General features: G+C 50.9%; 9 protein-coding genes and 3 long non-coding RNA genes across 21 annotated transcripts; 5 read left to right on the top strand and 7 right to left on the bottom strand.

The window, feature by feature from the left end:
- Window positions 1-45,711: 45,711 nt before the first annotated feature.
- FBN3 (fibrillin 3) lies at window positions 45,712-129,222 on the top strand. The gene is made up of 63 exons (XM_064280505.1): window positions 45,712-45,857; window positions 45,984-46,066; window positions 46,889-46,987; window positions 47,099-47,194; window positions 47,401-47,496; window positions 49,509-49,706; window positions 49,836-49,961; window positions 52,809-52,961; window positions 53,036-53,221; window positions 53,800-53,943; window positions 54,201-54,320; window positions 54,804-54,929; window positions 56,129-56,251; window positions 58,966-59,241; window positions 59,491-59,544; window positions 61,009-61,134; window positions 61,220-61,345; window positions 63,153-63,272; window positions 63,411-63,548; window positions 63,721-63,771; window positions 64,077-64,202; window positions 67,090-67,314; window positions 67,736-67,861; window positions 68,886-69,014; window positions 70,612-70,737; window positions 71,852-71,977; window positions 72,147-72,269; window positions 72,455-72,580; window positions 74,229-74,354; window positions 75,692-75,814; window positions 75,979-76,101; window positions 76,939-77,064; window positions 77,147-77,269; window positions 78,189-78,311; window positions 79,056-79,217; window positions 80,136-80,204; window positions 81,126-81,251; window positions 83,353-83,478; window positions 83,799-83,948; window positions 86,101-86,172; window positions 89,011-89,136; window positions 89,450-89,575; window positions 90,762-90,887; window positions 91,390-91,506; window positions 93,860-93,988; window positions 94,518-94,637; window positions 95,694-95,819; window positions 97,364-97,516; window positions 97,779-97,844; window positions 98,076-98,201; window positions 99,077-99,196; window positions 99,299-99,421; window positions 103,990-104,124; window positions 104,282-104,407; window positions 105,352-105,558; window positions 115,824-115,949; window positions 116,951-117,073; window positions 117,210-117,326; window positions 119,355-119,483; window positions 119,751-119,870; window positions 121,259-121,493; window positions 122,420-122,570; window positions 127,594-129,222. The coding sequence occupies exons 1-63, from the start codon at window positions 45,712-45,714 to the stop codon at window positions 127,930-127,932; spliced, it is 8,409 nt and encodes a 2,802-aa protein (XP_064136575.1). The 3' UTR covers window positions 127,933-129,222.
- On the bottom strand, window positions 92,494-116,532 carry LOC135230605 (uncharacterized). The gene is made up of 3 exons (XR_010321212.1): window positions 116,123-116,532; window positions 94,803-95,011; window positions 92,494-93,559 (listed from the first exon to the last, which is right to left on the bottom strand). It is a non-coding gene; the product is annotated as an uncharacterized LOC135230605 (long non-coding RNA).
- Window positions 129,223-131,547: 2,325 nt separating the features above from the next.
- Window positions 131,548-135,228, bottom strand: CCL25 (C-C motif chemokine ligand 25). The gene is made up of 4 exons (XM_003421313.3): window positions 134,744-135,228; window positions 132,418-132,535; window positions 132,186-132,322; window positions 131,548-131,864 (listed from the first exon to the last, which is right to left on the bottom strand). Exons 1-4 carry the CDS (start codon window positions 135,000-135,002, stop codon window positions 131,614-131,616), a joined length of 765 nt encoding a protein of 254 aa, XP_003421361.2. The 5' UTR covers window positions 135,003-135,228; the 3' UTR covers window positions 131,548-131,613.
- A 1,682-nt stretch (window positions 135,229-136,910) lies between these two features.
- LOC135230604 (uncharacterized) lies at window positions 136,911-145,757 on the top strand. 3 transcript variants are annotated; one of them, XR_010321211.1, is made up of 5 exons: window positions 136,911-139,322; window positions 140,119-140,178; window positions 140,375-140,451; window positions 140,746-140,866; window positions 144,833-145,757. It is a non-coding gene; the product is annotated as an uncharacterized LOC135230604 (long non-coding RNA). The 3 variants fall into 3 exon arrangements; XR_010321209.1 differs by having other exon boundaries at window positions 140,119-140,451; XR_010321210.1 differs by having other exon boundaries at window positions 136,914-140,178.
- Window positions 145,758-148,842: 3,085 nt separating this feature from the next.
- On the bottom strand, window positions 148,843-161,394 carry LOC135230603 (uncharacterized). Of its 5 annotated transcripts, none has more exons than XR_010321207.1 (4): window positions 161,232-161,394; window positions 159,353-160,495; window positions 158,650-158,764; window positions 148,843-150,184 (listed from the first exon to the last, which is right to left on the bottom strand). It is a non-coding gene; the product is annotated as an uncharacterized LOC135230603 (long non-coding RNA). The 5 variants fall into 5 exon arrangements; XR_010321206.1 differs by having other exon boundaries at window positions 158,650-159,564; window positions 160,354-160,495; XR_010321205.1 differs by having other exon boundaries at window positions 160,354-160,495.
- A 217-nt stretch (window positions 161,395-161,611) lies between these two features.
- ELAVL1 (ELAV like RNA binding protein 1) lies at window positions 161,612-212,525 on the top strand. 2 transcript variants are annotated; one of them, XM_003421283.4, is made up of 6 exons: window positions 161,612-161,701; window positions 175,413-175,601; window positions 190,191-190,294; window positions 203,077-203,230; window positions 207,920-208,145; window positions 211,019-212,525. In XM_003421283.4, the coding sequence occupies exons 2-6, from the start codon at window positions 175,430-175,432 to the stop codon at window positions 211,341-211,343; spliced, it is 981 nt and encodes a 326-aa protein (XP_003421331.1). In that variant the 5' UTR covers window positions 161,612-161,701; window positions 175,413-175,429; the 3' UTR covers window positions 211,344-212,525. The 2 variants fall into 2 exon arrangements, with proteins under 2 accessions (XP_003421331.1, XP_023396267.1); XM_023540499.2 differs by lacking the exon at window positions 161,612-161,701 and adding an exon at window positions 162,040-163,183.
- An 18,290-nt stretch (window positions 212,526-230,815) lies between these two features.
- TIMM44 (translocase of inner mitochondrial membrane 44) lies at window positions 230,816-251,934 on the top strand. Of its 2 annotated transcripts, XM_064280503.1 has the most exons (13): window positions 230,816-230,941; window positions 233,680-233,784; window positions 237,862-238,032; window positions 240,487-240,567; window positions 241,734-241,883; window positions 243,698-243,837; window positions 244,181-244,266; window positions 245,083-245,175; window positions 245,264-245,388; window positions 247,126-247,176; window positions 250,106-250,195; window positions 250,996-251,106; window positions 251,345-251,934. In XM_064280503.1, the coding sequence occupies exons 1-13, from the start codon at window positions 230,897-230,899 to the stop codon at window positions 251,462-251,464; spliced, it is 1,368 nt and encodes a 455-aa protein (XP_064136573.1). In that variant the 5' UTR covers window positions 230,816-230,896; the 3' UTR covers window positions 251,465-251,934. The 2 variants fall into 2 exon arrangements, with proteins under 2 accessions (XP_064136573.1, XP_064136574.1); XM_064280504.1 differs by lacking the exon at window positions 250,996-251,106.
- Window positions 251,935-253,149: 1,215 nt separating this feature from the next.
- CTXN1 (cortexin 1) lies at window positions 253,150-255,284 on the top strand. Its single transcript, XM_023540498.2, has one exon. It carries the CDS (start codon window positions 253,150-253,152, stop codon window positions 253,396-253,398), a length of 249 nt encoding a protein of 82 aa, XP_023396266.1. The 3' UTR covers window positions 253,399-255,284.
- Window positions 255,277-258,198, bottom strand: SNAPC2 (small nuclear RNA activating complex polypeptide 2). Its single transcript, XM_003421281.4, has 5 exons — window positions 258,001-258,198; window positions 256,974-257,084; window positions 256,752-256,820; window positions 256,254-256,560; window positions 255,277-256,169 (listed from the first exon to the last, which is right to left on the bottom strand). Exons 1-5 carry the CDS (start codon window positions 258,181-258,183, stop codon window positions 255,838-255,840), a joined length of 1,002 nt encoding a protein of 333 aa, XP_003421329.1. The 5' UTR covers window positions 258,184-258,198; the 3' UTR covers window positions 255,277-255,837.
- A 1,536-nt stretch (window positions 258,199-259,734) lies between these two features.
- TGFBR3L (transforming growth factor beta receptor 3 like) lies at window positions 259,735-263,063 on the bottom strand. Its single transcript, XM_064280502.1, has 7 exons — window positions 262,992-263,063; window positions 261,885-262,021; window positions 261,509-261,811; window positions 260,822-260,948; window positions 260,554-260,718; window positions 260,309-260,381; window positions 259,735-259,838 (listed from the first exon to the last, which is right to left on the bottom strand). Exons 1-6 carry the CDS (start codon window positions 263,059-263,061, stop codon window positions 260,314-260,316), a joined length of 870 nt encoding a protein of 289 aa, XP_064136572.1. The 5' UTR covers window positions 263,062-263,063; the 3' UTR covers window positions 259,735-259,838; window positions 260,309-260,313.
- Window positions 263,064-265,805: 2,742 nt separating this feature from the next.
- MAP2K7 (mitogen-activated protein kinase kinase 7) lies at window positions 265,806-273,383 on the bottom strand. Of its 2 annotated transcripts, XM_064280499.1 has the most exons (12): window positions 273,192-273,383; window positions 271,247-271,294; window positions 268,347-268,488; window positions 268,158-268,224; window positions 267,922-268,035; window positions 267,725-267,844; window positions 267,402-267,509; window positions 267,146-267,325; window positions 266,982-267,062; window positions 266,723-266,865; window positions 266,069-266,114; window positions 265,806-265,953 (listed from the first exon to the last, which is right to left on the bottom strand). In XM_064280499.1, the coding sequence occupies exons 1-12, from the start codon at window positions 273,313-273,315 to the stop codon at window positions 265,819-265,821; spliced, it is 1,308 nt and encodes a 435-aa protein (XP_064136569.1). In that variant the 5' UTR covers window positions 273,316-273,383; the 3' UTR covers window positions 265,806-265,818. The 2 variants fall into 2 exon arrangements, with proteins under 2 accessions (XP_064136569.1, XP_064136570.1); XM_064280500.1 differs by lacking the exon at window positions 271,247-271,294.
- A 1,310-nt stretch (window positions 273,384-274,693) lies between these two features.
- Window positions 274,694-279,673, bottom strand: LRRC8E (leucine rich repeat containing 8 VRAC subunit E). The gene is made up of 2 exons (XM_003421280.4): window positions 279,401-279,673; window positions 274,694-278,882 (listed from the first exon to the last, which is right to left on the bottom strand). The coding sequence occupies exons 1-2, from the start codon at window positions 279,536-279,538 to the stop codon at window positions 276,636-276,638; spliced, it is 2,385 nt and encodes a 794-aa protein (XP_003421328.2). The 5' UTR covers window positions 279,539-279,673; the 3' UTR covers window positions 274,694-276,635.
- Between the last annotated feature and the right edge of the window lie 1,152 nt (window positions 279,674-280,825).

The raw sequence follows: 280,825 nt of genomic DNA, 5'->3' as shown, positions 1-280,825 counted from the left end.
TGGGATGGGGCTGCAGACCAGCATTTCAGCCTCTAAGATACAGCCTGGATTCCGCTGTGAAGCCAGGGCGTGGTGGGGGCCCTGCCATTTTCTAGCCAGGCATGCCCAGGCATACCACTGACAGTTTTCCTCATTTGTAGGAACTTGGTGCCAAGGCTGGCTTTGTGAGCCTGTGACTCTGCAGTTGCCTGGGGCCACGTACTTTGTTTAACGTTCTGCTGTTGCAGTCTTGAAATTCTCAGCTAATCTAGATTTGAGTTTGGGTTTTGCAAGTGAAATCTGGTGGGAAGGTGGAGCAAGAATTCTAGCAGAGGAGATACGTGTGTCCCTTGTTCTTGCCACCTGCCCTAGTTCCCAAGGGCTGCTGTGACAGAAATACAGGTGGGTGGCTTCAAAGAACAGAAATTTACTTTCTCACAGTTCCAAGGCTGGGAGTCGGATTTCTGGGTGTGACTCGAGCGAAAGGTCCTTCTTTGTCCGTTTCAGTTTCTAGTTGTTCTTGTAGTTGTTAGTGGCCATGGACTAATGGTGACCCATGGGCAACAGACCGAAACATTGCCCGGTCCTGCCCATTATCACGATCATTGGTCTCCTTGAGTCCATGGTTGCAGCCACTCTGTATTTTAAGTACCTTCCGACCTGGGAGGCTCATCTTCCAGCACTATATCAGGCAATATTCTGTTGTGATCGGTAGGATTTTCATCGGCTAAATATCAGAATAGATTGCCAGGCCTTTCTTCCTAGTCTGTCTTAGTCTGGAAGCTCTGCTGAAACCTGTTCACCACGGGTGACCCAGCTGATATTTGAAATACCGGTGATGTATGTAGCTTATAGCATCATAGCAACATGTAAGCCATGCATATAAACATGTATATAAACAACAAAAAACCCAAAGCTTCGAGTTGATTCTGACTCATGGTGACCCTGTAGGACAGAGTAGAACTGTCCCATAGGGTTCTAAGGCTGTAATCTTTAGGGAAGCAGACTGCCACATCTTCCTCCCGAGGAGCTACTGGTGGGTTTGAACTGCCAGCCTTTTGGTTGGCAGCTGAATGCTTTAATCATTGTGCCACCGGGCTCCTACATATGCATATAAATAAATATACAAGCTACAAAATATGACTTGTGTAATTTTGATGATTTCACAAACAAGTTATAAGGTTCCTCTTATATTTGCGTTTAAAACTGACATTGCACAATATAAAGCTGAAGGGTCAAATCTATGCTAGTCATTTAAACTTTTTATTTTTTTGTGGCTTAGAATGGCATTAAATAGCAAATTGAGAACACCATGAGAGGTCAAGAGAGACTGTAGAAGAAAGGAAAAATCTTTGTATTTCAGTACCTTGAGCAGTAATTTTTACTTTTTTTTTGTTTTAATTGTGCATTAGGGGAAAGTTTATGGAACAAATTTGTTTCCCATTTGATAGTTTGTACATAAAGTATTCCATGACATTGGGTTTCATTCTGCACAGTGTGTCGGCACTCTTCCCATTTCTGCCCTGGGTCCCATGTTTCCATTCACCCTGATTTTCTACCCCTTCCTGCCTACTCATCTTTGCTTTTGGGCAAATGTTGCCCTTTTGATCTCGTATAATTGATTGTTCTAAGGAGCACATTCCTCTTGGGTGTCACCATTTATTTTAGGGGCCTGTCTATGGTTTGTCTGAAAGGTATTCTCCAGGAATGGCTTCGGTTCCAGGTCAGAAGGTTGTCTTAGGGCCATAAGCCCCTGAGGTTCCTCCAGTCTCTATGTCAGACCCATAAGCCTGGTCTTTTTGTGAATTTGATTTTTTGTTCTACAGATTTTTTCCCCCCACTCTGTCTGGGACCCTCTGTTGTGATCCCAGTCAGAGCGGTTGGTAGTGAAACAGGGAAGAGATTGGGCTGGCTGAATTAAATAAGGGCTGCATTTCAAGGCCCTGTGTGCTCGACCAGCTATAATTAAATCTAAACTTAAGGGCAGACCACCATATAACTTTTACTGCTGATACCTGAGAACTACTTATAATTAACAAACTAGGTGCTTAGACAAAGGAAGAGTCTACATTTCAAGGCCCTGTGTGCTTGACCAGCTATAAATTACTGATAATTCTCCTGAGTTGTTTTTCAAGGCCTCACCAGGTACAGAGCATGAGCAGTAAAGATCAACGTGGCCTGTGAACGACCTTCCACATGAGACGAACATGAACAGGGACCCCTCACCAGGGCTCGAACCAAGATCTAGAGGCATCACACATACACAACATCCCAGAATAAGTCCTGTTTGACATCCCAACAGCCTTTGTGACAGACTCCATCTTGGTTCCAGCAACATCTGCGAAGAAGTCCCTCTTAAATTCTAACTGCGCACGCATTTGATTTTCCTAATCCCACCCCTTCTCCTGGAAATCTCCACCCATCTAATGAATAAAGATAATACCTTCCCCCCCCTAAGAACTTTTATAAGCTCTAAGAAATCCTTTGTTCAGTGAGAGACTGGAGGCTAGCGTAGGTGGAAACCCCTCTCCCTCTCTCCCTTGCGAGCCTTATATTTTCTTTCTGTCCATAATAAACCTTTGTTCATGTGGAACCTATGAGCCTCTCCTGGTCACTCTTGATCAGAAGAGGGCAGGGCTTAGTCCTGAGCTGGAAAGCCTTGCCCTGGAACAGTAGTGGTAGCTGGGCACCATCTAGTTCTTCTGGTGCTGGGGTCTTGTAGGCTGTGGTTCATGTGGTTCTTTAGTCCTATGGATGAATTGCTCCCTTGAGTCTTTGGTTTTCTTCATTCTCCTTTGCTGTGGACAGTAAGAGACCAATAGTTTATCTTAGAAGGCTGCTCTCAAGCTTTTAAGATCCCAGACGTTACTCACCAAAGTAGAATGCAGAAATTTGTCTTTACGGACTATGTTGTGCCAACTGACATAGATGTCCCCAAGTCTATGGTCCTTTGTCTTCGAGCCTAGGAACTTTGTCCCGTGAAGTGTTTGCTTATGTCTAAGAAGTTGCCTTGTGTTCTCTATTGCCTATACTAACATATAAGCAGCACCTGTATCTCCAGGTGGGTGTGTTTCCTAACACCCTCCCACAGCTCTTGGCATACCTGTCTACTTATGTATCCACTCGTAAATTAGAGTTTGTTAATAATCTTGTTGCAAGATTGTCTCTGCTAGAGTAGTTACTGTAGTTGCTCTTTGTTCTTGCATTCCTGTCTGTGTCTTCCCACGCCTTGGTCATGTTTTGCTGATTTTCCCCATATTGTGTGTTGCCTTTCCCTTTACCAATATTAATAAACGTCTTTTATCTATCTGGTAATTTTCCCTCCCTCGCCCTCCTATCCTTAGCAACCATTGAATAATTTTTTTTCCCTGTAAACCTTTTCTTGTTTCTTTACAATAATAATGGCCTCATACGATATTTGCCCATTTGTGATTGACTTATTTCACTCAGTATAATGTCCCCGAAATTCATCCATGTTGTGGGATGTTTTGTGAATTCATCATTATTCTTTATCATTGCGTAGTGTTCGTTTATCCATTCATCTGTTGACGAGCACTTAGGTTGTCTCCATCTTTTTGCTACTGTAAATAATGCTGCAATGAGCATGGGCATGAATATGTCTATTCATGTCCTGGCTCTTATCTCTTTAGGGTGTATACCTAGGAGTGGGATTGCTGGATTGTACGGTATTTCTATATCTAGCTTTTTAAGGCAGCGCCATACCATTTTCCACAGTGGTTGTAGTATTTTACATTCCCACCAGCAGCATATAAGAGATCCAATTGCCCACAACCTCACCAAGATTTGTTATTTTCTGTTCTTTTTTTAATTTAAATCAGTGCCAGTACTGTCAGGGTGAGATTGTACCTCATTTTAGTTTTGATTTACATCTCTCCAGCTGCTAATGATCACCAACATTTCTTCATGTGTTTGTCAGCCATCTGTATGTCTTCTTTGGTGATGTATCTGTTCATATCATTTCCCCATTTTTTAATTGGATTGTCTGTCTTTTTGTCGTTGAGGTGTTGAAGTTTTTAAAATAAATTTTAGAGATTAGACCCTTGTTGAATATATCATTGTCAAATTTTTTTTTCCCAGTCTGTAGGTTCTCTTTTTACTCTTTTGGAGAAGTCTTTTGATAAGCCTAAGTGTTTAATTTTTAGGAGATCCCATTGATTCAGTTCATCTTCTGCTGTTTACGCATTTTTAGTTATGTTTGGTATTCTGTTATGCCATATATTAGGGCCCCTAGCATTGTCAAAGAGCCCAAAGAGCTCAGCTGCCAACCAACACATCAGCAGTTCAAATACACCAACCGCTCCTTGGAAACTCTATGGGGCAGTTCTACTCTGTCCTATTGTGTTGATACGGATTGGAATCAACTTGATGGCAATGGGTTTAGCATTGTCCCTATTTTTTTCTTCCATGATCTTTATTGTTTTAGGTTTTATATTTAGGTCTTTGATCTATTTTGAATTAGTTTTTGTGTATGGTGTGAGACATGGGTCCCGTTTCATTTTTTTTTACAGATGGACGTGCAGGTTTGCCAGTACCATTTATAAAGAGGCTGTCTCTTCCCCATTCAATGGAATTTGGCCTTTTGTTAAAGATCAGCTGTCCATAGGTGGATGGATTTACATCTGAATTCTCAATTCTGTTCCATTGGTCTATGTGTCTGTTGCTGTGCCAGTGCCAGGCTGATTTTGACTACCATGGCTGTATGGTTCTGAGATCGGGTAGAGTGAGGCCTCCTGCTTTGTTCTTCTTCAAAAATGCTTTTCTTAACTGGGGCCTCTTTCCTTTCCATATAAATTTGGTGATTAGTTTTTCCATCTCATCAAAGAATGTTCGTGGAATTTGGATTGGGAATGCATTATATCTGTAGATTGTTCCAGGTAGTATTTATGTTTTCACAGTGTTGAGTCTTCCTATCCATAAGCATGGTATGTTTTTCCACTTACATAGGTCTCTCTTGGTTTCTTGCAGTAGCGTTTTGTAGTGTTCTTTATATAGGTCTGTTAAGTCCCTAGTTAGATTTAGTCCTAAGTATTTTATTTTTTGCGGGGCTATTGTAAATGGTATTGTTTTCCTGATTTCCTTCTTGAAGTTCTCTTTGTTGGTGTAGAGGAACCCAACTGATTTTTGTGTGTCGATCTTGTATCCTGCTACTTTGCTGAATCCTTCTATTAGTTCCAGTAATTTTCTTGTGGAATCTTTGGGGTTTTCTATGTATAGGATCATATCATCTGCAAATAGGGATAGTTTTACTTCTTTCCTACCAATTTGGATGGATTTTATTTCTTTTTCTTGCCTTATTCCTCTGTCTAGGACTTCCAGCACAATATTGAATAAGAATGGTGATAAAGGGCATCCTCGTCTGGCTTGTGTTCTCAGGAGGAATGCTTTCATCCTCTCTCCATTGAGAATAATGTTGGCTGTTGGTTTTGTATAAATGCCCTCTTTTATATTGAGGAATTTCCCTTCTATTATTTTCCTGAGAGTTTTTATCAGGATGGCTGTTGAACTTCATCAAATGCCTTTTCAGCATTGACTGAGATGATCATGTGATTCTTTTGTTTTATTTATGTGGTAGATTACACTGATTGATTTTCTAATGTTGGACCATCCTTGCATACCTGGTATGAGTCCCACTTGGTTGTGATGTATTTTTTTTTTTTTGACATGTTATTGAATTCTATTGGTTAGAAATTTGTTGAGAGTATTTGTATCTATATTCATGAGAGATATTGGTCTGTAATTTTCTTTTTTGGGGGTGTCTTTGCCTGGGTTTGGTATCAGAGTAATGGTCGATTGTGGCATTTAGGTCTTCCATGTCTTTACTGAGTTTCTTTCTAGCTATTCTGTCATTCCCTGAAAGTGGTGTGTTGAAGCCTCTTATTATTATTGTGGAGCTTTATTTCTTTTTTCAAAGCTATTAGAGTTCATTTTATGTATTTTGGAGCTCTGCATTGGATGCATAAATATTTATTATGGTTATGTCCTCCTGGTGTATTGACCCTTTAATCACTATGTAACACCCTTCCTTATCCTTTGTTGTGGATTTTGCTTTGAAGTCTATTTTGTCAGAGATTAATATTGCCATTCTTGCTCTTTTTTGATTGCTGTTTACTTGATATATTTTTTTCCATCCTTTGAGTTTTAGTTTCTTTGTGTCATTGAGTCTAAGGTGTGTCTCTTGTAGACAGCATATAGACAGATTTTTTTTTTTATCCATTCTGCCACTCTCTGTCTCTTTATTGGTGCATTTTGTCTATTTACATTCCGCGTAATTATTGATAGATATCAGTTTACTGCTGTCATTTTGATGTACTTTTTTGCGGTGTTGACAGTTTCTTTGCTCCACTTAATTTTCTGTGCTGAGTTGTTTTTCTTCATGTATTTTATTTTCATCTTTTCATTATTGTTAATTTTGTGTTTACCACATCTTTATGTTTTTCTTCTTTTTTTATTTTGATGGGTAAATTTGTTAGTTTTCTTTGTAGTTACCTTAAAATTTACCTCTATTTTTATATGTTTAAACTGATCTTTTATTTTTTAAATTGCTTTAACTTTCTCTTCATATGAAACTTCTATAACTACATTATTTAATCTTTTTTTTTTTTTTAATGTTGTCATCATTTACATACTGATGTCTCTGTTTCCTTATTCTCAGTGTTTTAGCTTTGACTTATTTTTGTGATTTCCCTATCTGGGTTGATATTTGGTTGTTCTGTCCTATGTTGTGGGTTTGGCTTGTTGTCTGATGTTGGTTCTCTAGCTGAAGGACTCCCTTTAATATTTCTTGCAATTTTGGTTTGTTTTTTGCAAATTCCCTTAACTTCTGTTTATCAGGAAATGCTCTAATTTTGCCATCATATCTGAGAGACTGTTTTGCTGGATATATAATTCTTGGCAGGTATTTTTTTCCTTCGATTCTTTGTATATGTCATCTCATTGCCTTCTTGCCTGCATGGTTTCTGCTGAGTAGTCAGAGTTTAGTCTTATTGACTCTTCTTTTAGGTGACTCTTCATTTATCCCTAGCTGCTCTTAAAATTCTTTCTTTTTCTGTGGTTTTGGCAATTTGGATTATAGTAAGTCTTGGTGACTTTCTTTTGGGATTTACCTAGTGTGGGGCTTGATGAGCTTCTTGAATAGGCATCTTCTCATCTTTTATGCTATCAGGGAAGTTTTCTGCCAACAAATCTTCAACAATTCTCTCTGTATTTTCTACTATCCCCCCTGTTCTGGTACTCAAATCACTCGTAGGTTATTCTTCTTGATAGTGTCCCACATACTTCTTAGAGCTTCTTCATTTTTTAAAATTATTTTATCTGATTTTTCCTCAAATAAGTTGGTGTCAAGTGCTTTATCTTCAATCTCACTAATTCTGATTTCCATTGCCTCAATTCTGCTACCACAACCTCCTACTAAGTTGTCTAATTCTCTAGTTTTATTGTTAATCTTTTGGATTTCTATTTCCTGTCTCCCTGTTGTTTCTAGCAGCCTGTTAAATTTGTTTTCCTGAATTCCTCTATTGCTTTGTCTGTGTGTTCCTTGGCTTGGTCTGAGTTTTTCCTGATCTCTTGAAGAGCTCTGTATATTAATCTTTTGAATTCTAACTCCAATAATTCCAAGATTTTCTCTTCCTCTGGAAGGTTTCTTGGTTTTGTTTTGGTTGCTTGCTGGAGCCATCTTGACCTGCTTCTTTATGTTATTTGATACTGACTGTTGTCTCCGAGTCATCAATAAATTATTACATTTATTTATAGTATGTTTGCTTACTATGTTCTAGCTTTTTGTTTTGTTTTGATATGCCCAAGTAAGCTGGGCATGTGAGCTACTTTGGTTGTTGGCATCTTTGAAGCTCCACGTCCTGTGACCAGGTAGTTAGAGCTGGTACTAGGTGGAACTAGGTCTGTTTACTTTTCTTGTGTGGATTCAGCTCTGGCGTCTAGGTCATCAGTCACTGAGTGCATGGTGCAGGCTGTCACCTACTGTCCTAGATGGGCAGGGCTATGTAGGGGTGATTGGGGCAGGCACAGGTATCTGGCTGCAGCAGGTGGCTATGTGCTGAGCAAGGTAGGGAGCTGATGGCTGCCCCTGAGTGCCTGGGTGGAAGGCATGTTCCTGTCTCCTAGACCATGTAGGTGGGTGGGTTTTGCAGCTGGACTTTAGGCACCCAGTGGTGTTGGCTGTAAGACTTGGAGGCACCACTTATTCTTGTACTCCTGTCGAGCATGGCTAGGTGAAATGAGTGCAATTGCCAGTCCTCAGGCCACTGATGTGTGTGGGCGAGGACCCTACTTAATGAGCAGGGCAGTGTCAAATGTCACGAGTCTGCCACTTCCCCTTGGATGCTGCAATTGAAAATAGACTTTGGGTATATACCCTGTTGTACAATGCTAATGAGGGTCTATGCTGTTGAATCGGCCCACACAGGTCTAGGCAGGGGCACAGGGCGCTCAAAATACATGGACCCCTTATGCCAGTGCCTAGGCAAAGGGCAGTGCCTGCCCTGAGTTCCTGACTTAGGGAGTGTCTTAGGTTGGGTTCTCTAGAGAAGCAAAACCAGGAAAGTGTATAAACATATATATATAGAGAGAGAGATTTATATCAAGGAAACAGCTCATGCATTTGTAAAGGCTAAAATGTCCCAAGTCCATGGATCAGGATAGAGGCTTCTCTCAATTCACGTAGCCTCAGAGGCTGTTGAACCCAAGATCGGCAGGTTGGAGAGCAGGGCTCCTGCTGTCAGGCTGTGAAGAGCCACGAATTCCAAGATCTGTAGATAATTGATAGCCCAAGCCTGAAGAGCCAGAGGCCAGACAAACAGGAGGTAGCTGGAGGCAGCTGTGGGATCCAAAGTGAGCAAAAAAGCCAGAATATCTGCTTGTATTCGGATGCATGCCACACCCCCCCAAAGAAACTCCCTTTCAACTGATTGTCTACTTACAGCAGATTCATTCATGGAAGTGATCCCGTATAAACACTGAGAATCATGGCCCAGCCAAGGTGACACACAATCTTAACCATCACAGGGGGCATGGTGTTTCTTTGAAACCACAAGACTGAGTTCTTTAGTTCCTGGCTTAGGCTACTTGGAGGTTTTATTATTTTTTTCTAAAGCTGCGAGACGGCTGGGGCACGATAGCCCTTATTTCTGGCTTAGGGGGCATGGCAATTGTTGAATACTACCAGGCTGGTGTCAGAGCAGAATGAGGAGAGGGGTGGATGAGGGGAAAGTGGCACTTCTCTGCTGCGAAGTCCCTGAGGGGGAGGGGTTATTTTGATCCCACGTGTAGGTTAGACACTTGAACTTAACTTTCACAGATCTAGCACTGCTTCCCCCTGGCTCTGGAGGCTTGTGCAGACTCTCCACTGTCTGGTCTTTCCTAATGTGTTGGAATGCATCCCGAGCGCTACTGCTTGCCTCAGCCAATATGCGCCAGCTAACCCAGCCTGCAGGCGGCTGGCTGCCTCAAGACTGGCACTTCTTCACTGCTTTTGAATGGTCTCTCCCTCCCCCGCTCAGTCTGACTCCTCAACTTTGTCTTTGACGATCAGAGCCCCTAAGCTGTCATATATAATCTATTCGCTTGTTTTTTCTGGCCTTTGTTGTGAGAGGAATCACAGGAAGTGCCTGCCTATTCTGCCCTCTTGGCCCTGCTTCCTTGGCAATTTTTTTTCTCAACTCTTTAGTATGTCATCCCATTGCCTTCTTGCCTGCATGGTTTCTGCTGAGTAATCAGAGTTTGGTCTTACCGGTTCCCTTTGTAGATAACTTTTTGTTTTTTCCAAGCTGCTGTTGGGATTCTTCCTTTGTCTTTGGTTTTGGCAAGTTTGATTGTCATATGTCTTGGTGACTTTTTTTTTTTTTAGGTCTATCCTGTACAGAGTTCACTGATCTTCTTGGATGGATATCATCTCATCTTCCATGATATTAGGGAATTTTTCTGCCAGGAAAACTTCAACAATTCTTTGTGTTTTCTATTGCCTTTCCTTGTTCTAGAATTCTGATCACACACAAATTTTTCCTCTTGACAGTGTCACACATAATTTTTAGGCTTTCTTCATTCTTTTTCTGATTTTTCCTTGAACGAATTGGTGTCAAGGAGTTTGTCTTCAAAGTTGTTGATTCCACCTTCCTTTCGTTTCAATTCTTCTCCTATATTCTTCTATTGAGTTTTCTATTTCTGAAATTTTATTTTTAATCTTCTGAATTTCTAGTTGCCGTTTTTGTGTTGTTTGTAATTGTCTCGTTTTTTTGTTCCTGTAGTGTTTTCCTGAATTATTCTTTTGCTTTCTCTGTGTTTTCCTTGATTTGGCCTATGTTTTCCTTGGTTTCATCTGTGTTTTCCTTGATCTCTTCCTTGATCCCTTTGAAAGGCCTCTATATTAGTCTTTTGAATTCCTTATCAGAGAGTTCCATTGCCATTTCTTCCTCCAGAATGTTTTCTGGTTCTTTGTTTTAGTTACTTGCTGGAGGCATCTTGTCCTGCTTCTTTATGTGATTTGATATTGTCTGTTGTCTCTGAGGCATCAAGAAGTTATTATATTTGTTTATTTATTTTTACATTTTGGTGCACATTCTCCTTAACCATTTGAGTGGCAGCTCCACCCTTAGAAACACCATAAGCCATAGCTCCACCCTTTGAAACCCCTGAGGCCATGGCTATACCTTTCGAGACTGAGGCAGCTCAGCTTCTTGTGTTCCTTGTCTCTTCAGCTTCTGTTTCCTGGTTTCTTGGCCTCTTGGTTCATCGGGTCTTGTGCCCACATCTGCCCTGCTGGGGCAAGTGTTCCAAAGCTCTGTAGCTCCACTGATAAGTGTCTAGAGGCACCCCACTCTGCCAGGAAGCCTCCTGCTCACAGGTAGTCAGCTCCCTGGCTCCATGGATCAGAAATCCTAGTTCTACCAATAAGTGCCTGGAGGCACCCCACTCCATCAGGAAGCCTCTTGTACACAGGCACTCAGTTCTTTCGGTTCATGGGTCAGCTCCAGCACCATCTCACACAGGCCTCCTGGTTCTGCTGCTGTTGGTTCTCTGCTGTTGCCTCTTTTCTGCCACAGCAGGTTCTCTGCTGCACTGGTCCTCTGCCACTGTCACAATTCTATCCATTCATAGTTTCAAAACCACTTCCACATTTTAGGTATCTGTTAGAGTGGCATCCCCACTCCTGGTACCAAAATCTGTCTTAGTCATCTAGTGCTGCTATAATGGAAATACCACAAGTGGATAGCTTTAACAAAGGGAAGTTTATTTTTCCACAGTAAAGTAGGCTAAAAGTCCAAATTCATGGAGTCAGCTCCAGAGAAAGGGTTTCTCTCTCAGTCGGCTCTGGAGGAGGGTCTTTCTCATCAATCATCCCCTGGACTAGAAGCTTCTCTGCACAGGAACTCTGGGTCTAAAAGATGCACTCTGCTCCCAGTGCTTCTTTCTTGGTGGTATGAGGCCCCAACACTCTACTTGCTCCTCATTCCTTTTATCTCTTGGGAGATAAAAGCTGGTGCAGGCCACACCACAGGGAAACTCCCTTTACCTTGGAACAGGGAGGTGACCTGAGTAAAGGTGGTGTTACAATCCCACCCTAATCCTCTCAACATAAAATTACAATCACAAAATGTAGAACAACAGTACAATACTGGTAATCATGGGCTAACCAAGTTGACCATATTTTGGGGGGGACATAATTCAACCCATGACACATTTGTTTGGTGCTTCCTGAATTTTTGTTTTGCTTTGATATATCCAAGTAAGCCAGGTGTGTGTGCTACTGGTCACTACTCTGGCTGCATTGAAGCTCTTACCTCCTGTCTCTGGGCTGGTGGGGCAGCAACTGGGTATATGAGTACAGGTCTCTGTTCGCTAGTCTTGCAGGGCTGCTGAGGACATAGCTGGCATTTCTGGTGAGGTGATGCATCTATTCGGCCCATCACCTGGCTGTGGGTGCACAGGGCTTTTTCCCTGGTTGTTGGGTTGGATGTTGTTTGTGCTGTGCCGATTGCTGGGTGTTCTTGGAGAGGGTACCCATTGTCAGTCACTTGGTGGGTAATGTGAAAACTTTAATCGATGGTCCGGGGGTGGGGACAGGGTGGCGTGGGGGTGTTTGGAGCAGGTATAAGTGTCCAGCTGCAGGGATAGGGGGAGCAATGCAGGGGCAAGGTAGGGGGGATGTCAGCTTTTCACCAGTGCCCAGTTGAGGGCATGCCCCTGTCCACCAGATTCTGTCACAGGGGAGGCTGTGCAGCCACTCTTTGAGCCGCTGGCGCAGGTGTCTGTAGGGGGTAGGAGGCACCACCAGTCCTCAGGCTAACAGTGCAGGTGGCTGGAGGAAGTAGGAGGCACTGCCAGCCCTCAGGCCCCTGGTATAGGTGGCTGGAGGGAGTGGGAAGCATTGTCGGCCCTCAGGTCCCCAGCTGGGATGGCAGGATGGGGTGGGAGGCTTTGCTAGTCCTCAGGCCACTGGATGGGATGGCTGAAGAGAATGGAAGGCACCCCCAGTCCTCAGGCCCCCAGCTGGGTTCGCTGGAGGGAGTAGGAGGCACCGGAGGGCCAGTGGAAGTGGCTGGAAGGAGTGGGAGGAACCACTGGTCTTCAGGCCTTCATCCTGGGTGGCTGGAGGGAGCAGGAGGTATCACTGGCCGTTAGGTCATCAGTGTGGGTGGCGGGATGGAGTGGGAAGCACTGCTGGCCTTCAGGCCCCCGGGCACAGGTGGCGGGAGGGGGTGGAAGACACAGGTCTTTGGGCTCCCATTGAGTGGCTGAGTGAAGTGGCTGTCAATTCCAGTCTGCGGGCTCCCAACATAGGGGGCCAGACAGTGATGGGTGCCACTGGAGGTTTCCATGTAAGGGGAGAAGAAATGGCCAAGGACAGTGGGGAAACCCCACAGGCCCAAAGGCCTCCAGCACAGGGGGGCTAAGGTGGGTATGGTAGGTGGGGTGTGTGCACTAAACTTTTGCAGGGTGGGAAGCACTGCTGCCTGGTTCTGGACATGAGTACAGAGCTGGCCCTGTTTGGCTGCACCAGGTGACAGGGATTTTGCTGGGAATGATACTTGCTTTGTCTCAGTGTGGCCGCGCTGAACGTAGTAAAGGGCATTTATATAAAGCCAACAGCCAACATCATCCTAAATGGAGAGAGTCTGAAAGCGTTCCACTTGAGAACAGGAACCAGACAAAGATGCCCTTTATCACTACTCTTATTCAACATTGTGCTGGAGGTTCTAGTCAGAGTAATTAGGCTAGAAAAAGAAATAAAGGGCATCCAAATCGGTAAGGAAGGAGTATTTGTAGATAATATGATCTTATTCACAGAAACCCCCCAAAAATCCACAAAAAAACCACTGAAACTAATAGAAGATTTCAGCAAAGTATAAAGATACAAGATAAACATACAAAAATCAGTTGGGTTCCTCTGCGCCAGCAAAGAGAACTTCAAAGAGGAAATCACCAAATCAATACCATTTACAATAACCCCCAAGAAGACAAAATACTTAGGAACAAATCTAACCAGAGACGTAAAAGGCCTATACAAGGAAAACTACAAGACACTACTGCAAAAAACCAAAGGAGGCCTACATAAGTGGAAAAACATACCTTGCTCATGGATAGGAAGACTTAACATTGTAAAAATGTCTATTCTACCAAAAGCGATCTATAGATACAATGCAATTCCGATCCAAATTCCAACAACATTTTTTAATGAAATGGAGAAACAAATCACCAACTTCATATGGAAGGGAAAGAGGCCTGGATAAGTGAAGCATTACTGAAAAAGAAGAACAAAGTGGGAGGCCTCACACTACCTGATTTTAGAAGCTATTATACCGCCACAGTAGTCAAAACAGACTGGTACTGGTACAACAGATACATAGACCAATGGAACAGAATTGAGAATCCAGACATAAATCCATCCACATATGAGCAAGTGATACTTGACAAAGGCCCCAAAGCAGTTAAATGGAGAAAAGGCAGTTTCTTTAACAAATGGTGTTGGCATAACTAGATATCGATCTGCAAAAAAAGTGAAAGAAGACCCATACTTCACACCATGCACAAAAACTAACTCAAAATGGATCAAAGACCTACATATAAAATCTAAAACAATGAAGATCATGGAATAAAAAATAGGGACAATGTTAGGAGCCCTAATACATCGCATAAACAGTATAGAAAACATTACTAGCAATGCACAAACACCAGAAGAGAAACTAGATAACTGGGAGCTCCTAAAAATCAAACACCTATGCTCATCCAAAGACTTCACCAAAAGAGTAAAAAGACTACCTACAGATTGGGAAAAAGTTTTTAACAATGACATTTCTGATCAGCATCTGATCTCTAAAATCTACATGATACTGCAAAAACTCAACTGCAAAAAGACAAATAACCCAATTAAAAAATGGACAAAAGATATGAACGGGCTTCACTAAAGAAGACATTCAGGCAGCTAACAGATACATGAGGAAATGCTCACGATCATTAGCCATTAGAGAAATGCAAATCAAAACAATGAGATACCATCTCACTCCAGCAAGGCTAGCATTAATCCAAAAAACACAAAATAATGAATGTTGGAGAGGCTGTGGAGAGACTGGAACACTTATACACTGCTGGTGGGAGTGTAAAATGGTACAACTACTTTGAAAATCAATTTGGTCCTTCCTTAAAAAGCTAGGAATAGAACTACCATATGATCCAGCAATCCCACTCCTAGGAATATATCCCAGAGAAATAAGAGCCCTCACATGAATAGATATATGCACACCCATGTTCATTGCAGCACTGTTCACAACAGCAAAAAGATGGAAACATCCTAGGAGCCCACCAATGCATGAGTGGATAAACAAATTATGGTATATTCACACAGTGGGATACTAAGCAAAGATAAAGAACAACAATGAATCCGAGAAACATCTCATAACGTGGATGAACCTGGGAGGCATTACGCTGAAATTAGTCAGTCACAAAAGGACAAATATTGTATGAGAGAAGTATTATAAGAACTTAAGAAAAGGTTTAAACACAGAAGAAAACATTCTTTGATGGTTTTGAGGGTGGGGAGAGAAGGGTATTCACTAACTAGATAAAACCAAAAAAACCAAACCCGCTGTCACTGAGTCAATTCCGAGTCATAGCGACACTATAGGACAGAGTAGAACTGCCCCATAGTGTTTCCAAGGAGCACCTGGTGAATTTGAACTGCTGACCTCTGGTTAGCAGCTGTAACTCTTAACCACTATGCCACCAGGGTTTCCAACTAACTAGATATAAAAAAAAAACAAACCCAGTGCCGTTGAGTCGATTCTGACTCATAGCGACCATATAGGACAGAGTAGAGCTGCCCCATAGAGTTTCCAAGGAGCCCCTGGTGGATTCGAACTGGCAACCTTTTGGTTAGCAGCCATAGCACTTAACCACTATGCAACCAGGGTTTCCACTAAATAGATAGTAGACAAGAATTATCTTAGGTAAAGGGAAGGATAACACACAGTATAGGGGAAATCAGCACAACCGGACTAAACCAAAAGCTAAGAAGTTTCCTGAATGCAACTAAACTCTTCACGGGACAGAGTAGTAGGGGTGGAGGCCTGGGGACCATGGTTTCAGGGGACATCTACGTCAGTTAGCATACCCAAAACCAAAGTTTATTAAGAAAATGTTCTGCATCCCACTTTGGTCAGTGGTGTCTGGGCTCTTAAAAGCTATCCAGCAGCCATCTAAGATGCATCAATTGATCCCAACCCACCTGGAGCAAAGGAGAATGAAGAACACCAAAGACACAAGGAAAATATTTACCCAAGAGACAGAAAAGGCTGCATAAACCAGAGATTCCATCAGTCTGAGACCAGAAGAACTAGATGGTGCTTGGTCCAATTCTTCAGCCTTGTCTTTGATGCTTAGGGTTCCAAAGTTGTCATCTATGTCAGATTCACTTGTTTTCTCTCGTCTTTGTAGTAAGAGGGACGTTATGAAGTGCCTGACTACTCCGCCATCTTGGACTGCCCTCCATCAGTGCTTTTTTCTTGCTTTTTGAACAAGAGCTCCCATGTTTTCCTTTTACACTGGGTTACCTAAATTATATATCTGGCCCTACATAGTACCTATTGTTGTTCAAACCACCCAGAGGCTCCTTGGAAGACAGGCCTGGAGATCTGTTTCTGAAGGGCCACAGCCTTGAAAACCCTGTGGCGCAGTCCTACTCTGCACACATGGGGTTACAGTGAGTCAAAATCAACTTGACGGCACCTAACAACAACAACAATGTGGATACCACATGGAAGAGGAGGGTCAAGTCGTGCTAATAAAAGCAACTTAAATATTGCCTGAGTTTCCTAGGGCTGCCATCACAAATTTCCACAAGCGTGTGGCTTAAAACAACAGAAATTTATCATCTCAGTTCCAGAGGCTGGGAGTCTGGATTCAGGGTGTAAGCTTCCAATGGTCCCAGGCGTTTCTCGGTTTATGGGAGTGTCACTCCAATCTCTGCCTGTGTTGTTATGTGGTCTTCTTCCCTCTGTGTCTCTTCTCCTCTTTTATAGGACATCACTCATGATGGGGTTGGTGCCTGACTCATGGTGATCCCATGTACAACGGAACAAATGCTGCCCCGTCCTTCGCTGTCCCCATGATCGGCTGCCAAGAAGGAATGTTGCAGATGTGATTAACATTTACAAAGCTCTTTAAGTAAAAGAGATAAGGTGATTGGGCCTCATCCAATCAGTTGAAGGCCTAAACGTGGAAAAAAATTGAGGCTCCCTGGAGAAGAAGAAACTCTGCCTCAAGACTGTAACATAGAACTCCTGCCAAATTCTTAGACTGCCACCAGCCCTACAGATTTTGGGACCCAAGACTGCAACAACGACTTTTGCCTGAGTTTCTGCCTGCCCTACAAGCTCAGACTTGCCAGCCCCCCGCAACTGTGGGAGCCATTTCCCTAAAATACGTACCTTTGCATCTGTCTGCCTGTCTGTGTGTCTATGTGTCTGTCTGTCTAGGACAGACAGGTGGTACAGTGGTTAAGTATTCTGCTGCTGATCAAAAGGTTGGCAATTTGAACCCACAAGCCACCCCTCAGGAGAAAGATGTGGCAGTCTGCTTCCCTAAGATTTACAGCCTCAGAAGCTCTATGGGGCAGTTCTACTCTGTCCTATAGGGTTGCTAAGAGTTGGAATCGACTCAATGGCAATGGATTTTATCTGTCTGGAAATCCTGGTGATGTAGTGGTTAAGTGCTATGGCTGCTAACCAAGAGGTCAGCAGTTTGAATCCACCAGGTGCTCCTTGGAAACTCTGTGGGGCAGTTCTACTCTGTCCTATAGGTCGCTATGAGTCAGAATCGACTCAACAGCAACCAGTTTGTTTTGGTTTGGTTTATGCAGCTATCTATCTAAAACCTATTGCAATTGAGTCGATTCCAACTCATAGCGACCCTGTAGGAAAGAGGAGAACTGCCCCATAGGGTTTCCAGTGCCCTCGCTGCACAGCGGTCAAAGTGCTAGGTTGATAACCGAAAGGTCAGTGGTTCAAATCCAACAGCCCCTCCGCAGGAGAAAGACGAGGTAGCCTGCTTCTGTAAAGGTTACAGCTTTGGAAACCCTATGGGGCAGTTCTCCTCCTACAGGGTGTCTATGAGTTGGAATTAACTTGATGGCAATGTGTTTGGTTTCAGAATCTTTATGGAAGCAGACTGCCAAATCTTTCTTCCACAGAGCAGCTGGTAGGTTTGGACCACCGACTTTTTGGTTAGCAACTGAGAGCTTAACCACTGTGCCACAAGGGCTCCCTATCTATCTGTGTATCTCCTATTGGTTCCGTTTCTCTACGGAAACCCAACTGATACAAGGAGTCACAAGAAAATGTACTCTACACATTTAACTCTCCACAGTATTAATAAGTACTCGATTTCTAGCCAAAAGGTTGGCAGTTCTAACCCACCCAGAGGTGTCCCCTAAGACAGGCCTGGTGATCTTTTTCTGAAAGGTCACAGCCTCGAAAACCCTATGGGGCAGTTCTACTCTGCACACATGGTGTCACCATGAGCCGGAGCCAACTCAAAAGCAACCAACAACAGTATTAATAAAAAATGTTTATCTACATGTGCTACATTAAAGTAAACTCACCTCCTCCCAGAAGTCCTACCTGATTTACCCTCTGGGCCAGGTGCTGCCTCTGGGCTTCCACAACCCTGTGCTTCCTTCCCACTCCCAGCCCTGGACACCCCAGTCACCTGTGCCCCCATTTCCTTTCTGTATTCCCAGCTAGGCTGCCTGTCCTGCATGGGGACTGGCCAAGAGCCAGGCTTCCGCTCCCGTGGCTTACTAGGGCTAAGAGGCAGAAGAATCCAAACTAGCCACCCACCTGGTACACCTGGCCTCCCAGCAGCCCCACTGGCACCTGGACCCCTAGCAGTACCTACTCACATCCCAGTTCAGTCCCCAGGGCCTGTGCCCCCCCTTTTATGACCTCCTTAAAAGATGGTGAAACTAGCTCAAGGATGGTCCACCCGGTTTTCTTGGCTGTAATCTTTAGGGACCCAAATCACCAAGCCTTTCTTCTGAGGCACATCTGGGTGGACCCGATCCTCCAACCTTTCGATTAGCAGCCTAGCGTATTAACCGTTTGTACCAACCAGGGACTCCATTCAATCCATTGTTGTTGTTGTGTGCCATCGAGTCAATTCTGGCACATGGCAACCCCATGTGACAGAGTAGAACTGCCCCATTGGGTTTTGGAGGCTGTAATCTTTTTTTTTTTTTTTTAATATAATTTTTATTGTGCTTTAAGTGAAAGTTTACAAATCAAGTCAGGCTCTCACACAAAAACCCATATACACCTTGCTATACACTCCCAGTTACTCTCCCCCTAATGAGACAGCCCACTCTCTCCCTCTACTCTCTCTTTTCGTGTCCATTTCACCAGCTTCTAACCCCCTCCACCCTTTCATCTCCCCTCCAGTCAGGAGATGCCAACATAGTCTCAAGTGTCCACCTGATCCAAGAAGCTCACTCCTCACCAGCATCCCTCTCCAACCCATTGTCCAGTCCAATCCATGTCTGAAGAGTTGGCTTCGGGAATGGTTTCTGTCCTGGGCCAACAGAAGGTCTGGGGGCCATGACCGCTGGGGTCCTTCTAGTCTCAATCAGACTATGAGAATTTGGGGTCTGCATCCCACTGCTCTCCTGCTCCCTCAGGGGTTCCCTGTTGTGTTCCCTGTCAGGGCAGTCATCGCTTGTAGCTGGGCACCATCTAGTTCTTCTGGTCTCAGGATGATGTAGTCTCTGGTTCATGTGGCCCTTTCTGTCTCTTGGGCTTGTAATCGCCTTGTGTCCTTGGTGTTCTTCATTCTCCTTTGATCCAGGTGGGTTGAGACCAGTTGCTGCATCTTAGATGTCTGCTTGCTAGCGTTTAAGACCCCAGACTGTAGGCTGTAATCTTCATGGGAGCAGATCGGCAGGTCTTTCCTCTAGGGACCAGCTGAGTGAGTTTGAACCTTCAACCTTTCAGTTAGCAGCCAAGCACTTATCCATTGTGCCATCAGGGGTCCTTCCAACCCAAGCTAAAGCCCTACTTTTAGATAGCCCACCTCCTGCTGATTAAGTGAATGGTAGCCAATGATTTTAAATTTCCCGTTTGGAAAACCCCTGTCTTAGACATCAAGTGTTGCTAAAACAGAAATACCACAAGTGGATGGCTTTAACAAAGGGAAATTTATTCTGTCACAGTCTAGGAGGCTAGAAGTCTGAGTTCAGGGTGCCAGCTCCAGGGGAAGGCTTTCTCTGTCTGTCGGCTCTGGGGGAAGGTCCTTGCCATCAATCTTCCCCCGCTGAGGAGCTTCTCGGCGCAGGGACCCGGGGTCCAAAGGACGCGCTATTCTCCTGCTTTCAGTGCAGATTAGACTTCTTCCTTTAGTACCATTGGTTCCCGATCATATGTTACCTCCTGAAATGGTTGAACATCCATCAATTCTTTTTGGTATAGTAACTCTTTGTATTCCTTCCATCTTCTTTTGATGCTTCCTGTGGCATTTAATATTTTCCCCATAGAATCCTTCACTATCGCAACTCGAGGCTTGAATTTTTTCTTCAGTTCTTTCAGCTTGAGAAATGCTGAGCGTGTTCTTCTCTTTTGGTTTTCTAATCTCCAGCTGTTTGTACATGTCATAATACTTTGTCTTCTTGAGCCACCCTTTGAAATCTTCTGTTCAGCTCTTTTACTTCATTTCTTCCTTTCGTTCTATGTTCAAGAGCAAGTTTCAGAGTCTCTCCGGACATCCATTTTGATCTTTTCTTTCTTTCTTGTCTTTTTAATGACTTCTTGCTTTCTTCATGTAAGATATCCTTGATGTCATTCCACAACTCATCTGGTATTTGGTTATTAGTGTTCAATGCATCAAATCTGGTGTGAAGATCTTCTCTAAATTCAGGTGGGATATACTCAAGGTCATACTTTGGCTCTCCTCTACTTGTCCTAATGTTCTTCAGTTTCAACTTGAACTTAGATATGAGCAATTGATAGTCAGTTCCACAGTTGGCCCTGGCCTTGTTCTGACTGATCTATCAAGCTTTTCCATCATCTCTTTCCACAGATGTGGCCGATTTGATTCCTGTATATTCCATCTGGCAAGGTCCACATGTATAGTCACCGTTCATGTTGTTGAAAAAAGATGTTTGCAATGAAGTCGTTGGTCTTGCAAAATTCAATCATGTGATCTCCAGCATCCTTTCTGTCACCAAGGCCGTATTTTCCAACTACCGACCCTTCTTTGTTTCCATCTTTTGCATTCCAATTGCCAGCAATTATCAATGCATCTTTATTGCATGTTTGATGAATTTCAGACTGCAGAAGTTGGTAAAAATCTTCAATTTCTTCTTCTTTGGCCTTAGTGGTTGGTGTATAAATTTGAATAATAATTGTATTAACTGGTCTTCCTTGTAGGCATATGGATATTATCCTATCAGTAACGGTTTTGTACTTCAGGATAGATCTTGAAATGTTCTTTTTTCCAATGAATTCAGTGCCATTCCTCTTCAAGTTTTCATTCCTGGCATAGTAGGCCATATGATTGTCTGATTCAAAATGGCCAATATAATTTCAGCTCACTAATGCTCAGGATATCGATGTTTATGTGTTTCCTTTCATTTTTGACAATTTCCAATTTTCCTAGATTCACACTTCGTACATTCCTCATTCCTATTTTAATGGATGTTTGCAACTGTGTCTTCTCATTTTGAGTCATGCCACAACAGCAAATGAAGGTCCAGAAAGCTTGACTCCATCCGTGTCATTAAGGTTGACTCTACTTTGCAGAGGCAGCTCTTCCCCAGTCATCTTTTGAGTGCCTTCCAACCTGGGGGCTCATCTTCCAACACTATATCAGACAATGTTCTGCTGCTATTCATAAGGTTTTCACTGGCTAATGCTTTTCAGAAGTAGACTGCTGGGCTCTTCTTTCTTGTCTTAGTCTGGAAGCTCAGCTGAATCCTGTCCTCCATGGGTGACCCTGCTGTCATCTGAATACCAGTGGCATAGCTTCCAGCATCACAGCAACACGCAAGCCCCCACAGTACAACAAACTGATAGACAAGTAGGGGAAAGAATATATATGTTGTAGGAAAAGAAAGAAAAAAAAAAGACTGGCAAAGTTTCCAACTTCATGGAGAAGCATAGAGATGCCACCACTGAGATATTAAAGGTGGAATATTTCATGAACGACTTCTATGTAAGTCAAATCTTGGATTCTTTCTGCCTGAACAGATGTAATTAAAGTCATAGTTTTGATTTACTGAGGGTGGGGTGGGGTGGAGAAAGGGACTCTCTCCTCTAGTTGACCCTTGTATGAAAGGAAGCCAAGAGGGAACTTGTAAGCTTGCTGGAAAACAATAAAAATGTTTCAGATCAAAATCCCTGAGGCACAGAGAAAACTGTACTTGGAGAAATATTCAGGGCCTTAATTATCCTAATAGTAATGAAAACAAAAACAACAAAAAAAATGGAATGAAATACTTGTCTTAACAAATTAGACAACCAAAAAATGTGGTTTTTTTTTTTTTTTTGAGTTTTATGGGGCAGTTCTACTCTGGGGTTGGTTTTTTGGTTCGGTTGAAAATGAGGTAATCACCTCCCCTCTGTCCCTGTCCTTTCAGAATTCATTTTAGCCAACTTGTCATTGTAAATTCCTTCTCTTTGAAAAGAGCATAAATCAAGAAGGTTTCCTTAGGGACCAGGGAACCACCTCTTCCGAAAAATAATCATCAAGGAAGATCACACCCCTACCTCCCAGTTTCCTGGAAGGAGATTAGCATGACCTCAGGCATCCTGCCATGAAAAAAAAAAAATTTTTTTTTTTTATCTAGAAAATCAGCCATTTCATCTTGAATACCTGAATGCGATGGTTGTATCCTCTCAGCTCCTTAAAAAAAAAAAAGACTTTGCCACCTAGTCAATTCTGACCCTATAGGACAGGGTAGAACTGTCCCTACTGCCCCCTACGGAAGCAGACTGCTGACCTTTCAGTTAGCAGAGGAGCACTTAACCTCTGTGCCACCAAGGCTACTCTCAGCTGTATAAAGGGCCCAATTCCCTTCCGTCTTTGCAATCTCTTAGCAGATTGCCTGTGATGCGTCACATTCTGGTTTAATCTCAGTGAGATGGATTGACACAGTGGCTGCAACAATGGGCTCAAACATAACGATTAGGAGGATGGCGCAGGGCTGGGCAGTGTTTCGTTCTGTGTACGCAGGGTTGCTATGAGTTGGAAATGACTCCACGGCTCCTAACAACAGTAATAAAACTTTTCTTTCTCTTCTGTTTTTGTGGAGAGGTCTACTGGGTTGGGAGTAGATATTGTTTTTTGTAACTTTCCCCCAACAGACTACATGTACAAGCTGAGGACAAAAGAGGCCCTTATAACCAATATGGGAAACTCAAAGCTCTAAGACAGAGAAAGATGTTTTCCTGTTAAAAACTCTGCATGAAGCAAGATGTCACAAGGTTTTGAAGTCAATAATTCAAATGACACCTGAGATAATCTTCAAACCTATCTTCTAAAGGCCTCTTTAAACCAAACAATGTTGTTGTTAGGTGCCCTGGAATCAGATGCGACTCATAGTGACCCTATACACAATGCAACGAAACATTGCCCAGTCCTGCACCATCCTCACAATTGTTAACGCTTGAGCCCATTGTTGTAGCCCCTGTGCCAATCCCTCTGCTTGAGGTCTTCTTTTTCACTAACCCTCTACTTTACCAAGCATGAAGTCCTTTTCCAGGGACTGATCCCTCCTGATACAAAAACCAAAAACCAGACCTGCTGCCTTCAAGTCGATTCCGACTCATAGTGACCCTATGGGACAGAGTAGAACTGCCCCATAGAGTTTCCAAGGAACGCCTGGCAGATTCGAACTGCTGACCTTTTGTTTAGCAGCTGTAGAGCTTAACCACTATGCCACCAGGGTTTCCCCCTCCTGATAACATGTCCAAAATATGTGAGATGAAGTCTGGCCATTCTCACTTTTAAGGAGCGTTCAGCTGAACTTCTTCCAAGACAGACCTTTCTTCTAGCAGTCGTGGTATAGTCAGTATTCTTCACCAACACCATAATTCAAAAGTGTTAACTCTTCTTTGGTCTTCCTTATTCATTGTCCAGCTTTTGCATGCATATGAGGTGATTGAAAATACCATGGCTTGGGTCAGGCCCGCCTTAGTCCTCAAAGTTACATCTTTGCTTAATTAGTAAACAGTGCCTACCCTGAGCGTTGTGCTCTTTTCAAGAATTATCTCTGTGGGATCAAATTGACAGCAGCAACTGGAAAGGTTAGATGAGACACAGGGCAGTGAGTTATGTTAATGGTGGTAGAATAATTTGGAAAAGGATAGGGAGAATGGTGGCACAACTTGAAAAATACAATCGATGTCACTGAATTGTATGTGTAGAAATTGTTGAATTGGTGTATGTTTTGCTGTGCCTATTTTCCCCCAAAAAATATAAATTATTTTTTAAAAATCCTGTTGCGATAGAGTCAATTCTGACTCATAGTGACCCTACGGAGATTTCTTAAAAGTACATCAATTCACATAACAAAGAAAGATTACAAATTGATAAGAAAAAGATCTCATCTCATAGAAAAAAAGAGAGAAAGAAGAAAAATAAGCAGTACATGGAGGAACAAATCCAAGTCACCCTAGACCAAATGAAAAGTCCATAGTATGTTCTGGGCATCAGCGAAACGCAAATTAATGCAAAGTGAGATATCATTTTTTTTGTTGTTGTTAAAAAGAATAATAATATTCATTGCTGGTGGGGATGTGGGGAAAAGGGCATTTGCTTGAGACTGGTGGGAATATGTTCTCCAAAAAGACAGCTACTTCACCTGGGCAACATCTATTTTGAATGCAAGTCCTTTATTAGGTTTGTGTTTTGCAAATATTTTCTCCCAGTCTGTGGCTATCTTTTTATTTTCTTAAACACTGTTTTTCCACAGAGCAGAAGGTTTTAATTTTAATAAAGTTCAACATTAATTTTTTTCTTTCTTGGATCATACTTTTGGAATTTTAACCAAAAACTCATTTCCAAACCCAAGGTCACCTAGATAGATTTTTGCCTGTTTCCTTCTAGAAGTTTCATAGCTTTGCATTTTACATTTAGGACTATAATCCATTTTGAGTTAGTTTTTGTGAAAGGTAAAAGATGTCTATCTAGGTTTTTTTTTTTTTTTTGCGTATTGTCCAATTGTCCCAGCACTATTTATGGAAAACACTATCCTTTCTCCAGTAAATTGCCTTCGTTTCTTTGTCAAACATCAGTTGACTATATATATTTGTGTGGGTCTATTTCTGGACTTTCTGCTCAGTTCTATTGATCTGTGTGTGTGTTCTTTTGCCAACACCAGGCTATCCTGGTTACTGTAGCTTTATAATAAGTCTTGAAATGGGTAGTGTCAATTCTCCAGCTTCTTTCTTCTTCAGTATGATGTTGGCTATTCTAGGTCTTCTGTCCATGAAACTATAGAACTAGTTTGTTGATATTGACAACCTGGCAACAGCTATTAAAATTAAAAACACATACTCCTTCATTCAGCAGTCTCATTCCTAGCAATATATCCTTTAGAAATATAATATTCAGTACATATGGACATAGGTATGAAAATATTTATTACAGAGTTGTTTTTTTATAGTGGGAGAATGAAATCTGCAAACCAAGCCAAAAGGCATCATTGAAGGCATGGTTGAATAAATTATGGTTTTCCCCCACCATGGAAGATGATCTAGACTTTAAAAAGAACGAATTAGGACCTTAATGGGGGGATCAGTGATAGAATTCTCACCTCCTGTGCAGGAGACTCAGGTTCCATTCCCAGCCAACACGCCTCATGCACAGCTGCCACCCGTCTGCCCGTGGGGGCTTCTGCGTTCCTATGATGCCGAACAGGTTTCTTCAAGACTAAGACAGACTAGGAAGAAGGACCTGGTGATCTACTTTCAAAAATCAGCCAACAAAAACCGTATGTATCACAATGCTCCAATCTGCAACCGACTATGCGGATAGTGCAGGCCCAGGCAGTGTTTCCTTTCTTTGTACATAAGGTTGCCATGAGTCAGGGGCCAACTCGATGTCAGCTAACAACATGACCTAAACAGGTGGTCTGAGCAGTTTTCATTAGGCAAATTAAGTCAAAATGCAGTGATGCAAAGAGTATCCAATATGATTCCATATTTTTACTACAATGACCCAAACCCTCTACTTTTGTCTATACATTTTTGTACATCTATCTTTATCTAGGAAACAGTGGCGGCGCAGTGGTTAAGAGCTACGGCTGGTAACCAAAAGGTCGGCAGTTGGAATCTACCAGGCTCTCCTTGGAAACCCTATGGGGCAGTTCTACTCTGTCCTGTAGGGTTGCTATGAGTTGGAACAGACTTGACGGCCACAGGTTTTATTTTTATCTAATAAGTGAGGAGTAAAACCTGGTAGGAAACAATGTAGATTGTTAACTTGAAGGATGACCGATACAAGAGGAAACAAGAGAAAAAGAGGGGACTCTTTGCCCGTATATGACTGATGAAAATTAACCTCTCTCCAAACCAACTCTATCCAAGAGAAATGTAATGTGAGTCACATTACATATGTAATTACACATATGTAATCTTACCTTTTTTGAAGCCATATTAAAAAAAAAAGTAAAAACAAGCAGATGAAAAATTTTTATTGTAGTAAAAATATGCATAACAGAACATTTGCCAATTCAACAATTTATACACGTATAATTCAATGACATCGGTTACATTCTTCACGTTGTGCAATCATCATTATCCTTGTCTGAATTATTCCACCATCTTTAATGTAAACTCAGTCCTAAGCAAGGACTCCTTCTTTCTCCCACACAATAGAGGGTCCTGGACAGAGCTGGAGAAAAATGTAGAATGAAATTCTAACTCAAAAAGAAAGACCAGACTTGCTGGCCTGAAAGCAACTGGAAAACTCTGAGAGCATGGCCCCTGGAGACCCTTTCAGCTCAGTAATGAAGTCACTCCTAAGGTTCACCCTTCAGCCAATGATTGGACAGGCCCATAAAACAAAAGGAGACTAAAGGGGTGCACCAGCCCAGGGGCAAGGACTAGAAGGCTGGAACAGGAAAGCTGGTAATAGGAAACCCAAGGTTGAAAAGGGAAGGTGTTGACATGTCATGGGGTTGTTAACCAGTGTCATAAAACATTATGTGTACTAACTGTTTAATGAGGAACTAGTTTGTTCTGTAAACCTTTACCTAAAGTACAATTTAAAAAAAAATGTCACAGCCTTGCAAAACCTATGGAACACCAACTCAATGGCAACTAGCAACAACAACAGCATGGTAGTAAAACAGATGTAATTTTAATAATACATTTTATTTAGCCCAATGTATCCAAAATGTTATCATTTCCACATGTAATCAATATTTGTAAAAGCGTTAATGAGATGTTACTTTTTTTTCTTTCACTAAGTGTTTGGAAGAGTTACAACCAGAAGGTTCCTTAGAAGCAAGGATGGCGAGACTATGTCTCACATACTTTGGACACCATGCTTGGTGAAGTAGAGGGTCAGCAAAAAAGAGGAAGACCCTCAACGAGATGGATTCACACAGTGGCTGCAACAACGGGTTCAACGTAAGAACAATCACGAGGATGGCGCAGGACCAGGCAGCGTTTTGTTCCATTGTACACAGGGTCGCTATGAGACGGAAGCAACTTGGCGGTACCCAACAACAGCAAGATTCTTTGGAATCTGGTGGGTATTTTATACTTACATCTCAATTCAGACTGGCCCTGTTTCAAGCACTCAATAGCCAAAGGCGGCCAGTGACCTCCTTACTGGACGGTGCGGCCCAGAAGACAGTATCTGTGGGAAGACTTGAGCGCCCCCTAGTGATAGGCTCAATTAACTCGACCTTTCTTTGGTCCCTGGGTGCTGCAAACGTTTCAAGTGCTGGGCTGCTAACCACAAAGGCTGAAGGTTCAAGTCCACCCAGAAACATCTCAGAAGTAAGCCTCGGGAATCTACTCCCAACAAATCAGCCATTGAAAACCCTATGGAGCGCAGTTCTACTCTGACACGCATGGGGTCGCCAAGAATCAACTCAACCAATGGAAGTTGGTTTTTCTCTTGGTAACTCCATTCTCAAACATAGATCAGATTTCATACCTCTTTGTCTAAAACCCCGCATGGCTTCCTGCTGCCACCAGGACATGGCTACCCTCTCCAGCTTGGCTTTCAAAGCTCCTCTCAGTCTGACTCTTACCCACCTATCCACAGGCAAATTCCATTCCTTCCCCAGCCATGCTGGACTTACCAACCATTCATTCATTCAGCAAGTGTTTACTGAGTACCCTGGGGGTGACCTGGCACACATGCATCTGAAAGCCAGTAATGTCGTTGAGTGGAAAGATCTTGGGCTTGTGGGTTCAGCGGTCTGCACTTATTGACTCTATCCTTTGATCTCCATCTTCTCATCTGACCCTGGGCTTCATGCCTTCCTCGTAGGGTTATTGGGGGAACTCAATATGATAACAAATGTAAAGCACGCAAAACAAAAAACCGAACCTGTTGGAGTCAATTCTGACTCGTGGCGACCCACGCGTTACAGAATAGAACTGCTTCATGGGGTTTTATAAGGGTGGCAAGAGGGTGTCAGACCTCCTTGTCTAACTTCACCAAGGGGAGAGCAAATCAGCATCATCCCAAAGCTGGTTCCTAGGAAACAGATACCGCCCCTCTCCAACCTTTTTACCAATTCTGACACCAGCCAGCCCTCCCATGGCAGTCTCCACTTCTCTGCTGGGTTCGAGAATTTGTTGCAATGGTCACACAGAACTCACAGACAGTACCCATGATTATGAGGTTTATTAGGGAACTAACAGGGTACTATCTTGAAAGAAGTACAGCCAGAGTGCTCCTTGGAAGTAAGGATGGCAAGACTTCTTATCGTGTACTTTGGACATGTTATCGGGAGGGACCAGTCCCTGGAGAAGGACATCATGCTTGGTAAGGTAGAGGGTCAGCGAAAAAGAGGAAGATCCTTGACGAGATGAATTGACACAGTGGCTCCAACAATAGGCTCAAAAATAACAACAACTGTGAGGATGGCACAGGACTGGGCAGTGTTTTGTTCAGTTGTACGTAGGATTGCTATGAGTCGGAACCGACTCGATGGCACCTAACAACAACAACAGGGTGCAACTTAGGAACAGGAATGACTCAGAAGTAACAGGAACAACTCAGGATTCAGCTTTTGATCAGGATAGCTTCTTCTTGTCCTCTGCTACTGGTCCCTGCTCAGGGCCTTGTCGGGCAAGTGTTACAGCTCTTAGCTCTGTGAGTCGGCAAGCTCCACTGTAGCCATCTTGCGATGGTCTCCTGGTTCCTACCGTCTTGCACCGCTATTGCTCTTGTTACTGCTTTGCTGCTGTCTCTCACTGTCTTCCAATTTACAGCTCCTCTGCTTTCCCCTGGGTCTAGGAAGTTCTCAGTGCAGGGACTCCAGGTCCAAAGGATGTGCTCCTTTCTCAGCTCTTCTTTCTTGGTGGTAGTAGGGTCCCCTTTCTGCTTCTGGGGTGGCTTATTTTAAGTCTCGTGGGGTGGCAAAACTGACCAATCCCCTTGTTAGGGTTCCATACACCTTATTTGCATGGTCCCACCCCGACAAGCATTCCATATACTTTATTTGCATTCGCAGCAAACTTCCAATCTCCTTTGTGGGCCACAAGCACCTTATTTGCATAGTCTTACCCAATCCTTGTGTGGGAGTCACAAAGATTATGACTAGAAGGGCCATATTAAGTAATTCACTACACCACAGCTTTTCTTCCTTTCTTCTTCTTTTTTAAATATTTTATTGTATTTTCGGTGAAAGTTCTTTACATTGTGATGAATATAACCACATTCATATCCTCATTATTTCCGTTCTAGCTGTAACCTTTATGGAAGCAGATTGCCAGTCCTTTCTTCCACAGTACCTACCGCTGGGTGGGTTCAAACTGCCAACCTTTAGGTTCGTTGTTGAGCGCAAACTGTTTGTGTCACCTAGGGACCTCACTTGGCACAAGTAGGTGCTTAATAATGTCAAAGGAACTAATGGCAGACTCAAGGTTTGGGGACAGGGCAGGGAGTTGGAAATGAGCCTCAACCAGCAGCTGGGAGGATGAAAAGGATCATGAGGAGAGAGAGACTGGGCAGATACTGAGTAACAGGAGCAGACAGCAGGACTGGGATGAGGGCCAGCTCCTCCTTCCCCCAGCAAGAGTAATCCACACGTGACTCAGTGGTCCCAATCTTTGCAGAACACGCTTGCAATCACTCCTTGCAAAAACAGCTTCCAGTGGCTCCCCGGTGCTCTTAAAACAGTGAAGGGATCCCCCAGCCTCGCCCCTCAGTCATCTCTCGCTTTGTTCCTTGTGCTCCAGCCTCAAGGGTCTCAAACCCATACACTCCCTCCCACACGGGCCCTTTGCACATGCTGTTCCCTCTCCTGGACTGCTCTCCTCTCTATTGCCTCAGTTTAGGGCTTCTGTATCTGGCCAAGCTCAGAGCACGTGTCCCCACCTGGGAGAGGCCTTTCCTGACCCCCCAGACTAAGTCAGGTCTATGGCACCAGGAGCCACCCTTCCATGGTGCTTACCCACCCGCCCAGGACGTGAGCTCCAGGGACCTCTGCTTTGTTTGCTGCTGCATCCCTCCAACATCTACAACAGTGCCTAGTATACGTAAAAAAATCAAACCAAACCTGTTGCCACTGGAGTCGATTCCAACTCATAGCAACCCTACAGGACAGAGTAGAACTGCCCTGTAGAGTTTCCAAGGTGCGCCGGGTGGATTCGAACTGCCGACCTTTTTGTTAGTGGCCATAGCACTTAACCACTTCACCACTGGGGTTTCATAGTATACACTAGGTTCTCAATAAATGTTGGTTACATAAATGTCCCCTAGACCATAATATACTGCAGCGGGCAGGACCCAAGTCTGTTTCTGCTCACCTTTCTGTACCCTGGTGCCTGGTATACATTAGGTGCTCAATAAGTGTTGGTTGCATGAATGTCCCCCTGGATTCTGACATGTTTGTTGCAGGAGGGCAGGGCCCCAGTCTGTTCCTGCTTACCTTCCTGTCTCCAGTGCCTGGGACACAGCAGGCACTCAATATATGTTGGTTGCATAAATGTCTCCCTGGATTGTGATATGCTGCAGGAAGACAGGGTCTGAGTCTGTTTCCGCTCACCTTCCTGTCTCTGGTGCCTCATATACAGTAGGTGCTCAATAAATGGTTAAATGACAGTTTACCTAGATTGTGAAACATTACAGGAGAGTAAGGTCCAAGTTTGTTTCTGCTCACCTTCCTGTCCCCGGTGCCTGGTATACAGCAGGTGTTCAATAAATGGTTGCTGTAGAAGTGGATGCCGACCCCAGGCCTGGGTCACTGGGTGCCTATCTCTTCAGTTTTCAGGTAAAACTGACCACTGAACATTTCTGTCAGCCTGACATCCTACCCGTTTCTCCCCAGAACCATGCCTGAGGAGAGATTGCCTTTCTCACTTTGAAGATGAGGGAACTGAGGTGTGGAGGTTGAGAGGCAGAGTCTCACTCAGGCTCCATGTCTTGCTCATTCCTTTGCAGCTGATGGTGGGGCTTCTTCTCCATCAGAGAAACCCTCTGTGGTAGGCTGACTAATAGCCCCTCCTCCTCAAAGATGTCTGCATCCTCATCCTCGGGACCTGCCAATGTGGTACCTTACACAGCAAAAGGGACTTTGCAAATGTGATTAAGTTAAGAACCTGGAGATGGAGAGGAAATCTTGCATTATCCAGGCAGGCCAATGCCATCACAAGAATCGTTTTAAGACAGAGGCGGGAGAGTCAGAATAAGAGAAGGAGATTAGACGATGGAAGCAGAGGTTGGAGTGAGGTCATTGTTGGCTTTGATGGAGGAAGGGACCACAAGCCAAGGGATGTGGACAGCCTCTAGAATTTGGAAAAGGCAAAGAAACAGATGGATTCTTTCCTGGAGCCTCCAGAAGGAATGCAGCCCTGCCTCCATCTTGATTTTAGCCCAGTTAAAACCATTACCCACCACCTGTCTACCAGTCTGTTGTACTGTGGAAGCTGCGCATGAGGTTCGTTGGCCAAGAAGCGACCCAGGTCTCCCGCACAGAAGGCAAGAATTCCACCACTGAACCACTGTACTGTGTGCGTATTTTCTCCTCTTATGTATGTAATTTTTCATAGCAAAAGAATTTTACAAGGCTGGCACTAATCCAAAAAACACAAAATAATAAATGTTGGAGAGGTTTTGGAGAGACTGGAACGCTTATGCACCGGTGGTGGGAACGTAAAATGGTACAACCACTTTGGAAATCGATTTGGAGATTCCTTAAAAAGCTAGAAATAGAAGTTCCATGTGATCCAGCAATCCCACTCGTTGAACTATATCCTAGAGAAATAAGAGTCATCATGCCAATAGATATATGCACACCCATGTTCATTGCAGCACTGTTCACAATAAGTGGAAATAGATGGAAACAACCTAGGTGCCCATCAACAGACAAACAGATAAACAAATTATGGTATATTCGCACAATAGAATACTACACAATGATAAAGAACAATGATGAATTCTCAAAACATCTCACGACATGGATGAATCTGGAGGGCATTATGCTGAGTGAAATTGTTGTTGTTAGGTGCCATTGAGTCAGTTTTGACTCATAGTGACCCTGTGTACAACAAAACAAAACCCTGCCAGATCCTGTGCCATCCTCACAATCGTTGTTATGCTTGAGCCCATTGTTGCAGCCACTGTGTCAATCCATCTCATTGAGGGTCTTCCTCTTTTTTGCTGACCCTCTACTTTACCAAGCATGATGTCCTTCTCCAGGGACTGATCCCTCCCGATAACATGTCCAAAGCATGTGAGGCAAAGTCTTGCCATCCTTGCATCTAAGGAGCATTCTGGCTGTACTTCTTCCAGAACAGCTTTGTTCGTTCTTCTGGCAGTCCACGATATATTCAATATCCTTCGCCAACACCAAAATTCAAAGGCGTCAATTCTTCTTTGGTCTTCCTCATTCACTGTTCAGCTTTCACACATATACGAGGCCACTGAAAATACCATGGCTTGGGTCAGGAGCACCTTAGTTCTTAAAGTGATATCTTTGCTTTTTAACACTTGGAAGAGTCTTTTGCAGCAAATTTGCCTAATGTCAGATGTATTATGAGGTAAAAAGAGCCAAGTACATTCGTAACAGTACTATTCACAACAACCAAAGGTGGAAACAACCCAAGTGTCCATCAGTGAATGAATGGGTAAACACAACGTGGTCCATCTGTACAGGGAACATTATTCAGCCGTAAAAAGGAATGAAGTATTGAGACATGCTACCATGTAGGAAAGTCTCACGTAACGCATTGAATTGTGTTTCCTGAAAAAAATATGTCGAATTTCTAACTCCTTGGTACCTGTGAATGTGACCCTGTCTGGGGAAATAGGATCTCTCCCTGAAGATGTTATCAGTCAGGTTCGCATGAGGTCACGCTGAAGTAGGGTGAGTCCTGACCCCATATGAGTTAACAAAAAGCCATTGAGCTGATTCCAACTTCTGATGACTCCATGTACGTCAGAGTAGAACTGTGCTCCATAGAGTTTTCAGTGGCTGACGTTTCAGAAGTAGATTGCCAGGCCTTTCTTCTGAGGCATCTCTGGGTAGACTCAAACCACCAACCTTCCACTTAGCTGCCAAGCTCATTAACCATTTGCACAACCCAGGGACTTTTCCCATAGGAGTGCCCCCTCCCCCCAACACACACATTGCAGTCAAGTCGATTCCAACTCGTATTGACCCTATAAGACAAGTAGAACTGCCCCATAGGGTTTCCAAGGAGCGGCTGGTGGATTCGAACTGCTGACCTTTTGGTTAGCAGCTGAATGCTTAACCACTGCGCCACCAGGGTTCCCTCATACGAGTGGTGTCTTATAAAAGAGGAAAACAGACACAGAGAGAGACACACAGGGAAATATACCATGTGAAGGTACATGTACACGCCAAGGAATGCCAAGGATTGCCAGAAGCTACCAGAAGCTGAGAGAGAGGCACAGAACAGTTTCTCTCTCCGAGCCCTCAGAAGGAATCAACATGGCTGATGCTCTGATTGGAACTTCTGGCTTCCAGAACTGTGAGACAATACATTTCTGCTCTTTAAAGCCACTCACTTGGTGGTGTTTGGTTACCTTAGCACTAGGAAATGTAGATAGCTCAAGACCGTTATGCTAAGTGGACAAACCAAGCACAAAAGGTCACGTATTGTACGATTCTGCTTACAGACAATGTTCAGAATAAGCAAATCCATAGAGACAGAAAGCAGATTAGCTGTTGCCAGGGGCTGGTGGGAGGAGGAACGGGAAGTGATTACTTACTAGACAAGGGGTTTCTTTTTGGGGTGATGAAGATGTCTTGGAACTAGATAAAGGTGATAGTTGGCCAACATTGTGGATGCACTAAATATCACCAAATTGTATGCTTTAATATGGGTCATTTTATGCTATGTGAACTTGACCTCAAAAATACCCATTGCCATTGAGCTGATTTTGACTCACACAAAAGACAGCAAAAAAAAAAAAAAAAAAAATAGCCATTTAGAGATAGATAGGCAGATAGCTGCCATTCTATCGACTCTGACTCATGGGGGCCTTGTGGACAACAGAACAAAACATTGCCTCATCCTGCGTCATCCTCCCAATCACCAGCACGTAGGAGTCCATCGTTTCGGCTACTGTGTCCGTCCACCTCACTGAGGGTTCTCCCTCACCCTTGCTTGCCCTCTACTTCACCAAACATAATGCCCTCCTCCAGCGATGGCTCCCTCTTGATGACGCGTCCAAAGCAAGTACGTCGGACTGCATTCTGTTGTGATCCATAACGTTTTCATTAGCTAATTTCTAGAAGTAGATCTCCAGGCCTTTCTTCCTAGTCTGTCTTAGTCTGGAAGCTCTGCCAAAACCTGTCCACCATGAGTGACTCTGCTGGTATTTGAAATACTGCTGGCATGGTGTCCAGCATCACAGCAACACGTAAGCCATCACAACATGACAGACAGTAAACTGACAAAGCAAGAAAACGTATTACAAAGTGGGGGGTAGGGGGGTGGGAGAAGACAAGCACAGCACAATGCATATAAACCCACCCGTGTAAGTGCTAATATTTGTGTTTAGTTTTAAATGAAAAAGGATATACGTGTGTGTCTGTCAGAGCTGGGCGGGATTCCTCCACCTTCCCCTGCCAGGGGAGACGATGGTGTGGGTGGGGGTCCCAGGAACACGGGGGAGGCCTCAGGCTTCACGGCCTGGTTCAGATCTGCCTGTGCTCTTTACTGACTGTGGAGCAGTAAGTGACTTGGCAGCTCGGTGCCTCAGTTTCCCCATCTGTATAATGGGGACTATGGCACAGCCTGCCTCTGGAGTCTGTTAAGAGTATCCAGCTCCATAAATAGGCTGCCATTTCCAGAGAATGGGGACGGGGAAGCTCCCAAGACCCAGGCTCATGTTGGGGCAACCTTCTCTCCCAGCCCCTCCCGGGCTCCAGCCTGACCTTCCCAGGCCCCAGCCTGACCTTCCCAGGCCCTCCACCTCTCCAGACCAGCCACTCCCCCGTCTCATTCCCAGGCATCCGGCCAGACTCCTCACCATGTGCTCCATCGTCCCAGCACCAGCTGCCTCCTGTGCTCAGACAAAGAGGGCTCTGTCCCTGGGGCCATCCCGGCCTAGGAGGGCCGGTGCCCCCACACCCCATAGACTGCAGGCACCTCCCCCGGCCCTTGTCGCTTTGTCCGCAGCCCTGCCCTGTGCTCCCGGCCAAGACCTGCCTGCCTGATGCCGTCCCTTCCTCATTGTTGTTGTTGGTGATGTTGTTGTTGTGTTGGCGTTAGGTGCCATGGAGTCAGCTCTGACACATGGCAACCCCATGCACAATGGAACGAAACACTGCCCAGTCCTGCACCACCTCCTCAGTCATCCGTATGCCCAAGTCCAGTGCTGTGGCCGCTGTGTATCCTGAGTGCCTTCCACCCTAGAGGCCGCATCTTCCAGCACTATACCGGACAACGTTCTGTTGTGATCCATAGGATGGCTGATTTTTGGAAGTAGGTCATCAAGCCTTTCTTCCTAGTCTCTTAGTCTGGAAGCTCTGCCGAAACCTGTCCACCATAGGTCACCCTGCTGGTATTTGAAATACTGCTGGCATAGCTTCCAGCATCATAGCAGCACGGAGGCCACCACAGTAGGACACCATGTGGGACACACGGGGGGCGAGTCCCTTCCTCAAGCACATAGAATGGGCATTTGGGTGTCTCTTGCCCTTGGACACACACAGTCAAGTCCTATTCACAAGAGGGGGCTCTGAGACAGCACAGAGAGTTAGATGGGGGCTACATGGGGGTGCGGGGAAAGGGTGGAATGACTCAGTGTGACCTCAACAAGATGACAGCAGTGGGGGACTCAGGATGACATTAATGGTGTGACAATGTGACAGTGATGGGTGACAATTAATAGGAACTAGTTTTAGTCCCCAGGTGGTGCAAACAGTTAAGTGCTCAACTACTAATCAAAAATTTGGTGGTTTGAACCAGCCTGTATGCACCTTGGAAGAAAGGCCTGGTGATTTGCTTCTGAAAGGTCATGGCCTTGAAATTCCTGTGGAGCACAGCTCTACACCGACACGCACGGGGTTGCCATGAGCCAGAATTGACTGGACGACAACGGGTTTTGTTTTGTTTTTAGGGATGACGGGGGATGGGTGTTAGTGATTCAGTGGTAGAATTCTCGGGTTTCGTGTGGGAGACGGGGGTTTGATTCCCAGCCAACGCACCTCACGCACAGTCACCAGCCATCTGTCAGTAAAGGCTTGTGTGTTGTTATGATTGCTGAACAGGTTCGAGTGGTGTTTCCAGACTAAGACAGGCTAGGAAGAAAGGCCTGGCGATCTCCTTCGAAAATCAGCCAGTGAAAACCGCATGGATCACGATGGTCGGATCTGCAACCGATCATGGGGAGGGTGCCGCACCAGCCAGCATTCTGTTCTGTGGTGGTGCACAGGGTAGCCATGAGTTGGGGACCAGTGCAAAGGCAGCTAACTATAAGGGTGATGGGGAGACACTGTGGACGGTGTGACAGCGACAGGTGACAAAGAGCAGACATGACAGTGACAGGTGACAATAGAAGCTAGGGTGCTGAAGAGACTGCTTGATAGCAACAGGTGCCAATGAGGAAAGTGTGGAAGTGACAGATGATAATGTAATAGGAACTGGAGGGATAGAGAGACAGTGTGACAGCAGCAGGTGACGGCTAACAAAAACTAAGGGCTGGTGTAAGAATGGTGAGGAGACTCATCATGGTGACAAAGAAAAATAAGTGGGCAGTGTTGGAAAGTGACAGGTGAGAGCAAGGAGACAGTTGCATGACAAGGAGACAGTCTGTGATGGGGGTGGGTGACAGGTGAGGGATAATGTGACAGGGATGGTACCTGGTGACAAGATGACAAAGCATAAAGGACCTATACCATCTTTTCTGGCCATTGGGTGACTTAATCCTCCCCTAGGTCTGGAATCCCCCTTCCACGAGGCAGAACCTCAAGTCACCAGGCCCCTGTTTTCCCAGTCCCACTTGCAGCAAGGTGAGGCATGCTCCACCAACCAGACACCCCTGCCCGGACCTTGAGAGATGCTGGGTTGGAAGAAGGGGGCCCATGGGACCCCATTTTGCTGAAGACGGCCCCAGTGTTCAGGATCAGCAGGCGGCACCTAGGCCTGAGATGTGGGGGGCGTCTGCGTCTGCTGGAGCTGCCACAACGAAACTTCACAAACCAGGCAGCTTATAGGAACAGAAATGTCTTGTCTCACAGTTTTGGGGGCTGGGAGTTCAAATCCAGGTTGTTGGCAGGGCCGCGCTCTCTCTGGAGGCCTGCCTGAGGGGAGGATCCTTTCCTGTCTCTCCCAGCTTCTGGCAGCTCCAGGTGGTCCGGCTCATGGCTAGCTAGCATCGTCACTCTATTTCTGCTTCCTTTGTCACACGGCCATCTTCCCTCAGTGTGTCTGTGTGTCTGCCCACTTTTGTAAGGATACAATAAGGACCCACCCTAGCCGGGTATAATCTTCTTAGCTAATTACAAGAGACTCTGTTTCCAAGCAGGGTCATGTTCACAAGTGCCAAGGGTTAAGGCTTCAACATCTTTTTGGAAACACCAATCCACTACAAGTGGTATCTTTGTGGGACCAGATCTGGGGTGACTTGGGGCAACTTGATCAGCTGCAGAACCTCCAGGCTTGGTTCTCCAGACTTGTGAGGAGTCTGCAAGCGACCAAGTGTCCTTTCTGCTGAGATTGGCCAGTGCTGATTCCTGTCACTCACAGTTTAACGATCTGAGAGACACTCTCAGTAATGATACCATAGCCAACAGTGACAATGTCACAACAACAAGCCATAAAGGTGATAGGAGACAACATGAATGTCACAGGCAATGGGGTAACTGGATAACAGCAAAGCGTCACTCTGACAGGTGACGATGAGTAGGGGGTGACAGCAACAGGTGATGGTGACAAGTGACCATGTAAGAGGAGCTTGGTGATGGTGCAGTGTTGACAGGGAGACTGTGACGTGGCCTGTCCTTGCAACAGTCGTGGAGTTACACTGATGCTGGAGGGGGGCTGAGAACCTAAATGTCCCTTCATGGCAATGTAACAGAATGGGGTGACACACAGTCACATGATGTCTTAGTCATCTAGTGCTGCTGTAACAGGAATACCACAAGTGGATGGCTTTAACGAAGAGAAATTTATTCTCTCTCACAGTCTAGTAGGTTATGGGTCCGCATTCAGGGTGTCAGCTCCAGGGGAAGGCTTTCTCTCTCTGTCGGCTCTGGAGGAAGGTCCTTGTGATGCATCAGTCTTCCCCTGGTTGAGGAGCTTCTCAGGCGCAGGACCCCAGGTCCAAAGGATGCGCTCTGCTCCTGATACTGCTTTCTTGGTGGTATGAGGTCCCCCACTCTCTGCTTGCTTCCCTTTCCTTTTATCTCTTGAGAGATAAAACGTGGTGCAGGCCACATCCCATGGAAACTCCATTTACATTGGCTCAGGGATGTGACCTGGTAAGGATGTTAGATCCTGCCCTAATCCTCTTTAACATAAAATTACAATCACAAAATGGAGGACAAACACAGAATACTGGCAATCCTGACCCAGCCAAATTGAAACACACATTTTTGGGGGGACGTAATTCAATCCATGACACATGACCACATCTGTAATGAGCAGCGATGTAAGAGGCCAGGGTGGTGGTACTATCGGAATGCAGACACCATGTGATGTGATCAGACTAGATGATGTGACAGTATTGAGGGTGAAGTGAAAATAAGAAGTCCCCACTCTCTGCTGTCATCGACAACTTCTGGGGTCAGGGACTTTCGACAGCTCCTCACCTCCTTTATCCTTTTTTTTTTTTTTTTTTCCTATACCAATGCAACACTTTGTTTTTGGTGAAACTATACGCAACTTGTCATGGATTGAATTATGTCTTCCCAAAAACATGTGTATCAATTTGGCTGGGCCATGATTTCCAGTATTGTGTGGTTGTCCTCCATTTTGTGATTGTAATTTTACTTTAAAGAGGACTAGGGTGGGATTGTAATGTACTTACCCAGGTCACATTCCTGATCCAATGTAAAGGGATTTCCCTGGGGTGTGGCCTGTACCACCTTTTATCTCTCAAGAGATGAAAGGGAAGCAAGCAGAGAGGGGGACCTCGCACCACCAGGAAAGAAGCACCTGGAGCTAAGTGCATCCTTTAGGCCCGGGGTTCTTGGGCAGACAAGCTCCTAGGCCAGGGGAAGATTGACGAAAGAGACCTTCCTCCAGAGCTGACAGAGAGAGAAAGCCTTCTCCTGAAGGTGACTCTCGGAATTTGGACTTCTAGCCTACTAGACTGTGAGAAAATAAATATCTCTTTGTTAAAGCCATCCGCTTGTGGTATTTCTCTTACAGCAGCACTAGATAACTAAGACACTACTGTTACAGACTGAATTGTATCCCCCCAAAATGTGTGTCAACCCTCATTACCAGCAAGCAAGAAGAGCCAGGAGTGCGTGAGGCCTTTCGACCCAGAATCCCTGCACTGAGAAGCTCCTAGACCAGGGGAAGACTGATGACAAGGACATTTTCCCAGAACTGTCAGAAAGAGAAAGCCTTTCCCTGGTGGTGGCACCCTGAATTTGGACTTCTAGCATCCTAGACAGTGAGAGATTAAATTTCTGTTTGTTAAAGCTATCTGCTGTGGTATTTCTGTTATAGCAGCACGAGGTAGCTAAGACAGCGACAAAACATTCACTGCTTCAACAATTTCTTCATGTGCAATTCAGGAACATTGGTTACCGTCTTCAATTGGGCCACCTTTCTTGACAACCATTTTAAAATTATTTCACCATCTTTGTCACAAACTCACTGCCCCCTAAGCTTCTCATCTATCCTTTCAAGTTGTTGTTATCAATTTAGTGCAGACATTCTTTTCTAATTAGGCAAAACTATTTTTTATTGTTTGGTTCAAGGAGCCCTGGTGGCTCAGTGGTTAAAGTACTTGGCTATTAACCAAAAGTTTGGTGGTTCAAACCCACCAGCTGCTCCGTGGGAGAAAGATGTGGCAGTCTGCTCTGGTAAAGATTATAGCCTTGGAAACCTTATGGGGCAGTTCTACTCTTTATGAGTCAGAATCAACTTGAAGGCAAGAGATATTATTTAGGCCAAAGACAACTTCAGGGGATAATTTCGGTTCAGGGTTTAAAGATTATCTCAGGGCCATAGTTTTGGCTGGGATCATCTAGCCTCAAATGGCTGCAGAAAGTCTGGATTCCATGAGAATTTGAAATTGTGTTCTCCATTTTACCCCTTTTGATCAGGATTCTTATTTAGACTCTTTGGTCAAAGTGTTCAGTAATGGTAGCAGGCACCATCCACTTCTGGTCTCATGGCAAAGGAGGCAGATGTTTATGGAGGCAACTGGACACGTATCCTCCTTTATCTTGCCCCATCCTACTGAGCATCCCCCGGCACTTAGGGAGAACAGGCATGGAAACTTCTAGAACTGTATCACCACCTGATCCACCTCTCCTCCTGGAAAGCCTTCTTCCTGCCTTGCCATCACACCCTCAGCTATGCTGTGCCCCTGGTGTGGGACCATCCCTCCCCACCTTCCACATGCTGGGCCACCTCTGGGCCCCGTGGTATCTGCACTGGTGCCCGTATGAGATGCACTTGTTGGCTGATGACCTGGCCAGGGTGGACCCAGGCAAAGTCTAGGGGATGGAGGAGGCAGTACGAGAGTTGGCCCAGGAGCCTAGGAAGGAGTGGCAGAGATATCCCAAGAAGCTGGCCCATCCACAACAGCCCCTAAACCTCCCCTCAACTTGAACCGCACCCCTGACACTGCTGAGCCAACTTGGCCCTGGGGTTCCTTCCCCACCCACACCGCCTCCTGACCCTTCTTACAGGCCTCAAGGACCCCCTTCCCTCAGCCAGGCTGACCCGTTCTCTCCCCCTGGTCTTTCCCCAAAGTCTCCCTTTACCTCACAGGCCCCCAGCCTAGCCCTGGAGCCTTGATGCGCCCCCAACCCCAGCCCCCGCACTGCAGCCTCCGGGGTGACTCCCCTTCCTAGGAGCCCACTCATAGCTCCCCTCAGTGGTTAGGGGAGCCTACTGTGGTCTCCTGGTTGCTTCTGGCGTCTGCTAACCCCTCCATCCTCCTTCTTGGCCCTCTCCTCTTTTCCCCCTCTCAAACATAAAAAAACAAAAACAAAAAACCTGGTTGTTGTACAGTTGATTCCGCCTCATGGGGACCCCATGTGTTACAGAGTAGAACTGCTCCACAGAGTTCTTGGCTGTGATCTTTACAGAAGCAGGCTGCCAGGCCTTTCTTCCTTGGCACCACCGTGTGGGTGAACCACCAGCCTTTAGGTTAGCAGTCAAGCACGAACCATTTGTGCCACCCAGGGACTTTTCCAAAGCTCCAGCCCCACTCATTTCCAGCATCTTTCTTTGCTTGAGCTATTTCCTCTGTCTGCCCTTCCCTCTTCTTTTCTGGTTTGTTCCCTTCTACTGAGACTTCCTGAGTCTCTAGGTGGTGCAAACAGTGAATGCACTTGGCTGAAAACTGAAAAGTTTAAGATTTGAGTCCACTCAGAGGCACCTTGGAAGAAAGGCCGCCTGGCAATCTACTTCTAAAAGGTCATGGGCACTAAAGACCCTATGGAGCAGTTTTACTCTGACACACATGGGGTTGCCATGAGTTGAAATTGACTTGATGGCAACTAGTTAACTGGTACTGAGCCTTCTAGATCAATCCCCAGACACAATGCTCCTTGTCTTCCCCCCTCCTGGGGTCCCGGCCTGTGGGCTGGCCTGGGAGGGTCCAGCTTTGCCCCCTAGGCTGGATCTGACTTCTACAAGGTTGGGGGTATGCTGGGCAGAAGGTTAGAGACATCTGTCTGGGGAGGGCACCTCCCTCCCTCACCCCTCCCCAGCAAAATCCACAGTGCTGCTCCCCAGGGACCACCTGTCTCCTCTAAAAGTTGGAGATGAGCCTGCAGACCTATGGGGACCATCCAGGGGGGATTACAGCCCTAGACACATCTGGGCTGGAATCCTAGCTCCACCACTTACAAGCTTTGTGATGTTGGACAAGCTACATGACTTCTGTGTGCCTCAGTTCACTCACCAGTAAAATAGGGATTATGAGAGTATCTTCCTCACAGGGTTGTCTGGGGAGTGAATGAGATAATGCGTGTGAAACCCTTAGCACGAAGCCTGGCACATTTTGGGTGCCCAATAAATATTAGATCTAATAGTTATTTGCTATTTATTTATTAACTACACTATAGAAGGTCTACAATGGAGGCATGATCAGCACAATCAGCTTTCGATAGGGAAGACTAACAATTTGGGTGTGGTGAGGGGATTTTTGAACTGGGCTTCACTGTATGCATAGGAGTTTGCTGGGTGGAGTAACAGCTTCAGGCCCAGCAAACATTTTCTGACAGATTCCCACATTAAGGGTCACCTGGGGTGTCAGTTTTCAAAGGTGGGCAAGTGGTGGGGGAGCCTAGAAATTTTGCTTGAGGTGTAAGCCCCAGACCAAAAAAAAAAACCAAACCCACTGCAGTGGAGTCGATTCTGACTCATAGAGACTCTATAGACCCCAGACAGGGAGCTGAAATTCTGAAGCCCAACTCCTTTAATAGGTGAAAAAACTGAGACCCAGAGAGATTTAAAAGTCTAGACTTTTTGGATTCTTATATTTGTCATTCTCAGAATCAGATGAAAAATTGTGGGCCTTCTCCCCAGGAAACTCATCTCTGCTCAAAGTTTTCTTTTCTTTTTTTTTTTTTTTACTGTTGTTGAGAATATACACAATAAAACCTACATCTTTGCAACAGTTTCTACGTGTATAATTCAGTGACATTGAGTACATTCTTCAAGTTGTGCAGCCATTCTCATCCTCCTTTTCCGAATCGTTCCTCCTCCATTAACATAAGCTCACCGGCCGCCAAGCTTCCTATCTAATCTTTTGGGTTGCTGTCGTCAATTTGATCCCATATAGATATTCTTCAAAACGGCACGCTGCTCAAGTTTACGCAAAGTTTTGCCTGCATTTTTAGGGAAATCTGGATTAAGAATCTTAGTCTGGTTAAGAATCCAGGGTCCAGACTCCAGTCACCAGGTGAGTTTCCAACTTCACTCTCTGAACTCTCCTCAGCCAAGGCAGAGGGTGCCGTGTGGCCGTGGGAGGGCCTCCCAGGTGAGTCCAGGCCACCCCAAATCCGGGAGCCCCACTTCGGAGCCACCTCCATCTCAACTCCAGGCCCCTGCAGCCCCCCGCTCCACGCGCCCCCCAAGCCCAGTCTCAGTCCCTGCGCTGGCTGTGCACCCCGCTCCATCTCTCCAGCCGCTCGGAGTCGCACCCGGAGCCCCAGGCTCTTCCCCAGCTCCAGCCCCTCCCTCGGCCCCGAGCCCCCCGCCTCCGCCCCGAAGCTTGGAGGTGCAAACGCGCCCTCCCCCAACTCCTCCCGTCCCCACCTCCCCGCAAGTGGCAGCTCCGGGCTCGGAACGCGGCGAGGTGGGCCTCTAGCCTTCGCGCTCCTGTCCCGGGCCCCGGCGCGGCGCCGAGCCTGCCCTCCCGCGCGGCTTCTCACCGTGCCGCCTCCACGCGCGCCGGCTCGCAGGTAGGTGAAGGCGCGAGCGCGGTGGGGCAGGAGGGCGCGCGGGGCGGGGGACCCAGGAGGAGGAGGAGAGAGGGGGAAGGGACTCCTTTGTTTGCAGCCGCAGCCCCGGGCCCGGCCCCCTCCCCTCTTGGCGCCAGAGTGGGGCGCCGGATTCCGGCGACCGGCGTCGGGCTCGGCCCGGGTGCGGGGCGGCGGGGCGCACACGCGGCCCAGACCCGCAGGTGAGGGCGGAGCCGAGCGCGGTCGGGGCCCCGGGGCCTGCGCCTTCGTTCTGTCCGGCGGAGAGCGCGGCCCGCGGGTCCCCGGGGCGCCCGTCCCGGCTTGCCGAGCCCCGAAGCCCTCTCCCGGCCCCGCCGCGCGCGCCACCCGCGCTCATTCATTCGACCCACTCCCAGGCGCAGCCACCGAGGCAGGGAGGGGGGCCGGGAGGGCCGGCCGGGGACCCCGAAGCAGGAATGGAAAAAAAGGGAGTTCCGAGGGCCCGGAGGCTGCCTGGAGAAGGCGCCCTCTCAGCCCAGATCGGCCTGTACATCTCGGGGACAAGAAGAGGGCACCCCTTCGCAGCCGGGCCCACCGTCTCCCCACTCCCTGGCAGGGTCTCTGCCTTCTCCGGCGGATCTTGGGACCACCCGGTCAGTCCCTCCTGCTCCCGCCGGTTCCCCACCAAAGCCAGACCTCGCAGACCACTTGGTGTGGCTTCTTCCCGCTCCTCACCCCCCTCCCCCAAGTATTCTGCTTCCACCTTGCAAACCTTTGCCTGGGTCATGGCCTCCACCTGAGGTGGCCCTGTCCTCATCTCCTTCCTTCCTGGCCCAGGAGAAAGGCCGGTCACCTCCTGAGAGATGGAGGAGCTGCCCAATCCTCTTCCCTCCCTCCCTGCTGCCTGGGGTTCCAAAAAGACAAAATCCGCGGCCATCTAGTTATAGTCATTCTGACTCAGGGCAACCCCATCTGTTACAGAGCAAAAGTGTGCTCCATAGGGTTTTCTTGGCAGATTGCCAGGCCTTTCTTCCTAGGTGCTACTGGCTGGGTTCCAATCCTCAACCTTTAGGCTAGCATTCAGGGGAAAGCCTTTTGTGCCACCCAGGGACCTCAGCTCCTGCTCAGCCCCTTGACCTTGATTTGCTCATCTGTGAAGTGGGTGGGTGGGTGCACTCTGGGTTGGGAAGCTCCTGCCTCTCCCCAACAACCCTGCTCCTGCCCAGCATGTCTTCAGCCTCCCATAGACTGACCACCGACCCCCAACCCTTCCCTCACCAGGTACCAGGGAAATCCCTCCCCTTCCCCCTTGCCAGAGCTCTGGGAGTCTCCCCTCCACCTCCCTCTCACTTCCCGTCCAATCAGTCAACACCTGCTGATTCCAGCTCCTCATTATCCCTGGAATCCTCTCTTCCTTTCCTCCCTCTCATCTGGACGCCTGCCCCAGCCTCCTTACCTGCTTGCCTCCCCTTGGGCCCCAAAAGCCCTTCTCCACTCCACCTAACACTTGTTTCTGACCTTGTCCCTCTAACTTAAAGCCCTTCAAGCCCCCTCCATCTCTCTCGAGATAAGCTCCATTACACAATCACAATTTCCAGCAAAACCTGGCCCACCAGTCCCTCTCACCCCTCCATTCAACACCCAGCCCCTTCTTGCTTCTGCTTTTTCTCTTCACCCTCTGTCCTGGCATCTTCTCCTGGCTAACTCCATCTTTGAGACATCACACGTCCTCCAAGGAGCCTCCTTGGATTGTTCACCTGCTCCCAGGTCAGGGGTGGTGCCTCCCTGGGCCATCCCAGACACTGTTTTCCTCATCCCGGCAACCATTCCTTTGCTCCTGGTTCTGCCCTGTGGCCAGGGTGCTTCTGAGAGCTGGGTTTGCCTGGGCCTGACTCCCACTTCCTCTCCACAGCCTCTAGGGACACTTCATGGCTCCAGGGGGGCTGTGCTTGGCAAGGAGAGGGGTCAGTGCCCTCACCATGGCTCCTGGCCCCCTGGCTCAGCTCCTGCTGGCCTGGATGGTGCTGTCGTGCGTGGCGGGTGGCCATGGCCGCTGGGATGGAGCTGCGGAGACTCCAGGTCCTGGACGGGTGCGGAGGCGAGGCAGCCCAGGCATCTTGCAGGGGTGCGTGGTTCCCTGGGATGCTGAGAAACCCCTGGGGGGTGAACTGGGCTGGGCTGTCCTGAAGGACGGGATGCCCATCTGACGCCCACTAGTCAGGGTCTCACCCACCCACATGCTCTCCTGAAGGCCCAATGTGTGTGGCTCTCGCTTCTACACCTACTGCTGTCCGGGATGGAGGACGTTGCCCGGCGGGAACCAGTGCGTCGTGCGTGAGTGCTCTGGAGGTGGGGGGTGGGGCCCAGGGAGGGGACACTGGGCAGCTGGCTCTCTTACCTGCTGGAAAATCTAGCCCCCCTTTTTTTCTAATAGACTTTTTTTTGATAGAGCAGTGTTAGGTTTACGGAAAATTGTGCGGAAAGTCTGGAAAGTTTCCATGTACCCTTCACCACTGCACATCGTTTTTTTATTGTCATTGGCTGCTTGCTATGGAGTCAGCCCCCAACTCATGGCAACCCCGTGCACAACAGAAGGGAACCCTGTTTGGTCCTGCACCATCCCCATGATCAGTTGTGGGTCAGACCATTGTGATACATAGGATCTTCACTGGCTGATTTTCACAAGTAGATTGCCAGGCCTTTCTTCCTGGTCTGTCTTAATCTGAAAGCTCTGCTGAAACCTGTTCAGCATCTTTGCAACAAGCTTCCATGCATTGGCTGGGAATCGAACCCAGGTCTCCCACATGGAAAGAGAGAATTCTACCACTGAACCACTACTGTCTTCTTGCTTCTATCACCAGCCCGGTTATGAAGTGGAATGTAGTCAGGGGTGAGGGGGTGCTGAACCTGTAGAATGGCCCCTGCCTCCGTCCCAGGCTCCCAGGCCACCTTGCCACATTTGCTTCTTTTGCCATCTCTCTGGAACCTGACTGCACTCAGGCCCTCTGTTCTCTGCCAGCAACCCAGCGCCTCTAGCTGCTGTCCTGAGGCTCTGTAGTAGGGCGTGGTCCTGGAGCTTCCCGAGTACCAATGGAGCGGGGATGGTGCAGTATCCCAGGGCCTGGCCCTGACTGCTGCCCACTCTGCCCATTCCAGCTGTCTGCCGCCACTCCTGCGGCAAGGGCTTCTGCTCCCGGCCCAACCTGTGCACCTGTTCAGATGGAACGCTGGCCCCCAGCTGCGGGGCAAGCCGAGGTGAGTGGACCATGGCCCCCAAGGCAGGAGGAGAAGGTTCCAGGCTTCTGGATGCACTAGGGGCCCAGGCTGGTTCCCCATCACCACCTGACAGTGTGTCCCTGTCCCCAGGGGCAGGGTGCAGTGTGAGCTGCCTGAACGGGGGCAGCTGCAGAGGGGAGTCCTGCCTGTGCCAGAGGGGCTACATGGGTACTGTGTGCGGGCAGCGTGAGTACTCCCAGGAGGCCTTCACCCCGTCCATGCATGCATGCATCTACCTGCTGTCCATGGGGGCTCTTCCATGACTGGGGTGGAGGGGACACCTTCTTCATCACAGTCTTGTTGGGGCTGGGCCAGGTCTCTGGGATTCTTGCTCTGGCCCCAGCTGCTCTGCCGCTTGGAGACCTCATGCCCCGTCCCTACTCCCTCCACAGCCATCTGTGACCACGGCTGTCACAACAGGGGCCGCTGTGTGGGGCCCAACCTCTGCGCCTGTGTGTATGGCTTCATGGGGCCACAGTGTGAGAGAGGTACCAAGGAGGGGGAGGGAGAACAGGGAGGGGGTGAGGAGGTTGGGGAGGGAGCCCTTGAGATACGACCAGGTCCTAGAACATCTGGCTGGCCTCCTTCCTGCCACCGCAGCTGCTGGGGCGGTCTCCAGATGTTGCTCTCATTTGCTCATCCTTTCTCTCAATTGTATCCCCCATAAATACGCATTGGAATCCTAACCCCTAAATCTGAAGGAAGGAGCCCTGGTGAAGCAGTGGTTAAACACTCAGCTGCTAACCATAAGGTCAGCCATTGGAACCCACCAGCCTGTTTCACAGCTGTTCAACTCCACCAGCTGCTCCTTGGAAACCCTCAGGGGCAGTTCCACTCTGTCCTGTAGGGTTGCTATGAGTGGGACTCGACTTGACGGCAATGAGTTTAGTTTGGTTTAACCTTTAGGGAAGCCGACTGCCACATCTTCTCCTTCAGAGTGGCTGGTGGATTTGGACCGCCAACCTTTTGATCAGCAGCCGAGTGCTTAAGCACTGTGCCACCAGGGCTCTTTCCCCCAGAGTTAAAAAACAAACAAAATCCATTGCCTCAAGTGGATTCTGACTCATATTGACCCTATAGGACAGAGTAGAACTGCCCCATAGGGTTTCCAAGGCTGTAATCGTCACAGAAACAAACAGAATGCCACATCTTTCTCCTGAGGAGCAGCTGGTGGGTTTGAACTGCTGACCTTTTGGTTAGTAGCTGAGTGCTTAACCACTGCACCACCAGGGCCCCTGTCCCATTCATAGGGACTGATAAAGGGGGGAGGGGAGGGGCTGAGGGGCGAAAAGAGAAGGGGTCTGGGCATTAAGCATGGGCAGAAAAAAATGGAGCCCACAGGAGGCTGAGACGGAGAACGAATGGGCCAGTAATGTTGGGAATGCCCAGGTTGCAAGGGCCTGGGATGCCCTGGGAGTGCCCTTCAAGATCCAGGAGCCCAAGAAGGCTAAGCGGGCGGAGCCCTGGGACTGATGGGGGTGGTCAGTGCTGGGGGCTGGGGTGTAGTGATGAACCAGAAGCTGGGATGACCTGGGAGGTTACCTGGGATCGAAGGTGGGCTTTTGGAAATGGAGTTTGACAAGAAAAAGGAATTGGAATTTGTGTCGTCAGAGGTGGAACAAGCTGGGGAGGCTGAGGGGGAAGTGAGGGTCAGTGAGGAGGGGCAGGAGAGGAGGCCTGGGGAGGGGGGTGGATAGTGAAGGCTCCAGGAAAGAGGCCAGGCTGGGTGTCCTGGATTCTAGGTGCTGAGTGAATTAGGTGATGTTCTGGGCAAGTTGGAACCAGCAGGGGTCTTTCTGAGGCCCCTCCTCCATACAAACCCTGGAGGGGCTGGGGGCTGCCTTTGCTTCTTCTGGGAGGGGCTTCCCTTGGTCGAGTTCCAGCCCCATTATTGGAAACATCTGGAGAGAGGAGACAGGAAGTCACATCTGGGCCCTGGCCCCCTTGCGCAGCATTGATGGGCGGGGCAGCAACATAGCCACCTTTGGCCCATGTGGAGGTTGGGGATGTGATGTTCTGAGCCCCGGGCATTAGGGCACATGCTGGGTCCCTCCCGAAGTCTGGGAGATCTGGTAGGGTCAGGTGTGTGGTTCGGGGTGGGGCAAGCTCCCCGGCCAGACATCCATGATTTCCTGCTCAGGCCCAAAAGGAGAAGTGTGCCTGGGGGAGAGAAGGGGAGCTCCATACATACCCTGGACTTTGTGGAGTGGGTGGTCCTGGTCTCCCTTGGAGGTTGTTTGGGGAATGCTGTGGAGAGAAAGGGTTTTGCAGGGTGAATAGGAGTTTGTCAGAGAAGAGGAGGAAAGGCATTTTAAGAAGGGGCACACAGCATGAGGAAAGGCTTATTGTCAGGAAGAACCCTGGTATGTTTGGCGCAAGGAGGCTGGGAGGGAGGCGGGGGAGGTAGAGGCCTGAGCTGGGGCTGCAGGGATGGAAATGCAGAGGGTTCTGGGGCTGAGGAGGCCTCAGACCAGCTGCCCACACCCACTCTACCCCTCAGACTACCGAATGGGGCCCTGCTTTGGCCACATGGGCCCTGAGGGGTGCCAGCACCAGCTGACGGGCCTCGTCTGCACCAAGGCGCTCTGCTGTGCTACTGTGGGCCATGCCTGGGGCCTCCCTTGTGCACTCTGCCCTCCCCAGCCGCACCCCTGCCGTCGTGGTTTCATCCCCAATGTCCGAACAGGGGCCTGCCAAGGTGGGTGGTGGGGTTAGGGAGTGGGGTCGATGGCCCTGGGGTGTCAGGGCTGAGTGGGAGCTCTGGGCAGCCTTGGTTCCTCCCTCTGATGGACCTCTCTCATCCCCTTGGTGACCTTCACCCCTGCAGATGTGGATGAGTGCCAGGCTGTCCCAGGCCTGTGCCACGGGGGCAGCTGCGTCAACACAGTGGGCTCTTTCGAGTGCCGTTGCCCAGTGGGACACCGGCTCAGCAAGGGTAGTGCCAAGTGTGAAGGTGGGTGATGGTGAGGGGGACCTCCTCTGTGTCCTGGGTGGCTCAGGGCCCTGCAGGGAGGAGGAGCGGCAGGGCTGGAGGAGGCCCCTGGCCTGACCGGCTGTTGTGCCTCCGATGTGGACGAGTGTCTCAGTGTGCCAGGCCTCTGCTCCGGGGGCAACTGCGCCAACACAGTTGGGAGCTACATGTGCACCTGTCCCCCTGGCTTTGCCAGCAGCCTGGACAGCACCCACTGCCTGGGTGAGCTGGAGCCAAGGGGCTGGCAGGGTAGAAGACCAATAGGAGACAAGCTCCTCCATCATCTATCTCCACAATGGATACCCCTCCTTTGGGCCCCTCTAGCCTTCCAATCTCTATGATCATCTGTCTTTCTAGGCCCCAGTCTCTGTCCCCTCTGCTTCTGTGCTCTCATAGACTCCTGCTCCTGCCTGTGAACGTCCCTGGCCTTTTAGCTCCTTACCCTTTAGCTCTCGGGTCCCCTGTCAACCTCTGGCTTCACTGCCACGTACCCCTTAGCCTCTATGCCCCTCTGGCCCTCCAACTTCCATCTCCATGCCCCTTTGACCCTCTAGCCTCCATCTCTGTGCCCCCCCTGGGCCCCTCTGGCCCCCTGTCTCTATGCCCCTCTCCCTATCCACAAAGACTATCCAAAAGTAAATACTTCCTCCCTCCCCTGGTTTTTGAGATGGGGAAACTGAGGCCCAGAGAGGGAACGGGATTTGCTTGAGCCAACTCAACCAGTCCGGGGCAAGTGGATGGATACTCACACACAGGTTCCTGGACCCCTGGTCAGGGTGGACATCTCTGGTTGTGCCCCTTACTCCTGTGTGCCCACCCTCCTCTCTGAGGCTCGGCTCCCAGGCAGGGGGGCTCCTGGGCTGATGCTCCTGTCCACTGTCTTGATGAGCTGGTCCATGGGCATTAGATATTGCTTGTCAGCAGGGTTGGCAGGGAATACAGGATCCTAGGGGTGGGCAGAGTTCTAGTTTGGGGACAGGGGAGGGGGCTGGGCAGTTTGCCAGCACCACCCTGGCCCCTCAGGCAGGGCCTCTCTAAGGCAGAGCTGGGAATATTGTGTTTGGAGTTCTGCCAGCGTGCTGTGACCAACTACGGAGATTCTAGGCCTCCACCTCTGAGGCCCATCGTGGCCAGCATGGAGGTTTCTCTGGACGAGCACCTCCCAGCTACTAACCAGTGGAGCCTGGATTTGAACCAAGGTCAGGTTGCCGCTGAGCTTCGGTTTTGGAGTCAGGCCTGCGTTCGAATTGCCAGCTGAGCTGGTTGAAAACTATGTGACCTTGGTCAAGTGGCTTCACCTGTCTGGGCCTCAGCTTCCTCATCTGTAAACTGGGGGTAATAACAGTACCTGGTGGAAGAAAGGCCTGGCGATCTGTTTCCGTAAAGTTAACACGTGGGGTTACCATGAGTTGGAATTGACGGCAATGGGTTTGGTTTTGGTTTAACAGCACCCACCTCGTGGAGTTGTGGTGAGGGTTCAACAAGGTAAAAGTGGTGAGGTGACTTGCACAAGGCTGGTTCATAGTAGGTACTCAGCACAGATCACGGAGATAAGGATAGCAGTGAGGTTGGAGCTGTGACATCTTCTCAAGGCCTGCTGTGGTGGCATTGTTGCCATGGTTCTGACATTCCCTCTCTGTCTTGTCTTTGAGAGGCAGCTGCTTGGGTCAGATCACCCGGGGTTGGTGATGGGGAAGGGGGGCTGGTTTCCTGTCATTCTCCCCCTTCTGCAGCTGTGTGACCTTGAGCAAGTCTGTTGACCTCTCCAGCCCTGGCTCCTATCCAGGCCTGCAATGATGCTGAAATCTAAAGTCCCAACTCCCACACAGGCTCCTGGGGGGTCCCCAGGTGCACAGGGCGGGGGAGGTGGCATGTTGGCATCTTTTCCCAGCCTAGGGCAGAGAAAGGATGGCTGTCAGCGGCCCTCCTGACTGGTGGACGGGGTTTCTCAACTCTGGGCCCCCAGCCAAGGTTTGTGGGTTTTTAAATCTAAAAATATGCTGTTTGAGTCAGAGCCCGAGAAATTTGATCCCTGTGTAAAGCCTTTGGACTTGAGGGCACAGTGGGAAACCATAGAGTATCTGTGTTTCTCACACCCAGAAAGCCTCAGCCTCAGTTTCCCCAGGGACCCCCTCACATTCGCAGCCTGGTGCTGCAGTGGTTAAAGCAAGTGACTAATAACCGAAAGGTCGGCAGTTCGAAACCACCAGTGGCTGTTTGGGAGAAAGATGTGGCAGTCTGCTTCCATAGAGATTTACAGCCTTGGAAACCCTATGAGGTTGCCGTGAGTCGGAATCGACTCCATGTCAGTGGGTTTGTTTTTTTCGGGGAGGCGGGGGAGTTCCCTGAAATGCGCAGGTTTGGCAGGTGAGGACATGTAGCCCCAGATCCTGGCATCCCAGTTCAGCATCCAGTCTAATCTCCCACCAGGGCACCACCCTCATTAAGGTGTGTGCTAACTGTGGTTGGAGACCTGTGATGATGAGCTCACTTCCAGTGCCAGCTTGGGTGTTGGGACCATCTTGCTTGGAATGAGCCCATATTTATCTCCTGTGATAATTAGGAGATCTTAGTTATAAGAGCTGGCAGTCCACAGACATTAGCCGTTTGCCAGGCCCTGGGTGTTGCCCTTTACATCCTTGCAACAAGCTTCTAAGGTGAGGTGGGGGCTTCGCGCATCCCCGTTTGGTGGATGGGGAAACTGAGGCATGGAGAGGCAGAGACCTGTCTTCCAGGCAGTGCTGGGGGGCTGGGATTTCAATCCAGGTCTGGTAGCCGTTGCTGCCTCCACCCCTCTGCTCACTGGCCCTGGCCACCACCCTCTTGCAGACCACCGGGCTGGCACCTGCTTCTCAGCGCTGATTGGGGGTCGCTGTGTCAGGGACCTTGCTGGCCACCACACTCGCAGGCAGTGCTGCTGTGACATGGGCAGGTGCTGGGCAGCTGGCCCGGCACCGGAGCTGTGTCCTCCGCGGGGCTCTGGTGAGTGTCTGGGGGTCGCCTCCCTGCCCTCCTGCTCCTGAGTTCCAACTTGAACCCTGCTTCTGCCCTCACAGATGAGTTCCAGCGACTGTGCGCCCAGGGGCTCCCACTACTGCCCTCCTACCCTGGCCCCTTCCCCAGCCTCCCTGGCTTTGGGTCCACCGGCAGGGGTCCTGGCCCTGGGGGGCCGGCGCGACACAGCCAGCCCGGCTCCAATGGGCGTGGGGTCCCCAGCCTGGGACCCCGTGACTCCAACATTGGTGAGGCCTGGGATTTGGGAGGAGGGGTCCAAGACAGGGATTGGTCTGGGCTGGAGGTGGAGGGCAGGCCACAGAGGGAGGGTCAGGGCTTTTGAGTGAGGGTCCTGGCCTGTATAGTGGGCATGAAAATACTGACAATGGTCTAGGGGTGGTAATAGATTGGGGATCTGGGCCTCAAAGTCAGGGTTTGGGCCTTGGATGGGGAGCTGTGCTTCTCTGAGTTTAAGATGGGGGATCTAAGCCTGGGGAGAGTGTCTGGGCTCCTCTGAGCCTGGGGTGGGGGTCTGGGCCCAGGGTGGGGTGTCTGGGTTTCTCTGAGCTTAGAGTGGGCCCCGGGTTGAGATCTAGACCTGGAGAGAGTTCTGGGCTTTTGTGAGCTTGGAGTGAGGGTCTGGGCCTGGGGTAGAAGTCTGAACCTAGGGCAGGATTTGGGCCTCGGGGGAGAGCCTGCACATAGGGCGGAGTCTGAGCAGGAGCAGGCTCTCAGCCTCAAAGTGGGGGTCTGGGCCCAGAGGCAGGGCTCCTACTGGGGACTGGATCATCACGTGCTTGGGCCCCTGCGCCGACCCCGCCCGCAGGCACCGCCACGCTGAACCAGACCATTGACATCTGCCGCCACTTCACCAACCTGTGCCTCAATGGCCGCTGCCGGCCCACCCCCTCTAGCTACCAGTGCGAGTGCAACATGGGCTTCACGCAGGATGTGCGGGGGGAATGCATTGGTGAGGGGGGTGCATGGGTAAGGGGGCAGGGGTGCATTGGTGGGGGTGTGCATGGATGAGGGGGTGGTATGCATTGGTGGAGGCGCACAGGTGAGGGGGCGGGGTGCATTGGTGGAGGTGTGCATGGATGAGAGAGGGTGGGGTGCATGGATGAGGGGGCAGGGGCTCATGGGCAAGGAGGTGGGGGTGCATCAGTGAAGGGTGGTCGGCGGGGGCTGCACCCCACCGGGCCGGGGCTCAGTGTCTTGTGCACGCAGATGTGGACGAGTGTTCCAGCAGCCCCTGCCACCATGGCGATTGTGTCAACACCCCTGGCTCCTACCACTGTCGCTGCTATGGGGGCTTCCAGACCACCATCATCAAGCAGGAGTGTGTGGGTACGGTTCGTGCAAAGAGAGGGGCATGCGAGGGGTCCTGGCTAGGGATGCCTGCACCTGATACAGCCAGGCATGCAGCGGAGTTGTTGGGAGGTCCTGGCAGGGGGTGCTTCCATCTGTTACAGCCATGCACGGGGCGAGGGGGTGTGATGGGGGCCCTGGCCAGAGGCTCCTCCATCTGGTACGGCCAAGCATGGGGGGTGACAGGGATCCTGGCAGGGGGGGCCCTCCATCTGGTACAGCCATGCATGGAGGGTGATGGGGGTCCTGGCCAGGGGCTCCTCCATCTGGTACAGCCATGCATGTGGGTGATAGGGATCCTGGCAGGGGGTGCCTCCATTTGGTACAGCTGTGCATGGGGATGACTGGGATGCTAGCTGCAGGTGCCTCCATCTGGTATGGTTGTGCATGGGGTGAGGGTGATGGCAGGTCCTGGCTGGGGGTGCCTGCATCCACAGTCTGGCTGCCCAACTCCCTCCCCAGATGTGGATGAGTGTATCATCAGCGGGGGCCTCTGCCACCATGGCCGCTGCGTCAACACCGAGGGCAGCTTCCAGTGTGTCTGCAATGTGGGCTTCGAGCTCACACCCGATGGCAAGAACTGTGTGGGTGAGTTGCGGGGGGGGGGGTGGGCAAGGGCCCCCTGGCTGACCACCTTGGATCTTCACTCCTGCTGCATTGTCCACCACCCTCCCTACCACACATCCTCTGCTCACCTCCCAGAGCCCAGCAGCCTCCGCCCCCATCCACTCCCCCACTCCTTCCTCCCTTCCTTCATGAGTTCATCCCACGAGCCTGGAGAGGGAGCCTTGAGGGCCAGACCATGCTGCTAGCTGGCTCCAGGAGCTGCGTCACCCTGGGCCTGCAGCACCGCCCCGCACTTGTCCTAGGAGATCTGCCCAGGAGGGGCTGGCTGTGGAATAGGGCAGGATCAGGACCTTGGAGAGCGCACCCCCGCCTGCAGGCTTCCCCTGGAGTATGGATGTATTATCAAAGCTCTGCCCAGGGCAGCTCAGTGGGGACCAGTGAGGGGGAAAAATAAAACCAGGGTCGATGCTGACTCCTGGTGACCCCATGTGTGTCAGAGCAGAACTGTGCTCCAGAGGGTTTTCAATCACTGATTTTTCAGAAGTAGACCACCAGGTCTTTGTTCAGATGCACCTCTGGGTGGACTTGAACCGCCAACCTTTCAGTTAGCAGCTGAGCACGTTACCTGTTTGCACCACTCTGGGAATCCCTTGTTCTCTTCTGTCACCTGTCTGAGGAGAACTGCCGAAAGACCTTCCTCCTCAGAGAAGTTTTCCTCCTTTTTACATTTGTTCGTTATTCATTCATTCATTCATTCTTTCAACTTCTAGCAAAATATTTATTGAGTACGTATCCTGTACCCATAACCAAAGTTGCAGACGTGAGCAAAACAGGAGACATACCTAAAAGGCCTCCTTCCTCAGGAAAAATTTCCTCCCTTTTGTATTTGCTGATCATTCTTCTATTCGTTCGTTGTTTCAACTTTTAACACATGTTTATTGAGCACCTACTGTGTGCTGAAACCAAAGATGTAGACGTGAGCATGATCCTGCCCCAATGGACCTCTTGTGCCTGCAGACAGGTTAACGCACCAACAAACATCACAGATAACCACATCTTGTCTGATCCCTACACACCAGGGAGGGGACCCTCAGAGGCTCAGCCCTCAGCCCAGAGAGGTGTGTTTGTGAGAGAGTGGCTGGTCAGCAGGGCAGGGCTGCCCAGGGTGGGCCTGGTGCCTGGCCTCACCTGCTGGCCCCAGCCCCTCCTGGTGCCCCCAGATCACGATGAGTGTGCCACCACCAGCATGTGCCTCAATGGGGTGTGTCTCAACGAGGACGGCAGCTTCAAGTGTCTCTGCAAAGCCGGCTTCCTGCTGGCACCCAGTGGCCGCTACTGCCTGGGTGAGGCCGAGGACGTGGAGCCAGGGAAGGAGAGATGCAAGAGGTTCAGAGGAGGAAAGGGGGGAGGAGATGAGAGATGGGGAGGAATGTGGGGAAGACAGGAGGAATAAGAGGAGCAGGGAAGAGATGGGGAGAGAAGAAGAAAGGATGCGATGGAAAGGGGAAGAAAGAAGGAGAAGAGAAAGAGATGGGGTGTATTTGTTTCCTGAGGCTGCTGTAACAAAGGACCACAAACTGGGGAGCTTAAAACACCAGAAATGTATTCTCTCACAGTTCCTGGAGGTTAGAAGTTCAAAATCAAGGTGTCAGCAGGGCTCTGCTCCCCGTCTGCTCTCAGGGAGGGTCCTTCCCTGCCTCTTCCAGCTTCTGGTGGCTACCCCGGTATTTGTGGGCTTGTGGCTGCATCCTTCCAGTCTCTGCCTCCGCCTCCACGTGGCTGTCTTCCCTCTTTGTGTATCTGTATCCAGACAAATTTCCCGCTTCTCACAGGACACTGGTCATTGGATTAGGGCCCACCCTGCTCCAGCATGACCCCATCTTTACGAGATTACATCTGTGTCTTAGCTACCTACTGCTGCTGTAACACAGATACCACAAGGGGGGCTTCAAAGACAGAAATCTGTTTTCTCATAGCTTTGGAGGCTAAAGGTCCAAATCAGGGTCTTGGCCGTGTCAATTTCTTCCTTGTCGGTTCCACAGTTCCTTGGCTTGTAGATGATTGTCTTAGTTATGTAGTGCTGCTATAACAAGTAAACACAAGTGGGTGGCCTTAACAAACAGAAATTTATTTTCTCACAGTTTAGGAGGCTAGAAGTCCAAATTCAGAGCGCCAGCTTTAGGGGAAGGCTTTCTGTTTGTTGGCTCTGGAGGAAGGTCCTTGTCTCTTTGGAGCTTCTGCTTCTGGGTGATTTTCATGTGGCTTGGCATTTCTCTTTCCCCTCCTCAGCTTTTATCTCTTGCTTATTTAATCTCTTTTATATCTTAAAAAAGATTGGCTCAAGATACACCCTACAATAATCCTGCCTTGTTAACATAACAAGGGCAACTCATTCCCAAATGGGATCATAACCACGGGCATGTTGTTGTTGTTGTTAGGAACTGTCAGGTCGGTTCTGACTCACAGCAACCCTATGCACAATAGAACAAAATACTGCCCATCCTGCGCCATCCTCAAAATTGTTGCTACACTTGAGCCAATTGTTGAAGCAACTGTGTCAATCCATCTTGTTGAGGGTCTTCCTCTTTTTCACTGACCCTCTATTTTACCAAGCATCATGTTTTTTTCCAGGGACTGATCCCTCCTGATAATATGTCCTAAGTATGTGAGACGAAGTCTTGCTATCCTTGCTTTTAAGGAGCATTCTGGCTGCACTTCTTCCAAGACAGACTTGTTCGTTCTTTTGGTAGCCCATGGTATATTCAATATTCTTGGCCAAAACCACAATTCAAAAGCTGTCAGTTCGTCAGTCTTCCTTATCCATTGTCCAGCTTTTGCATGCGTATGAGGCGATTGAAAACACTGTGGCTTGAGTCAGGTGCACCTGAGTCTTCAAGGTGACGTCTTTGGCTTTTCAAAACTTTAAAGAGGTCTTTCGCAGCAGATTTGCCCAATGCAATGTGTCTTTTGATTTCTCGACTGCTGCTTCCATGGGTGCTCATTGTGGATCCAGGTAAGATGAAATCCTTGACAACTTCGATCTTTTCTCCGATTGTCATGATGTTGCTCACTGGTCCAGTTGTAAGGATTTTTGTTTTCTTTATGTTGAGATGTAATCCATACTGAAGGCTGTGGTCTTTGATCTTCATCAGTAACAAGCAAGGTTGTGCCATCTGCATAACACAGGTTATTAATGAGTCTTCCTCCAATCCTGATGCCCCATTCTTCTTCATATGGTCCTGTGGGATTATAACCACAAGCATAGAGGTTAGGAATAACAACACATATTTTGGGGGGACATAATTCAATCCACAACAAAGATCCTCACATGACACCTGTCTTCGCTTGTGTGTGTCTCTGTATCTAACCTGCTGTTTTCATAACTCAGAAGTAATTAGGTTTAGGACCCACCCTACACTGATGTGGCCTCGTTAACATAACAGAGAAAATCCTATTTCCGAACAGGATTTCGTCCACAGGTATAGGGATTAGGATTCCAACATATTTTGAAGGGACACAATTCAATCCAGGTTTTTTTCTTTCCAGTTGCCGTTAAATCAGCTCCAACTGACAATGACCCCATGTGTGTCAGAGCAGAGCTGTGCTCCACAGGGCTTTCAATGACTGATTATTTGGAAGTAGATTGCCAGGCTTTTCTTCTGAGGCACTTCTGGGTAGATGCGAACCTCCAACCTTTCTGGCTCTCAGTCTAGCGTGTTCACTGCTTGTACCACCTAGGGACTCCGGTTTAATCAATAACAATCTGCAAAGACTGTATTTCCAATAAGGTTGCCTTCACAGGTTCCAGGTGGACATGAGTTTTGGGGGAACACTATTTGACCTAGTACATGGGGTAAAGAGAAGGATGAAGGGGATGGGCTGAGGAAAGAGGGCAGAGAGGAGGAGGAGGGAAAGAGGAAGGAGGAGGAAGACCAGGGAAAGGAGAAGGTGCAGAAGAAGAGAGGAGAAGGAAAGGGCTGGGGTGAAAAATAAGAGATGAAGAGGGTGGGGGGCTGAGTGAGAAAGGGACCCATTGCAGTGCCTCCCTGCCCTGCAGACATCGACGAGTGCCAGAAGCCCGGGATCTGCATGAACGGCCACTGCACCAACACTGAGGGCTCCTTCCACTGCCAGTGCCTGGGTGGGCTGGCAGTGGGTGCAGATGGGCGTGTCTGCGTGGACACCCACATGCGCAGCACATGCTACGGGGCTGTTGAGAAGGGCTCCTGTGCCCGCCCCTTCCCTGGTGCCGTCACCAAGTCTGAGTGCTGCTGCGCCAGCCCAGACCATGGGTTTGGGGAGCCCTGTCAGCTGTGTCCTGTCAAAAACTCTGGTGAGTTCTGAGCTCCTGGCTCCTCCTTGGTTTGGCTTCCAGGTCATCCCCCTTTGGGGCAGAAGGTAGCAGGATCTCAACCTCCGTGGAGTGGGGACTTCTCTCTCCAAGAAGAGACTGCATGAGGGGAACATTGTGGTCCCAGGGTCTTGTCCAAGGTCCAGAGCCGTGTCCTAGGGCAGGGTGCAGGATCACCGTGGCATGGTGCCCTGACCCCTCTCACCCTGCTTCCTCCTCCCTCCACTGCAGCCGAGTTCCAGGCCCTCTGCAGCAGCGGTCTGGGCATCACCACAGATGGCAGAGGTGAGTGTTCCCAGCCCCTCGAGCAGCCCACAGGGCCATTCCCCAGGGTGAGGAGGGGCGAGACGAGCAGTGCTCAGTCCCACATGTCATCTCCCTCCTCAGTCCCCTTCCTACTGAGCCCTGTGTCTGGCGGTACACACTCTGCAGCCTCCTGTGTGGTTTTCCTAGCTCCCCAGGTTCTCTGGCCAATCTTTGGCCACCCGGTCTCAGCCCAAAGTTGAAGCTTGAAAAGGAAAGGAAATTGCACACGTCTGCGCTTCTTGTCATTTGTTTGCTGATCAGACACAGACAGACGTGCACACACATGCATGCACACCCATGCATGCATACATACAAATATACATGCAAACACGCATGTGTACACAGGGCACACATGCGTGTGCAGCACACGTGTACATGCAACATACACGTACAGATGCACACAGAGACATGCATGCACACATGCACAAGTACAATGTACACACTGAGCATATGCAGATAAGCACACGTGCAACACATGCACATACAGACAGACACAGTGAAACATGTCTGCACACTCACATGCACACACGCGCACACACATGTACACCCCCTCCCTTCTTGTTCAGTCTTTCTGCCCAAGTTTTTCACCGATTTCAGATCTCTCACCCCATTGTTTAAGGCACAGACCCTGGAGCCAGGCTACACAGGTTTGAATCCCAGCCCCGCCGTTTACTAATTGAATACCTTGGGCAAGTTAGTTACTCTCTCTGTGCCTCCGTTTTCTTGTTTATAAAACAGAACTGTTAATAGGACCCGTTTCGGGGATGTTGGGAAGATCAAATGAGTTAACATACTTAACGTACTCAGGAGAGTGCTTGGCCCAAAATAGTAAGTGCCCTGTAAGTGCTAACAATTATGAGTTGTTTTTTTTTTAAACTATGTTTCTGCTGAATAAATGTCCATCCCACTGGTTCTCAGTTTTCTCCCCAGGGGACACTTGGCCATGTCTGGAGATATTTTTCATTGTCACAACTGGGGGCGGGTGCTACCAGGAGTGAGTGGGTTTTGGCCTGGGATGTTGGTCAACATCCTGCAATGCACAGAACCCAAACTGGTAGGTGTGGAGTCGACTCCAGTTTATGGCCCCCTGTGTTCAGAGTACAACTGTGCCCCATAGAGTTTTCTATGGCTGGTTTTTTGGAAGTAGGTCATCAGGCCTTTCTTTCAAGGCATCTCTGGGTGGACTTGAACCTCCAACCTCCAACTGTTTGGTTAGCAGCTGAGTGTGCTAACCATTTGCATCACCCAGGAATTCCATGGCCAGGATGGCTCCCTGGAAAAAGGAATGGCTGGGCCTCAAATGCCAGCAGTGCCGAGGTTGGAAAACCTTGGCTTAGAGGGAAAGGGGGCAGAGCCTGAGCTGGAACTCTGACCTGGGGAACCCCTGGCCTCTAGCGGGCCCTGGTGGACTAGGGCAGCTCCTGACCCCTCCTTCTGCTACAGACATCAACGAGTGTGCCCTGAACCCCGACATCTGTGCCAACGGCATGTGCGAGAATCTGCGGGGCAGCTACCGCTGCGTCTGCAACGTGGGTTATGAAGCAGGCGTGGCAGGCAAGGACTGCGTGGGTGAGTGTCCTGCAGATGGGCAGACGGATGGACAGACGGGGCATCCCTGCTGCAGATCTCACCTCTTCTCCACCCCTACCTGCAGACGTGGATGAGTGTGCTCTCAACAGCCTCCTATGTGACAACGGATGGTGCCGGAACAGCCCTGGCAGCTACAGCTGCTCCTGTCCCCAGGGCTTCAGATTCCGGCAGGACACAGAGACCTGTGAAGGTACAGGACCCTGGGCATGCCACAGGTGTTGTGAACACACAGACATGCACACCTATGCCTGCATCACACACACTCATGCTTTCACACTTGGTTACACAGACTCAAAGACACACATACACTCACACTTAGGTGCTCCCACACAGATATACACACTCAGCACATGTATATGGACATTCACATACTCATTCTTGCACATTTACACATGTGTGCTCACAGCCACACAGTTATAACACTCAGGCTCTTACACACTTATATGCACCTTCACACACACTCATACATTTGCGCACATGTAGTCACTCACACACATACATTCCATACTCACACCCAGTTACACACTCATATACAAATACACTTAGACATATATTCATATTCACAGATGTGACCGCACAGTTATACACATTCACAGGTACACGCTCAAACACACATATACCCATATGTGCACACTCCCCCATTCTCATACTTTCACACACTTCTGCTAATAAACATCCACTCAGAGGCACTCACACTTACACACATTCACACACATTCATACCTTCACGTGCTTGTACTTATTTGTACTCACATAGTTATACAAACTCTCACAATTTCAAATATACTTACACAAATGTACTCAGACACTTCCACAGTTACATACATGTACACACACTTGCACACATATACCTACATTCACACACTCACTCATTCTCACTTACATATGCTCGCAGCCACACACTCAAATACATTTATACACACTTACATGTACATTCACACATTCACATGCCTGTGCAGTCACACTCACATAGTTACAAGCTCACCGTATTCAAATCCACTCACACGTGCTCCCACTCATAGATGCTTCCACACAGTTATACGTACATGTACACACACAGTCACACACACACTTGCACACATGTACTTGCACTGACACTCCCATGCAGTTACACACTCACATGTACACATACTCAGACACACCCACATTCCCACTCACTCACACGCTCACACTTATGCTCAATCACATACTTATATGTACACTCACACACTCCTACCCCCATGTGTGTACTCACACTCACACATACAGAAACACTTGCCCATCCCGTCACTCACACTTGCACACAGTGACACACTTGGACCCACCACCCTCTGGCTCACACACTGATGTACACTCACACTCAGGCACACATTTGTGGTGAGGTCCTTGCCCATAGTGCAGCCCCGTCACAGACGTGTGCTCACGGATCAGAAACCACGCACCCTCTCTCTCTGCCTCCCACCCCAGCCCTGGGTCCTCGCTCCCTGCTCCCTTCACCCCACACTTCTATCCAGTTCGCCATCCTCACCCCCCTCACCTCACTCTAGTGCCACTCTGTCCCCAGGTCACCAGTGCCCTCCATGTGTCCCCTCTCGGACCCCTTCCCCTTCACCCTCTGTCAATCACCTCCAGGCTCCACCCTCTCTGGTCCCCCTGCCGCCTCCATTCTACCCTCATCCTCTCTTGTGACAAGCCCCCCAGAGTGTCACTGCTCCCCACCATGACCAACCCTCTGTACTTTTTTTTCACCAGGCATGCACATGAGACTCTCTGTGTCGGCAGACAGGCATGGGCACACATGGCCCAGTGTGAACACACATGCATGCACACGTGTGCCCGGGAGAGCCACCCCCACTCGCTGGCACACGCATTAGGTTCCCTTGAGCTCTGTGCACACACATGTGCCTTGTCCACTCACACATACATGTGAACATGAGTCTCTAGGAAGAGGGCGGCCCTGGCCTGGTCGGGGTCCCCTTCCCACAGCTGAGAACCAGTTTTGGTGGGCTGTCCCCACAGACATCGATGAGTGCCTCTCCGTCCCCTGTGTGAATGGTGTGTGCCGGAACCTTGCTGGCTCTTACGCCTGTGAGTGCGCCCCCGGCAGCCGGCTGGGGCCCTCCGGTACCACGTGTCTAGGTGAGAGGCCCCCATCCCCGCGGGGCTCTGGTGACACTCCCGCCCCACCCCCGCATCCTGTCCCAGGTTGGGTTGGCACACAGGTGTGGGACCAGGTGGCACCTGACAGGCGAGACAGGTGATCCCCTGCCTCCCCAGACAGCACCAAGGGCACCTGCTGGCTGCGGGTACAGGACAACCGCTGTGAGGCAAATCTCCACGGAGCCACCCTGCGGGCTGAGTGCTGTGCCACCCTGGGGGCTGCTTGGGGCAGCCCCTGCGAGCCCTGTGAGATCGGTAATGCCCTGGGAGCCCCCGGAGCCCGGCCACACCCATCAGGGCCTCTCAGGCATGGCCACGGCCTGCTTGGGTGCCGATTGTCAGAATGGGGCTGAGGTGGGGGCAGAGGAAGTCCCTGGGGCTGGATGGAGAGTCACAGCTGTCCCCACTCGCGTTTTCCCCAACACAGACCCCACCTGTGCCCGGGGTTTTGCACACACAGAGGGCCTCACCTGCACAGGTAACACCCTGCCCCCTCTAGCTCACTCCCTGTGCCCCCACATGGGCAAGCGCCTATCACGAGTGCTGCCTGGGCTCTTCCTTGAAGCTCCTGAGATTGAGACTGAGATTCCTCTCCCCACCTTGGTACTGGGGCCTCCCCAGTCCCCCTTTCCAGCCTCTGAGAGTGACCATGTCCCCTCCTCGCCCCCATGAACCCCTGAGGACAACTAGGGTTTCCCGAGCCCCGGGAGGTGGGGCAGCCAGTACCCCCCACTCCTGGCCATCCCCAGCCCTCCCGTCTCCCCCTTGCCTGCTGCTCCCCAGATGTGAACGAGTGTGAAGCCTTCCCTGGGGTCTGTCCCAACGGACGCTGTCTCAACTCCCCCGGCTCCTTCCGCTGTGACTGCCCCCAGGGCCTGACGCTGGATGCCACGGGCCGGCTGTGTGTGGGTGAGTCCATGCGGTCTCCAGGTGGGGCCAGGTGTCCGTCCTTTGTTACCTCGTCCCCTTCTACTCCCAGCCACTGGAGACCCCATTTAGGAAGAGGAGAGATTTAGGGGTCATCTGGGACCCTCCACCTCCTGCCTCCTGCTAACATGTCTGAGAAGATGTTTGTGTTGGCTGTTCATTCCCTTCTGGGGTGCCCTTCCTCTCCTCCCACCCCCCGAGAATTTCATTGCAAACAAGAAAAATCTTGTATAATAATACAGTAAAGCCTGCAAAAGCTGGAGCCTGTGTAAGGCAGGAACTTCTCGGAAAAGGAAAACTCAAATATTTTCCACTAACAGAGAGCGATAGAAAAATGCTGAGACTGCACCCTTCAAGGACGGAAAGCTTGTGAGACCCAGAAAACCAAGGCAGTGCCGTTGTGCTCTGGCTCTCACAGGTTTCTCACAGGTTTCACTGTATCTGCAACTTTGGCTTATTCTCTCTTCGCCAAATAAGCTGTGTTTCTCCATTTGACGTTGAGTAAACTCCAACTCATGGCAACCCCGTGTCAGCAGAACTCTGCTCCATAGGGTTTCCAATGTCTGATTTTTCAGAAGTAGATTGCCAGGCCTTTCTTCCAAGGTGTCTCTGGGTGGATTCAAACTTCTAACCTTTTGGTGAGCAGCTGAGCACATTAACCATTTGTATCATCCCAAGCAATTGCCATTGAGTTGATTCCAACTCACGGCGAGCCCTGTGTGTCAGAGTAGGGTTTTCCATGGTTAATTTTTTTTGGACGATCACCAGGCCTTTCTTCTAAGGCACCTCTGGGAAGACTTGGGTCTCCAACTTTTCGGTTAGCAGCTGAGTGCATTTACTGTTCGTACCACCCAGGGATTTCAAATAAGATTTACACTTCAGGGTGGATTTGAGGACAAAACCCCTTTAGTAGCAGTGCTAAGATGCATGCGGGGACATTTGGCCTTGCCTGTGAATCTCGCTTGGTCTCAAGGGGCCCAAAGTTCACCCTTAATGGCTTTCCCTCAAGGACAGAGACTTTGATATACTTTTTCCCTAGATCATGATTTCTTGACTTTGGCACTATTTTGACACCTTGAACTGGATCTTTCTTTGCTTTGGGGCTGTCCTCTGCACAGCATCCCTGGCCTCCACCCACTTGGTGGCAAGAGCAGCCTTGCCCCCCACCCCAGGTAGGACCATGACTGGTTCCGGTGGTCACTGGGGGTCAAAACTGCAGCTGGTTGGGAACCAGTCCTTTACATGTCAGCTGTTTCTTTCTTCTCTGGTTGGGGTCTTTTATCTTTCTGGCCGCTGTAGTTGTTCAGGCAGGGTCGCTGGCTTTCTCCAGCCTTTTCTTGGCCTCAGTGTTTCCTCCTACAGTTCCATCAACATATTTGTAGCCTCTCTGAGGGAGCGATGGGGATAATCCACCCTTGGCAGACGGGTTCCAATGACCCTCTCAACTTCAGTTTCCTTCCAAACTGGGTTTCAGTGGGTCTTCTGACTGATCCCAAAATGTGGCCAAGGAAAGAGAAAAGAACCATTTCCTCACAGGAGACCCTGTGCTTAATTCAGGAGGTGGTCACTCCAGCATGTCTGGTCAGCTGTAAAGCTTAGCCCTGGACCAAGTCACTGGGTACAACAGGACCTAAAAAGGGTCCCTGTGTATGCCTTGGCACTTCCATTTATCCTAGAAATTCTATAACAAGATCTCATCCTCAAATTTATCCAGTTAAATATATGCTGTTTTTGTACTACTAGTAGTCCTAGACCAGGGGTTGGCAGACATTTTCTGTAAGGTGCCAGAGTAAATATTTTTGGCTCTGTGGGCTAGACAGTCTCCGTGGCAGTGATTCAGCTCTGCTGTGTAGTGCAAAAGCAGCCACAGACAACATATAGATGAATGAGCGTGAATGTGCCAATAAAGTTTTATTTACAAAAACAAGCGACTGGCCCACGGGTCATAAACTGCCAATTCCTATCCTATATCCTCATCTCTGGTGCCGAGGAAGACTTGGCTGTTGTCAGATTGTTCTGGGGGAGGTTAATGGATTAAGCACATGGAATCTGGAAACACATGGCCTGGGTTTGAACCCCATCTCTACCTCTTACTAACTGGGTGAACTAGGACAAGATACTTAACTTCTCTGTGCCTCAGCCTTGCCTGTAAAATGGGTATGATAATAGCATTGTTCTCTTGGTGTGTTTTTGAGGATTAAGTGTTATTAATGAGCTGAAGAGCTTATAACAATGCCTGGTACACCGTAAACACCATAGCGGCGTGAGTTGCTGTTATTTAAGTGGCATTGTGTGATGACATTACACCACAGCAGGAAGTCCCTCCCATTTCAGTCTTCCCTTCTGCCTTAGCTGAAGGTTGCCATTACAAAATGCCACCAACTGGGTAGCTTTCAAGAACAGAAAATTATTTTGTGACACATCTGGAGGCTGAGAGTTCACATGAGGATCTCGGCCACATTGATTCCTTCTGTGAACCCCTTTCCTACTTTCTAGTGTCTGCCAGCAATCTGTGGTGTTCCTTTGCTGCTTATAGGCACCTTGGAAGAAAGGCCTGGCAATCTACTTCTGAAAAATCAGCCATTGAAAACCCTATGGAGCACAGTTCTACTCTGACACAGATGGGGGCGCCATGAGTCAGGATGGACTCAAGGGCAACTGGTTTTGACTCCAGTGTGGCTTCATTAACATAACAAAAGAAAACCCCTACTTCCAAACAGGGTCCCATTCACAGGTACAGGGGTTAGGACTTTGAGGGGACACAATTCAATCCAGCGCACACCCATCGACTGTGGAGAAGGAAGTTTCAGGTGGGTGCCCTTGCATAGTCGTGTGGCGGCGGCACCAGTGACTGTGTCCCTCCGTGCAGACGTGCGCCTGGAGCCGTGTTTCCTGCACTGGGACGAGGATGAGTGTGGGGCTCCCCTGCCTGGCAAGTACCGCATGGACGTCTGCTGCTGCTCCGTTGGGGCCGCATGGGGCGCTGAGTGCGAGGCGTGCCCGGGGCCCGGCTCCCCGGAATTCACCCGTCTGTGCCCGCGGGGGCTGGGCTTTGCCAGCCGGGATTTCCTATCAGGCCGGCCCTTCTACAAAGGTGTGCGGGGGCGGGGCGGGGCGGTGGGGCGCTGGGAGGTGCAGGGAGCGGGGCCTCCGGGAGATGGGCGGGCCGGTCAAGGGGTCTGCAGGGGGTGGGCGGGGCCGCCGGGAGGTGGGCGGGGCCGCCGGGAGAGAGGTCTGCAGAGGAGGCCTACTGGAAGTGGGAGGGTCAAGAGGTCTGTGGGAAGGTTCGCTGGGAGGTGGAGGACAGGTCCGGGGGTCTGCACCGGGTGCGGCTGAGATGGGGAGAGCCAGTCTGACAAAGGCAGGAGGTGTGCGCGGGAGTCGACTGGCTGTCCTAGTCCTCAGAGGACATGAATGTTCTAGAAGAGGGGATGAGAGAGCTGGCAGCTAAGGACCGGGAAGGGCTTGGGGTCCGCTGGTGGCACAGCTGTCTGAGGTTCGTGCTCCGCCCCCAGACGTGAACGAGTGCAAAGCGTTCCCGGGCCTGTGCGCGCATGGCTCCTGCAGCAACACCGTGGGCAGCTTCCGCTGCTCCTGCGCTCGAGGCTTCGCCCTGGACTCCCATGAGCGGAACTGCACAGGTACACCCCACCTCGCCCGAAGAGTGGGGCCCTCGGGGCTCTCCTCATGTCCACATGCAGGCTGTGTGGCCCAGAGCAGGCCACTGCCCTCTCTGGGTCTCAGTGACCCTGGCTGTAAAAGGAGGGTTGCCAGAGGCGACCCCAGGGGCCTCTGGGCTCCAGGGGTCAGGGGCTGTGAGGACATTCAGGGCCCTTGGCCTCGTTTTCAGTTGAGGCACCTCTGTTTCTTGGCTCCAAAGCTTGGGGCTCCCATGCTGCCCCCTTGTATCTACAGGCATGGAGACCCCTGGCCCATGCCCCCTCATGTGCACAGACCCTTCCTCCCCTGGCCTGCACCCCCTGGTATACAGATGAAGACTCCCTCCCTGGCCCATCCCCTCTTGTGTCCTCAGGCACAGACCCCTTGGCCCACACCCTCTGTGTCCACAGATACAGACCACCCAGCTGGTGCTCCCTTGTCTGCAGGCAGACCTTGACTGCTCCTGTTCACTCATGTGCATAGATCACCCCCCCGCCCCCCGGCTCGTGTCTCCTCACGTACACAGACCCGCCTCCTGTTCGTATCCCCTCGTGTACAGACAGAGCCCTCTCAGCTCATGTTCCCTCAAGTGCAGACAGACACCCTGGCTCATGTCCCTTCATGTACGCAGACCCCCCCGTTCGTATCCCCTCGTGTGCACAGAGCCCCCTCAGTTCATGTTTTCTCCTGTGTGAACAGACCCCCTGGCTCATGTCCCCTCGTGTACACAGATCCCCCTCCAGTTTGTGCCCCCATGTGCACAGAACCCCCTCAGCTCATGTTCCCTTATGTGTAGACAGACATTCCCTGGGTCATGTCACCTCGTGTACACAGGCCCCCCCGTTCGTGTCCCCTCGTGTGCACAGAGCCCCCCCGCTCATGTCCCCTCATGTGCAGACGGACCCACCTCCAGCTCATGCTCCCACACATACACAGACCTCCCTCCTGTTTGTGTCCCCTCGTATGCAGACTGACCCCCCCCCCCGCAATGTTTCTCTCCCACAGACATCGACGAGTGCCACATCTCCCCGGACCTCTGCGGCCAGGGCGCCTGCGTCAACACCCCGGGCAGCTTCAAGTGCGAGTGTTTCCACGGCTATGAGAGTGGCTTCATGCTGATGAAGAACTGCATGGGTAGGGGGCCACAGGGGAGGTGGGCGACCAGGGGAGGGATGTGCAAGAGGGACTGGAGGGCTGAGGGGGCGGACGCTGCTGTGATGGACTTGGGAGAAGCTGCGGTCTGGTTGGGTCTCAGCAAGTCAAGGAGGGAGGCCTGGGGACTAAGACCTGGGAGGGGCCAGGGCACTGCGAGTGGGGGGGGTCTCCCAGGGAGAGTGTGGTGGAAGGAGAGGAGAAAGCTTAGGAAAGTCCTAGAAGCCTGGGAAATGCTAGCCTCTGGTCACCCATCATTCACTGTTCCTTCTTTTCATCTTTTTAAATTAATTTTTGGGAATGTGAAAACATACATCACTTCAACACTTTCTCCATGTACAATTCAGTGACATTGGTTACATTCTTCAAGTTGCGCCACCATTCTCGACAATCTTTTCCAAACTGTTTCACCATCATTAACACAAACTCACTGCCCCCTAAGCTTCCCATCTATCTTTTTGAGTTGCTGTTGTCAGTTTGATCATATACAGATAAAAAAAAAACCAGCATATACAGATAGCTCTTTAAAAAGCATCATGCTTAATACAGACATTCTTTTTCTAATTAGGCTAAACTACTTTTTTCTTTTTTAATTCATTCAACAAACATTTTATGCGCATTGACTAAGCTTGGGCTCTGCAGAGAGCTCAAGAGGCAGGGCTCTGTCTTCTTGGTGCTCATGGCCTACTAGGGGAGACCAAAAAAAAAAAAAAAAACCAAACCCAGTGCCGTCGAGTTGATTCCGACTCATGGCGACCCTACAGGACAGAGTAGAACTGCCCCGTAGAGTTTCCAAGGAGCGCCTGGTGGATTCGAACTGCTGACCCTTTGGTTAGCAGCCATAGCACTTAATCACTATGCCACCAGGGTTTCCAGGGGAGACCAGTGGTAGTAAAATGCAGCCCCAAAGAAATGAGGAGTTGCCTCTGCCAGAAGCACTCAAGAGGGCCACATGATTGGTGGAAATGTGAACCTGGGGCATGTATCCCATTCTGTGGGTCTTGAGAAGGTGACTGAGAAGAATGGGGTAAACAAGGTGAAGAGGAGCAGAAAGACTAGCCCTGAGAGGGAACAGCATGTGCAAAGGCCCTGGGGTTAGAGCTGGAGGGATGGAAGGAGCCACTCTGAGGAAAGCCAGACAGAGGGAAAAGCATGTGCAAAGACCCTGGGATGGGCCAGTGGGGTGGGGAGGAGCCACTCTGAGGAGAGCCAGGCATGTGCAAAGGCCTTAGGTGAGCCTGAGGGACGGAAGGCATAAGTGGCAGTCTGCTCCTTGCCCCGATGCCTGGCAGGACTGGGCCTTGGCTTCCCATGTGTTCTATGGGGGCTCCTGAGGACCTCCTCAGTGACAGTAAGAGTGTTGGCCTTGCAGCCCTGATTCTCCTAAGAATTCCTGCTTCCCTCCCCATCTGAACTGTCCCTGCTACTCCCAGCTCAGACTTGGCTCTCCTAGGTCATCCAGGCCCTGAGCTTCCAGATTCTCCTGGCTTCTTTGTGGGGGGGGGCTTCCAGAAGTCACATCATTCCACCTCAGGAAGGTTGGCATCTTCACCTCTGCTCTCTCTGTCCACATGCCCAGACGTGGACGAATGTGCACGGGACCCACTGCTCTGCCGGGGCGGCAGCTGCACCAATACGGATGGGAGCTATAAGTGCCACTGTCCACCTGGACACGAGCTGATGGCCAAGGGCACTGCCTGTGAGGGTGAGCGTGCAGCCAGTGTGTGTGCCCAGGAGGGTGCAGTTGGTGGGCATGAGAGTGGGGGTGTATGGTTGTGTGTCTGGGTGTGAGTACTTACCCGGGTGTGAGAGTACAGGTGGCTCTTAGTCTGTATCTGTGAGTATGTTGAATGGTTGCATGAGTGAAATGGGAGTGTGTAGGTGTGCAAATGAGAGAGCAAGTGTGCATCAGTGTGCGTGTGAACTATAACTATGCCTAGGAACAAAGTAGTGGGAGTATGTGTTTGTGTGAATGGGCATCCACACAAGGGCAAGTGTGTTTGCATGTGAGTGTGTATGCCAGCTCATGTGTATGTGAGTGGGTGTGAAGTGTTCGTGAGTCTGCGGGAGTGTGCAAGAGGGTATGACTATGCACCTGGATGTGAGTGTGGGTCTACACAGGATGAGTGTGTTCGTGTGAGGATGGGTTCAAGGTGTTGGTATGAGTCTCTGTGTGTGTAAAATATGTGTCTACACAAGGACAGGTGTGTTTGTGTGTGAGTGGGTGTTTGTGGGTCTCTGTGAACATGCATGTGGGTGTGGGTGTGAGTGTGTGCTTGGGGGTAAATTTGTGTCTACACAAGATGAATGTGTGTTGTGTGTGTGTGTGTGTTTATGTGAGTCTGTGAGTTGTGTACCTGGTGCGAATGTGCATCTACACAGGGCATATGTGTTCATATGGGACTGGGTGGAGGGTGTGTTTGTGAATGTATGCGTGTGCATGTGGGTGTGAGTGTGTATATCTACATGAGGTAAGTGTGTGGAGGGTGTGTTTGTCAGTCCGTGTGAGTATGTATCTGGGTGTGAATGTGTACATTTACACAAGGCAAGTGTTTTTGTGTGGGAGTGGGTGGAGGGTGTGATTGTGAGTGTGTATCTGAGTATGAAGGTGTGTGTAAACAGGGCAAGTGTCTGCATGGGGGTGGTTGGAAGGTGTGATTGTGAGTGCGTGGACAGGCACCCATGGGGTGGGCATTCTTGTGGTTGATCTGAGTGGCTCTTGTGGTCACATGGAGGGCAGATGGGGGGAGGTGGACCCCCCTTCCTTTGGGCCCCCTCGCCCGTCTGGCATACTGGTCCCCAGCTGTGTGTCCCCACAGATGTCGATGAGTGTGCCCTGCAGGCTGGCCTGTGCCTTCATGGCCGGTGCGTCAACCTCATTGGAGCCTTCCAGTGCGCCTGCCACACTGGCTTCCAGAGCACACCCGACCGCCAGGGCTGTGTGGGTAAGACTGCATCGCTGGACCCTACCCTGACCACTGCCTCACCTCAGTTGCAGTGGGCATTTGGCTCCAGACCTCACCCATGCCTCCAAATCAGCCCCTACCCAGTCACAACCCCAGCCCTGACCCCAGCTTCAGCCCCAGCCCTCCATCTCCACCCTGTCCCCTGCAGACATCGATGAATGCCGCATGGGGAATGGCGGGTGTGACGGGCAGTGCGTCAATACCGAGGGCAGCTACCAGTGCAGCTGTAGTCAGGGCTATTCACTGATGCCCAATGGGAGGACTTGTGCAGGTGGGTCAGCATGGCCCCCTCCCACCACCTGGGATGGGGAACAGGAGGAGGTGTCCCCTGGGCCCTAGCCTGACCTAGCTCTGCCCAGACCAGAGCCCAGGCACCCCAACTCAGCCTGCAGGAGGGACTTGGGGCTCTCCCTCCATCTGTGCCCACCTGTCCCTGCTCCTGTCCCTGTTCCCCAGATGTGGACGAATGTGAAGAGGACCCAGACATCTGTGACAGGGGCCAGTGCTCCAATGTGCCAGGCGGTCACCGCTGCCTGTGCTATGATGGCTTTGTGGCCACGCTGGACCAGAGGATGTGTGTTGGTGAGGACCAGGCAGGGGGCTGGGTAGGTGACAACATAACTCACACCCAGTCCTTCCTCCTGGGAGGACAGACAGACATCAGCAACACATGGAAACGTCTTTGGGTTTCTGGCTGGCGATCAGCTCCGGGAACTATTGGGGCCTGAGCCTGCACCCTAAAACCCGTAGGATCTCGTTCACAGAAGTAGAGCTGCCCACACCTCTTCCCTTTTGAATTTGGTATTGAGCACTTTGGTTTCCTGGGGCTTCTGTAACACACTGTGCAAAGTGGGGGGCTTTAAGAAACAGATGCTTACTGTCTCACGGTTCTGGAGGCTGGGAGTCCAAGTCTGGGTGTCAGCCATGTCGATTGCTTTGGAGGGCTCTGAGAAAAGAACCAATCCCTGCCTCTCCCAGCTTCTGATGGCTTCTTTGGCATTCCTTGACTTGTAGACACATCTTCACATGGTATCTTCAGTCTTTCTCCCCACATCCATTCTCCCTTTTTATAAGACACTGCTCGGAAGGGGTTAGGACCCACCCTGCTCTGTACGACCTCACATAAACCTAACCAAAAATATCTTCAGAGAAAACCCCTGTTTTCCCAAACAAGGTCTCATTCAGAGGTACAGCAGTTAAGACTTCAACATCTTTTTCTGGGGGACACCATTCAATCTGTCACAAGCACACACCATTACCCAACATGTGTCAGAGGGTCGTCCTTGTTCGGGGGCTGCACTGTGAGATCAGTGCAGAGGAGGGGGCTCTATGTCCCTTCCCACTGCCTGGACTTAGGAAGGAGGAGGTATCTGCCAGGCCAGAACGTGGCTGAGCCCAGGCACCCCCTGTCTTTAGATCAGCGTAGGTGAAGGGGTTTTATGTAGAGGAGGGTTGGCAAGGTGGGGAACAGACTTGGAACTGTGTTCTCTGAGCTCTGGTTGAAGACCCTGGACTGTTTGGGCAGGTAGTCACTGCCTGCACCTGGCGACAGGTGTTCACGGGGCAGGTGGTTGCCAGGCCTTCTGGTGGCAGGTCATCACAGGGTGGGTGGTCATCTGCGGGTAGGCCGTCACGGGACAGGTGGGGTGGGTGGTCACCATCCTCACCTAGGGGCAGGTTGTCACAGAGGCGTGGGAAACGGATGTGTCCTGAGTGCCCCCATCAGGGTAGAGTTGAGACCAGAAAGTCAAATTTTAACTTCCTGGAAAGAATTGTCCAGCCCAATGTATCACAGAGGGTTCCATCCAGCTCACAGGGGTCTCTGGAAGCAGTTAGGGGAAGGGCCCTGTGACTGCATACAGTTAGGAAATGTCATCTACCCCACATGCCTTTTGCAGCTTCACTGGGCACATTGGCATCAAGGCTCTGACAAGTCCTGCAGTAGAAAAACCCGATTAGCTTTGTTTAACCTAGTATTCCCAAAACTAATTTGACCGTAAAGTCCTTTCTGGAACACACACATAGTGCATACTATGTGGCATGCTGACAATCTTCACAGCTGCCTACAGGTGGGACAGAGGTAGCTGCCACCCCTGGGGACACGCGTGTAAAACCCCAGCAGAAGGCTCCGTGGGGCCAGGACACTCAACAGGGCTGATGCCCCCTCCTGCCATCTACCCCTTCAGCCCAGCACCAAGCCCTCTCCCACTTGCCCTCTCTCCCCCAACAGATGTGAATGAATGTGACCTAAACCCCCACGTCTGCCTCCATGGGAACTGCAAGAACACAAAGGGTTCTTTCATCTGCCACTGCCGGCTGGGTTATGTCGTCAGGAAGGGGGCCGCAGGCTGTTCCGGTGAGCTGGCGGGCATCAGAAGTGCAGGTGCAAGGTTTGGAAACGCTGGTTTAGAGGAGGCACGTTAGGCTAGAGTTCCTTTTATAGTCTACCCTAAGTCTCTCTACCCCTGGGGTCAGAGCATGGCCAGACACTACCCTTGTTGATCTCCACCGATGGTGCCTCAAGTTAAGGGAACAGGGACCAGATAAATACCCCTGAGCGTCCTTGTCCCTGGCTAGTGCAAACAGTGAAGTGTCCAACTACTAACTGAAGGTTGAGGGTTTAAACCTACCCAGAGGCATCTCGGAAGAAAGGCCCGGCTATCTGCCTCTGAAAGGTCACAGCCTTAAAAACCCCATGGTGCACAGTTCTACTCTGACACGTATGAGGCCACCAGAAATCAGAATGGACTCCATGACAACTGGTTCGGTTTTTCTGGAAGAAGGGAGTCTCCTCACTGCTAGGAGGAGCTCCGGAGCCTGAAGGACCCACATCAGCATTAGCAGAGCACGCAAACACAAAAACAAAAAGTTGTTGAGTCTGTTCCATCTCATGGCACCCCACGTGTGTCAGAGTAGAACCATGCTCCATAGGTTTCTCAGTGGCTCATTTTTCAGAAGTAGATCACCAGCCCTTTCTTCCAAGGTACCTCTGAGCGGACTTGAAGCGCCAACCTTGCTGTTAGCAGCCGAGCACCTTAACCATTTGCAACACCCAGGGACTTGCAAACCTGGTGATTTTAACCGATTCAGGAAGAACATTTTAAAATGTTACGTGGTTCTTTTAACGTGGACTAGAAACAAATGTTGCAAAACAGATGATCAGATTTTTGATTTCTGAGGTATTGTAGCTATTGATATAAAATATTCTTTAAAAATACTCTAAGTGAAAACAGGAGGCGATTCAGTGAATGAATGCTCAGTAAGTAGTAGCCCACGGAGGCGCTGTATGAAAATTACAGAAGCGATAAGGGTAGAGGAGTGTTGACACAGGATTTGGAAACGCTGATTTAGAGGGGGCACGTTAGGATAGAGTTCCTCTTATTGTCTACCCTAAGTCTCTCATGCTGCCGTTTCAGACCATTTCCTGAGGGCTGCCAGGAGTTATGGCTGTTGGGTTTTGGGATTTTGCTTCTGGGCTCCCAGGGTGGGGTGGGGGGCTCTCTGGTCAGCCCCTTGCTAGGAAGGGTCCTTAATCTTCCCACTGCCGCTGCACCAAGCCTCCCCACCCCTACTCGAAACCTTATTTCTTCTAGACCCAGGGCTCATGGGAGTGCGGTGTGTTCTCCCACCCCCTGCCCTGGTCCTGCCCCTCCTGTGACAGGTCCCTCCACCCAGCTGTCCCTCTCCCCTCAGATGTGGACGAGTGTGAGCTGGGGGATCACAGCTGTGACAGTCATGCCTCCTGCCTCAATGTCCCCGGGAGTTTCAGCTGCAGGTGCCAGCCAGGCTGGGTGGGGGATGGCTTCGAATGCCACGGTGAGTGCCTAAGGCATGGGGTGCGGGCAAAGCTGAGGAGGCAGGTAGGGGGCAGGATTGGGAGGATGGCTGGGCCCAGGGCTGTTGGCAGCTACGGTCGGGGTTGGGGAGGGCGGGTCTGCATCCCTGCAGCCTCCTGATGTTCCTGCCTGCATCTCCCGCAGACCTGGATGAATGTACTCTCCAGGAGCACCAGTGTAGCCCACACGCCACATGCCTCAACACCCCCGGCTCCTACCGCTGTACCTGCCGCGAGGGCTTCGCTGGGGATGGCTTCTTCTGCAGTGGTGAGACCTAGGCAGGGGACAGGGGCCCCAGAGGGACGGCCTAGGGGGCCTGGTTATGCTGTGGGCACGGTGGCCAACGTGCTTCCCAAATCACCCTCACCCACCTGCCGCCCCATGGTGCTGGAGGGAGAGGATGCAGCTTCAGCCCACGGGGCCAGTGCTGAGCCACTGGGGTTGTCTCCTCCCTGGACTCTAAATCCCTGGAGCCTTCTGGGGTGGGGAGCAGGACCACTGTGACTCCCCAGTAATCGGAGTGGCCAGGGCTGCCCTGAGTCACCAGCTCTCCTGTCTCCCCACTGGCTGGAGTCAGAGCAAGCAGGACCATTCACTTGCTCCTTGGGACCTGGAGTGGCCAGGCCACCTGTCTGCTCACTCGAGGGAATCTGAGTGTCTAGGGCCACCTGCCCACCCACTAGTGCCCTGACTCTGTCACATGCCCACCAGACGGGAGTCCGAGTTCACAGGCTACCTGCCTGCCCCCTGGGGCCCTGATTCTGTCACCTGCCCAGCAGGGGAGCCTGAGTGTCCAGGGCTACCTGCCTGTTCCCTGAGGACCTGACTTTGTCACCTGCCTACTGGAGTGGGTCTGAGTGTCCAGAGCCACCTCCCTGCCCCCTGGTGCCCTGACTCTATCACCTGCCCACCAGAGCGGATCTGAGTCTTCAGGGCCTCCTGCCTGCCCCCTGGGGCCCTGATTCCATCACCTGCCCACTGGAGAGGTCTGAGTGTCCAGAGCCACCTGCCCACCCCCTGGCACCAGGGTGATGGTGTAGAGCCCTTAGGGCCCACTGTCCACCCAGCGTGGGTCCTGGCCCGGCTGATCCTTGGGCCCCTCAGACAGGGACGAGTGTGCGGATGATGTGGACCTCTGTGAGAATGGGCAGTGCCTCAATGCCCCCGGCGGGTACCGCTGCGAGTGTGAGATGGGCTTTCAGCCCACTAAGGACCACCGGGCCTGCCAGGGTGAGGGCTGGGGCCAGCAGGGTGGGACTAGGTGGGCAGGGGCAGGCTGTGGGTACCGCAGGCTGACCTGTGCTCCCCATAGACGTGGACGAGTGTGCTCTCGGGAACTTCTGTGTGTTGGGAAGCTGTGAGAACCTGCCCGGTATGTTCCACTGCATCTGTGATGACGGCTATGAGCTGGATCGAAGCGGCGGCAACTGCACAGGTGTGAGGCCGGCTGGGCTGGGGGGCAAAGGAGCGGGGGTGGGGCACAGCCCCTCTCTCTCAGACCTCTTCTCGTGTGTGTCGCCTCCTCGGGAGGCCTTCCCTGACCACCCGACCCCTGTTCCCCTTCCTGTTTTACCTGCTTTGCTTGCCTCTTATCATCATCTGAAAAGACGTCCTAGAATGAATGGAAGTGTGCTCCCTCAGCCACCAGTAAACCACTTGCCATCAAGTTGATTCTGACGCATGGCGATCCCATGTGCGTCAGAGCAGAACTGCACTCCCTAGGGTTTTCCAGAAAAAGATTAACAGGCTTTTTTTCCGAGGTGACCCTGAGTGGACCTGAACCTCCAACCTTTTGGTCCGCAGCCGAGTGCGTTAACCATTTGCTCCACTCAGAGACTTTGCTCTGACCCACAATGGCACCCTATCTGTTTGTTTCAAACGGAAGTGGGCCAACTTTTCTGTAAAAGGCCAGACAGTAAATATTTTTGGCTTTGAGGGCCAGACAGTCTCTGTCGCAACTGCTTAACTTGGGTGTTGTACCTTGGAGCCAGCCGTAGACAGTACGTAAACAAATGGGTGTGATTGTGTGCCAATAAAACTTTTATCAACAGAATCAAGCGATGGGCCAGATTTGGTCCCTGGGTTGTGATTTGCTGACCCCTGGTTTAGAAGCATTTTCTAAACATTGGTTTCATAGGCTGGGTCTATGGAACCTGGGGCAGGGTGAGCTTTATAAGGCGCAAATCTTCATGTCAAGTGGAACAGAGTTGGGGAGGAATAGGGTTGGATGAGTGCAGGGAAGGTTCCAGAGAGTCCTGTCGTCTCAGGCTTTCTTCCCAAAGAAGAACTTAGTCTCGCCAAATGTTGAGGGAGGTAGGCCGAGGGAGGGTTCCAGCTAACACTGCTACTTGCAGATGTCAACGAGTGTGCAGACCCCGTGAACTGCATCAACGGCCTATGTGTCAACACCCCCGGCAGCTACCTCTGCAACTGCCCCCCGGACTTCGAGCTGAACCCCAGTGGGGTGGGCTGTGTGGGTGAGTCCATGCTTGGCTCTGGGCCGGGGCTCTGAAGTCAAGTGGACTTGGGCAGGGCTGCAGCCTGTCCAAATACACCTGCTCCTAACAGACAGGAGTCTGCTGGCACCAGCTGGAGTAGTTGCCCCTGCCACCTGCTCAGATGCACCTTCTACCCCTGAAACACACATACATCTGCCTTGACTGGTGCCTGGGTGAGCGTTCTAGTCCACGTGTTCAGAAACACCCGTGTACCACACACACACACAGTCACATGCATGCAGAGTCACACACATGTGGTTGTACGCACAGTTGCACCCATGCACAATCAACATACAGTCACATGTAGGCACATAGTCACATATGACCACACACAATTACATGCACACAGTCACATGCGTGCACACAGTCACACACACGGTCACATGCATGCAGTCACACACAGTCACAGAGTCCCACAGGCAGTCACACACACAGTCACACTCATGTAGGGTCACGCATATGCACAGTCATACACACAATTGCACACATGTAGTGACATGCACACACAGCCACACTCATGCATGGTACACGTACACACACACAGGCATATACCATCACACAGTCGCACATGCAGAGTCACACACTAAGAGTCATGTGCACTCAGTCACATGCACTCACCGTCATATACACATGTAGTCACGCATACAGAAGCTTGCTCACACATGCAGAGTCACACACACTGTTTCCCCCTGCCCCTGGCTAAGCACCTTTCTGCCTGCTTAGACACCCGGGTCGGTAACTGCTTCCTGGACACGCATGACCGAGGGGACGGGGGCATCTCCTGCGCTGCTGAGATAGGGGTTGGCGTCACTCGAGCCTCCTGCTGTTGCTCCCTGGGCCGGGCCTGGGGCAACCCCTGCGAGCCGTGTCCGATGGCCAACACCAGTAAGTCCCTGCGGGGAGCGTGGGGCAGGGGTCATCTCTGCTAGAGGGACTTTGGTGGCAGAGACACCGAGAAGGGAGGGAGAGGGGCTCTTCCTGGGTCACACAGTGCATTCTCTCAGGTAATCGTCTGGCCTCTCTCCAGGGTCTTCCTGCAAATTCTTCTCTGTGTGTTTGTGTGTTCACTTGCTCACTCAGTCAGTCAACAAACACTCTGCGGCTTCCTCTGAGCCATATGCTAGGAGCTGGGCACCCAGGGAAGGATGTGCCACAGCCACTGCACACTGCAGCTCACCCACAAGCCAGTGGCTCCAGGACTGTGAGGGTGGAGTCTCCTGTGTGTCTGTTTGAGACACAGCAATGATGCAGGACAAAGCTGCAGAGAGGAGGGGGCTGAGGAAGGGGGTTTTGAAGGATGAGTAGGAGTTTTCCAGGGAGTAGGAAGAAGGATGCCTGGTACAGTGGAAACAGCATATGCAAAAGCCTGAAGTATGAAACAAGGAGGCACTGTATCCACCCCTTCAGGAGTGTGTATGTGTGAACGGTGGGCGTCTGCCTTTCATGGGGAAACTTACAGTCACACTAGAGTCTGGTTTTGGATCAGAGAGAATGGCCCTCCCCGTTCCACTCTTGGCCACTACCACACGATTCATCTGCTCACAGGTTGTATGTAAGCACACGCTCGCGCACACACACACACAGATGCCGGATCCCCAGGCAGCCCCAGGACTGGGCAAGGCCTCTTGGTCCCGAGAGGCCAGGGAGAAAAGTGGGGAAGGATGAGAATGTTGCAGGTGCAGGAGAGGGATATGGGGCCCACCCTTGGACCCTTCTTGGGAGTCCTCCCCTCCCTTGCTTCCCCTGGGCTCTGTCCAAAGGCCCCACCCCACAGCCCCTCACAAAAGCCTGTTTCCCTTGCAGCCGAGTACAGAACCTTGTGCCCTGGTGGTGAGGGCTTCCGGCCCAACCCCGTCACTGTCATTCTGGAAGGTGAGTTCTGGCAGGTCATCCATCTCTCCACCCACTTGTTGGGCTTTCTCTCATCCCCAACCTTTCTCTTATCAGCACACCGACATGCAGAATTGGACCCCTTTGTGGAGGCCAAGATCCTCCTGCCTGGGGCTGGGTAGAAAGACTGGACTGTATTTTGAGTTTGTGGTGAATTTTTTGTCTGTTCTTTCAGCTATCTCTTTTTCCACTTGTTGGATTATTGATCCATCCTTCCATCCATCAATCTACTCATTTATCTTCTCCTCCGTTCACCCACTTGTTCATTTATCCATCTGTGACTTTTAATATCCACTCATCCATCCACTCACCACCCATCCATCCATCCTTCCATTCAACTCCTCTAATCATCCACTTGCTTATTCACCTATCTACTACTTATCATATCCATCCATCCACCCATTCACCTATCCATCCATCCACTCATCTGTCCATCCACCCATTTATCCATCCACCGATCCATCCATCTACCCACTTGTCCATCCGTCCATCCGTCCATCCACCCATCCATCCATCCGTCCATCCACCCATCCACCCATCTATCCACCCACCCAGACACCCAGACACCCAGACATCCATCCTTCTATTCACAGGAGATTATGAGATTGGAGAAGACATTTCATCAGAGGGAACTATATGATAGATGGATAACAATCAGATAAGGGCAAAGGGGATGAAATCAGGGTAACATTGCCCCAACAGAGTCTGGGTCCAGCTTTCAAGGGAGACCCTGGTCTGAGCCCTCCAGATGCCCAGCAGCTATGGGGTAGCCCTCTCAGGGATCTTTGAAGGAGCAAGGCTGGCTCCTGCAGGGCCCTCAAGAGTCCAGGGCAGGGTGCAGGTGTCCCCTGAGTCCTCTGCTTGGGTTTAGCCTCCGATCACAGCTTTCTCACTTCCTGATAGACATCGTTGAGTGCCAGGAGCTGCCAGGCCTATGCCAGGGAGGCGACTGTGTCAACACCTTCGGCAGCTTCCAATGCGAATGCCCGCCTGGATTCCACCTGAATGAGGACACCCGCATCTGTGAGGGTGAGTATGGATCCTCCCCAGGCTAAGCCAGCCTCTTCCCTCACTCCCTGCCTCCCTTCCCTTCTCACCCTCACCTCCTTCTCAGTTACTGGGGTTTGAAATACCCCTGGAGCCTGCTCACCTACCTTGCTCTCTGGAGCCTATTAGAAGGATTGGGAGGGGGAAGCTGTCTTAGTTACCTAGTGCTTCTGTAACACAAATACCGCAATGGGTGGCTTTAAGAACAGAAATTTATTTTCTCACAGTTTTGGAGGCTAAAACTTCAAGTCAGTATCTTGGCCGTGTTGATTCTGCCCGTGAGCCTCTCTTCTAGTTTCCAGTGACTGCCAACAGTCCTTGGTGTTCCTTTCCTTGTAGACAATTCTCACGTGTTGTCTGTCTTTGTCTATGTGTGCATCTCTGTGTGTATTCTGGTCTTTTTACAACTCAGAAGTGATTAGGTTTAGGATCTACCCTACACTGGTATGACCTCAGCTGACCGATTAATTAGATTACATTATGGAAAGTGATTACATTATATTACATTAGATTGAAATGGGGAAGGTCATTACATTACATTACATTACATTACATTACATTACATTACATTACATTACATTACATTACATTACAGAAGGTCACTATATCACATCACAACATATCGTATCACATCACAAAGGTAATCGGCTCTACCTAAGGCCAACTGATTTAATCAGATGTCACTACTCCATGACAACATCTACACTAGCATTTGGCCAAACCACTGGGAACCATAGCCCCACCAAGTTGACACATAAAATTAACCATCACAGAAGGCTTCATCAGAATGCCCCTGTATTCTGTCTGCTCTGCTGCCTCCTCCTCCCCCTTGCCTTACCTCTGCCCTCCTACCTGCTCAGAAGTGACCTGGCTTTACAACAGAAGCCACACTTTCCTCCCTTGGCCAAAGGCTGACCCTGACCCAGAGCTCAGGATGGGAAGGTAAAGACAAGAGAAGAAACCGGCCCAGCTTTCTTTTACCTGTTTACTTGTGTTCTCATTTAAGTATAACAGTAACGGGCAACAATTCTAGTACTAACGGGTATTTATCGAGAGCCCCCTGTGTGTCAGCGCTGTGCTGAACACACCCCACCGGTCATTCATTTGATCAGCATAGCAGCCCCATGAGGGAGGTGTTCCTACTATCCCCATTTTTCAGATGCGGAAACTGAGGCTCAGTGGGGTTAAAGGGCTTTTCCAGAGGCCTCAGCTAGGGAATGATGGAAACTGGTTTTGGCCCAGCTATTCTAATTCTGAGCTCTTTTGGCACATTATAACAAACGCATTAATTCATTCAACCATCCATTCATCTATCCACTCACCCCTCTCTCCACTCACCTATCCATCCATCCACCCATCATCCACTCATCCATCCATCTTAAACAAACACCCATCCATTCCTTTTTAAAATTTATTGTGGTAAAAATATATGTAACAAGACATTTTCCATCTCAAGCTTTTTTACACGTACATTCAGTGACTTTAAATATATTTCTCACGTTGTGCAGCCATCACCACTATGTTTCCAGCTTTTCCATCGCCCTTAACGGAAGCTCAGTGACCCCTAAGCAGTGACTCCCACTTTCCTCCTCCCTCTATCCCTAGTAGCCACTAATAACCCTTGGTCTCTATGTACTTGCCTACCCTCGATATTTCACATAAGAGAGATCATATACTGTTTGTCCCTTAGTGACTGACTTATTTCACTCAGCATAATGTTTTCAAGGCTCATCCATGTCGTAGCATGTTTCAGGACTTCATTTCTCTTCATGAATGAATAATTTTCCATTGTGTGTATATACCACATTTTGTTTATCCATTCATTTGTTGATGGACACTTGCGTTGTTTCCACACCTTTTGGCTACCGTGAGTAATGTTGCAATGAACTATTGGTGTACAAGTATCTGTTTGCGTTCCTGCTTTCAGTTCTTTGGGTTGTATACCTAGGAGTTGAAAGTCTGTGCATTTTAAGCTGATCTTGAAACCAAACTCCAGCTCGTGGTGAAGTGGTTCCCCTGGATTTGGAGTGGGAGGAGGGATTTATCCAGACAATTCCCAGACGCCCCCTTCCCTCCCCCGCAGACATCGATGAATGCTCCACACACTCGGGCATCTGTGGCCCTGGCACCTGCTACAACACCCTGGGGAACTACACTTGCGTCTGCCCCGCGGAGTACCTGCAAGTTAATGGTGGCAACAGCTGCATGGGTAGGGAGTGTGCTGACTGGGAGCGGGATGTGGGTGCGGGAGGGAGTGCTGAGAGTCTCTGAGCCTTGGAAGCATGTGCAGAGGTGTGTTTGGGGAGCAGGGGGAGGGAGGGCTTGGGTGTATTTGAGGCACTGAGACGTAGCAGAGAATGAAACAGATGAGACTGCAGGACTCAGGGCTGCCATGAATGGTTGCCCGGGTTGTGCACTACCCAATGAAAACTACAATATGAATGGTGGCCTCAAGTCTGCGGGCAGAGAATCATCAAGCCGGTAATTTCTAAACAGATTCATGACCCCTCTCCCCGACCCCAACCACAGACATGAGGAAGAGCGTCTGCTTCCGGCACTACAACGGCACGTGTCGGAATGAGCTGGCCTTCAACGTGACCCACAAGATGTGCTGCTGCTCCTACAACATCGGCCAGGCCTGGAACAGACCCTGTGAGGCCTGCCCCACCCCCACCAGCCGTGAGTGCCTTCTTCCCACCTGGCCCTTCTTAGTGCCCTGCTTAAGGAGGCGCAGGAGTCCCAGGGTGGCACAAACGGTTAAACACTAGACTACTAACCAAGAGGTGCCTCAGAAGAAAGACCTGGTGATCTGCTTCCACAAGGCCAGAGCCTCGAACACCCTGTGCAGCACAGTTCTATTCTGTAACAGGTGCGGTTGCCATGAGTTGGAATCAACTTGACGGGCAGCTGGTTTGGTGTTTGGTTTTCACAGAGGCACAGACCATTTTGGGCCCCTGGATTAGCCCACCTTGTTCTCGTGACAGCTGAAGAGCCAAAGTTACATCACAGTGTACAGAAATGAATAATTTTAGGGGGGAGGGCAAGGCATCTTCCACAGAGCATTTGGGGGCTCACTGAGTGACTGGGCTAGGAAGAAGGCACAGCTGGTTACAGGAACCAGGGCCCCCGGGGCTGGGGGAAGGGCAGATTCAGGGAAGCTCTGAGCAGGACTGCGGCCCTGATGAGGAGGTAGGTCAGGGTGAGGAAGGGTGTTCCAGGAAGGGGAACAGCATGAGCAAAGGCCCAGAGGCAGGACAAAGCAGAATAGGCTAGCAACTGGGTCGATACCTGACAGAATGATCTAGCAGCCAGGCCAGGCCATCTGAGAGCTGCAGGAGTGGGCACGATGAGAAGGGGCAGCTAGCAGTTTACATCCAGTGGGCAGGGTCATTGTTCAGCATCTCTGGATGCCAGGCCCTATGCTAGTCCTAGGAATCAAGAATAAGAAAGACTATTGCCCCTCCCAGGTTGTGCAGGCTGGGAGGAAGATGCACACAACCAAAGCTGACTGTGGGATTGTCAAGACAGTGCACATGTGGTACCGCAGTTGCCTGCTGGCACCTAGGTGTTTGCTCTTGAACTTACGCACCTGGGGCTAGGTGGCAGGTAGAATAGGACAAGGTGGAAGTCCATGCCAACAGAGGGGCTGGCTGCGATTGGCCCGTTCTTCTCATGATGTGGGCAGGGCACCGGACAGGACCTGGGGACAGGTGGCCAGGAGGCTCGGTCCCAACACCTGCATCCAGGTATACCTGCTTCTCCTGGGGAGTGAGGGCTGGTAGGCTACATCTCAGCATCAGCAGGATATAATGGGAGAGTGGGTTGCTCAGGGACCCCAAGGGTGGTGCCGTCAACTGCCCGGAGTCAGGGTGGAGGGTCAGGGGCCCTTCCTGGTTGGCTGCCCGTAGTCCTCAGGGTTGGAGCGTGGTCACGGGGGCACTCTTGCAAAAGTGTGGTGGCCTGACGGAGCATGACATGTCCAGATGTGTAAATAAATCAATGTAGATGGAGTGGAGAGTAATGGTTGGAGGAAAGACGGGGGCAGGGGCTGAGGGCCTTGAGGTCCGTACTGAAGATTTCATCGTGAGGGTGGTGGGGAGTGGTTGATGGCACTCACTTAGGGAAGGGGTGGGGAAGGGCGGTCTGCACTTTGGAAGAGCACACTGCACAGGGCCCATTCTTTAACCCTCCTAGTGCCGGTCAAAGTGGAGGCAGGGAAGGGGCAGGGCGGAGACTGGTTAGAGGAGGCTGGGTGAGAGCTGGACTATAGAGATAGAGGGATGGCATGATTGCAGAAACATGGTGGAGGAGGCGATGGGCAGGGCAGGGGTTTCCTTGGCAGGGCCTGGCCTGCCGTCCCCATTCATCCATTCATCCATCCACCCATCTATCCACCTATCCATCAGTTTACCCATCCATACATACATCCACTCCTCCATGCATGCATACATGCATGCGTCCGTCCACTCATCCATCCATCCACCCATCCATCCATTCACTCATACAGCCATCCACCCATCCATTCATCCACTCCTCAATCCATCCACCCACTCATGCATCCATCCATCCACCTTCCCTCCATTTAGCCACCCATCTACCCACGCACTACTCCATCTGTCCACCCCCCTATGCATCCATCCATCCATTCTCCATCCATCTACCCATTCACCCACTCCTCCATCTGTCCACCCAGCCACCCATCCAACCATCCACTTATCCATCCATTCTCCATCTATTCATCCATCCACCTAACCATCCATGCATCCATCCACCCATCCATTCATCATCCATCCTTCCCATAACCCATTCCACCCTGTTTTCCTTTGTCCAGTGGATTATCAGATCCTGTGTGGGAACCAGGTCCCTGGCTTTGTCATGGATGTCCACACAGGGAAGCCTGTTGGTGAGTGACCACCGCTCCCCACTGATAGTCCTGGGTCCCTCTGCCGCTTTCCTACTCCCAGCTCTGAGCTCCTCTCCACCTGGCCTCCACCTGCTCTGTCCTCTCCTGGGTCTCTGGCCATGCCCACTCTCCTTTTCTCCCACAATCCCCCACCCCCAGCACCCCTGACTCTCTAGTAATCCTGCCATAGAAACGCTTCCTCTGTGTTAAACAAGGTTTTGGATAGTTTAATACCTGAGTGTCCCATTTCAGTTGTGCAGTGTTTAATCAATGAACCCATTTTTACTTGTTCTACTCACATAGGTGTGTCCTCGCTATTTAAAAAGTTGGTAAACCACGCAGTATCCCCTTGTTCTGTTTGAACGACTGCCTCTTGGTCTATGTACAGGTTCTGCATGAGCACAATTAAGTGTTTTAGAATTCTCATTCTTTGCAATGTTATCCATAATTTGTTATGATCCACAGTCTAATGCCTTTATGTAGTCAATAAATAGGTAAACAACAACAAAATTGGAACATGGCAGATAAGACTCACTTCCCCTCTACCCACCACCCCGCACCTGCTCCCTTCTCACTTCCCCAGGGTTCCTATTGTTTCATGCTCAGAGCACTTTTTCCTAGTTCTTTCCTCATGCATTTGGAAACCCTGGTGGTGTAGTGGTTAAGTGCTACACGGCTGTTAACCAAGAGGTCGGCAGTTCGAATCTGCCAGGTGCTCCTCGGAAACTCTAGGGGGCAGTTCTGCTCTGTCTCATGGAGAGGCTATGAGTCAGAATTGACTCGATGGCAGTGGGTTTGCGTTCCTCAAGCATTTAAAGGCACATATAAGTCCCCCATTGAAAATGTATGGTATTGTTTTCTGGGGGATTTTTACATAAATTATATCTTATGTATGGATCCGCGACTGTTTTTTTTTTACCCAGCGATGTGTCTTGAAAAGGAGCCCCGCTAGCACAGTGGTTAAGTGCTCTGTTGCTAACTGGAAAGGCTGGCAGTTCAAACCCACCCAGCAGCTTTGTGGGAAGAAAGACCTGGTGATTGGCTCCTATAAAGATTAAAAAAAAAATTGCCTAGAAAATCCTGTGTGGCAGTTCTACTCTGTCACATGGGGTTGCCATGATTGGAAATTGACTTGACAGCAGCACCTAACAACAGCAGTGTGTCTTGAAGGACCAGCCCTGTTAGTATATGTAGTGCTGTCTCCTGTCTGTTGCCCTGCATCAGAGTATTCCATGAGCTGGTTCATCCCAGGCCATAAGCCGGTTCCCCTGCTAGGAATACTGAGCTTGATTCCAGGGTTTTTTTTTTTTTTAATGGAGCTTTATTAAGATTATTTCTGTCTTCTTCCCCAGGGCTGCTGTAACTCAAATACCACAAGTGGGTGGCTTTAAAGAACAGAAGTTTATTTTCTCACAATTCAGAAGTCCAAATTCAGGGTGCTGGCTCCAGGGAGAGGTTCTTCCTTGTCTATTTCAGCTTCTAGTCGCTGCTGCGATCCTTGGCATTCATGGGCTTGTAAATACATCTGTCTCTGTCATCCCTCTTCCTCTTCCCTGTGTGTGTGTGTGTGTGCATGCGCGCGTGCGTGCACGTGTGTGTGTACACGTGTGTGTGTGTGTGTTTCTGTTTCTATTCTGCTGTTTTTATAACTCAGAAGGGTTTAGGTTTAGTACCACCCTACTCAAGTATGGCCTAATTAACATACTTAAGAAAACCCAGACAGGGTCACATTTACAGGAATGTCGTCAGGAGCCTTGGAGTCGGTTCCCACTCATAGCGACCCTCTGTAAACAGAATGAAACACTGCCTGGTCCTGGGCCATCCTCATGATATGCTGGAGCCCACTGTTGCAGCTACCGTGTCAATCCATCTCATTGAAGGTCTTCCTCTTTTTCACTGACCCGCTACTTTACCAAGCATGATGTCCCTCTCCAGGGACTGGTCCCTCCTGAGAACACGTCCAAAGTATGTGAGATGAAGTTTCGCCATCCTTGTTTCTAAGGAGCATTCTGGCTGTACTTCTTCCAAGACAAATTGGTTTGTTTTTCTGGTATATTCAGTATTCTTCGCCAGCACCATAAATTCAAAGCCATCAATTCTTCTTCGGCCTTCCTTATTCATTGTCTAGCTTTCACGTGCATATGAGGCGATTGAAAACACCAGGGCTTGGGTCAGGCACCTCTTAGTTTCAATGTGACATCTTTGCTTTTTAACACTTTTAAAGAGGCCTGTTGCAGCAGATTTGCACAGTACAACTCTATGGGGCAGTTCTACTCTGTCCTATAGGGTCGCTATGAGTCCGAATCGACTCGACGGCAGTGGGTTGTTTTTTTTTTTGGTACATCCTTTGATTTCTTGACTGCTGCTTGCAAGGCGTTGATTGTGGATCCAAGTAAAATGAAATCCTTGTCAACTTCAATCTTTCCTCCGTTTATCATATGTTGCTTATTGATCCAGTTGTGAGGATTTTTCTTTATGTTGAGGTGTAATCCATTCTCAATTCTTCTTTAGTCTTCTTTATTTATGGTCCAATTTTTGCATGCATGTGAGGCGATTGAAAATACCGTGGCTTGGGTCCAACAAACAGACAGGTTCTAGGTAGGGTTCCTAAGTCACAGGAAATGTGTTTTCTAGTGAAAACACTCATTCTCCCTCTTCCTGTATTTCTTCCCACATCCTAATTTCTCTCTGGTGTGAGCGGGTTTATTTTGACCACAGCAGGCTTTTTGAGTATGTGCTGGTTGGAGACCCCATGTTTTCTACCCAGAGGAACCTTAGCTCAGGGTCCCCAGAATGTCCTGGGGGCCAGGCTCACCTCATGGCTGATGCCCTCCCCAGACATCGACGAGTGTGGAGAGATCCCCGCCATCTGTGCCTACGGCGTTTGCATCAATCAGATCGGGAGTTTCCGCTGCGAGTGCCCCATGGGTTTTGATTACAACAGCGTCCTACTGGTCTGCGAAGGTGCTGACCTATCCCTCTGTCTTAGCCCTGCTCCCACCCACCCACCCCCGCCGAGGGATCTGTCCCAGCCCCTGTGGGGGTCTGGGTTGGTTGCTGGTCCCCCACTGTGCTCTCTGGGCAAGTCACTTAAATTCTATGAGCCTCAGTTTCCCCATCTGTATAATGGGGAAATGATCCTCAGTCTAGTTCTGGCTGTTTCTGTTTTTTTCACCCTCATAAATTTTTAATTTTTACTTTGAAATCAGGGGGCTGGGGGTGGGGTGGAGCAAGGCTTCTCCTTCACCCCCTCTCCCCCATTTGCCGTATTCTCCAGACATGGATGAGTGTGCCGGCAGGGAGAGTCCCTGCCAGCAGAATGCCGACTGTATTAACACCCCGGGCAGCTACCGATGCGAATGTACCCGCGGATACAGGCTGTCACCTGGCGGGGCTTGTGTGGGTGAGTGGGGTCCCAGGGAGGGCGCGGGGTGGGGAAGCGAGGGGACAGGATACAGGTAAGAGCCCAACTCTGCCACCTGTTGTGACTTGGGGAGGCACTGCTCTACCCAGGCTCACTGCTTGCTGCCTTGCTGCACTGTGGAGTGTTGCCAAGAGCTCCTGCTCGTACGGCAGAGGGGAGGATGGCCTGAGATGGACGTGGGTCAGCACATGTGCAAACTAGTCCAGCGAGGCTGAGCTCACCCACCTCTGATGCCAGATGTGGTAGATGATAAATCCCTTCCACACACCACATCGTCCTATGGAAATCTCAGCTTCCCTTCCCTGGTCTGCCAGACCCCGGCTGCCGGCACAGCCCTTTTTCTCATTCTATTCACCTGGGGCCAGGTCAGCGGGCACCAGCCCCTTCTCTCTCTCATCCCCATTTACCCGGGGCTAGATCAGCCAGCACCTAGCCCCTTCTCTCTCTCACCCCTGTTCACTGGGACTGGGTCAGCAAGCGCTCCCCCCACCATCCCCATTCACCTGGGGTCAGGTCAGTGGGCACTGCATCTGCCATCCACATTCACCAGGGGCCAGGTCAGCGGGCACCGGCCCCTTCTCTCTCTCATCTCCATTCACGTGGGGCCAGGTCAGTGGCACCAGCCCCTTCTCTGTTTCTTAGGTCCGATATTCCATTGCAATGATTCACAAATTCCAGGGAAAGGGCTATATTTAATAGAGCAGGAAAAAGGATACACACAGGGGAAGGCCCAGGAGGGATCTCAGTGCAGAGCTTCCATACCTCCAGGGGACACGCTTTTCCTCCCGAGAACATATGTTTGCTCTCTCCACCCAGGAAGCTCTACTGAGCCTCCTCTTCCAAGGCCTTTATTGGCCCCCCCACATGGCCATGATAGATGACATCATGCCTCCTGAAGCTTAGATCCTGCAGGTGATCTCTCCTGGCCTGGTCAGCCCCCATTCGCTGGTCTCAGGTGTGGTCGGCTGTCAGGAACCAGGACCAAAGGCCAAACCGTTGACGGCAGGGGGTTCCACACCTCGTGGCATGGTGCAGCCTGGAGCCCCAGCAGCAGCTTTAGTGGAGGTCTCCAGGCAGGCTCTCGCTTCCCCTGCCGCAGTGTGGGAGGGTACAGAGCAACACCAGGGGGCGGGGGTCTGGTGACACCACACTGCCTGCCCCCCAGGGCAGAACGAGTGTCGGGAGATCTCCAGTGTCTGTAGCCATGGTGACTGTGTGGACACAGAGGGCAGCTACGTGTGCCTGTGTCACCGCGGCTTCCGGGCCTCAGCGGACCAGACCATGTGCATGGGTGAGCACCCTTCCAGCTCCATCCTTTCAGGCCAGGCACCCCTGGGTGAGGGGTCTGGGGCCTGCACTTCCCTGGCGGGGGGTAGGAAGACTGCTTCCGTCATCCCAGTGGATAAACAGACCTCGGTTTGAGTTCTGGCCCTGAGACCTTGGGTATTATCAACTAATTCTCCTCTTTCTGCCTCAGTTTTCCCATCTGTAAAATAAGGGTGATAAATTATACTAGAGATAAAACAGACCCTGTCTTGTATCCGGTCACTAAGACCTTGCATATAAATGACTAATTAGCTTCCTTGTGCATCAGTTTCCTCATCTATAAAATGGGGGTGATAAATAGTACCAGGGGCACTTCCCAGGCATTACACCCAGGGGTCACTACCCATCCATGTGGACGGGGCTAGATGCAGGGAGGTGGGCTGGGTCCAGCCAGCCCCTGGCTCCCTGAGCCCTACCCCTGATGCTTTTGGTGGGCTGAGCGGGGCCCGGGGGCTTTGCTCGGGTAGACATCGACGAGTGTGACCAGCAGCCGTGTGGAAATGGGACCTGCAAGAACAGCGTCGGCTCCTACAACTGCCTCTGCTTCCCCGGCTTCGTGGCAACACACCGTGGTGATTGCCTGGGTGAGCTGGCTGGGCTGGCGGCCGGGCCTCAGTGGTCCCCACTGGGAAGTGAGTCCATGGCCTGAGGGCACCCCTCTGCAATAAAGGCATTCATCCCAGGTTTTCCTTCAGAGAAATAGCCACAGAGGCCGGGCTTCCCTCTGAAAAATGAGTCAGCCACAAAGTCCTTCAGTTGCCAGGGGCCAGCAAGGGAATGTGGGCGGGTCATTGCCAGAGCTTACACTGAGGTTGATGGGAGGTGATGACAGTGGAGAGAGGGAGGTGACAAAATGAAGCGAGAGCTGAGTGATACGATGCTGCAGTTTGCTATGATGGTTAAAAGCATGGCCTCTTAGGCAGCAGAGGTTCAAATCCCAGTTCTGCCACCTACCAGCTATGTGACCCTAGACAAGTCATTTAACCTCTCGGTGCCTCAGTGTCCTCATCTGTAAAAAGGGGGTTAATGGTAATACCTATCCTATATAATGTAGAGGGTCAGTGAAAAAGAGGAAGACCCTGAATGAGATGGACTGACACAGTCAGTGGCTGCAACAATGGGCTCAAGCACAAGAACGATTGTGAGGATGGCACAGGACTGGGCAGTGTTTTGTTCTGTTGTACACAGGGTTGCTATGAGTCGGAACCGACTCGACGGCACCTAACAACAACGTTGTATGTTGAAGGAGACCTGGTGGCGCAGTGGTTAAAACATTCAGCTATTAACGGAAAGGTTGGTGGTTTGAACCCATCAGCTGCTCCATGGGAGAAAGATGTGGCAGTCTGCTTCCATAAAGATTACACCTTGGAAACCTATGGGATAGTTCTACTCTGTTGTATAGAGTTGCTGTGGGTCGGAATCAACTTGTCGGCAATGGATTTTGGTTATCTTATATTGTGGGTGGAGCGCTGGTGGTGCAGTGGTTAAGAACTCTGAGGCTAACCAAAAGGTCGGTTGACAGTTCAAAACCACCAGCCGCTCCTTGGAAACCCTCTGAGGCAGTTCTACTCTGTCCTATAGGGTCCCTATGATTCGGAATCGACTCAACGGCAATCATTTACATAGAGAGAGAGGACAGTGGTGGTTCAGTTGTAGAATTCTTGCCTTTCATGCAGGAGACAGACGTTTGATTCCCGGCAGTGCACTTCACGTGCAGCCATCCCCCTTCTGTCAGTGGAGGCCTGCATGTTGCTCTAATGCGAAACAGGTTTCAGCAGAGCTTCCAGACTAAGACAGACTAGGGAGAAAGGCCTGGTGGTTGACTTCCGAAAACCAGCTAAAAAAAACCCACAACACTTTGATGGGCATGGCACGGGACAAGGCAGCATTTTATTCCATTTTGCATGGGGTCTCTGTGAGTCCGGGGCTGGCTTGATAACAGCTAATAGCAGCAACCTTATATTAACAGCAGACCAAGTAGACTTCTGAACAAGGAATATTACCAGGGATAAAGAGAGACATTATATAATGATTAAGGGGTCAGTTCTCCAGGAAGACATAACAATCATCAATGCATATGCACCTAACAACAGTTTCAAAATATATAATGCAAAAACTAACAGAAATGGTAAGAGAAATAGACACACAATTATAGCTGAAGTCCTCAACACTCTTATCTCAATAATAGAGTAAACAAGTAGAAAGAACATCAGTAAGGATATTGAAGACCCGAACAACACTGTTGACCATCTAGACTCCATTGAATATTTATAGAACATTCCACCCAACAACAGCAGAATATATATTCTTGTCATGTGCACGTGGACATTCCCCAATAAAGAGCATATTCTGGGCCAGAAAATAGACCTTAACAAATTTAAAAGAACTAAAGTCAATCACGGGAAGATATCCAGAAAAATCTACAACTATTTAGAAATTAAATCATCGCTCTCAAGTCACCTCCAACTCATAGTGACCCCATGTGTGTCAGAGTAGAACTGTGCTCCATAAGGTTTTCCATGGCTGACCCTTGGGATGTAGATGGCCAAGCCTTTCTTCTGAGGTGCTTCTAGGTAGACTTGAACTTCCAACCTCTCAGCAGGTGAGAGCATTAACTGTTTGCACCACCCAGGGGCCCTGGAAATTAAACAACATATTTCTAAATAACCCATAGGGCAAAGAGGAAATCACAAGGGAAATTAGAAAATATTATTAATTAAATGAAACTGAAAACAACCTTTGAAAATTTATAGGATGCAAGCTAAGGGAGTACTTATAGGCAAATTCATAGCATTAAATGCTTGTATTAGAAAATATCAATGCTTAGATAGTTGGAAAACTAAATAACATACTATACAGAGCCTGGCACATGAGTGCCCAGTCTTCTCAGGCTCTGTGGGTGGTAGGTGACCCCAGGCTGCCCATCCCCTTTTGCAGATGTGGATGAGTGCACCACCCTGGTAGGGCAGGTATGCCGATTTGGGCAGTGCTTCAACACGGCTGGCTCCTTCCACTGCCTCTGCCAGGATGGCTTTGAACTTATGGCTGATGGGAAGAACTGCATTGGTGAGTCTCTGCATGGTGCTGGGAGGCCATCCCACCTAGCCCCTGCTCCAGGCTGACCTGTGGTTGGTGCTTCTGAGTAAGTATGGTTCAGTTTAAGAACCATGTGTTCATTTGAAAGTGTAAGAAGAAAACAGAAAGTCAGCACATCACACCCATGGTTTGTGGTTTCATGGCTTAGGGTGAGGCTGTCTTGAAAATCTTATTTTCTGGAGTAAGGAATAGTCAGTGCTAAGTGGATACCAGGGAAACTGCAAAAGGGTCTATAAATGGCTTGAGATTAACACCCTTGTTTCCTCTTCTCCCTGTACACCACCTGCCTCCACCTATAACTCCTACCAGGGTCCAGATAATTCTTCCCCAGCTGTCCCTGCTTTCCTGCATCTCAGCCCTTCCCCTGGAGCCAGACCTGCTACTGGGAGGGCTTGTCCTGGGGCCCTCGGCTGACCCGCAGTGCCCACAGGTGCTGGTCCCAGTCCGAGAACCCCCTGCCCCCTGGCTGGTTCTGGGACTCTCTCCTTCTCCTCCACAGACATCAATGAATGTCACAGCCTGGCCGGGACCTGCCTGCCGGGAACTTGCCAGAACCTTGAGGGCTCCTTCCGCTGCATCTGCCCCCCTGGCTTCCAGGGGCAAAGTGACCATTGTGTTGGTGAGTGTCTCTGGGGTCATGGAGAGGGTGGAGATGCACTCAGACACAGCTCCACATGCTGTTATTGCTATCGTGATTACTTTTGGACTCCCAGGTCAGTGCTCTCTCTCCGAGGCCACAAATGTCCTCATGAACCCTGTAAAATGGGTGTGAGTGGGGTCTCACCTCACCTCCGCGCATCCAAACATAGAACTCCTCACTCAGTCAGTGGTGGTCGAGGTTTTGAGAGATGCAGTCAAAAGAAGCATCTCTCCTACTCCCAGCTGTGTGACCTTGGGCCAGTCTGAGCCTCGGATTCTGCCTCTGTACAGTGGGGAGGCTGATAACAGGTTGGTGATGACATGAATCAGCATGAGGTAGCACAGTCCAGGGTCCTGCACACAAGAAGTGCTTAGTCATTGTTTGTGTGGCTACTTGTCACAGTACTGAGAGTCAGAGGAGCCACTGGGGGAATCCGAGTCTTTGAAAAACATCTGCATAGAGTGAACTGCCCCCTTTCTTCCTGGTCTTTGAGTTCCTGTCATGATGTGGTTAAGGTCTGTGGACAGAAGATCCTGGAGAGACACTAGTGTCACAGGGACTCCTGCTGGGGTCCTGGCCAAAGGCTGGCCCGTCAGCTTTGCAGAGCCAGGCACACTAACTGGAAAGTGGTCACACTGAATTGACAGACCCCACACAGCAGACCCTCAAGCAGCACTTCTCCCAGGCTAGCCTTGAATAATTGTACCAATCTGGGCCAGTCACCAGTTTAGGCTAACTACCCATCTGGGCTAATCTAGTACAATCTGGGCTAACCTCATCCAGTATATAAAAAAAATAGGTTACATTTATCCAGTCTCAGTTAGCTTGGTACAATTTTAATCTCTGGGGATGGACTTTTCCTGACCATGGCCCCAGACCTTCTAGGAAAGACCCCCCCCACACCCAACTGCCCATCCAGTGCTCTGTCTCTGGGGACCCCTGCCCTCCCTGGTTGGGCCCCCTACCGGCAGAGACCCTGCTTTACCTGCTGAGGAAGCTGTGTGCCCCACCCAGCTCCCGTCCCTGCCCCTACAGACATCGACGAGTGCTCAGAGGAGCCCAACCTTTGCCTCTTTGGTACCTGCACCAACAGCCCCGGAAGCTACCAGTGCCACTGCCCGGCCGGCTTTGTCCTCTCTGACAACAGGCACCGTTGCTTTGGTGAGTCTGGGGCCCAGGGAGCACACAGTACCTGGGGAAGAGGGTGGGAGGTGGGGCAGGAAGTCAGGGTTGTAATCACCCAGGAAAGGAGGCTGAGGTTTCTTGCTTGGAACTCCAGGAGTCTGACCCAAGAGCAGTGTTTCTCTGCATTGGTGGTGGTTATGCTAGTCCGGGAGTCCCTGGGTGATGCAAAGTGTTAACATGCTCAGCTGCTAACCAAAGAGTTGGCTGTTTGAGACCACCCAGAGGTACCTCGGAAGAAAGGCCTAGCAGTCTGCTTCCAAATAATCAGCGATTGAAGGCCCTATGGAGCACGGTTCTACTCTGACATACGTGGGGGCGCCAAGAGTGGGGGTTGACTCGACAGCAACTGGTTTTTTTAATGCTGGTCCAGGCACTCTTTTGCCCAGACAGGTCACTTCTACAGAGGGCTAACCTGGTCCATCCTGGTTGGCCTTGTCCACTGACTTAGGTTGTCCTGTAGGGACCATCGTTGCCCTGTCCAGGCTGGTCTTGTCCAGTCCGAGCTAGCCTAGGCTACTCTGGGCTGGCTTCTTCTAAACCGGGCTAGCCTTGTCCAGAGTGGGCTAGCCTCGGGTAATCTGAGCCAGCCTCTTCTGTCATAGGTTAGAGACATCGAGGGTGAGGGCAAGGGCCTATAGGTCAGTTCAGCCTATATTTGTTGCTAGGAGAAACCCTGGTGGCGTAATGGTTAAGTGCTATGGCTGCTCACCAACGGGTTGGCAGTTCAAATCCGCCAGGCGCTCCTTGGAAACTCTGTGGGGCAGTTCTACCCTGTCCTATGAGTCAGAATCGACTCCACGGCACTGGGTTTGGTTTTTGTTTTTTTTTTTGGTTGTTGCTTGGGGGGCCAGTGTGGGAGCCAGGGTGAGGCAAATGTCAGCCTGCCTACAAGGATATCTCAGGCTGAAGGGAGTCTGGGGCTGGGGGTCAGCAAGGAGGATTTGGGGTCTGAAGTCCAGGATCCTCTGGATCTCCGGAATCTGTCGCTTTGCCTCCCCAGGAAGGGGCTTCTGATCTAAGAATGAAGTGGCCAAGTTTGACCCATTCTCCCTGGCCCCCTGGGGGCACTCCCATAGCTGTGAAGGTGGGCAGGACATGGCTGGGAGGGATTCCCAGGGGTCCAGCCAAAGCCCCAGTGCTGGCCCCCATTGGCCCAGTGTGGGTCACGCTTCCATCCCTGAACCAATCCCTGTAGCCAGGGGCATGGAGTGTTCTGATTGGCTGCTGGTGGGTCAGCACCACCCACTTTCTAGGACTGGGTTGGGGGAAGTGTGCCAGACAGGTGCCCCTGCTGATCACAGGTACAGAGTTTCTCTAGGGAGGTACTCATTCATTTGTTCACTCATTTATTCCTTCTTGTTCATTAATTTGCTCACTTATTCCTTCTCTCATTCATTCACTCCCTTATTTTCTCACTTAATTCATTCATTCACTAATGCATTTGCACCCTCATTTATTCATCCACTCATTCATTTGATCATTCATTTATTCATTCCCTCATTCATTCTCTCATCCCACAGACACACGGCAGAGCTTCTGCTTCACCCATTTCCAGGGTGGAAAGTGCTCAACGCCCAAAGCTTTCAACACCACCAAGGCCCGGTGCTGCTGCAGCATGCGGCCTGGAGAGGGCTGGGGGGACCCCTGTGAACTGTGTCCTCAGGAGGGCAGTGGTGAGCACCCCCATCAGGGCAGAGCTGACTGCGGCTCTCCCTGCTGGCCTCCATCATGCTCCCCTCTCCTAGCGGGCTGCACCTGAACCCTGACCACCACCCTGTTCCCTCCCCATGCCCATTGGTGCTTACCTCCCCATGGGGGCTGCACCTGGCCCGTGAACACCACTCTGTCCCCTCCCCGTGCCCATCAGTGCTCGCCGCCCCACAAGGCCTGCACCTGGCCCCTGACCACCACTACCCACCCCTCCCTTATGTCCAGCTACCTTCCAGGAGCTGTGCCCCTTTGGCCATGGGGCAGTGCCTGGCCCAGATGACTCTCGAGAAGGTGAGCCCCTCACCCATGTGTAAGAGCCAGCCCAGGCCGCCCACACCCTGTCCTTTCCCACTCTGCCTGGGTCCCCAAGTCCCAGGCACCCTCCAAGACTTATGGGTAGCTCTCCGGGTTGCCGGGGACCCCACTGGCTTGGGGCCTGGGCCCTCACTTCCTGGGAAGGAAAAGGCTTGACCCTTGTGTGCGACAGACACCCACCCTGCCCGCAACCCATGCTGCCCGCAGACGTGAACGAGTGTGCGGAGAGCCCCAGTATCTGTTCTAACGGCCTCTGTGTCAACACCGATGGCTCTTTCCGCTGTGAGTGCTCCTTCGGCTACAGCCTGGACTTCACGGGCATCAGCTGTGTGGGTGAGTAGCCTGCCCAGCCCCTCCAGGAGAGAGAGCAACAGGGGATCAGGGCAGACAGCACTCAGGTCAGGAGCCTTTCCTTATCCTTGCTCACTCTTCCATTCACTCATTCCTTCCCTCCTTCATTCACTCACTCACTCTTTCACTCACTCATTCATACACTCATTTCTTTCATTCATTCACTCACATTCATTTACTGGTTCATTCATCCGTTTATTCACTCCTTCCTTCACTCATACTAATTCATTCACTCATTTATTTTCTCACTTGTTCATTCATTTACACATTGATTCACTCATTCATTCATCCCCTACTCATAACTCATTCATACACTAACTTATTCTTTTCTCATTCATTCATTCAGTCATTTATTCTTCCTTTAATTCATCCTGTCACACATTTATTCATTCACTCACTCATTTATTCCTTCTCTAATTCATCCATTTGGTGGATTGACACAGTGGCTGCAACAGTGAGCTCAAGCATAACAATGATTGTTTAAGGATGGCACAGGACCGGGCAGTGTTTCATTCTGTTGTGCACAGGGTCACTATGAGTTGGAACTGACTCGATGGCATCTAACAGCAACAACAATTCATCCATTTACTCCTTAAGTCACCTCATTTGCTTGCTTGCTCATTCATTCACTCACCTACTCACTCATTCATTCATTGACTCATGTACACACTCACTCATTCAGTCGCACATTCATCATTCATTCATTGAACATGTACCAGCATGCCTGCCCTTCGCCCCACCTAGAGATGACCCAGCTCTGGCCCAGTCCAGTCTGTGGAATCACTGGGGAAGTAGACAGGATAGTAGTGGGATAGGGGGAACTCTGTAGGCACTGACCACTCCTGCCCCCACCCCAGACACAGATGAGTGCTCTGTCGGGCACCCCTGTGGGGAAGGCACATGCACCAATGTCATCGGAGGCTTCGAGTGCGCCTGCGCTGACGGCTTTGAGCCCGGACCCACGATGACCTGCGAGGGTATGGCCTGTCTGCTAGCTCTGGGGTGCCAGGGATGCCTGGGGACAGAAGGAGTCTGGCAAGTAGATCTTGCTTAGCCAGCACTTCCACTGGCCTCCTCAGACATCGACGAGTGTGCCTTGAACCCTCTGCTCTGCGCCTTCCGCTGCCACAACACCAAGGGCTCCTACATGTGCACCTGCCCAGCTGGCTACTCCCTGCGGGAGGACGGAGCCATGTGCCGAGGTGGGCCCTAGATGGGCAGATGGGTGGGCAGGTGGGCAGGTGGGCAAGGGGCAGGGCCGGCCTGAGTTCCCCACCTTGGGTCCTGAGACCCCTGTGCAAACACCACATGTCAGCATAGTGGGCCCCAGAGTCACACAGACCTAGGGGTGATCCCAGCATCTCCGCCTCCTGTCTGTGACTCAGGGGATAAGAATCTGTGCCTCCAGGGGTGGCAACAAGCAGTCAATGAGGAGGGCACTGAGCTGAGTGAACCTGGGATAGTTGTTAGTTACCATTGAGTCAGCCCTCAACTCATGGCACCCCTGTGCACAATGCAACCAAACGAAGTGTTGCTCAGTCCTGCACCATCCCCATGATCAGTTGCCAATTGGACAGTTGTGCTCCACAGAGTTTTGTTCTTGTTGAGAATATACACAGCAGAACATACACAGATTCAACAATTTCTGTGTGTACAGTTGAGTGACGTTAATTAGCTCCATAGGGTTTTCACTGGCAGATTGTCAGGAGTCAAGTGCCAGGCCTTTCTTAGTCCATGTTAGTCTAGAAGCTCTGCTGAAACCTGTTTAGCATGACAGCAATGCACAGGCCCCCACTGACAGACAGGTGGTGGCTATACATGAGGTGCCTTGGGCAGGAATTAAACCCAGGCCTTCTGCACGGAAAGCCAGAACTTCTACCACTCAACCACCGCTGCCCCGGTTGAGCCTACGGCAGATGCTCTGTTGTGAGTTGTGGTTCTGCTCTGTAGTGAGTTTGAGGGAATTGGAGGCTGATCAAGTGTCTTAGTCATCTAGTGCTGCTGTAACAGAAATACCACAAGTGGCTGCCTTCAACAAAGAGAAATGTATTTCCTCACAGTAAGTAGGCTAAAAGTCCAAATTCAGGGCATCACCTCCAGGGGAAGGCTTTCTCTCTCTGTCAGCCTTCTCATCAATCTTCCCCCAGACTAGGAGCGTCTGCGTGCAGGGACCCTGGGTCCAAAGGACACGCTCTGCTCCCAGCACTGCTTTCTTGGTGGTATAAGGTCCCCCCACTCTCTGCTTGCTTCTCTTTCCTTTTATGTCTTGTAAGATAGAAGAGAAACTCTCTCTTTACATGGGATCAGGGATGTGACCTTAGTAAGGGTGTGTTACAATCCCACCTCTTCAAGTCCTCTTCACTTTCAGCAAGCAAGGTTGTGTCATCAGCATAATGCAGGTTGTTAATGAGTCTTCCTCCAATCCTGATGCCCTGTTCTTCTTCATATAGTCCAGCTTTCCAGCATATACATTGAAGATATATGGTGAAAGGATACAACCCTGACGCAAACCTTTCCTGACTTTAAACCATGAGGTATCCCCTTGTTCTGTTCAAACAACTGCCTTTTGATCCATGTACAGATTCCTCATGAGCACAATTAAGTGTTCTGGAACTCCCATTCTCTGCAGCGTTGTACATAATTTGCTATGGTCCAGACAGTCAAATGCCTTTTTCATAGTCGATAAAGCACAGGCACAAATCTTTCTGGTATTCTCTGCTTTCACCTGGGGTCCGTCTGACATGAGCAATGATATCCCTGGTTCCACGTCCTCTTCTGAATCCAGCTTGAATTTCTGGCAGCTCCCTGTTGATATACTGCCGCAGCCACTTTTGAATGATCTTCAGCGAAATTTTGCTTGCATGTGCTATTAATGATATTGTTCAATAATTTCTGTATTCGTTGGATCACCTTTCTTGGGAATAGGCATAAATATGGATCTCTTCCAGTCAGTTGGCCAGGTAGCTGTCTTCCAAATTTCATGGCATAGACGAGTGAGTACTTCCAGCATCCGTTTGTTGAAACATCTCAATTGGTATCCCATCTATTCCTGGAGCTTTGTTTTTTGCCAATGCCTTCAGTGCAGCTTGGACTTCTTCCTTCAGTACCATCAGTTCCCGATCATATGTTACCTCTTGAAGTGGTTGAACATCTACAATTTTTTTTTTTCGTACAGTGACTGTATATTCCTTCCATCTTCTTTTGATGCTTACTGCGTCGTTTAATATTTTTTCCATAGAATCCTTCACTATTGCAACTTGAGGCTTGAATTTTTCCTTCAGTTCTTTAAACTTGAGAAATGCTGAGTGTGTTCTTCCCTTTTGGTTTTGGTCTTTGCACATTTCATTGTAATACTTTACTTTGTCTTCGCAAGCTGCCCTTTGAAATCTTCTGTTCAGCTCTTTTACTTCACTTCTTCCATTTGCTTTAGCTATACTATGTTCAAGAGCAAATTTCAGAGTTTCTTCCGACATCCATTTTGGTCTTTTCTTTCTTTCCTGTTTTTTAATGACCTTGCTTTCTTCATGTATGATGTCCTTGATGTCATCCCATAGTTTGTCTGGTCTTCAGTCACTGGTATTCAATGCGCCAAATTTATTCTTGAGATGGACTCCAAATTCAGGTGGAGTATACTCAGGGTCATATTTTGGCTCTCGTGGACTTGTTTTAATTTAAGTTCAGCCTCAACTTAAACTTGCATATGAGCAATTGATGGTCTGTTCCACAGTCAGCTACTGGCCTTGTTCTGACTGGTGATGTTGGGCTTTTCCACTGTCTCTTTCCACAGAAGTAGTAGATTTGATTCCTCTGTATTCTATCCGGTGAGGTTCTTGTGTATAGTCGCCATTCGTGTTGGTGAAAAAAAGTATTTGCAGTGAAGTCATTGGTCTTGCAAAATTCAATCATGCAATATCGGGCATCGTTTTTATCACCAAGGCCGTATTTTCCAACTACCAATCCTTCTTTGTTTGCAACTTTCGCATTCCAATCTCCTGTGATTATCAGTGCATCTTGATTGCATGTTTGATCAATTTCAGACTGCAGAAGTTGGTAAACATCTTCAGTTTCTTCGTCTTTGACCTTAGTGGTTGGTGCGTAAATTAGAATAATAGTCATATTAATTGGTCTTCCTTGTAGGCATATGGATGTCATCCTATCAGTGACAGCGTTGTCCTTCGGGATGGATCATGAAACGTTCTTTTTGACAATGAACACGACGCCATTCCTCTTCAAGTTGTCATTCCGAGCATAGTAGACCATATGACCGTGTGATTCAAAATGGCCAATACCAGTCCATTTCAGTCCACTAATGACTAGGATATTGATTTTTATGCATTCCATTTCATTTTTGACAACTCCCAATTTTCCTCATAGGGAGGAAAATATAAGGTCGTTAAGAATCAGAATCAACTTGATGGCAACAGATTTGGTTTTAAGGAACCCTGGTGGTGCAGTGGTTAAAGCAATCAACTAGTAACTGAAAGGTTGGCGGTTCGAAACCACCAGAGGCGCCGTGGGAGAACGATGTGATCGTCTGCTTCTGTAGAGATTTACAGCCTTGGAAACCCTATGGGGCTGCTATGAGTCAGAACCCAGTCAACAGCAGTTCACTTTTTTTGGGGGGGGGTCCAATTTTCCTAGATTCATACTTTGTACATTCCACATTCCGATTATTAGTGGATATTTGCAGCTGTTTCTTCCCACTTTGAGTCATGTCACATTAGCAAATGAAGGTCCGGAAAGCTTGGCTCCATCCACATCATTAAGGTCAACTCTGAGGAGGCAGCTGTTCCCCAGGCATGTTTTGAGTGCCTTCCAACCTGAGCGGCTCATCTTCTGACACTATGTCAGGCAATGTTCTGCTGCCATTCATAAGGTTTTCACTGCTCAATTTTTTCAGAAGTAGGCTGCCAAGTCCTTCTTCCTAATCTTAGTCTGGAAGCTCCATTGAAACCCGTCCACCAAGGGTGACCCCGCTGGTAGTTGCAATATCAGTGGCATAGCTTCCAGCATTACAGCAACATGCAAGCCACCACAGTGCAACACACTGACAGACACGTGGGGGTCTTGACAGCAACAGGTTTGGTTTGGGTTTTATCATATCTGGGGCTAGCAGGGAGTCCCTGGTAGTTGGTGGTTCAAGTTCACCAAGAGGCACCTTGAAAGAAAGGCCTGGCAATCTGCTTCAGAAAATCAGCCACTGAAAACCCTGTGGAGCACAATTCCGTCCAGTGACCATTGAGCCAATTCTGACGCATAGCGACCCTGTAGGACAGAGTAGAACTGCCCCACAGAGTTTCCAAGGCTGTAAATCTTTATGGAAGCAGACTGCTGGTGAGTTTGAACTGCCAACCTTTCAGTTAGCAGCTGAGCACTTAGCCACTGCGCCACCAGGACTCCTTCCAAAATGTCACAGCCATGAAAACCCTGCAGAGCATAGTTCTACTCTGACACACATGGGGTCTCCATGAGTTGGAGCCAACTCAGCAGGTTTGGATGGCTGAGGCAGAGAAGTCCTGGTCTGGGACTTGGTTCCTCAAGGGCTGTTTCCGGTTCAATGTTCCAGCGACCCTGGGGAAGGCCAGACAGATTCAAGGATGACCCCAGACCCCAGCATGGGCAGGGGATGTGGTGTTTGGGTCAGTCCTGACCCCCTTGGCTTCTCAAAGCCTGAACCTGGCCCGGGCTGGGCAGAGGCTGGCGGCTTCCTTCCCCGGGGTAGGATCCAGTCCCCACATCCCAGGCCTCCATAGCTCATGGTTGTCTGCAGATGTGGACGAGTGTGCCAATGGCCAGCAGAACTGCCATGCCCACAGCATGATATGTAAGAACCTCATCGGCACCTTCACGTGTGTCTGCCCACCAGGCTCGAGGCCCCAGCCCGGCTCCGAGGAGGGCTGCACAGGTACAGAGCAGGCAGGTGTGGGGGCTCCAAGGGTGCAGGGATCCCCACAGAAAGGGGAGATCAGAGTGAGAGGGCCAGCGGTAGCCCCGAGGAAGACCTTTGTGAGCTCTGGCCTCCTGCCAGCTTGCCTCCCCCCTTCCCCACCCGCCTCCCCCAGATGAGGACGAATGCCACACCCAGCCTGGCCTCTGCGACCATGGCCGCTGCATCAACACTGCGGGAAGCTTCCGCTGCGACTGTGACGATGGCTTCCAGCCCAGCCCCTCCCTCACGGAATGCCAGGGTGAGCATGGCCAGGCTCAGGGTGCAGACAGGGATGGGGTCTGGGGCACTGCGGGGACGGAGAGGGGGTGCTGAGCCCATCCGGACAGAAGTCTCCACCCCCTACTCTCCACTTCCATCCCTTCAGTCAAACACCTTGTAAAAGCTGACCGTGGCCCCTGCCCTGGCTTCCACAACTCCTCCAACCCTAGGAATGGCCCCTCCCCAGGCCCACGGCTTCCTGGAGGCTGAACCCGTGGGTGTCTCTTGGTGCTTGCCCGCTGGTATCATCTGCCCTGGAGACTTAACTACTTCCCGCACACACAAGCTTCAGTCCTTAGATGACGTCCACCCTCCTCACAGCCCCAGTGCAGCCTCCACCCCCACAGTTGCAGCCACCATGTCTGCCCCCAGACCTGTGTGTCCAGCTGCCTCCTGGATACCCCCAGCCCCCAGACTCAGCTCACCCCAAAGTAAGCTCAGCGTAGACCCCAGCACCCCCCGGACATCTAAGCAGCCTCCTGGGAGTCACCAGTTGCCTCTTCTGCCTCGCCCCGAAGTCCAGTTTCCAAGTCTGTCCTCCCTACTCCCACGAATCCTTCCACATCACCCCTCTGCCTGGTCTCCACTGGCCCATCCAGGGCACCACCCCCTCTGGCCCCTCCCTGATGTGCCCTGGACCACCTGTTCTCTCTGGGGTCAAAGAGCAGACATACTTAGTCCTCGGGAAGACGTCAGCCTCCGGGCCAGGGGCTTGCTTATCCCTTACCTCTGGGTCTGCACGTCACCCCATGTCCCAGCCCACAGAGGGTATTGAGCAGTATCAGACATGATGACTTGGACAATTCTGTCCCATGCACATCCACAGGCGTGCCCAAGACATCTGAGAGCCCACGGGGTGTGGGTGCCCAATAACACGGACACACATACACACACCACCCCCCACCCCGGCCCATTTCTCTGCAGACACCCGGCGCGGCCCCTGCTTCTCCGAGGTGCTGCAGGCGGTGTGCCATGTGCCATCGAGCAATGGCGAGACAGTTAGTAGGACAGAATGCTGCTGCTTGGGGGCCCGCGGCTGGGGGCCACACTGTGAACTCTGTCCCCTGCCTGGCACCTCCGTCTACAGGAAGCTGTGTCCCCACGGCTTGGGCTACACTGCTGAGGGCCAAGGTAGGCACCACCCCTGCCCTGGAGCTGAGGACGGGGCAGTTTGGTCACAATTGCATGTCTGTGGCCGCCAGGTGTTAGAGCCGATGTGTGTGTGTGAGCTCACGATGAGTGTGTGTCTGTGCGCTAGCAGGGTTGTGAAGCAATAATGTGTTCTTTGTGTCTGTGTGGGCTTGGTAGTCAGTGTGGCCAGCTGTAGCAGGTATGCAAGCCAGTGGGTGTGTATTCTCCATGTGCAAGCTTGTTAATGAGAGTGCCTGTGTGGCAGTGAGCGTGACAGCATGTAAGGCAGTGTGTGTTCTCTATGTGTGAGCTTGTGAATCAGTGTGTCCGTGTGTCAGCATATGAAGGTATGTAAGCTGGTATCTCCTCTGTAAGGTTTTAATGAGCATGTGTGTGTATGCTAGTGAGTGTGTGAAAGTGAAGGAGCTGGTGTGTTCCCTATGTGCATACTTCCTGAGTATATGCTAGTGTGTACACACAAGCAAGTGTGTGCTCTTTTTGTGTGCAAAGTTGTTAATGAGTGTGATAGTGAGTACATAAAAACATGAGTTAAGATGTGTGAGCTTGTCAATGTGTGTGTGCTAGTGAGTGTGTGAGAATGTGCAAGCTGGTGTGTGTGCTGTGTGAGTGTGTTAATAATAAGCATATGTCTCTGTGCCAGCAAGTGTGTGTAAGCATGTGAGCCAGTGTGTGTTCTGTGTGTGCAAGGTTGTCAATGAGTGTGTCAGTGAGCATGTGAGTGTGTGAGCTGGTGTGTTCTCTGTATGTGCATACCTATTGAGCCTATGCTAGCAAGTGTGTAAATGTGTGAGCCACAGTGTGCCCTGTATGTTTGTAAGCTTGTTAATGACTGTGTGCTAGTGAGCCTGTAAAAAGTGTGTCAATCAGTGCGTATTCTTGTGTGAGAGCTTGTTAATGAGTGTGTGCTGGCAAGCGTGTGAAGGCATGTGAACCAGTGTGTGTGCTCTGTGTGAACTTGTTAACGAGAATGTACCTGTGCCAGTAAGCACCTCTAGGCGTGTGAACTAGTATGTTCCCTGTGTGAATGTGTTTGTTAAGGACTATCGTGCTAGCAAGTGTGTGAAAGTGTGTGAGCCAGTGTGTTTTCTGTGTGCAAACTTGTTAATGAGTATTTGCTAGTGAGTGTATAAAACTGTATGAGCTGGTGTGTGTTCTCTGCACAAGCTTGTTGAGTTGTGCTAGGGAATATGTAAAAGTGTGTGTTCTTTTTTTTCTTATGTGCTTTAAGTGAAAGTTTATAGTTCAAGATCGTTTCTCATACAAAAATTGATACACACATTGTTACATGACCCTAGTTGCTCTCTCTGTAATGTCACAGCACAGTCCACCTTCCCACCCCAGATTTACCCGTGTCCATTCAACCAGCTCCCGTCTCTTTGTACCGTCTCATCTCACCTTCGGACAGGAGCTGCCTATTTAGTGTCATGTATCTACTTGAACTAAGAAGCACACTCTTCACAAGTATCATTTTATGTCTTATAGTCCAGCCTAATCTTGGTCGGAAGAGTTGGCTTAGGAATGGTTTTAGTTCTGAGTTAACAGAGGGTTCAGGGGCCATGTCTTCCGGGGTTCCTCCAGTCTCAGTCAGACCATTCAGTCTGGTCTTTTTACTAGAATTTGAGTTCTGCACCCCACTTTTCTCCTGCTCCATCAGGGACTGTCTGTTGTGTTCCCTGTCAGAGTGGTCATTGGTGGTAGCCAGGCACCATCTAGTTCTTCTGGTCTCAGGCTGATGGAGTCTGTGGTTTATGTGGCTCTTTCTGTCTCTTGGGCTCATATTTTCCTTGTGTCTTTGGTGTTCTTCATTCTTCTTTGAGGGGGGTTGGGACCAACTGATGCATCTTAGATGGCCGCTTGCTAGCTTTTACCGCCTCAGACGCCACTTACCAAAGTGAGATGCAGAACATTTTCTTAACAAACTTCCTTATGCCAGTTGACCTAGATGTCCCCTGAAACCGTGGTCCTCAGACCCTGGGTTCTGCTACTCCGTCCCTGAAAGTGTTTGATTGTATTCAGGCAACTTCTTAGCTTTTGGTTTAGGCCAGTTGTGCCGACTTCCCCTGTATTGTGTGTTGTCCTTCCCTTCACCTAAGATAATTCTTGTCTACTATCTGGTTAGTGGCTACCCCTCTCCCTCCCTCCCCATCCTCATAACCATCAAGGAATGTTTTCTTCTGTGTTTAAACCTTTTCTTGAGTTCTTATAATAGTGGTCTCATACAATAGCTGCCCTTTTGCAACTGACTAATTACACTCAGCATAATGCCTTCCAGATTCATCCACGTTATGAGATGTTTTGCAGATTCATCACTGTTCTTTATCATTGCGTACTGTTCCAGTGTGTGAATATACCATAATTCGTTTATCCATTCGTCCGTTGATGGGCACCTAGGTTGTTTCCATGTTTTTGCTATTGTGAACAGTGCTTCAATGAACATGGGTATGCAAATATCTATTCTTGTGACAGTTCTTATTTCTCTAGGATATATTTCAAGGAGTGGAATTGCTGGATTGTATTTTTATGGTACTTCCATTCCTACCTTTTTAAGGAAGCGCCAAATCAATTTCCAAAGTGGTTGTACCATTTTACATTCCCACCAGCAGTGTATAAGTGTTCCAGTCTCTCCACAACCTCTCCAACATTTATTATTTTCTGTTTTTTTGGATTAATGCCAGCCTTGTTGGGGTGACATGGTATCTCATTGTAGTTTTGATTTGCATTTCTCTAGTGGCTAATGATCCTGAGCATTTCCTCACGTGTCTGTTAGCTGCCTGAATGTCTTCTTTGGTGAAATGCCCGTTCATACCCTTTACCCATTTTTTAATTGAGTTATTTGTCTCTTTGTGGTTGAAGTTTCACAGTATCTTATAGATTTTAGAGATTAGACCCTAGTCAGATGTGTCATAGCCAAAACATTTTTTCCGGTCTGTAGGTTGTCTTTTTACTCTTTTGGTGAAGTCTTTTGATGAGCATAAGAGTTTGATTTTTAGGAGCTCCCAGTTACCTGTGGTTTCTCTTCTAGTGTTTGTGCATTGTTAGTTATGTTTTGTATTCTGTTTATGCCACGTATTAGGGCTCCTAGCATTGTCCCTATTTTTCCTTCCGGGATCTTTATTGTTTTAGATTTTATATTTGGGTCTTTGATCCATTTTGAGTTAGTTTTTGTGCATGGTATGAGGTGTGGGTCTCGTTTCATTTTTTGCAGATGGATATCCAGTTATGCCTGCACCATTTGTTAAAGAGGCTGTCTTTTCCCCATTTAATGGACTTTGGGCCTTTGTCAAATATCAGCTGCGCATAGTTAGATGAATTTACATCTGAATTCTCAATTCTGTTCCATTGGTCTATGTATCTGGTGTTGTACCAGTACCAGGCTGTTTTGGCTACTGTGGCAGTGTAATAGTTTCTAAAACCAGGTAGTACGAGGCCTCCCACTTTAGTCTTCTTCTTCAGTAATGCTTTACTCATCCGGGGCCTCTTCCCTTTCCATATGAAGTTGGTGATTTGTTTCTCCATCTCATTAAAAAATGCCATTGGAATTTGGATCGGGGTTGCATTGTATTTGTAGATCACTTTGGGTAGAAAAAACATTTTCATGATGTTGAGTCTTCCGATCCATGAGCAACTTACGTTTTCCCACTTATGCAGGTCTATTTTGTTTTCTTGCAGTGGTGTCTTATAGCTTTCTTTGTATGGGTCTTTTATGTCTCAGGTTAAATTTATTCCTAAGTATTTTATCATCTTGGGGGCTATTGTAAATGGTATTGATTTGGTGATTTCCTCTTCAACGTTTTCTTTGTTAATGTAGAGGAATCCAGCTGATTTTTTGTATGTTTATCTTGTATCTTGTTAGTTTGCTGGAATCTTGTATTAGTTCCAGTAATTTTGTTGTGGATTCTTTGGGGTTTTCTGTGTATAAGATTATATCATCTGCAAATAGAGGTACTTCTTCCTTACCAATTTGGATGCTCTTTATTTCTTTTTCTAGCCTGATTGCTCTGACTAGGACCCCCGGCACAATGTTGAATAAGAGTGGTGATAAAGGGCACCCTTGCTGGGTTCCTGTTCTCAAGGGGAATACTTTCAGACTGTCTTCGTTTAGGATGATGTTGGCTGTTGGCTTTGTATAAATGCCCTTTGTTATGTTGAGGAATTTCCCTTCTGTTTCTGTTTTGCTGAGAGTTTTTATCATGAATGTGTGTTGGGCTTTGTCAAATGCCTTTTCTGCATCAATTGATAAAATCATGTGATTCTTGTCTTTTGTTTTATTTATGTGGTAGATTACATTAATTGTTTTTCTAATGTTGAACCATCCCTGCATACCTGGTATGAATCCCACTTGGTCATGGTGAATTAATTTTTTATATGTTGTTGAATTCTACTGGCTAGAATTTCGTTGAGGATCTTTGCATCGATGTTCATGAGGGATATTGGTCTGTATTTTCCCTTTTTTTTTTGCAGTGTCTTTTGCAGTGTCTTTACCTGGTTTTGGTATCAGGGTTATGCTAGTTTCATAGAATGAGTTTAGGAGTATTCCATCTTTTTCTATGCTCTGAAATACCTTTCGTAGTACTAGTGTTAACTCTTCTCTGAAAGTTTGGTAGAATTCTCCAGTGAAACCATCAGGGCCATGGTTTTTTTTTTTGTTGTTGTTGGAAGTTATTTAATTACCTTTTCAGTCTCTTCCTTATAGGTTTATTCAGTTGTTCTGCCTCTGTTTGTGTTAGTTTAGGTGGGTAGTGTGTTTCTGGAAATTTGTCCATTTCCTCTAGGTTTTCAAATTTGTTAGAGTACAATTTTTCATAATATTCTATTATGATTCTTTTAATTTCAGCTGGGTTTGTTGTGATATCACCCATCTCATTTCTTATTCGGGTTATTTGCTTCTTCTGTTCTTCTTTTCTCAGTTTGGCTAATGGTTTATCAATTTTTTTGATCTTTTCAAATAACCAGCTTTTGGCCTTGTTAACTCTTTCAATTCTTTTTCTATTCTCTATTTTATTCAATTCTGCTCTCATTTTTATTATTTGCTTTCTTCTAGTGCCCAAGGGCTTCTTTTGCTGCTTCCTGTTTATTTGAGTTATAGGGTTAATGTTTTGATTTTGGCCCTTTCTTTTTTTGGGATGTGTGCATTTATTGCTATAAATTGACCTCTGAGCACTGCTTTTGCTGTGTCCCAAAAGTTCTGATAGGTGTTTTTTCATTTTCATCTGTGAATTTCTTTATTCTGTCCTTAATTTCTTCTATAACACAGTAGTTTTTGAGCAAGGTGTTGTTCAGTTTTCAGGTGTTTAATATTTTTTCCTTGCTTTTTCTGGTATTGATTTCTACATTAATTGCTTTATGGTCAGAAAAGATGCTTTGTAATATTTCAATGCTTTGTATTCTGTTAAGGCTTGCTTTATGGTTTAATACATGGTCTCTTCTGGAGAACGTTCCATGTGTGTTGGAAAAGGAAGTACACTTGGCTGTTATTGGGTGGAGTGTTCTGTATATGTCTGTGAGATCAAGTTGGTTGATCGTGGCATTTAGCTCTTTCGTGTCTTTATTGAGCTTCTTCCTGGGTGTTCTGACCTTCACCAAAAGTGGTGTGTTGAAGTCTCCTACTATTATCCTGGAGCTGTCTATTTCTCTTTTCAATGCCGTTAGAGTTTGTTTTATGTATTTTGGAAACTTGTAGTTGGGTGCCTAAATATTTATCATGGTTATGTCTCCTGGTGTATTGACCCTTTAATCATTATATAGTATCATTCGTGGTGGATTTTACTTTAAAGTCTATTTTGCCAGAGATTAATATTGCCACTCCTGCTCTTTTTTAATTGTTGTTTGCTTGAAATATTTTTTTTCCATCCTTTGACTTTTAGTTTGTTTGTGTCTTTAAGTCTAAGGTGTATCTCTTGTAGGCAGCATATAGATGGATTGTGGTTTTTAATCCATTCTGCCACTCTCTGTCTCTTTATTGGTGCATTTAGTCCATTTACATTCAGCGTAATTATTGATAAGCATGAATTTAGTGCTGTCATTTTTATTTTTTGTGTGTGTGTGTGTGTGTGTGTGTTATTGACAGCTTTTTTGTTACACTTAATTTTCTATGCTGAGTCAATTTTCTTTATATATTTTCTTTTCAACCTTTTCATTGTTGTTTTTGTATTTGCTGAGTCTTTATGTTTTTCTTGTATTTTATTTTGATGTGTAGGATTGTTAGTTTCCTTTGTGGTCACCTTAATATTTACCTCTATTTTCTAAGTTTAAACCAGTCTTTTATTTCTTGATATTACCTTGACTTCTTCTCCACATAAAAGATGTATAACTACATTATTTAGTCCCTCTTTTTTGTTTTAATGTTGTCATCTTTTACATATAGTGACATCTCTGTTTCCCTATTTTCAGTGTTTTGGCTTTGACTGATTTGTGACTTCCCTATCTGGGCTGATACCTGGTTGTTCTGTCCTGTGTTCTAGTCTTGGGTTGTTATCTGATGTTACTGATTTTATAATGGGAGGACTTCCTTTAGTATTTCTTGTAATTTTGGGTTTGGTTTTTACAAATTCCCTAAACTCCTGTTTATCTGGAAATGCCCTAATTTTACCATCATATTTAGGAGACACTTTTGCAGGATATATAATTCTTGGCTGACAATTTTTTTTTCCTTCAAGGCTTTGTATATATCATCCCATTGCTTTCTTGCCCGCATGGCTTCTGCTGAGTAGGCAGAGTTTAGTCTTATTGACTCTCCTTTTAGGTGACTTTTCATTTAGCCGTAGCCACTCTTAAAATTCTCTCTTTATCTTTGATTTTGGCAAGTTTGATTATAATATCTCTTGGTGACTTTCTTTCAGGATCTACCTCGTGTGGGGTTTGATGAGCTTCTTGAATAAGTATCTTCTAACCTTTCACGATATCAGGGAAGTTTTCTGCCAACAAATCTTCAACAATTCTCTCTGCATTTTCTGTTATTGCCCTCTGTTCTGATACTCCAATCATTCATAGGTTGTTCCTCTTGATAGACTGTCACATAGTTCTTACAGTTTCTACATTTTTTTTAAATACTTTTATCTGATTTTTCCTCAGATAAGTTGGTGTCAAGTGCTTTATCTTCAGTCTTGCTAATTCTGACTTCTGTTGCCTCAATTTTGCTCCTATGACTTTCTATTGAGTTGTCTAATTCTGATTTTATTATTAATCTTTTGGATTTCTGTTTGCTGTCTCTCTTTGGTTTCTTGCAACCTGCTAAATTTGTCTTTATGCTCTTGTATAACCTTCTTAAGTTCCTCTCTTGCTTCATCTGTGTGTTCCTTGGCTTGTTCTGTGTTTTGCCTGATCTCCTTCCTGATCTCTTGAAGAGCTCTTTATATTAATCTTTTGAATTCTACCTCTGGTAATTACAAAAAATTCTCTTCCTCTGAACGTTTCTTGGTTATTTGTTTTTGGCACTTACTGAAGTTATCATGGTCTGCCTCTTTATGTGGTTTGCTATTGACTAGTGTGTCCGAGCCATCGGTAAGTTATTATATTTATGTATTTTATGTTTGCTTACTGTGTTCTGGCTTGTTTTGTTTTGATATGCCCAAATAGGCTGGTCATGTGAGCTACTTTGATTACTGACGCCTTTGAAGCTCTCATGTCCTGTCACTAGTGATTAGAGCTGTAACTAGGAATGTGAGCCCAGGAGTCCGTTTACTTTTCTTGTATGGGTTCAGCTCAGGTGTCCAGGAAGTTGGTCCCCAAGTGTGTGGTGTAGGTTTCTCACCTGTAGTTCTAGATGGACAAGGGTGGTTGCAATAGGCACAGGTATCTGGCTGCAGTAGGGGGTCATGCGCTGAGCAAGGCAGGGGGCTGACAACTGCCTGAGTGTCTGGGAGGAAAGTGTGTCCCTGTTACCTAGAGCACATGGTTGGGTGGATTTTACAGCTGGACTATGGGCACCCAATGCTGTTGTCTGTAAGGACTGAGAGGCACCACTTATTCTTGGACTCCAGTCCTTACAGCCAACAGCTAGGTGGTGTAGGTCCTCAGGCCCCTGATGTGGGTAGATGAGGACTCTGCTTAATGGGCAGAGAGGTGTCAAATGTCACGAATCGGTCACTGCACCTTATAACTGGTACAGTTGAAAATAGGCTTCATGTTTATACCCTGTTGTACTATACTGTTAAAATGGGCCCACACAGCTCTATGCAGGGGTGAAAAGCATTCAAAGTCCATGGACCCCTTATGTCTATTCCTAGGCAAAGGGGCTGAGCCTGCTCTCTGAGTTCCCAGCTTAGGGGAGCTGGCAGATTATTTTTTCCTATTTGTTAATTTATTCTCTCTCCAAAACTGGGAGAAATGGCTCAGGATGCTCAACAGGTCCTATTTGTGGCCCGGGGGCAGGGCAATCACCGAAGCTGGCCCGGGACCTGGTGCAGAGTAGGGAGGGGGGCAGGTAAAGGGGAGAGAGGTTCTTCCCAAAGAGGGTGTTTTTTGATCCAAACGGTAGGATAGACACATTACTTATCTTTTGCTGAATGAGCGCTGCTTTTCACTGGTTCTGGAGGCTTGAGTAGACTCTCCACCTCTCAATCTCTCCTGATATAGAAAGCGCATCCCGAGCACCACTGCTTGCCTCACCGTGCATGCCAGCTGACCTAGCCTGCAGGGTGCCGGTTCCCCCCAGATCAGGTCTGGCACCTCCTTGCTGCTTCGGAACCATCTCTCCCTCCCCCTGCTGCTCATTCTGATTCCTCAACTTTGCCTTTGATGTTCAGGGCTCCTAGATTGTCATATACACTTTTTTGGGGGGTCTTTGTTGTAAGAGGGACCACGGAAAGCATCTGACTACACTGCCACCTTGGCCCCATGCCCAGTGTGTTCTTTTCGAGCTTGATGAGTGCATGCAGGTGGGCATGTAAAAGCATGTGAACCAGTGTGTTCTTTGTGAGCTTGTTGATGAGTGTGTGCGGTTGAGCACGTAAAAGCGTGTGAGCCACTTCCTGTTCTCTGCATGACTTTCCTAATGATCACGTGTCTGTGTTCTAGCAAGTGTTTGATAGCGTGTGAGCCGGTGTGTGTTCTCCATGTGTTAGCTTGTCAATGGGTGTGTGTGTGCTGGTGAGTGTGCTCTGCGTGAACTTGTCAATGATCATGTGTGTGCCAGCAAGCATGTATAAGCATATGAACTGGTATGTTCTGTATGTACGAGCTTGTTAAGGAGTGTGTGTCTGTGTGCCAGCGTATACGTGTGACTTCATTTGAGCCTTGTGTGTTCTCTGTGTGAGCTGGGTCAGGAGTCCGTGTCTGTCTGTCTGTCTGTGGACTAAAGGTGAGTGAGGGGTGTGAGCTGACGTATGTGTTCTGTATGGCTGAGCGTGTCTAAGATGTGCTTGTAAGCAAGTGTGAGCGTATCTGTGCATGTGAGTGCATGTGTTCTCCATGTCTGTGCAAGCTGCTAGTGAACATGTATCTGTGTGCTGAGCGTGTAAGCTGGTATGTACTGTCTGTGTGGATGTGAACTTGTATCAGTGTGCTGAGCGTGTGAGCGGGTGTGTGCTCTGTGTGTGTGTGAGCTTGTTTAGTGAATGTGTGTGTGTGTGTGCTGAGTATGTGAGCCTGTGTGTACTCTGTGTGTGTGCAACCTTATTAATGAGCATGTGTCTGTGTGCTCAGTGTGTGAGCTGGTGTATGCTGTGTGTGTGTACAAGCTTGTTAGTGAGCGTGTATCTGTGTACTGAGCGTGTGAGCTGGTGTGTGCTCTGTGTGTGTGGAAACTTGTTAGTGAGTGTGTGTGTGCTGAGCATGTGAGCCGGTGTATGTTCTCCATGTCTGCAAACTCACGAGTGTGTCTCATCGAATGTGTCAATGAGTAGGAGACAGGTCATCCCAGTGAGCAGCAGTGACATCAGTGGGGTTGGGGAGGATGTCCCTTTGCAACTGTGTGCCTGGGGAGCAGAGGACCTGTGAGTATGTGTATCCCTGTGATTCTGTAGGGGCACCTGAGAATGTGGCTGGTGTGTAACACTGGGTGTCCCTGTCTGTGCTTCCACAGGTGTGTTGGTGCCCTGGGGTGGTGTGGCTGGAGAGGCAGTAGGGCAGGTGTTTGTCCCTCTGCTGCCCCCAGTCACGCTTAGTGCTCAGGAGGGGTGCTTCATTGGTCCACATGCAGCTGGGCTGCCTCTGGGCAGGAGGCTGGTGGGCAGAAGGGAGGAGACAGGCCTGGGTGGCCTGAGGCAGCCAGCAGGCCAGCCTCAGCAGACCCTGCTTGTCCCCAGATGTGGATGAGTGCCACGTGCTGGCCCGCCTCTGCCCCCACGGTGAGTGCATCAATAGCCTTGGCTCCTTCCATTGCCACTGCCAGGCCGGATACACGCCAGACACTGCCACCACAGCCTGCCTGGGTAAGCCCCAGCCCCTGTACCCTGGCTCTGCCCGACCCCTCCACACCCCAGCTGGCCTGCCCTTCTGTGGAGCCTCCCAGTTAGCAAAGCTTGGTTTTCCTTGGAAGTCCCTGAATGGCACAAACAGTTAATGCACTCGGCTGCTAACTGAAAGGTTAGTGGTTGGAACTTACCCAGAGGCACCCCAGAAGGAAGTCCTGGTGACTTGCTTCTGAAAGATCAGCCGTTGCAAACACTAGGGAGCAATTCTACTCTGATACACGTGGGGTTGCTGAGTTGGAGTCGACTCAATGTCAGCTGGTTTGGTTTTTGGTTTTTGTTTACCAAGTGGTGCCCACACCATAAAGAAAATTGAAAAACCAGAGACAAGAAGCAAAGCATCCCTTGGTCCTTACACACACGCACACACACACACACACACCCCTACCTGATTTTGGTTTCTTCCTTCCTGTTATTTTGTACATCCTGAAACTGACAGTTCCATAATGTAAAACCAATTATCGTTGCGTCGACTCTGACTCACAGCCACCCCGTGAGTGTCAGAGTAGAGCTGCGCACCACGGGGTTGTCAATGGCTGATTTGTCTACAGTAAATCACCAGACCTTTCTTCCAAGGTACCTCTGGGTGGATTTGAACCTCCAATCTTTCAGTTAGTAGCCAGGCAGGTTAACCATTTGTGCCACCCAGGGGTTCCTACATTGTGTAGCAGGTGGGTATTCGCAGCATTCGTCTAAGTCAGAGGTCAGCAAATAGAGCCCAAGGGCCGTTTTTGTAAATAAAGTTTTATTGGCACACATACCACCTACGGCAGCTGAGTTGGGTAGTAGCAATAGATCATATGGCCCACAAAGCCAAAAATATTTTACCGTATGGCTCTTTACAAAAAGAGTTTGCCAGTCCCTGGTGTGAGTTCACAGATGCAGGATGGCCAGGGTCTGGGGTGACCCCAGTCCCTGGGGAGAATCCATCTGAGTCCCCTGCACACCGCCATCCCCTCTAGATGTGGATGAATGCAGCCAGACCCCCACGCCATGTAGCTTCCTCTGCAAAAACACAGAGGGCAGCTTCCTGTGTGCCTGCCCCCGCGGCTACCTGCTGGAGGAGGACGGCAGGACCTGCAGAGGTGACGTGTTCCCCCCCAACACACCCCAAGAGGGCTCTCCCCTCCCCTGCATGAAGGTGCTCTGGGAGTCGGGCGCCACCTCTCTGCCCAGCCCTAGCCTGGCCTGCCCTGAGCGGGCGGGCCGTCTGTGCCACAGACCTAGACGAGTGCTCCTCCAAGCAGCACAACTGCCAGTTCCTCTGCATCAACACCGTCGGTGCCTTCACCTGCCGCTGCCCCCCTGGCTTCACCCAGCACCACCAGGCCTGCTTTGGTGAGTGCCCCAAACCCAGCGGCCAGCCCACAACCTGGTGTTCCCTCAGTTACTGAACAATCAAGCATCAAGTGCCCCGTGTGCGTTACGCACTGGGGACACGGGTGATTGGAACTGAATCCTTGCTTTCTCAGCACTGTCAGCCTGGTGGAACCTAGAACCTCAGAGATCAGTCTGAGGGGCTGGGAGGCACACCCTCAGGAGTCCCCTGGCTCGGCCCAGGACACCTGCCCTCACCTATACCAAGTCTCTGTGGAGTCTCTGTCCTCGGGCCTCCCCACAGTGCTCAGAAAGCTCAGGGGCTTACACCATCCAAAGAGGAAGTTGGTTCCAAAGCCAACGCTGCAAGCCACCTGTCACTGCTTTTAAGTGTCTTGTGGCCCTGAGGGGACCAGACCTCCTCTGAGAGCTGAGTTCAGCTCCTATTCAGGCTCCTGCTCTTCTACTGAGCACCTACTGTGTACCAGGCGGTGCTCTACTTCAGGGGCAGGCAAACTCCAGCCCTTGGGCCACGTTCGGCCCCCTGTTTGCTTTTGTTAATAAAGCTTTATTGGCAAATGGCCACGTCCATTTGTTTACATACTGTCTGTGACTGCTTTCTCACTACAACAGCACAGATGTGTAGTTGCAACAGAGACCCACAAAGTCAAGAATGTTTACCATCTGGCCCTTTACAGAGATTGTTTGCTGATCCATGCTCTGGACTCAGGGGGTACCACAATGAGCAAGAGAGACTTTTACCTAATTACATTAATTTAATTCTCACAAAAACACATTGAGGAATGTAAGATGGTGCAGCCACTGTGGCAAAGTTTGGTGGCTTCCAAAAAATTGAACGTGGAATTATCCTATGACCCAGCAATTCCACTCTTAGATATATACCCAAAAGACTTGAAAGCAAGGACTCAAACACACACGTGTTCATCCGTGTTCATTGCAAAACTATTCCCGATAGCCAAAAGGTGGAAACAACCCAAGTGTCCACCGACAGATGAATGGATAAATCCAACGTGGTCCATTTGTGCAATGGAATATTACTCAGCCGTAGAGAGAAAGGAAGTTCTGACATATGCTACGACATAGATGAACCTCGAAAAATCATACTGAGTGAAATAAGTCAGACCCAAAAGGACAAATATTGTATGATTCCATTTGTATGAAGTATCTAAAATGGACAAATGTATAGAGACAGAAAGTAGATTATTGGTTACAAAGAGCTGGCGGGGGAGGGAAAATGGGAAGTTATTACTTAATGGGTGTAGAGTTTTTATTTCGGGTGATTGAAAACTTTTATAAACAAATAGTGGTGATGGTTGCACAACACTGGGAGTGTGATTAATGCCAGTGGATTGTACACTTGAAAATGGTTAAAATTGCAAATTTTATCTTGTGCTTATTTTTAGCACAATTAAAAACACTCACACACAGTGAGGTAGGCATTATCATCTCCATGTTATGTTACAGCTGAAGAAATGGAGGCACAGAGAGGATAAGTAAGTCACCCAGGATCACCCAGCTTTTAAGTGATGGAGCTGAGATTCAGATCAAGGCAATCTGGCTACAGAGTCTGTATTTATAACTACTCTGTTATCCTGCTGTCTGCCATTAAAAAAACAAAAAAAAACCGTTGCCATCAAGTTGATTCTGACTCATGGTGAGCCTGTGTGTTGCAGAGTAGAACTGCCCCATAGGGTTTTCTTGGCTGTAACCTTTATAAAAGCAGGTTGCCAGGCCTTTCTTCCTTGGTGCCGCTGGGTGGGGTTGAACTGCCAACCTTTAGATGAACAGGCGAGCACAAACCGTTTGCACCATACCAACTCCTTTACGTACGTTATCTCAATAAATGTTGACATAAATGTGAAATGTCTATCATGAATCCCATTTCACAGAAGGGTGACACTGCGGCACAGAGAGGTTAAGGGACTTTCCTGAAGCCACACAGTGGATCCAGTGGTAGGAACAAAACTGGGATGCCCCACGTTAACCCCTAGCGACCAGGCTGCCCTGTCCATTCTCTGTCCTCTGCAGACAATGACGAGTGCTTGGCCCAGCCTGGTCCCTGTGGCACTCTTGGGCGCTGCCACAATGCCCCAGGCAGCTTCCGCTGTGAGTGCTATCAAGGCTTCACCCTGGACAGCTCTGGCCAAGGCTGTGAAGGTAGCTCCAGGCTGAGGGAGGGATCCAGAAGGGCTGGGAGGAGAGCCACTGGCGAGCAGTGAGGGCTGCAGAGCAATGCTGGCCAAGTCCATTTCTCAGGGAGTGGTGGCCTGGAGTGCTCAGTTGAAAAAGATCCTGAGACCATGGCTCTGAGCTTTGGGAAAGAGTGCTGCACTCAATTAGTGATGTCTGCCAAGAGTGCAGCAATGGAGTGTGTAGATGTGTTGGCTACATCTTTGCCACCTTTGCCCTCTCTCCATTTTTCAGATATAGATGAGTGTGATGGGCCCCACCGGTGCCAACACGGCTGCCAGAACGAGCCAGGAGGCTACCGCTGTGGCTGCCCCCAGGGCTTCACCCAGCACTCCCGGTGGGACCAATGTGTGGGTGAGTGGTGGTGAGTGGGAGGAAGCTGGGTCCCCCATCAGAATCTGCCCGGAGCTGGAAACTAGGAACCACCCCTCTGCAGGACATTGTCACAAGCATAGCTATTAAAGATCAAACAGGCTGCCCTAGAAGGTAGTGAGTTCCCAGTCAATGGCAAGGCTGGGGTGTCAGGGGGCTGCAGAGTAAGGCTGGCCAAGTTCATTTCTCAGGGAGTGGTGGCCTGGAGTGCTCAGTTGAGAAAGATCCTGAGACCATGGCTCTAGACTTTGGGAAAGAGTGCTGTAATCTATTAGTTATATCTGCCATGGGTGCAGCACTGGAGTGTGTGGGTGTGTTTGCTACTTTTCCATGGCTGGTGTAGAGGGCCTCAGGTTGGGGGGCTAGCCTTCTGCCCTGCATCTCATGCTTCTCTTTGCTGCCCAGGCCCTCCTAACCTTCTACCCTTGTCAGGACCTATTCTCTCGCAATCTCTCCTCAGCCCTCACCCTCGACCTCCCCAGCTCTGGGCACCACTGCCAGCCCCTCCTGGACACTCTCTTCTCCCATGACCTCTGTAACATGCTGTTCCGTCTTTCCTGATGCCTTGCGGACACTGTCTTCTGTGCCTGCTCTCCAGCTCCTCCTCCTGCCCCCATGGTGGGTCTTCAGCTAAGTTCTTCTCTGTATTTTCCCACATGGCGTCTGTCCCTTTTGGATCTTGCAGACCTTTGACCTCTGCTGTCGATTTCTCAGGCTGACTCTTCTGCATACTTACTGATTCATTCCTTTAGCTATTGCTTCTCAAGGGCCTGCCTTGCACTAGACCCAGGGGATACAGAAGTGAGAAGAGAAGCAGACATCATCTCTGCCCTTGAGTTGTCCAGTTGTTCAGGGGGACACAGGCATTCACTAGAGCAGCGGTTCTCATCAGAGTGATTCTGCCCCCCAGGGGACATTTGGAACACCTGAAGACATTTTTGGTTGTCACCTTGGGGCGGGGGGTACTACTGGTATCAAATGGGTGGAGGCCAGGAATGCTGCTTGACATTCTGTGATGCACAGCACAGCCCCCCCGCCCCGCCCCACACACACAACCAAGAACTATCCACCCCGAAAGTCAATAGTGCTGAGAGTAAGAGCTTATGTTCTGCGTCATTCTGTAGTTCAGGATTTACGTGAAGTTTTGAAAAGCGCTTTGACAGAGAACTGCAGGGTGAAGGGTGATGGGCAGGAGGTTGTCTAAAGGGGGGACCAGGTGAAGTCTGAGGTGAGGGGTCACAGTGAACTTGTGAAGGCTTTGACATTGGACCTAGCTCTGAAGGCGGAATGGGGAGGGGGCGTGTTCCAGGTGGAGGGCACTGAGTGTGTGAAGACCGCCGTGCGCCCCCGCCCTCTCCCCCTACCTGCAGATGAGAACGAGTGTTTGCAATCGCCTGTGGCCTGCGGGAGTGCTGTCTGCCACAACACGCTGGGCAGCTTCCGCTGCGTCTGCCCCTCGGGCTTCGACTTCGACCAGGCCCTCGGCGGCTGCCAGGACGTGGATGAGTGCGCCACGCGGGGTGGCCCCTGCAGCTACGGCTGTGCCAACACCCCCGGCGGCTTCCTCTGCGGCTGCCCCCGAGGCTACTTCCGGGCTGGGCAGGGGTGAGAGACGCCGACAGGGCAGGCAGACCCCTGGACCTCATGAGTGTACACACCTGGGCTGTGCACACGCTGAGCCCTCCCCCAGGAGAGCTGCCTCTGCCTGAGCACACAGGCATGGACACACGTTTGCTAGAGAAAACTGGACACACAGAGGCTCCAAGGCACCAGTATCTGTGCACATGGCTCCCAGTACTTGTGTGCATGCAGCTCACACCCCGCTGTTGTGCAGTTATCCTTACGGTGCTCCTGTAGGCTCACACATCCACTTAGGTGGGTACACACCTCCCTGTAGTACATGGGCATGTGCACACGAGCTCGCACATGCCCACATCCTCAAGTACACTCATGCGTATTGCTGTATCCCAGCATGCACAGGTGAGCATGAACACGTTTTCATCTCTGTGTGCATACTGATGCACACGTCCCTGGGTACACTCGCTTGCCTTCGTACATCCCGTTGTGTACATGTACACACACATTATCCTTATGCGCATGCGGCCTTGCACCTATCACACATCCCTGGGCACACTCAGGTGTCACTCGTACCTCCCAGTGTGCAAACGTGCACATACACATCATCTCTGCACATGGGTTTACACACATCCTCAGGTAGACTGATGTACATCTCACCTCCCAGTGTGCAAACATGCATGCACACAACATCCTTGTGTGCACGCAGGCTCACACTTCTTCCCAGGCGTACCCAGCAACACACAGGCACACCTCCATGCAGACCCCTGTGCACCTGCATACACATCGCTTATCCATACAGAGCCAGTCAGGCAGATGTGCAGAGCCGCGAGTGCTGTGCACTCTCCGTGGACAGCCTGGCTCAGAGTGGTGTAGAGGGGATGGCAGGTGGGGGGCTGGCTGGGGAGGCCCACCCAGGGTGCCCCTGAAAGCCCACCCATCCACGTCTGCCCCAGGCACTGTGTCTCCGGCCTGAGCTTCAGCTCTGGACCCCAGGATGCCCCAGACAAGAAGTTGCTGCTCTCACCCGAAGCCTGCTACGAGTGCAAGATCAATGGCCTCTCCCCACGGGACCGGCCACGGCGCAGCACCCACAGGGACCACCAGGTGCCACAGGGCTGCACTGGGTATGGAGGTAGGGGTAGGGCAGCGAGGGGACAGGCCAAGGGGTGGGAAAGAGGCTATGGGCCCGGCTGACCTGAACCACCCCAGAGGAGGTGCTATGAGTTGGCCAGGTAGCTGCCCTCCAAATTTCTTAGCATATACAAGTGAATACTTCCACCACTGCATCCATTTGTTGAAACATAGCAATTGATAATCCGTCAATTCCTGGAGCCTTGTTTTTCGCCAGTGACTTTAGTGCAGTTTGGACTTCTTCCTTCAGTAGCATCAGTTCCTGATCATATACTGCCTCCTGAGAAGGTTGAATCTTGACCAGTACTTTTTGGTACAGTGACTTTGTATTCCTTCCATCTTCTTTTGATGCTTTCTGCGTCATATAATATTTTCCCCATTGAATCATTTAATATTGCAACTCAAGGCTTGAATGTTTTCTTCAGTTCTTTCAGCTTGAGAAATGCCAAGCATGTTCTTCCCTTTTGATTTTCTATCTCCAGGTCTTTGCACATGTATGATACTTTGTCTTCTCCAGCCACCCTTTGAAATCTTCTGTTCAGCTCTTTTACTTCATCATTTCTTCCCTTTGCATTGGGTCACACGTGATGGTTGAGAATTCTACCACTAAACCACCACTGCCCTCCCTGGGAGGTGTAGATGCCACTATTATCCCCCATTTTATAGATGGGAATATTGAGGTTCAGAGAGATCAGATCCTGTGTCCATGTTGCAGGCATTGAAGGTGCTGGAATAGGGATCCCATGGCTACACCACATGGCCTTTTCTACACCAGCCTGGGCCTTCACAGCCTGGCATCTCAGACCCCTCTGCAGCCACGAACTTACAGGGTCAACACTTTACCAGTTGCCATCGAGTTGATTCCAGGCATGGTGACCCCGTGTGCTCCATAGCGTTCTCTGTTGTTGTTGTTAGGTGCCATCGAGTCAGCTCTGACTCATAGCGACCCTGTGCACAACAGAACGAAACACTGCCCGGTCCTGAGCCATCCTTACAATCGTTGTTATGCTTGAGCTCATTGTTGCAGCCACTGTGTCAATCCACCTCATTGAGGGTCTTCCTCTTTTCCACTGACCCTGTACTCTGCCAAGCATGATGTCCTTCTCCAGGGACTGATCCCTCCTGACAACATGTCCAAAGTATGTAAGATGCTGTCTCGCCATCCTTGCCTCTAAGGAGCATTCTGGTTGTACTTCTTCTGAGACAGATTTGTTCGTTCTTCTGGCAGTCCATGGTATATTCAGTATTCTTTGCCAACACCACAATTCAAAGGCATCAATTCTTCGGTCTTTCTTATTCACTGTCCAGCTTTCACATGCATATGATGCGATTGAAAATACCATGGCTTGGGTCAAGTGCATCTTAGTCTTCAAGGTGACATCTTTGCTTTTCAACACTTTAAAGAGGTCCTTTGCAGCAGATTTACCCAATGCAATGCATCTTTTGATTTCTTGACTGCTGCATCCATGGGTGCTGATTGTGGATCCAAGTAAAATGAAATCCTTGACAACTTGAGTCTTTTCTCTGTTTATCATGATGTTGCTCATTGGTCCAGTTGTGAGGATTTTTGTTTTCTTTATATTGAGGTGCAATCCAAACTGAAGGCCGTGGTCTTTGATCTTCATTAGTAAGTGCTTCAAGTCCTCTTCACTTTCAGCAAGCAAGGTTGTGTCATCTGCGTAACGCAGATTGTTAATGAGTCTTCCTCCAATCCTGATGCCCCGTTCTTCTTCATATAGTCCAGCTTCTCGGATTATTTATTCAGCATACAGATTGAATAGGTATGGTGAAAGGCTACAACCCTGACGCACACCTTTCCTGACTTTAAACCAATCAGTATCCCCTTGCTGTGTCCGAACAACTCCCTCTTGATCTATGTAAAGGTTCCTCATGAGCACTATTAAGTGTTCTGGAATTCCCGTTCTTCGCAATGTTATCCATAATTTGTTATGATCCACACAGTCGAATGCCTTTGCATAGTCAATACAACACAGGTAAACATCCTTCTGGTATTCTCTGCTTTCAGCCAGGATCCATCTGACATCAGCAATGATATTCCTGGTTCCATGTCCTCTTCTGAAACCAGCCTGAATTTCTGGCAGTTCCCTGTCGATATACTGCTGCAGCCACTTTTGAATGATCTTGAGCAAAATTTTGCTTGCGTGTGATATTGTTCTATAATTTCCACATTCGGTTAGATCGCCTTTCTTGGGAATAGACACAAATACGGATCTCTTCCAGTCAGCTGGCCAGGAAGCTGTCTTCCCTATTTCTTGGCATAGACGAGTGAGCACCTCCAGTTCTCAGTAGCTGATTTTTTGGAAGTAGATCACCAGGCCTTTCTTCTGAGGCACCACTGGGTAGACTCGAACCACCAACCACCAACTTTTCAGCTAGCGACAGAGTACATTAACTGTTTGCACCACCCAGGGTCTAAAAATATTGTCGCTGAGTACAGATGCCATCACCCCTAGCTCAGCCCTCTACAGACATCTCCTGAGACCAAATACCTTTGCTCTGTAGATTTTATTGAACACCTACTATGTGCTGGGCACTGTAATGGCCATGGGGGTTACAGCAGTGAGCAAGAAAGATGGAAGCCCCTGCCCTGATATTCTAGCAGACGGACAGACTTTTAAAAAACCCAACTTATTTTATAACATGATAAATACTGTGGGAGAAAATAAAGCCAGAAGTGGGAAAGGAGTTTTGAGCCTAGGAGGCTTGCTACATTAAATTAATTAAATGTGAGCATATCATTTTGCCCTCTCTCACCCTCTAGGCTTTTTTTTTTTAACCCTTGCTGGGAAAAACAATGGCTGTGTATATTACATGTTACTGTGTGCCGTCGAGTTGATTCCTACTCGTAGTGACTCTATAGGACAGAAGTAGACCTGCCCCATAGAATTTCCAAGGCTGTAATCTTTATGGAAGCAGACTGCCACATCTTTCTCTGGCTGAGCTGCTGACGGGTTTGAACTGCCAACCTTTCAGTCAGCAGCCGAGCACTTAACCATTGTGTCACCAGGGCCCCTGAATATTACTCCATAGCTGTCCCTATCTTCTGTAAGCTCTACAAAGGCAGAGTCCTGTCTGTCGGGCTTGTTGCTGTATCAACAGCCCTTGGTACTCAGCAAGAGTGAATGGAGTAGTCGTCAGGAGACGGCTCCTGGGATTGGCACAAGCAGATCTGAGTGGAGGATGAGTATGCCATATGACTTTGCCTGCAATAACCACTGACTGCCAGCAGGTGTCAGTAAGAGCACATGTCTAAGCAACACTCCCTGAAAGAGTTGAAATCTCAGAACTGAGAACAGGAATAGCTTTCACTTTAATGCAACAGTAAAACTCTCCATTGGCATGTAAATTAGGCAAAATAAAGCACAGCACTGCCCAAAGCAAAGGAGAAGAAAACAAATTGCTGTGTGATTGTCTAGTCGCCCAGTGCTGGGACCCTGCCACTGGTGCTCACTGGCTTATTCAGGGCCCTGTCTAGGTGCCAGAATCAGGAAGGCACTCAGAGGAGCTCAGATAAAGAGGGGTTTGTCATCTGCACACAGGGGCCTCTCAGGGAACCCAGATCAGGAACTACAGCGGCCTCCTGGGAACCGGAAAGCTGTTAGGCAGCTCTTCTGTCTGGGGCTGGCTCTCCTCTCTGGGCAGCTCTGGAGTTTTTTTTTTAATGCCAGCCTCCTTGGGTACCTCTGAATGACCTCAGGGCTCCAGGACCAGAGGCCATCTGACTGACCGCCCCCTATCTGGGTCTCTGAGGCCAAATCCTCCATTCCCTCAGTCCACGCTGGCAGGGGCCAGACTGCCGTCCATTCAGCCGAGACGGGGTCCAGCACATCATCTTTGCCACAGGTGGGAAAGGTGTGCTTTCCCACCAGGGAATGAGCATTGGCCTTTATGCCAATCTGTCAAGACTGACCATTAGCCGTGCGGATAGAGGGCTAAAGGGAAGCCAAGGGCAGAGCTATGCTAGACATTTTTCTCCTCTTAAAAAAAAAACAAAAAACAGTTGCCATCAAGTCAAATCTGACTCATGGTGACCCCATGTGTGTCAGAGCAGAGCTGCACTCCATGGGGTTTTCAATGGCTGATTTATTTTTGGCAGCAGATCACCAGGCCTTTCTTCCAAGGTGCCTCTGGGTGGACTTGAACCCCCAACCTTTTAGTTAGCAGCCAAGTGCTTTAACCGTTTGTATCACCCAGGGTCATGTGTTAAGGATACAAAGTATAAGTTTAACGTTATAAGAAACTGTCAAACTGTTTCCCTGAGTAGCTATCCCACGTTACATTCCCTGGTGGCACAAACAGTTAGGCACTTGTCTGCTTACCAAAAAGTTGGTGGTTCAAACCCACCCAGCAGCTCTGTGGGAGAAAGACCTGGTGATCTGCTTCATAAAGATTCAAAGCCTAGAAAACCCAACGGGACAATTCTACTCTGTTACATGGGGTTGCTATGAATTGGAATTCGACAGCATACACCAACATGTATGTCTGTTGTTTTTTCCACAAACAAATTGCATCCTTTAGACACTGCTCCACAAACTTGCTTTTTCACTTAACGAGACCTTGCAAGTGATTCCACCACCAGAATGTATAAATCTACTTTCTTCTTAACAGCTGCATACTATTCCACCCTGTTGATCAATGGTAATTCATTTCCTTTTTCCTATCATGGGCTTTTCAGTCATTTCCAATCTTTTGCTGTTATAAACACAGCTGGCTAATTTCCTACCAAAACCATCTGCCGTCATTGATCGACTCCGACTCATGGCCAACCCACGTGCGTCAGAGTAGAACTGTACTCCATAACACTTTCAAGGGATGTGACCTTTCGGAAGTAGATCGCCAGGCCTTTCTTCCAAGGCACCTCTGAGTGGACTCAAACTTCCAACTTTTTGGTTACCAGTTAAGCGTGTTCACCGTTTGTATCCACTGCATCCCACTTTTCCAGGTCTCTGACCAGCCACTTGATCTGTCTCCCCAGATGAGCCTAGCCAGCCTGGACTCGGAGGCCCCACTGGCCTTGGTCCTGAACCTCTCGCGCCTGGGCCTGGTTGAGCACATTGTGGAGCTGCGGCCAGCGCTGGAACTTCCCAGGGGCCAGGTCCGCTATGTCATTGCCAGGGGCAACGAGCAGGGCTTCTTCCATATGCATCATCTCCAGGGCCTTAGTGCTCTGCGGCTGGGCCATCGGAGACCAGCACCTGGAACCTACTGGCTGGAGGTGGTGAGCGTGGCGGGGCCCAGGGGCACCAGGCCCAAGGGGTGGCCAGGGCCAGGGGGCCGTGCTTTGCGGCTGAAGGTACAGCTGCAGCTGCTCTAGGTGGGAGGAACCCACACCTCCTGCCTGGTCCCAGGCCCCTCTCCAGCCACCACGTGGGCACTGCCCAAGCTGCCTCTTTCCATGCGGGTCTCGGGGAGACACTTCTCATCACAGACCCTGGGTATGAGCCTTGCCTAGATGGGCCCCATGCTGTGGCCCTCTCCAGGGCTGAGACCTTCTGGCACTGGGAGGGATTGATCGCCAGCCACTGGGGCTGACCTGATCGGACCCCAGAACTCAGGAGGAGCTAGACTGTACGACCTCAGGCGAGCCCAGCCTCTGCCCAGCCCTCTGCATCAGCCCAGGGGACCCCAGCCCCCCATCTTTCCTGGAAATTGCTGGAAGACGGCCTGCACCCTGCAGCCCAACAAACACGCTCGACAACCAGGGCCCAGAGGGCCCTCTGTTCCCTATATCCCGGACAGGCTCAGTTTCAACTTCTGCACTGAACTATGGCTCACCCCAGTGGGCCAGCCAACAAGGGAGGGTGACTGGGAAGAGCAGGACACTTCCTTAGAAGCAGAAAGGCCTACAGGACCCTGACCAGTATAGGGGACACACATTGCACCCTGATTTGACCCCGGGGGAGGCTGGGCTGGGGTTCTAAGGATAATTTTATATCAGAAGAAAAGACAACAATAAAGTTATTTTGGGTTAAATCTGTGTCCTGGCAAGTGCTCGAAGTGTGTTGGTGATGTCCTTGGGCTGGCCAGGCATGGGAGAGCTGAGGCCCCAGTTGAGTCACTCGCAGCCCCTGAAGGGCCAAAGGTTCGGGAAGGGAGGAACTTCAACCCAGGGCTCCAAGGAGGAAGCTTGCAGGTGAGAGGAGGAGGAAGACATCTGCCACCTGGGGGTGGGGGAGAGTGAGTTCTGGCGACTTGTGAGTTGGGCACATGGCCAGAGCAGGCTGTGAGCAGTGACCACAGGGCCCCTCCTGGCTTCACTAATAATGATGATGGCTGCTGCTCCCTGACCACGGGGCATGTACCAGGCATCGTTCTGAGTGTTTCACAATTACTGAGTTTTTTGACCCTCATTACATCCCCACAGGAAACCCTGGTGACATAGTGGTTAAGTGCTATGGCTGCTAACCAAAGGGTCAGCAGTTTGAATCTGCCGGGCACTCCTTGGAAACTATGGGGCAGTTCTCTGCCCTGTAGGGTCACTATGAGTCGGAATCAACTCGACGGCACTGGGTTTGGTTTTGTTGCTTATATTCCCAACAGGAATGCTTCTGGGTGTTGCAAATAGCACTCAACTGCTAACCAAAAGGTTGGCGGCTCAAACCCACCCAGAGGCACCTCGAAAGAAAGGCCTGGCGATCTACTTCCGAAAAATCAGCCATCGAAAACCCTATGGAACGCAGTTCTACTATGACACACATGGGGATGCCATAAGTCAGAGCGAACGGCAACTGGCACATGCCATGAGTCAGTGGTGGTTCAGTGGTAGAATTCTCACCTTCCATGTAGGACACCCGGGTTCCATTTTTGGCCAATGCGCTTCCTGCGCAGCCGTCACCTGTCTGTCAGTGGAGGCTTGCATGTTGCTAGGATGCTGAACGGGTTTCAGTAGAGCTTCCGGACTAGGAAGAAAGACCTGGTAATTGACTTCCGAAAATCAGCCAATGAAAACCTTATGGAGCACAGTAGTCAGATCCCCAACTGATCGTGAGGATGGTGTAGGACCAGGCAGCATTTTGTTCCATTGTCCCCATGGGGTCGCCACGAGTCAGGTCTGACTTGACAGCAGCTAACAACACACCTCCATAAAGTAGATGCTGTTATCCCCATTTTACAGATGGGAAAACTGAGTCTTTAGAGAGGTTAAGACAATTGCTCAAGGTCAGTCTAGCTGGTAGAGCAGGGTCTGTGGCTCAACCACCATACCATCCCCCCCGACTCCAGTTTGGACCAGATCTCACAAGCATCCTCCTGCATGGTCCCCAGCTCCGTGGCCAAGATGCTCATCCTCCTAACAGCTAACACTCGAGAAGTGTGTACTGTGTGCTGTGCACGGCACAGATGGTAACACACTCCGTCTCCACAGAGCCCCTGTGAGGCAGGTGTTAACCGTCATTGCTCCCATTTTACAGGAGGGAAAACTGAGGCTTAGAGAGTTGATGGAATCTGCCCGTGTAGTGTGTGGTGGTGCTTGAATGTGACCCAGGCTTTTCTGAGTCTGCACTCTGGCCCCGAACTGTCCCTCGTCCTATAGAGGTGGTGCATTTGGTTTTTTGTTGTCTTTCCCCCCCTCTTTTTCAGAGTAAAAATGTATATAACAAAACATTTGCCAATTCAACCATTTTTAAAAATGTCCAGTTCAGTCACGTTGGTTTCCTTCATCATGTTGTACAGGCATCACCACCATCCTTTTCCAAATTATTCCACCACCATTAACAGAAACTCAGTGTCCCCAAAGCAATGACTCCCCCCTCCCCTCCCACCCACCATTGGTTATGCGAATAAGCCTTGGTCTCCATAAAACCAAAAACTCAACCTGTTGCCGTTAAGCCGACTCCAACTTATGGTGACCCCATGTGTGAGAGAGTAGAACTACTTCATAGGGTTTTCTTGGCTGTGATATTTATGGAAGCAGATTGCCAGGTCTTTCCTCAGAAGTACCCCTGAGCAGGTTCGAATCACAGACCTTTAGGTTAGCCGAGCCCAAACCATTTGCACTATACATTTTCCTATTTCATATAAGTGGGATCATACAGTATTCGTTCATTGCATTTGGCTTTCATCCAGAACACTCTCTGTTGGGGAAGCTGAGGTGTGTGAGGATGGGGGGGTTGCAAGTTTGGGTGAATGACTCTCCCAGAGGACCTACCTCAACCCACAGAGTGGTCTCTTGGGTCTGGCCACAGGGCTCTGTTCTTGGCCCAATCCTGGCCAACCTTCCTATCAGTAGGTCTGGGCAGCCTCTCAGAGCTGGGAAGGCCATTCCCTGGCCTCAGCACGGCCCTGGGATGGAGGCAGAGCAGCTCACTCCCATTTTACAGACAAGGAAAGAGACACCCAGGGAACAAGTGGCACCCCCACCAAAGATTTATTTAAAAACTCAAGCAAATGGGAAGTATTTCAGTTATCGGCAGGGCGGCTTCAGGTCCAACTGTATCCTGGGGTTCAAAAAGTGTTGCTTCAGTTCTTATCTATTTCTGGAAAAGCACATCCTGGGAGGGAGTCCTTGGACCGACCAGAGCTTTGCAACAGTCCAGAGGGACACAGGCAGACGCGACCCTGGGTTGGTGGCAGACGCTGGTGGTAGGAGATCCATCCTTAAGATTTTTCTCTGCAAGACCCACTCCCCAGGGGTGACTCTGGTCCCTGGAGCAGGCAAGGAAGGGTCTTGAAACAAGGCCAGGTCCCTCCTTCCAGCCGCCCAAGGAGCAGGAGGTGGTGGGGCGGAGGGGAGTGGACTGGCATACTGCAGGGGGCTGAGGTCTGGCCTGAAGGACTCAGAGGGCTGGGGCAGCTGGGGCCACAGGGTGATGGTGGAGAAAGATCCAGCCCCTCTTGTGTGGCTGATCCTGGAGATGTGTGGGATCATGGTCCTGCGGGAGAGATCAGAGAAGCTGGGGACCAGAGTGGAATCAAGAACCCACCTGGCGTTTCATGTCAGCCCTTTCCTAAGCCCCTCCTGGTTGGGCACCTGGGTCAGGGTGGTGGATGCCCATACTTAGGACCCCAGTGCCCAGGCCTCCTTGGTCCTACGGGTGAATTCCTCACCCAGCCTGGGGTGAACATAAGCCCTCATCCCCCAGCAGAGGTGATAGGTGCAGAGAGGGGCACACGGGCAAGGGTCCTTGCCTAGATTAGTCGCTGTCAGCAAGGAGGGGTTCCTCTTGCTGCTTTTGCTGGGGTCACTAAGCTTGGAGACCAGGAGCTTGGAGGTTTCGGGTCTCAACTTCTTCACCTCAGAGTGAGAAACTGTCCAAGAGACGGAGACAGAAATAAACAAGAGTTCTAGCAACACCCTTTAAGCCCCTGGATCCAGCTGGACCTGAAGTCACTTTGCCAACCGATCTGACAATACTAATGAATTTACCATTTGCTTAAGTTTCCAACTCTGACAACTGCAAGTGTCCTGGCTGAAAGAGCTGAACAATTACTTGGTCACTCAGTCCCCCACTCACCAGCAACTGGCCCTCTTTGGGGAGGGGAGAGTGGACAGCATGCTGTGCTCTGATTCCCTCCATTGGGCTAAGAAGCACAGGGGCCCGTGGCCAGGGAGACTGGGGTCTCACACACCTCTGCGGGTTTTCAGGGGGCCCTTGTGGATCTTGGGGAGGGCCTTGTTCCGGGCGTCCAGGAGCTTCATGCCATTCTGCACCCACCTGTCCTGTGGGTTCCCACATACCTTCCTGTTTCTCCGGGGGAAGAAGAAACTGTGGCGGGTGGGGAGGGGAGTCCAGGTTAGCGATGTAAGGGGGATGCCAAGTGGTGTGTGAGCCCCCCGCCCAGCCTTCACAGCCCCACTCACATCACGGCAGGCAGGTTGCAGCTCCCGCTCACCTCCTGGCGCAGGTAACCCTGGGCACGTTGGACAATAGCCCGCCCGGCATGGCGGTGGTAAGCCAGGCAGCAGTCCTCAAAGGCGCCTGCAACCATACCGCCGCACCTCTTTTCATGTCTGCACATGCAGATGTGGCTGTGTGTGCCACCCACACGCAAGGCCACACACAGGTGCACCCTGGTTCAGGCACATACCAATACCCTCCCAGGCCCAGCAGAAGCAGAGTGGAAGCCCCAGCAATAAGGAAACCACCAGCTCACCCTTGGCCCTTGATTATCAGAACAGCTAGAAGGTTGGAGAGGCCCTTGGGCCCCGGATGGGAACAGCACAGTGTCACCAGAGGAACAGGAGACCGAGGCCACTTAAGCTCCCTCTCCAGGGCAGAGGGCAGTGGACGGCAGGTGCAGCACCCTGAGATGGGACCACGTGGCCCCACCTTGTTGTTGTTGTTGACGGCCCTTGAGTCTATTCCAACTCATGGAGACCCCCCCCCCCATGTGTTACAGAGCAGAACTGCTCCATAAGATTTTCTTGGCTATAATCTTTACAGAAGCAGGTTGCCAGGCCTTTCTTCCATGGCATGGTTGGGTGGATCTGAACTGTCAACAAACCATTTGCACCACCCAGGGACCTCTGAAAATCTCCCAGCCTGTGCCAAGTGTCTAGACAAACAGAAGAGCTGGACACAGTGCTGCCTTCGGAAGTGCCGGGACTTATGGGGAGACAGGGAAGTGGATTGCTACTGTGTGGGGCAAAACAGAGGCAGAAGCCAAGACAAGCTCCTCGGCCTGGCCTTCGAGGTCCTCTGCAACCTGCCCCTCCGCCAAACCCTCACCTCCAGGGCCACTTCTGATTTGGGACAGCCCAGCAGGAGGTGGTCAAGTACCTGAGGGATGAGGCCCCGTGCATCTCCCAGCCTTGGCCCTGGAGGGCAAAGGAGTTGTGGGGTCCGCTGGCCCCTGGGCTTCAGTGCCAGGTGGGCAGTCCAGGGTCTAGAGCTGCCCTTCCCCAAGATCAAAGGGCCAGGGCTGGGCCCTGTTCCTGGAAGCGACCTCTGATAGCAGGAAGATGGATACACAGCCCGCCCCCCTCCTGGGCAAAGGCTACATGCTCCTGGAGGCAGGGCTTGGGGCTCTCAGACCCAGCCAAGGGGCAGGTGGGGAAGCAGGTGGGACCCCAGGCCCCGGTCCTGGCCAGGGGTCCTGTGCTGACAGTTGCTGGGACTCAGTGACCTCCCCGGGCCCACAGATATGGAGGACACAGTGGTGGCTCCTGCTCACCCAAGTCTTGAGTCCCTGCTGCTTCAGAATGAGCTCTTCATGCAGGGAGATGTGGCAGTGGAAATCATCATAGTAATAGTAACAGTTATCATTGTTGTTGCCCAGTCCCGAGCAAAGAATTTTACAGACAGTTATGGATTGAATTATGTCCCCCAAAACATGTGTTGTAAATCCCAACCTCTATACCTGTGGTTATAATCCTGTTTGGGAATGGGCTGTCTTTGTTACTTTAGTGAGGCAGAATTTGTGTAGGGTGTCTTGAGTCAATCTCTTTTGAGATACAAGAGAGATTAAACAAGAGGAGAGATGGGGTAAGAAGATGCCAGGACACATGCAGATCTCCAAGGAACCAGGAAGGAGAAGCTGAAAAGACAAGGACTTTCTTCCAGAGCCGATGGAGAGAGAAAGCCTTCCGCTAGAGCCGGTGCTCTGAATTTGGACTTATAACCTCCTCAACTGTGAGGAAGTAAATTTCTATTTGTTAAGCCATCTACTTGTGGTATTTCTGTTATGGCAGCATTAGATGACTAAGACAAGCACCAGCTCATTAGATCCTCACTGGGAATTAGGATTTCTCATTTTGCAGACTAGGAAACTGAGGTTTATAGAGGTGGCATAGCAACGCTAGGCGGGACTACACAGGCGGCTGGGAGAAAGCCGGGATTGCAATCCATCTAGCTGCTTTCCAGAGCTCTGGTCTCTAATCCCAGCCCTGGTTCTGCAGGGTGAGACATGGCAATGTGTCCCCGGAGGTAAGGGGTTGATGCACAGCTGGGGGCCACCCTCTGTCCCCACAGTCCCTAGGCCAGCTTGCGTCCTCCCAGGGAGGCCTTGATTCATAGACTTGGAGGCAGCACAGTGCCTCTGGAAGAAGGGACTGGGGACCCTCTGCCCCTCCAGGTTCTCCCCTGTTCCCATCCCGCCCGGCAGACCAAGACCAGAATTAAGCTAGCAAAGAATCAGTGGAGGCTGGGGTGAGGGGGTGTGGACAGGGCCAATGATATAGATAGTACCTTGGGCGTGGACAGCAGGGACCCAGACCCCAATGAAGCAGGCCACCAGGCAGGCCAGGAGCCATGGGTTCATGGTGCAGACGGTCCCTTTCCCTGGGCGCCTCGAGGGATTCTGCAGCCACCTGGGGAGTGCAGTGGGTAGATGAGAGCCTGAGGAGGACAGAGGCAAGAACTGGGGCACTGCCATCTCATGCCAGGCCCAGGTGAGCCAGGACGGGGACACGCAAGGCTCAAGAAACCTGCTGCCGCCTTCAGCCATGCTCGGGGATAGACTCACCTGCTGGGCCCCTGGAGCTGGTGCCGCTGCCTGACCTTCTGAGGTGTCTGCTGAGCTCTCCTGGCCCCTGCCGAGCCAGTAAGCTGGGCTTCACCCTTTATAGACGGAGCCCCACCCTGCCACCACCTGCCCTCCTCCTCCTCCCCGCTTTTTCCACCCCCATCCCTCCTCCCCGACCCTTCTCTCTTCTCCCTGTTTCTCTTTCCAGCTCCTCTCTCCAATATCAGGGTGCACCTGGAAGGACAAGACGGTAGAAGCAAAGAGCAGGGCAGAAAAAACTGGCTACCTCAATGAGCTACTAAGACAGGGGACAGGGAGGGGTTCCTTTGGACCCCAGCCAACCAGGCCTGGAAAAGGCTGGCTGCTCCAGGACTCCTTCGCTGGTGCCTCCCCAATCCTAGCCTTCTTGGCCAGCAACCCTGCTTTCTTCCTAAACGGCTCTTGCTCCTCCCCACCCTTTTCCCTGCCCACAGACCTCAGGAGAGGGGTGTCCACTTCCCACTCCAAGCCACCTGGTCCCTGACTTTACTCCATTTTTCTCTCCTTGCAGACAATGGGGTGACTTAGCACTTCCCAGAATAGCCCTGGTTTTGAGAATAGACAAATCGTCAGAAACAGAAAGTAATTGAATGGTTGCCAGGGGTGGTGGTTGTTGGGTGCCATCGAGTTGATTCCCACTGATAGTGACTCCATGCTACAGAGCAGAACTGCCCCATGGGGTTTTCTTGGCTATAATCATTACGGGGGTGAAGAATGTTGAATATACCACGAGCTGCCAGAAGAACGAACAAATCTGTCTTGGAAGAAGTACAGCCTGAATGCTCCTTAGAAGCAAGGATGGCGAGACTAAGTCTCATATACTTTAGACATGTTATCAGGCAGGACCAGTCCCTGAAGGAGGACATCATGCTTGGTAAGGTAGAGCATCAGCGAAAAAGAGGAAGACCTTCAATAAGATGGATTGACACAGTGGCTGCAACAACGGGCTCAAGCATAGCAACGATTGTGAGGATGGCCCAGGACCTGACAGTGTTTCGTGTTGTTGTGCATAGGGTTGCTACCAGTCAGAACCCATCTGAGGGTACCTAACAACAACAATCTTTACGGGAGCAGATGGCCAGGTCTTTCTCCTGTGGAGTCACTGGGTGGTTTCCAACAGCCTTAACCATTGAGCCACCAGGGCTCCTTCCAGGGACAGGGAAATGGAGAGTGACCATCAATGGGTACAGGGTTTCTTGTGGGGGTGATGAAAATCTTCTGCAATTGGTTAGTGGTGATGGTCGCACAGCTCTGCGAATAAAATGACCAGCACAGAACTGCACGCTTTAAATAGGTGAAGTGTACAGCATGTGAGTTATACCTCTAATCAAGCTGTTATTTAAAAAAACAAATCATAAAGAAATGCCCTTGTTTGGAAAGAGAAGCAGGCAGTCCAAGGGACCCTTGAGAAGGCACCTCCGCCTCCGCTAGGCCAGAGCGGCCCACCTGGAACGGGGCGGGGGGGGGGGCGCGGACGTGGGTGTTGCAGAGCGCACACCTGAGCGCTTTTAACTTTTGATTGCCGCATCCTTGGTTACTTCAAATCGCACCCTGCACCGCTTTGTCTTCGCTCCAGCTCCCCTCTCTCGGGCCGGCCACCTGATCAGGGAAGGCGCGGTGGTGTGATCGGGGTTGCCTGGATAGGGCTTCGAGGCGGGGCGGGGTCTGGTGGGTGGGGCTTAGAACCGGGAGCCGTGGCATGTGGGTGTGGCTTAGTGCCGGGGCGGGGCTTACTAGCCCCACTCCGCCCGAGCCTCCGGCCCGCGCCGCGCGTAGGGTCGCCCGCGGTCCCCTGGCTGTGCCTGAGGCCGTGGTCGCCCCGGCACGGGCGCTGCTCCTGGTCCTCAGCCTCTTGCCCCTGGTGGGTGACGCTGGGCCGGGACGCAGCTCCGCTTGGCCGCGAGCGCCGGCTTGGGGACGCAGCGTGGCGGGCCGGGCCAGCCTCCCGGCTGCGGCTCACTGAAGCTGTCTGCCCCAGGCCTGTTACCCTCTCTAGGCGAAGGTCACCGCAGCCTTAACGGGAGGAGGGGACCTGAGCGAGGGGGCCCAGGAGGGACCAGGACGCAGGGTGGACAGGGGGCCTCTCGGGACGTCACAGGGATGTGTGGGCATGGGGACCCAGCTGGGGACTTCCGTGACACGGCGGAAGACGCGGTGCTCAGGTGACGACGCCCTGAACTAAAGCCCGCAATTCTGAAGACCACAGTTGGAGTGTGAGGGCCAGATCTTTTGGTTTCAGGAGCTCAACACGGGGAGGCCGTGGTTGTTGTCGTTATCTGCGGTAGAGTTGATTCCGACTCATGGCGACCCCACGTGTTACCGAGTAGAACTGCCTCCAGTGGTTTTCTTGGCTGTGAGCTTTATGAGCACAGATCACCAGGCCTTTCCTCCACAGAGTTTCTGGGTAGGTTCAAACCGCCAACCTTTTGGATAGCAGCTGAGCACTTAACCTTTGGCTCACCAGGGCTCCTTGTAGGGGAGATGAGGCCTCTTAATTCACACAGCTGCTGGCAGGGTTAGGCTGTCAGCTGGGGACCCTCTTCTGGCATCTAGGAAATGAGCTTAGCTGGGGTGTGGGGAGAATGGAAGAGTCCTTGGTGGTGCAGACATTAAGCACTTGACTACTAACTGAAAAGTTAGAGGTTCAAATCCACCCAGAGGCACCTCAGAAGAAAGGCCCGTGATCTGCTTCTGAAAGTCACAGCCTTGAAAACCCTACAGAGCACAGCTCTACTCTGACCCACATGGGGCTGCAATGGGTCGGAGTCAACTTGATGGCAACAGATTTATTTATTTATTTTTTTGTGGGGACAGAAACCCGTCCTGGTCACTGGTCTCTTACCCAGCAGCCAGCCAAGCTCAGGGACTGACCACTCTGGGGCTGCAGGGTTGGAAGGGCAGTCATAGCCCTTCCTTCTGGGCGGTGGTCAGTGGCTTGGATTTTTACTGTGTTTGCTCATGCCTGACAGTGACAGGCAGTAGGAAGCTCTTGGAGAATCTTCTAGAAGCTCAGCTCTGGGATGCAGTGGAAGCAGCCCTCATGGAGGGCACGTGTCAGTGGGCAGGCACACACACACACACACACACACAGCTCAAGATTGAATGGCGCCAGGGGTAGGTTTTATGAGGGCAAGCCCCTTGCTGTGCTGAGTTCCACAGGGGGGCCCTCCCAGGTTTGCAATGTTGGCCCACTTTCTACAGGAGGAGACTAGTGGTGCAGTGCTTAAAGTGCTTGGTTGCTAACTGAAAGGTGGGCAGTTCGAACCCACCAGCTGCTCTGTAGGAGAAAGATGTGGCAGTCAGCTTCCATAAAGATTACAGCCTTGAAAACCCTATGGGGCAGTTCTTCTTTGTCATTATAGCATTGCTCTGAGTTGAAATCGACTTGATGGTTTCATTTTGGTTTTGACCTTTTGCTTTGGCCAAGGAAACCTGACTTTTCTTAAATACTGCAAAGGAAGAGGGGACAGTCCCCTGCTGGGGGAGGCCCTGAAGCAGAGGCTGGGGGTCATCAGTGGGGCCCAAGGACACGGATGCGAGCTGAAGTGGGGGGCCTCCTGCAGTCGCTTTGTTTATCTGACCCAGTTGCTGCCTGCAGCTCTCCTGAACCTCTGTGCCTCCAGTCCTGGCTTGGACTGTCGGGGGCTGAGGCTCCAGAAGGGTCTGAGAACCGCACCCCAAGTGTCCTAGTTGCCAGCCTGGATTCCTGGTGTGCCCAGCTGCCTCTTGCCCTGGTCCGGGTGCATGGTGGTTGCCAGGCAACTGGAAGGGGAAGGAAAAGGGCTTTCCTGGGGTGCTTGGCAAAGCCTCTGGCCTGACATTCAGGGAACTGACCTAGGGACTGTCACCATGCAGCCAGCCCTTCTGCCTCCGTAGGCTGACCGGCAGCCTCTGGGTTGCCGAATGTGGCTGCAGCGATGGCCTGGGCTTGAGCTATGGGCAGGCAGTTCTGCAGCAACACCTCCTTGGAGGCCCTGGGAGTGCTGGCTGTGACCTCGGCCGCATGCCTCGGGCTTCTGCTATGGCTGGGTGTGTGAGGGCAGGGCTGGCTGGACGGCCCCCTGCTGGACACGGTGAGGGCTTGATGCTGGCCCTGCCGGCCTGGGGCAAAGGTGGCTTGGGGAGGGAGGGTGCTGGGCCTTGAGGAGAGGCTCTCTCTTAACAGCTGCTGGACTCTGCTCAACCCTTCCATGCAGAGCTGTTGAGCCACTTCGTGTGCCAGTCTTGTGCTGGGCCCAGGGGTGACGGGAGTTAAGTGTACAGGTATGTCCCAGCCATCAAAGACACTGTGATGAGGAGCCCCTGGGTGGTGCAAATGGTTAACCACGGGACTATTAACTGAAAGGTTGGCAGTTCAAACCCACCCAGAGGCTCCTTGGAAGTAAGGCCTGGTGATCTGCTTCCGAAAGGTCGCAACCTTTTAAACCCTATGGTGCGCAGTTCTGCTCTGCCCATATGGGATCACCATGAGTCGGAATTACCTGGAGGGCAACTAACAACAACTCTAGTTAAAAGGAGTCCTGGTAATTTCATAGAAGCCAGGTGGGATTAAAAAAAAAAAAAAGATACTGTGGTGTCCTGAATCATCGAACACCTGTTTGAGGCCAAATGACTGGGGACAAAGAGGCAGATCATGCATGTGCCACGCCCCACGTGGGGTTCAAATCTGGGTGGGCCGTGTTCACTGGACGCTGCCATGCTGCCTGATCAGTGTTACAGCAGGAATATGTGTTGGTGAATTTTAAGTGACAGCTTGGCTAGGCTATGGTGCCCAGTTGGTTGGCCAAACACTAGTTGATGTCATGGAGAAGGTACATATGATTGATATCATTTGGCCTTCAGTAAAGCAGATTAGCTTCCGTAATGTAATCTAAGGCTGTTAGCTGCTGTCTAGTTGGCCCCTGACTCATGGCAACCCCACACGCAGTGAAGCAAAACACCGTCCAATCCTGCACCATCCCCACAGCTGGTCCCAGATCAGACTGTTGGGACCCGTGGGGTTTTCATGGGCTGATTTTCAGAAGTAGATCACCAGGCCTTTCTTTCTCATCCATCTTAGTCCGGAAGCTCCACTGAAACCCGTTCAGCCTCCTAGCAACAAGCAAGCCTCCACTGACAGGTGGGTGGTGGCTGCACTTGAGGTGTACTGGCTGGGAATTGAACCTGGGTCCTCCTCATGGAAGGTGAGAATTCTACCACTGAACCACCATTTCCTCATATACCAGTCACCATCAAGTAGACTTCAACTCATAGCGCCCCCATGTGCGTCACAGCAGAACTGTGCACTCTCAGGTTTTCAATGGTTGATTTTTCAGAAGTAGATCACCAGGCCCTTCTTCCGAGGCACCTCTGCATGGACTGGAATCCCTCCAACCTTTCCATTAACAGCTAAGTGCGTTAACTCTTTATACCACCCACGGATTCCAATGTAACATAATATAACGCGATGTCATGATTTTCCATAATGTAATCTAATCAATCAGTTGAAAAGCAAGTTTTCTACCTCCAGACTATAAATATTTTGGCTGAACTCTAAATCTTTCTGTCTGACCTATTGACCTATTGGGGTGAAAGCCTGTAGGAGTCTCCAGCCTGTGGCCTGATTTGGACTTGCCAGTCCCCCAAAATCATGAGCCAGTTCCTTGAAGTAAATCTCTCTTTCATTCTCTCTCTCTCTCTCTCTCAGAAGTACAGCCACAATATTCCTTAGAAGCGAGGATGGCAAGACTTCATCTCACTTTGGACACGTTTTCAGGAGGGAAAGGACCAGTCCCTGGAGAAGGATATCATGCCTGGTAAAGTAGAGAGTAAGTGCAAAAGAGGAAGACCCGCAAGGAGATGGAATGACACAGTGGCTGCAACAGTGGGCTCAAACATAACAATTGTAAGGATTGTGCAGGACTGAGCAGCGTTTTGTTCTGTTATGCATGGGGTTGCTATGAGTCAGAGCCAACTCAATGGCACCTAATGACAACTAACAACACCTGCCTCCACTTTGTGGCTGTTGGGTTTCATGGAACAGATGTACCTCCACCTTCTCCTTTACCTCTGCAAGTTTCTCTAGGGTGGCTGGGACTCCCCTCTGCCCAGCCCTGTTCCTGGCCCCTTCACTCAGTTTCCCCATTCCCCTGACGTTCCTCACGGTTGAGCTGAGCGCCTCCCTTGTTCTGTGTTAATATGATATGCATCCTCGCACTTGACCCTGACAGTGACCCCTTAAGGTAGGTGGTATGAAAACCAAAACCAAACCTGTTGCCGTTGAGTCAGTTCCGACTCGTGGTGAACCCACGTGTTAGAGTAGAACTGAACTCCATAGGGTTTTCTTGGCTGTAATTTTTACGGAAGCAGATTGCCAGGGCTTTCTTCCGTGGTGCCGCTGGTGGTTTGAACTGCCAACCTTTTGGTTAGTAGCCAAGCACAAACCATTTGCACCACTCACTTATCTCCATTTTTGTTGTCAGTTGCCGTTGAGTAGGTGCCAACTCATGCACCCTGTGTACAACGGGACAAAATGTTGCTTGGTCGTATGCTGTCTTCACGATCGTTGGTATGCTCGAGTCCGTGGCTGCAGCCACTGTGTACTTCGAGTGCCTTCTAACCTAGGGGGCTCATCATCCAACACCATATTACACGATGTTTTGTAGTGACCCTGAAGTACAGTGAATTGCTTTTATATGGTCTTTCCCACCATGGTCTTCTGACTACTACAAAATGATTGGGTGGGACTAAGCAAATGAGGTGCTTATGGCCCACCAAGGGGATTGGACAGCTTGCTAATAATGCAAGCCATTGCACCAGGTATTTCGTCTGATTAGAGGAAAAATTTTAACCATAGGAATCTGATAATTCAGGCCTCACTTCAAATGTCACCTTCTCAGAGAGTGCCCCACCTCTCCACTCTGTTACTCCCAGTCATTTCTATGTTTAAATAGTTTCAGAATGAGGTAAGTCTATTTAGGTTGACCTTAACCTTCATCATGTAAATACAACCGAATTGAATTGAATGTGCAGTGCAGTGAATTACTTAATATGGCCCTTCTAGCCATAGTCTTTGTAACTCCTACCAAATGACTGAGTAGGGATTGTGAAAATGAGGTACTTGTGGCCCACCAAGGGTATTGGATAGCTTGCCAAGAATGTAAATAATGTGCATGGAAACCCTGTGGGGGTGGGTCCATGCAAATAAGGTATATGGGACACTAACGAGGGGATTGGTCAGTTTTGCCATCCTACTAGGCTTAAAAGAGAGCCAATCCCAGAGCAGAGAGGGAACCTCACTACCACCAAGAAAGAATAGCCAAGAGTGGAGAGCATCCTTTGGGTCTAGGGTCCCTGCACTGAGAACTTCCGAGACCCAGGAAACAAAGAGAGTTGTAACACTGGAGAGAGTGTGGATGGTGAGAAGCAGCAGCAGAGAAACAGTGGCAGCAGAACCAGGAGACTGGCACGAGAAGATGCAGTGGGCTTCCTGGCCCATGGAGCAAGGTGGTTATGGTGGGGTGCCTCTGGGCACTTGGCAGAAATTCGCTGACCCACAGAGTGAGACAGCTGAGTGCCTTCAGGCAGGAGGCTTGCTGGTGGAGTAGGGTGCCTCTAGGCTCTTATCGGTGGGAGCTAAAGAGCTTTGTAACACTTGCCAGAGCAGGGCAGAGGCTGGGCCAGCCCAAGACGCCCGAGGGGCCTAGGTTCCAGGAGAGGCCTGCCTGTGAGCATGGTCAAGAAGCTCTCCTGACCAAAGAACTGTATGCTGAGTCATTCCTGATCCTGAATTCTCACCTGTTACTTCCCTCATAAATGCCATAACCCTGAGTATTGTCTGTGAGCTCTGGTGGCCATTTCAACAAATTATTGAACCCAGCAGAGGAGTAGAGAGTGCCATGGGAGGGATGGCTGGTGTTGGAATTGGTAAAAAGGTTGGAGGTAGGCGGTATCTATAACCTCCACGTTGTCTGCCTTAGGCTGTTGATGCTGATGGTGATTTTCTCTCCCACCCCTTGTGAGGAAACCCTGGCGGCCTAGTGATTAAGAGCTACAGATGTTAACCATAAAGGTTGGCAGTTTGAATCCACCAGGTGCTCCTTGGAAACTATGGGGCGATTCTACCCTGTCCTGTAAGGTCGCTATGAGTTGGAATCAACTTGACGGCAATGGGTTTGTTTTTTGTTTGTTTACACTCGTGAAGTTAGACTAGGAGGCCTGACACTGCCACCACACCATTTTTACAGACACATACGGTTTTCGTTGGCTGATTTTCAGAAATCGATCACCAGGCCTTTCTTCCTAGTCCATCTTAATCTGGGAGCTCTGCTGAAGTCTGTTCAGCATCATGGCAACACTCAAGCCTCCACTGACAGACAGGTGGTGGCTGCGTACGAGGTGTATTGGCCAGGAATGGACCCCAGGCTTTGTTGTGCAAAGCATTGGTTCTCACCCTGGGTTGATTTTGGCCCCCAGAGGACATTTTTTGGCAAGGTCTGGAGAGAGATTTGGCTGTCACAATTGGCTGGGGTGCTGCTAAACATCCTGTGGTGCACAGGACAGCCCCCCTTGACATCCCACTGAAAATCATCTACCCAGAGGTCAGCAGTGCTTAAAACAAGGCTGCGGATGGCTGCCTTCACACCCTTTTACATTCAGGGAACTTTTTTCCCCCCCTCCACAATTAAAGGTTTCTTACAAAGGATACAAATTACAACCAGCATGGAGAAGAGATGAACAGGGTGAGATCTGGGAGGGTCCCCAACGGGAAGTTTCCATGTTCCAGGGGATGTGTTACCCTCTGGAAGTGCGCCTGAGCTTCATTGTTCAGTGTTTACTGGGGTTTCATTATATGCTGTTGCCGTTGTTAGCTGCCATCAAATTGGCCCCAAACTCATAGTGATCCCACGCACAAGGGAACAGGGACCATTGTGATCCACAGGGTTTTTTGTTTTGTTTTCAGTAATACTCTATTGTGTTTTTGGTGAAAGTTTACGCAGCAAGTTAGGTTTCCATTTGACAGTTTCCGAACAAATTGTTCATTGATATAAGCTGCGTTTTTCACAATGTGTCAACGTTCTCTTTGTGGTCTGGTTGTTCTGTTTCCAGAACTCTAGTTTCCCTGCCCCCTTACGTTCTCATCTTTGCTTTAATTGTCGACCTTTTGGTCCCCTACAGATGGTTTTTTGTAGAGTGTCATTCTGACAAGTAATCTCCTTTATTTTGTGTGCCTCTCTGCCACTTCGCTAAAAGGTGATCTAGGGGGAGTTTTGGTTCAGGGTTTCAAGAGTGTCTCAGGCAGTCCTCTGATCCATAGGGTTTTTACTGGCTGATTTTTGGAAGCAGATTGCCAGGCCTTTCTTCCCTCAGAGGGGCTTTTCTAGAAGATTTCGACTTGGTGGCCTTTGCTCTCTCCCCTTTCTTGGGAGAGAGGAGCTGTTTCTAGTTCCCTGTGACCCCTGGATGCTCTTGAAGTGAAAGCATTTGTGTGGGTTGAACCCTCCTTCCTCAGGAATGTGAAGGCCCCAGCCTGCCGGGTCTCTCAGAGGAAGCAGGGTCTGTGAATGGCAGCATCTCCCCCTTAGCCCCCCGCTGGCTTTAGCAACTATGGCCCCTGGGAAGGTGAGTGAGGCAGCCAGAGTCTTCTGGAAACTTCTTGAGCCAATGCTAGTCACTGGATGGGGGATGGGCTCATGCATTCCCAGGTGCACAGATGGTGGGGGAGGGGACCCTCGGGGAGAAGTGCCCCTGCCCCGCCAGCATCCTCCTTGTCAGCCTGCCTGTTCTCCTTCCAGCTCCTGCAGCTGCCACCTCTGCAGAGCTCAAGTCATGGACACCCCCACTGAGCCGCCACATGTGGGAAGCAAACAGGTTCTCCTGGGGCCCGAGGCGTGTGAGGAGTGTTTGCCTCACCCCCCTGCGAAAGGGACCCCGGTGTGGGCGGTCTGGCCCAGTAGGGCAGGGGCGGAAGTGCAGAGCTGGGTGGGGGTGGGTGCCCACGTGCCTGTCTGCCAGAATGTAATAAACAAACATGTAATAAACAAACGAGGCTTGTGTCTGACTTCAGCTGTCCTTGAGAGAAGGGTTTGGCTGCTTGCCACCAGGCCAGCTAACCTTTGACACCATCTGTGTGCCAGGCCACATGCTGGGTGTGGGGGATCCAAACGTGGAGAAGATGAGGCACCTTTCCTCAAGGGGAGGAAGGGGTCAGTTGATGTGGTCACTTGCCACCCGTGGGGAGAGACAGGCTCACAGTTGCTGACACCTCACTGAGGGCCAGAAGTCCCCGGGTGGTGCAAACGGTTAACGAGGTCAGCTGCTAACCAAAAGGTTGGAAGTTTGAGCCCTCATAGAGGTGCCTCAGAAGAAAGGCCTGGTGATCTACTTCCTAAAGATCAGCCATTGAAAACCCCACCATGGAACACAGTTCTACTCTGACACACATCTCCATCCAGTCAGGGCCTGACAGCCTGCCTTCTGGGGCGGGGGGCACTCAGTAGTGCAGTCTTAACTGACTGCAACGGCCTCGGGTGATCTGCCGATCTGTCCCCGTAAAGATTACAGCCTAGGAGATCCTATGGGGCAGGTCTACTCTCACACAGGGTCGCTGTGAGCAACTCCGCAGCACTCAACAACAGTCACACGGTCAGACTCCAAACCCATTTCCATGCTGGGTAAGTACGGCCTGCAGGGTCCTTCGGACTCACCATCCCTAGGAAGCAAGTGTCAGGGTCCTGGTGGCGTTGGGACGACCTTCACTCTGGCCAACCCTTGCCCACGGACCTCCCCTGACAACTTGCCAGAGCCATCAGTAGGTGCGTTGGCTCTGCTCCCACCTCCTGTGAACTGTCCGTTTCTGATCTTTGCTCCTTTGGCTCTTATCAATTTTCACGTGCTAAATTTTAACAGAGCGAGAACACCTGGCTTAGAGAACACCTGGCTTACCTCAGCAGGTTTCTTTTAATGGTAAGCTTTCTGAGCTCAGCATGTGTGGGGTAGTCCTAGAAATGCTGGCGGGGGGGCGGGGTGGGCAGCTCTTGGATCTATTCGGGGAGGGGGTGGAGGGTTCTGTGATACCACACGGACTCTAGCAGTTGCCAGGGTAAGCAGAGCTCAGTATTCGAAACACAGGTTAAGTCCCTGACTTACAACAAACTACGTTTCCGACCATCGGTTTTTACAAAAAGTGAAAAGATGAGCTCAAGTTTTCTCTAAACTAAATCAGAGGATTCAGTGGCTTGAAAACATGTACCAAGCGCTGATCACGTTGCTAAAGTTGACAGGCAGATTCAGGAAGCAGTGAGATGTTACTTCTAAATATATGAAGAAAAAAAAGAAAAGGACGATACAGACAACTCTCACTAATTTTCTGACTAGAAACACTATCCCCATTCCCAGGGGTCATCCGGATGATCCAGAACCTTCCACAAGTGGAGTTATTACCGCAACTGACAAATGCCAGCATCGTCCAACTCTTCTTCATTGCTGGAGCAAATTTTTATGACTCGTGTATTTCTTAATGTATGTGTGTATTAAAATACTCTAAGTTTATATGTAATGTTTCCAACCCCCAAAGATCGGATTTATAAAAATACTGATAATAAAAGGCAGTAATGATAAAAATTGGAAAAAAAAAAAAGGTATTTGACTTCACATCAGAACCGACTTATGACAATCGTCGGCACAGAGCCCCGCTGTAAGTCGGGGACTACCTGTACCCATCTTTCCCCAGGTGCTTTTGACCCTGACACAGTGGAAGCAGGTTGGGGGACAACTGCCAGTTGTCTTACAACGAAGTTTCCTCTTCTGAGAACCTGGGTCCTATCTCACACTAAGCCAGTTGCTCTCGAGTCACTTCCAACTCACGGTGAGACCCTGTGGTCACACGGTGAGACCCTGTGGTCACATGGTGAGACCCTGTGGTCAGAGTAAAACTGGGCTCCACAGGGTTTTCAGAGGCTGAGCTTTGCGGGGCAGGTTGACAGGACTTTCTTCTGAGGCGCCTCTGGGTGGACTCGAACCCCCAACCTGTCAGTTAGCAGCCAAGTGCGTTTGCCATTTGTACCGCCCCAGGGACTCCCACCTTGCAAGCAGACGCTGGTAAATCCTTGGGCCCGTCCCACTTCCCATGGGTTCCTGGGTGACGAGCGAGGCTGGTGAACTGTCACAACTGCCTGCCTGCCTGCCAATGACTGAAGTCTCCACTTCACTTACAAAGAGAGATTAGAGAAAAGCCTGGCAGCTCCTCAAAAAGCTAAACGTAGAAATCACCACGTTGTTGTTGTTGGGTACCATGGAGTTGGTTCTGACTCATGGTGACCACATGTGTGCAGAGTAGAACTGTGCTCCATAGGGTTTTCCAGGCTGTGACCTTTTGGAAGCAGATCACCGGGCTTTTCTCCAGAGGTGTCTCTGGGTGGGTTCGAACTGCCAACCTTTCGGTTAGCAGCCGAGTGTTTAACTGTTGCACTACCAGGGCTGCTTAGAATTACCCCATGACCCAGCAATTCCAATCCTAGGTATATACCCAAAAGATTTGAAAACCGGTACTAAAAAAAAAAAAAAAAAAAAAACTGTATACGAATTTTATGGCAGCATTATTCACAATAGCCAAGAGGTGAAAACAACCTAAACGTCCATCAGCAGAGGAATGGATAAACAAAATGTGATCTGTACACACAATGGAATATCACTCAGCTACAAAAAGGAATGAAGTGCTGATACACGATACAACGCGGGTGAACTCAGAAACACTATGCCGAGTGAAAGAAGCCAGCCGCAAAAGGCCACATAGCATATGAGTCCATTTCATACGAAGTGTCCAGAACAGGCAAATCCACAGGGAGAGAAGACAGACTAGTGGTTGCCAGGGCCCGGGCAAGGGAGAATTGAGAGACTGCTTAATGGATATGGGGTTTCCTTCCGGGGTGATGAGAACGTCCGGACTGAGATAGTGCTGCCAACTGCACCGCTCCGAGCATGTTGTTGTTAGGTGTTGGTTCCGACTCATAGCGACCCCACGTACAACAGAACAAAACACTGCCTGGCCCTGTGCTATCCTCACGATCGTTGCCGTGCTTGAGCCCGCTGTCGTGGATTGAATTGTGTTCCTCCAAAATACCTGCAGCTTGGCTAGGTCGTGACTCCCTTGTGTAATTGTCTACCATCTCATCCTCTGATCTGATTTCCTTATGTGGTGTGAAACCCGATCACTGTCATGCAATCAGTGGGTCAGTGGCAGTTACACTAATGAGGTGTACAAGGTTAAACAGTGTCTTCAGCCGACCTCTTTCGATTATACAAGAGAGAAGCGAGCAGAGAGACTGGGGACCTCATACCACCAAGAAAGCAGTGCCGGGAGCAGAGCACCTCCTTTGGACCTGAGGTTCCTGTGCTAAGATGCTCCCAGACCAAGGCAAGAATGATGGCAAGGACCCTCCTCCACAGCTGACAGAGAGGGCAAGCCTTCCCCTGGAGCTGGCGCCTCAGTTCGGCCTTGTAGCCTACTGGGCTGTGAGGGAATAAACTTTTCTCTGTTAAAGCCAGCCACTTGTGGCATTTGTTAGAGCAGCACTAGATGACTAACACAGCCATTGTTGCAGCTACTGTGTCAATCCATCTCACTGAGGGTCTTCCTCTTTTTCACTGACCCTCTACCCAGCATGATGTCCTTCTCCAGTGACTGATCTCTCCTGGAGATAAGATGCCCAAAGTATGTGAGACGTAGTCTCGCCATTCTTGCTGAATGTAATGGAAACCACCACATTGTATATTAAAAAAATCACTGCAAAAGAAACCCAACAAATACATGTAAAACGTTTATTAGAGACAAAGCAAAAAGAGAAAAAACACAGCACAAAGAAGAACAGTTGGATTAAAAATTAAGGAAAAAAAAGCGATAGCGGTAACTACCGCATAAGTCACCGGAGGATCAAGGGTGACTGTGTGATTTATTGTGCACACCAGAACACCTGAAAGAGAAAGCGAGAAAAGAAAGCAGGCCACCTGATAACCCTAGGCATCAGAGCTGTTTGGGGCTTTTCCTAACCTGTTGACCCCACAGGAGATAAGATGTCCTTCACTGTTCTTGCCAGAAAGATAACTCTGGAAGATAAAACTTCCCAGGCTTGCTCACGTCAGTGACCCATGTTATCTCATGTAGTGTTTCACAGAAGAGGTAACTCTAAGACAAGGAGTGGCCCTTACTGCTGTCTGGGGCACTCACCCCAGGACTTTCCCGGGCTGTTACTATGATGGCTACCAGTTACCGTCAGCTCCGACTCATGGTGACCCCGTGTGTGTCAGAGTAGAACTGTGCTCCATTGTGTTCTCAATAGCTGAGTTTTCAGGAGATCACCCGGCCTTTCTTCTGAGGCACCTCTGGGTAGACTGGAACTCCAACCTTTCGGTGAGCAGCTGAGTTCGTTAACTGTTTGCACCACCCAAGGACTCCGCCATGACAGCAGCCTCTGTGTTCAAGTGCTCCGCTAAGTGCCAGCTTTACATGTGTTCCCAAGGTAGGCGGTATCACCTTTCACAAATGAGCAAACGGAGGCTCAGAGAAGTTCCGTTATCAGCACGGCAATTTCTGAACCAAAGGCCGGCACTTTTGTGCCTGCTCCCAGGCCAGCCTCTTCAGGTCAGAAATGCACACAAGGAGGAAACACAAAGGGCCCCGCCTGGGAGGATGCTGTTGTGGTGACTTTCTCCTCCAACTCTGACCAAACCAGGGAAATGAACTTCAAACTGTGGTTACCCTAACAATAAACTCAACTGGTCAATAAAAATAAAGTTTCCATGGCTGACCCCTTCACACCTGAGACGGAACCAGACGGAAATCCAGCCCCTAAAGAACTCAGCTGCCACCACAACAGATGGGTGGTGGCTGTGCTGAGCTACATGGCCGGAAATGGAACCTGCAGCTCCCGCAGCATGGAAGGTGAGATCAAGTTCAAAGTGGATGGCACCCCCCACGCCACTGTATCTAATGCATCTGGCCTCCACCTTCTCCGGATTTCCTTGGTCGCTGAGCCCTCTTAAACGTGGGGAATCCCCACCCTCTCTCCATTCCCCTCCAGCTCTGTGGCTCTCCCGTGAGGTCTCCCTCCTCTTCCGTTCATTCTCTGCATCCACGCCTGGTTCTCCTCCTTCAAATAAAAAAAAACAAAGATACATGTAAGTCTCTCATCTAAAATTCTCTTGGCTAAAAGATAAACTCTTTTAGATGGTCATCGTCTATGGCAGGTGTATTAGCTTCCTGTGGCTGCTGTAACAAATGACCACACAGTTGGTGGCTTAAAACAACTCGAGTTTATTACCTGGGGGTCAGCAAGTCTGACGTGGGTCTCACTGGGCTGAAACCCAGGTGTTGGCGGGGCTCGTTCCTTCTGGATGCTCTAGGGGACAACTGGTTTCCTTACCTTTTCCAGCTTCTAGAGGCAACCTGTATTCCTTGGCTCAAGGCCCTTTCCTCATCTTGAGAGTCAGCAGTGTAGCATCTTCCAATCTCGCTCTCTGGCCCTCCTGCCTCCCTCTGATAAGGACCCTGGTGATGACACTGGTCACCCAGATAATCCAGGGTCATCTCCCATCTCAAGGTCCTTAATTTAATCACCCCTACCAAGTTCCTTTTGACATGTCAAGTACCATATTCACGGGCCTCGGGCATTAGGATGCAGACATCTTTTGGAGGAGGGCATTGCTCTGCCGACCACACAGGGATCAGCAAACTATTTCAGAAAAGGGCTCAGTAGTAAATATTTTAGGTTTTGTGGGCCATCTTTCTGTTGCCAGGGCCAGCTACGTAATTTTCAGGGTCAACTGCAACACAAAAATGGGGGGCCCCTTCTTTGAAGTATTGAGAATTTCAAAACAGTGACAGATGTGTGGGGCCCTCCTGAGCATGGGCCTGGTGTGACCACATAGGTTGAACAACCATGAGGCTGGCCCTGCCCCTGGCAGCTACTCAACTCTGCCTCTGTGGCCAGAAAGCAGCCATGGGCAATACAAACAGGCCGGGCTGTTTCCATAAAACTTCATGGACACTGGAGCTTGCATTTCATGTGATTTTTGCTCATCACAAAAGATTCTTCTTTTGATTTTTTGACTTGTTTTCTTGAGGTGGAAATATACACACCAAAACACAACTTCCACATTTACAATTCAATGACATTGATTACGTCTTTCACGTGCCACTGTTCTTGCTATCCTTTTCCAAAATCATCCACCGCCGTTAACATCAACTCAATGCCCCCCAAAACAACTCTTTTCGCCTGCCTTCCTACCCCTGGTAACCACGAATAATCTTTGGCGTCCATGTATTTGCTTATTTCACGTAAGTGAAATCACACAGTATTTGTCCTTTTGTGACTGACTTTAACTTTGCTCTGCGTAATGTTTTCAAGGTCCATCCGTGTTGTGGCATGCATCGGGACTTGATGTCTCCTCACGGCTGAGTAATATTCCATGGCATGTATGTACCACATTTTGTTTATGCATTCATCTGTTGACATACATTTTGGTTATTTCCACCTTTTCGCTATTGTGAAAAGTCTTTTGATTTCTTTTTAACCACTTAAAGATGTAAAAGTCTTAGGTTGGAAAAGGATAGTGATAATGGTTGCGTATCATGAAGAATGTAATCAATGTCATTGAATTATACATGTAAAAATTGTTGAATTGGTAATATTTTGTTACATATATTTGTATCCCAGTTTTTTAAAAAAGTTGTTCTTAGCTCACAGGCTGTGATGGTTAATGTCCTGTTGTCAACTTGGTGACGCAATGAGTCTCAGTGGTCTGGCAGACACCGGACTGGTTGCTCTTCCATAATGTAATATAACGTAATCACCTTCCATGATGTAATTTGATGGGAGCAGCCAAGCCAATCAGTTGAAAGGGGAGTTTCTTTGGTGGTGTGGTCTGCCTCCCATGTATATATAAATATATATATTCATACACACACGCACACATATATATGGATGTTCTGGCAAAGCTTGCTCTCTCAACCTTGTACTCTTCTCCGTCACCTGACCTCCGGTTCTTGGACATAAGCCCGCAGAAGTCTCTGACCTGCAAATTGTGAATTCACCAGCCTCTGCAATCCCGTGAGCCAGCAGAGGTCTCCAGCCTGCTACTAGACCCGTGGATGTGGGACTTGCCAGCCCCTACAACTGTCTGGGCCATCTCCTTGCCTTAAATCTCTCTTTGTATATATATGTTGTTGTCATGTGCCATTGAGTTGGTTCCGACTCATAGCGACCCTATGCACAACAGAACGAAACACTGCCCGGTCCTGTGCCATTCTCACAATCGTTGTTATGCTTGAACTCATTGTTGCAGCCACTGTGTCAATCCACCTTGTTGAGGGTCTTCTGCTTTTCCGCTGACCCTGTACTCTGCCAAGCATGATGTCCTTCTCCAGGGACTCATCCCTCCTGACAACATGTCCAAAGTATGTAAGATGCAGTCTCGCCATCCTTGCCTCTAAAGAGCATTCTGGCCACGATTCTTCCAAGGCAGATTTGTTCGTTCTTTTGGCAGTCCATGGTACATTCAGTATTCTTTGACAACACCACAATTCAAAGGCGTCAACTCTTTCTCGGTCTTCTTTATTCATTGTCCAGCTTTCAAATGCATATGATGTGATTGAAAATACCATGGCTTGGGTCAGGCGCACCTTAGCCTTCAGGGTGACATCTTTGCTCTTCAACACTTTGAAGAGGTCCTTTGCAGCAGATTTACCCAATGCAATGCGTCTTTTGATTTCTTGACTGCTGCTTCCATGGCTGTTGATTGTGGATCCAAGTAAAATGAAATCCTTGACAACTTCAGTCTTTTTTCCGTTTATCATGATGTTGCTCATTGGTCCAGTTGTGAGGAGCTTTGTTTTCTTTATGTTGAGGTGTAATCCATACTGAAGGCTGTGGTCTTTAATCTTCATTAGTAAGTGCTTCAAGTCCTCTTCACTTTCAGCAAGCAAGATTGTGTCATCTGCATAACGCAGGTTGTTAACGAGTCTTCCTCCAACCCTGATGCCCCGTTCTTCTTCATATAGTCCAGCTTCTCATATTATTTGTTCAGCATACAGATTAAATAGGTATGATGAAAGAATACAACCCTGACACACACCTTTCCTGACTTTAAACGAATCAGTATCCCCTTGTTCTGTCCGAACAACTGCCTCTTGATCTATGTAAAGGTTCCTCACGAGCACAATTAAGTGTTCTGGAATTCCCATTCTTCTATGTACACATAAATACAAGTATATTTATTATACTACATATACACACACACACACACACACACACGTATACAGTCATGTGCCACATAACATCCATTCAGAAAACGTCCAACCACATATACATCTGTGATCCAGTGTGTACCCTCTGGGGGATGCCCATAGCACAACTTGGCTGCAAGCCTGCTCCGCCACCCCCCACCTGTGGGATCAGGTACCCCTGCTGCTGGGAGGAGTGGGCGCCCAACCGTGCTCCTGAGTGCCCAAGGATGGCAGGCATGACAGGGCCCAGCCGGGGAGGGGTCGCCAGGTTGCAGAGTCTGCTCCTCTCATTCCCTGGCCCCTGCCTGGAGCCTCCCTGCCATGACCCTGATGGGGTTGCAGGGCCGTGGAATAGGTGGGACTTAGCCAAGCACTCACCTGAGGCTTCTGCAGTGGGAGCTGCCTGGGCCATGCACTGCACAGCAGCCCCTGGAACTGTACACCCAGGAGTCCTGTGTCCCATGGACCCAGGTGTTCACACAATGTCCAAATCACATAATATCCTATTTCACAGAATGTACTGTAGACATCAAGTGATGTATGACCGTATATATGTTATATCTATCTAATCCATCCATCCATCCATCCATCCACATCTCACTGGTTTTGCTCCTCTAGAGAACCCAGACTAAGACACAGGCCGCGTAAAAACAGGTGTGGGCTGAAAGGGCTATAGTTTGTGGACCCCTGGTCTATGGGCTAAAATCCCAACTCTCTGCCTGACTCTCCAGGGCCCTTCACAACCAGGGAAGGGTATCTGTCCATGCCACTTTGCAGTCCTCGCCCCTTATAACTTGCGTCCAGCACTGCCAACATCTCCTCGCTCCCCAAACCACCCCTGTGCCTTTGCTGCAGCAGTTCTTCTGGAGCCCCCTTCCTCCCCTTTCTCTGCCTGGCAGACCCTTGCTCATTCTTTAATCTGGCTCAGACGCTGCCCTCCATGAGAGGCAGCACTCTGTGCCTGTCCCTGTCACACCATGTTGATTTATGTGTCTGTGTCTCTCCCTGAAGGCAGTAACGTACGTCCTCAAGAGCAGGGACCCAGGCTGAGTCATCATGCGTCTCCTCACCTCACAGACCTTCATTAGCTCAAGCTGAAGGAATGAACCAGAACTTGGAGATCAAGGGCAACCTCCACCATATGTCTATCAGTTTGTCGTACTGTGGTGGCTTGCATGTTACTGTGATGCTACCAGTATTCCAAATACCAGCAGGGTCACCCACAGTGGAAAAGTTTCTATGGTGCTTGCGGACTATGACAGACTAGAAAGAAAGGCCTGGTGAGCCATTTCTGAAAATTAGCCAATGACAACCAATGGATCACATCATCAGGAGGGGTCAATCACTAGAGGAGGACATCATGTCTGGTGAAGTAGGACGCCAGTGAGGGAGACAGATTGGCACAATAGCCACAACAGTGGATTTACATATGTTGGCAATCGTGAGGACTGGTCATGTTTTGTGCTCTTGTATTTGGGGTTGCCACTAGCCAGAGCCGATTCAGAGGCAATGAACAACAAAAAGCAACCTGGAACTACAGTGGTTCACGTGTATGCTGCTTCCTACTCCTAAGGATCAGAACTATGCTTCTTACTCAAAAGAAAAACAAAAACAAACAAAAAGTAAGAACTTCCTACTGAATTCAGACCAGGAGAAAACAATCTCTAAGATGAAGCAGACTAGGGTTCAAATCCTGGCTCTGTCACTAAACACGTGCACTTGGGCAAGTCACTTCCCTTGCTCTAAGGACTGGGTGTCTACTCACCACGGCCAGAAAGATCACATGATCTGTCCCCACCAATTCAAGAGTCTTTTCTCCTACAACATCTCCGCTGCCGGCCTTTTCTCAGTTCCTGAGTGTACCAAGCTTTTACCTGCCCCAGGGCCTTTGTACTTGGAATTCTTCCTGCCTGAAATATTCTGCCCCCTCTGTGCCACCCTTCATGTCGCAGCTGTAACACTGCTGACGTGGCCACCCCAAAATAGGTCACATCCTCCTGTTCCATGCTTTACTGGCACTCCAAGCCTCTGCCAATTGCAATTTTTTGTGTAGTTATTACTGTTAATACCACCACGCGACTGTCAGTTTGTCGTACTGTGGTGGCTTGCGTGTTGCTGTGATGCTAGAAGCAATGCCACCGGTATTTCAAATACCAGCAGGGTCACCTGTGGTGGACAGATTTCAACAGAGCTTCCAGACTAAGACCGACTAGGAAGAAGGACCTGGCAGTCAAATGCTAAAAGAATTGGCCAGTGAGAACCTCATGAATAACAACGGGATGCTGTCTAATACAGTGCCAGAAGATGAACCCCCCCACGTTGGAAGGCACTCAAAAGATGACAGGGAAGAGCTGCCTCCTCGAAGTGAAGTCCACCTTAATGATGTGGATGGGGTCAAGCTTTTGGGACCTTCATTTGCTGATGTGGCAGGACTCAAAATGAGAAGAAACAGCTGTAAACATCCATTAATAATCAGAACATGGAATGTACAAAGTATGAATCCAGAAAAATTGGAAGTCCTCAAAAATAGAATGCATAAACATTGGTATCTTAGGCATTAGTAAGCTGAAATGGACTGGTATTGGCCATTGCGAATCAGATAATCATATGATCTACCATGCCAGGAATGGCAAATTGAAGAGGAATACCAATTGAGATGTTTCAACAATCTGATGCAGCACTAGAAGTGCTCACTTATCCATGCCAAGTGACTGGAAGAGATCCATATCTGTGTCCATTCCAAAAAAAGGAGATAAAACAAAATGTAGAAATTACTGAAAATATCATTAATATCACACACACGAGTAAAATTTTGCTGAAGATCATTAAAAAGCAGTTGCAGCAGTGAATCGACAGGGAACTGCCAGAAAGTCAAGCTGGATTCGGGCAAGGACGTGGCATGAGTGATATCACTGCTGGCTGTCTGATAGATCCTGGCTGAAAGCAGAGTATACCAGAAAGATGTTTACCTGTGTTTCCTTGGCTATGCAAAGGCATTCCGCTGTGTGGATCATAACAAAGTATTGATAACATTCATTGCAAAGAATGGGAGTTCAGAACACATAATTGTGCTCATAAGGAACCTGTACTTAGACCAAGACGTAGTCGTTCGAACAGAACAAGGGGCTGCTTCGTGGTTTAAAGTCAGGAAAGGTGTATGTCCAGGGTTGTATCCTTTCACCATACCTATACAGGGTCACTATGAGTTGAACTTGACTCAACACCAACAGGTTTGGTTTGGTTTTGGTTTATTCAATCCGTATGCTGAGTAAATGATCCTTGAAGCTGGACTATATGAAGAAGAACGGGGCATCAGATTGGAGAAAGATTTGTTAACAACCTGTGATATGTAGATGACACAACCTTGCTTGCTGAAAGGGACGAAGACTTGAAGCACTTACTAATGAAGATCGAAGATTACAGCCTCCGATACGGATTGTAGCTCAAACATAAAGAAAACAAAAATCCTCACAACTGAACTGTCTTTTCAGCACAGGGACCCCAGGTCCAAAGGACGCACGCTCCTGCTCTTCTTCCTTGGTGGTATGAGGTGCCCCATCTCTCTGCTCAAAAGAGACTAACTCAAGATACAACGTAATCTTAGAGATTGAGTTCTGCCTCATCAAGGTAACTGCCTCTAATCCTGCCTCATTAACATCATCCAGGCCTGATCACAACATATGGGAAAATCACATCAGATGACAAAATGGTGAACAGTCACACAAAACTGGGAATCATAGCCTAGCCAAGTTGACACACATTTTTGGGGGGACACAATTCAATCCATAACACCAAAGTACAGGAGTTTCCAGGTGGCACAAACGGTTAAGTGCTTGACTACGAACCAAAAGGTTGGCGGTTCAAACCCACCCACAGACATCTTGGAAGACAGGCCAGGTGATCTGCTTCCGAAAGGTCACAGCCTTGAAAACCCTGGGGAAGTTCTACTCTGCACATACAGGATCACCACTGAGTCAGAAGCGACTTGACAGTAACTAACAACAACCCAAAGTACAAAATAAATATCCATGAGACTATACTGACAGAATTAATTAAATAAGTTAATAAACGAGAGAAGATATAAATCTCTCATGCAGAAGAATTCCATGTAATAATTTATGTAGCTGTCCCACCCTCAAGGAGGTGGAGAATATTTCCCCAATCCTTAAGGGTGGGCTGCACAAAGTGGCTTCTTTCCAAGGTGTGCAATATGCAAAGGGGGAAAAATCGAGTAACTTTATAGTGGAGAAAAGCTGACAAACAATGCTTCAGCTATGTGATCAAGGTTAACACCAGTGGTCATAAGTAATGTTGACAGTGTGTACTTTTGATAGGATGTGATGACAATGGCACTTTACCTCTGTGGTCTTCCTCCCAATAACCCATTGCTGCTGTTAGCTGATATCAAGTTGGTCCCCAACTCATGGCGACCCCATGCACAATGGAACAAAACACTGCCCAGTCCTGTGCCATCCCCATGATCAGTTGTGGATAGGACCGTGGTGATTCACTGGGTTTTCACTGGTTGATTTTCAGAAGTAGATTGCCAGGCCTTCCTTCCTAGTCCATCTTAGTCTGGAAGCTCCACTGAAATCTGTTCAGCAAGTGTTACGGATGGAATTGTATTCCCCCAAAATGTGTGTCACCTTGGCTAGGCCAAAATTCCTAGTATTGTATGACCATCTACCATTGTGTTATGTGATATGATTAGCCTATGTTTTGCAACTCCTACCTCTATGATGTTAATGAGGCAGGATTAAAAATGAGGCAGGATTAGAGACAGTTAAATTAATGAGGCAGGACTCAATCTATAAGATTAAGCTGTATCTTGAGCCAAGCTCTTCTGAGATATAAAAGAGTGAATTGGGCAGAGAGGAAAGAACCTCATGCCACCAAGAAAGAAGTGCCAGGAGTGGAGCATGTGCTTTGGACCTGGGGTTCCTGTGCTGAGAAGCTTCTAGACCAGGAGAAGGGTGATGACAAGGACCTTCCCCCAGAGCCAACAAAGAGAGAAAGTCTTCCCCTAGAGCTGGTGCCCTGAATTCGGACTTCTAGCCTCCTGAACTGTGAGAGAAAAATTTCTGTTTGTTAAAGCCATCCACTTGTGGTATTTGTTATAGTTGCACTAGATAACTAAGGCAGCCAGACAGCAACACATCGTCTTGAGTTGTGGGTTGTGGCTGCACATGACGTGCACTGGCCAGAATCTAGCCTGGGTTTACTGCATGGAAGGTAAAAATTCTACCACTGAACTACCAATGCCCTCAACCCTAGTCTTAATCATTAGAAAAACATCAGACAAATTCCAGTAGAGAGGTTCCTATAAAATACCTGATCAGTACTCCTCAAAACTGTCAAGGTCATCAAAAATATGGGCACTGCCACAGCCAAGAGGAATCTAAGGCGACATGGTAATTAAACGTCATATGGGATCCTGGATGGAATCCTGGAACAGAGAAAGGACGTTAGGTAAAAACTAAAGAAACCTAAATAAGCTAGGGCTTTAGTTAACAGTTATGTATTGGTATTATCTCATTACTTTCAACACATATTAAGGTAAGATGTTACTAATAGAGGAAACTGGGTATAAAGTATATAAGAACTTTCTATATAAATTCTCAACTTTTCTGTAAATCTAAAACTGTCCTACAAAAATAAAGTCTATTACTAATAATGGAGCGCTGATGATGTAGTGGTTAAGAGCTCGGCTGCAACCAAAAGGTCTGCAGTTTGAATCCACCAGCTGTTTCTAGGAAACCCTATGGGGCAGTTCTACTCCATCCTATAGGGTCGCTATGAGTCAGAATCGACTTGACAACAAGGGGTTTGGGGGTTTTATTATTAATGATAATTTTTTAAGTATTAATGAACAAATGAAGGACTTCATTCTTCATCATGGTGACAATCATAGCTACCATCTCATATAACAATTGAAAAGATGACGGGGGAGAACACATGTCTGAATCATCTAGTGCTGCTATAACAGAAATACCACAAATGGATGGCTTTAACAAAGAGAAATTAATTTTCTCACAGTCTAATAGGTTAGAAGTCCAAATTCAGGGCATTAGCTCCAGGGGAAGGCTTTCCCTCTCTTTCAGCTCTGGAGGAAGGTCCTTCTCATCAATCTTCCCCTGGACTAGGAGCTTCTCCTCGCCGGAACCCCAGGTCGAAGGGAAGCACACTGCTCCCGATGCTTCTTTCTTGGTGGTATGAGGTCCCCAACTCTCTGCTTGCTTTCCTTTCCTTTTATTTTTTGAGAGATATAAGGTGGTGCAGGCCACAACCCAGGGAAACCCCCTTTACAATTGGCTCAGGGATGTGATTTTAGTACAGATGTTACAATCCCACCCTAATCCTCTTTAATATAAAACTACAATCACAAAATGGAGGACAACCACAAAATACCAGGAATCACGGCCCAGCCAAATTGATACCCATTTTTGGGGAGATATAATTCAATCCATGACAACACACATAGTTTTTAACATGCAGTATGCATCCATTTCAGAGTACTCGCTACTGTTGTATTAAACTGGTGCTGTACACTACAAGAAACACTAGTCCTACGTGGGTATTTACATTTTAATTAATTAAAATTAACTAATTCAATTTAAATTGGAAATTGGTATTAGAAACCAAGATCTGGGCTCTAAGTGTCCTTGTTGCTATTGGGGTATTGTTTCTTCTAGACCATCAATGCTTTTTAATCACCCAGAATGCACCAGGTGCAGGCGCTTAGACCTGGGGATACAACAGTTCCTCAGTGCCACTGGCCACATGTCAAGCACCCAAAAACCAAATGGCTACAGAACTGGACAGCAGAGGTATAGGACCTACTCATTATCTCAGAAGCCTCTACTGGACAGTGTTGCACTAAACAATGAAGAGTGTAGTTATCTGTTCAGTGTCCTCAGCTCTTTCAGGTCTTCCTGCAAATGCCATCTTCTCATACTGAGGCCTTCCCAACCACCCTCTTTTAAATTGCAACCTTGACATTCCCCATTTCCCTTCCCGATTTACTTTTTATCTTACCACTTTTCCCCTCTTTGTTTCTTTTCTGTTTCTTCATCTGGCACTGTGTGGTCCGAAAAGGTAGCCACCAGCAAGATGTGGCGGCTGAGCCCTTGAGATGTTGTCAGTCCGACTTGAGCTGTGTTGTGAATGTAAATACACACTAAATTTTGAAAACGTGGGGAAAAAAAAGACCTCATAATTTCTTATGTTGATTACATATCAAAATAACAATATTTTCAACACAATGGGTTAAAGAAAACACATTATTAAAATTACTATGTTTCTTTTTCTTTTTCAGACATGGTTACTAAACCAATAAGAAAAACAAAAGCCAAACCCACTGCCCTCTAGCCAATTCCAACTCACAGCAACCCTACAGTACAGAGCAGAACTGCCCCATAGGGTTTCCAAGACTGTAAATCTTTATGGAACCAGATTTCCGTATCTTTCTCCCACGGTGCAACTGATGGGTTCCAACCACTGACCTTTCAGTTAGCAGCCGAGCGATTAACCACTGAGCCACCGTTACTACTAGAAAATTTAAATTACACAAACGGCTGGCATTTGTGGCTCCTTTATATTTCTACTAGACGCAATCGTCTAGAATGTCAGCCTAATGAGAGTTCATACAGTGACTGGCTTATACTAGGCACTCAATAAAATCTTAAAGAATGAATGTTAGCCGGAGCCTCTGGGAACCCGTTAGCTCTCACAGCCCACACTGCTGGAACTCTAACAACATCCTAGGCCCCGCCTCCTCGCCCCACCAGCTAAGGAAACTGAGGCCAGGTGAGATGACGTCAGCCCTTGCCCAACGGCACGTAGCGCGAAAACGCGGCGTCAGGATTCGAACCGGGGACCTGTCCCTTTCCCTTTGGTGCGATGACCGTTCCTACCTTGCAGGGAGGCGGGGTAAACAGGAGCGGGGCACACGATGGACGCCCGACAAGGAGCGCCGCTCCTCGACCCACCACCACTCTCTGCCAGCCCCGGTCTTCGCGGGGCTGGACCCTCAGCTCGCCCCTCCGCGGCCATCTCCACTGCCCCCGTCTCCGCCGGCCGCCGAGCCCTGCGCAGGCGGCGCCGACCGGAAGTTCCGCCTCCCCGCGCGCCTGGGAGGCCGCGACAGCTGCGCCGGCCAATGGGAAGCGCGCCGTGACTGGAGCTGACCAATGGGTGCACGCGCCGGGGGGGCGTGTCCGCGCCGCGGGCCGGAGCGGGTCGTGCGCGCTGAGGAGGAGCCGCCGCCTCGTCGCCGTCGCCGCCGCCGCTGCCGCCGCTACCGAGGCCGAGCGGAGCCGTTAGCGCCGCGCCGCCGCCGCCCGCCCGCCCCGGAGAAGCCCCGGGCCTGCCCGCCCGCGCCCAGGTGAGGCGGGGGCCTTCCGCGGTGCCCCGCGAGGTAGGCCGCGGCAGGCCTGAGCTCGCCTGGCCGGGCCCCGGGCGTCCGCGGGCCTGCACCGGCCGAGGCCCAGGCCGCGCCGGGCCGGGAAGGAACGCGCGCGGGACGCGGGTGTGCGGGGGGCGGCCGGTGTGGGCGCTGGCGACAGAGCCCGGGCCGGATTCCTCGGCCGCCGCGAGGGGCGGGCGAGGGGGTACACGGCGTGGGCACGCGCCTGGCGGCCAGGCTCCGCGGCCGGGGCCGAGCGCTGGGCCTGGGGCCCGGCAGCCTTGGGAGCCCGGGATCCGGGGGCGGGAGAGTGAAGCCAGAGGCGGGGGAGTTGGGTGAGCGCGGTCTGCGCACTGAGGTCGCCCGCGGCCTCCGAGCTCGCTCCCCCGGGAAATCCTCCAGATTCTTTTGTGGTCGTTGTCAGAGACCAGCGACCGATCTGGGGTCTTTTTTGAAGTGTGCAAACCTTTCGGTGTGTACGGGAGTCCCAGGAAAATGTATTTTTTGAGCGCCATCTCTAACAAAGCTGTTTATGGGGCGTGGGATGTTCGGGTTTGTAAAATGTGTGTTGAAAACACAAACTGCACGCATTTGAACAATGGGGCATGGATGCTCTGGCTTCCTTTTCCGGTACCCTCTGCTACTAGGCTTATTAAAATAGGTTCTGGTACCTACTGTGTGCAGGACAGGTGAGGAAGAACTTCTGCTGCACTGCCCCTGGAGGAAGAGTCGCCCTGACTGAAAGTATTCTAGTGGGAGCCGATGGCTTATGCTACAAGAAGTGGGAAGCTGGGGAGGATGATGGGACTAGAGAAGGGTTTCTTAACCAGGGCACTATTGACGTTTTGGGCCAGATAATTCTTGCTTGTGGGGCGCTGTCCTGTGCATTATAGGATGCTTAGCAGCATCTTTGGCCTCTACCCACTAACCACCAAAAAAAAAACCCATTGCCGTCGAGTCAGTTTTGACTTATAGCGACCCTATAGGACAGGGTAGAGCTGCCCCACAGGGTTTTCAAGGCTGTAATTCTTTACAGACGCAGACTGCCACATCTTCCTCCGGTGGAGTGGCTGGTGGGTTCGAACCGCCGACCTTTTGATTAGCAGCCCAGTGCTTAACCACTGTGCCACCAGGTCTCCTCTACCCACTAGATGCCAATAACATCCTTCCCTTCTTTTTCAGTTATGAGGCTCAGAAATGCCTCGAGACATAGCCAAATCCCCATGGGGGCAAAACCACCCCAGGATGAGAACCACTGGACTAGATGATCTTCCACTGAGTCCCTCAAACCCCATCCTTCACTCTTATGCCCTGGTGTTCAAGGCTCCCAAGAGCTTGGATAAGCTGAACTGTGAGAGCCTTGGTTTCCCTGTCTGTAAAATGGGAAGGACAAGAATATTCTTGTGCAAATTTGAGAAAACAGTTTGAGAAGCCCCTAGCATTGTGCCTGGCCTGTGCATGGTAGGTACTGAATAAATGACGTTCTAAATAATTGCTGATATTTATTGAGAATGTACTGTGTGCTTAAGACTCCGTGGACATTTATCTCCAGCCTGTGAGGTAGGTACTGTTATAATTTCCATTTTACAAATGAAAGCACCTAGGCTTAGTTGAGTCACTTGATATGACTAATCTCACTCAGTAAAATGGCCAAACCAGTATTTGAACTCGGGCCCCTGACTCAAAAGTTCTTACTCTTAACCACAGGGTTTCATTGCTCTTGTATAGGTAGTCCCCAACTTATGACAGGGGTTATGTTCTGACAACTCTGTCGTAAGTCAGTTCTGATGTATGTTGAATATTTCATTTTTTTTAAAGTTTTCATCATTATTGCCTTTTATTATCGGTATCCTTGTAAATCATAATATTGAATGTCTGCAAGTGTGCACCTGAGAATAACAACAGCAAATTATGTGCTGCAACGTTGTATGTAGTACACATTAATAATATGTGCCAAAAAAAGCAGAACGACAGACAATGGTAGGTGCAGTTTGTTGATGGTAAGTGCAGTTTGTCGTAACTCTAATACGTCATAAGTCCGGGACTACCTGTATTCACAAGGGTTCATGAGAGCCCTAGAGGCAGGGTTTCCAGGAATTGCGTTTAGTTGTCATTGAGCATCAATTGTGTGCAAAGCTCTGCTGGAACCCGTTATAAAATCTCACGACCTTTGGGTCCAGTAAGAGGCTGAGACACACGAACATCTCTAAATGTGGAAGCAAATAGTGTTTATGCTGACGGCTGGTCTTGAGCGGGGGCAGAATTTCAGTTGAGATACGTTGAGTCTGAGGTCAGGGACCAGCAAGTGGGATATGAGAGGGAATTATGAAAATGCCTTCTTCCTGACCCTTGCTTTATTGCTTCTCGCACTGTGACCATCTATCTTCCTGCATTCCATCCACGCTCTATCCACGCTGTAGCAGGAGTTGTCATATTAAAACATAGGTCTGATCACATCATTCCCAATTAAAAGTCATTGGGTGGAAAAACATAATTATAAGTGCTTTGACGTCTTTGGGTGGCTTACAAGATAATGTCTTGAGCCCTGAGCTGGGGATTCCAGGTGTTTCACACTTTAACCCTCCCTTCTTTTTGGACCTCATTTGCCCCGACCCCAAACTCTGACCCTGTTGGCCTTTTGCTCCCACTGACTGCTCTCCTCCTCCTGGATATCTCTTCCTCTTGCCTGCATGGCCCAGCGCAGTGCCCACTCAGGACTTGAAGCCCCCTCCGACTCCCACGCTTCCTTTACCCCCATCCACCAGCATCAGCTGTTCCTTGTGTTCCTACCCCATTCAGTTTTTGAATCAAATTAAAGCTCAGTGGTGAGAGAAGTGCAGTTACTACCTGTCACCCCTAGATGGCAATAGTGAAGCAGCGAGGCAGACAGGCTGTGTGTGTTGGCGGCAGACCAGAGGAAACCAGCTTCTAGAAGGGAAGTGAGCCTTGCTGCCCCCGGTTAACCAACTCTCCCTGATCTGCCAGGGTATCCGAGGCCTCACGCTAGGCTCTGGGGAGGCAGCAGTGTATACATGGGGTATCGTGTATGCGTAGGTCATTTCAGTCCAGTCTGGAAAATGAGGCAATAGTTATGCACTGATATGGAAGCACAGAAAAGGGGACCATTAACCAAGCATTGACAAGTGAAGGAGATCACAGAAGGCTTTCTGGAGGAGGTGAGGTGTGAGGGACAGAGAGGAGTTAGCAGGCAAAGATACTGGGGAAGTATCTTTGCAGGTTGCAGGAAGGGCTCAGGTGAAGGCACAGAGGTGGAAAAATTTCAGTTAGGTACTTTAGGGGCAAGAAGGTTGAGGTGAGTTTTGGCAGGAGTGACTAAGGTGAGAAGGTTGAACAGCATCCTGAGAGGGCTGCGCCTGCTGTGCAGAGAGCCTGGGGGCTATCCTGGAGGCTAGACCAGGGGTGGCCACTGAACATTTTTAGTCCTCAAAGTCGGGGAGTCAAATTTGCACAGAGGAGGAAGAGTTTGAGGGGGATAACGCTGAAGGGCAGAAAACTAGCCAGGAGATGATTGCTTTCATTTAGGTAGGAAGAGTTGTGAATATGACCCAGAAGTATAGTGGTAGGGAAGGAGAGGGGATAGGTTTGAACACATTTAGGAGGCGAAAGACACAGGACTTACTATACAGACGTGGGAAGACAACTCTTGTCCTCTGCCTGAGTGACCAGGTGGGTGAATAGTCACTAAGCGAACAGAGACGACAGGAGAAGGACCGGTTTAGTACGTGAATGTAGACAGGAAAACACCTCACTCAAGTTCAGTGCATTTCCTGTTAGAACGCCATTGATAGATGAGTGAAGCAGAAAGGTGGCAGAGGGCAGCGTCCGTGTCTGTATATAGGAGTCCCTGGGTGGCGCAAAAGGAACCCTAGTGGTGCAGTGGTTAAACGCTTGGCTACTAACCGAAAGGTTGGTAGTTTGAACCAGCAGTTGCTCCATGGGAGAAAGATGTGACAGTCTGCTTCTGTACAGACTGCAGCCTTGGAAACCCTGCGGCAACAGTTCTGATCTGTCCTGTAGGGTTGCTATGAGTCAGAATTGATTCAACGGCAATGCATTTAGGGTTTTTGTTTGTTTGGGTGGTGCAGCAGTTCCTATGCTTGGCTGCTAACTAAAAGGTTGAAGGTTCAAGTCAACCCAGAGGCGCCTGGAGATCTACTCCAAAAAACTCAACTCTTGAAAAATCTATGGAACACAGTTCTATTCTGACACACGTGGGGTCACCAGAAGTCAGAACTCACTCAGCGGCAACTGGTCTGGTGTCTGCATGTGTGCGGAGGACTCACTTAGATGATCTGGTCTGTCCCCGCCCGATCCAGAACCTCAGCGCGAATTGGCACAGTCAATGGCCACATCCTGATAGATTGAAAAAATAGTTTCACTGTTCATTCATTGTCATAGGGAGTAGGGAGAAGTGGAAAAAATTGCCTCCTTAGGAATCTACAACCTAAATCGGAGGGAAAAAAAAAGAATACGTGAGACAACACAAGCATGAAGCAGCAGGCCCTGACTGCATCGAGAGAGGGCTGAAAGAAATGATTGTTCATTGTTTGGATTTTGCTTTTAATGAAAGAGATGGTATTCAGACCGGGCACAGTGAGCTGAGAGTAGTGGGGAGGGATTCCCAGGTGCAGTAAACAGCAGCCCCGTGTGTGTCAGAGTAGAACTCTGCTCCACAGGGTTTTCAATGGCAGATTTTTTGGAAGTAGCTCACCAGGCCTTCCAGGATGCCTCTCAGTGGGCCTAAACTAGCTTTTTGGTTAGTGCATGCGTAACAGAGGAGGAAAGCACACAAGAGACTCTGAAGGGGTGAGGGAACCCATTTGGCCAGGTAGAGGGTCAGGGAGATGAACTTGGAGCTAAACCTAGAAAAGTATGCTGGGTAAGGTGGTAGAGGGCTTCTGGGCACGGTCAGGAGGTGATCCCAGAAGATTATTTTGCTGGGAAAGAACAAGGATGGACCTCCATTGCAGGTGGGAGCCAGGTAATAGCCTCAACTCCTCAGGGGTTGGGACTGGAAATGATTATCTGCCCATTGCCTCGTACTGTGCCTGGCACGTGGTTGGCGCTCAGTCTGTGCGGGGGGAAGGTGGGGATTACAGAGGCTTAGGGCTGGAAGAGGGGCAGTAGTGACTCGGTGGTGGAATTCTTGCCTTCCATGCAGGAGACTCAGGTTCAAGCCCTGGCCAGTGCACCTCTCGTGTAGCTACCACCCATCTGTCAGTGGAGGCTTGCGCATTGCTATGATGCTGAACAGGTTTCAGCAGAGCTTCCAGACGTAGACTAAGAAGAAAGACCTGATCATCTCATCCCCAAAATCAGCTAGCAAGAACCCTGTGGATCACAATGGTCCAGGGCCGGGCAGCATCATTCCGTTGTGCGTGGCGTCACCATAAGTCTCAGAGGCCAACTCAACGGTAGCTAACAACAGGCTTAGAAAGAAGCTCCAAAGTGAGTGGATTCAACCACCTGTCAAAGGGACGTTTATAACAGAGGAAGGATTCACCCGAGAGGAATGAGTCCAGAATGACCCAATGGCAAGACATGTGACCGTGAGGAGAAACAGGAGGAGTGGTTTGGAGGGAGAAGGTGCAGTTGGGTTTGAGACACTGAGATTGAACTGTGTGCGTGGGAGACCTGATGCAGACCTGAACAGGGACAGTGGCAGAGAGATGAAGGGAGAGTGAGAGAAATAGCTCAGATGTAAAAGTGGCAGAACTTGGTGCTTGATTAGGTGTGGGAGGGTCAAGTGGCTTAGGGGATAAGTGTGGTTGTGCCGCCAAATGAAGTAATTCAGGAGAGGAGGAGGGTTGAAGAAGGGTGAGGCAGGGCAATCAGGAGATACCTGGTCACCTTGGTTTTGTTACTGAAGTAGGAGGCAGGCTGTCTCAGCTGAGAGTAAGGGGATGGGACTTGAATAAGTTTCCTGTCGCTAGTGAGCATGTAAGAGGTCAGTTGATTTGGCCAAGGTTATGGGTATGATTAGGATTCCCTGGGTGGTGCAAACAGTTAAGTGCTTAAACCTACCCAGAGGCAGACAATCTTAAAGTTTATAGCCCTAAAAACCCTATGGAGCACAGACCTACTCTGACACATGGGATCGCCATGAGTCGAAATTGACTCGCTGGCAGTTGTCTTTTGTTTACGCACGTGGTTTATCAGTGGTTGAGCAGGGAAGAAAAATGAACAAGAGCTTCCATGTTCCTCGCAGTGGGTCTAGTTACTTAACATGCTGCGATTGTTTGAGTCCTGGCTGGTGTAAGCAGGCTGTGGCTTCTGTGGGACCCAGGCCCATTAGAAAGGGCATCAGAGGTGTGGGTGACTGCCAGGGTCTCAAGGAAAAAGGGTTTCGATGTACCTCACTGGTAATGTGTGTATTTACTGCGTGACAGGAACAGGCTGGGCACAGTGAAGCAGGTGGTTGATGTTAGTTGCTGTCGATTCAGCTCCGACTTGTGGCGACCCAACTTATAACAGAATGAAACATTCCTTGGTCATGCACCATCTTCATGTTCGTTGGAATGTTTGAGTCCATTGTTGTGGCCACTGGGCCAGTCCATCTTACTGAGGATTTTGCTCCCCTTTGCTGGCCCTCCACATTACCAAGCATGTCCTTCTCCAGCAATAGTCCCTCCTGACGAGGTGCCAAAGTGAGTCAAACTCCCAGACAGTATTCTGTGATCCATAGGGTTTTCTTTGGTTGATTTCCAGAAGTTGATTGCCAGGTTTTTCTTCCTAGTCTGTCTTAGCTGGAAGCTCCTCTGAAACCTGCCGACCATGGGCGACCCTGCTGGTATTTGAAATACAGGTGGCATAGCTTCCCGCGTCACAGCAACACACGTCACCACAGTATGACATGCTGACAGAAGGGTGATGGGAACCAGGTGTTAACACCCCCATTTTACAGACAAGGAGACTGAAGTTCAGGGAAGATAAGGACTTAAATGCTAAATAATTCCACTGACTAGCAGTACAATGAGTATTGGGGCAGTTCAGGCTTGTCTGACTCCAAAGACTGGGTTGTCTTGCTGTGCCCTGCTGCTTTACAGTTCCATGCGAGAGCCCTCAAGTGACATTGACTAGCCAGAAAGAAGCCCGATGTCTTAGCAGGGCTGGGGAGCTGGCCTGGTCCCCTGAGCCACCTCAGGACTAGGCTCCGGGCTGCACCTGATCTGTTGTCCCCAGGCTGTTCAACCTGGCTGATAAGGAATTGCTGCAACTTCCCTGGAGCTGCTCCATAGCAGCCCACCCCTCCCGTGGGCTGTGGGAAGGGGAGAAGAATAAGATGTGTCCCCCAGCCCTCGCCTCCTGTGGCTGTTATAACTGGGTCAGGAGGCGTGTTCAGCTGTTTGTCTGGCCTCAGAGCATTTCTGGGGTGACCTTTATTAATTCCTGACTTTTACCTTGAAGAACTTGGCATTTGACATCTGGAAAGGACCTTGGAAATCATTTGATGTGTGAAGTATCGAGGTCAAATCTGAGGAGACGTATATATAAAAAAAAGTATATATATATATATATATATTTTTTTATATATATATATATAATATTTCATTGAGTTTTTGGTAAAAGGTTACACAGCAAGTTAGGTTCCCATCTGACAATTTCCACACAACTTGTTCAGTGACCTTAGTTACATTTATCACAAAGTGTCAACATTCTCTTAATTGTATTCAGTTTGTTCCCTTTCCAATACTCTAGTTTCCCTGCCCCCATCACATCTCATCTTTGCTTTTGAGTAATTGTTGACCTTTTGGTCTCATACTGATGGTTTTTAAGTAGGGCACCAGTCTTACGGGTAATATCCTTTATTTTGTGTGCCACTCTACTGTTTCAGTAAAAGGTGATCTCAGGATAGGCTCGGCTCTAGGTTTAAAGAGCGTCTCAGGGTGATAGTCTCAGGGAGTCCTCTGCTCTCTACTGTTCCAGTTTGTCTGTCTTTTTTTTTTTTTTTTTTTAATAAGCTGAGGATATATTTGACTGTTCTAGTTTTGTCGTTCTGGCCCAAGCAGTTACGAAGCATGTTCTGTGCCTTTAAAATGAGACCAGTTCTCATGCATGCCTAATGGAGACCAGACTTGCTGCTGGTTTATATATGTGCCACCTATATATGTTTTCATGTCGCATATATATCCTCCCTATATGCGTAGTGCAGTCCTTGGGTGGTGTGAACGGTTAATGCGCTTGGCTGCTGACCAAAAGGTTAGAGATTCAAGTCCACCCAGAGGCACCTCAGAAGAAAGGCCTGGCAACCTACTTCCAAAAAATCAGCGATTGGAAACCCTGTGGAGAGCAGTTCCACTCTGACACACATGGTGTCGCCATGAGTTGGAATCGACAGCAACTTTTTTTTTTAATATGCGTAGTCGGTGTTCTACAGATGTGAACAGTATCACCCAAGTCACACACAACTAAGATCATGCGAAATCCTCAGAGAGGGTCCAACAGGACTTGTCTGGGATGTGTTTTGTTACTGGAACAGTTCCACATCAGTGGGATCGTTGGCTAAACTTGAGTTTCCCTTTCTGCTCTCTGCAGTGGACTTTGATTCTTTGGGATGGGGTGCCGAAACAAAGGCATCCAAGATATGAGGGGAATTTGGGGGGATGCTGGAGGAAAGGAGTATGGGGTGGAGAGTGAGGCTGGAGGAGCAGGTAGGGGCCCAGTCATGAAGGGCCACTGTTCTGGAGCGACAGTTTGAGTCCAGGCCCTCTCGCTTATTAACACCGTGGCTGGGAGTAACGTAATGTAACCTCTGTGCCTACGGGGGCGCTGATCCCAAAATCCAAAGAAACCCACTGCCATCGAGTCCTTCTGACTCATGGTGACCCCATGTGTTACAGAGTAGACCTGAGCTCTGCAGGCTTTTCTTGTCTGTAAAGCAGATCATCAGGCCTTTCCTCTGCAGTGCTGGCTGGGTTCAAACTGCCAACTTTTTGGTTAGTGGCCAAGAACAAACCGTTTGTGCCACCAGGACCTTGTGGTGTTCCATTGACAGGAAAAATCAGAGGGAGGAGCTGGCTTGCTGGGGCCAACCCTGTTGACTTGGAGGTGTCTGTAGGACTTGTACTTAGATAGGAAGAGACAGTGGTCTCACGAGCTGAGAGAGAAGGACAGAGACTTCTACGGCTTGGGAATCATTTATTGTTAGGTGGTGAGGGCCTGGTTGTGGTTGGAGCCTGAGGGACAGAACTGGTTTGGTCCAGGATTAATAACATGGATTTGGAAAAGGTCAAGGGAAGGGACCTGGAGAGCGAGGTGGCAGCGAAACTGAAGCTGCTGTGCTGTCGTGGTTTGGGTTTCTCTGTCGTTGCCAGTTCACCAGGTGTCACGGGCTCCGCCTGCAGGGGCCGCTCGGCCTTGACAGGTGTGTCCTGAGGAGCCGGTAGGCTGTGGGATAGGGCTTCCAAGTGAAACGGTCACCTTTTTTTTTTTCTTAATTAATAGATTTTATTCTTTAAAATAGTTTTAGGCTTACAGAAAATTCGAGCAGATAGCACAGACCAAAAAAAAAAAACAAAAACCCATTGCCGTTGTGTGGATTCTGATTCATGGTGACCCCACGTGTCAGAGTAGAACTGCATTCCATAGGGTTTGCGATGGCTGTTCATAGGGTCGTTATGAGTTGGAACTGACTCGACAACACCTAACAACAATATTACGGAAGGAGATCTCCAGGCCTTTCTTTGATGGTCCAGCTGGGTGGATTCACAGCACTAATATCTGAGTCAGTAGCTGACTACAAACCAGCTGTATAAGCCAGGGACCCTGAATAGTCCAGAGTTTCCACATATCCCCTCTTTGTACGTAGTTTTCTCCCGTATTAACATTTTGCTTTAATGTGGTTCATTTGTTGTAATTGATGAACAAATATTGATACGTTATTGTTAACATGTATTATTACATTATTGATATGTTACTATTAACTTACTATATATTGTTATGATAATACATTATTAACTAAAGTTCATAGTTTATATGAGGGTTCCCTGTTCCCTCTTTGTGTTACATAGTCCTGTGGGTTTTGGCAAATGCATAATATCCCATGCTTACTATTACAGTATCATACAGAATAGCTTCACCACTCTAAAACACGTCTAAAAAGAAAAAAAGCCCATTGCTGTCGAGTCAATTCTGATTCATAGCAACCCTATATATAGGACAGAGTAGAACTACCCCATAGAGTTGGCAAGGAGTGCCTGGGGGATTTGAACTGCCGACCTTTTGGTTAGCAACCATAGCGCTTAACCATTATGCCACCAGGGTTTCCAAACACACCTTGGGCTGCACTTACTCATCCCCCCTCTGAAATCCCTAGCAACCCATGATCTTTTCAGTATCTCCAGAGTTTTGCCTTTCCCAAAATGTCTCATAAATGGAGTCATATAGGATGTAGCCTTTTGAGTCTGTTTTCTTTCACTTAGCAAAATGTATTTGAGATTCATCCAAGTTTCACGAGCTGATAGTAGCTTTTTATTGTTGAGTAGCAGCAGTCCATTGTATGAAATACCACGGTTTATTTGTCAGTGGGTTGAAGGACATTTGCTTTGTTCCAGTTTTTGGCCATTATGAATAAAGCTTCCATAAATATTTGTGTATAGGTTTTTCTGTGAACTCAAGTTTTCTCTCTTGGGTAAATACTAGAGTTCAATTGCTGAAACCTGTGGTAAATGTATGTTTAAGAAATTGCTTGTCTCTTTTCCAAAGTGGCTATATAACTTTAGCATCCTCACCAGCAGTGTGCCCGGCGCTCCTCGGAAACTCTGTGGGGCAGTTCTACTCTGTCCTATAGGGTCGCTATGAGTCGGAATCCACTGGACGGCACTGGGTTTTGGGTCCAGCAGCGTATGAAAGTTGTGGTTTCTCCACATCTTTGTCGGCAGTTGGTATTGTTCACTTTTTGTTTTGTGTTGTTTTAGCCATCCTGAGTGTAGTGGTATCTCATTGTGGTTTTAGTTTGCATTTCCTTAATGACAATTGATGGCAAACATCTTTTTACATGCTTACTTGCCATCCATACATTTTCTCTGGTGTCTGTTCAAATCTTTTGCCATTTTTTAAATTGGGTTCTTTGTTTTCTTGTTAAGTTTTGAGAATTTTTTCCAAAAATGCATTCTAGATTCTAGGCTTTTTTCATATACATGATTTGTAATAGCTTTTAATTCTCATCGCAAAGCAAAAGTTTTTAATTCTGATGATATCTAACTTACCAGTTTTTTCTTCTATGGATCAGGCTTTTGGTATCATATCTAAGAAACCTTTTGCCTAACCAAACCTCACTAAGAGTTACTCCTACAGGTTTTATAGTTTTGCATTACAGAACAGTGTTCACCAGACTTTTTCTGTTTAAAAAACCCCAGATGGTAAATATTTTAGGCTTTGTGGGCCAAAAGGTCTCTGTTGCAGCCACCCAACTCTATCATTTTATGCAAAAGAACCCATAGCAATATATAAACAAATGAGAGGGACTTAGTGCCAATTAAATTTTACGTATAAAAGCAGGCAGTGGGTCTGGTTTAGCCCACAGGTTGTAGTTTGCCAACCCCTGTTTTAGAAGGTTCCCTTTTTGCCAGGCATAGAGAGTACCCCACTCTGGAGAATAAGAATGGGGTCACCTTTGTCCAGTTGATCATCTCCAAAAGCAAGGCTTGAGAGAAGGCAGAAGAGTAGATGCTTGGCTCTTAGAAGAAAGCTGAAGAGAGGGAGGGAGAGAAAAACAGGAAGGAAGAAGAGAAATGTTGGAATCACCTTTTGAGGAAACTTCAGTATGCAGTTGGATTATTCAGCGTTAACATTTACATTGCGGTTTAGGCTTCAGCAAATCGGTTTTTGTTTGTGTGTTTGTTTTAAAGTCCCATGGCTGCAGACAGTAGGTTTAACTGATTCGTCGAGTTTTTCACGATTAAACTCTTTACTGCTGGTGGTCCCATGCTTTCTACTGAAAATTGGTATTTAACACCCTCCCCATTAATGTGTATTTAGATTGTATCTAGTTTTTTTACTTTTACAAGCCGCAGGGTAGTGTGTTCCTCACACATATTTCCCTGCGCAAGCATGTAAGGATTTCTGCCGAACAGATTGCTGCAGCACTGAGTCAAAGGGTAGTAGTACCAAAACCCACTGCTGTCAAGCTGAGTCTGACTCATAGTGACCCTGTGGGACAGAGTAGAACTGACATACAGGATTTCCAAGGCTGCGTGTGATCTTTACAGGAGCAGATCTCCAGGTCTTTTCTTCCCAATCTTTTCTTTTATGGCTTTGATGCTAACCTACTTTATAAAGATCAGGGAACATAGAATATTTTCAAATAATAAAAGAAATTGTGGGATATTGCATGAATTTTGCCTGGGATCTGAAGCATTTCCACAAGGGAAAAAGAAACCATACCTACCACTCTCTTAGCATTCATCTAGGGCTGGGTGGGAAATCTCTGCAAGAGAGGGGCTCGGACTTTATGGAACCATTGGCAAGGCTGCTTTAAAGAAGGCAGAATGCTCATAACCGTGAGCACTGGGCCCTGAGCATGAAGCAGAGCTGAGCAGCGAGGACAGAGATCTGGAGAAAGTTGGGGGGCCACCACTGAGACTGCAGGCTGGGAGGCAGAGGAACATTTTCTCCTGTGATGCTTTTCACACCCACAGAGGTAAACAGACTGCATATTTTGAGACAGGTGAGGGGCAGGCAGGTGGGTAGACCCCTTCGATTAGGCAGGGGACAATGTTGGTTCAGTGGTATAATTCTCACCTTCCATACGGGAGACCCAAGTTTGATTCCTGACCAGTGCACCTCAAATGCAGCCACCACCCGCCTGTCAGTGGAGGCTCACGTGTTGCTATGATGCTGAACAGGTTTCAGCAGAGTTTCCAGACTAAGATGGAGTAGAAAGAAAGGCCTGGTGATCTCCTTCTGAAAATCAACCAGAGGAAACCCTATGGATCACAGCAGTCCGATCCAGGCAGCATTTCGTTCCGTTGTGCATGGGTCGCCATGAGTCTCGGGGCTGACTTAATGGCAGCTAACACCAACGATGAGGGGCAAATGGGTGGACAAACCTCCTGGATCAGCCAGCTGCACGCCCAGTGAGAGTTGTACTTTCAGAGCAGGGGTTGGACTGGGTGCTGTCAGCTGCACTGATCTGGACTTTTCTCTGAAACTTCGCTGGACTCGATGTTTGGTCGCTGAAAGTAAAGACTTCTGCAGACTGCTAAAGGAGTCCCAAAACCTACGGCAATGAAGACTGAGTTCCCTCAACAAGCGGAAGAATCCTAACCTCTTTCCCACCTCCGTCACTATGTTGGAATAAAAGGGTGCAGGGGACTGGGTCTGACGGCCTTGGCTTGCCTGTAGATGACAGACCAGTATCTGGAATTGGGGTACTAGGGCGTGCGCTGCAGGCCCCTCAGTATCCAGCTGAAATCAGTCATAGATGTGGAGATGAGAGAAAGCAGTAAGAAATATTTGGAAAGCTCTTGGGAGACCACCCAGCCGCTTTTTGGGGAGCTTTGGTACTGAAGTGATTTGTAGGTTTCTTCGAAGCCCTCATAGCAGAAATGGTTGGATCTGTCATTTGAAGAGAAAACGTTGTATGTGTAAGTGCAGCTGTGAGTTTTGCCTCGCTGCATGGCAGTGTGAACATTTAGAATTTACTTAATTTTTTTTTTTTCCTTTGCAGATTTTTTAAAAAATACCATGTCTAATGGTTATGAAGACCACATGGCCGAAGACTGCAGGGATGATATCGGGAGAACGAATTTAATTGTCAACTATCTCCCTCAGAACATGACCCAGGATGAGCTACGAAGTCTGTTCAGCAGTATTGGCGAAGTTGAGTCTGCAAAACTTATTCGAGATAAAGTAGCAGGTAAAGAAACCAAGGCGTTCTGGTAAAAACGGTGTTTGTTGGTGTCCATCCTGCTAAGCAGCGTGCTCTCGGCATGTGACTGCAGCGTCCCTCGGTGCAGCCCTGAAAGGATGGTGGCGAAGTTCATTTTCATCTCAAATGTTGTTTGTCTACTGCCCTAGTATAAGATTGGAGTCCCTGGGTGGTGCAAATGGTTAATATGCTCGGCTGCTAACTGAAAGTTCGTGGTTCAGGCCCACCCAGAGGTGCCCCAGAAGAAAGGCCTGGTGATCTCCTTCTGAGAAAATCAGCCACAGAGCACAGTTCTGCTCCGGCGCACATAGGGGTGCCACGAGTCAGAATCAACTCGATGGCAACTGGTTGATTCTCAGAAGAGAAAAAGTTCATTGGAAGATGAGAGTGTGTACAAAATGGGATAGTAGGAGGAGCAGAAGAATGAGGGGAGCCCAGAAAGAGAAACTGCTCTGAGAGCTAGAGAGGTGGGCAGAGTAGCCCTGAGGGAGGGGCCGTGGTGAGCACCCTGCCCACGGCAGGCACAGGCGGGTCCGCCTCTGCCTCCCCAGGCACCGTGCTCAGCCAGGACTGTGGCAGAAGAGTGAGGACCCTTCCTTAGGTTTCAGCTGCTCTGGCTATTTGCTGTCATGCCACCAACTTGAACTTCTGCAACACTGAGCTTGCACTCTGGGGAGGCAGAGGCGGGGCCGTGGATCATCAGACAGGTCATAGTGCGACCTTGGAGAGTCATTCAGCTCTCTAAGCCTCAGTGCTCCCCTCCAAAAAGTGGGGCGGTGGCTCTTTCATCCTGAGGATCCCAACATCGTAATGGTTTTGCAGAGGGCTTATGTTTTAGTCTCCCAGAAATACCGCAGGTGGGTGGCTTTAAAGAGCAGACATTTATCTTCTCACATTCTGGAGGCTAAAAGTCCAAATCAGGGTCTCGGCTGTGTCGATTCCTTCCTTGGCAGTAGCCCTGGGTGTTCTCTGGTTCCTTGGCTTGTAGACGATCCTCTCATGGTGTCTGTCTTCCCGGTTTATTCTCACATGTGTATTCAGTCGCCTCCTCTTATAACTCAGAAGTGGCTAGATTTAGGACCCACCCTATACTAATATGGCTCCATTAGCATAACAAAGAAAACTATTTCCAAACTGGATCACATCCACAGGTTAGGGTTCCAACACCTATTTTGGGGGGATGCAGTTCAGTCCATAATAGCCTGGTACCTGGCAAAGCCCTCGGTATAGGGCGGCCTCCATTCTGAGAGTATGTTTTCAGGGAGTGGAGAAACGGTAGGAAGATCAGGCGCTGCGAAGCATTTCTTCCTTTCTTTTCTCCCTAGGGAAGGGGAGCGTTGTTTTGGGGGAGCTCTCATCTTCCTCCTCCTTTTCCTCTCTGCTCTGCTTTGGCAAGCCGAGGAATGGGCGGTCCTCTGGGGGGAGGCTCTGGCTGCTACCCTGGCTTGTGGGACTGATTCCCTATACCAAAAACTAATTAAACAGGAAAAAACATTTGGGAGATTTCAAGTATTCATAAAAATAGAATCATATATTAAACACCATGTACCCGTGATTCTGCTTCATCAACTTTGAAGATTTTGCTGGTAAACGTGAGCACGCCTGGGTGCTGGGCAGAGCTGTACAGGAAATTAAGCGATCCAATGGGGGCACTGACCCCGAAAGCCTTTTGAGGACTCTCCTAGCCCTCTGATTGTATGATTTAACAAACATCTTCTAAATAGGAACTTTTGATAATATGCAGTATTTTTCCCCCGGTAATATGCAATATTGAACAGTGTTCAAATCTTCTAGAAGCCACTGTCTCTTGTCTGTTCCAGGAGACCATCCTCAATAAGGGAGTCCTTGTTCAGAGGACTTTTTAAGTTCTCCTGTGCTGCTCACAAGCCTTCTCCTTTTTGGTTTTGGTGGGAGGGGATTCTCTGCCCCATTGATACTCCCCAGCATTGGAGTCCAGTTCTGCAAGCATTCTCACGGCGGCCTGGCTTCTTTGTCTGTTCCTGTGCTGTGGCCTTGAAAGGAATGTGAGCTATGTTAATAGGAACACTTAGATTTGGTGAGATTTGTCCAGAGGGAATTGGTTTTGAGAACTGGTGAAAGCCGCAAAAGTGTCATTGGGAAATCATTTCAGTTTAAAGATAAAAACCAACAAACCCGTTGCCGTTGAGTAGGTTCTGACTCATGTGGCCCCTGTGCATTACAGGGTAGAACTGCTCCACAGGATTGTCTCTGCTGTAGTCTCTACAGAAGCAGATCGCCAGACCTGTCTTCTACATTGTCACTGGGTGGGTTTGAACCACCAACCTTTTGGTTAGTAGTTGAGCACTTAACCCTTTGCACTACCCAGTAGTTCTTTAAATTGAATCAGTGTAGCTTTCTGAAAAATGTCCTGCATTATCACTTCTTTCATCCTGCCACCAGTGTGTAAAAACTTCAGTGACCGTCCCTGGGCCATGGCCTTAAATTTCACTGCCCTTTTGTCCTTTTATTATACTGTTCTGGCAGAACCCCAGCTGTGGGGACATTCAGTCAAGTGCTTGCTCCCAGCCAGAGCTCAGGCTGTCCGCCCCACCAAGAGGCAGTCTCTGACATCCTAGCCAACAGGCACCTGACAATCAAATTCCCCACTAGCTTAGCTCTTGGCCCAGGATATCCGGTTCTCCACAATGCGTTTCCCCTCCTCCGGGATCCTTCAGTCTCAGCCAATGGCCCCCTTCCTATTCAACAGAGAAAATAACAGCCATCCACACCACCACCCTGAGCCCCTTCCCTTCCAGCTTCTCAGGAACCTCAGGCTGTTGGGCACCTGTTCTTCCTGGGCGTCTCCAGGACTGTGCATCCGTGTCCTGACAGGCCCTAGTCTCTGCCGCCTTTACAGAAGTCCATTCTGGATACCACGACTTCCTCTGGCACAGGCTTCCTCCACCTCAGCACTGTTGACACTTGGATTGGATAGTTTTCTCTCTCTCTCTTTTTTTTTTTTTTCCTGTTGTGGTAAAATATATATAACAAAATTTGCCATTTTAACTATTTTTAAGTGTATAATTCAGTGGCATTAATTACATTCACAGTGTTGTTCAGCCTTCACCACCGTCATCTCCCCAAGCAGAAACTCTGTACCCATTAAGCAGTATCTCCCCATTTCTCCGTCCTGCCAGCCCTGGTAACCTCTACTTTCTGTCACTATGCATTTGTCTCTCCTAGATACTTCACGTAAGTGGAATCATAGAGTGCTCTTGTATCTGGCTTCTTTAGCTCAGTTTTCAGGTGCATCCATGTCATCAGAACTTTATTCCTTTTTACAGCTGAATAATATTCCACTGTATGGATGGACCGTATTGTGTTTATGTGTTCACTTATGGAGGGACATCTGCGTTGTTCATCTTTTGGCCATTGTGCTGCTATAAACATTGGTGTGCGGTATCTGGGAGTCCCTGCTTTCAAAAGTCTTCTAGATATATACCTCGGAGTGGAAGTCTGACTTTTTGAGGAACCAGCAAATTGTTTTCCACAGGGTCTGTACTGTTTTACAATCCTTCCAGCAATGAATGAGGGTTCCGATTCTCCACATCCTTTACTTCATTTGTTAACCTTTCTTCTTTATTTTTTTTGGATAATAGCCATCCTGCTGGGTGTGAGGTGGCATCTCATTGTGGTTTTGATATGCATTTCCCCAATGGCTACTGATGTTGTTGAGCATTTTTTCGTGTGTTTGTTGGCCATTTGTATATTTTCTGTGGAGAAATGTCTCTTTAAGTCCTTCGCTCTTTTTTAAATTAGATTGTTTGTGTTGTTGAGCCAGAAAGTTCTTGACGAGGCCGTCCTGTGCATGGTAGGATGTTGAGCAGCATCCCTGGCACGTACCTGCTAGATGCCAGTAGCACCCCCACCCTGGTTGTGACAGCCAAAAATATCTCCAGACATGGGCAAATGTCCCTTTTGAGGCAGAATCGCCCCCGGGTGAACCACTGCTCTAGCTCTTGCCCTGCCCCTCCCCTGTTCACAGAGCTGTCAAAGTCAGATTTCCTTCTAGAAGCAGCCTCTTCCCTTGTCTTTCATGAACCACACACTCCTGGCTTTCTTCCTACCCTGAGACAAGACTCGCTCTGTCTCTCTTGCCAGCTCCTCCTCCTTTTCCCAGCCTTTACTCAGGCATTCCTCCGGGTTCTTCCCTAGCCCCTTCCTTTTCCCAAGCCTGCACCCTGGGTGTGCAGGTTCACTCCCCCTGCAGCTTACATTGCCCATACTCTGCCACCTCTCCGTAGACCAGAAAGCTCTTCTGAGCTCCAAGCCCCTCAGTATCAGACTCAGTGGCTTCCAGACTGGCTTCCCAGTCTATCTGCAGCCCTGCCGCTTGCTGCCCTACATCCCCATCTGAGCAGTGATCTGGCCAGGAATCCAAGAGTGACTTCTGACATGCATCCCTGGTGCTGGTCCTTTTGGATGCTTCTTCAGTCCATGCCTTTTCCTCCATCTCCCCTGCCCCCACTCTATAGCAGAAGACCGTAGTCCTTGGCCTGCACTCCTGCATTAGCCTTCCGGCAGGCCACCTTGTTTTCACCCTTGCTCCCTCTAGACCATTCTCCTCACTGCCACAAAGGGGTGTCTTAACAGTCGAAGTGTGACCCCACACCTCACCTGCTGTAAGACCTTCAGCTCTCAGAGGCCTTCCCTGGCCTGGCCCAGTCAGCGTTAGGCACTCCTCTTCCGGCCTTCTGTAGCACATGGACAGATCTGCAACGTGGCACTCCCCACACTGCCCTGCAGTCGGAACTTCCTTGTCCAGTAGGTCCATAGAGCTCTTGGAGTTAAAAAAACAAAAACAACCAGTTGTAGTTGAGTCGATTCCAACTCATAACAACCCTGTGCGTGCAGAGTAGAGCTGTGCCCCATAGGGTTTTCACTGGCTAGTTTTTCAGAAGTAGATCACCACGTTTTGGTTCCAAGGCTACGCCTCTGGGTGGACTCAGCCCTCCAACCTTTTGGTTAGCAGCCGAGTGAGTTAACTTTGCACTACCCAAGGACTCCTCTTTGCAGATGGTTGCGTAGTATACTGTTGTCTGGGTGTGCCTGAGCTTACAGCGGCACCGCAGACGCTCACATAGTGTCCATATGACAAGCCACACCTTACACTGAGGCAAGTATCCTGCCTCAAATCTGGGCTCTGTTCACTGATTATTTCCGTAGAATAACTTCCTGGAAGTGAACCGTCTAATCCAACAATGTTTACCTTCTGAAGCTTGTGTTACAGATTGACAGCTTGTCTCCAAAGGGGTTCTCTGGTGTATACTCCTCTTGGCCATTCCTAGGTGTGGGTAAGCCCTTCCACCCTGGCTCCTGCCACCCTCTAGACTGGGTGTGATTTCTCATCTTGCCAGTCTGAAAGTGAGGAATTGCATCTGATCGTTGTCGTAGTTAGCATTTCTTTGATGACTGATAAAGTGGATCCATCATTTTCACGTATTTGGGTTTCCACTTACCTGCTAACCTAAGTAGGACTAAGGCACGCCTGACCCGAGCCATGGTGCTTTCGATCACCTTGTATGCATGCAAAAGCTGGACAATGAGTAAGTAAGACAGAAGAAGAATCGATGCCTTTGAATTATGGTGTCGGCAAAGAATATTGACTACACCATGGACTGCCAGAAGAATGAACAGATCTGTCTTGGAAGAAGTGCAGCCAGAATGCCCCTTAGAAGCAAGAATGGTGAGATTTGGTTTCACGTACTTTGGATGTGTTATCAGGAGGGACTAGTCCCTGGAGAAGGACATCATGCTTGGTAAAGTAAGACAGCCAGCGAAAAAGAGGAAGACTCTCAACAAAGTGAATTGACACAGTGGCTGCAACAATGGGCTCAAACAAAACAATGGTTGTGAGGATGGTGCAGGTCTGAGCACTGTGTCAGTCTGTTGTACACAGGGTCACTATGAGTCAGAACCAACTCGTTGGCACCCAGCAGTAACAACAACACTAACCTGAAGGTTGGCAGTTCGAACCTACCTACCAGCACCTTGGAAGAAAGGCCTGGCTATCTGCTTTTGTAAAAATCACAGTTAAGAAAACCTATGGAACAATTTTACCCTGTAATATAGGAGGTCACCGTGACTTAGAATCAGCTCGAAGGCAGTGGGTTTGGGTTTTATTTATTGGCTGTTTGTACTGCTTCTGTTATAAAATCCCCTTCTTGTCCTTTGCCCGTTTTCCGTCTTTTCGGGTATTTGTTGTTTCTTACTGCCTAACTAATTTGCTCATCGCCCCACAACCCTGTTTCTCACCCTCGGTGACATATTCCCTTGAGTCCCTGTAGCCCCTTACAGGGAGAACACAGCTGTGCCCACCTCTCAAGTGGCAAAGGAGGCCTTGCTCACAGGCTGTCCCTTCCCTCCACCGTGCTTCACAGGTAATTTCCAGGCTGTTCCAGCCCAGAGAGTACAAAGGGATTAAAACATTACATCCAGCTGCTTGGATCTGCGGATGTAAGGCCTAACCCATCTAAAAGACAGAGATGGATTTGGAAATGCAGGAACACTGGACCACGATTGCTCAAGGGGATGCCTGATGTTGCATAAATAGTGCTCCCAGGTATCGATGGTTCTGAGTGCCATCCTCGACTGGCAGTTGTATCTGGGGACTTGGACAAATGCAGACCTCGGGCCCTACCCAGACCCTCTGAGTTGGCGAGTCAGTGCTGTTGTTAGTTGCCATCGACTCGGCCCCGACTCACGGCTACCCCATACACAAAGGGACAAAATGTTGCCCGGCCCTGCACCATCTTCATGATTGTCGGTCTGCTTGATCCATTGTTGTGGCCACTGTGTCAGTCCATCTCACTGAGTGAGGGTTTCGCTCATTTTTGTTGGCCCTCTACCAACTGATGTTGTTTTCTAGAGATTTGCTGGTGATACGTCCAAAGTGAGTGAGTTAGCAAGTACCTGGAGTGTTTTAACCATATGTTGAACCTGCCTGGAGAGAGATGCTGGTACCAGCCCGTCAGAAAACCAGCGCTGGGGACCGCGGTCCTGTGGCCAGCAGGGGGCGCTCTTCCTATAACAGGGAAATGCCCATAGCCTCTAAGACCTCACTGGGTTTATTCTTTTTTTTTTTTTTTTTTGGTCCCTCCCTCTGTCTCTCCCCTCCCTTTCTCCTCCTCCTTTCTTTCGTCATCTCCCTCCACCCCTCCACCCTGTCTCGGCAGCCGCCACAGCAGCCAGCACAGGACCATCCCTGCCTGAGCTCAGCCCTTAAGGCCTCTTTCCCCCCCTTCAGGCTGATCCCTGTGTCCCCTAAAGGGAGAGGGGGACACTGACTCTAGCAGACTCTCTGTGTCTCATGAACAGGAGACTTATTGCCGAGGAGTTTTGGAATGCAGATTCCCAGGCCTGCTGACCTCCTGAGTCCAGGGGCTAAGGCAAAGGGGAGTGAGGGGCCTGCACCATTAACCTAAGTACAGGCAGTCCTGGTGCTGATGGCTCGTGGACCCTACTCTGAGAACCAGCAATTTGCTCTGCTCCCAATTCTGATTTCATTGGGCTGGAGCATGTCCTGGGCATGTATGGTGTTAAAAAGCTCCCCTAGTTTTTTTTAGTGGCTCTGACGCAGCCAGGGTTAAGAAGCATGGTTTATAGCAAAGGAACAAGAAATGTGGCCCTAGGGGGTTGTCAGGCTCTGTGTGTGTAAAGCAGTTTTTAGTACATGGTCCCACCTAGCGGGTGAGAACAGCACCCCCCCCCGCCGCCGCCCCGTCTCTACCCTCTGCCACTGAGGTACCTTCCAGGGACCCGGGTAAGATAGGGCAAGCCCCCAAGGTGGTATGGAAGAGATCCTTCCCCACCCAGTCTCAGACCCACGGGGGCTTGCCCCCACAGGGAGCTGCTTCCTGGTGCTTCAGGGGCCTCAACCCCACAGGAGCTGTCCCCCACCCAGCAGCCCATCTGCATGTCCTCTGGGGTCTTCCTGCTACTGCCCGCCCTGGTGTAAGCTACCCTCACCTCCTGTCTGGACTAGTTCTCAGGCCCCCCACTGAAGTCCACTTTCCACCCAGCCCTGGAGGAAGCATTTCCAGCTGCTGACTCCTCATCCAGCTCACCCCACCTCCCTGGCCTTTCATTTCCTGGAACACACCAGAGCCCCCTCACATCAGAGACTTGGGGCTTGCTCTTGTGTCTGGAACACTCAACCCTGGCCGTCCTGGGGTCTGGGTTCAAATGTCACCTCCTCAGGCCCCCTGATTTCCATCTGTTGTGGACCGCATTCTAGAAGTCTCACTTACGACACAACGTTGAGGCCTTCGTAGCTCCTACCCAGTGGCTTTGTGAATTAATTTCCTGCTGGTTTATTGTCTGGCCCACCTACTGGGATGTTAGCTTCATCAGGGCAGAACCTGATCGTCACTGCCCCACCCCACCCCAGGCCTGGCATATGTGTCAGACCAGTGAGAAAGGTGGGCTGAGGAGCAGGACTGGGGACAAAGTGACAGCCATGGGAGGCAGGGTGGGCACACAGTGCTCCAGAAAATCACCCAAGGAGAACGTGGCAAAGACAAGAGCCGAAGGCAGAGCCTTAGGGAACCTGGGTTTCAATGGAATGGGCCAAGAACAGGCAGCCTGAGGACAGACAGCTGGGGAAAGAGGATGGGGAAGGAAACCTATGGGGAGAGCATGGCGTGTGTCTTAGTCTCCTAGGGCCGCTGTAACAAATCTCACAAGTGGGTCACTCTAAAAACCAGAAATTGATTGTCTCACAGCCTGGATTCTAAGCACCCAAATCAGGGTCTTGACCACGTCAATTCCCTCCTTGTCGCAGCCTTGGACGTTCCTGGGTTCCTTGGTTTGTAGAGCATCCTTGTGTAGCATCTGTCTTCCTGTGCGCTCCCTCATGCCTCTGTGTTTAATCTGCTGTGTTTATAACGCAGAAGTGATTAGATCTAGATCCTGCCTTGCTCGGGTAGGATCAAATTAACAAAGAAAACCCTAGTTCCAAACAGGGTCACATCCACACATATTTTAGGGGGACACAGTTCAATCCCTAACAGTGGGGTTTCATGTAACAAAGAAGGTGGCATTTCAAGAGGGTCAGCAGTGAGAAGAGAGCATGGGGAGATGAGTCTGAGACTACCTGTGGGCTCAGCACCAAAGGCAGCCTGGATAGCCTTGGTTTGATGCGAGTGGGGCTGGTAGAAGCGGCAGTATCCACGCTGGGGCAGCCCATTGGGACCTAATAGGAGGTAAGAGTCCAGAAGGAAGAAGCAGGTAAGGCTGGAGACACAGGCACAAGGCCCAAGGCTCCCAGAGGCCTGGTCGAGTCCAGAAGTCTCGGGTTTGGGTCCTGTACTCACCGCTGTCTGGTTTCCCCACCTGAGACATAAGGAGTTAAGGATACAGGTGGTCCAGATCGGGACTGGCCTTTTGGGTGGGTGGTGCTGGCCAGAGAGAGGCAGGGGGGCTACATCCGAGGCCCGGGCTACCAAGGACAGGCTGATGTCATGGGCATGGCGGAAGTAGGAGAAGGGGTGGGAGCAGGTGTCCACAAGGCTGGGGTCATGGTCAGAAACCCACATCATAGACATTCTGCATCCTTAGATCCAACATCTGTAGTCGGAGCATCTGCAGGAGCCCCAGAGGGCCCCACCCTGGAGCTGCTCCTAGTTCTCTGAGCCAGGAGTGGTCCTCTCAGCTCCCAGCCCCGCTGCTCCCAGGCCCTCCCTTGATACAGAGCCCTGTGAGTAGCCACCCTGGGGCAGCAGGCTGCCCGGGAGTCTCTTGAGACCCATGGTGTTTTATTAGGAATATGGGCCTTGGAGTCAGCTTTTGGTTTTGTTTCTTTAAAAAAGAAAGTGGCTTGAGCAGATTCCAACAAATTTCTGTAGCTGCTCTGCCTCAAAGGAGGGGAAGCTGAACTCCCCGCTGCTTAATGTGGGCCGCGCATGCTAACTTCCTTTCCAAGAGCGCGGTAACTTCACAGTGGAGACACTTGACAAACGCTTTAGCCAGGAGGTTGAGGTCAGCATCAACAGTGAAGGGTCATCTCATCATCTGTGAGGTGATGGGAAGGGTACTTTACCCCGTGGTCTTCATCACAGCTTAAACAGGAGAAAAGCACCAGAGGACAGTCTACAGAATCCCCTACCAGTGCCCCTCAAGACTGCCACAGTCATAAAACAAGATGTGACTTCTCAGCCAGTAGGAGAAAGGAAACCTTGATGCATGCTACAATATAGATGGTGCTGGAAGACACACTGAGCAGTCAGTCACAAAAGGACAAATAACGGATGACCTCACTCATATAAAGAGACATGAAAAGGCAAATGCGTAGAGGCCAAAGTTTATTAGTGCTTACCAGGGGCAGAAGGGAAGGGAAGGGGAGGTTATTGCTCCTGGAGTGCTGAGTTTGAGTTGTGGTTTACTGTGATGGAAGAATTGCAGTGATTAAGAGTAGGGTTGCACAGCCAATTATTGTAAGTGCTGTCAATAAGTTGTACACCTGTAAAAAGTTAAATTGACAAAAGCTGTGTGGTAGACATGTTTATTACAACAACAAAAATTAAAATTAAAAAAGCTCTGAGGCCACTTATATATAACCAAATTCCTAATGGAATTTGGTGCCTTGGTTTGGAGGTTTAGGATCTTGGTTTCCTGGGACATCCCTGTTAATTGGCTTAATAACATCCTGTTTAATGCTTCTGCTCTACCTCCTAGTTCCTTGCATAGTGCCTGGGGTCTTAGAAACTTGTAGGCAGCCATCCAAGACACAACAATCGGTCTCTATTCACCTGGAGCAACAGAGGGAGAAAGAGTCAGTAATAGGAGGAGGAAATAGAATGTGAGGCTAATTGCGTCCATGAACAACCAACTGCCTCCTTTGACAGGAGACCAGAACTGGATAGTGCTACCATTATTGAACATTTCAAACAAAGATTCAATGGAAGAATTCTGATCAAAAGGGGTAAAATGCAGGATAGAATTTCAAATGCTCATAGAATCCAGCCTTTTTCAAGGCCTGGAGGCTGGATTGACCCCTGAAACTATTGCCCTGGGATAATATTCAAACCTTAAACCAAAAAAAATATTCCCTGAGGTCTTCTTAAAACCAGATAATAGTTAAGCTTAATTAGCAAAGAATATCTGTCATGAGCATTATGCTCTTTTAAGATATATTTCTCTGGGATGAAACTGACAACAGCAACTTGAAACTTACGGGGCAGTGAGTTTATGTTAATGCAGGAAAAACAACTCAGTACAGGAGGGTGAGAGTCATTATACGACTTGAAGAGTGTAATCAATGTCACTAAATTGTACACTTAGGAATTGTTGAATCAGTGTATATTTTGCTGTATATATTCTCAACAACAACAAAATATAAAATAAATTATTTAAAATTTTACAAGTTTCAGACAGAGACACTGGAGCCTAAGGAGATCCTAGACCAGAACAAAGACATAGTTGTTGGGTGCATTTGAGTCCATTCCGACTCAGAGTAACCACATGTGGCACAGTACAACTGCCTCATAGGATTTTCTAGGCCGTAATCTTTACAGAAGCAGATCGCCGGGTCTTTTCTCCTTCAGGGCCACTGGGTGGGTTCAAACCGCCTACCTTTGGGTTAGCAGCTGAGCTCTTAAGCACTGAGCTACCAGGGCTCCTATAGAAAAGGGACATTAATCAAAACCAAACCCATTGCCGTCAAGTTGATTCCAACTCATAGCGACCTTATAGGACAGGGTAGAACTGCCCCATAGGGTTTCCAAGGAGCAGCTGGTGGATTTGAACTGCTGACCTTTTGGTTAGTAGCCCGGCTCTTAAACGCTGCGCTATCAGGGCTCCATAGGACATTAGGGGAAACTGAAGAAAGCTGAGGGACAGTCTGAGCTTTCTTTAGTAATAATGTATCATTATTGACTCCTTGGAAACCCTGGTGGCATAGTGGTTAAGTGCTATGGCTGCTAACCAAAAGGTGACCAGTTCGAATCCATGGGGCAGTTCTACTCTGTCCTATAGGGTTGCTGTGAGTTGGAATCGACTCAACAACAGGTTTGGGGTTTTTGTTTTTTTTTTTGTTTTATTGATTTGTTAATTGTAACGAATGTACATACTAATATGTTACTAATAGGGGAAGTCATGTGGGGTATGTGGGAACTGTTTGTACTTGCTGCAATTTCTCTGTAAATCTAAAAGGATTCTAAAAAGTAAACCTGTTGCCATCGAGTCGTGGCGACCGCATGTGTTACAGAGTAGAACTGCTCTATAGGGTTTTCTTTCTCTTTTTGTTCTTTTAAGTATTCTTTTTTTGTACTTTAGATGAAGGTTTACAGAACAAACTAGTTTCTTGTCAAATGGTTAGTATGCACGTTGTTCTCCTTAAGGTTTTCTTCGCTGCAGTCTTTATGGAGGGAAAAAGAAAGTGGCAAAACTGGGTCAGGGCTCTCTGCTGGGTTTAGAGCCTGGGTGTGTTCTCTTGTTACCTGCAAGATGGGCCTGAGTTCAGCTGCAGGATGCCTTCGGTGTGCCTCTGCAGCGAGGCCTTGCTGCCTGTGTCTCACACACGTGTTCACGTTTTAGTCCATGCCTGCCTCGGCCCCCTGGAGGCTGGAACGAAGCTCAGTGAGGCAGGGCCTGGTGTACGTGGTGGGGGTGAATGAATGAGAGATGGGTGTTGGTTATGTGGCTTGGCACTAATCAGCTCTCTCTCTAGGCCTCTCCTTTACTGAGAATGTTGAGTAGTCGCTCAGTAAGGCTCCTTTGAACTCCGACCTTGGGCAGTTGCTTCTTCCTGGGTATCTCTGGAACCCAGGGGCCCTCCCCCTGCTGTGCTGTGTCCGTCCTGGGCATCCACTTGGTGGTCTCTCCTGCCAGGCCTGAGGATTTCACAAAGATGGGGTGTGGACACACTGCCCAGACCTCTGGTTTTCTTTAACTGAAGAACTCCAGTTTTCTCCTCACTTTCAACTCCCCAAACTTGATGTGGTGAACCTGTTAAGATGTCAGTGCAGCTGGGAGAAGCCCTGGACACTAGGCGGAGCCGAGATGCTGGTCAGGGCTGCTGGGCTGGGCGTTCTCTCTGTTCTGGCTTCTCCTCACGCACAGGAGGGGGTGGGGTGGGGGGGTTGGTCTTTGTTTTGGGGAAGTAAATGGAGCTGGCGCTGGGTGGCGCCAGAGCCCAGTGAACCTTCCAGCTGGGAAAGGAAGTGGCAGGAGAAATAGTCCAGAGACAGACAGCTGGTCTCCATCTCCTCCTCCTGCTCCTCAGCCACCCACCTGTGTACCTGCTGTGACTGTCCTCCTCCTCAGCCACCCACCTGTGTACCTGCTGTGACTGTCCTCCTCCTCAGCCACCCACCTGTGTACCTGCTGTGACTGTCCTCCTCCTCAGCCACCCACCTGTGTACCTGCTGTGACTGTCCTCCTCCTCAGCCACCCACCTGTGTACCTGCTGTGACTGTCCTCCTCCTCAGCCGTCCACCTGTGTACCTGCTGTGACTGTCCTCCTCCTCAGCCACCCACCTGTGTACCTGCTGTGACTGTCCTCCTCCTCAGCCGTCCACGCAGGCCTGGCAGAGCAGCCACACCAGACTGGGCGGCGGTGAGGGCTTCAGCAGGAGGCGGGCAGTAACACAATATTTGTTTTTAAATAACCTTTTCTTTTCATTTCAAGAGTAACATTTGTTTATTGCAGAAAATTTTTAAGTTACCAAAGAGGCGTAAGGTTATTACCAGCTGCTGGAGTCCAGCATGCGCAGTGAAGTGAAACGCTCTCTGATCCTGTGTCATCCTTGTGATCGGCTGTGGATCAGGCCGTTGTGACCCGCAGGATTTTCATTGGCTGATTTTTGGAAGTTGATCACCAGACTTTTCTTCCTCTTCTGTCTTAGCCCAGAAGCTCTGCTGAAACCTGTCCCTCATCACAGCAACATGCAAGCCTCTACTGACAGGCAGGTGGTGGCTACGCGTGAGGCGCATCGACTGAGAATTCAAACCCAGGCCTCCCACGCAGGAGGCGAAAATTCTGCCATGAAATCACGAATAATCCCACTCCTCAGAGGCGATTTTGGTGTATTTTCTACAAGTTTTCTCTGACCTAGTCTTTTTTTTTTTTTAAATCATGGTAAAAATATGTATAAGAAAACATTTGCCAATTTAACAATTTTTACATGTTTAATTCAGTGACCCTGATTACGTTCATCATGTTGGGCAGCCATCACCACTATCCTTTTCCAAATTATTCCACCACTGTTAACAGAAACTCAGTGTGACCGAGTCTTTTTGAACTCAGTAGGATTTATTTGGATTCTCTGGGTGGTATAAATGGTTAATGTACTTGGCTGCTATCCAAAAGATTAGAAGTTCAAGTCCACTCAGAGGTGCCTCAGAAGAAAGGCTTGGTGATCCTACTTCCCAAAAATCAGCCGTAGAAAACACTGTGGGGCCCAGTTCTGCTCTGACACCCATGAGATCACCAGGAGTCGGAGTTGACTAGGCAACACCTGGTTGGTTGATTGGTTAGGACTTATTCATGTTCATTCTCTCTCATGTACATGTGCACTGTCTTGGCTGGTTTACCAGTGTCCACGTGTTTTCCCACAGGACACAGCTTGGGCTATGGCTTTGTGAACTACGTGACTGCAAAAGACGCGGAAAGAGCAATAAACACGCTGAATGGCCTGAGGCTCCAGTCCAAAACCATTAAGGTAAAGTGACTTTATCCCGTTCCTTTATTTGTTCCATTTCGCTCCTTCGTGTCCTAGGCAGGAGACTGGTCTGAGCCCTGGCCTGGCTGAGTGATCCCCCACCTCAAATGTCGGGATCATCATTGTGACCGCTCCTTGGACCCTGGCGCTTTTGGGCATCTGTGACTCCTGTCCATTCAGAGTTGAAGCATTTTGTATCAGATGCATATTTGGCGGTGACCATGCCCAACCTTAGGCTGGTGGCTCATGTCCTCCTCAGCCCACCAGGTCACAGATATTAAAGAGTTCCCTGAAGGGTCTTACAGTTCCCCGGGTGTGTCAGCTCACAGGCGACCTCTTCGTGGACCCCCCTCTGCTGTGCAGTGTTCTCGTCCCATACATTGCCTGGCCAACACCTTCCCCCTGCTCCTCACGCCTGGGCTGTTGCCACTGCCCCCACTCCATCCCACCTGATCCCCGGCCCAGCTTCCCTTTCTGCTCCCTCACAGCCCGTGTGATCTTCCTCTCACCTCTTCACTCAACGCTTATTGGTCAAGTCTTTCCTGAGCATCTACTATGTGCCAGACAATGAACACAACAAATCCAGGGCCCTCACAGAGCCAGGGACGGCAAAGGACATAAGCAGTAAACTGAAACCAAAAAGCTTCCTCTAGAAAGCCTCCTCCTGCTGCATGGCAGGCCCTTCACCTGGCCTCCTGCAGCAGCTGCACCCACAGCCTTCACTCGGTCTGCTCCTTGGAGTTCACCCCCAGGGTGCTGCAGGTGGCTCTTCATCTCTTGTTGCCAAGGCACACGCCTGCCAGAGTCATCTCCCTCACTTGCAGCAGTATGGAATGAGGTGACCCCGCCCGAGCCATTTGGGTGTCCTAGGTCCGCCAGGGTCATTTCCCTCACCTGCAGCAGTGTAGAATGAGGTGACCCTGTCTGAGCGGTGTGGGTGTCTTAGGCCCGTCAGGGTGATCTCCTTCACATGCAGCAGTGTGGAATGAGGTGACCCTGGCCGAGCCATGTGGGTGTCTTAGGCCCACCAGGGTCATCTCCCTCATCTGCAGCAGTGTGGAATGAGCCGTGTGGGTGTCTCAGGCCTGCCAGGGTCATCTCCCTCACCTGCAGCTGTGTGGAATGAGCCGTGTGGGTGTCTTAGGCCCGCCAGGGTCATCTCCCTCACCTGCAGCAGTGTGGAATGAGCCGTGTGGGTGTCCTAGACCTGCCAGGGTCATCTCCCTCACCTGCAGCAGTGTGGAATGAAGTGACCTTGCCCGAGCCGTGTGGGTGTCTTAGGCCTGCCAGGGTCATCTCCCTCACCTGCAGCAGTATGGAATGAGCCGTGTGGGTGTCTTATACCGGCCAGGGTTATCTCCCTCACCTGCCGCAGTGTGGAATGAGACGACTCTGCCTGAGCCACGTGGGTGTCCTAGGCCTGCCACATCATGTCACCACACGCTGAGTGGCTTAGACACAGGAATGGATCCTCCCACAGTTCTGGAGGCTGGAAGTTGAAATCAGGGTGTTGGCAGGGCCACACTCCCTCCGCAGGCTCTACGGGAAGATCCTTCCTTGTCTCTTAGCTTCTGGTGTGCCAGCAGTCCTTGGCATTCCTTGACTTGTGGCCGCATCACTCCAGTCTCTGCCTCCGTGGTTCACGTGGCCGTCTCCCCTGTGTCTCAAATCTCCCTCTTCTTTCTCTTATAAGAATACCAGTTATTAGATTTAGAGCCCACCCAAGATCCAGAATGATCTCATCTCGAGAGCTTTAACTTAATCTTAAAAAAAAAAAAATCTGTTGCCATCAAGTTGATCCTGACTCATGACGACTCCATGTGCATCAGAGCAGAACTGTGTTCCATAGTGTTTTTAATGGCTGAGTTTGGGAAGTAGATCGCCAGGCCTTTCTGCCAAGGCACCTCTGGGTGGACTCAAACCTCCAACCTTTTAGTTACTAGCAGCCAAGCATGTTTATCATTTGTGCCACCCAGGGACTTCTTAATTATATTTGCAAAGCAAATATATTTCCAAGCAAGGTCACATTCACAGGTACCAGGGTTTAACATTTGGGCATATAACCTGGGGGAGCACAATTCAGCCCACTACATGAACCTTTGGATATGTCAGATCCCACCCCTTAGGCAGACACCCCTCTGATTCATCAGCAGGGGTCCCTCTTGAGATCTGCACCATGACTGTGCTTCCTAAGGTTATTGGATCCCCAGAACCAGCTGGGGTGCTTGTTTAAAATATAGGCTCCCAGGCTCCAGCCTGGTCCTCCTGAGGGGTGAGCCTGGAAACCCGTATTCTTGCCAGCACCCTGTTGCTGTTAGGTGCCGCTGAGTCAGTCCCAACTCATCGTGACCCCATGTACAACAGAACGAAACACTGCCCGGTCCTGCACCATCCTCATGATCACTGTTGTGCCCCAGCCCCTAGGGGAAGTCATAATCTGGAGGATGTGAGCCTGTACCTGCCTCTGAGCTCTCACTCTCTCTGACCAGAGGGCACTCTTCTGAATTTCCTTAGACTCAACTTGGGCTGTGTGGACCCAGAATGTGTGCTCCTTGAAGGCAGCAGCACTCCTCCTGTGTCTTTGTCTATGGTACAGAGGCTGATAAGGGCCATCCCGCTTCACCTGCATGGTAATGTTCGTCATCACCCCAGCCCCAGTTTATTCTCTGCCCCCTCATTTAGGAAATGATTGTGATGCTCTGGTTTCTGAGGTAGGCTGGCTGAGGAATAGAGCAGAAAGTTATTCTTTACCTGATAGCTTTGTTCATTCCATTGTTAAAAAAAAAAACAAGACGTCCCCATATGTGCTTCTAGTCCTTAACTCTCTTTAGGATTGATATTGGCATTGTCTCAAATCCAGGAATATCTGTGTTATGGATTACATTGTGGAAATAATCCTATTCGAAAATCAGTTTTCAGTATGTTAATGAGACCATATCAGTGTAGGGTGTGTCCTAAAACTAATCACTACAGAGAGCGGGTTAGACACAAAAGGAGACAGACACCAACCAAAATAATCAAACTGTTGCCGTTGAGTCTATTCTGACTCATAGGGACCATATGGGACAGAGTAGAACTGCACCATAGGGTTTCCAAGGAGTGACTAGTGGATTCATACAGCCGACCCTTTTGGTTAGCAGCCGAACGCCTAACCACAGCGCTACCAGGGCTCCAAACAGACTCCAGGGGAAGACAAATGCTATTTGATGAGGAGCGGCAGATGAATGTATGGCAGCTACTGGAAGTGAAACTAGACGAGGAGTGACCTTCCCCTAGAGCCACGTCCTGAATTCGGACTTCTAGGCTCCTGAACTGTAAGAAAATGAATTTCTGTTCTTTGAAGCCACTCATTTTTGGTATTTCTATTACACCAGTACTAGGAAACAAAGACACTCTGTTACATCAAAACCAAACCAGTTGCTATCAGTCCCAACTCATGGGGACCCTCTATGTGTCAGAGTAGAACTGAGTTCTATAGGGTTTTCAGTGGCTGATTTTTCAGAAGTAGATTGCCAGGCCTTTCTTCCAAGATGCTTCTTAGTAGGTTCGAACTACAAACCTTGAAGTTAGTAGCCCAGTGCTTAACCATTTGCATGACCCAGGGACTCCAGGCATCCCCGTGTGTTCACCTGATCCTTGCACCTCTTTGGGATTGATGTTGTTGTTGTCACACTGCAGGGATATGTTACTTAGGTGCCCCTCAAAAGGTCCTCTGGGAGTTGGAGCCACACAATTGGGTGATTGATTACTTTCTCTTCATGGCCGCAAATACTGGGTTACGTGTTGAGGGGAGAATCAGGGCGTGCCTTAAAAATAAAGATTCCCACCAGCGGGGCCTCAGAGCCGGAAAGACTGCAGGGGTTGGCCCTTCCTGAGGCCGATGACCAGAGCTCAGGGGCCCACAGGGGCCAGGAACATGCGAGAGCTGCCCCTCCACGTCCTCCTGGTCAAATTATGCAGGGCAGCCACCCAACTTTTACAGCCCTGCCTTTTTTAATAATAATGACACGCACACAACTTAATACACAGTGATTCATTGATTTTTATACATTCAGTTCAGTGTCCTTGCACCCATTCTTCAAGTTGTGCAAATATTCTTGCTGTCCCTTGCAGCAGGGTCTTTAAGAACGGGATCTGGAGGGGCGGGGCCGAGACGGCGGAGTACTCGGACACTTCCGGTGAGCTCTCTTACAACAGAGCCCCGGAAAAACAAGTGAAATGATTATGCATAATGACAGGCTAGGAGCCCTGAACATCAAAGGCAAAGTTAGAAGGTCGGATTTAGCGGCCGGGGGAGAGAGAGACAGTTCAGAAGCAACAAGGAGTTGCTGGATCTGACTCTGGGAGCCAGCACCCCTCAGGCACAGTCCCCTGGAATGACCACGGCGGGGTTAGCAGCAGCATTAGGGATGCAGTTTCCTCGGGGAGAGACAGTGAGCCGCACAGTGTACTTACACCTCCGGAACCAGAGAAAAACAGCTCTCTCAGCAAAAACTAAAAATAAAAAAAAAAAAATACTTGGTGTTTATTTCCCGTGCCCCCAACCCCCGAGCCAGCTTCAGTGGCTGTCAATTTTCCTGGGCCTGAGATAGGTCCTACTGCGCACTGTGAGCCATTCTCCTGGCCTTGGAGAAGAAATAAATTAATAATTGGGGGAAAAGATAATCTGCCAGTTACACTCAGATGGGTTGCTTAGGACGGAAGCGGCTCCTGTCCAGGCACCCATGGTCTGTGGACTTTGAATACCTTTCACTGTGTGTGGGCCTGTGTGGGCCCATTTCAGGAGATTGTGCTTGAGATCCGACTTCAGCTGTTTTAGCTATGTGGTGGAAAGGTAGGTTTTTGATGTTTGAAACCACTTTGCCTATTAAACAGGGTCCTCACCTACCCAAATCAGGGGCCTGAGAACTGGTGGCCCCACCCACATCTCCTAGCCACCCATGACAGGGCTCCAAGGCTAAGTGGTACCTCCCAGCACTCACAACCAAAAGCATTGGGTGCCCATGGTCCGGCTGCAAAACCCACCCACCTCTGCACTCTAGGGAACAGAGATGCGCTTTCCTCACAGACACTTGGGGGATGGCTGTCAGCCCCTGCCTTGTTCAGAGCGTGACCCCTGCTGCAACCAAATACCCTTGCCTACACCAATCACCCCTGCCCCTCTAAGACTGTAGGACAGACCCTGTACCACACACTTGATGACCAGTTACCTGGACACCTGAGCTGAATCCGTACAAGAAAAGTGAATGGACTCCTAGGCTCATATACCTAGTAACAGCTCTAGCCATCTGTTGACAGGATGTTAGAGCTTCAGAGGTGCAAATAATCAAGCTAGCTCACTCAGGCAGCCTGTTTGGGCATATCAAAACAAAACAATGAAGCTAGGATACAGTAAGCAAACATAAAATAAATTAATACAGTAACTTATAGATGGCTCAGAGACAACAGTCAATATCAAATCATGTAAAGAAGCAGATCATGATCGCTTCAACAAGTTCTCCAAACAAAGAATCAGGGAATCTTCCGGATGAAGTTGTCATCCTGGAATTACCAGATGTAGACTACAAAAGATTAATATACGGAACTCTTCAAGAGATCAGAAAGATGAGGCAAAACGCAGAACAACCCAAGGAACACACAGATAAAGCAGCTGAAGAAATTTAAAAGGTTATTCAAGAACATAATGAAAAATTTAGTAGGCTGCAAGAATCCGTAGACAGCAATCAGAAATTCAGAAGATTAACAATAAAATTATAGAATTAGACAATAGAAAGAGGAGCAGAACTGAGGAAATGGAAGGCAGAATTAGTGAGATTAAAGATAAAACATTTGATACCAATATATTTGAAGAAAAATCAGATAATTAAAAAAAATAAAGAAACCCTAAGAGTCATGTGGGACTCTATCAAGAGAAATAACCTACGAGTGATTGGGGTACCAGAACAAAAAAAAAAAAAAGGAGGAATAAAAGAAAATATGGAGAGAATCGTTGAAGGTTTGTTGGCAGAAAACTTCCCTGATATCATGAAAGATGAGAAGATACTTATCCAAGGTACTCATCGAATCCCACATAAGATGGATCTCAAAAGAAAGTCACTAAGACATAATCAAACTTGCCAAAACCAAAGATAATTTTAAGAGCAGCTAGGGACAAATGAAAAGTTACCTACAAAGGAGAGTCAATAAGCTCGGACTACTGGGCAGAAACCATGCAGGCAAGAAGGCAATGGGATGACTTATATAAAGCACTGAAGGAAAGAATTGCCAGGCAAGAATCATATATCCAGCAAAACCGTCTCTCAAATATGAAGGCAAAATTAGGACATTTCCAGATAAACAGAAGTTAAGGGAATTCATAAAAACTAAACCAAAACTGTAAGAAATACTAAAGAGAGTTCTCTGGTTAGAGAATCAATAATATCAGATATCAACCCAAAAGTAGAATACAGAGCAGAACAACCAGATATCAACCCACATAGGGAAATCACAAAAATAAATTGATTAAAAAAAAAAAAGCGCTCAAAACAGAAACAGCGATGTCATTATGTAAAACATGAGAACATTAAAACAAGAAAGAGGGACTAAAAAATGTAGTCATAAATCTTTCTTATGAAGAGGAGGTCAAGGCGATATAAAGAAATAAAAGTTTGGTTTCAACTTAGAAAAATAGGGGTAGATATTACGGTAACCACAAAGGAGACTAACAATCCTACACATGAAAATAAAATAAAATACAAGAAAAACATAAAGACTCAGCAAAAACACAGTCAACAACAAATAAGAGGAAAACACTGTATATAAACTACTCAGCACAAAAAATTAGGTGGAAAAAAGAAACTGTCAACAACACACAAAAAAGGCATCAAAATGACAGCTCTAAACTCATACCTATCCGTAATTATGCTGAATGTAAATGGACTAAATGCACCAATAGAGAGTGGCAGAATGAATTTAAAAAAAGGCAATTTGTCTATATGCTGCCTACGAGAGACACACCTTAAAGACACAAACTAAAACTCAAAGGATGGCAAAATATATATCAAACAATCAAAAAAGAGCAGGAGTGGAAATATTAATTTCTTACAAAATAGACTTTAAACTTAAATCCATCACAAAGGATAAGGAAGGACACTATATAGTGATTAAAGGAACAGTATACCAAGAGAATATAACAGTATTAAATATTTATGTACCCAATGACAGGTCTTCAAGATACATAAAGCAAACTCTTAACATTGAAAAGTGAGGTAGACAGCTCCACAACAGTAGTAGACCTCAACACACCGCTTTTGGTGAAGGACAGAACGTCCAGAAAGAAGCTCAGTAAAGACACGGAAGGTCTAAATGCCCCAGTCAACCAACTGACCTCATAGACATATACAGAACACTGCACCCAACAGCAGCAAAGTATACTTTCTTTTCTAGTGCACATGGAACATTCTGTAGGATAGACCACGTATTAGGTCATAAAGCAAGCCTTTACAGAATCCAGGACATCGAAATATTACAAAGCATCTTCTCTGACCATAAGGCCATAAAAGTAGAAATCAATAACAGAAAAAGCAGGCAAAAGAAACCAAACATTTGGAAACTGAACAATATCCTGCTCAAAAACAACTGGGTTATTGAAGACTTTAAGGATGGAATAAAAAAAATTCATAGAATCCAATGAGAATGAAAACACTTCTATGAGAACCTTTGAGACACAGCGAAAGCAGTGCTCAGAAGTCAATTTATATCAATAAATGGACACATACAAAAAGAAGGGCCAAAATCAAAGAATTATCCCTACAATTTAAATAGAGAGCAACAAAAGAAACCCTCAGGGACCAGAAGAAAGCAAATAAAAATTAGAGTAGAGTTAAATAAAAAAAAAAAACAGGAAAACAACTGAAAGTTAACAAGACCAAAATTGGTTCTTTGAAAAAATTAACAAAATTGATAAACCATCGGCCAAACTGACAAAGGAAAAACAAGAGAGGAAGCAAATAACCCAAATCAGAAATGAGATGGATGATACCACAACAGACCCAACTGAAATTAAAAGAATCATATCAGATTACTATGAAGAATTATACTGTAACAAATTTGAAAACCTAGAAGAAATGGATGAATTTCTAGAAACACATTACCTACCTAAACTAACACAAACAGAGGTAGAACAACTAAATAAACCCATAACAAAAGAAGAGATTGAAAAGGTAATAAAAAAAACTCCCAACAAACAAAAGCCCGGGTCCTGACGGCTTTACTGGAGAGTTCTGCCAAACTTTCAGAGAAGAGTTAACACCACTACTACTAAAGGTATTTCAGAGCATAGAAAAGGATGGAATACTCCCAAACTCATTGTATGAAGCCCACATATCCCTGATACCAAAACCAGGTAAAGACACCACAAACAAAGAAAATTACAGACCTACATCCCTCATGAACTTAGATGCAAAAATCCTCAACAAAATTCTAGCCAATTTAACAACATATCAAAAAAATAATTCACCATGACGAAGTGGGATTCATACCAGGTATGCAGGGTTGGTCCAACATTAGAAAAACAATCATATAAATAAAAAAAGATAAGAACCACATGATCTTATCAATTGATGCAGAAAAGGCATTTGACAAAGTTCAACACCAATTCATGGCAAAAACTCTCAGCAAAATAGGAATAGAAGGAAAATTCCTCAACATAATAAAGGGCATTTATACAAGGCCAACAGCCAACATCATCCTAAATGGAGAGAGTCTGAAAGCATTCCCTCTGAGAATAGAAACCAAACAAGAATGCCCTTTATCACCATTCTTATTCAACATTGTGCTGGAGGTCCTAACCAGAGCAAATAGGCTAGATAAAGAAAGAAAGGGCATCCAGATTGGTAAGGAAGAAGTAAAACTATCTCTATTTGCAGATGACATGATCTCATACACAGAAAACCCTAAAGAATCCTCAAGAAAACTACTGAAACTAATAGAAGAGTTCAGCAGAGTATCAGGATACGAGATGAACATACAAAAATTAGATTCCTCTACACCAACAAAGAGAATGTTGAAGAGGAAATCACCAATATCAATACTATTTACAGTAGCCCACAAGAAGATAAAATACTTAGGAATAAGTCTAACCAGAGATGTAAAAGACCAAAACAAAGAAAACTGCAAGACACTACTGCAAGAAACCTCAAGAACAAAAAGACAAATAAAAAATGAGCGAAGGATATGAACAGGCACTTCACCAAGGCTCCTCTTTAGCCCCAGGCTCCAAGGTCCTGGTGCTCCAGCCAGCCAGCCTGGACCTGCCTGTCCACTTAGCTGTGTTCACTTTGTCCCCACTTCATCTTTTCCCGTGACAGCAGTGCAGGCACCATGGTCGTCTGGACCAGAGCTGTGGCAGGCACTTGGATGTGACGGCTGAACGTGGTGGCGAAAGTGCAGCCCAGCGTCATTGCTGAGGCGTGATGTGACCCTGCATGATGCATACAGCAGCAAATATGAGGGGCTGTCAGTGGGCCAGCCCCTCACATGCCCTGTCTTAGCCATCCTCCCCAGTTAGGCTTGAAGAAGCTGATGTTTAATGTAGTTAAATAGCCGTCCCCCAGTCACAGAGAGAAAGGAGCAAAGCCAGAGTTTGAAACTGGCGTTGTGGCTCCAGGTGCCTAACCCAATGCAGGCTGTTTCCCCAGTAAAGATGAGAAATAAACACCAGGATCTAGGAAAAGAGAACTTCCCTTGGCCACACAGCAGGGCACTGGGGGCCAGAGATGGAGCTCAGCGGGCCATGCTGCCCTACACAGTACTGCAGTGGGGTCAGGAATCCTATTACTGTTAGTAATCACAGCTCCTGTTACAGCTCCCGTTTTAGTCATCCATTCAGCAAGTATTTTTTGGATGCCTACAGTCCGCCTGAATCTGTTCTAGGTAGTGGGGATGCAGCAGTAAACAAAAAAGTTTTGCCCTCATCAAGTTTGTTCTAAACAGTTAAATAAATAAAACACATACTATGTCAGGAATCCTTGGGTGGTGCAGGCAGCTAACGTGCTCACTGCTAACCAGGAGGTTGGAGGTTTGAGTCTACCCAGAGGCACCTCAGAAGAAAGGCCTGGCAGTCTGTTTCCAAAAAAGAGGCCATTGAAAACCTATGCGCCTATGGAGCACAGTTCTACTCTAACACACGGGGTGACTATGAGTCGGAGTCAGCACGACAGCAGCGGGTACTGACACAGAATGCCTGATGGCGATAAGTGCTGATGGCGAAAACTAAATAGGGAAGGGAGGGGCTTTGGGTGCTTGTGGGTGGAGGGGGTGTGGCTTAAATCAAGTAGTCGGGAAGGTTTGTCAAGAACAGGACAGTTAAGATCAAGGCAAAGGAGGGAGTCGTGCCAGGAGCTTAGGAAAGAGCCAAGCTGAGCAAAGGCCCTGGGGCATGCTGCCAGATTGTTATACACCCACTGTGTGCCAGATTCTCCGGTGCATCTGATTCTGATTTGACCCTGAACTTCACAGTGACTGAAGGCACAAGGAAAGCTGAAACAGGTATCATAGTCCTTGAGGATGCCTGTTGTTTAGAGGCATCGAAGCTTTTCCTAGGGTTTGTCTCTAAAACGCCTGTCCTACGGGGATTCCTCAAGGAGAGGATAAGTAGAGTCAGTGATGGCCTCAACTCACGGCAGACTCCACGTGCAGACCAGTCCTGACGCATCTGTGAAGGGCCAAGCAGAACATCCTGGGCTTGCACGGGTGGCTGGAGTCTGCCAGGGCTGCCTTCTTCCCCCAGCACGCTGCCTTCATGCCATATCTCTCATCAGGGCTTCTAGGAGAACGGGACAGCATACGGTGTGGGTGGCGTCCTCTGGCAGGAGTTGGTGTGGGGTGTTCTGTGGGGCCAGGTGGTAGTAGGCCAGACAAGCAGGGGAGAGCCGGCCTCTTTTCTACAAGCCGAGAAGCATGGCTAACCGGAGTGGATTGGTGTCCACCCCTCTCTGCGGGAGGGGCTGGGGGCTAAGCCACTTTTTCTCCTCGGGACAGTGCTGTGTCGACCTCAGGCCTTGAGCCAATAATCATGTCACCAAGTGTCTCCAAAGCATCTGCGCCACAAACCTGACCAAGGTGCCTGGGGCCTGGAAGCAGCACAGGGGAGCGTCTGGGTAGAGTCTAGCTGGAGCAACATGGCTTCCTTAGGGGCCTGCCAGCCCCCTGATGCCCTGTGCCCTATGGCCTCCTCCCTGTCAGCGGCTCTTCTGTCCGTTCTTGTGTGCTCACCTCACAGGGGAAGTCATCTCTGGCCACACCACAGCGGCTTCCGTCCCATTCCCTGGCTCTTCAGCTGAGCAACGCCCTCCTGGAGGGCAAGGCAATGTCTGTAGTCTCCTCTCCTGGAACGTCTGAGGTGGTCAGTGAGCATCTCTGAGTTAGTGAGCACAGGAGCAAAGGACTCTGCGTGCGTGTGTGCGTGCGTGCGTGCGCATGCTTGGCACATAGAGCTATCCCCTTGCCAGTACTAACAAACCTGAGCCTTGTGATTGGAGCACACACTGTCGTCTGTGCCCTCATCCAACCAGGGATACCTGAGAGCTCGTAGCTGCTCCCTTCCCTGGGGTCTCAGTCCCTTCCTCTCGTTGGTTCAGTGACCCTTCATGACTGCATGCTTTCTTTCTCAGCCCACAGCGCCCTGCATCCTAATCCTCACTTTTCTGGCCTCTTGACTCGGTTCTGACTCCCTTGGGTGCGATGGAGTCCTGGTGTTCCCAGCCACCTCTTTGCGGCAGAAGCGTCTCCTTGCCTTTGGTTTCGGCACCCAGCTGCTTGGAGCTCCTTTCCCGCAGAGGGTGGCCTTGGTCCTGGTCCTGGTCCTGCTCCTCTGCTGCAGGGTTCATCCAGCCACCAGCACCACCACCCTTCGTCCTCAACACGCGCACGTTTGGTCTAAGCGATGGCAAAATTTCCCTTTAGGCCTTCTTTACATTTTGCAAGGGGCGGAGGTGATTCAGTGGTAGAACTCTCGCCTTCCGTGTGGGAGACCCAAGTTGGATTCCTGGCCGGTGCATCTCATGTGCAGCCACCACCTGTCTGTCAGGGGAGGCTTGTGTTTTGCTGTGATGCTGAACAGGTTTCACTGGAGCTTCCACACTAAGACGGACTAGGAAGAAAGGCCTGATATGCTCCTTCTACAAGTCAGCCAGTGGAAACCCTGTGGATCACAACAGTACTATCCCGTCCACGTGTTGGGGTCGACTCAATGGCAGCTAGCAACATACTTTGGAAAACATAAGCCCAAAAGTCGCCCATTCCTTTCCCGTTCAGCACTTGAGTGTTGAACTTGGGCTCCCCCAGAACTCACAGCCCTGTCTGGGCTCCTGTGGCATGTGTGCTTGCTTGCAGATGGTGTCACACTTAGAATGACTTCCCACACTTGCCTGCTGCACTGTGGGCTCTTGCCAGCAGGACCAGCTCCCATCCCCACCGCCAGCTCTTGTCCAGCACGTGATGGAGGGTGTATGAGCACAGGCAGTTATGTCTGGATCCGAGCCCTGCTTCCGCCCGTGGGGGACTCAGTTTCTCTGCCCCGTAAAGCAGGAGTGATGTCTGCCTCATAGGGATGGCGAGTACTGAGAGGGAAAATGGTGTCAGTTGCTGGGCCTGTGCCTGGCCCACGGGAGCTGCCAGGGACGAGTGTTACCGGGCATCAGTGGTCTTGTGTGTGGTCACTCTGACCTGAATGTTGAAACCCCTCCCTCACCAGGCTCTGACCCCCGTCTGCCTTAATCCTGGAAAGTGGCTTTGTTTCCCAGGTGTCATACGCCCGCCCGAGCTCTGAGGTCATCAAAGACGCCAACCTGTACATCAGCGGGCTCCCGAGGACCATGACCCAGAAGGACGTGGAGGACATGTTCTCGCGGTTCGGACGCATCATCAACTCCCGTGTGCTTGTGGACCAGACCACAGGTACGGCCAGCAGCCGCGGTGCACCAGGGGCATCGTCTTCCAGGTTGGGACCAGCTGTTCTGGGGAACACAGACTACTGTTTGATTGGCGGGTGTCATTAGTGATTTCACGAGTGAGGAGAATGGACATGAGAAGACATCAGCTTTTGTTTTACGAGGCTGGGGAGGTAAAAGAGGGTGAACAAAGCCCCTGGACTCAGTCAGCTCATTATGGTGGAAATACCAAGAAATTCTGACACCTTCCCTCAGGCACCCGTGTCCAGGCCTTGCTGTTGTGGGGTGGGGGTGAAAAGACTGCTGTCTGTGTTTTGCACTGCTGCTTTTATTTCAGGCAGACGGTTTACGATTTACAGTATAAAACCGTCTGTTCCTGTGACCCAGAATCCTGGCTGTCATTCCCTGAAGCTACAGGGTTGACTGTTCTGATGAGCACCTCCCACCCCACCACGCACAGCACTTCCAAAGTCCACAGAGCTCAAAGACAGCGAGCCCCTCACTGCCGCTCCATAGTCATGTCAGTACTGGACATAACACCTTGCCTCTGCTCTTTGCCTGAAGTGGCCACGGACAAGTGCACAAAGCTGCCAGGCACAGGTGTGCTAAGCAGCCAGGCACAGGTGTGCTAAGGCCCACACACCCTGGTGGAAGCAACCCTGGCTGCCCTGCCCGTCTCCCCTCCCTCCCACCATCTGTGGAACAGGGCACGTAGGCTGTCCCTGTCTTCAGGCTCCTAAATTCTGTTCCCAGCAAGAATGGGGACTTGCTGCTAAACCAGAAAGGAAGAGTTTTTGCCCACAGAGCTCAGTGAAGTTGGTGGAATTGTCTGCAGTTGATTTTTATGTTCTTCCAACACAGTGCATTCATCGCCTCCTCAGCATGGCCAGCCCTGGGCTGCAGATTAGAGCACCCGCTGCACAGCGGGGCCCCAGGAAGGGGTAGCTCTGAGGAGAGAGTCTCCCAAGGCTTCCTTCTAGACAGACTGCCGTCCTGACCTGTGGCGACGAGGTTTGGAGGCACGGGCATTTTGCCGTGTTCTCCCCTTTCCTCCCACCCACACTGTGGAAGCTCAGCTGGCCGTGTGCTGGGGCTCTCCTTGGGAGGGATAGGCAGCTTGTGGCCCCAAGGAACCATTGTAGTTGACAGGGAGAGGGGTGTATGACCACCCGTGTCCTGCCCCACCGTTGTTTCTGGCTTTTGGAGCCTGATCCACAGGCTCAGGTCACTGACATTTTCTGGGAGCCCTGGGTCCCGCCCATGGCCTGGCACAGGCACCTACTCCGACCCTCAGCCCCTTTGCTCTGGGGCAGGTGGGAAGGATGGGGTTTCTTTGGTGTATCAACCCCCCTGGTCTGCACTGGAAGTTTCCTGTGGTCCCTAAAGTCGCCCACACTGACATTCAGGGGCCAGTCGGTTGGCCAGAACCTGTGTCCATTCCCCACCCCACATGGGGCCTTCCAAGTGGGCTGCTCTGGATGTACTCGGTGGCTTTGCTGGCTCCTGTCATCCCCCATGGCCCTCCTTGTTCAGATTACATTCCGACTGCTTTGCCTCTGCTGCAGGGTCTTCTAGCCGTGGCCAGGCACTGGTGGAGCCCACTTCTAAGAATGCCCCAGCCACCTTGCTTTCCCCAGGGGTCTCAGGCACACTTGCCTACCATCCTGAGGGAGGTCACTCCTGTGACCTCTCATCGTTTGGTAGGGATTTGGCCTCCTTTCTGGAAGCTCTGCAAGGCCCATGTCTCTCAGAGTGCTGGGAGCCCCTCAGAATTGCCCCCAGTGTCATCTGGGAACCTCAGAGGGGTGCACAGGACCTTCACTGTCCATCCAGCCTCCCACCAGCCTCTGCCGATTTGGCAAGGGAAATGGTTACCCCACCCTGAGTCGTGGGTACCCACTCTCAGAGGAGAGGAGGGAGAGCTGAGGGTGCCCTCGGGGGCTCCTGAGGTCCAAAGAGGGTCAAGGGCAAAACATTTCCCTTAGAAACACAGCTGGGTTTGCATCTCAAGTTTGCTTTTTAGTGATAAAGAAATGGTACATTCTCCTAAGAAATCTTAACATCCTGAACTGACAGAGCTTAATTTTTAAAAAAAGTTTCTTTCCTGCCTTATCCATTTTATCTATAGGTTTTGTATTTTGCTCATTTATTAGTCTCTGCTTTTAATTCTAGAAAACACTAGAAAAAACATGGAGTCGTATTAAAAAATAATGACTTCACATAATTTTGTGCATTTATTTCCCCCTGAGTTAAATAACATTCTTTCCTTCTTGGGCTTTATTCGTTTTGCTTGGCCAATTTTCGTTTGAAAACCATTCTGCAGAAACAGAGCAAGCCCAGGAAACCCCACTTGCACACACACATACACTCTCTCCCTCTCTCTGCTTGATTTCAAGGCCATTAGCATGACCTTCGTTCACGTGAACACGCCTCCCTAAAGGAGGCTTTTCTGGAAGGGCCAGCCAGCGCTTCTGGTAGCTCTTGCCTCAAGTTAGATTTCATTTCGATTTCCATGTGAGCTGTCCTTCCTGCCATTTAGGAATAAATAAAACAGTGCCGAATGTCTGTTTTCCGGTGTTCCTTCTGAACTGAAATTAAAAGTGGGCTCAGGCTCTAGAATTTTCCCAGCAGAAATGTATATTGCTAGGTCTTGTTGTTGTTAGGTGCCGTTGAGTCGGTTCTGACTCATAGCAGCCCTAGGTATGACAGGACAAAACACTGCCTGGTCTAAATTGCTCGGCCTATTCTCTCTGATTCAGTGAGTGTTGGGCTGGGTCGTGTGATTTTTTTTTTTTTTAATTTAAACAGTCATAATCCCCATGCTGCTAGGAGCCACCACACAGCATTCCTGGGCATGGTGCTGTGGGGAGCCCCTGGTAGGAGTTCCCCAAATGGAGACTTGGGGTTGCTTTAGGACTCAGTGTGGGATGTCTATGGTAGGTAACACGGAAGAGGCCTTGCTTGTAAAGAAGGAATCCCAGGACTGTAGGTCCCTGACTGTCATCTGTGTGTCCACATGGGACCTGCTGTGTCACAGTCCAAGTCAGGCCTGAGCGTGGGGTTCTAGGCCCAAAAGGGGCCAGCTGTGCCTTGCAGTGACACCCGTTACCTTGCACCCAGCTAATGGTGTGCCCGAGTCTCCTTGCCCCTCCACAGCCTCGGGGCCAGCCAGGGAGTCCCACATCACATGCCCTTCTTGGGGGGACACACATTACTCAGCTGATGACCCAAGGCACTGGGATGTCCCACTTAGATCACAGTCACTGGCAGTGTGCTCAGAGGTCTCTGTCCTGGAGATAACAACCATTTCTGACAACCTTTGACTGTCTTAAGAAAGAGGCTGTTTACCTGGGCTCCCTCCTCACAAATCCCATCCAGTGACTTCACTCTCAGGTCTGGCTGGCCCCCACCTGTCACCTCGCTCACTGAAGGGCACCAGGACCTCCACATTTGGCCCTCATTCCTCCTCCCCTGGAAGGAGTTGGTCTTCTTCCACTGCTCACCATTTTCACCTGGGCCTAGAATGTGGCAGGCGGATGCGGGAGGATGACCAGACTTCCTGCCACTCAGTTTGCTCAGCCACCTTGTCCCAGCCCACGCCCATGCTCTGCGAGGGGCTGTGTTGCCCCTTCCAGGGGATGTGCTTGCCTTCAGGTGGCTCAGTCTAGATGGCAAGAGAAGGTGCCCTCCTGAGGAGCTGGAGGCAGGATGGGGCCAGGTACGAAGTGGGCCTGAAGCAGGAGAGCCTGTGGTGGGTTTCAGCCCATGTGTCTGGACAAATTCCTAGGAGAGGGTTAGTGGCCTCATTTGATTATGAGGGTGATTTGGGGTCCATAGAATGTCCCAGAGCCCTGCAGCAGAATGTTCCAGAGGTGAGTTTGGTCACGACAGCAGCTGGAAAGAGCTGGGGATGGTGTTGGTGAAGAAGATGCAAGGGCCCAGCCGGGCAGGAAGGCCGTGGGGGAGCCTGGGACAGACTGGGCTGAGCAACAATGCCTGTGCCACTCCTGCCCCAGTGGCCTCAGAAGGCAGGGCTGTTCCTCAGGCATGCTAGCCAGAAGGAAGGGGAGGCCCGGAGCCCTGGCCCCCAACCTTGTTCACCCACCCTCCCCTTAGTTCATCTGTGACGCGCATCTCGTGGTGGGCATGGTGTGTGTGATCTTATCTAACGTTCCTTTTTTTTAAAAAAAAGAAAAAAAAACCATCTTATTTCATTTGGGCTATCTATTACCAAAAGGATCCCTGGTGGTGCAGTGATTAAAGTGTCTCGATTGCTAACTGAAAGGTTGACAGTTCAAACCCACCAGCAGCTCTTCGGGAGAAAGGTGTGACAGTCTCCTTCCATTAAGATTACAGCCTTGGAAACCCTTTGGGGCAGTTCTCCTGTGTCCTGTAGGGTCACTATGAGTCGAAATTGACTAAGCGGCAGCGGGTTTGGTTTTTGAGTTATTACTACCAAAAACTGTTAGCACTGAGACTGTAGCGTCATCACTTCAGCTCAGAAGAAGGTCTGAGACCTTAGTCTTTTATTTGTCCTTTTTTTTTTTTTAATCTGTTCATTTGTTTTCATCTTTAGGTTTAATTTTTATTTATTTCATTAACCAGGAAGCACAGTAGACTGATTTGACTTTTGTTTTTCAGTTTGAAAATTTCTTTTTTTTCCCCCTAACTTTATTTTTATTGATTTGTTAAAAAGGTTTATCCAGAGGGGTTGCGTTTATCCGGTTTGACAAACGGTCGGAGGCAGAAGAGGCAATTACCAGTTTCAATGGTCATAAACCCCCAGGTTCCTCCGAGCCCATCACAGTGAAGTTTGCCGCCAATCCCAACCAGAACAAAAACGTGGCGCTGCTCTCCCAGCTGTACCACTCGCCCGCGAGACGGTTCGGAGGGCCCGTGCACCACCAGGCGCAGAGATTCAGGTGGGTCTGGAAGGCGGCACTGTGGGAGGCCTGCGCTGCGGCGCCTACTCAGTGCCCACATCCCCCTGGGCCCTCGTGCTCTCCCAGGCTGCAGGAGCCAGGCCCGTGGCTAACTCCAGCAAACGGAAAATGCTGGGGGTGCTAGGCCCAGCCTCTTGGAAAGGCACTCTTGAAGTCATTCCCCATCTCCGTGCTTTTGCCCCTACCCTAAACGTATCTGCATGAAAGTTGTGTGTTTCCATCAGAGCCCCATCTTTGATTGGAATCCAGAAGGTGGTGCAAGTCCCAGGTAGCTACCTCAGGAGTGAGCACGTAGAGCCCAAGCTCACAGCTTCTAGTCAAATGAGAACAGCCCAGAGTTTAAAAGATCCTCGTGCATCCTTGAGGGAAAAGAGTGGCCTTTGGTGTGGTTAGAAGAGAGTTTTCCAGAGTTTTTAAACCAGTTTTAGATGTTTGTCAGCAGCCTTAAGGTGAACCTTTCATAGATGTTCCTTGTGGAGTCGTTTTTATGTCTAAATATGACAAGTCTGCCGTTCTAAAAGCCTTTTCAAAGAGGTGAACTGCGTTTACATAATCCTTAGTCCTTGCATGTTGAAAATGGTACTGGTTGCCAGGATCGAGTAGAATAGAGACAGTTAGAGTCAGTAACTTGGACTCCAACCCATGGGTTTTACCATCTTACTAACCAGGCGAGATCACAATTTGTGGAGCCGCTTTTCGTTTTTATTTTTGGTCAAAACATCCAAAAATGGTACAAGAGCTTAGTTCAGTGGCTTTTCAGATTCCCCATCTTAAGCAGCAAGGTCAAGCCATCCCCGTTCATCCCCACAAATGCTACCTTGAGTGGCACATTCACAGTTGAATAATCCAGAGTGCTCTGCTCTGCTCTGCCTCCAAAACCGCCCTTTCTCTCTTGCCTTTTCTAGTTTAAAGACAGTGGCTGGAGGCGCGCCTGTGGAGAGAAGGGAGCTCAACCCAATTTGAAATGTCAGCTAATGCTGTCAGAATCACTTGTAATAGGGTGGGCGGTGTGCACATAATGGTCTGTGGGTCACCTGATGGTTGGAACTGGGAAAGCAGGGGAGGTTGGAGGACAAGAAGGGGGCCTTTGGTCAGTGACTGGGAACAAAAAGAGGAAGGCCAAGGAGCTGGAATTGCTGGTGAAACAGAAAGTGATGGCAATGACCGCAGGGAGCCTGGGAGAAAGAGCTAAAAGGAAGGGGCAAGTTAGGAAGGAGGAGAAGCCTTACCATCAGAGGGCAGACTGAGACAAAGGACTTGGGGAAGAAAGGCCCAGGAGAGCCGAGTTTGCAGCCAGTTCTTACACTCATGTCAGGAAAGGCCTGTCTTCTTTCTGTACCATCAGAGGAAAGAATTCGGGAGCGGGGGGTTGTCAAGATAAATCAGCTCCAGTTAGCAGGAGAAGAACCAACTAATAAGAATAAGTTGAATAAAACATAGTAAAATATGACCTCAGATTATTTTCAGCATCCCATCTACATGACAACTTACAGAAAGATAGTAACGTATATCCTTACTTGGCCTCCTCCAGGGTGCTTGTGGCAAATGGGGGTGCTGAGGACCAAGGCCACATCCTACAAAAGTCAGAGCAAACAAGCCCCTTTTACACTTGGGAACCTCTTTCTAGTTCTCTTTGCCAACCAGCCCAGCCCATGGGTACCAGCCACATCTCAATGACACTGTGTGTCAGTGCTGCCCAGACAGCCACAGGGCCACTCAGGAGCCATCTGGTCTCCCAGCCAACTTGATCATCCTGGCTTGGGCTATTGAGAATTATTCTTGAGACTTTAAAACCATGGTTGACAATGTATCTAGAGTCTTTGGTGCCTGCATTGACACTGATCCTGGGGGCAGTGAGCAGCATCATGGGCCAGTCACGCTTGTCTCTCGTCTGCAGAGAGAGTGATGGGGCCTGAGGTGCGGTGTTTGGCCAGCGGTCCCACAGCTCCGGATCCTGTTTTGTTTTGGAGCAGATAGTACTCTCCTCCAACAGGGGCGTGTGGCCTCACTGCGAGGTCTCGTACTGAGTATTAAAGTGACCTTGGGAGGACACCATCACCTCAGCAACCCTTTTATCATCCGTCTACCTGAATCCTTCCTGCAATGTCTACACGTTTCTAGAAGGTGTATTTTTGGCGTAAGCCAAGCGTTGTCTTTAGAAAGCATCCCCGGTTTTGGTGAAGTTGGGTGTCCGACCCTGTCTCTGAGCTCTCGGCCCTCAGCTCCCTGGAGCTGTGGGAAGGACTTCCCCCAGCCCTCTACGGTGGTGCCCACGGGGGCCCTGTCACCAGCCACTGCTTAGCTGTGACCCTCAGAGAGGGAAGTCCGTGATCAGGGGAAGGTACAGAATTTGGAAAAAGAAACGGAAAAAATCTAGTCTCACCCCACTGCTCACCCTGAGACACAGAGTATGAGAGGAAAAAGTTGCCATCAAAGCGCTGAGGGTGAGAAGCTCCTGGAGGGACGTGGAGGGTGTGTCCACCATTTAAACATGGGCACGTCCCTGTGAGGCCACTCAGGGGCCACTTTGGGAGCTTTGCTCTGAGATAGGGTTAGTTGGAGCTCCCCCATCTATGGGCATCAGGGTGTCCTCTTAGCGCTAATCATCCACAGAGCGGGGACCCACCCCTGCTTCTCTCCAACTCCTTCCGGAGTTCCTCTCAGCTAAGAAAGACAAATTGGGAGTGATGTGGGTGTCCAAGACTTTGCGCCTTGACCAGTGGCCAAGCACTGCATTGTAGACGGGGAAGGGCCGAATGTCTGCATGTACCGGGCTGCCCTCCTGGCTCTCCCTTGTGGATGCAGCCGCCTTGCCTGAATGTGACCTGAAAGCTATGCTCTCTGTCCACCAGGTTCTCCCCGATGGGTGTAGATCACATGAGCGGGCTCTCTGGCGTCAACGTCCCAGGCAATGCATCTTCGGGCTGGTGCATCTTCATCTACAACCTCGGGCAGGACGCCGACGAGGGAATCCTCTGGCAGATGTTTGGCCCCTTTGGCGCCGTCACCAATGTGAAAGTGATCCGCGACTTCAACACCAACAAGTGCAAAGGGTTTGGCTTTGTGACCATGACAAACTATGAAGAAGCCGCGATGGCCATAGCCAGTCTGAACGGCTACCGCCTGGGGGACAAAATCTTACAGGTTTCCTTCAAAACCAACAAGTCCCACAAATAACTCGCTCATGCTTTTTTGTACGGAATAGATAATTAAGAGTGACCGAAGTTGAAACTTTTTTGTTAGTGTACAACTCACTTTGCGCCAATTTTCACAAGTGTTTGTCTTAGTCTAAATGAGAAGTGAAAAGGTTTTTTATACTCTGGGATGCAACCGACATGTTCAAATGTTTGAAATCCCACATGTTAGACCAATTTTAAGTTTCTTAAGTTATTTCCTTTAAAATATATATTAAACAGAAATCTAAGTAGACTGCATTAACTAACCAGTCCCTCTGGATGGTGGTAAAACTGAAGCATGCTTTAACTTATAAGACTGTCTAACATTTCGTTTCATTCGATGTCTCCACGAACTGGATAAAAAAAAAAGGAAACGTTATCTTTTAGTTTTAGTTTTTCAACTACAGATGTTAGACAGACACTGAGTGTGCGTTTTCTCAACCGCTTCCACATTTTAAGCGATTGATGCTTTGGTTGGCAGGAAATTGCTTCCCCGAGCAGGTTCCATTGCCACCTCCCACTCACTCAGCCCCGGGCTCTGCCAAGCGGCCTCGGAAGGGCCAGCGTGCCCGGCCGAGGGGCGCTTTCATGGGGAGGGGGCCACGGGCTGTCCAGAGAAGGGCACACACAGGTTTTGTAAGCCCGGGCGCCAATGGGGACGGACCAAAGAGTTTCAGGGAAACTCCAGTGTATTCCAGAGTCAGCTCTGAGCTCCAGGCACACCTGGAGACATGTCGCTGCTCCGACCTCCCAAATCTGCCCAAACATGCATGCACGGTGCCCCCACAGCGGACACGGTTGTTCACTTCCTCCAGTCTCTGAGACCATTCACCACAGCTTGAACGCGTACCATAGCGCTGTGTTTTAACCACACATAAACATTTGAGCATTGTATCTTTCGCATCCCTTGTGAGCGCTAGGCTTTCCTTCCTATTTTAGTCGGATTTTTGTTTTGAAATTTTGCTTTCGTATGAACACTCAGCAGAAAAGTACTTATTTCTTGCTGGTTAGCTATTAACAAAAGTCTTTGATTGTAGTCCTAAAGAAGAACCCGCAACGCTCTCTCCGTAACTGCCTTTACATTTTGGGTTGCTCTGTTAATTTTTCTTTTGCTTTTTTTGTGTTTTTTGTTTGTTTTTACTTTTGCATTTAAGACCATTAAATTTGATTTTGTTTTGCTCGAGTTTTGTTTTGTTTTTTTTATTTTACCTTTTCTTTCTTTTTTGGCTAGGGAAGGGACAGGCGGGCCAGCTTTCAGGGAGAATCTGTTTATAAGGTCTTCAGAAACAAACCCCGGCCTTGAGGAAAAGCACTCGCAAATCTGTGACATAGGGACTGTGCAGTCACAGGTCAGCGTGTTTTAAACCGGGCGTCGGTAGGAAGCGTCCGAGACGGGGCCTGTGGTGGAGGCAGGGCCCAGTCTCCGGGCAGTTCTTCAGGAAGGTGATCTGACTTTTATAAATAACTAATGTGCAGAGAGAGTCCAAAAAAGGGGAGGGGGGATAACTTAGTACCAGCAGTTTTTAACCTTGCCATGAGACTAAACATCTAAAACATGTTTGGGTTTTGGCTTTCGTTTTAGTTCTAGATAGAACAGAATGATGGAGTTATTTATTTATTTATTTATTTATTATCTGCCTGCTTATTTATTTCTTTATTGGCATGGAAAATTGGGTGTCAGGCCCTTCTCCAGAGCAGGTAAGGGTTCTGAGCAGCCCATGGGTGCTCCAGGTGCCCCAGGCTGTCCGCCTCCTGCCCCCTGGCCCCGACGCTTAATTGAGGTGCTGCCGCCGGCCACGCGCATTGTCCTCACCAACTTGAGAGCTCGCCACATAGTTTTCCCACAAAAGGCCAAGTTTGTACCCAGGCCTTGTCACAGTTGGCCAGGATTAGCTCCCGGGTCCGACAAAAGTCACAGGTCCCAAGTAGAAGCCAACCTGTGTGTCACCTCTCACAACTCAGAGCCAAGGCAGTGGCCCTGGATTCAATACCCGGGTCGTCTCTGCTCTGTCAGCCCAGAGCTGTCTTTCCTCAGGACCAGTGTCTTCCTGGGAAAAGACGCCCCTGGTGGACGTCTTCTAAGTGGAGGTGGGGTTCCTAGTTCTGACACTGACCCTCGAGTCACCTCATGTACACACATTCCGGCCAGCCTCAGACAGTGTCCTCTTTCTCAAGAGAATGCCGTCTTGTATATAAACTGTGAAAATAGTGCTGGGCACACAGCCAACACCTTGTCCCCCGCTCTTATCTGAACCATATTGATCGTTCCCATGCTGGGACAGAGACATGTCAAGTCTGTGAACCTTGGAAAGCTCCCTGGAGTTTCTTGGTTCCATGAAATGTTCATCTTACGTGGCCTCCACTGTTTGAACAGCCTTTTAGCTAAAAAATCCCAGCGTATCCCTTTGGGAGCTGTAGTTTGCCAGTGTGCGGAAGGGCTTAGCTTTTGAAATGTTATTCTCAAAGAGCCATTTTCATTTGCTATCCAGATCCTAGATGCTGACCCTGTGCCCTCCAAGTTCAGCGCATCTTATCTAGGCTGGTTTGCCAAAGGAAGGTCTCTTTTGTTAAAATCACAATCCAGAAGAAACCAGAATTTTCCAGAAAAAAAAAAAGTTTACATAGATTAATCATATTTGTATTTAACAAAACGAGTGCTCATCTTTTATACGGGAAATTTGATTAAACAGACTTTTGATTTTGTAGTTACCAAAGACTTTGATTGCATTCTCTTTTGGCCTATAAAACTTCCCTAATAGTTAAACTATACCGAGCAGCTCAAAATTTGTGAGAAACCTGTTCCCAGTTGAATGACCCAGTTCTCCCCGCTGGCTCTGCCCTTCATTTGGCTTTTCAGCATAAAAGGCCAAGCCTCGGTTCTCTGCTGGCTGTGCCTCTGGTCACAAGTACTGTGGCTGTGCTTCCCCATCCAGGGGCCCTCTCCACTGCCACCATCTTGCACGAATATCTGAAATAGGGGTCTGTAGGCCCTTATGCAGGTGGTGCTGGGTGGGGCCCTGCCTTCCAGATTCGCGGAAGGTGAGTCTGCCCCACTCCAAAGGCCTTCATGTTTGAGAGTCTGCACATGCTATTCATGCCAGGATCCCAGCCTCCAAGGAGTCACTTCTGGGTTAGAGAAGTCGATGAATCCAAAGACAGTTGCCGGCAATTAGTTATCCTGGTTCTCCTCCAAACATGGGCCGTTTGCCTACCGGGTGTTGGAAAGACGTGAACTTACCCCCCCATCCAGCATCGGACTCAAACATCAGCATTAACATCCCTCAGCTGTTCCATTTCACTTCAGAGTCCGCATGGTTTTATGTCTGTGTGCTTTTTGCAGCCTTCATGTGTTGGATTAAAGAGAGGAAGAATGAGCTATATGGCCTCTTCCCTGCTTCCACCCTCCACCTCACACCCTTTCCCGCCTTCCCGGCACCTGCTCCGCCAACGGGGCTGTGAGGCAGCTCTGTACAAGCCACCTCCACTGTTCCTCAGGCTCCCAGCCCACGTCCCCAAAAGTCCCCAGGAGCTCCCTGAAGTCACAAGTGCTTTCTGTTGAGTGGCATTTATAATTGACCGTTTCTTACAGTTGGGCTAGAATCAGCGAGCCGTCATCTGAGGCCCAGACCCCCAGCACATTTCAAAACCTGATTTTCCTCTGACCTCTAATGATTGTATAGAATTTTTCCACACCCTCCTGGTGACACAGTTTTTTGCTTGGTCATTGAAAAGAACATGATTCGTAAGTCACCACAAGTACCTAAGTGAGGCCAACTGATGGTTTGACCAGGGACTCGAGAGGACTATGTTTTACTTCCAGAAGGCTCTTCCGTTGGGGCCACCCCTTACCATGTGATGTTCGGTTACAACTCGATTTGGGGTGGGGGGAGCGTTACCAGTTGATTCCCATGCTGTACAGTAGTCGGTTAGATGATTTGTATATTAGCGTGTTTTAAGTTATTGATTTGTTTTATATAAAATAATTTATTTTTCAGGTACCATTTTTCATTTTAACTTTGTTTTTACATGGGTTTGTTTTCAATAAAGTATGACACTGCTGTCCAAAAGTCAACAATAAAATGAATCCCATTGTGTTCTTTGGAGGATGCTTATGTAAACAGCTTTTTTATTATTTTCAGAAAAGCACTGATCAGGTTTCCACCTTCCCATTGCCTTTTTATCCTTGTGAATAAATGTTCTTTAGTGTTTTAGAAGGAAAAAAAAAAAAAGCAAACCTAGATTTTGATAATCCAGGAGATTTCAGATTAATAAAGAAGCTTTGAAAGAAGACCATTTTTCAAAATTTCAGTGATGTGTGAATATTTTTTGTCAATAGCTTTCTCAAAGAGAATGAAACTTTTGCACCATTTTCAGAGTTTTTATAGAGATGCCAAATTGATATATTTACATGTAATGGAAACATGAAAAAGTTTTATTAAACAATTGTTCATAGCTGTGTAGACATTTTAATTCAGTTTCCAAAGCTCTCCAAATGTATTTTTGAAATACGGAGTGATAACGGTTTGGGGTGTTAAACGATTCCAAACAACACAATTGTCCAAATACTTAGTTCTCTTCACAGGTATTAGGTGTGTGCTCCACGCTGTCTGTTAACTCTGAGTGGAATTGTGTGATATTTTGGTAATAAATGAAGTGGGATCATTGAGATGCCGTGGTGTAGGGCTGATGGTGTGACCCGCGGGCCTCCTGGTGACCCCTCCTCCCCGGGTGAGCCCCGTGCCCTCTGGCTGAGCTCTCCTCTGCTGGTGGCTTTGACCAAGCCCAGAGGGCGGGCACCTGTGGGGAGCTGAGCGTAGCCAGCCCCGGAAGCTCTCTGGGACCGACTCCCATGGCCCTTTGGCCCCTCCGCAGACGTTCCCTCCTCTCCTGGAATATACTCACAGGCCAGCCACCTCCCCTGGAGACCCAGACGCCCCTTTTCTGGGTTGGCAGCTTCTTGAGCCTGCTTTGTGGTCGCTGGATGGAAGGCAGGAAGTCGATGGCATAGCATCTCCTGCCCGCCTGCCCCCACCCCAACCCACCCCAGCCACTTGACCTCCTTTCCCTGATGATAGCCTCTTGCCATCTTCGAGCTGGACACCTCCAGGGCCCTGCACCGTACTGTGTCTTCTGGGACTCCTCTCCTTTGGTGGTGGGACTCCGGGTGGTTAGGAGCACCCAGCTCTTAAGTCTGAATCCAGGCGCTGCCGCTCCAGTGCAACATGGGTGAGCCACTGACCCTGAGCCTCGGTTTCCCTGTCTGTGAAATGGGCTCCAAAACGCCCAACCCATAAGTCCTTGTGAGAATGAAAACATGAAGGTGCGTGCTTCCTGAGGTGCCTGGGCAGGGCTGCTCCAAGTACAGGCAGCGCACCCATCAGCATTCACGATACTGTGGTCATTGCGTGTGTCCAGAGTTTGTGTTCGTCTCTCTCTTCTCCAGATGCAGCTGAACGGCCCCGTGACTTCCGGAGATGCCTCAGACCACCCAGCCTGTGTCCATCATCCAGCCACACCGGGGAAGTGGGCAGCGTGGGGTTGCAGGCAGGGCCTCTGGGGGCCTCTGCAGGCAGCTCCTGGGCTCAGGGCTAGTGGTCTCCCTGCCGCTGCAGGCACTGGCAACACCACATGCCATCTCCACGTGGTAACTGGCCCTCCCCAGTGCCTGGGAGAGCAGCGCCCTTCCAAGCGCCCTGCCTCCCCTGGGCTGGTTAGAAAGCAGAGCCGGGCAGCCTGAGGCTGCATTGCTAACCACTCCAGGGTGGTGCCGATGCCACAAGTCCTCAGAATCCACTTTGAGACCTAAGAGTGGGGCGTGCTCTAGCGAAGCCTTACCTGCCCCCTTCCCCACCTCCTGCTGCCTCACCCCCAAGCTCAGAGCACGGGGAGTCCCAGCTGCAAGTCAGCCCCCAACTCGTGTGACCCCACGCAGCACAGAACAAAACTCTGCCCAGCCCTACGGCACCCCCATGATCAGTTGCAGATTGGACCATTATGATCCATAAGGTTGTCATTGTCTGGTTTTTGGATGTAGACCTCCAGGCCTTTCTTCCTAGTCTAAACTAGTCTGGAGGCTCCGCTGAAATCTGTTCAGCATCATAGCAACACGCAAGCCTTCACTGACAGCCAGGTGGCAGCTGCGCGTGAGGCGCGTTGGGCAGGAATCGAACTCAGGTCCACCCTCTCCTGTCTGAGTGGTGGGAAGTTATTCCTCACCAGCCCTGGGACCCGAGAGCCCAAGAGCTCTCTCCCTACCGAGTGGCCTCAGTGCAGCCTCCTCATTGTTTCATTCCAGATTAAGGGCCAGCAGACTCAAAGCCTGCGTTCTTTTGCCTTTGAGATGTATTTCACTTTTTAACCTCAATGATTTCTTAGCACTAAATTTCTGGAAAGGGGCCCTGGTGGCACAATGGTTAAGTGCTTAGCTGCCAACCAAAACAACCCATGCAGCAGCTCCGCTGGAGGGCCTGGCAATATGCTCTCGTAAAGATTACCAAAACCAAAAAACCAAACCCATTACTGCCGAGTCAATTCTAACTCAGCGACCCTAGAGGACAGAGAACTGTCCCATAGGGTTTCCAAGGCTGTAAATCTTTACGGAAACAGACCGCCACATCTTTCTCCCACAGAGTGGCTGGTGGGTCCCAACCACCACCTTTTGGTTAGCAGCCTAGCGCTTAGACCACCCCACCATCAGGGCTCTTCATAAGGATCACAGCCTAGAAAACCCTATGGGGCAGTTCTACTCTGTCATATGAGGTCGCTATGGGCTGGAATAGACTCAATGTCACCCGACAACAACAGATTTTGGTAGAAGGAGAAAGGCATAGACCACAGTATTGTCCCCAGAGAACCAGGCTCATGTCTAGCAACAAGCAGGATTGAGCTGTGAAGAGCTTCATTGGGAGTGGGGGCAAGGTGAATCAACCCCTTATTCTGTGCCCCTGCCCTGGAGCCCAGTGGAGCAGGACAGATGGTTGGGCGCAGGAGGGCGCCTCGGACAAATAGGAGCCCTGGGCTTGCCGCCCGCCACCTTCCAGACGCCACACAGAAATCCCGAGGCGACCCCAGCCGTGGAGCCTTTGTCATAGATTAAGGACTCACTTTGCCCACCTGCCCGGCCTGGTGCAATTGCATTTCATCCCACCCAGGAGATCCCACCACTGAACAAGGTCCAGGGACCACCCCCCCCCGTCCCCGCCAGCCAACGCATGTACCAAGTGCCAGGCGGGCAGGGCCTCTGGGGAGTGGCATTTGACAGGAGTTTGCTAAACAGGGAGCCCTGGTGGTGCATTGGTGAAGGGCTCGCCTGCTAACCAAAAGGACGGCAATTTGAATCCACCAGCCGCTCCTTGGAAACCCTTTGGGGCAGTTCTACTCTGTCCTGTAGGGTCGCTATGAGTTGGAATCGACTCGATGGCAGTGGGTTTGTGTTTGTTGCTGAATAGAAATGGGAGTTCCAAAAGCTCACTTCAATAATTGTGGAGTCCCTGGATGGTGCAAACAGCTAACATGCTCGGCAGCTAACCAAAAGGTTGGAGATTCAAGTCTATCCAGAGGTACCTCGGAAAAAAGGCTTGGTAGTCTGCTTCAAAAAATAAGCCATTGGAAACCCTGTGGAGCCCAGTTCTGCCCTGATGCACACAGGTTGCCAGGAGTCGGTACCAACTCAATGGCAACGGGTTTGATTTCGGATTTCAGAGCCTTCAGGGGAAGCATGGCCTTGCCGACACCTTGATCTTGGTTCAGTGAAACAGATGTCATCCAGAACTCTATGAGAATTACTGGGCTGTTTTAAGCCATTAAGTTTGTGGCAATTTGTTAACAGCAGCCGTGCTGTTGTTGTTAGGTGCCGTCCAGTTAGTTCCAGCTCATAGTGACAACTGTGTACAACAGAACAATACGCTACCTGGTCCTGCGCCATCCTCACCGTCGTTATGCTTAAGCCCATTGTTGCAGCCACTGTGTCAGTCCATCTTGTTGAGGGCCTTCTTCTTCTTCACTGACCCTCTACCAAGCATGATGTCCTTCTCCAGGGACTGGCCCCTCCTGATAACATGTCCAAAGTATTTGAGATATAGTCTTGCCATCCTTGCTTCCAAGGAACATTCTGGCTGTACTCCTTCCAAGACAGATTTGTTCGTTCTTCTGGCAGTCCATGGTATAGTCAATATTCTTCACCCACACCATAATTCAAAAGCATCAATTCATCTTCAATCTTCCTTATTCACTGTCTAGCTTTCGCATGCAAATGAGGTGATTAAAAAAACCACGCCTTGGGTTGGGCGCACCTTAGTCCTCAAGGTGACATCTTTGCTTTTTTAAAACATTAGAGATCCTTTGCCGCAGATTTGCTCGGTGCAATGCGTCTTTTGATTTCTTGACTGCTGAGTCCATGAGTGTTGATTGTGGATCCAAGTAAAATGAAATCCTTGACAACTTCGGTATTTTCTCCATTTACCATAATGTTGCTTATTGGTCCAGGTGTGAGGATTTTCGTTTTCTTACGTTGAGGTGTAATCCCTACCATAGGCTGTGATCTTTGGTCTTCATCAGTAAGTGCTTCAAGTCCTCTTCACTTTCAGCGTGCAAGGTTGTGTCATCTGCATAATGCAGGTTGTTAATGAGTCTCCCTCCAATCCTGATGCCTCATTCTTCTTCATATAGTCAAGCTTCTCAGATTATTTGCTCAGCATGCAGATAAAGAATACAGCCCTGATATACACCTTTCCTGACTTCAAACTACGCAGCATCATCCCGTTACCTCTTGATCTATGTACAGGTTCCTCATGAGCACAATGAAGTGTTCTGGAATTTCTGTTCTCCATAATTTGTTATGATCCACACAGTCGAAAACCTTTGCATAGTCAATAAAACACAGATAAACATCTTTCTGGTATTCTCTGCTTTCAGCCAGGATCCATCTGATATCAGCAATGACATCCCTGGTTCCATGTCTTCTTCTGAATCCGGCTTGAACTTCTGGCAGTTCCCTGTTGATATACTGCTGCAGCTGCTCTTTAATGATCTTCAGCAATATTTTACTTGCGTGTGATATTAACAATGTCAACAGCAGCCATAGGAAACGAACAGATTGGTCAGTGGGCTGGGTCTAAGGTGCTCCCATTTTCCTTCTACTTTCGGGTTGTAACAGAGCAGCTCTGCGGGACCCACGTCCCTGTAAGGTCATTACCATAGCTGACGTCCTGATCCTCACCGTAACCCTGCGAGGTAGTTAATATTACTTTCTCTGCTTTTTACTATGATTAAGGTCTCCGTGAGGCCAAACGATTTGCTCTGGTCTGCTAACCTAAAGGTTGGCAGTTCGAACCTACCCAGTGGCACCAGAGAAGAAAGGCCTGGTGATCCGCTTCCATAAAGATTGTTGTTGCTGTTGTTAGGTGCCATCGAGTCAGTTCCAGCTCATAGCAGCCCCACGTGACAGAGTAGGACTGCCCTCATAGGATTTCCTAGGCTGTAATCCTGTGATCCCGATAACCCTGTGGAGCTGTTGGGTCGGTTTGAACCCTCAGCCTTTCAGGTAGCAGCCAAGTGCTTAACGGCTGTGCCACCAGCACTCCTTTCTGTAAAGATGACAGCCAAGGAAAACCTATGGCACAGCTGTATTCTGACACACATGGAGTTGCCATGAGCTGGAATCCACTCGGCGGCAACGGGCTTATTGTTATTCTAATAGATGGGGAAACCAAGGCACAGACAGGCAAAGCGACTTGCCTGGGATTACCCTGGTTCCTGAGCCTCGCAGGATAGCCCTTTTCTCTGCCCTCGCCTTCTGTGGTGGTTAATTTTATGTGTTGACTTAGCTCTGGTCTAGCTGTCACTGTGGGGGTATTTCGTAGACGTGGTTAACATTTACAGTCAGTTGACTTGAAGCAAAGGCTTTGCCCTCACCGGGTCAGCCAGAAGAGTCTCTTTCTGAGGCAAGCTGTGTGGATGTGAGCAACTTCCTCCCTGTCTCGAAGCTTTAGATGCTTCATCTATATAAGAAGGCTGGTGACAGTACCCACCTCAAAGCGTGGTCGGGCTAGCATTAAAGAAGATACTGCTTCAAAGTGCCAAGCATGAGGTCTGCTACTGAGAAGGTGCGACAAGTGCCAGCAGCTATTATTGTACCCTGAGAAGTACAGCAGGAGATGGGGGAGTCAGCTGGTAGAAGTGGAAAGGAAGCCAGGAGGCAGACAGATGGCGGAAGCCAGTGGGGCAGCAGAAACCGGGAGCAGGCAGAAGCTCTGAGCCCGAGAGAAGACCCAGCAGAGCCACTGAAGAGTTGGAGGAGAAGCAGAGCCTGGAGAGCCACAGGCTAGTGGCCGTAGACTCCCATGCTGAGTCTCTGTCTGCACCGCAGACCCTTCTCCATGAGGCCAGAGAGACCATTCCAGTTCTTCCCACAAGGCCTAGCTGCATAGTTTAAATGGCTGCCTCCCTCATTTAGGTGGTTTGCAGCCAAAAGGAACCCTGAGTGATGCAAACAACCTGGTGGCACAGTAATTAAAGGTCAGCAGTTCAAATCCATCAACTACTTCTTGGAAACCGTATGGGGCAGTTCTACTCAGTCGTGCAGAATCGACTCGGTGGCAATGGATTTGGTTTTGGTTTACTCACCAAAAGTTGGCAGTTTGAACCCACCCGGTGGTGCCATGAAAGAAAAGCCTGGTGATCTACTTCCAAAAAATCAACGATTGAAAACTCCATGTGGCACAGTTTTGCTCCAACACACATGGGGTCGCCATGAGTCAAAGTTGACTTGATGGCAACTGGTTTTATACCCAAGTCCCCAGTCTCACCCTCACAAGCATTATAATGGAATTCAGGAAGGGTGTGGTGAGCAGCCTCTAAAATGGCCCCAAGGGCTCCCCAGCCCCTGCTATTCATGCCCTTGTGTAATCCCCTCCCTTAGAGTGTGGGCTGGACCTAGTGACTCACTTCTAAATATATTCTAGAATATTCTACAATATGATCTTCCAGCCAACAGCCAGTGAGTAATTGAGGTCCTTAGTCCCACAGACCCTGAAAAACTGCAGCCTGCCAACAACCACTTGAGTGATCTTGAAAGCAGGTCCTCCCCAGACGAGCCTTGAGATGAGAATGCAGCCCACCTGATGCCTTGATTGCATCTTTGTGAGATATTCTGAGCTAAAGGATCAGCTCAGCGACCCCCAAGACTCCTGACCCACAGAAACGGAGATAATAAATATTTATTGTTGTAACCCATTAAGATTCAGGGTATTTGTTAAACATGTTGTTAGTTGCTGTCGAGTTGGCCCCCAACGCGGAGGGACCCCATGCACAACAGAACAAAATGCTGCGTCATCCCCATGAGCAGTTGCAGATCGAACCACTGTGGTCCATAGGGTTTTCACTGATGATTTTTAGAAGTCAATCGCCAGGCCTTTCTTCTGAATCCATGTTAGTCTGGAAGCTCCCTGAAACCTGGTCAGCATCATAGCAACAGGCAAGCCTCCACTTACAGATGGGCGATGGCTACACGTGACGGTACATTGGCCAGGAATCAAATCTGGGTCTCCTACATGGAAGTCAAGAATTCTACCACTGAATCACCATTGCTATCCTGTGTATAATCCCCTTCCCTTTGAGTGTGGGTGGAACCTGTGAAGCTGAGGAGCTTTCACTGCCTTGATTACCTTACATGGCAAAAGGGAGATCATCTGAGCGGACCCAAACTAATTAGCCCTTCAAGAGCAGAGTTTTCTCCGGGTGGCAGCAGAAGAGAATGTCAGAGAGATCTGAAGCGTAAGAAGGACTTGCTGGCTTAAAGATGGAGGGGGGCCCCAAGAGAAGGGATGTGGGCAGCCTCCAAGAGCAAAGATTGGTCCCCGGCTGACAGCCAGCCAGAAAATGGGGACCTCAGTCCTCCAACAGCAAGGAAATGAATTTTGCCAACAACGTGTATGAGCTTGGAAGTGGATTCTTCCCCAGAACCTGCAGAAAAGAGCCCAGCGTGGTTAACATTTTGATTTTGGCTTCGTGAGGCTCTAAGCAGAGAACCCAGTGGAGCTGACCCAGACTTCTGGCCTACGGGACTGTGAGGTAATAAATGGGTTTTGTTTTAAGCCACTGAGTTCGTGGTAATCTGGTGTGCAGAAATAAAAAATGAATACACTACCCTTATAAGACTGTTGGAGGAATTAAGTGAGATGATACATGTGTAGCTCTTAGCACAGCGCCTGGGAAGCCGGTCAGCACCAATGCACATTTCCAGCGGTGATGTCACTGACCTCCCACCCCTACCCAGTGTCAGCTCATTGGAGCCTAGCCTCAGCCTGTGCTATTAATAATGATAATAAGCAGTTACCATCAAGTTGACTTTGAGTCACGGCAACCCATGCCTCTTAGTTATCTAGCACTGCTATAACAGAAATACCACAAGCGAATGGCTTTAACAAACAGAAATTTATTCTCTTACAACCGAGTAGGCTAGAAGTCCAAATTCAGGGTGTTAGCTCCAGGGGAAGGCTTTCTCTCTCTGCTGGCTCTGGAGGAAGGTCCCTGTCATCAATCTTCCCCTGGACTGGGAGCTTCTCCACACAGGAACTCTGGGTCCAAAGGGTGTGCTCTGCTCCTGGCACTGCTTTCTTGGTGGTATAAGGTCCCCCCTCTCTGCTCACTTCCCTTTCTTCTATCTCTTGCAAGATGAAAGTTGATGCAGGTCACAACTCAGGAAAACTCCCTTTACATTGGACCAGGGATGTGACCTGAGCAAGGGTGTTACATCCCACTCTAATCCTCTTTAACATAATCTAATCTTGCCTCATTAACCACAGGCAGAGGTTAGGATTTACAACAGATAGGAAAATCACAGAAAATCACAAAACTGTGGACAATCACACAATACTGGGAATCCTGGCCTAGCCAGATTGATACACATATTTTTGGGGGACATAATTCAATCCGTGACACCATGTGTGTCCGAGTAGAACTGTGCTCCATGGGATTTTCAATGACTGGCTTTTCAAAAGTAATTCACCAGGCTTTTTTTCTGAGGCACCTCTGGGTGGACTCAAACCTCTAACCTTTCGGTTAGCAGCAGCGCATATGAACAGTTTGAAATGTTACCGGATTGAAACCCCAGGTTCTTATGTGGCATGACTCGTATTGGCCAATAAACGAGAGAACAAGGTGGGAGAACAGGAAAGGCACCTTTATTTCATTGTACAAGGAAAAGGAGTCAGTCGGAGCTGCTGCTGCCAAGACTGCTCGCCCAGGGCGGGCAGGCAAGTTTCTTTTAAAGGGGTTTACAAGTGGGGAGCTCATGCCAGTTAAGTCAGCAACATTCTTAATTATACTACGCAGGCGCAATGGGGTTTACATATAGCCTCCAGGCAAAAGCAGGATTCAAACCCAAAGCTGGGGAGGGGGGACAGCAAAGGAAACAATTTTTCAATACTACACTGTAGGGGAGGAAGCCAGGTAAAGAAGACAGCGCTGTGGGGGCTGTGTCTCATCACCACCCAGGGACTCCGTGCTATAGATAAAGCCTTTCCCTTTCCAGACCTTTTACATAAGGTCCTTCAGGGACTCTCATTCACTTCGTCTGTAGACACATTTCTGGAGCACCTGCTATGTGCGAGGCACCGTGCTAAGCATAAGGTCCCTGACTCCAAGGGATCTTACAGACTAATGAGAGGGGTTGGAGACACAGAAGGGAGTTTCCCTGACTCGCTTGGGAAAGTTACTTAATAAGGGGCTTCCTTTTTTTTAATGATGAAGATCAAAGACTACAGCCTTCAGTATGGATCGTACCTCAACATAAAGAAAACAAAAATCCTCACAACTGGACCAATAAGCAGCACCACGATAAACGGAGAAAATACAAAAGTTGTCAAGAATTTCATTTTACTTGGATCTACAGTCAACACCCATGGAAGCAGCAGTCCCGAAATCGAACGACATATTGCATTGGACGAATGTGCTGCGAAAGATCTCTTTCAAGTGTCCAAAATCAAAAATGTCACTTTGAGGACTAAAGTGCACCTGACCCAAGCCATCCTGTTTTCAACTGCCTCATATGCATTTGAAAGCTGGACAATGAATAAGGAAGATGGAAGAAGAATTGATTCATTTGAATCATGGTCTTGAATCATCCCGTTAAAAACAATCAAACCCTCAACACCAAGCCATCAAACTTAGCATGGCGCCTAGCGGGAGACGCTTCTGTTGTGGGAAGTGCATGGCACTGACAGAACAGTCTCGACAGATATTGGAACCAAATCATGATGAATCAATCAGTCCAAGTCAAAATGGGGGCCTTTTTTTTTTTTATCGTGATAAAAAATATATCTAACAAAACATTTGCCATTTCAACATTTTTTACGTGTACTATTAACTCAGTGGCAGTGATTACATTCATCATATTAGTGGGACATTTTTATAAGACAACAGGCCTTCGAAACTGTCAAAGTCATGAAAGAAAAAAAAAAGTCAGGGGACTTTTCTAGATTAAAGGAGACGTTACAATCATATGTAATGAGTGAAACTTGATTGGATCCTAGATTTTTTTTTTTTTTAAGCTACGATGAGGAAATTGAGGAGAGTCTAATAATAGAGTTTTATTTTATTGAATTTTATTCAATTCTTGTTAATGAAAGTCTTAGTGCACTAACGGCGTTGTGGTGAAGGCCTTAGGAGATACGTGCTTAAGTATTCAAGGGTGACATGTAATGACGTCCACATAACGAATGGTTTAGCAAAATATATATATATATACAGGAAACCCTGGTGGCATAGTGGTTAAGTGCTACTGGTGCTAACCAAAGGAATGGCAGTTCGAATCTGCCAGGCGCTCCTTTGAAACTCTATGGGGCAATTCTACTCTGTCCTATAGGGTCGCTGTGAGTCGGAATCAACTCGACGGCACTGGGTTTGGTTTTTGGTTTTTTTTTATATATATACACACAATACATATACACAGGAAGAGAGGTAAAGCACGTGTGGCAAAATCAATCTAGGCGAAGGGTATACGGGTGTTCACTTTATTATTCTTGTGACTTTTTTGTAGCTTTGACATGTTTCAAAATTAAAAAGCTGGGAAAACGAAAGCATCCTCACCCCCTCCCAGATGTTCCTCCAGTTGTCATCATCTCACCCTCCATGCCCGCCAAGTTTCCTCGTAGGCATCTACGCTTACTACCCCTATGTTCTCAACCAGTGCTGTGCTGGTTAACTGTTGAAAAATTGGCTCTCTAAACCAACCGACTAACCAAGCCAGAAGGCCCTGATTTGTAATATCTGCCGATTCCCATGGTGTAAACACTCCCACCGTGCCCAATTGCAAGCTACCAACATGACATCACTGAAGGTGGGATTGGGAAGAAACGTGTCATAGCTCATCCTGATTCAGTATTCTCACCATACAGATGTGACAGATGTGAATAACCTCAAGAGCACAAAATCATTAGGAAGTGATGATTTCTGGGTATTTGCCTTTGTTTTTAATATAACCTATTCGAAGCTGGACTATATGAAGAATAAAGGGGCATCAGGATTAACAACCTGCATCATGCAGAGGACACAACCTTGCTTGCTGAAAGTGAAGAGGACTTCAAGCACTTACTGATGAAGATCAAAGACCACAACCTTCAGTATGGATTACACCTCAACATAAAGAAAACAAAAGTCCTTGCAAAAGGACCAATGAGCAACATCATGATAAATGGAGAAAAGATTGAAGTTGTCAAGGATTTCATTTTACTTGGATCCACAATCAACAGCCATGGGAGCAGCAGTCATGAAATCAAAAGACGCGTTGCATTGGGTAAATCTGCTGCAAAGGACCTCTTCAAAGTGTTGAAGAGCAAAGATGTCACCTTGAAGACTAAGGTGCACCTGACCCAAGCCATGGTATTTTCAACCTCATTATATGCATGTAAAAGCTGGACAATGAATAAGAAAGACCAAAGAAGAGTTGACGCCTTTGAATCGTGGTGTTGGTGAAGAATATTGAGTACACCATGGACTGCCAGAAGAACGAACAAGTCTGTCCTGGAAGAAGTACAACCAGAATGCTCCTTAGATGCAAGGATGGCAAGACTACATCTAACATACGTTGGACAGGGTGTCAGGAGGGATCAGTCCCTGGAGAAGGACATCATCCTCGGTAAAGTACAGGGTCATCAAAAAAGAGGAAGACCCTCAACAAGATGGATTGACACAGTGGCTGCGATAATGGGCTCAAGCATAACAATGATTGCGCAGGACCAGACAGTGTTTTGTTCTGTGGTACATAGGGTCACTATGAGTTGGAACTGACTTGACAGCTCCTAACAACAACAACATTTGATCATTGTTGTTTTTAGTTGCCATCAAGTTGGCTCTGACTCACAGCAACCTTGTGTATAATGATAAGATGTTGCCTGGTCCTGCACCACCTTTAGGATCGTTGGTATGCTCGAGTTCGTTATAACCACTGTGTATTTTGAGCGCCTTCCAACGTAGGGGGCTCATCATCTAGCACTCTATCGGATAATGCTCTGTTGTGATCCATAGGGTTTTCATTGGCTGATTTTCGGAAGTAGATCACCAGCCTCTATTTCAGTCTGGAAACTCCGCTGAAACTTGTCCACCATTGGTGACCCTGCTGGTATTTGAAATACTGGTGGCATAGCTTCTAGCATCATAGCAACACCCAAGTCACCACAGCGTGACAAACTGACAGACGGTGATAGATTTGATCATGTTTATGTAATTAGCTTTGGTTTTGTAATGGCTGTGTTTAGCAGCTGGCTCACAAAATTCTTGAAGATTTGACAACTGGCTCTTGTAAACTGGTAGAAGCTGGCTCCAACACACCTCTGTAAAAATCTCAACCCACCGAAATCTGGCTTTCACCTCCACCGTTCAGCCAAAACCCTTTTTGCTCGTGTTACTGAAAAAAAAAATTTTTTTTCCATCAAGTCAATTCCAACTCGTAACAACCCTATAGGACAGAGTAGAACTGCCTCATAGGGTCTCCAAGGAGCAGCTGGTGGATTCGAACTGCCAACCTTTTGGTTAGCAGGTGAGCTCTTAACCACTGCACCACCAGGGCATCACTCCTTTTACTAGGGACCTCCATGTTACAAAACGCAAGGGACAATGGATACAGCTCTGTCCTTGCCTAGGCTGACCTTTTTGTAGCATTCAGCATTGCTTAATCCTCCCACCTTCTCAGAGTACCTCCAGGCCCTCTTCCTACCTCTTGGCCTGTCCTACCCAATCTCCTTTAAGGGCCCTTCTTCCTCTACCTCATCTTTGGGTTTTTGGTATACTCCTTCAACACACTCTCCCTAAGGTGCCCTCGTCTAACACTATGGTTTCAACTACAACCAAGAAGTCTGATGCCTAGCCCACGTCTCAGCTGCAAACCTGTGCATCCCAATGGCTTAACCAATTTTCTCTTCTTGGAGGTTCCACAGACACCTCAAACAAAGCCAGAGTGGAAGCCATCACTCCCTACTCCCATCTCAAGGAGGAGATCCTGAGGTCCAGAGAATGCAGGTCTGACTATGAAACCACAAAGTGTAAGTTCCCCGGTGCCAAGATGCCTTTCTTCCATGAACAGTCCCATAAGCCCACATTACAATTTTATAATGCAAAAGCCTTCAACAATATGGCAAATGCAACATACATTAACTCCCCCACGGGGCCAGGCCCCTTGCATGAACCTTGTGAAACTCAGATTGCCCAGCCATGTCAAAGTACTGCCAGTTAGTGGCCACATTCTCCAAATGGAAAAGTGTCCCAAGTGCGGAAATAACAAAGACCTGAGCTACGTCAAGGCAGGTTGTATCAATTCACACAGAATTGATGGAGGAGTGGTCCACTCCCAGCCTAGTCTCAGCTTCCACCTCCAGTTTTGGGCTTCAACCAAGATTCTTCCCAAAGTGCTGTGCAAGATACTTCCTGTGGCTTGTGCTCACTCATCCGCCAGGGCACCTTCCGGAAGAGCTTGATGCTCTAGATTAGGCCACTTCTGTCAGTTATTATCATGACCATCAGTCAGAATCCATCATCAGTGTCAGTCAGTCTAGTCAACCAGTCAGCCCTTCAGGCAGAGTCAGGCAGGGGCCAATGAGAGCCAGAGTCAGTAGGAGTCGGTTGAGACCAGTCTTTCAGTCAGTCAGACAAATAGGGTCAGAGCCGGTCAGTTGGACAGTCAGTCAGATTCCATCACTTCAGTCAAGAGTCAGCCAGAAGCCTTAGTTGATGTCAGGGTCAGTCCTTCAGTCAGTCAGACAGTAACGGGGAAGGCAGAGTCAGAATCAGTCAGTTGGCATGTCAGTCATTATCAGTCTGTTGTTATTGTTGTTAAAAACAAAACAAAACAAAACCCAGCGCTGTTGAGTCGATTCTGACCCATAGCGACCTATAGGACAGAGTAGAACTGCCCCATAGAGTTTCCAAGGAGTGGCTGCTGGATTCAAACTGCTGACCCTTTGGTTAGCAGCCATAGCACTTAACCACTATGCCACCAGGGTTTCCGTTGTTGTTAGCTACCATCAAGTCAGCCCCTGACTCATGGTGACCCCATGCAAAACCGGATTGGACCGTTGTGACCCATAGGGTTTTCAGGGGCTGATTTTTGGAAATCAATTGCCAGGCCTTTCTTCCTAGTCCACCTTAATCTGGAAGCTCCACTGAAACCTGTTCAGGACCATAGTAACACACAAGCCTTCACAGGCAGATGGGTGGTGGCTGTGTGTCAGACTAGTCAGTGGTCACTGAGTCAGTCACAGGCAGGCAGTCTGTCTGCATCAGTCCTTCAGTCAGTCAGTCACTGGAAGACAAGGTCAGAGTCAACCAGTCAGCCTGTCAGTCATCATTACCCTAGGTAGCCATAAGTCAGGCAGTCATAGGCAGGCAGGCGGTCAGTCGGGACCAGTCCTCTGTCAGTCATTCAGTCAGAGCCTCTCAGTCATCGTCAGTCGAGCTAGCCAGTCGTTGAGTCAGTCGCTGGCAGGCAGTCATTCAGTCAGTAGTCAGCCATCCGTCAGTCATTGTCGGTCACCGTCACTCAGGCAGTCAGCGTTATCAGTCGGTCTGTCGGTCACTCTCTGGGAGTCACTGTCACTGTCAGTGAGAGGCTGGTCCGCCGGTCTGTCAGTCAGAATCCAGCTGTGTCCGTCCTGGTTGTCGGTCAGTCCGTCTCCCTGTCCCTCTGACTGCCAGAACCCTGCGCAATCTGCAAAAGATTCACCGCTCCCGACTGATTCCACGTCCCAGGCCACCCCTCCTCTTACTCTCGCCCAATCACAGGTCTCAGCCTCATTAGGAGTGCCCGCCCTCTGGGGCCACATCCAGTCACAGGCCCTGTTCTTCCGAAACCCTGCCCTCCACCGTACCCCGCCCCCTAGCAGTCCCGCTGGGTACGCCCCCGCAGCCCTGTCCTATCACAGACCCCCCTCCTCAAGGCCCTGCCCCTCTGTGGAGTCACGTCCAATCAGAGTCCTCTCCCTGTCTGAGACCCCCCCCCCCGGCGGGCGCCATGGATGACGCCATAAGGCCTCGCCGCGAGAAGGTCACACGGGCTCTTCCAACATGGCGGCGGCGGCGCTGCGGCGAGGCTGGTGCCGCTGCCCGCGGGTGAGCGGACGTGCGGGCAGGCGGGGCGGGTGCCTAGGGGCTCAGGGTCCGCGGCCTCCAAGGGCTCCTTCTCCTCTTGTCCTTGGCCTCCGCGGCCCTTCCCTTGGTTCGAGCGAGAGGCTTGCGGTTGGGTCAGCCGAGGCCGGGTTAGGGAGCCCGGAGCTAGGCCTGAGCGCGAGGACCGAGCGAATCGCCCCTCACCTCCTGCACATACCCCCACGTGTTCGGGGTGGCTGCTGCCTGTTGAGAAGAAGTAGCGAGGGGAAGCCAAAGTGACAATCATGTCTTGCGTATATATGCCAGATCCGCTACCAAGAGCATTTCCTGCCGAGCCTCTCGTAATCCTCAAGTGGAAGTGTGGAAGGCGGTTCTCGCCTTGGCCCAGAGCTTGGGCTCTTGAGTTCCTAGGGCGGTGGGACTCAGGGTGTGGAGAGCTCAGTTAGAAAATAGCACTTCATGTTAATGCTGCAGGAAACTGGAAACCCAGACAGGTTGAGCAACCTGTTCACGGGCCCACAGCTAGCGGATGGCTGACCTGGTCCAAAGCCCAAGTCAGTCTGACTCCAGAGCCAAACTGTTAAAACTTGTAGGCTTCCAAGTGTGGGGAAAAACAAGGTTTCTTTGACTCAGAACTGATTTTTTTTTTTCTTGGCCATTTGTCTTTTGAGTCAAGGTTTAGAGGTTAAATTTACATGTGTTTGGATTTGGTCACAAGACCTAGAGGGGACCAGCCTCAGACTTATCTCCCATATTAGACAGCCATCCACGTATGTTTTGGACGGTGGCCAAAGACAGTGGCTCTGGGGTCTGTGGGTGTAGAGATATTGAGAAATACAGCAAGTTACAGTAAAACCTGCAAAAGCCAGAACCTATGTAAGGTGGAAACCTGCCAGAGAAGGAAAATTCAAGTATTTTCCACTAAAACGAGCTATAGAAAAGTGGTAGAGCTGCACTCTGTCAAAGGCAGAAAACTTGCAAGACCCGGAAAAAAACAAGCAGTCCAAACAGATTTCGGCTGTCACAGATTTCACTGTATTTAAACTCCCAAGAGTGACTCTCTCGAGTAACTATAGGAGATAGTGGTTTGGCACGTTCCTGGGGATTCCCAGAGCTAGGAGGCAGGAAACATGGAGAGGAAAGGTCCTCTTGTAGTTAGGTGCTGTCGAGTCAGTTTTGACTCATTGTAACCCCATGCGACAGAGTAGAGCTACCCATAGGGTTTTTCTGGGCTGTCATTTTTACAAGAGCAAATCATGAGGTCTTTCTCCTGTGGAGCTACTGGGTGGGTTCAAACCATCAACCTTTCAGATAGCAGCTGAGTGCTTAACCGTTGCGCCACCCACTGTGCAAATGGAAGAGTGGTTCTGTCAGGTCGTTTGATGCCAGTGTACTAGGCACCATGCTGGGTGATAGGGTGCAGCATTGAGCAGGACCCCCAGGTCCTAGAAAAAAATGCCTTTCACATGAGGTTGCTGGGTCTTTGCCTAGCGTGACTCCCCTGTGATACCTTGCTTGTGGCTCAACCCTTGACCAGGGCATTGTGGGTTTCTTCCAGCACTGTGCCTGGGATGCTGCTTTATCAGTGTTTGCCTCTGAAAGCCCACGACTTCTGTGAGAGAACACTGCCAGCCGCCAGCATCAAGGCTCAGTGTGCCCTTTTTCAGACTGCGGGATTAAAACGAAACCCAAACCCATTGTGGTTGAGTTGATTCCGACTCATAGCCATCTTACAGGACAGAGTAGAACTACCCCATAGGGTTTCTAAAGCTGTAACGTTAACAGAAGCAGACTGCCACATCTTTTCTCCCATGGAGCTGCTGGTGGGTTCAAACCGCCAACCTGTAGATTAGCAGCTGAGCACTTAACCATTGCACTGCCAGGGCTGGCATGTTTAGCCTCCACCACCCATCTGTCAGCTTGTCCTATTGTAGTGGCCTGTGTGTTGCTAGGATGCTGGAAGCTATGCTGCCCGTATTTCAGATAGCAGCAGGGTCATCCATGGTGAACTGGTTTTAGCAGATCTTCCAGACTAAGACAGACTAGGAAGAAAGGCCTGGCATTCTGCTTCCAAAAACCAGCCAATGAAAACCCTATGGGTCACAACCTAACATCATCTGATATAGCACTAGACAACAAGCCCCCTAGATTGGATGGCACTCGAAATGCACAGTGGCTGCAATAATGGGCTGAAGCATGTCAAAGATTATGAAGATGGCACAGGACCAGGCAACATTTTGTTCTGTTGTACATAGGGTTGCCATGAGTCGAAGCCAACTTGATGGCAACCAACAACTGAAAAAACCAAATTTTTGTAGCGACCCTATAGGACAGAAGAACTGCCCCATGAGGTTTCCAAGGAGCAGTTGGTGAATTCAAACTGCTGGCCTTTTGATTAACAGCTGAGCTCTTAACCACTACGCCACGTAATGACAGCAAACAACATATAGCCGTCTTCCCCCATAGGTTGGCATTTCCTGGGACCTATCCATTTTCCCCCAGGATCAGAGGCAAGAGGGTAGATATAAGCCCAGGAGCCGAGGATGCAGTATTTTCTCTTTCTGGCAGATTCCACTGGCTTCGCAGACAGTAGGAAGACTGAAGGGTATTCAGCGTGGGGCAGGCATGTGGTAGAAATCGGGGAATAGGCCTCAGGCAACCCTTGGCTTTTTTTATATGGCACACTTACCTTCTGGTTACCTTCTTGTTTTAATGGATCTTTCTCTTTTCTCCCCAATCAGAGATGCCTCGGGAATGGAGTCCAGTTTCTTGCCAGCCACAACCTAGTCCCTCTGCCCTACGGTTCGACTTATCAGATGTGCCGACCAGGTAGAGAGCTGCCCCTGGTGAGTGGCTCGGACCGCGAGCAAGCCGACGGTAGGGGAGATCTGAAAAGCCAGACTTTGTTGGCAGGAAGAGGGTAGGGACATGGAGGGACATGGCAGGCGTTCCACAACCAAGGCCTTCTGGTTACAGAGCCCACCGGCTTGGGAAGCAGTCAACCAACTCTTGCTGGACATCTTTAGGGACAAGGCACTCCTCCCTCACAAAATAGCACCTGGTGTCAGCTCTAATGGCTAGAAACGCCATCCCTATGTTGAACGGAAGTCCACTTCCCTTAGGCTTCTCCCCGTGGGTCCCTCACCAAGCAAGGCTCTTCCCTTTTCCTGTGATAGTAGCCTTTTAGGCATTTGAACGGTCACCCCATTGTTCCCTAGGCTTGGGTTCCCCAGGCTACACCTGTCCCATCCCCTCAGTCTTCCTCCCAAGTACCATTTTCTAGAGTTTTTGCACTCCTGGTCTCTCCCGGTCAACTGAGCTTCTGCTTGTGTCTTGCCACCTTGAGGAGGGAAGCTTAGAGCCCTGCACCGTGCTTGGGCCACTCACACCCTCCTCCCCCTCTTCGTGCACCCAGAGTCTCGCCCTTACCAACTTCACCTCAGACAACTGCTTCTTGTACCTGCTTCACACAGGCATTATCCTCAGGTCCAGTTCTGGGGTGCTTGTGGGCATGGAATCGTTTGCCTGAGTTGTCCAGTTCCCCCACACCCAAGATCTGCAGTCCCAGAGGACATGGTAGGGCTGATGCAAGGTGGCGGACCCCCAGATGGTCTCACAGCCCAGCTAAGCAGAGCATCTGAATGGGACCGTGGCCCGCTGGCCCCAGGCCTGGCTGCCCCTCCTGGGATGCAGCACCCAGGCTGAGGGTACCTTGCCCTTGTGACTTGACAAACATTGAGAGTTCATTGCTCCTGAAGCCAGCAGAGTGACCGCAACTGCTGCTTCTGGGGGTGCGCCCATGGAAATGTTGAGAGGAGCCGACCACTCGTGGCCACTTCCCGTGACACAACTCTGACAGTCCTCATTACGCAATTTCTCTTTTTTTGAGGCCATTCTCGGTTACACATGTGGTGAAGCAGGGATTTGAACCTGGCTCTGCCAGCCCTGAAGCCGGTGTCGTCAAGCCATGTGCAGCACAGGCTCTTGTGTCTGGAGCTGAGCACCTGGAAGTGTTGGGTTTTCCCAAAGGTGGGGGGAACCCTGAGCTTGGGTTCTCTGTGACTGAGCCTGTGGGCCCAGAGAGGGAGGCCTATGCCCATCTTCTCCCTTGAGTGACAGGTCGGTGCCCCCTGGGAACCTGAAGTGGCCCCAAAGAAGCAGTTCTCTGAGCGGGGGTGGGAGGAAGTTCTCCCAGCCCCAGAATCCCAGGGAGTTACCCAGTGCAGGGACCTTGGGATCCAGAGGCCCAGAATCCTTCCAACTCCAGTTCCATGCCAAGGGCCCCTCTGGACATTGAATGTGAATGTGGGTGAATGTGAGTGCATTTGAATTCCCATGAGGACTCCAAGCTGTGCCTGGGTCTTTTTTTTTTTTTTTTTAATAATATTTAATTGTGCTTTCAGTGAAGGTTTACATAACCATTTAGATTTAGGTCCCCATTCAACGATTTCTACACAAATTGTTCAGTGACATGGCTTACATTCTTCACAACACATGAACATTCTCGTTTCTGTTCTGGTTGTTCCGTTTCCATTAATCTAGTTTCCCTGCCCACTTACATTCTCATCTTTGTGTTAAAATAATTATTGACCGATTGGTCTCATGCAGATGATTTCTCAAAAGGAGCACAGTACTCATGGGTGATATTTTTTGTGATCCAATTGGTTATTTAGCTAAAAGGTGATCTCAGAGGTTAGTTTTGGTTCAAGGTTTAAAGAGTATCTCAGGGCAGTAGTCTCGGGGAATCCTCCAGTCTCATTCGGTTCAGTGAGTCTGGCTTTGTTGTTGTTAGGAATTTGAGGTTCTGTTCCACATTTTTCTCCCATTCTATTAGGGTCCTTTTCTTGTGGCTCTGAGCTGCACCCAGTTCTTGTCCTCAGTGTTTCCTCTGTGGGATAAGGAGCGTAGGGTTTGTTTGTTTGTTTAATTTTTATTGTGCCTTAAATGATAGTTTACAAATCAAGTCAGTCTCTCCTATAAAAATTTATAAACACCTTGCTATATGCTACTAGTTGCTCTCACTGCTAATGAGACAGCACACTCCTCCTCTCAGCTCTCTCTTTTTGTGTCCATTTGGCCAGCTTCTGACCCCCTCGGCCCTCTCATCTCCCCTCCAGACAGGAGATGCCAACATAGTCTCATGTGTCTGCTTGATCTAAGAAGCTTATTCTTCACCAGTATCATTTTCTATCCCATAGTCCAGTCTAGTCCCTCTATGAAGAGTTGGCTTTGGGAATGGTTCCTGTCTTGGGTTAACAGAAGGTCTGGGGACCATGACCTCTGGGGTCTTTCTGGCCTCAATCAGACCATTAAGTCTGGTCTTTTTACGAGAATTTAGGGTCTGTATTCCACTGCTCTCCTCCCTCAGGGGTTGTCTGTTGTGTTCCCTGTCAGGCAGTCATCGGTTGTAGCCGGGCACCATCTAGTTCTTCTGGTCTCAGGCTGATGTAGTCTCTGGTTTATGTGGCCCTTTCTGTCTCTTGGGCTTATAATTACCTTGTGTCTTTGGTGTTCTTCATTTGCCTTTGCTCCTGGTTGGTAGAGACCAATTGATGCATCTTAGGTGACCACTTGCTACCGTTTAATACCCCAGATGCCACTCTCTAAAGTGGGATGCAGAATGTTTTCTTAATAGATTTTATTATGCCAGTTGACCTAGATGTCCCCTAAAACCATGGTTCCCAAACCCCCGCCCCTCCTACGCTGGCCTTCAAAGTGTTCAGTTTATTCAGGAAACTTCTTTGCTTTTGGTTTAGTCCAGTTGTGCTGATCTCTCCTGTATTGCGTGTTTTCCTTCCCTTCACCTAAAATAGTTCTTGTCTACTATCTAATTAGTGAATACCCCTCTCCTTTCCTCCCTCCCTCCCCCCTCTCAGCCATCAAAGAATATTTTCTTCTCTGTTTGAACTGTTTCTTGAGATCTTATAATAGTGGCCTTATACAATATTTGTCCTTTGCAACTGACTAATTTCACTCACCATAATGCCTTCCAGATTCCTCCACGTTATGAAATGTTTCACGGATTCATCATCGTTCTTTATCGATGTGTAGTATTCCATTGTTTGTATATAGCATAATTTATTCATTCATCTGTTGATGGGCACCTTGGTTGCTTCCATCTTTTTGCTATTGTAAACAGAGCTGCAGCGAACATGGGTGTGCATATATCTGTTCGTGTAAAGGCTCTTATTTCTCCAGGATATATTCCAAGGAGTGGGATTGCTGGATCATATGGTAGTTCTATTTCTAGTTTTTTAAGGAAGCGCCACATCAGTTTCCAAAGTGTTTATATCATTTTACACTCCCACCAGCAGTGTATAAGTGTTGCAGTCTCTCCACAGCCTCTCCAACATTTATTGTTTTCTGTTTTTTGGATTAATGCCAGCCTTGTTGGGGTGAGATGGAATCTCATTGTAGTTTCGATTTGCATTTCTCTAAAGGCTAATGATCGTGAGCATTTCCTCACGTGCCTGTGAGCTACCTGAATGTCTTCTTTAGTGATGTGTCTGTTCATATTCCTTTGCCCATTTTTTAATTGGGTTATTTGTCTTTTTGCAGTTGAGTTTTTGCAGCATCATGTAGATTTTAGAGATCAGGCGCTGATCAGAAATGTCATAGCTAAAAGCTTCTTCCCAGTCTGTAGGTAGTGTTTTTACTCTTTTGGTGAAGTCTTTGGATGAGCATAGGTGTTTGATTTTTAGAAGCTCCCAGTTATCTAGTTTCTCTTCTGGGAGCTTAGGGTTTTTTAAAGTTTGTTTCTTAGCATAATTATTATTGTAAAAAAGATAGTTATTCATTGTTAAACCTATATCAACAGAAGGGAGAAAAAAAAGCATCACTCGTTGTCCGTTTGTGCTCACCAGACATTTCAGCATATGTTCTTCCAGTCTTCTTTTTAACTTTTTATTTTACATTCTTTCTAGTTCAAATCCTATTCTTCTGGCAACAGAAAAGGCTTCCTGTCCGGCTTGCTAGATAATATCAAACAGGAGTTAGCCAAAAACAAAGAAATGAAAGAAAGTATAAAAAAATTCCGAGACGAGGCCAAGAAGCTGGAAGAATCGGAAGCGCTCCAGGAAGCCCGAAGGAAATACGTGAGTGCCTTCGCTGTGTGTTTTTCTCGGCCGACACTCGGGTCCGGAGCCAGGATTTCCCTGGCCCCTGGGCAGTGGGCCGAGCTCAGGGCCAGGGCGGCTGGGGGTGGGGTGGTCTGTGTGAAGCTGAGCTCCCTGCACCGAGAGAACCGAAGGGGCTCACCCAGGCCTTCCAGTCCGGTGACGAGACCAGCAGCATTGGCTTCTCTTGGAAGTTTGTGAGCAATGCAGGGTCTCAGGCCCCTCTTGACCTCCTGGATCAAGTCTGCATCTTCTTTTTTAATTAATTAATTATTTTTTTTGGTGAAAGTACACAACAAAACATACTGCTTCAACAATTTCTACTTGTAGAGTTCAGTGATATTGGTTACATTCTTCGAGTTGTGCCACCTTTCTTGACAACCTTTTCCAAACTGTTTTACACTATCAACACAGACTCGCTGCCCCCTAAGCTCCCCATCTATCCTTTCGAGTTGCCGTTGTCAGTTTGTTCATATATAGATGACGCTTTAAAAGACTGTGATGCTTAATTCGGACATTGTTTTGTAAGTAGGCTAAACTATTGTTTGGTTCAAAGATGACTTCAGGGGATAGTTTCATTTCAAGGTTTAAAGATTTCCTTGGGGTAATAGTTCTGGGGGATTGTTCAGCTTCCTGGCTCCAGAAAGTCTGAATTCCATGAGAATTTGAATATTGATTTAGGTGCTTCGGTTCTGTCTCCTGGTTCACTGTGTAGTGCCTGGGGTCTTAAAAGCTTGTGAGGAGCCATCTAAGGTAAAACAATCGGTCTGTATTTGCTGGAAGCACCAGAGGAAGAAGGAGAGTCAGGAATCAGTGGAGGAAATGGAATGTGTGTCCAATCGCCTCCGTAAACAACTCTCTCCGTTGCTATGAGACCAGAAGGACTGGACTGTGCCCAGCTACCATTACTGCGCAATTAGATCAAGGATTCTATAGAAGAATCGTGATCAGAAGGGGGGAAATGTGGAACAGAATATCGGAGTCTGCATCTCCACAGGACCCCCAGACAATGCACTGCACACTGGGTTTGAGCCATGCTGTTGGGTTTTACTGGGTTTTGTTCTGTTACCTCCTGGCAGGGGCTCTGAAAGAAAAAGGGTAGCAAGGGGGGGGCTACAGTGCTGGTGCAATGATTTCATCACCGCTGGGGTCTGCTACGGAAACCTTGGTGGCATAGTGGTTAAGTGCTACATGCTATGGCTGCTAACCTAAATAGTTCTGTAGTTCGAATCCCCCAGTGCTCCTTGGAAACTCTGCGGGGCAGTTCTACCCTGTCCTATAGGGTCGCTATGAGTCGGAATCGATTCAACGGCAGCGGGTTTTTTTTGTGGTCTCTTACTGGGCAGCCACCAAGCTCCAGCCACTGTCAGTGGGCTTCGTGTCCTTTAGTCGGTCTCTCTGTAAGGACCTGGCAAGGCACGTGCAGTATCTCCATCCCACCGACCAGCGCCTGGCTGCAGAACTGCTGGCACTTGCCCAGGCCCTGCAGGGTTTTGTTCCCTTGGCCCCCAGCCAGGACATGGGTCAGCCCAGTGAGCGTCCCTAGGGGGCTGTCATTGGGACTAGCTAACCAAGGGCCCGAACTGCAGGGCATTCCACCAGGTAGAAGATGGCGTTTCCTTACTTAAGGAAGCAGGGTGGGCAGAGAGATTGTTTGCAGGCTGTCTTAGCTCCCTAGTGCTGCTGTAACAGAAACACCCCCAAGTGGGTTGCTTTAATAAATTTTTCTCACAGTTCAGAAGGCTTCAAGTCCAGATTCAGGTGTGGCTCTAGGGGAGGCTCTCTCTTGTCTCTTTCAGCTTCTGTTCCTCTGCTTCTCGGTGATCTTCACGTGGCAGTTATCCTCCCCTCTTTGTTCTTGCTTCACTGTGTCTAACCTGCGCTCGTCTTATCTCAAAAGTGATTATTTAGGGCCCACCCTGTGCCGATATGGCCTCCTTAACAAAGAAAACCCTATTCCCAAATGGGGTTACATCCACAGGTGCAGGGCTTAGGATTCTAACACATTTTGGGGTGACACAATTCCATCCATAAGGAGCAATGGAGGCAGAGAGAGCGCAGGCCCAAGCTGCAGCACCTGGAGGCTGGGCTGGGCCAGAGTGAGGGGAGAGTGATGTGTGATGCTGAAATACACTGCTAACAAGTGGGGTGGGACGGGATCACCCCTCCATCCACAGGGAGAGACCTACGGCCAGGGGCTCCTGTGCCCAGGAGGGCGCTGGGCTGCCCTGCATTGCTTGCCAAGGGGCTGTCAGCTGCTGAGATCCCCAGGCTGAGCCATCTCTATCCAGAATGTCCCGACCACTGAGGAGATCTGGCTGGGGCAGGAAGGCTAGGGAGTAAGGAGCTGCCAAGCACACATCTCTGTGACCCTGGTGGTGAGATCCTTTAACACCTGAATTGTAACAAAAAGAAACTGTGTGCTTTTCCTAGAAAACCATCGAATCCGAGACCGTCAGGACCAGTGAAGTGATCAGGAAGAAGCTCGGGGAACTCACAGGCACAGTGAAGGAGGTGAGGGTGAGGGGCTGACAGGTGGTGAAGGAGGTGAGGGTGAGGGGCTGACAGGCAGTGAAGGAGGTGAGGGTGGGACACCTGCCCAGGCTCCAGGCACATCTGTTGCTCACCGCTGAAGAGGAAGGCAGTATTGGAAGCGCGGGGAGAGTGTGTGCAAGGCTGACTTAATAGCTGTGGGGCTGGAGCAGGTGTGGGTGGCCAGCGGGAGGATCCAGGCCCCTCGGTGGCGGCTGCAGTGCCATGAGGGAGGCTTCCGGAGTTAAACGTGACGCTCCTGACACAGGAGTCAAGTCAGGCTGCGGCCCCTTACTCAGCACCGGACCACCTCAGTTAGAGGCCCAGCCAGTACCAGAAAGGACAAGAGGGTAAAATGAGGTTTTCCCCTTCCTCCTTAAAAACAGAAGGGAGGCGCCCCCAGAGGGGGAACTTCGCACAGGGGAGGGGAGAGGTGGGAGCGAGCCTCAGAGGGCAGGATGGGCTTTGTTCGGTGGCCTGTGTTTTGTTTTCTTCTGTTCTCCAAGGGCAGAAGAGAGGGCCAGGACTTTGCACAGTTCTGAGCTGTGGCCAGGCCAGCCCAGTGTTGGGCTCACCCCCACCCTCTTCCTTGCCCCTTGCAGATTGCCATGGAATCGTTGGAGCTGGGCAGTTCTAGAGGCCCAGAGGGCTTGAGACAACCACCCATTTTTGGGAGAGGCCAGTTTTCCAGTGTCTAGCCCACAGCCTTTAACCAAGAGTCCAAACCAAAGCTACCCGGGCACCAACTCAGGGTCCAGAACCCCAGAAACTGTACATAGAATCCCTATGTTGTGCAAACAGTTAACATACTTGGCAGCTAGCAGAAAGGGTGGAGGTTTGAGTCTACCCAGAGGCACCTCAGGAGAAAGGCCTGGTGATCTGCTCCTGAAAACTCAGCCATTGAAAACCCTGTGAAGCACGGTTCTACTCTGACACATAGGGGTGCCACGAGTTGGTTGCTTGTGTCGTTCTTGAGTGCTTGTGACTGAGTCTTAGGGTTCGGTGACCCACAGAAGTTAAGGTCACCTCTCCTACCCCTTTGGAAAAGTGGCTTGGCCTCAGCTCCAGGGGGCTCCTCTGGGTCCCTGAGGGGGTTGCAGTAACAGCTAACAGCTCCTCTCTCTCTCTCTCTGTCTTTGTCTCAGTAGAGTCTTGATGAAGTCAGTAAAAGTGACTTTGGCCGGAAAATCAAGGAGGGTGTGGAAGAAGCAGCCAAGACGGCCAAGCAGTCGGCTGAGTCAGTGTCCAAGGGTGGGGAGAAGCTGGGCAGGACTGCGGCCTTCAAAGCCATATCCCAGGTGAGCTCAGTCCTGGCCCAAGTGCTGTGGTCACAGGGAGGCTGGGGCTGGGCTGGGGCAGGTGGTCCGGGTTGGCCAAACGTGTCCGTCCCAAAGACATTGGTCGAGGATGTCCAAGGGTGTTCTTGGCTCTGGCCTGCTGCAGATCCAAGACTCAGAGGTCAGAGTTCACATCTGCATGCTCAGCCTTCAAGAAGGCCAGCTTCCCCAAGTGGTGAGGGGTGCACAATGGGCCTGGTGGGCAAGGTCCACTCGAGGCGCCAGCAGGTTAGCACATGGAGAGCCTCCAGTTTGGTCTTAGCTGCCAACACACTGGAGCTCTGACGGGCTCAGGGTGACCTGAGGTCATGAATTCATTCTGTAAACTTCTGTTGAGGTTTAATCCATGCTGGACTCTGCTGGTCACAGGAGCCACAAGAGAGAAAGTGCAAGTCCCTGCCCTCAGGGGTCTCACAGAGCTGGGAAGGGGACCTGAGCTATGCGTGACAGAGGAGCATATGGTGGCACACGGGCTCTGTGGGGTACCTTCTATCCCAAGGAGGAGAGTGGGCCCTGAGCAGTATAGGCCGGGGGTTGGAGGCAGCCCAGCAAAGACTCTGAAGGAAGAATGAGCGAGGCCAGCTCCCAGCACCACATGGTGGCAGCGGCTTGTTCAACTGTCAGCAGGTCTGTGAGCAAGGCCAGGAGTGAGCAGAGGGCAGGCAGGGCCCATTGAGGCCAGTTCCCGGCATCACACAGTGGCAGAGGGCAAGCAGGGCCCATTGAGTCTGGTTCCAGGCACTGCACGGCAGCAGAGGGCAAGCAGGGCCCACTGAGGTCAGTTCCCGGCATCACACGGTGGCAGAGGGCAAGCAGGGCCCATTGAGGCTGGTTCCAGGCACTGCACAGCAGCAGAGGGCAAGCAGGGCCCATCACACCTGGTTCTTGGCACCACACAGCAGCAGAGGGCAAGCAGGGCCCATTGAGGCCAGTTCCTGGCACCACACGGCGGCAGAGGGCAAGCGGGGCACATTGAGGCTGATTAGCAGCACCACACAGCGGCAGCAGCCTACACAACTGCCAGCAAGTCTTCAGTGAGGCCAGGAGTAGGCAGAGGGCAAGCAGGGCCCATCGGACAGTCCTGTGGGCCACACACGGGGGTTAGAGTTCATCTGGAAAGTGGCAAGGAGCCGTTTAGAGGCTTTCAGGGTGGGAGAGGCACCACCATCTAGAGTGGCACAGGCAGCGGCCCCGAGGGGACAGGAAATGGTGACAGGTTGGGGGGCGGGCCTGGCATGTCCAGAGGTTCAGGAGGGGAGGACCCACAGACTTCGGTCAGCTTGAATGGGGGAAGTGGGCAGAGGCAGGGTCTTAGGATGACCTCGGGGTTTCTGGCACACATGACCAAGTGGTTTCCAGGGAGAGCAAGGAGTCAGGGCTTGGAGTTGAAAGGTCGTCTGGAGGCAGCCAGGGACGTGTTTGCCTCTTGAGACAAAGGGAGGCAGAGAGGTGTAGGTGGGGGCCAGAAGTCAGGCAGCAGGGCTGGCCCACCCTCAGCATCCGCCTGTGTGCCTCTCACTGGGGCTCAGGTGTGTCGTTACCTGGCCGGGGTTGGCAGGCGTCCACAGGTGGGGCAGACAGAGCTGAGCCACATTCTGAGGAAGGTGGCACCCAAGGACCCGGTTGGGGCACGGGGTGGGGTCAGGCCTGAGGCTGGGGTCTGAGCTGCACAGAAGGCACTTCTTGGGGTGCATCACACAGGCTGGCGGCGGGCTGGGGGTCCCAGGATTCCCTGGGCCTGAGCACCAAGGCCCCCTTGCCATGCTTCCCCACAGGGTGTGGAGTCTGTGAGGAAGGAGATTGACGAGAGTGTCCTGGGCCAGACAGGGCCCTACCGGAGGCCGGAGCGGCTCAGGAAGAGGACAGAATTCGCAGGAGAGAAAATCAAGGAAGAGAAAGTGTTTGAGCCCAATGAGTATGTATCAGAAGGACCAAGGCCAAGCGAGGGGCCCAGACCACCCCCTCCCTGCCTTCCTGAGGCCCTGGAGCTGTGTTTCTGCCCTCACTGCCAGCTTCAGGGGCCCCTAGAAGGTTCCTGCCCCCGTCTACTCTTCGAGTTTGTTTTCTGCTCCAGGGTCCTGGCTCCCTTGGGAAATTGCGGGGAGGGACTGGGGTAGGGAGGAAGGGAGGAGAGAGGCAAGAGGCGGGGCATGGGGTGGCTGGGCCTGCCCTCTGCTGCTGCCCTCTGCTTGGCCCCTCTCCCCAGCAGCATGTCGGGCCCCCAGGCCACCACTCACCCATCTGCCTCCCTTCCCCAGGGAGGCCCTGGGCGTCGTGCTCCACAAGGACTCCAAGTGGTACCAGCAGTGGAAGGACTTCAAGGACAACAACGTGGTCTTTAATCGTGAGTGTTGAGGGCTTGGAGGGCAGCAGATAGGTGGCAGTGACGGGCCACCAATGATGACAGTGGACATGGAGTGAGCACATCTCTGTGCTGGGCTCAAGACAGACTTCCCTTTTACAGAGGAGGAGACGGGCTCCAGAGGCCTGGTCACTTCTGCAGGGACTCTCCCCCAGGCCTACTCCCCTGCTTGGCTGAGGGGAAGCCCATGTTATTATGTCACTTCTGGGGTGTGGGGGCGCTGCCATTGGTGCAGGGTCTCTGCCTCCCTGGGGCTGGGGCTGGGGCTTGGGGGAGCAGCAGGGCGGCCAGACCTGCCCACTTCCCCAGTGGTGCAGGGAGTGAGGTGATGTCAGGCGGGGGGCCAGCAGACTAGGAACCCCGGCGCTGACGGCTGCGTCAGCTCAAGGCCCCGGGCGGACGGGCAGCCCTTGTGGGCTGGGGCTCTTCACCGTAGGTGGGTTGTGGGGTCCCTGGGTGCTGATGAGCGCAGCCGCTGCCCCCTGCACACCAGCCCTGTGAGGATCACCAGAGGCCTGTGTTTCCTTTGTAGTGGAAGCAACAGCCAGCAGGGTGGCACCTCATAATTTACACAGCCCCTCTAGGCCCCTGCCGAGGGGCCTCAGCGGCCTCGAGAGGTAGGTAGGCAGGTTCCGATGCCCATCTATTGAGGTTGCAGGCTCAGAGAGGTCCCTGAATGTGTGCTGTGTGGAGAGGGTGGGCTGTGCGGGGTCACGGGGACCCTGGAGCTTGTGGAAGTGGGCATATTTCCAGAAGGTGCCCGCACCCAGCCCCTGAACTCCACCCCCACCCCCACAGGCTTCTTTGAGATGAAGATGAAGTACGACGAGAGCGACAATGCGTTCATCCGCGCGTCCCGGGCACTCACTGACAAGGTCACAGACCTGCTGGGTGAGTGAGCTGCTGTGGAACCATCCTGGTTGGCTGTGCAGAGGGTCCTGGGCCTCAGCCCATCCCCTACTTTCTTTTCTTCCCCCAGGGGGCCTCTTCTCGAAGACAGAGATGTCAGAGGTGCTAACGGAGATCCTGCGGGTGGACCCCGCCTTCGACAAGGACCGCTTCCTGCAGCAGTGCCAGAATGACATCATCCCCAACGTCCTGGAGGTGGGTACTGCAGGGCCTGGCCCCGCCCTCCCAGGGCCATGGCTCAGGCTCCCAGCAGCCCCTCTCATTTCTTTTTGCTGCCCCTGCCTGCCTCTACCTGGCAGGGGCTCCAGCCTCCCTTGTCTGTCAGAGGTCTCAGTCTGTGTCTGTCAGACAGCCCCGAGGAAGCGCCCGCAGCTCAGGCAATGCTGCTTGTGCTTCCTCTTGCCTTGGCCACGGCCTTTTTGGCAGCTCTCACCCGCTGGGTGTGCCTGCTCCACAGAAATGAGTTTCTTTTTCTCTTGTGGTCACTGCCTCTCCTTCCCCAGTGAGGCTCGGCCAGAGCCTCATGGCACCGTTCTCCTCATGCCTTCTACCTGAAGCTGTTTATTCGAGGCTGCTGTGAGCAGGGCCAGCTTCTCTCTCCTGGGCCCAGGGGTTTGTCTCCGGGCTGCCAGGGGCCACGTGTTGTACCACGGAGGCCAGAAGTTTGTCTCTTGGGTGCTGGGGACCAGATGTTGTCTCCCGGGGGTTAGGGGTTTGTTTCTTGGGTGCCAGGGACTAGGTGTTGTCTCCTGGGGGCTTTTCAGGAGCCAGGGAATGGTGGGTGGCAGTGCTGGATCCTTGGCCAGCCTGAGCAGCACACGGCAGTAGGCCCTAGGGGTGGTGCCCCTGTCCTCACTCTGGCCACGTGTGCACTGGGCAGACCCACAGGTGGGACGGCATGACAGGGCTGTAGCCAGGGGTCGCTCCTCAGGAGTATGTCTCCATGGGAAGCCTGGAATCCATCTTCTCTTCGTCTTCCCCTCCTTCTGGTTGACAGATGATGGGAGGTTACTTGTTCCAGGTCACATCACTGCATGTGCTTCCTGAGGCCCCTCCTCACGGTCTGTGGCCTTGTCCCTGCCCATCTTAGCCTCTGGCCCCCCAGGCATAGCAGGAGACTGGCCCTCAAAAGACCGTCAGTGGGGCCGCAGGATGCCCCTGACCCCTGTGTGGATTTCTGGCCCTCCATCCTGACCTTTGAAGGGTCCCATCTTTTTCCCCTATTTCCTGGGCTTTTCATGGTGCCTCGGGCAGGGCTGTGAGGATGTGGAAATAGGAGTCCCAGATGCAGCCACCAGAGCTGGGCAGATTCTTCTGGAATGAGGAGTGAGGGGCCCATTCCATGGCTCCCAGCTAGCCTCCAGCTCGCCCATGGCCCCTGGCTTCTTCCCGTCTCTGGACACGTCCTTTGCCTTCACCAGACCCAGCCCTGGCTTCAGACTCCTGTAGAAGTGTTCCCCATTGCCCCCAGGGCAGTCCTCATGCCTTCTTCTACTGTCTCTGCAGCCTCTTAGTTACCCCCACTGGCTGGGAGCATCCTGCCATGGAGTGGACCTGGCTGTCCACAGCTTTGTCACAGGGGAGGCAGGAGGCTGCAGCCCTTTCCTCACTTCCTCGGCCAGGGTGTAAGCCCAGCACCTGCCTCCCTCCTGCCCGCTAGGCCTGTGGGGACCCACTCAGGGCACCCCAGAGGTCTCCCGAGCCACCTCCATGCCAGCACCAAGAGCCAGAGCTACGCACGTGGGCAGGGGCTTGGGGCCCTGGGGAGGATGCACCCTGCTGCTGCAGCCTGACTCTGGCTTCACTCCCTCCCCACAGGCACTGGCCCCAGCCACAGACCAGCATCCACAGGGCGGGGGCCAGGGGTCTTCAGAGGAAAGTTCTCCCTTGAGAATGGGTCGCCCACTGATTTTTTTGTCTTTCCCTTTTTAGGCCATGATTGCTGGAGAGCTTGACATTCTCAAAGACTGGTGCTATGAAGCCGTGAGTGCTTTTTCTTTTTTAGGCCTAAAGAGAAAGCATAGTTTGGAGGAGATCCCCTTAGGCAGCTGAGTTAGGGCGAAGCCAGGCCTGGTCCCCTAGAGGTCCCCTTGAACACGCTTGGCTTGTGCCGAACCTGGCAGCCCAGCCCTGCCTGCGCTCATCTGCACCTGTGGACCAGGCACCACAGAACTCTAGGGCCAGGGGCTGGCCATGCCCTCCACACTGTAAACTCTTTAGTCAGTGTCTTAGACGTCTAGTGCTGCTACAACAGAAATACCACAAGTGGACGGCTTCAACAAAGAGAATTTTATTCTCTCACAGTCCAGTAGGCTAGAAGTCCAAAATCAGGGCGTCAGCTCCAGGGGAAAGCTTTCTCTCTCTGTCGGCTCTGGAGGAAGGTCCTTGTGATGCAGCAGTCTGGGGGCATCTCAGCGCAGGAGCCTCAGGTCCAAAGGACACACCCTGCCCCCTGCACTGCTTTCTTGGTGGTACGAGGTCCCAACTCTCTACTTGCTTCCCTTTCGACTTTTGCAAGATAAAAGGTGGTGCAGGCCACACCCCAGGGAAACATCCTTTACACTGGAGCAGGGATGTGACCTGAGCAATAGTGTTACATTCTACCCTAATCCTCTTTAACTTCAGGCAGAGATTATAATTTATAACACATAGGAAAATCACAAAATGGAGGATAACCACACATGGCCTAACTAAGTTGACACTTATTTTGGGGGATATAAACCATTACAGTCAGAGAGGACTCTCACGTGGTGCCTGCAGAGTATCTAAAGGCGGGCCCAGGTGTCCTTCCCTCATCCATCATTGTCATCCAGAGCTACCCAGCAGGACATAGGTTGTGTCATAGAGGGGAAAGGCAGGGGATGCAAAGCTGCCCTTTTCGCTGGGCTTTTTTTCCTCCCTGGTAGTCTAATTCTGCTTAAGAACATTGTTGTAGAAGAGAGTGAGCTGTTGAGTAAGATGGGATCTTTTTTTACTGTGACCTGTCCTCTGTTATCTACCTGCCTGCGTCCAGTGCCCATGAATGTTACAAAGCAGGACCCTGTGGCTGAGGAGGCCTGGGGTGCAGGCTGGGGGTGGGTGACCAGGTCTTGGCGTGGGTGCCCCCCTGCCATGTGGTGGTCAGGATGGGCACTGAAAGCTAGCAGGTTTGTGCCGAACCTGGCAGCCCAGCCCTGCCTGCGCTCATCTGCACCTGTGGACCAGTCCCGTGGGCCTCAGTCACTTCCCTCCCCTGGCCAGAGTCTCCTCACCGCGCCCATCTCCGAGTTGCGAGAGTCAAACGCAAACATAGAAGCAGCACCCCAGACACAAGCTAACAAGCCGTTCTCATAACAAGATTCTGAAACCCAGAGCAGAGGGGACCTGTGTCCCACCTGGGGAGGAGCAGCGTGTTCTGTTGAGGCCCTCCCCGCCCCGGAGTGAGGTGCAGGGTCCCAGAGCCGCCCCTGCAGTGCTGGGGCCCGTGGAGGCAGCCAGGCGTCCCCACAGCACACGCTGTCTCCCTGCTCCAGGCAGCCTCTACAGCCCCATGGGGCGGCCAAGCCGCCTCTCACCCTGCTCGCTCCCAGCCCCACGTTGTCCTGGTGGGTTTGCTCAGCCTCTTTGTTTAAAGGGATCTGGTGTTTTTTGGCTAATTCTATTCTGTACCCAGCTCATGAACAGCCCTGAAAAAAAGCCGGGGAGAAGATGTCAGGTTTTCTTTTTAAATACTCCCCTGCACGGTGACTAATCCCGCCAGCATTTGTGAGGTTTTTTACTTCGGGACCATTAAGATGGGGCTGATAATCTTTAGCAAATGGAGACCCACTGGGACTCCTGGAGACGCAGCTGAAGCTGCAGCCACTCACACCCAGGTGTTTTTGAAATGTCATCTTTAAGACCCAACAACTAGGATTAGCACTGTTTTTTTCCCCACTCAGCAGAGCGGTTATTTCCATAAAAAGTATAAGCTGTTGGAATATCTTCCGCCACAGTTGTCTGCCAAGCTCAGAGGCGTCTTGAGTGAAAACACGTGTGGCCACACGTGTTCCAGGGGCCGTGTCCTATGGTGCTGGGATGGGATGAAGCAGGCACCACTGGGTTGTGTTTCCATTTGGGGCTTGTGCCCAAGTGTGAGGGCACCCCCGCCCCCAAAGGACAAACAGGAGGCGGCCCTGGGTGTGCAGATGGTGAGCGCACTTGGCTGCTGACAGACAGGTTGGAGTCCACCCAGAAGTGCCTTGGAAGAGAGGCCTGGCTGTCTGTTTCCGAAAAATCAGACATTGAAAACCCTGTGGAGTGCAATTCTACTTTGATACACATGGCACCGCCATGAGTTGAAGTCATCTCTATGCCAGCTGGTTTTTTAGGGAAGACAGGCTGCCTGGGGCCAGATGGCTACACAGAAGGGGCTGGCCAGTGGGAGACAGATGGTTTCAGGGCAGCCCAAACCTGAGAAGAGGTGATAGGCCCGGGCCAAGTTTCAGAGTCAGGGGAACGTTGCACTTCGACTGCCCCGGGTGTGGTCTTTAGATTGGGTTCCAGAATTCCCCGCTTTGCTGATTCAGGCTGTTGTGACTTGGTAATCTTGACAAAGGGCTGTTTTCCTAATAAAGGGATGTGGGGGGTCCGGCCAGGCCAGTATGTCGGTGGCACCAGCCCCCAGCCTGGCAGCCTCTTGGCGCCCGCCCCTCCTTGGTGAACCGTTTCTGGAAATTGCACACACAGCTTACGTGGCTGAAACTCAAAGCTTAGCCTGGGAGCCCATCTGCCAGGGGGATCATCCCAGAACATGGCTGCCAGCCCCAGGGCCACCCCTACCCCAGATGCGCAGGGTGTGCTCCTGGGAGCTGCTGGCTATGCTCCCTCTGGTGGGGAGCTGGGCTTGGCCCGCCTCAGTGGCCATCCCCATGGGCGTGTCATCCTCTTTCAGACCTACAGCCAACTGGCCCACCCGATCCAGCAGGCCAAGACACTAGGCCTCCAGTTCCACTCTCGCATCCTGGACATTGACAACATTGACGTAAGTGCCTCTACCCGGGGCTGCGGGCCAGACGGGGAGGTCATGGAGGCAAGACCTTGGGTGGGGCCAGAGAGACACTCTGCTAGGGGCTGGGAGAGGGCAAGGGGGCAGCCCAGACAGGAAGGTCACGAAGGCAAGATTTCGGACGGGGCAAGCATTTGCTTGCTAGGGGCTGGGGCTTGCCAATCCTGGTTGCATCCAGTGGGAGGTACTGAGCTCCCTGGAGGAGGCCCAGCTGGGGCAGAGGCTTGGACTAAATAACTTTGAAGCGCCCCTTCCAGCACACAGCTTCTGAAGTTCTGTTTTTGGAATGTTTTTAGGTGGGGGTTGGGGTCTGCCCAGATCTCAGGCTCCCCTAGGTCCCCCAGGTGTCTCCCCTGGAGGGAGCTTCCCTTGGCCTGTGCACGCAACGGGCCCTGGCCTGTGAGCCCATGCTGCCCAACCTTGGGGCAGAGAAGCCACCAAGGTCTAGGGGGCCTACACGGAACCTCAGCAAGTTCAGACTCTCAGCTGAGGGCAAGGACTTGTTCACAGAAGGGACTGATGGGAAATCCCATACCAAGAAATAGGCGGTGGGGGCTGCTAGGACTCGGGTCGGCCTCCTTAGGCTCCCCCTGGGCCTGGTCTGACAACTGGACCTGTGACCCAGAAGCAGAGGGTGACAGGAGGGCCCTGGGTGCTGACATGGCTGCCTCTCAGCAGATGGGCTATACAGGAGCTGGGGCTCCACCTCAAGGGGGCAGCAGGAGAGGGCTGGGGCACTCTCTGAGGCTGCTCACCTGTTGGCCCCTTCCCTGCAGCTGGCCATGGGCAAGATGATGGAGCAGGGGCCTGTGCTGATCATCACCTTCCAGGCCCAGCTGGTGATGGTGATCAAGAACCCCAAGGGGGAGGTGGTCGAGGGTGACCCGGTGAGTGTGGGCAGGGAGGATGGGAAGCCAGGATGGGAGCCCTGAGGCCCACAGTTGGCCTCTGGCCACTTCGTGCTGATGTCTGCCTGAATCCCAGGTAGAGTTCGGGCCTGAGGTCAGAGGCCACTGACCTGCCAGGGTTACCACCCCTGAGCAGCCCTTGGAGAGGTCCTCGTGACAGCCAGTGTCCTCTGAGACCCACCGACACCCCCATAAACCCTGACCCCCGTCTCCGCAGGATAAAGTACTGCGCATGCTATACGTATGGGCGCTTTGCCGGGACCAGGACGAGCTGAACCCCTACGCTGCCTGGCGGCTCCTGGACATCTCTGCCTCCAGCACAGAGCAGATCCTCTGAGCGTGGCCCCACCACTGAGGGGCTCTGGGGCTGGACCAGCACACAGTGGACCCGGGGCATGCACAGGTGTCCACCTGCAGCCACTCTAAACATCGGGGCCAGGACACTTGCCTCCAACCCAGTCTCTGCCAGGGAGGCTGCAGAACCAGCCAGCTGGGGATTGGCCAGGTGCTGCAGAGGGCAACTGGTGGCTGGACACCCTCCCCATGGCACCAGACCCTGTACCTGCTCCCTCAGTGGGGGCAGCTGGCAGGCTGGCCAGAGGGCCGTGGAGGCCCAGACAGTGCCAAGAGGCTCCAGGGAGCCTGTTCGGGCAGGGTGGTAGGACCCAGGCCCTGCCACTCAGTGGCCTGCTGGCTACCTTAGCCAGGCTGTTTTAGTTGCATATTTTTTTATTTTAACATTGCCCTTACTTCCTGTACTTCAGTCTCAGATTTGGAAATAACAATAAAACACCAAAGTGCACAAGAGCAACTTGGATGGCCCAGGCCTCTCTCTGTCTCTGGGGTGGGTGGGGGCTGGAGCTAGGGTCAGGTAGTCATGGGGAGCAGTCAAGGTCACTGAGGGGATTGCAGCCAAGCAAGGGTGGGGCCCCGGGTGAGGAGGGAGGGGAAGGGGACACCAGTGACCAAAAAAAAAAACTGCTGTGGAGTCAGTTCCAATTCATGGCGACCCCATGTGGGCAGAGTGGAACTGTGTTCTGTAGGTTCAAGGCTGTGACCTTTGGAAGCAGATCACCAGGCCTTTCTTCATAGGCGCTTCTGGGTGAACTCGAGTTTCCAACCTTTATGTTATCAGCCAGCAGCCGTTTCCACCACCCAGAGACTCCCACAAGAGTAGCGGCAGTTTCTCCCGTAGTGACCTAGCCGGGTTTCTGAGGATTGAGGGTGCTCTTAGGGGTGGAGCGGGGCAGCAGAGGTCCTGCGTGCTCGTGGGGCGGTGGCCAGTGTCCCTCCGCAGGCGGCTGGAGCAGACGCTGTGCGCTCCCAGAGCCCGGGCGGGGTCGCTGCTCGCGCGCCGCTCCCTGCGCAGCCGCCGCCCCTCGCGGCCCCGCCCCCGCGGCAGCCCCGCCCCCGTCGCCATGGGAACAGCCGCGGCGGCCCCGCTCGCGCGCGGCTCGCTTGCCTCCGTCTCCGCGGCTCTAGGGGCGGGTGGGGTGGGCTGAGCCGCAGCCGGAGCCGGGGCCGCCGTAGTCGCCGTCGCCGCTACCGCCGGGGAGAGGCCTGAGCGGAGCCGGCGCGGGTCCTGGGAGAGCGAGGCCGCCGGGCGGTGCATCCCTCTCCCGGTCGAGTCCAGGGTGAGGGGCGCGCGGGGGCGGTGGGGGAGGGGGTTCCCTGGACCCAAGAACAATGGGACCGGGGCAGGGATGCGGGGACTCGCCCCCGCGCGCCTCCGGGGCTGCGGCCGCGCATCGCACCTGTTGTGCGCTGGCCGCGCAGCCGGGGCTCGCCCTGCCCGCTCCCAGCACCCCCATCTGCGCTCGCGCCCGGAGTTGGGTCCCCTCGTGGCGGTGGCAGTGTCCCCGAGGCCCGGCATGGGCGTGGCCCGGGGACAGACGCGCGGGCGCGGAATGGGATCCGGCAAGGTGAGGGTGCGGCAGCGGGGCCGCAGAGGGGCGGGCGGGCGCCGCCTCATCTCCGACCTGGCGGGCCTCCCTTCCCGCAGGGTGCGCGGCGATGTGAGCCATGAGCGCGACGTGGACACTGTCCCCGGAGCCGCTGCCGCCGTCGACAGGGCCCCCGGTGGGCGCGGGCCTGGACGCGGAGCAGCGCACGGTGTTCGCCTTCGTGCTCTGCCTGCTCGTGGTGCTGGTGCTGCTGATGGTCCGCTGCGTGCGCATTCTGCTCGACCCTTACAGCCGCATGCCCGCCTCGTCCTGGACCGACCACAAGGAGGCGCTCGAGCGCGGGCAGTTCGACTACGCGCTGGTCTGAAGGGGGCGGTGCCCCAGGCCGGCCCTCAGCTCCTGGGTCTCCTGGGACCGGCCTCGCCCCGGGCGCCGCCTGGCCTGGACTGCGCTCAGGACCCCGCCCCAGAGCCCCAGCCGCAGCGGGGGAGGGGGCGTTAGGGGAAGTCCAGCTCTTCCCCTCGCACTCCTCATATGTCCCCTACCGGCCAGGCCAGAGCCTCACCTCATGCCTTTATCCGCCCTAGCCTGTCCTCTCTCCACCTCTCGCCGGCCTGGCTGGCCCCCAAATCGGGAGCCCTGGCTGGGAGGGCCCCAAGTGTGTAGGCGGCTCTGCTATGTCCTGCCACCAGCATGAGTGTCACGTCTCTTCCTGGTATTGGGGACCCTCTTGTCCCCTCCACCCTGTCCTCATTTCCCCCGTTAAGTGTTGAGCCCCTCAGGGGCTCTGGCCTGTCAGGCAGGCACCCCTGAGCCCACGGAGTGCACACACATACCAATATGCCCTGTCCAGCCTGCCCCAGAGATAGAGCCACCTGCCAGCTTCTCGGCCCAGAGAGCTACAATGGCTGCTGTGTTCAGGACACGTCCTGGCCTCCATGAGCACAGGCAGGCTGACTCCTGCCCCCAGCCCAGGCCCCTGTGCAGGTCAGCGCCCCCTCCCTGGGTCACCACCTCCGGCCCTCACCACCTTGCTGCCTCTGACCCCTCCTGCTATCTCTCCCAGGCCCCTTTCACTCCTCCCTGCCTTGGAGCCGGTGATGATAATAAAAGCTGTTATTACTGAGTGCTTACTATGTAGTAAGCAGTGTGCTGAGTTGGAGCTTCCTGCACAGGACCCAGAGCTTTAGCTAGGCCCTGTTAGCATCCCCATTTTACAGGCCAGGGCTACAGGGCCTGAAAGTAACCAGGCGGGAATCCCAGTAGGTTTAGCTTCTGCATGGTCTTCCCCACTGCCGGGTGCAGCAGACCCACGCCTCCGCACCCTTTTCCCCGGTTTGGGGGGCTGAAGGTGTAACCATCTCAGCGCTTTCCCCCAGCTCCAGACACAGCAGGATCTTCTTTGACCTGGGGAGGTACTAGGGGCTGTGGGATGGGCTTAACCCGCTGGGATACTACTAGAATGGGGTGCCCTCCTCTTGTTCTGAAGATTGTTTCCAAGAATTGGCCTGGCCTCCTGGCTTTGGAACCACACCTGCAATGGCAAACCTCTCCGCACTGCCTCCCCCCTGCCCACCACCATTGTGGGCACCTGGAAGCGGTGAGTCTGGTGCTGCGGGGGCCCTGCCCACAGAGCACACTCCACGCGTGCCACCGGGAGATGCTGTGCGCCCCCGGCGAGCCGTGTGCAATGTGTGGGGGAAACCAGCGTTTCTATAAAAAGAAGGCTGTGTGCAAAAAATTTACCAGCGCTCAGACTACAAGTCAGTCTTGGGGGAGGGCGGCACCTTGGGAGTGCACCTAGTTCCTGCTGAAGAACTTTGGTTCCCCCCCATTCAGGGGACTGGCCCTGATCCCACCTCCACAGGGCAGGTGAGGCTGATGAGGGTGCACCCCAGGCAGGGAAGCCCGGCAGCACTTCCAGGAACTTGAGGTCTTTGCTGGGGCCCTGCTCCTCCCATCTGGCCGCTGCAAGCCTCTCCAAGCCTCTCCTCTTCATATGATGGGAGGTAACGCATTCTGAAAACCACTTCCTGACACCTGTCCCCCTCAAGCCTGGCCCTCTCTCCTAATTGGTCCTTGTCAAGAGCCACCTCCACTCCCACCATCCCCAAAGGCCCCCTCATAGACCAACGGAGGCCACTGCAGGCCTCCTTCCAGGCAGGGCCGCTCCTCAGCTGCCATGACCCCAGGCACATCTGTGTCCCCACTCCCACCTCTAACTCAGGGAAAAGCAAGCAAGGAGTGTCGGCAAAAACTTTATTCACTGTCACAGGACACCAGAGAAGGGGTGAGGAGTTGGGAGGGGGGCACGTGCTGGACCACAAGCTGGGGAGGATTGGAACCTGAGGGCATCTTCTGTGGTCTGAGGGCATGCTCGGTGCAAGTACAGAAGAGGGACTAAAAAGGGGACCAAGACAAAGGAGCGGACATGAGAGGGGTTTATGGGGCCAGCGCCAGCCCCTGGAACCTCTGGCCAGAAACGAGGCACACGTGGGCTTGGGAAACGGGAGAAGCCAGCCACAACCATTTGTCTGTCAGTTCTGGGAGACTGGGCTGCTCCTGTGCGCAGTCCCTGCACCCTCTGTTCTGTGTACTCAGCCGCCTGGACATTCCCCTCAGCTCTGAGGCCGTCACTGGGTTGGGTGACGGAGCCCCTCTACAACTGTGTTTCCATTCTTGAGACTTCAGATATATGGAGCACCTTAAGGGCCAGCCAGTGCTGTCCAAAACTTCCACCATGACAGGATCCTCATAACAACCAGGGAGCACAATGTCCACGTGTGTCCTCTGAGGGCCAGGGCCCTCACTTGGCAGGGGTGGCTGCCTGGCCCAGAAGCTCCAGGGGTACCAGGAAGGGGTTCAGGGGGCAGACCCCAGCTGCTTGCCAGGCCGATCTCGGTTCACTGGGCCCAGCACTCTCAGAGACCTGGGGGGTGGCCTGGCCAGGCTCCTTGTGCCCCCTGGAGCCCGCATCCATATCCTCAGTCCCGGGCCCCAGGCCCTCCTTGGCCAGGCTGGGCTCGGGGGCCGTCAGGCGCAGGTATGCTCCAGTCATGTGCTCAGCAAGGGCTGTGCAGGGCAGGTGGCTCAGCTCCTCAGGGAGCGACAGGAGCAGGTCGAGGACCACGGATGACTCTGGGAAAAGAGATAGGGAGGTTAGGGGGGGCAGGGCTTGCCGCCTGAGACCTGCCCCCAAGGCCCTACCCCCACACTCCTCACCAGCTGGAGAGAGCTCAGGTCCTGGGCCACTTCGGAAGAAGGACGCCAAGTACTTGTAGATCTTCTCAAAGTCCACGGTGAAGTCCTCCTTGGAGGAGGGGCCAGATGGAGGCTTGGAAGGGGCCTCAGGAGTGTCAGGCACAGGGGCCTCAGGGACTCCAGGAGTGTCAGGCACAGGGACCCCAGGGTTGGACGCCTCCTGACACCTGGGGGTGTTGAGGAGCAGCAGCTTTCCACGGGCCTGCGTGGGCTTCGAAGGCTGGGAGTGCAGGAGGCTGAGGGGCTCTGTGGCCGCGATGGTGAGCACCTGTTGGGTACAGCCACCAGAGCAGACACGGGGAAGTCCCTCCACTTGCATCACATCACCAAGTCCCCCCTGGGAAACTGAGGCTCAGGGTGTCCAGCTACTGGCCAGGGTCACAGAGCTAGTCCATCTGGTTTGGACTCAGGTGTCCCCCTGCCTGCTGGGACCCCCAGGCTCCCTGGGGGAGGCTGTACCTGTGAGAAGGCAGCTGTCAAGCCTTCCTCCAGTGGGCCTGTTATCTTCTCAGCTAGATCCATCCACACCTGGGGGGAAGGTATGTGCTCAGGTGAGGGTGCAGCCTCCAGGGTTCCCCCAAGCCCTGCCACTCCTGGGGATCCCCTGGCCAAATTATCCCCTAAACTCCGAACTTAAGCCCCAGGGAGCCAGGCCTGGAGAGCCTCGCCCTGCTACCTTACCTCTATGGGGGCCGGGGTCTGGCGCCGTCGACCCAGCGGTCCCCCTGGATGCAACCTCTGAATAGCCTCGCGGGCCACACGGCCCTTGAGCTGCTGGAGGAAGTCCTGGATCTGGGGAGGAGAGATGAGGCAGCAGAATGGGCCTTCTACACGCCCAGGGTTGGAGGAGAGAAGCCAAACCCCGTTGCCCGTTCACAGTGACTCCCAGGCCCAACCCTCCCACAAACGGGTCCTTCTCTACTCCCAGGGCGCCCACTGCTTCCTAGTCTCCCGCTAGCTCCGTGACTCTGACGGGCCTTGAGCTAGGGTCCCAGCGCCAGACCAGCTACATCAGGAAGACAGGCCCAGGCCTGCTCTGGCTCCTGCCCTCGGCCAGGGCCCATCCCCATGCTAAGTTCCACCCTACTATCTGCCCCTTTCGTCCACTCTGCCCATTTCTTCCCCCTCCTATGAGTCGGAATCGACTCGATGGCAACGGGTGTTCAGTCTCAGCCCAGCCTGTGTCCCAGCGCCTTTCTCCCCTCATCCGAGTGTGCCCTGCCTACTTCTTGGCCATGCCCCACCCCTCAGCCTCTGTGAGCCCCGCCGCCCCGCCCACTCTTTACTCGTCCCGCCCCTAAGCCTGCATTCGCGCAGCCCCCTCAGGCTCACGCATGCCCGCCCCAGCTACGCACTAGCTCCGCCCCCAGCCTTGCACTAGCCCTGCCCCCCTTATTCCCGGGCTCGCCCCGCCCCTTAGCCTCGCCCTCGCCCCGCCCATCAGCGGCCGCACGCAGTCTCGCACTAGCCCCGCCCCAGCCTCGTATTAACTCCGCCCCAGGCTTACACCCGAACTCGTCCCGCTCCCCCGCACGCACGCTCCAGCCTCGTAGTAACCCCTACCCATCTTCACTTCCGAGCTCCACCCGCCCCTCAGCCCCTCTCGTCCCAAACTCACGTAAACTTCGGGACACACCAATGCCCAAAGCCTGCTCCCGCTGCCCTGCCCCTGAGCCTCACCCTCGTCCCGCCCGACCCCGCCCCTCACCTCGTCCTCGCTCCGGCCCGGCAGCCCCCGGGCTAACTCCGCGGCGTTCGGCTCCGGCTGGCCCCGCCGCGCCTGCAGTAGTCGCAGCAGCTGCCGCTTTTCGCGGACGCTCCAGGCCGCGGGGCCGGTCGCAACACCCAGGTACCGCGCGGGGGCCACTCGTTGTCGCTGCGGCGGCTTCATGCTGGCCAAACGACCTGGGCGCGCTAACGCCCTTCCTGGAGGCGGAGCTACGGAGGCCGCCGGGGTCAGAAAGTACCGTCCAGAGGCGGGCGCACATGGGGGCGTGGCTCCGCGCTTTCGGCTAGTAGGGAACTGCGCCTCTAGTGGGAAATGGTGGGAAAACTGGTGCCGGAACCGGGTCTGAAGCGAACGAGACCCTGCCGCATTTTACCTTATTCCCAATTTAAAGTGTGAACTGGAGCTGAGAACTTGGATGGACTTTTGTGATACTCCTCCTGTGTGCTTTAAGGGACCCTGGTGGCTCAACGGTTAAGCGTTTTACTGCCAACGCGTTCGAACCCACCCTGTGGCTCTGTGGGAGAAAGACTTGGCGATCTCCGTCCATAAAGATTGTTGTTAGGAGCCATCGAGTTGGTTCCGACTCATACTGACCCTGTGTACAACAAAAGGAAACACTACCCGGTCCTGTGCCATCCTTACAATTGTTACGCTTGAGTCCATTGTTGCAGCCCCTATGTCAGTTCATCTGGTTGAGGGTCTTCCTCTTTTTCTCTGACTCTCTACTAAGCATGATGCCCTTCTCCAGGGACTAGTCTCTCCTGACAACATGCCCAAAATATGTGAGAGGAAGCCTCGCCATCCTTGCTTCTAAGGAGCATTCTGTCGACTTTTTCCAAGACAGATTTCTTCGTTCTTTTTGCAGTCCGTGGTATATTCAATATTCTTCGCCAACTCGCCTTCCTTATTCATTGCCCAGCTTTCACATGCATGTGAGACAACTGAAAACACTATAGGGTCACAATGAGTCAGAATCGACTCCACGGCAACGGCTATAAAGATTACAGCCAAGAAAACCCTGTGGGGGCAGCTCTGTCACGTGGGGTCTCTATGGGTCGATGGCACCTAACAACCACTGTGTGCTTTGCTTTTGCAGATGGGTAGGCCTTGGCTGGAAGGTGCCAGTCCTGGCCAAGAGAGTGGGCTATGGGGTCGGACAGTCCTGGGGACCTTGGGCAAGTGATTTGGTCTCCCTGAGCCGGTTACTTCATCTGTAAATTGAGGCTAGTAGTCCCACCTTATTCCTGTCCAGGGAAAGGAGGAGCTCAGACAGAAGGAATTTAAGGAGATAGACGGATAATCTAGGAGCGGGGTGGAGGCCAGACGAGCAAGGAGACTGGAGCAGAGGCACGAGGTGGAGGCCTGAGCAAGGGTAGGGTCTGCCCACTGCGAGTGGAGAACAGAGAAGGCCTGGCTTTTGGAGGCTTGGAGAAGGCAGGTAGACCAGTGTGAGGGTAGCAGGTAGGGTTGAGGGTTACTTTCTGTTTGGGACAAAATGCCTTTGGGTCTCCTCTGGCCCCTAGGTGCGCCCATGTATGGGTATGTATGTATGAGGTTCGCCTGCAGTCCTCCATCCAGTCCAGCCCTGCCCCCGACCCGACCTCTCCCAGCCCTAAATCTTCCCACTCCTGGTCCCAAGCCCTTCTTGGGCCTCCCCTTCCTGCCCCCCACCCCACGCAACGTGAGCACACACAGACTCCAAGACTCAGCAGGTCAGTTCAAAGGTTTGTTTTGTGCCCAGGTGGGAGGAAAGAAGGGCGAGTAGTGCAGGGGTCATGGTTTCATCAGGCCCAAGGCTCAGGACAGCAGATTCAGTCCTGCTGGGAGAAATAGGAAGGCTGAGTGAGGGAGCGGACAATGTGAAGTCCACCTCCTTCCCAGCCAGCCATTGACCTGCCCTGTCATCCTGTGAGCTGGGTGAGGGGTGGCAACTGGGTCTGACTCCTGAATTCTCCTCACCTCTGCCCTGTCCAGGGTTTGAGGACCCCTCTCCCTAGAGCAGGCAGTCTCCTACAGGTAACCCACTGCATGAGTTCCAATCCTAGCTCCACAAATGTTGTGACCTTTGACAAGTGATTTCATTTCAGAGAGTGCCTCCCTTTTTTCATCTATAAAATGGGCTTTATAATAGTATCTACCTGAAGGTCGTTACGGGAATTAAGTTAATTAATACGCATAAAACACTTCAAACAGTGCCTGGCACAGAGTAAATGATATTAAGGGTTATAATCACCTCTTTCTTCAAGCTCCCACATTACCCCACCCACCCACCCACACGCACACTTACCTGCCTCACTGGGGCCTCCTGGGCTGGGGGCTGCTGGGCGACGCTCTCAGGGATGGGCCGGGAGGTGGGGGCGCTGGAAGGGAGAGGCGGTGGCTGAGGAGTAGGGGTTGTGGCGCACTGGGCCGGGGTAAGGGCGCCCCCTGGAGGCTGCTGCAGATGTAATGGGGGCAGGACTGGGGGCCGTCAACCCTGCCGCTGGGATCGCTGGGGCCCGGGCTGAGGTCCCGGCTAGCGGGGGTTCGTACCTGAGTGTGCGCAGAAGAGGCCAAGCCCTGTGGCCAGCGCGGCGCCCAGCACGAAGGCTGCCAACACCAGAGCCACCACCGGCGCGGGCTCCAGGGCGGCAGGGGCCGGTGCCGGCCTGGCAGGCTCGAAGCTCACAGCCCTGCCCGGAGCACCTTTGGGAGGACCTGTGGGGAAAGGTACCCTGAGACGGGGCCTGGGACCCAGACATCCTCCCCACCCTCCTTCCTCGGCCCCAGGCCTCTTTGCGGAGCAGGACTGCGCGCTCACGTGGAGGCGGCCGCGGCACGGTGACCACGATGGGCTGCGTCAGTGTGTGCAGGTGGGGGCTGTCTGCGCCCGGGCTCTCACCGCTGCCACTGCCGGCACCCACGCAAGCCTCATCCTGAGGGAGACACTGACGGGTGCGGGAGGGAAGAAAGGGGATGTCAGGGCCCCAGGACTCAGGCGCCTGAGAGACCCAAGCGTCCAGCTCTCCACCAGTCACCATTAAAATTAGACCCCTGGAAATCCACCCCCTTAGGATTACCGTGAGCCCAACCCCTAAGATATACAAGCAGCCCAGCCCAGGAGGAGTCCCGAACTGCTTCTCAAGGGGAGGGGGACACACCATCCCTGCTCTCCCAGCATCTAACTTTCTTCAAAGCCCAACATTAGTGCCCAGAGGTTTGCCCCATCAGTGGCCCCCTGCATCCAGCCTTCCAGACCCAGAGGGACCCCAGAGCCCTGCCCATGAATGTACCCAGTGTCCACCTCTTTCCCCCTAGCGACCCTTGTGCCAAGCTCCATTGTTTTCTTGGGGATCCCTGCACCCAACACCCAGCCTGTAAGAAGCCCAGTGTCTAAACCCAGACCCCAAAGTGCCCCGTCTCCAGATTCCTAAACCCCTAGCTGCTAGAGACCGTCCCACCCCCCAGAGGCCTGGGTGCCCAGATTCCTGGCCCTGTGCTCCCGCACCGGCGATGGCTGCGCCGGCGTCAGAGGCGCAGGCCGGCGGACTCCCCGGAGGCGTCGGCAGCGGCTCAGCTGGCAGTGCAGGAACTGCACAGAGGCGTTGAAGACAGGGCGCAGGCGGAAGCTGAAGCGCGCGGGGCGGGCGGCACCGAGGAGCGGTGGTGGCGGGAAGACGACCGAGGCATCGGCGGGACAGCCTCCCCGCAGCAGCGCCAGGGCGGGGCCCAGGGCAGGGCGTGAGGACGGTGTCACTGAGCAACGATGCAGGGCCAGGCCCCAGCGCGGGGAGGGACGGGCCAGGGCCGCCTGGGGAACAGGGGCGCCATCAGGCCTGGCTTCCTCCGCACCCATCCACCCCGGGTGTCCCCCGTAGCCGCACCTGCACGAACACGCGGCTGTCAGCGGGTACCTCGAGCGGCCCCCCGCGACGCGGGAAGGCGTCCTCCGCGTCCGACAGCTCCAGGCTGAAGAGAGGCCGGCGCAGCCAGGGCCCAGGCGCTGCCGGGAACGGGGGTGCTTGTGGGGGAGAGGGTGGCATAGACAAGGGAAGACACACTGCCCCTTAGAGCCTCCAAGCAAGTGGCCCAATCATTTGGTTGTGATGCTGGGTTTGCCATGCTTAGCCCGGCACTGGTTCACGATAAACGTGACAGTTACTGTGTCCCTTGGAGACCCCGGGGGATGCCGCTGCTCAGCAGCTGGAGGTGGGCACAAAGCTGTGTCCTGGCTCTTCCCCTACCTGGGCTTTTCCACCTGCAAAATGGGTGAGGGGATTCCTGGCTGGAGAAGGGGTTGAGGGGTGCCTGATGGTGGAGGACCAGGCTGGGGGAGGTGAGAGGGCTCCCTATTTCTGAGCAGTTTGTCACCCGGGGTGGGTGGGGTTTTCTCTAGGGGTGCAATACTGGGTGGGGGGAGGGGTGCTGGCCAATCCTTCCTTTTCTAAAAGGAGGTAGGTGCTGTCACCAAGGGCAAAGGGGAAAAGAGAGGTGTCCCCACCCTAGCCCTTCTGAAGGGCACAAAACCCAGCCAGGCCACCAGGATCCGGGGCTTTACCATTTGTCCAGGCTCCTCGGCTCCAGACGCCGAGTCGAAGGGGCCAGGCTGAAGACAGTGATGGCAAAGGTGGAGGCAAGGGGAACCCCAGTTGGGGTGGGGTCCCTTAACCCCTGTGTGACCATGCACTCACACAAGGGCCTGGGCTCACAACCAGATGCCTGCTGGTACTGTGTCCTCGAAGGTGCCCCATGATATTCTGTAACATTCAGTGACCCTAAGACCATTTGCCCAAACTGCACCCCTCCCCCTCACTGTGGGTGCGAGGGGCTTTTGAGCAGGTATAGGGTTCATATCAACGCAGGAACCAGGCCCAGAGGTGAGGCCCCCTCCCCCACCCATGCTCCCAAGGAGAATGAGGGAAAGGTCAGGCTGAGAACTGGCAGCCAGGGATGTGCGTGTGATGGGCCCAGCAGCCCCCGTCTGTACCTACCTGGCGGCTCGCTGGGCAGGGTGGAGGTCCCCTGGAGCAGGGCCAGCAGCAGGAGCAGGGCGCCCAGCATGCTGCGCGGCAGGGTCAGAGAATGTGGGACCAGGAGCAGAGGCAGCAGCCAGGGCAGCACCTGGGCCCAGCAGGTGGGCAGGTGGCCCTGGCCTTGACTGGGTGGCCGCTGGGGGGCAGGGAGCGGGGGCGATGGACCAAGGGAACATTGGAGCTGGTGCCAAGGCCTGCCAGGGATTAAGGGCTTCTCTCCTGCCTGAGCTATGGCTATGGGGGGTGGGGGGTGGGGGAAGTCCACTCATATTTAAAAAAAAAAAAACCAAACAAGCTGATTCTGACTCATGGCAACCCCATGTGTGCAGAGTACAACTGTGCTCCATAGGTCTTCAAGGGCGCAGCCCTCTGGGTGGATTTGAACTGTGAACCTTTCAGTTACTAATGGAGTGCTTCTGCACCACCCAGGGACCCCCCACTCCTCTCAGGCACTTGGTATTGGGCAAGTCATGACAAACCCCAACTACTCGTTTCTCCTCAATGGAATGGCCACCCTGCCATGACCAAAGGCACTCCCACCCCCCAGGCAGGGGCTATGGGCCCCTTCCCACTCTTCTTGCCAGGCCTGGCCAGGCCCACGCTATACCACACAGCACCACTCAGTAGAGGAAAAGAGAGGGGTTTTATTCTCAAGCGTCTAAAGGTTTACAAACAAGGGCATTTTGTTTTAAAAAGGGTCAGGGCAATACTGGTGGCCTGAGAAGGGGGTGGGGGCCGCTGGGCTGAGCTGGGCCCCCCAGGCCCCTGCCCGCCCGGCCCACCCTCTGCCGGATTAGGAGGGATGGCTGGTGACGCAGGGAGAGGCAGGGAGGTAGGAGCGGGAGGCTCCCCCAGGGCTCCTGCTTAACACTGAAGAGGGAGTGGGGAGTGGAGGACACACACTCACAAAACAGAAAATAAAGTTAAATAAAAATAAAACTCGGCAGCTCGGCCCCAGGCCGGTGCTGACCCTGGGACCAGCCAGCAACCGGCCTGCACCCGGCAAAGGCCCCGTGGCAGGGCCCAGCAGGGGAGGACGGGGGCCAGGCCTGGGGGCCCTGTCCCCTCACAAAGGGGACCCGGGGCAGACCACCCCCAGAAGGTAGCCTTCCCCCTGGGGGCAGAGAGAAGGTGACTTATGTTACTGCTTAACCATGCGGCGTTGTGGGAACAGGAGCGTAAGGATGCGAGGACACAGGAATACCTAAACCTATATCGCGTCAGCTACCGCATGGCTCCTCACCTTTGGTGTTGGTTCGATTTTGTTTGTGGGGTTTTCTCTTTTTTTTTGTTTCATTATTTTGTTTTGTCGTCCACTTGATTTGCATGCATCACCAACAAAAAGGACAACCCCCCTCCTGCTCCTGCCACTGCAGCGGGCACTGGGGGCACCGTGGGACCTGGCCTGGGCCCTGATGCCCTATGCCCTCCTGCCCCAGGCCCCAGGGTGGGTCAGGGGCTGGCCAGCTCCAGGTGAGTTGAGGGATGCTCAGGGGCACTCTGGGGGCATAACCGCCTCCGCCACCCCCACCCCGCGGCCTGGCCTCTGCTTACTCCAGCCTTCCTACCTCTGTCCCTGTCACACGTCCTCGAACCCCCACGTTCACTCTGTGCACCCTCTACCCCGCCTCCTGCTCAGCCCCTCCCTGGGCCCCACTTTTGCTACTACCTCCCTCCAGCCACCTCCTGGCCACACTAGCTCACTGCTCTCCTCACCCATGTCCACATTCCCCGAGACCGTCCTGTGTGGCCGCGGCCCCCCAGGCACCCTCTGCCCCCCCCTGAGGTTTTCAACTCACCCCAAGCTGTGGCCAGACTCTGGCCCAACCCGAGGGCTCGCCCCTAGGGAGGAGGAGCACCCTGACCCCACCTCTGAGGCAGGGCTGAAAGGGGCAGTGGCCCAGGCCCCCAGACCCACTGTGCCCGCGCGGACGGGGGCCACACACAAGCAGCTCAACATGACTTTGGTAAAGTTTCTGAAGGTACCGACAAACTCCATGAGAACGAGCTCTCCTCCTCCCCCTGTCCCCAAACACCCCACCAAGTACAATAAAATACAATAAACTCCAAAAAGGACCCCCTGAGATCAAAGAGAGAGAGACCCAGTCCTGGCTCGGCGGCAGTCCCAACGCCCAGGCCGCCTTGCTGGGGTGAGGCTGCGATCCACTGGCGATGACAGAGACCTCAGCGGACCTGGGGTCAGGCAGCACCCGCCCCCACTGCCCCCTCTGCACCGCTGGGGCTGGGCTGGCTGAACCCAGGCCTAGGCTAGGAGAGGGGCAGAGACTGGGAGGGAGATGGGGAAAAACCACACAGGGACCGGGAGGCAGAGAGGGAAGTGAGAGAGAGAGAGAGGGAAATGGTGACATGGAGAATGTGCACAGGACAGAGGCAAGGGGACAGCGGGGTGAGGGAGTTGCGGGGGCGGGGGGGGGTTGTGGGACACGGCTCTCTCCCAGACTCTGGGGCCGCCCCAGCCCAGAGGTTACAACTGAATAAATAGCAAGTCTGAGCGTGGCCTGCTGTCTTCCGTTCACAGTGTCTGTCGGGGGACGCTCGGCCGGCTGGCCCCGGGGGTGAGAGGGGCTGGGGCCAGGGGGGCCCATCTGTCCACAGCTGCTGGGCAGGGAGTCAGGGGTGGGTTGGTGCACCCTACTTTCTGTCCTCAGCTCTTGGCGGCCTCCAGGTCCCAGGTCTCCCCTGGCGGGCAGCTGGGTGGCCAGGTGGGGAAGGGGGCCTGTGGCCATGCCCCCGGCCCACTGCGGGGCTGGCCACTGCCACGCGGCTACCTGAAGAAGGGCAGATGGTGCTGGCTCAAGACTCCGCTAGTCCGCGGTGACTCGGTCTTTGCCATGACGTCCTTGAACCAGGACGCCACGTCCACCTCCAGCGTCTCATAGTGCTTGATAAAGCTGTGTTCCTGCGGGCCCGAGGGGTGGGCTCAGTATAAGGAGCTTCCCTTCAGGGGCCCTGGGGGATCCAGAGGGACCAGTGAGGAGAGAGAAGGGCTGGGATAGAGGAGGGGCGGTACTCACAAGTAGTTTATTATACTTTGGTCTCTTCCTGTGATCTTTAGTAAGGCTAGGGGGAGAGGAGAAATGGAGAAAGAAGTGAGGGCCCTGGAAGGAGCCTGACTACCTCCACCTGCTCAGACTGTCCTCCCCTGGGAGCCAGGGCTCTTCCAGGTCTGTCGGGCGTTGGGTCAGCTTCTTCACAGGCCTGGGCTGACAGGCGGGTCGTGTCCCCGCATACGTCCTGAAGCCACTTGTCTGATCTGCCCCCCCAGGTGCCCTTCCCAAGATGAGCCAAGGGCTGCAGAACAGCGATGGGCAGGAACCTGTACTCAGGCCTCCAGCAAGTTGTGAGGCTCCCGCAAGAGAATGCAGAGGATCTGCCGTGAAGGCAGCGCTCAGAGGATGCTGCCGGGGGCACAGCCCATTCGCCCTGGGGCATCTCTACTCGTCACAGGCTGCCAGCACCAGGGCCACCATGGCAAATACCTGTGGGCCCCGCTGTCCCTCAGGCCAGTCCACCCCCATTCCTGGCTCCCAGGGCACTGGCTCCAGCCTGCCCACAGCCCCCACGCCTACCTGGGCGATCCTCCTCCAAACCCCTCCTGCCCTGGCCCACCCTGCAGCCTCCCTGGCTTCTGTTCACCCCCGGGGCTGAGAACTGGGGCAGGTGCTCACCAGTCTTTGACGAAGGACTGAAAGTCCCCTGAGAAGCCCATGTGACCAGGCAGGAGAGGGGGCTCTTCCTGGAGGACTTTGGTGAGGACCTCAAAGTCTGTCTTGCAGTTCTTGTAGGGAAACTGTCCTGTGGCCAGCTCCACCTGAGAGAGAGCCGGGTAGAGGACAGACGCTGGAGTGGCAGGGACAGGTGCCTGCCTGCTCTCCCACCCTGGAGAAGCCCCTGTGCCCAGCCTGTGTAGGCAGGGCCCCCACTCACCAGCGAGATGCCGAGACTCCACACGTCAGCCCGGATGTCATAGTCCGGCTTGGTGGGGTCTGGGGGGTCGATGCGTTCGGGCTGTGGGTGGGTGGAGGGGTAGCTGTATCCAAGGCTGTCCCTGGCCCCTGTCCTGCCCCCAGGGCACCCCGGCCCCTACTCACCGCCATGTAGGCGGCGCAGCCAGCGCTGCGTGTCTTGGCCTTGGAGTCGACGAGGCGGCCACTGATGCCGAAATCGCACAGCTTGATCTGGCCCCGCTCATCCAGCAGGATGTTGGAGGGCTTGACGTCGCGGTGGATGACACCGTGCTTCTCCTTCAGATAGAAGAGCGCCTTCACAATCTACGGGGACAGGGAGGGCGCCAGTGACGTGCCGCGTGTGGGAGGCCCCAGGCCACTGCCCTGCCCCGCTGCTCACCGCCACCGTCATCTTGCCCAGGATGCGCTCTGGGATGGGGCCCTGCATCCGCTTCTTGAGCTTCTCGGCGCACGTGCCCATGAGCTCCATGGCGATAAAGACATCGGTCTGTGGGGGAGGCACACACTTGGTGGCTCGGGGAGCCCCGTACCTATCTGCCCACCCCGAAGCAGGTCCCAGTGGCACAGGTCTCAGAGCACTCGGAGGCTGCTGAGGAGGAGGAGCTGAGGAGGGGCGTGTCCAGCTACTTCTGGGACCGCAGGGCTTCCCTGAACTGGCCTGTGGGGCGAGGCTTGCAGGGTGGGACCCGTGAGGCAGCTCACGTTGGTGATGAAGGTCCCGAAGCACTGCACTATGTAGGGGCAGTCATGGCTCTTGAGCACCACGTCCAGGTCCATGAGGATCCGTTTGTTCTCCTCCTTGTTCCCCGAGCGCCGCATTTGCTGCATGTGAGGGCAGGAAACCTTAGCGGCCGGCCGTGGGGCGCCAGGCCCACGAGTGAGCAGGGGCCACAGCTCACCTTGACGGCGATGATGTGCCCTGTCTTTCGGAAACACATCTTCCACACCTGGCCGCACGTGCCACTGCCCATCTCACCCAGGTTCTCCAGGTCGTTGATTTCTGCCTGGTAGCGCTAGCCAGGAGAGCAAGGGCTGGAGGATCTGCCGGGCCTCTGCCTGTGCCCACCGGGGGGATCCAGCCCAGCTGCATGCCCATCACCTGTCCGCCCCCACAATGCCAAGGGAAGGTGGGTACCTGGCCCCCGATGGTCAGGTAGCCAGTCTGCTTCATAATCTCCTGCAGCTTCTGGTCAATCTCAATGCTGGAGGAATAGGGAGTGGGTGCTGGAGGGAATCCAAGCCAACCTGTGGCCCCCTCAGGTTGAACCACTCTCCTTCCCTGGCAGAGGCCCTCCCCACACTGACCCCAGCCCCAACAGCTCACCTCTCCATGCTGCGGGGTGTGTACAAGGCGGACGGAAGCCCCAGCATGTGGCGGGGCCGGACGGGGGGCGTGGGGTGCTGTGGGGAGCTCTCTGATGATGGTGAGCGGTTGCCCCCATCGTTGGCCAGCGGGAGCTGCAGGGCTGGGGGGGTGAGAGCCGGGGCAGGGCAGGGTTAGCTGCCAGTTCCAGGCTTGGGCCCTCACCATCCCCTCCCTGGCCCCTGCAGGAAGGCCGAAACAGGCCCCTGCCCTGCTGGCTGGAGGGGCTGGGGTTGCCCTCCCCACCCCGTGGGCCCTTCTCAGGGTGCCTTCTCCCCACTTCCCTCCTCTACCTGAAAGACAGAAAAAAAGCTGGTGGGGGAAGGGTGGCACCCAGAGGCTGAGGGCACATTCCCACGTTTATACTGACAGGGAGGCTGAGATCTGATGGTGTCCCTTGCCAGGCAGCCTCCCTGAAGTGCCTGTCTGGTCCCCACCTCCACCCAGGAAGCAGACCCAAGGCCTCAGTGCCCACATTCTGGACCAGCTGGGAGGGAACGCTGCCAGGATCAGCCAGGGCTCAGGCCTGAGAGTGGCACTGAGCCGACTGTGAACAAGAGCCAGGCTGACCACCTGGGTGAGGTGGGCGCGGGACCCAGGTTTAGTCTCTGCTCCGGGGTCGGGGGCCACTCTCCGGCCAGCACGCTGATCTGGGAGCCTGCCGGCCTGGCTGGCAGAGCTGGGGCCCATGAGGGCAGGCCTGTGTCCTGAGTGAGGGATCTGTGTGGTGCTGCCCCTCCAGGGGCCACAGGACTGGGGGCGGGTGGGGCTGGGCCAGGCAGGGGGCTTGGTCCCTCCAGCAGCCTGCATGCGGAGAGCTTGGCATGCTACAGGCAGGTGGGCAGGCAGCGGGCAGGCAGCAGACACCCCAGGGCAGGCGGCATAGGGGATGGGGGAACGGGATGGGGCAGAAGGCAGACAGACGGGAGCCAAGGCTCGGGCCCAGCTGCTCAGAGAAGATGTGGCAGAAATGGGCCGGAGAGTGCCCAGGCCAGGAGAGCAGGCTCCCCGGGAGCTAGGAGCCCTCCCAGGCTGGGCTGGCGACTGGGAGATGGAATAGAGGACGGGGGCTGCATGAGACCCCAGAACCCTGGGGACTAGAGGGTGGATCCTCATTGAACCTGGGACCCAGAGGCCTTAGCATCTGGGGAAGGAAAACGACTACAAACACCCTCCACGGGTCTCTCCCGCCTGCCACACCCCTCTCTACACCACCTGTTGTGGCCCACTTTTTCTTCCCATGGCACTGCAGGCACCTGGACACATGGCCCAAGTGACCAAGGAGTCAAGACAAATATGCTTGAGACGCTAGCAGTGGGGACCCTGACCTCAGCTAGAGGGAGGGGACCTGTACCTGAGTCTGCCCTGCAGGCCTGAGGGATACAGGGACTGCTGGGGCCAGGCAGGAGCACAGGAAGGGCTCTGGGCCCCAGGGGATGTGGCTGGCCAACACCTGCCACATGATGTCCCCTGCTCCAGCTCTGCTCAGCTCCCAACTGTGGCTGGACTCAGCCCCTCCTTCTCTAGCTCAACAACCTTCCGGGGCTCCTGAGGGCCCTCTGTGTTCCCCACTCCCAAGCCCTGGGTGCTCTAGAGGAAGACACTGACGGGGGTGTGGATTTGGCCCTTTTCTACCTGCACCATCGGCTCTCTGGGTGTTGAGGGCCACACCCCAACCCTCTCCACACCTCACCAAGTCCTGTCAGTCCTCTCCCTTGAACAGTCCACCAGGCCCCCTGAGGGTTGCCCCAGAGCCCAGGGAAAGGGCTCCTGGGGACTCTGAAGCACAGTGAGGACTTAAGGGGGGCCAGTCAGGGGAGCTGGAGAGACACACAAAGGCCCTGAGACAAGATCACAGAGGTGGTGATGGGCCACACAGCAGGGCAGGAGGGTGGAGTAAGAGCAAGCAGGTGAATGGAGAGGGAGAGAGAATGAGCACAGGAGTGAGAGTTGGCAGGTGGGCCCTGACACACGTATGCACACACGCACACACACATGCATGCACACACTGGGACAGGGCACAAACCCCGGCCACGTGCAGATGGGCAGAGGAGACGCCAGAGTCACCAACACAGCCAGCCTCCCCCCACAGGCACACAGTGACCCACAAGGCCAGACCCTTCGCCCTAGTCTCTCTCCCAACACAGACCATCCAGTACACGTATGCGTACACACACCCATGTCCCAAGCAGGGTTTGGGAGGCCTCGGCAGGGCTGGTCCCTCCCCGCCTTCTCAAGAGGCTCCCGGACCCCCCACTGCCAAGGCCCCTTCCCAGCTCTATGTTTTCTCTCCAAGGTGCTCGTGGCCTTCTAAAGCTGTCCCTAACAGGTAATGGGTGATAGCTCCCTGGTCACTGGGTGCCTCCACCTGGAGTGTCAGCACCACACAGAGAGGAATCTGGTCTGTTTTGTCCACTGCTGGGTTCCCAGCAGCCAGAACAGGGCACAGCACACAGTAAGGTACTCAACCTTTACGGAATTGTTGAAGTACATGGAATATTCACAGCCACTCGCCTGCGCCAACTCTCACTCACTCACATACACACGCACGTGTACACACACACGCACGTGCGTGACCCCCGTGAGACTCCACTTGGGGAGCGTTCACTCTTCCTCCAGGGAGTCCACACCTGAGCCCAAGGAGGCAGGGAGGAGCAGAAGGTGAGAGGGCAGAGAGGAAGAGGCCAGCAGGGCCCGCGCGTGAATGTGGAGGAGAGAGGAGGTGAGAGTGGGCGTGGGAGGAGGGAACACGCGCACGCACAGAGCACGGGCACGGGGCAGGAGGCACGGCATTCTGCAGCCGGGGCAGCGTTAGGTCAATGGTGCAGAGATCCAAGCGGCAATGATAAAAAGGCCGGTACCTGCTCGTTGGGACGGGGCAGGAGCAGGGCTTAGAGTGATCACAATAACTGGATGGGGAAAAGGAAGAAAAAAAACAACACCACAATAAATCACAACAGAAACAACCGATTTGTCCAAAAGAAAAGAAATCAAATCATAAATGAGCAGGGGGTGGGGGTAGGGGGAGTGTGAGACACCAAACTGCAGAGATGGGTAGAAACCGACAGAGATGGGAGGGTGGGATGGAGCGCACATAGACACAGACACCTGGAGGGGGCTCCTCCTGGAGGGGGCTCCTTGGGGCCTGCCTGCCACAGCCTCGCTCTGCTCCTGGGGCAGGGTCTGCTGGGTTAGCCACCCCTTAAGGCACCCCAGGCCCCTACCCAGCCCTGCCTCATCCACGCTGGGGACAGAGAGGCAGCACTGCAGAGTCCAGCAAGGACCCCCCTCCATGTCCTAGCCTGGCTTCCTGGCCTAGGCAGAGCTTAACCCCAGCACTCCCACCCCACGGGGGTCAAAGAGATTCCCCATTAAGGACCGCAGGCCAACTCAGGTCAGAGAGGGAGATGGGGAGTATACCCAGCACGGGGATATAGGGGGGATCAGGCTGGGTGAGCAGGGAGTGAGCAGGGCGCTCAGATATGGGGGGGTATCAGGAAATGACCTTACAGGGAGGTATCTATACTACAAGGCCCATGATAGATAACAACGTCCGCAAGTCACGGGAGATATAAACCAAAACCAAACCCGCTGCCGTCGATTTCGACTCATAGTGAACCTAAAGGAGGGCAATTTGCTGGGTCCAGAAAGTTAGAAAAGATAATAAGGCTAGGGGGCGGGGACGGGAGAAGTCAGATTCCTTCCGGTTGAGAGAATTTGTCGGGGGGGGAGTGGAGGGAGGGTTCTGTGGGACATAACAAGGAGACTAGATTGTGGTCATGGGGCTCCAGGCCAGGTATGCATACGTTGGGGCGGGGAGGAGGCCACTGTTGACACCTGGTGACAAGATGCCAGGGCGGTGGGCACTGTGATGGCAAGATCAAAAAGAAAATGCATATGTGTGAAGACAAACATATAACATAATGACTACAGGTGACTCCAAGCCAGGTGTGTGTGATTGGGGAGGGAAAAGGGAATAGTTGCTTTAGCCCAAGTGACAAAGTCACTTAGGCTGAGCATTGGGTGTATATTTCTGGAGGAACTAGACAAAGTGACCACATGGTCAAGACAGTGTGGGTGACACTGGTCAAAAGAGACATGAGGGGGCCTGGAGGGGATTACAGTGACTCTGGGCCCAGGGTATGTCGGTAGGGTGTGTGGCGGAGGGCTGTCTACTGAGCCCAGACAACAAGGTCCCAGGCTGGGGAGAAGGAACCACTAGACACAGCCACAGGAGAATGTGTGAATTCTCTGGTCAGATAGATAGACAAGTTATATGTGGTCAAGTGACCTCAGGTGTTTCCAAGCCAGGTGTGTGTGTGTCTGTAAGTAGTCTGGATGACAAGATTCCAGGCTGGGGACGGTGCTGGGGGGGTGCCGGTGGTGGTCGTCTTCACACAGTCACTGAGATGGTTGGAGGAGAATCGTCTGGTCATAAGGGACGAGGGTGTTTGTGGGAGGACCTGGTCGCGTGGAGTAGAGGGAACCCGGCTCAGAGTAGGCTCCGAGAATCACGGTGATGGACAGGTCATCAGGTGCGGAGATCTCACCTGGGACCGGGTAACTAGGTTCCCAGGCCGGGGGAAGCTCGCCCGGGCGCGAGGGGCAGCCCTGCGTCGGGGTCCCCGCCAGCCCCACACCCCCCGGGTCACCGTGACCCTCTCCCGGAGAGCCGACAGCGGGGGTCGGAGAAGAGGCGGAGCGCGAGCTCCCCGGAAGCGGGGGCGGGGCCTGGAGGCGGGGGCGGGGCCTCCCGCGGCGCGCGCCCCGCCCCGCCCGCCCCCTCCCCCACGCCGCTGTGCTTACTGGGCCTGGGCCGCTGGGGGCTGATATCCAGGTTGAGGTCGATCCTCCGCCGGGCCTCGCGGTTCTCCTGCTTCAGCTTCGCTTCCAGGCGGGACAGCTTCTGCTCCAGGGAGGACGCCGCCATCTTCCCCGCCGCCGCCGCACACCGCCCGGCCGCCCGTCAAGTCCGGCAGACAAACACCGCACTGCGCCTGCGCCGGGATGACCCAGCCGAGCCGCCGTCTTGTCCGGCACGGCGCATGTCCGCGACGCGCACCCGCCCTTTCCGCGCACGAACTTCCGCGTGCTCCGAGCCGGAGGGATGTCGCCACCTAGAGTTCGCGTCTGGGAAAGTGCAAATCCCCACGGTTATGCACATGCGCGAGTTCCCTAGTGCTCCGGCAAGAGGCGCTGTGCAGGGAATCATCTTTCTTCAGCGAGAGGTGGGCGGGGAAAGCGGCGCGCACGCGTACAGAAAGGGAAACGGGGTCACGCGCGTGGCTTCCCCTGCGCATGCACATTACCGGCGTCCCTGTTTGGCCGCAGCGACTGGTGGTGGTTGCGGCTGTGTGTTTTTTCTCCGCTTCGCTCTTCCCGGCCTGGCCCTCTCTGACACCCGCGCCCTTTCAGAATTGCCTTCTTCGGCTAGATAGTGCTTCGTTAGGATCCCTGTTAGGCTTAATTGCGTCCCTGCCCTCGTCTCGCAGCGGGGTGCCACCGCCTAACCACAATTAGGCACCTGTGGGGAGCATTTCCACATCAGCCAGTCCCAACAAACTGTGGGGCCCTCGGAATCCCGTGGCGTGACCCTTGACCTCGGCAACTGGGCCAAGGTCAAGGCCAGCGAGTTCTCAGACCCGGTGAGACCTTGACATTCCTCCCCATCCGCCCGCTCCCCCGGAATGTGAGCCCGGCTCCTGGGCAGTCTGCAGAACTCTGGGTTTAGGCGCCTTTGGCTGGTGGCCACCTCTCCTCCCCTTCCAGCCTAAGCAGCTACTTTAGTTGGTCTTCAGGGTTCCTAGAGGGCCGTGGTGGTTCAGTGGTAGAATTCTCACCTCCCATGTGGGAGGCCCGGTTTGATTCCCAACCGATGCACCTCATGCATGGTCACCATCTATTGGTCGAGCTTCCAGACTAAGACAGACTAGGAAGAAAGGCCTGGCTAGCTACCTGAGAATCAGTGAAAACCCTATAGATCACAGTGGTCCAGTCTGCAGCAGATCATGGGGATGATTCAGGACCAGGCAGCATTTTGTTGTGTTGTGCGCAGAGTGCCATGAGTCGAGGGCCGACTTGACAGCAGCTAACAACAGCAAGGGTGCTGGGAGAATGTCTCCATCTGGAACCACCCCTGTATCTTCAGAAGGCAGCTTACCTCTGCTCTTAGTTGCCAGGAGGAGGCTGGAACCTTGAACACCTGGGAGGTGGCCAAGCCCACCTGAGATAAGGGTCGGGGGCCAAGTGCTCTGCCCACACCTGGTCCAGCCTGGGCAAGTGATGACTAGTGGATGTCACTCCAGTGATGCCTTATGGATGAAGCAGACACAAAAGTGTGGAGTCAGGAGAATAAATGGGCAGTAGAGCAAAAGGAGTTCTCCAGAAAAAAAATCTAGGCAGAAGATGCCACCTAATTTCTCCTTTTGATTAGCTAAGCTCTCTGTTTTCCTGTCTTCTGAGCCCCCTCCTAGACTCACACCTTTGATTCTGGCACACGACAGTCGCCACTTGCCGTGGAATTGGTCTGGGGAGCTAGAAGGCTTACATAAGAACACAAGTGGACATAAGAGATCAGAATTAGAGTTCTCATCATTAGTATTCTTTATTGAGCACACGCTGATATATGCTCCCTTACACAGGGAACATTCAAAAGACATAGTTCCTGTCTGTCTTCAGAAAGGAGTCCCTGGGTAGTACAAATAGTTTGGACTCAATTAATAACCTAAAGGTTGGCAGTTCAAACCCACCCAGTGGCACCATGGAAGAAAAGCCTGGCAATCTGCTTCCATAAAGATTACAGGCAAGAAAACCCTATGGAGCAGTTCCACTCTGTAACGCATGGGGTTGCCAGGATGGCAATGGGTTTTGGTTTTGGTCCTCAGTCCCTGGGTGGTGCAAAGGGTTAATGTGCTTGTTTGGTAACTGAAAGGTTGGTAGTTTGAGTCTACCCAGAGTTGCCTCAGGAGAAAGGCCTGGTGATCTACTTCTGAAAAACCAGCCATTGAAAACCCTATGCACACAGTTCTACTCTGACACACACGGGGTTGCCATGAACGGGAATGGCGTTGATAACAACCGGTAAACGAATCTTCAGAAACTAGTCTGCACAGCAGGTGTCCTTAACCTAGGGTCCCCTGACCTCAGGAAGTCCATGCATAGCCCTTTGGAGATCTATTGCCTGCCTGTGTCTGCAGAATTTTGCCCATACGTGAACACTTTCCTGAGGAAAGAGGTACCTAGCTTTCATCAGATTCCCAAAAGGCCTAGGACTTAAAAAAGAATTCAGAATCCCTGCTCTGGACATTCAGGTCTCTACCCTTTAGGCAAGCATTTCTCAACAGAGTCCTAGGACCACCTACCTGCATCGGAATTACATGGGATGCTTGTTAACCAGCAAGTTCCTGGCCCCCACCCACACCTCCTGAGTCACAGTCTCTCAGAGTTAGGGCCTGGGATGTTCTGCTTTGCAGTAGCTTCCCAGTTGGTTTTGCATAGCCAAATATGAGAGCCGTTGTTCTGAGTTTATGTGTCCATAAGAGCGAACAACTGATAAATAAGGGATTGGCGTCAAAGTAAGGTCTCGGTGGTGCAAACAAGCGCTCGACTATTAGCCAAAAGGCTGGTGGTTAGAACCCACCCAGCAGCACTGTGGAAGAAAGGCCTTGCGATCTGCTTCTGAAAAGATTACAGCAAAGAAAACCCTATGGAGCAGTTCTACTCTGTAAGGCATGGAGTTGCAGTGCGTCGGAATCAACTCAGTGGAACAGGTTTGGATTTTTTTGGTTTGGCATCAAAGTTGGGAAGCTGGTCCCTTCTCTCTGTGTCCCCTCCTTGGGAGAGAACCCCAGAAATACACTGGTTTGTTCGGGAGAGGGGGTTGGAAATCCCATTGGGATGTTCCCCCTCCCCCATAGAGGCACTAATTGAGCTGGGTTGTTGGGAGGTGGAAGGGCAACAGATCTGGCCCAGGGTGGGGCAAATACTAGGTGAGGTTTGGGTCTGGGACTCTCATGACTAGGTTAATCCCTGCAGATGGGGTTCTACCCCAAATCCCCAGCCTCCTGTCTCTCCCCAGACAAACCAGTCCCAGGAGCTTCTCTAGGCTCCACAAGGCTAACATGCTGGCCCCTCCTCTCCTGATCTGGCCTCACATGGCCAATTCCCTTGACGACAATGGCAGAGATTGTAGGGCGGCAGCAGCCCAAAACCTCCCGCCACCTCAACATGTCCCACCCTGGCATCACCCCCTCATTCCTCCTCCATCTTTTCTCGAACTTCAGCTGGCAGGCCCTCGTAAAGGGTGTTCTCCACCAGGAGCCCCGCCTTCTTGAGCCCCCCACAGTTGCCCAGCTCCTCAGGAAGCGTCTCCAGCCTGTTGCCCTTGAGCTCCAGGCGGCTGAGGGCCCTGAGCGCCCCCACATGGGGCGACAGCTGACTTAGGCGGTTGTAGCCCAGAAGCAATGTCCGCAGCTTGCGGCAAAAGAAGATCTCGTCGGGCAAGACCTCCAGGGCGTTGTAGGAAAGTGCCAGGTGCTGCAGGCTCTGGAGGAGGCCCAGCTCAGGCGGCAGGGTGCGCAGTCCGTTGTGGGAGATGTCCAACAGGCGGAGGCCGGAGCACAGGCCCAGCTGGGTGGGCAGGGTCTCCAGCTTGTTGTGGCTGAGGTAGAGCTGCTCGAGGCTCCGGAGTTTGCGCACGTGCTCGGGGACGTAGGCGATCTGGTTGTGCCATAGCCTGAGCGTGACCAGCTTGCGGCAGTGCTGGAAGCTGAGAATCTCCTCGATGGAGCGCAGGTGGTTGTCCTTTAGGTCCAGCTCCTGCAGTGCCCCAAGGCTGAAGACGGCATGTGGGATGCGCTCGAGCCCACAGGCCACCAGCTCCAGCTCCCGCAGCACTGCCAGCTTCTTAAGGCTATTGAGGGCCAGCAGGCGGGCACCGTCGTTGTGCAGGCTGAGCCGCTGCAGATGGCCAGCCACGTCGGTCACACTGGCCGGCACTTTCCCGGCATTGCTCCGAAGGGACAGCACCTTGAGCTGCTTCAGCTCTCGCAGGCTCTCCAGGGTGGCTGCTCGGGCCAGCTCTGGGGGGAAAAGCCCCTCCAGGTGCAGCTCCTCCAGCCCACGCAGCCCAAACACCCAGAGAGGCACCTCACGCAGCTCCTCGCACTTGACGCGGATCACCTTGAGCCGGTCCCGCAAGAAGACCTGCAAGGAGAAGGGCAGCCTGGCGGGCGAGTGCAGCAGGCTGAGCTCCTGCAGATGCACCAGCTGTGAGAGGCCCGGCGGGAAGGTGACGTCACAGATGGCCTCCAGCCGGAGGGCCTCCAGCTCGCTGAGCTCGAAGACAGTGTCTGGCAGCCCAGGCAGCATGCATAAGCCCAGCTCCAGCTGGCCGCGGGCGTTGCGCTGCAGCTTCTGCCGCAGCTTCTCAGGTGTCCACTCATGGTTGAGGTTAAGCTGCTTGAGGCGGCTCTCGCTGACCTCAGACAGAAAGACAGCGAAGCGCTTGGAGTAGAGCGAGTCGTACTGGTCAATGAGGTGCAGCATGAAGGCGAAGTCGTTCTTGACATCAGGAATGTCACCCATGCCTGTCTCCTCCCGCACTGAACGGAATGAGTACTCCTTGAGGGGCCGGTGGAAGAGCCAGTAGAGTGTGTAGAGGCAGGTGAGGCCGTAGACGCAAACGAAGGAGATGTAGCAGAATGCCAGCTTGGAGAAGAGGTGCGCCTTGGTGTGGTTGCAACAGAAGCTGGCATAGCCCGTGACCTCTGAGGTCTCCACTCTGCAGGCCACCAGGAAGCTGATCTTCCCCACGTAGATGAGGTTGTAGACCAGGATGGCCAAGAACTTGCACACTTTGAGCACTGTCTGCCGGATATACATGGTGTACAGGATATCACCCTCTTCCACGTGCACACGGAACTTCCTGACCTTCTCAAACAGGGCCTTGGCCTGCTCACCCTCTTTCTTGTCCAGGAGGGTGACGGCCGGTGGCTCTGTCACCACCTTCTCAGGCTCCGCCAGCATCTTCTCCTTCTCGCCCTCACCTGCCTTGCCCGACCCTGCCCCGGCAGCGGCTGCCACCACCACTGCCCGTCCAGGAGCAAGGCCCTTATGGTTCTCCCCGGAGACCTCGGACAGAGCCCGTGTGGTCCAAGGTGAGTCAAAGCACTTGCCCAGGATGGAGATGAAGTGCTCAATCTTGGAGCTGGTGCCAGGGAACTTGAACCAGAAGCTGGTACAGACCATGAAGATGAGTGTGTGGATGATGACCAGGTAGGGAAAGTACTTGGCATACCAGTGCAGGGCAGTCTCATAGCAGAGCTGGTTGATGAAGCTGTACTGCTGCAGGTCCAGGTTGTTCTTGAGGCCGCTCACCTCCCGCAGGCCCCCCATCTGCTCAGATACCCCCCGAGGCAGCAGCTGCTGGCACGGGGCATCGGATGAGTTCTCCCGGGGTTCGTGACTGGGCAGACAGATGATCTTGTCCTGTGTCACCTGGGGACGGGGAGAGGGGCGAGGCCGGATGAGAGGGCTGGCAAGGCCAGGGGAGCTGGCTGAGGGTGGGGAGGTCCCCACCCCGACTGTCCCAGCTGGCTGGGACCTTGGAGGAGTTGCTCTGAGCATCAGTCTGTCTGAAAAACGAAGGCGTAACTTCAGTCCTTTCTAGATCTCAGAGATAAAACCGTGTTTTTTTTGTTTTTTTTTTTATTGTATAGGTAACATGCCATAGGGATTGAACATTGGCGATGCCACTAGTGGGGGTGGGAATGGTAAGAGATCAGGACTGGCCTGCAAGTCAAGCTCTGATTTCCGCTTCCTAGACAGGCGCTCCTCCGACTCGGCCCCGCCCTTTAAGCCACATCCTTTCAGACTCGGCCTAGACCCTTCCCCCCACCCCCCTTCAGACTTCAGTCCTGCCCCTCAGACTCGGGCCCCACCCATCCAGGTCCCACCTCTCAGACTCCGGCCCCGCCCCCTGCCCCGCCCCCAGACTCACCGGCCCCGCCCCTCACCTGGAGGGTGCAGCCGAAGACCCCGATCATGAGCATGGCCACGGTGATGTACTCAGCCAGCACGTCCCACCAGGGTTTGAGCACCTTGAATGCCGGCTGCTGCTCCGTGAACTGCTTGAACTCGGCCACCGGGATCATCCTGCCTATGGGAGACGAGAGGGACACACAGAGGCTGTAAAGAAGGGTCTCCACAAGAGCCAGACACAGGCCTCTGCTCCCAGTCCACCCTCCACCCTGCCCAAATCTCACAGGACGCGCTCCTCACAGGAGATACCTTCTCCCCTGGCCACTCAGCTCCTGTTCTCATCAGTCTCCTGCTCCCTGCACCCTGCCCCCGTTTGACTCACTGGCCCTCTCAGAGCCCAGAGGGGCTGCAGGACCACTGCCTCCCAGCTTCCCAGTGGGGCCCTCTCCTGGAACCCAGGCATCCCCCTCTTGGCCCCGAGGTCTCCCTCAGGTGCCCCCTGACTTAAGAATCCCTGTCCCGGCTGCCAGCCCCGGCTCTCACCTGCCCGGGACCTGGGAGCGTCCTGAGGTCCGGGACTTCCGGGGTGTGGGCTGGGACCGGTCTAGGACGGCCCACCTTCAGGGGCACTGGGCTGTGGGCACCACCTCCAACCTCCAACCGGAAAAGCCGGCTGGATTCAGGCTCTGGTTACGGGGGCCCCAAGGGCAGGGAGTGGCCACACTGAGTGCTGGTCAGCCTTAGGGGTGGGGGGACAGGGCACGAGGGTTTCTAGAGTGGCCGGAGCCCAGAATCTGAGGTAGAAAACAGAGACCTGGGCACTCGGAGGGCAGGAGCAGGGGGCGGAGGATCTGAAAATGGAAGAAAGCCAGGCCCTGGGGAGCCAGGCCCCTGGGCAGCCTGGCCCACTCTGTCTATCCTACAGGGGTGAGAGCCACAAGCTGGGACAGCACCCTCGGCACCAGCTGGAGACCCTCCCCTGGGCTAGTTCTCTCAGGCCTCCCACCCATCTTCCAGGAAGGTGCCCCCTGTCCCCCACCTTGGCCAGTTCCCCCATGTTCCCTGAAGGCCTTGGGATGGCTCCTGGGTAGGGAATGGAGGTGGGAGAGGGGCCTTTAATCCACCCCTGCAGGGGCTCCCACGTGAGTACAGGGATTGGCATGCAAGGGGGCGGGCACATGCCTGGCTACACATGGACACCATGTGCACCTGCCCGGTTTCACAGGTACCTGACTCAAAACTCATGTGGAGTCAGACACATGCAAGCAGGTGCACAGAAACCAGGGTCCCCCACACAGCAGCACCCTGCAGGCGCACCCCACATGCTCAGGTACACACCCTGTCCCAGGCAAAGGCAGGAGTGCACCGCAGACAGCCTGTCACCAGGTAATGGATGGAAACACGGATGGACACAAACACGCAGAGGTTGACTAATGGCAGCCACAAAGAGGGACACCCGG

The sequence above is a fragment of the Loxodonta africana genome, chromosome 3 (assembly GCF_030014295.1).
Source record: "Loxodonta africana isolate mLoxAfr1 chromosome 3, mLoxAfr1.hap2, whole genome shotgun sequence".
NCBI classification, from domain to species: Eukaryota; Metazoa; Chordata; class Mammalia; order Proboscidea; family Elephantidae; genus Loxodonta; species Loxodonta africana.
The sequence above is the reverse complement of the archived record's forward strand: the minus strand, read 5'-3'. Positions and strand labels throughout refer to the sequence as shown.

Excerpts from the sequence above, each read along its gene's own strand:
- FBN3 (XM_064280505.1), top strand. The coding sequence starts at position 45,712 with ATGGCTCCTGGCCCCCTGGCTCAGCTCCTGCTGGCCTGGATGGTGCTG. Across the intron at positions 97,517-97,778 it reads GTGTCCTCAGGAGGGCAGTG|CTACCTTCCAGGAGCTGTGC; the intron begins GTGAGCACCCCC and ends CCTTATGTCCAG. Across the intron at positions 122,571-127,593 it reads GCACCCACAGGGACCACCAG|ATGAGCCTAGCCAGCCTGGA; the intron begins GTGCCACAGGGC and ends CTGTCTCCCCAG.
- CCL25 (XM_003421313.3), bottom strand. The coding sequence starts at position 135,002 with ATGGCTGAAGGCGGCAGCAGGTTTCTTGAGCCTTGCGTGTCCCCGTCC. Across the intron at positions 132,536-134,743 it reads CCCTGCTGTCCACGCCCAAG|GCGCCTTTGAGGACTGCTGC; the intron begins GTACTATCTATA and ends GTATGGTTGCAG. Across the intron at positions 131,865-132,185 it reads CCCCCTGAAAACCCGCAGAG|TTTCTCACTCTGAGGTGAAG; the intron begins GTGTGTGAGACC and ends TCTCTTGGACAG.
- ELAVL1 (XM_003421283.4), top strand. The coding sequence starts at position 175,430 with ATGTCTAATGGTTATGAAGACCACATGGCCGAAGACTGCAGGGATGAT. Across the intron at positions 203,231-207,919 it reads GCTTGTGGACCAGACCACAG|GTTTATCCAGAGGGGTTGCG; the intron begins GTACGGCCAGCA and ends TTTGTTAAAAAG. Across the intron at positions 208,146-211,018 it reads CACCAGGCGCAGAGATTCAG|GTTCTCCCCGATGGGTGTAG; the intron begins GTGGGTCTGGAA and ends TCTGTCCACCAG.
- TIMM44 (XM_064280503.1), top strand. The coding sequence starts at position 230,897 with ATGGCGGCGGCGGCGCTGCGGCGAGGCTGGTGCCGCTGCCCGCGG. Across the intron at positions 244,267-245,082 it reads CAACAACGTGGTCTTTAATC|GCTTCTTTGAGATGAAGATG; the intron begins GTGAGTGTTGAG and ends CCACCCCCACAG. Across the intron at positions 245,389-247,125 it reads TCATCCCCAACGTCCTGGAG|GCCATGATTGCTGGAGAGCT; the intron begins GTGGGTACTGCA and ends TTCCCTTTTTAG.
- CTXN1 (XM_023540498.2), top strand. The coding sequence starts at position 253,150 with ATGAGCGCGACGTGGACACTGTCCCCGGAGCCGCTGCCGCCGTCGACA.
- SNAPC2 (XM_003421281.4), bottom strand. The coding sequence starts at position 258,183 with ATGAAGCCGCCGCAGCGACAACGAGTGGCCCCCGCGCGGTACCTGGGT. Across the intron at positions 257,085-258,000 it reads CGGGCCGGAGCGAGGACGAG|ATCCAGGACTTCCTCCAGCA; the intron begins GTGAGGGGCGGG and ends TCTCCTCCCCAG. Across the intron at positions 256,821-256,973 it reads AGACCCCGGCCCCCATAGAG|GTGTGGATGGATCTAGCTGA; the intron begins GTAAGGTAGCAG and ends CCTTCCCCCCAG.
- TGFBR3L (XM_064280502.1), bottom strand. The coding sequence starts at position 263,061 with ATGCTGGGCGCCCTGCTCCTGCTGCTGGCCCTGCTCCAGGGGACCTCC. Across the intron at positions 261,812-261,884 it reads ACAGCCGCGTGTTCGTGCAG|GCGGCCCTGGCCCGTCCCTC; the intron begins GTGCGGCTACGG and ends CCTGTTCCCCAG. Across the intron at positions 260,382-260,553 it reads CCTCTTCTGCGCACACTCAG|CGCCCCCACCTCCCGGCCCA; the intron begins GTACGAACCCCC and ends TCTCCCTTCCAG.
- MAP2K7 (XM_064280499.1), bottom strand. The coding sequence starts at position 273,315 with ATGGCGGCGTCCTCCCTGGAGCAGAAGCTGTCCCGCCTGGAAGCGAAG. Across the intron at positions 268,036-268,157 it reads ACCTGACCATCGGGGGCCAG|CGCTACCAGGCAGAAATCAA; the intron begins GTACCCACCTTC and ends TCTCCTGGCTAG. Across the intron at positions 265,954-266,068 it reads CAAAGTATAATAAACTACTT|GAACACAGCTTTATCAAGCA; the intron begins GTGAGTACCGCC and ends TCGGGCCCGCAG.
- LRRC8E (XM_003421280.4), bottom strand. The coding sequence starts at position 279,538 with ATGATCCCGGTGGCCGAGTTCAAGCAGTTCACGGAGCAGCAGCCGGCA. Across the intron at positions 278,883-279,400 it reads TCTTCGGCTGCACCCTCCAG|GTGACACAGGACAAGATCAT; the intron begins GTGAGGGGCGGG and ends CCCCGTCCCCAG.